General features: G+C 51.4%; 10 protein-coding genes across 38 annotated transcripts; 5 read left to right on the forward strand and 5 right to left on the reverse strand.

Annotated features, from left to right (window-relative positions):
• Positions 1-8,893: 8,893 nt before the first annotated feature.
• PPP1R32 (protein phosphatase 1 regulatory subunit 32) lies at positions 8,894-20,619 on the reverse strand. The gene is made up of 14 exons (XM_029059294.2): positions 20,479-20,619; positions 18,778-18,902; positions 16,288-16,405; positions 15,771-15,924; positions 15,253-15,381; positions 14,721-14,784; positions 12,628-12,740; positions 12,228-12,287; positions 11,868-11,954; positions 11,313-11,453; positions 11,088-11,182; positions 10,474-10,638; positions 9,558-9,640; positions 8,894-9,002 (listed from the first exon to the last, which is right to left on the reverse strand). Exons 2-13 carry the CDS (start codon positions 18,884-18,886, stop codon positions 9,562-9,564), a joined length of 1,314 nt encoding a protein of 437 aa, XP_028915127.1. The 5' UTR covers positions 18,887-18,902; positions 20,479-20,619; the 3' UTR covers positions 8,894-9,002; positions 9,558-9,561.
• Positions 20,620-40,975: 20,356 nt separating this feature from the next.
• On the reverse strand, positions 40,976-49,439 carry SDHAF2 (succinate dehydrogenase complex assembly factor 2). Of its 2 annotated transcripts, none has more exons than XM_029060826.1 (4): positions 49,149-49,439; positions 43,613-43,836; positions 43,374-43,483; positions 40,976-42,416 (listed from the first exon to the last, which is right to left on the reverse strand). In XM_029060826.1, exons 1-4 carry the CDS (start codon positions 49,422-49,424, stop codon positions 42,286-42,288), a joined length of 741 nt encoding a protein of 246 aa, XP_028916659.1. In that variant the 5' UTR covers positions 49,425-49,439; the 3' UTR covers positions 40,976-42,285. The 2 variants fall into 2 exon arrangements, with proteins under 2 accessions (XP_028916659.1, XP_028916660.1); XM_029060827.2 differs by having other exon boundaries at positions 49,259-49,371.
• A 2-nt stretch (positions 49,440-49,441) lies between these two features.
• On the forward strand, positions 49,442-69,810 carry CPSF7 (cleavage and polyadenylation specific factor 7). 6 transcript variants are annotated; one of them, XM_029060817.2, is made up of 12 exons: positions 49,442-49,529; positions 50,143-50,249; positions 51,185-51,274; positions 57,452-57,670; positions 58,306-58,409; positions 58,847-58,992; positions 59,400-59,444; positions 60,895-61,291; positions 61,635-61,753; positions 63,882-64,050; positions 64,507-64,674; positions 67,779-69,803. In XM_029060817.2, the coding sequence occupies exons 2-11, from the start codon at positions 50,196-50,198 to the stop codon at positions 64,667-64,669; spliced, it is 1,506 nt and encodes a 501-aa protein (XP_028916650.1). In that variant the 5' UTR covers positions 49,442-49,529; positions 50,143-50,195; the 3' UTR covers positions 64,670-64,674; positions 67,779-69,803. The 6 variants fall into 6 exon arrangements, with proteins under 6 accessions (XP_028916650.1, XP_028916653.1, XP_028916654.1 ...); XM_029060818.2 differs by lacking the exon at positions 49,442-49,529 and adding an exon at positions 49,633-49,657; XM_029060820.2 differs by lacking the exon at positions 51,185-51,274 and having other exon boundaries at positions 67,779-69,810.
• TMEM216 (transmembrane protein 216) lies at positions 64,522-87,527 on the reverse strand. Of its 5 annotated transcripts, XM_039911393.1 has the most exons (7): positions 87,438-87,527; positions 85,979-86,170; positions 79,964-80,065; positions 79,226-79,318; positions 78,044-78,245; positions 65,221-65,900; positions 64,522-64,949 (listed from the first exon to the last, which is right to left on the reverse strand). In XM_039911393.1, exons 2-6 carry the CDS (start codon positions 85,983-85,985, stop codon positions 65,684-65,686), a joined length of 621 nt encoding a protein of 206 aa, XP_039767327.1. In that variant the 5' UTR covers positions 85,986-86,170; positions 87,438-87,527; the 3' UTR covers positions 64,522-64,949; positions 65,221-65,683. The 5 variants fall into 5 exon arrangements, with proteins under 5 accessions (XP_039767327.1, XP_039767328.1, XP_039767329.1 ...); XM_039911394.1 differs by having other exon boundaries at positions 64,522-65,900; XM_039911395.1 differs by lacking the exons at positions 85,979-86,170; positions 87,438-87,527 and adding an exon at positions 80,493-80,616.
• TMEM138 (transmembrane protein 138) lies at positions 86,662-96,489 on the reverse strand. 2 transcript variants are annotated; one of them, XM_029060833.1, is made up of 5 exons: positions 96,430-96,489; positions 93,326-93,629; positions 90,972-91,143; positions 88,634-88,709; positions 86,662-87,634 (listed from the first exon to the last, which is right to left on the reverse strand). In XM_029060833.1, the coding sequence occupies exons 2-5, from the start codon at positions 93,451-93,453 to the stop codon at positions 87,525-87,527; spliced, it is 486 nt and encodes a 161-aa protein (XP_028916666.1). In that variant the 5' UTR covers positions 93,454-93,629; positions 96,430-96,489; the 3' UTR covers positions 86,662-87,524. The 2 variants fall into 2 exon arrangements, with proteins under 2 accessions (XP_028916666.1, XP_028916665.1); XM_029060832.1 differs by having other exon boundaries at positions 86,662-87,637.
• A 25-nt stretch (positions 96,490-96,514) lies between these two features.
• Positions 96,515-112,248, forward strand: LOC100076208 (cytochrome b ascorbate-dependent protein 3). 3 transcript variants are annotated; one of them, XM_029060829.2, is made up of 6 exons: positions 96,515-96,658; positions 104,410-104,600; positions 106,133-106,341; positions 107,694-107,848; positions 108,613-108,766; positions 110,230-112,248. In XM_029060829.2, the coding sequence occupies exons 2-6, from the start codon at positions 104,417-104,419 to the stop codon at positions 110,251-110,253; spliced, it is 726 nt and encodes a 241-aa protein (XP_028916662.1). In that variant the 5' UTR covers positions 96,515-96,658; positions 104,410-104,416; the 3' UTR covers positions 110,254-112,248. The 3 variants fall into 3 exon arrangements, with proteins under 3 accessions (XP_028916662.1, XP_028916664.1, XP_028916663.1); XM_029060831.1 differs by lacking the exon at positions 96,515-96,658 and adding an exon at positions 100,020-100,174; XM_029060830.2 differs by lacking the exon at positions 96,515-96,658 and adding an exon at positions 103,500-103,973.
• A 2,190-nt stretch (positions 112,249-114,438) lies between these two features.
• On the reverse strand, positions 114,439-130,790 carry TKFC (triokinase and FMN cyclase). Of its 2 annotated transcripts, XM_029060814.1 has the most exons (19): positions 130,135-130,790; positions 128,563-128,742; positions 126,194-126,354; positions 122,958-123,147; positions 122,549-122,659; positions 122,268-122,449; positions 121,662-121,740; positions 120,502-120,591; positions 120,245-120,279; positions 120,075-120,159; positions 119,885-119,974; positions 119,087-119,203; positions 118,152-118,271; positions 117,717-117,854; positions 117,365-117,471; positions 117,100-117,203; positions 116,904-116,937; positions 116,543-116,632; positions 114,439-115,459 (listed from the first exon to the last, which is right to left on the reverse strand). In XM_029060814.1, exons 3-19 carry the CDS (start codon positions 126,197-126,199, stop codon positions 115,298-115,300), a joined length of 1,740 nt encoding a protein of 579 aa, XP_028916647.1. In that variant the 5' UTR covers positions 126,200-126,354; positions 128,563-128,742; positions 130,135-130,790; the 3' UTR covers positions 114,439-115,297. The 2 variants fall into 2 exon arrangements, with proteins under 2 accessions (XP_028916647.1, XP_028916646.1); XM_029060813.1 differs by lacking the exon at positions 128,563-128,742.
• A 396-nt stretch (positions 130,791-131,186) lies between these two features.
• DDB1 (damage specific DNA binding protein 1) lies at positions 131,187-162,498 on the forward strand. Its single transcript, XM_029060812.2, has 27 exons — positions 131,187-131,404; positions 134,660-134,808; positions 136,685-136,801; positions 140,178-140,399; positions 141,961-142,075; positions 142,693-142,790; positions 145,201-145,359; positions 146,085-146,168; positions 146,628-146,744; positions 147,952-148,054; positions 148,700-148,775; positions 149,116-149,224; positions 150,452-150,630; positions 150,736-150,899; positions 150,981-151,088; positions 151,569-151,776; positions 152,023-152,118; positions 152,210-152,321; positions 153,056-153,179; positions 153,921-154,085; positions 155,204-155,298; positions 156,445-156,615; positions 157,767-157,876; positions 159,042-159,211; positions 159,470-159,572; positions 160,542-160,665; positions 161,748-162,498. Exons 1-27 carry the CDS (start codon positions 131,344-131,346, stop codon positions 161,829-161,831), a joined length of 3,423 nt encoding a protein of 1,140 aa, XP_028916645.1. The 5' UTR covers positions 131,187-131,343; the 3' UTR covers positions 161,832-162,498.
• Positions 162,499-171,973: 9,475 nt separating this feature from the next.
• VWCE (von Willebrand factor C and EGF domains) lies at positions 171,974-204,899 on the forward strand. Of its 13 annotated transcripts, none has more exons than XM_029061107.2 (20): positions 171,974-172,120; positions 176,359-176,453; positions 176,595-176,684; positions 176,853-176,981; positions 178,868-178,984; positions 179,989-180,105; positions 181,394-181,522; positions 182,645-183,111; positions 183,199-183,292; positions 184,913-184,995; positions 187,978-188,065; positions 192,937-193,022; positions 194,184-194,301; positions 195,930-196,015; positions 197,413-197,509; positions 199,765-199,847; positions 202,260-202,350; positions 202,444-202,526; positions 203,113-203,203; positions 203,705-204,899. In XM_029061107.2, exons 1-20 carry the CDS (start codon positions 172,011-172,013, stop codon positions 204,406-204,408), a joined length of 2,958 nt encoding a protein of 985 aa, XP_028916940.1. In that variant the 5' UTR covers positions 171,974-172,010; the 3' UTR covers positions 204,409-204,899. The 13 variants fall into 13 exon arrangements, with proteins under 13 accessions (XP_028916940.1, XP_028916941.1, XP_028916942.1 ...); XM_029061108.2 differs by having other exon boundaries at positions 195,930-195,995; positions 197,417-197,509; XM_029061109.2 differs by lacking the exon at positions 194,184-194,301 and having other exon boundaries at positions 197,397-197,509.
• A 30,780-nt stretch (positions 204,900-235,679) lies between these two features.
• On the forward strand, positions 235,680-262,342 carry VPS37C (VPS37C subunit of ESCRT-I). Of its 3 annotated transcripts, none has more exons than XM_029060930.2 (5): positions 235,680-235,978; positions 257,120-257,225; positions 259,367-259,538; positions 260,016-260,098; positions 260,827-262,342. In XM_029060930.2, the coding sequence occupies exons 2-5, from the start codon at positions 257,133-257,135 to the stop codon at positions 261,547-261,549; spliced, it is 1,071 nt and encodes a 356-aa protein (XP_028916763.1). In that variant the 5' UTR covers positions 235,680-235,978; positions 257,120-257,132; the 3' UTR covers positions 261,550-262,342. The 3 variants fall into 3 exon arrangements, with proteins under 3 accessions (XP_028916763.1, XP_028916764.1, XP_028916765.1); XM_029060931.2 differs by lacking the exon at positions 235,680-235,978 and adding an exon at positions 252,047-252,081; XM_029060932.2 differs by lacking the exon at positions 235,680-235,978 and adding an exon at positions 252,047-252,076.
• The last annotated feature ends 11,075 nt before the right edge of the window (positions 262,343-273,417 follow it).

A 273,417-nucleotide genomic window follows, 5' to 3' on the forward strand; every position in this document is an offset into this window, starting at 1 on the left:
TTTCGGGCTCAGAAAGATGTTAGGCACCTTAGATGCATGTAAAAGGAGCTTTATTCTCTACTGAACTAGAGTACAATACTCAATACGTTCTTTGATCTCCCTTCCCACAGGGAAATGTCAAAATAAACCACAAGACCCATATAGAAACCACACACTTGGGCCTGCTTTGATCTGATTCTAAACGTGGATGCCTCTCTTCACCTGGCCTCATTAGGGCTCTCTGAACATCATCCAGCTACCAGTGCCTTCCCTCCCTTCCCCTCGCTGGGGCACGGACTGCGACAAGACCTCAGGTTCTCCTTTAGCTTCATATTCTCTCTCGGCTTCCCTGCCTTTCTGTCTCTGTCTCTATCTTTGGCTCTGTTAGCCTCTCAGTGCGGATTTCACGCCTCCTTAATTGGCCCAGGCATGGTCGGGTAAGCAGGGTGGTGTAGTGGATAGAGATTGGCCTAGGAGTCAAAAGGTCGTGGGTTCTAATCCTGACTCCACCTCTTGTCTGCTGCGTGACCTTGAGCAAGTCACTTCACTTCTCTGTGCCTCAGTTATCTCATCCCTAAAATGGGGGTTAAGACTGTGAGCCCCAAAGGGGACAGGAGCTGCGTCCAACCTGATGACCTTGTATCTACCCCAGGGTTTAGAACAGTGCTTGGCTCATAATAGGTGCTTAGCAAATACCATCATTATTATTGTTATTACACGCACCACTTGGCCTTCCTCCTCCCCGCTGTCCCCACTCCCCACAGTCTCTATAAATGTTTCCCCTCCTTTTTGGCTCCTGGCTAAGGACTATTCCTAATTGTGAAAATGATAATATTTGTTAAGCACCTATTATGTGTCAAACACTGTTCTAAGCACTGGGGTAGATACAAGCTATCAGGTTGGACACAGTTCCGATCCCACATGGGGCTCACAGTCTCAATCCTCATTTTACAGATGAGGTAACTGAGGCACAGAGAAATTCAGCGACTTGCCCAAGCATACAGCAGACAAGTGGTGGAGCCGGGATTAGAACCCAGTCCCGGGCTCTATCCACTCGACCACCCTACTTCCCCTAGGGCACCCTCTCCCAGACAGAGAAACCCTAGTGGACAGGACCTCCTCGCTAGATGCCCCACTGTCCTTCCGACATCCCCCTTTCCGAACAACGAAGGTCCATCGGCTCTATCCTGTGGCCACTCGGCCACAGAGAGGCCCTCTGCCCTTCGCCCTTGTTTTAGCTTCACCCAAATAAACACTTCTACCCTTCCCCCTCTGCTCTGCACTCCCCGGTAGCCACTTAAGGCCAAACAAGGACATGCCTCTTTGCTTTCTGGGCCTATCCATCTGTCCTCTCCCAGCCCAAATCACACTGATTACGGGATGGGCCCTGTTGTTGAGCATGCTTGTGTCTTCTAGTCTTGGCCCATGTGAACAGTTGGATGTCAGGGAAATCTGGGCCATGGGAATTTGACACGGTTGGGGATATTTACGCAGCGTGGCCTAGTAGATAGAGCACCGGCTTAGGAGTCAGAAGGACCTGGGTTCTAATCCCCGTTCCTCACATTTGTCTGCTGTGTGACCTTGGGCCAGTCACTTAACTTTTCTGTGCTTCAGTTTCTTCATCTGTAAAATGGGGGTTGAGATTGGGTGCCCTATGTGGGAGAGGGACTGTGTCCAACCCAGTTACCTTATATCTACCCCAGAGCTTAGAACGGTGCTTGGCACATAGTAAGCGCTCAACAAATACCACAGTTATTAATATTGTTATTATTATCATTGCAAGCCAGTACTTTGGGGTCCCTCCCCACCACAGCCCCAGAGCCCTGAACTGACCCAAGCTCTAGGTGTGCAGAGCCTGGCAGGCTGCCTGACTAGAAGGGATGCAATTCCCTTTTCACATGGAATGTTCCCAACTGGAAGGAGTTCCCCTTCAACACCTGCTGGCTTTCGGCCCCATCCCCGTGCCCCTAGGAAGCACTGGGTGTGCTCGCTCACTCACTCCATCGAGCACTCGGCCGTCAGCCACAGAAATGTGAGTCACCAAATACCGCATCCCCTTGGGTGCAGACTGGAAAACAAAGCTGCAAGGATGCTGTCTCATCAAAGGACCAAAGGGGAGAGGCTTGGCTCCCTGCCCAGGGAAGGTAGAAGCAGCCGGGCCTAGTGGTGAGAGCACAGACCTGAGAGTCAGAGGACCTGGCTTCTCATCCTGGCTCTGCCACTTGTCTGCTGCGTGACCTTCGGCTAGTCACTTCACTTCTCTGTGCCTCAGTTCCCTCATCTGTAAAATGGAGGGTAAGACTGTGAGTCCCATGTGGGACATGGACTGTATCCAATCTATCTTGTATGATCCCCAGTGTTTAGTACAGTGCCTGGCACATAGGAAGCACTTAACAAATACCATTTTTTAAAAAAATGGGATCTTTGTTCACTTGGAGTCGTGCCCTAAGAGCAAGAGAGATGCTTTGCAGAAAGTCAGAGGCGAAGATTGAGAAGGGGGAGGCAGAAATAGAGCTCTGACTCAGAGTCTGACGTGGGGCCTTCAACTTCTCCCCAAGTCATAGGCTTGAGTCTTTTTGTTTTTAATGGTATTTGTTAAGTGTTTACTGCATGCCAGGCACTGTACTAGGAGCTGAGATAGATACAAGCTAATCAGGTTGGGCACAGTCTAAAGAGCATGGACCTCGGAGTCAGAGGTCGTCGGTTCTAATTCCAGCTCTGCCACATCTGCTTGATCTTGGGCATGTTTCTTAACTTCTCTGTGCTCAGTTACCTCATCTGTAAAATCGGGATCCAGACTGTGAGCCCCATGAGGGTCAAGGATTGTGTCCAACTTCTTTACCTTGTATCTACCCCAGAGCTTAGAACAGTGCTTGGCACATGGTAAGCACTTAATGTTCTTAAGTGCTTACTTAACAATTATTATTATTACTACATAGTCCACATAGGGTTCACAGTTTTAATCCCCATTTTACAAATAACTGAGGGCCAGAGAAGTGAATTGACTTGCCCAAGGTCACGCAGCAGACTAGTGGCAGAGCTGGGATTAACACCCAGGTCCTTCTGACTCCCAGACCTGGGCTCTATCCACTAGACCACACTGCTTCTCTAAATCTGCTTGCTCTGTGCACAGTAAGCACCCAGTAAAGATGATTGATTGATTGACTGGTATCCCAGTAGTTACTGAAATTCAAAATGGCCCCCAGATCCAAGTGGACTAATACCAACTCTGATCTGAATTGGTGTCGGACACCCCTGGCACTTCTGCCGAACTTGAACTGGGACCTTAACCTTTTTCTGTGGGTCCCAACTCCTCCTCACTCCTGTAAATATCTGGTTGTCTGGGGTAACATTCCTTGGGAATGACGCCCTCTCCAGATGGCTGGAGAAGAAATGAGAAATGTAGTCATCGGGGGTATGTGCAGCTCCATCTGTCTCCCGGTGCACAGAACCAGCAATCTCAAAGCTTTCTCCCTTTCAGGGCTCTATCCTTCCCACTTGTGCCTCCGGACCTGATGGGCAGGAAGCCCGCCACCCTGTCACACCCTCTGAGGGAGCTCAAAAATCACCACCCCGCCCTGCTCACGAAGGCACCCTGCCCTCAGATCGTGGCATGTTACCTGGGTCGCCCTGTGATGTATCCAACCGGAGCGTCAGGTCAACCTCCCTCCCCAGTACCAGCACGTCAGGCTCCTAACACAATCATGCAGGGGCTCTGCAGAGCCAGGCCTACAACCCATCACCCACTCCTGTCATGCCACCTGACTGGCAAGAAGTCACTCCCGGTGTCCCTGCCCCATCAATCCTCCAGGGCTATTATCTTCACCCTCACGTTGACAGTATCGGAGCAACGTGTGTCATCCTCCTCCAAACTCCCCCAAACATGATTTTGAGGCCCCCTTTAATGTTCTAGCTAAAAAGACTGAGGCCTCAAAAATAATCTCTCGCCCAGCACACTGTGGGGGCTGAATAAAGGTTAATAATAATAATCACTTTACCTACTAACGTTTTCATAAAATATCCACTGAAATGGGTGTCAAAGCTTATTGTTTGAGTGTACAATAGCTGCCTGTGTGTGACTCAAAGTCCCCGATGATATTGTTTCATTAGTTGTTTCCAATAAAAAGGGGAGGATAAAAAAAAATCTAGGGAGCCTTCAGTGAGAGGGTCAGCTAGACATAAACCCACAGAAAACCAGGCTACAGTCGGCAAGATATTAACCTCCCAAGAATCACCATCCTTTACCATCATACCCTGAGGGTCAGAGGAGGATAGAGGAGAGGAGGGAGGCAAAATTTCCCTCATGGCTTTGACAAAGAGGCTGCTCAGGAGAGATCTGAAAAGAGAAGATGACCTGACTGATAGAGATGAGTCCTGGGAGGAAAGAAGAAACCACGGCAATTGACGCCAGCAAAGAAGTAGGAGAAGGAGCCCCCGAGAGCCATGGCGTCCGCAGCAAAGGGTCCGGGGAGATGGAACGTGTCGAGGAGAGTGGAGAGGTGTGAAGGGCAACTGCTCGGCTGGGATGCAATAAGCTGAGAAAGTAGAAAAGGAGAGTTTTGTTTCAGGAGGCTGGGAGAGGAGAGGGGTGAGGAGCAGAAGCTAGTGCAGGGACTCTGAAGCTCAGACACACAAGGCTCTGAGCCCCAGACGGGGCTCCCGGAACATCTTTTCAATCCTGAGCTCTCCTTCCCACACTGTTCCCATTATTTCTGTTGAAAACTCCAACACCAGGACACCACCTTCAGCTTGTGCTTTCCTCTTGGTGATGGAGAAAACCGGAGTTTGGATGACGATGATGATGACGGTATCTGTTAAGCACTTACTATGCACCAGGCACTGTACTAAGCGTTAGGATGGTTACAGACAAATTGAGTTGGACACAATCCTTGTCCCATCTGGGGTTCACTGTCTCAACCCCATTTTACAGATGAGATATCTGAGGCACAGAAAAGTGAAGTGACTTACCCAAGGTCACACGACAGGCATGAGGCAGAGACAGGATTAGAACCCATGACCTTGTCTCAGGCCCGTGGTCTATCCACTACCCATACCACTTCTGCATAGCCTTCTAGGACACCAGAATACTTTGGGGCCCATACTAACCTGCTATCGAGCGTGTTGAAGATCAGTTGTGGCTGACTAAATTACAGTGAGTAAAAACAGACTGGTGGGGAGGGGGAGGTCTGGGTGATGTAAAATGACCAGTGCAGCCAGGACAGCCCTTATTTGGGGATGTTTGCATATTTTTCTAAAGTTTTCTGAGGCAGCCTAGACAAACCTGGTATGGTCCAGTTAAGTCAGTTTGGATGATCAGCCAACTTCTGACCCTGCCGATGGAGAATTCTCCCCATGTGTGCGGGGAAACCTAACAGCACCTGCCCCTCAGCCTGAGGGTGACCGGAATTCACCACCAGGCAGCTCAGCAGCCAATGGCATCATCAATCAATTAATGGTTTTCATTAAGCTCCTAGTGCATGGGAGTTTAGGAGAGTACGAGATGGTAGATGGGATCCCTGTCCAAAAGAAGCTTGTAGTTTTGAAGACAAGCTTACAGTCTAGAGGAAAGTTCCAGGAGAGCAAGGGAAGCTGGAGAAGGGTTGAGTTAAAGTGGAAAAGGGAGGAGGGACCCGGAGGGGACGGGCTTGGAACCCGCATCAGCTAGTGGGGGTTGTGGCTTCAGGAGGATGTGACTTCCAGCGGTTGAGACACCATTTTGTGGTAGTTATTTATTGTTTTATTAATCAATCATCGATCCTAATGATCCATGTTATTGTACAGATGACATCTTTTATCCAAAGCCCTTTCACAGCTATTATCCTGCTACCATCCGCCTGAGTGAAATTTAATATCCTCGGAGAAGTGGAGTAACTTTCCGATGATCACAGAGCCAAACAACCCCAGTCAGTTCTGATTTACAGATCGCACACAGGAGGGGTGTTGGGAAAAACAGGTCTTGTATCTCCAGAACTTTCCTAGCTCCTCTCTCCCATTCCCCAACACCTAGTCGAGTCCCATCTGGTTGGAAGTATCCTGGGCTACCGAAAGAGCTTCCATACTCCCCATTTATGGGGGTCTGTTCTACCTGGTAGCCTGCTTGGCCTCAAGCTCCCTTTGTTTCACTTGCCCTCAGCCTGAGGCCTCCACAAAACTCCCAGAAAGACTGGTGGCTGCTGTGGCTATGGGTGTGTCCTGAGCTCCAAGGGGCATAAAATTCTTCTCATAATAATAATAGTATCTGTTAAGCTCTCACTATGTGCCAAGCACTGTTCTAAGCACTGGGGCAGATACAAGGTCATCAGCTTGTCCCACATGGGGCTCACGGTCTTAATCCCCATTTTACAGATGAGGGAACTGAGGCACAGAGAAGGGAAGTATAACTTGCCCAAGGTCATACAGCAGACAAGTGGCAGAGCTGGGATTAAATTCACATCCTCTGACCTCCAAACCTGTGCTCTTGCCACTAGGCCATGCTTTGCTTTTTCTCTAGCCACAACATCCTGCTGATTGTTTTTATTTTGTCTGTGTTGTGCTTTATTGTCTCATCACTCCTGATGTCTGCCTCGAGTCCCTTCTCCCCCAGGGATTGTAGGTCCCCAGAGGGAGGGAGACCATGTCTAAATCCCACCTGTGTATTCTCTCTCAGGGCTTAGTAGTGTTTGGCACATACTTACTAAATATACTTACTTCTAACCTAATTCCACCCCACTGGGGCTTAGCCTCTATAGACTGGGAGAGCCTGGCTCTGCTGCACTCTCTTGCTCCACAGAGCAGTTTAGCTCTGTTGGACTTCATCATTAGCCTTGGGCCTAGAAGATTAAGCTGGGAAGAGAGAGAATAAGTCTTTTTGCTCTCTGTGCCTCCTGAGGGGGAAGAATTATAATGCAAGCATCCCTTGCAGGGGGGAGAAATAGATGCTGTCTCATCCCACTCTCTAATAGCAATTATGCATTGGCCTCAATTCCCTTGAAGGGCTCAGGTGTTTCTGAGAAGAAGTGGTTACCTGAGACTCAGATGTGCTAGAAAGTGGAGGCCAATTAGAAAGCTGATCACCAACTCTCTTGGGCACCCAGTGCTCTCTGGGTCAGAGGAGTCCAGCCCCGGTTCATGAAACATGAATGAGGAAAGAGGACACCTGGCAAGGGAGAGTCGGTAGGACAAAGGAAGGCAATAGATGAAATCGGAGGGCTGGAAGTCATGCTTATCTCCCAGAGTGTGGGGGGTGGGAAGGGAGAGCCCTGCAGGTCCCACATTAATAATAATAGTTCTTATTAAGTACTTACTTTATGCCAGGCACTCTACTAAGCACCGGGTTAGAGTCAAGCAATGTGACTCGAACACAATCTCTGTCTCATGTGGGGCTCACAGTCTCAATCCCCATTTTGCAGATGAGGTAACTGAGGCACAGTGAAGGTCCAAGGTCACACAGTAGACAAGTGGTGGTGTGGGAGTAGAACCCATGACCTTCTGACTCCCAGGCCTGTGCTCTATCCACTGCAATCCAGTCAGCCCTGCAACCCAGGGGGAACTTGATCGGCTGCTTTCCAAATCCAGGCAAGTCCCTTCCAACACTGCCAGGGCTGGGAAGGAACCAAGGCTTGGAAGCTGTGGAGGTTGGGGAGAAGATTGGAGAACAGGGGATGGGGGCACTGGGAAGGGGAGAACAGAAGCTAGAGAGAAAGCAAGGGCCCAGAAGTCAGGGACTTGGGTTCTAAACCTAGCTTTGCCACTCTTTGGAGTTTTTAATGGTATGTAAGCACTTGCTTTGTGCCAAGGACTGAACCAAGAGCTGGGGCAGATACAAGACAATTACGTTAGACCCAATCCATGTCCCACTTGGAGCTTGCAGTCTTAATCCCCGTTTTACAGGTGAAGTAACTGAGGCACAGAGAAGCAAAAGTGACTAGCCCAGGATCCCCCAGCAGACAAGTGGCAGAGCCAAAAATCAGACCCAGGTCCTCTGACTCCCAAACCTGTGCTCTTTCCACTAGTCCATGCCCCTTCTCTGCTTCTTACTTGCCTGCTGTTTGAGGCAAATACCTTAATGTCTCTGTGCCTCAGTTTTGTCATCTGTAAAATGGAGATTTAATACCTGTTCACCTTCCTACTTCGACTGTGAACTCCTTGTGGGACAGAGACTGAGTCTAGTAGGACTATTTTGTACCTATCCCAGTGCTTAGTACAGTACTTGGCACATAGTAATTGCTTAACAAATACCACAATTCTTATTATTAGGTTCCCTGGTAGGAGGAGGGCTTAGAAGGTGGGGGTGTAAAGTCCTGTGCCTTCCTGCCCAATATGGAGAAGCACCCTATTACCCTATTTATTTTGTTAATGAGATGTACATCCCTTTGATTCTATTTATTGCTATTGTTTTTGTCTGTCTCCCCTGATTAGACTGTAAGCCCGTCAGTGGGCAGGGACAGTCTCTATCTGTTGCCGAATTGTACATTCCAAGTGCTTAGTACAGTGCTCTGCACATAGTAAGCGCTCAGTAAATACTATTGAATGAATGAATGAGTGACAAGCCAAGAAGGATTACACATGGCAGACTGCTCAAGAAATGCTGATTGAGGGGGAAGAAGGGGAAGGAGATTGAGGAATCTTCAGAAGAGCAGGCAGAGGCTCCATGTGGCCCGGTGACACTTTTCTGAGCAGGGAAAATCCTTGAGAAGCAAGGATTTATATTTACCTCCGTCCTGAAAAATGTGGACCGAAAACCCTCCCTTCAGTGTTCTCTATGGCTCTCTCTCTGGGTTGAAGTCCACTCATCACTTTTCTGTCTGTGCCTTTTCCTCCCCCACTGCCCTTGATTCCTCCTGTGTGTGTGTGTCTTAATTTCCTTCTCTCGGAGAGGAGTTCAGGGGGTCTTCCTGGTGGCTGTAGACCAAGATCACTAAGAACTTGTTCCCAGTAGCTGGAGAATCTTAGGTCTTTATTTCCTTAGAAAAGTAGCTTGCAGTTGCTCGGATGGACGGCCAGAGTGCTGGCAGTCTTTCCTCTGCCCCAAGCTGGGCCCCATCCTGTGAGACACAAAGGAGAGGTGAGGCTAGGGAGGCCCTCTGTCCCAGCACCCACAATTTTTTGCTCTCTGGCTATGGACCCCGCCAATCAATTATTCAGTGGTATTTATTGGGCACTTAATGTGTGCAGAGCACTATACTAAGTACTTGGGAGAGTACAATATAACCGAGTTATATTCCGTGCATATTGGGAGAGTACAATATAACCTGTTCCCTGCCCACAGGAAGTAAGCCCGTGGTGGGCAGAGATTGTCTCTCTTCATTGCTGAATTGTACTTTCCAAATGCTTAGTACAGTGCTCTGCACACAGTAAGCGCTCAATAAATACAATTGAATGAATGAAGAAGCTTACAGCCTTTCTTCACACTCTCATGACTCTAGCTGCTCCAGAAGGACCAAGCCCCAGCGCCTCTAGTCCCAGTGGGGTGTGGGCTAGAGAATAGTTTCGGGGGCAGGGGGGAGGGACACATGCATGGGGAACTTTTGCATTGAGATCCTCATCTGGGAAGATGAGAATGGGTCAGTTGCCCCTGTGAGGGTACGTTGGCAGCTCACCTTCTCAGGATGGGTGGTGAAAGGTCAAGAAGCGGTCGTTGTGAGGTGTATCGCTGAAGAAGGGATCCTTAGTCGTCAAGGCTCTGAGGAGATGGAGAGCCACAGGGAGGAGTCAGAATCAATGTAATTAATATTCATTGAGAAGCCATGGGCCACTTTATCCACTGGCCATTGAAGCTCTCACTACTGGTGGCCCAGGGCCCTGCAAACTGCCCATTAGGCATTAGGCCAAGGGTGGGCCTTGAGGGGCCAGAGCAGAAGGGAGATGAGGTCACTGATTTCTAGCCCGGGGCCCACCCGCATCTTCAACTGATGTTGGAAGCGTGATATGTAGACTTGAGTCTTGATAGGGGGTGCATCCCTGATAATTAGGGAGTCAGAGTTAGTAGGGGTGAGGCTCACAGGGAAGTGGAATGAGTGACAGCCAGAAGGCTTGAGCGAACCAGAGACACTGTTACTAGAGAAGCAGCATGGCCTACTGGAAAGAGCACGGGTCTGGAAGTCAGAAGGTCATGGGTTCTATTCCCGGCTCTGCCACTTGTCTGCTGTGTGACCTTGGGCAAGTCACTTGACTTCTCTGGGCCTCAGTTACCTCATCTGTAAAATGGGGATTGAGACTGTGAGCCCTTCGTGGGACAGGGCCTGTGTGCAACCTGATTTGCTTATATCCACCCCAGTGCTTAGTACGGTGCCTGGAACATAGTAAGAGCTTAACAAATATCATAATTATTATTATCAGTGCAGGACAGATAGAGAAAGAGAGCTGAGCCAGGGGCAAGACCAGAAGAGTGGGGAGTTGAGTGTCTGCAGGGCAGGTAGGGTGCAAGGGGAGGGCGGAGGGGACTTCCAAGAGGGGAGAGGGCAAGGAAGACAGATGGAAGTCAAGAGCCAAGCCAGGGGTGCCTGGCAGCGCTACCTGCCGACTTGGGGGTGTACACTTCTCAGCGTCTCGGTGGGGTTGGGGGAGCTGCCCAGGCTGGTGGGGAGCTGGTTGGCCCCAAAGCCCCCAGGTTGCTGGGGCTGGATCCCACCTCGAGTCCAGCCCTCTCGGTCCAGGCCCTTAGGGATGTTCTCGAAGAACCTACGTGCATGTGGAGAGAGATAGCTTCGCTCAGCTCAAGGGCGAGCCTGGAAACCATCCCCCAGGATCCCTCAGGTGCCCGGTTCTTAGTCCCGCACAGGGGGAGATCACCGGCACCAAGGGGAGAGACCCCAAAGGCAGTGCCAGGGCCCAGAGGCAGGACTTGGGGACAAGGGGGTGGACTGGAAAGCTAGAACACATCATGAGCAGAGGTTGGCGGGGAAGAGGAGGAGGAAAAGGAGCTGGAAAGGGGCTTGGAAGAGGGGTAGCTCTGGAAGTGGAGGGGAGAAGGGGTGAGGGGAAAAGAGCATTCATGGTCCAGGGAAGGGGCAGAGAATGGCTTCTGGCAGAAGAGGAAAGGGCCAGGGTAACAGAGGGGGAACCCTCAGGTATGGAGCGGCTAGGGTGGTGGGTTTCTGGACAGAATAGAGGGGAGAGGAGAGCCTCACTTCTGGTTATAGCTGGTCAAGTAATGATTGGCCATGTCAGGATCACAGGAAGTTCGGACATAGGTGGGGTTGTTGATGGAGAACCCCGAGGGCTTCTAAAGGAAGAAACCATTGTAATTAGGGATGTGGGGAGATGGACAGTGGGGGGGATGGAGAGGGAGAGGGATGGGGGCAGATGCAGAGGGAGGGAGGGGGATGGGGAAGAGGAGCGCCTCAAACACTGACCTTACATCCCACAGAGACCCGGCCCAGCAGGCCAGTGGTGGTCTGGGGCGGGTGCTGGAGGCCCTGGAACTGTCTGTGACTCATGCTGCTGGAATCAACCGTGCTGGGATGCAGGAGCGGGGACATTCCCAGTGGCGGGGCCTGTGGGCACCAGGTATGTCAAGGCACTGGGCCACAGGGGAGGTGGGGCAGGAGGAGAAAGAAAATGAGGGGCGGGTGCAGGGAGGGAGGGAGGAATGTGGAGGGAAATGAAGTAGATGGGAAGGAGTGGAGGGAGGTGGGGAGAGCAGTGGAAGGGGAGGAGACAGGCCAACAGGCCAGGGGTGTTAGAATGAGGCTGAAGAAGAAAGGAGAAGCAGTAGTGATAGGCAGAGGCTGGTGGCAGGAAGGGGAGACTGACCAGGTGGAGGAATAAGCACTGGGTGAAAGAAAAGGTAAAACAGGGTTGGGACAGGGAATGGGGCCAAGGATGGGGGGAGGAGACCTCTCCACAAACTAAAAGGGACAGCAGTTTCCAAGAGAGGCAGAAAGAGGGCTAGGTGGAGGGCTTCATACCGCAGGGTTGAGAGACGTGTCCTTCTCACGGCTGAAGGCCGTCTCCCTCTCAGAATTTCTGGCAAGCACAGGCAAAGCCTCATCCCCCTGGAGGCCACAGAGAAGTCAGTCCCTGACCCCACCGGACCCATGGATTCCCTCACCCTTTGGTCCCCAACTACACCTACCCTCAGCAAACCCCTCACCCCATTTTGGAGCCCAAGCCCCACTCCTAGAACAACAGCTCCCATTGCCCCCTCACACTCTTCCTCACTCAGTCACCTTCCCGCAACCAGACATCATCAATTTCTATCCTTTGGAGGACAGTGTAGGCCACACCCCTGACCCCATCCCGATTCCAGCTTCCCCACTCCCCCTTACACGTGGGGGGACCGAAGGGACGTAATCTGTCTTGGTGATGCTCACGCCTGGGGCAAGAACCTGCAACAGAGACCCCGAGGGGGAGAAGTCATCCTCAAGGAACAGACTGGGCAGGGGGAGGGGCTGTGAGGAAAAAGGGCGGGTCATACTGAAGGGAGAGCTAGAGATCCCAGCTGAGGAAAGTGGGAGAAGCTGAGAGTCTGGGTCTGGGTGGGAGAGAAGAAGGAGAGAAGGAGGGAGGGGTCCAGATTCCCAAGTGGAGAGAAGCAGGACAGAGAACAACCCCTCCCCAGGGGTGGAGGTGGAGAGGAGAGATGAAAGCCCATCTAAGAGGGAAGCGGGGGCAAGACAACCAGTCAGAGGTGGGGCCTGGTGATCCAGGATCTGCGCCGGCGCTCACAGGATCTCCTGGGAGAGCCTGCGATGGCGGCTGGAAAACGATGGGGTTCTTGTGAGAGTCCTCGGTGAAGCCTGTCTCCTCCTTGGCGCCGATTGTCTTCCTCTGGAGGAAATCTGGAAGTGACAGCTCTGGCTTAGGCTGGGCCCAGCTCTATGGGCACCCAGAGCCTGTAGTCTTGTTCGCTAACCTCTCGCCCCCTTCTCACCGGCTGTGAGAACAAGGGAGGGCTGGACCCATTTGACAGAGAACTCAAGCCTGAGGGGAGATAACTGGAGAAAGGATGGCGTGGGGAGGTAGAGGGAAGATGGGCGAGAGAAACAGGAAAGAAGAGGGACGGGCTAGTCAATCAGTAACCATCCCACACAGCCTCCTGCTGCTTCCCAACAGGTCTTTCATTTAGCTAAGGGAGACTAGGATGATCATGCATTGCCCCTTTCCATTTGGTTTCAAAGCATGTTCCACCAGGCTACACTGGCAGGGAATGAGAGATGAGATGGAAAGGTGGTAGTGGAGGGAGGTGGATGAGAGAGAGAGGGGGAGTGAGGGGAGGAGGGGGATTTGGAGGGAGGTAGATTCGGGGGAGAGGGAGGGAGGGAAATGGGTCTGGGGATCAGGAAAGTTTGGCTTTAGGACTAGGGTGATGGGGAGAAAGAGAGCAGCCATCTCCTTTCCTTGGGGAGGGGAATTGTCCCTGAGGCTCGAGAGGGTCTTTTCCCCCTCCCCCCCTCCAATTCTTTGTTCCATCCCCTTCAAACCGCTAGGATGAAGGAGAGCTTATCTAATGTCGCTCTCTCTGAATCCTGGCTCGCTCCTTCCTCGCTGCCGGCGAAAGGCCAAGGCTGCTGAATAGTGAGACCACGGTCAGGGAGCCCTGCCCCATTCACTCCACGGATGAAGATTTCTGCTCTTGTCAGAGCCTGGGGGCCCCCTGGGCAGGGAAGGGGAGGGGACAGTCTCCTCCCTGCCCACTTCAGTCCATCCCTGCGTCTGATCTGCCCAGCCACAGCTCAGGGAATGCAGAATGTGTGTGAGGTTCCCGCCTCTTCAGGCATTCAGACTGAGCACCAAGTAGCCCTTCGGCAGAGAGGGATCGAGGAGGGGATTGGCGGGGTGGGAGCAGGAACTGAGAGCCAAGCCCAGGGCAAGCCAAGCTCAGGGCACCCACTACTTCCTGACAGGGAGGGTGCAGCTATGGACCAGACGAACCGGCAGAAGCCAAGTCCTCCCACCAGCTCCCCTGGGAGAGGATAATAATAGTAATAATAATGATGTTTAAGTGCTTACTATGCGCCAAGCAGTGTACTAAGTGCTGGGGTAGTTTTGAGATAATCTGATCCCACATGGAGCTCACAGTCTAAGTAGGAGGGAGAACAGGGATTGAGGTGACTTACTCAAGGTGATATGGCAGACGTATGGCGGATCTCAGATTAGAGCCCAGGTTCTCGGACACCCAGGCCCAGGCTCTTTCCACTAGGCCGTGCTGAGTCAGGGTGGGCAGAACAGGTAGCTGTCCCAAGAAGGAAGCACCAAAGCCCTCTTGGGCTTTGCTCCATCCCCTTGACCAGACTCAGAGCCTTTCTTGGAGAGCCTGGCCTCCTCCCTTGGTCCACAGTTGCCCCAGGACTGCTGGATGAGGGCCCTCCCATTCACTCCATTGTATTCGGTCATATTTATTGAGCGCTTACTGTGGGCAGAGCACTATACTAATCGCTTGGGAGAGTACGATATAACAATAAACAGACACATTCCCTGCCCACAGTGTTCTTCCAGGCTGTAAGGCTTCTCTGCAGCCCTCTCCTTGCCTCTGCAGTCCTTCTCCTGCCCCTGCAGTCCCTCTGTCACCTAGGCTAAGGTGGGGACAGGTGAGCCTCTGTGCTGGAACTCTGCCCTGGGAACTTTGAGAGAAAAGCATGGCTGGAGTAGGACTTGGACTGTGAGCCCCATGTGGAAGAGAGGCTGTGTCCAACCTGCTTCCTTGCCTGACACAAAGTAAGCACTTAATAAATACCCTAAATAACAAATGGAATGCCCATGAGGATCCCAGGGAAAGGCCAGGAGAGAGGAAATCCAACTGTGCCTCAGCAGCAGAGTACCTGGCTGGCCGGGGACGTCAAAGCGGAACTTGGAGCCGTACTCCGTGGACATGAACCGGGGGCCCTGGAACACAAAGGAAGGAAGCCACGCTGGAGGACGCACCACCTAGACCTGTAGTTCCGCCATCTTAGTGGAGCTTCCCGGCATCCAGCTGGGGGAAGGGTGAATCTCATCCAAAGGAAGCCACTGAAATGTTCAATCAATCCCTCAGTCAATCAATGGCATTTATTGAGCGCTTACTTTGCGCAGAGTAAGTGTTTTTGCTTTATTGAGGGAAGGTTAGTGTGGCCCATTCCCCTGCTTTTTTGTTTTAGATACTCCTGGGTCTCCATGGGGTGAATGGTTCCTTCCCTGTAAGGTTGTTTCAGTTCATACTGAGTCCATTAGCTCTTCCTCCCTGTGGTTGGGGCTTGGGGTGGACAGCCTTGGGAGAGCAAGGGGTGGGTTGGGGAGTGAGAGGCAATTCTCCTTCCATGACTGGGTCTCTCTGTGCTCCACTGAGTGCAAGAGGGCACTCGAGGTTGGACTCACATGTCTGGCATTCTCCTGGTCCGAGCTGCCCTTCTGCAGGGATTGGTGGAGGACGGGCACAGCCTTGGGCTCCAGGCCTGTAATGGCTTCAGGTCCATGTTCCTGGGTATTGAAATGGACCTTCTTGACCTATAGGATGGAACAATCTAAGTTGGTCCTGAGGCAACCAAGCCAGGCAGGGCCCTGGGGGTCTTCGGGCCAGGCTGAGGAAGCCCTTCTTCTCTGGCCAATCAGAGCAGTGCCGCTCATTCTCCTGATCACATAAGTCTACAGTGAACCCGAATTCTTTCATTTGATTTGTTTTTCCCCTCTCGGGGCATTCCCACAATGCCCTACTCTCTGCCAGACAGGTTTTCTCCTGGCGCAGGCCTCATCGAAGTCCTGAAGGAGGCCAGGAAGCCTCTACCAGAGACTTGCCAAGTGATCTGCATTTCTAGACTCCACAGGGAGAGAGCAAGATCAAACTCTGGCTTATTTCTGACCGTCAGAGACCTGGGCCCTCAGCTCATGGCACTCACCTCCTTGGTGGTGGGGCAGGTTAAGGGCTTCTCACGCATGTAACCACTGCCAGGCTGATGCACGCTCCAGGGCAGCGGGTACTTGCCATCAGGTAGTTCATGGGAGCGGAAGTGTTGGTTGGTGACCGTTTGGTAGTTGTCTTTGAGGAGCTCCCTGTGGTACAGAAGAGGTTGCTGGGAGATGAGTGGGTATCAAAGGTGAACCATTTCTAAGTCCTACTACCTCTGTGACCCAAGGGAAGGCAGAAAAGGGATAGAGTGAGGGGAGCTCATTCTCTGGGCGTGATGGGCCTATAGTGAGGGGTACGGCCCTTGGTCACTCTAGGCTTTGAATGGGATGACCCAAACCCAAGAGCCATCAGCTTGCAACCCCTTCCCCCCACCCTGGCCTCTGTTAAATGGGGTGGACGTCTGCAGGGCACAGGGATGAGGGGGCCTGAGTTGGGTGGAGGAGTGGGAGCAGGACTGGGGAGGTGGAGTTTGAAACAGGGTGAGAAGAAGGAGACCCGGGCTCTACCCCATGACTGGGTTGTCCACTCTGTCCAGGCTGGGCTTGTAGGAGACAATGGGTCGACAATTGGTTTGGTATCCAGTTCCAGAATGGTGGCCCTTCTGGGGCTTGAAGCCCTCTCGACCTGCCAGAGAGGAAGCGGGGTGACTCTGGTGAAGCCAAGGAAAAAGCAGGCACTGAGTCCAGCTGAAGTGTGGGAAAGAGAGAAGGGAAGAGTTCCTGGTGCTAACAATGATATTCTCGTTATTTCCTGAGCACGCAATCTTTTTTAAAATGGTATTTGTTAAGGGCTTACTATGTGTCAGGCACGGTTCTAAGAGCTGGGTAGAAATAAGTTCATCAGGTGGAACAGTCTCGGTCCCACGTAGGGCTCACAGGCACAGGAAGAACAGGTTCTGAATCCCCATTTTACAGTTGAGGAAAATGAAGCCCAGAGAAGTTATGTGAACTGCCCTAGCAGTTCCCTGCCCAGGGTAAGCTTACAGTCCAGAGGGAGACACGCTCAGTTAAAGGGGAGGGGAGGAAGTGGAGTCAGCAAAGGATACTGAGGAGAGAGGTAGGATGAGAAGCTGTGGGGGGTCAGTGTCTGACAAACCAAGGCCTGAGAAGGCCCAGGTCAAGGTGGGCTTGATGCGGCCTGTGAGCTGGCCATCCATAGGCACTCTCTTCCCATAGCCACTTTCAAAAAGGAATAAGTGGCCCGCAATGCATGGAATGGCCCCTGAGAAGCAGTGTGACCTAGTGGAAAGAGCATGGGCCTGGGACTCAGAGGACCTGGGTTCTAATCCTGAGATATGTGTGGGACAGAGACTGTATCCAACTTGATAAACTTGTATTTACCCGAGTGCTTAGAACGGTGCTTGACTCATAGTAAACCCTGAACAAAGTCACTTAACTTCTCTGTGCCTCAGTTTCCTCCACTGTAAAATGGGGATTCAGTCCTCCTTAGACTGTGAGACACATGTGGGACAGGGACTGTGTCCAGCTTGAAATATTTGAATTTACCCCAGTGCTTAGAACAATGCTTGACACATAGTAAGTGCTTAACAAATAACATAAAACAACCCAAAAGTCTGATCTAGGAGAAGTGAACAGATATATAGATTATATATCAGTGAAGTAGTTGGTGGTGTAGAATTTGAGAGGGTCTGTACAGCCCCCTGAATTGATCTTGATATAGGGTGAGACGGTGCTCAGTGGCAGTTTCCCCATCATGTCTCCAGGAGGGGTCTTGGGGAAGGAAAGACCGGGGAAATCAATCTATCAATCTTTGGCCTCCATCCTTCTTAGAGTTCTTCCTGGATTAAGCCTTCTTTTCCCCAGCTCCCTCTCCCTTCTGCATTATCTCTACACTTGTATCTGTGACATTTGGGCATTTGGTATTTGCTCCACCCTCAGCCCCACAGCACTTAAGTACAAATACCAACATTATTATCATTATTATAAACTATTATATAATATAAATCATTTATAATAATGTCTGTTTCCCCGCTAGACTGTAGTCGCCTTGTGGGCAGGGAACGTGTCTACCAACTCTGCTGCATTGTACTCTCTCAAGTTCTGCACACAATAAGGTCTCAGTGAATACTACTGATTGATTGCCCGGGTCATAGGGTAGGATGACGATGTCAGCCAGTGAGTAGGCATCAGCATAATAAAGTGTGGTGATAGGGTTGGTCATGACCACTTGTCTGCTGTGTGATCTTGGGCAAGTCACTTCACCTCTCTGTGCCTCATTTACCCCATCTGTAAAATGGGGGTGGAGACTGTGAGCCCCACATGGGACAGAGACTGCGTCCAACCCGATTTGCTTGTAATAATAATAATAGTAATAATAATAATGGTATTTGTTAAGTGCTTACTGTGTACCTAGCCCTGTTCTAAGCCCTGGGGTAGATACAAGGAAATCAGCTTGTCCTATGTGGGGCTCACGGTCTTAAGCCCTATTTTACAGATGAGGTAACTGAGGCACAGAGAAGTTTAAGTGATTTGCCCAAAGTCACACAGCGGACAAGTGGTGGAGCTTGTATCCACCCCAGCCTTCGGTATAGTGCTTGGCACATAGTAAGGGCTTTACGACTACCACAACTCCTAAGGGATCAGAGTGGCTGGGCAATGGAACAAATGATGAGGAGGAGGTGTGATGATGTCAGTTTGGAATTACTGTGGCCGAGTGGGTGGTGTCAGTGTGATAGAGGCAGAATGACAGTCTGCGTGACAGGGCCTGTGGATGGGATCGGTGTGCCGCTTTCTGTGAGAGGATCAGTGTGTCAGTATGACAAGTCACTCTGACAGGGATAGTGTGATGGGGTCAAGGGGAGCAGTCAGAGTGACAGAATCCTTAGGGCGCAGTGTCAGCATGAAGGAAACGGATTATTTTTGGAGAGAGAAGTGTCTTTCCCACTTAGCTCTGCCATCCAGCATCCTGTGCTCCCTGGCCCTAGGAGACCTAACGCAGAGGTTCTAGCCAACGAAACTCATCCCAGGCATCCTCACTGTAGGCAGTGCAGTAGCTGGTGGCGTAGAATTTGAGAGGGTCTGTACAGCCCCCCGAACTGATCTTGATGTAGGGTGAGACGGTGCCCAGCGGCAGTTTCCCCGTCATGTCTCCAGGAGGGGCCCTGGGGAAGGAAAGATGGGGGAAATCAATCAATCAATCTATAGCCTCTGTCCTTCTTAGAGGACTTCCTGGATTAAACACTCTTTTCCCCAGCTCCCTCTCCCTTCTCCATTATCTCTGCACTTGAATCTGTGAACTTTGCGCATTTGGTATTCGCTCCGCCCTCAGCCCCACAGCACTTAAGTACATACATTATAAACTATTACATAGTATAAATCGTTTATAATAATGTCTGATCTAGGAGAAGTGAACAGATATATAGATTATATAGCAGTGCAGTAGCTGGTGGTAGAATTTGAGAGGGTCTGTACAGCCCCCCCAACTGATCTTGCTGTAGGGTGAGACAGCACCCAGTGGCAGTTTCCCCGTCATGTCTCCAGGAGGGGTCCTGGGGAAGGAAAGATGGGGGAAATCAATCTAACGGTGGTATTTATTAAGCATTCACTACGTGCAGAGCACTGTACTAGGTGCTTTGGAGAATCCAACACATTAGAATTAGCAGACGCGTTCCCTGCTCATAACAATCTTACAAATAGCTTGTTCCCGTCACCCTTCTCCTCCCACTCCTCCCAGCAGCATGGCCTGGTGGGAAAAGTGTGGGCCTGGGTGTCAGAAGACCTGGGTTCTAAATCTGGCTCCACCACTTGCCTGCTCTGTGACTTTGGCCAAGTTACTTTATTCATTCAGTTCATTCAACTGTATTTATTGAGCGCTTATGGTGTGCAGAGCACTGTACTAAGCACTTGGAATGTACAATTCGGCAACAGATAGAGACAATCCCTGCCCAACAACAGGTTCACAGTCTTACTTTACTTCCCTGGGTCTTAATGATCTCATCTGTAAAATAGGGATTAAATCCTACTTCCTCCTACTTAGACTATGAGCTCCATCTGGGACAGGCACTGTGTCCAACCTGATTATCTTGGTTCTCTCTCAGTTATCTTGGCTCTCTCTCAGCACTTAGTACAGTGCTTGGCACTTGGAGCTTAACAAGTACCATTAAAAAAAACCCCAATAATAATTGTGCTATTTGTTAAGTGCAAACTCACCAATCTCCCCTCCAAGTTCCATGGTCTAATAATAATGATAATAAGCACATAGTGCTTACTATGTACTAGGCACTGTACTAAGTGCTGACGTGGATACAAGCAAATTGGGCTGAACATGGTCCCTGTCCCATATGGGGTTCACAGTCTCAATCCCCATTTTATTCATTCAATAGTATTTATTGAGCGCTTACTATGGGCAGAGCACTGTAGTAAGCGCTTGGAATGTACAATTCGGCAACAGATGAGATAACTGAGGCTCAGAGAAGGGAAGTGACTTTCTGAAGGTCACACAGCAAACAAGTGGAGGAGCTGGGATTAGAACCAGATGCTTCTGACTTCCAGGCCAGTGCTCTATCCTCTACACCATGCTTCTTCTCTAACCCTCCAATCCCACCACTCACTCCCAATCCACCCGCTTCCTCACTTTGCTCGACCTGCTGTCCCTGTTGCCTCCAGCTGCCCGTGACTGGTCCCAACCTGAGTTCTTTCCAGTTTGCTGGGAAACCACGTCCGGACCCACCTCCTTACCTGCCCCAAAGCTGCTCCGGCTAGCCAAGCGAGGGATCCGAGGGAGCCTGAGTTTCAAGGGAAGGCACCTATTTCGGTCAAGGCTGCACGGGGCCAATGTTCACCACAGGTCACTGGGCTGGCCGGAATCGTAACAGTATGTTACCTAGCAACCACAACCTAGCAACCAACCTCCAAACACCTCGGGAAGTCTTTTCCCCCTGGGCCCAGTGTGTGAGGAGAGAGGCCAAAGTGAGAGGGGAGGCAGGGCCTGCCAGTCTCCCGGTTCCTCTCTTCCAGAATTCCCTGCTTCCCAACCTGCTGTTGATGGGTCGGGGTCATCAGGGAAATTAAGACTTAGAACCACGGATCTCATGCACTCAGCCCTTAGGTAGAACCAAGTAGATTGGGCTCCCAACCCCTCTCCCATTTATACCCAACCTCTATCGCTCAATAGGAAGCAGCAGGGCCTAATGGAAAGAGCACAGGTCTAGGAGTCAGAGGACCCAGATTCTGATGCTGGCTCTGCCATTTGCCTATTGTGTGACCTTGTGCAGTCACAGTTTCCGTTGCCTCGGTTTCCTCTTCTATAACTGTGAGCCTCATCTTGGGCATGGACTGTGTCCGAACTGCTTATGTTGCATACGATATTGTATATTGTGCCGAATACAGTGCTTGGTATTCAAACAGTTGCATTTACTGAGCTCTTATTGTGTGCAGAGCACTGTACTGAGCACTTGGGCGAGTACAATATAAAGGAGTTGATAGACCTGTTCCCTTCCCAAGGGTTTCACAGATTAGCCCAGTTATTAGTATGGCCAGGAGAAAAATCTCTCTATTCTAGTTCCCCAAATTCAATGCCAAGAGTCTTTCCTGCTGACCTTGAGGCAAAGTCCTTTTGGTGTTTACCCCTGCTCTTTTCCACTCCCACTCCTCGTTACCAGGTCCCTGTGGTCGACTTTTCCTCTGCTCCCCCTCCCCTCCCCATCATCCCGACTCGCTCCCTTTGCTCTACCCCCCACACTTGTGTATTTATGTACATATTTATAATTCTATTTATTTATATTAATGATGTGTACATATCTATAATTCTTTTTATTGATACTGATGCTATTGATGCCTGCTTACTTGTTTTGATGTCTGTCTCCCCCCTTCTAGACTGTGAGCCCGTTGTGGGAAGGGGTTCCTTCATTCATTCAATCGTATTTATTGAGCACTTACTGTGTGCAGAGCACTATACTAAGCGCTTGGAAAGTACAATTCGGCAACAAATAGGAACAATCCCTACCCAACAACAGGCTCACAGTCTAGAAGGGGAGAGGCAGACATCAAAACAAAACAAGTGGTCAGGCATCAAAACCATCAAGATAAATAGAATCATAGATATATACACATCATTTAGATATATACACATCATTAATAATCTAAATAGAAAAATATGTACTTATACACAAGTGCTGTGGGGCGGGGGGGGGGGTAGAGAGAGGGAGGGAGTAGGAGTGACGGGGAGGGGAGGAGGAGCAGAGGAAAGGGGGGGCTCAGTCTGGGAAGGCCTCCAGGAGGAGGTGAGCCTGGCTGTTGCTGAATTGTACTTTCCAAGCGCTTAGTAGCGTGTTCTGCACACAGTAAGCACTCAATAAATAGGATTGAATGAATGACCAAGGGGGTGTCACACGTCAGGAAGCTGCAGGAGGCTTCGGGGCTGTTTCTGAATCAGGAGACGATGGAGACAGTAAGATGGTCAAGGGGAGACAGCCCCACTCCCCACCCTAGAAACTTTCCTGGCCTTCCTTACCCATTCCCCCCTTTTTTCCTCACGCTACGGCAGTCAGCATTCCTTGGGTGTGTTGCGACACCAGCTGGTCTATCGCGATATTGCAAAGAGAAAGGCGAATCAGGGGAAGTTGGTAAATCTGGTTTTTTGGAACGGTATTTGTTAAGCGCTTATTCAGTCATTCAGTCCTATCTATTGAGCACTTTCTGTTTGCAAAGCACTGTACGAAGAGTTCACTATAACAATAAACAGACGCATTCCCTACCCCCTACCAGAGAAGCAGCGTGGCTCAGTGGAAAGAGCCCGGGCTTGGGAGTCAGAAGTCATGCGTTCGAATCCCGCCTCCGCCGCTTGTCAGCTGTGTGACTTCGGGCAAGTCACTTCACTTCTCTGTGCCTCAGTTACCTCATCTGTAAAACAGGGGTTAAAACTGTGAGCCCCACGTTGGACAACCTAATCACCTTCGGAGAAGGAACGTGGCTCAGTGGAAAGAGCACGGGCTTTGGAGTCAGGGCTCATGAGTTCGAATCCCAGCTCTGCCACTTGTCGGCTGTGTGACTGTGGGCAAGTCACTTAACTTCTCTGTGCCTCAGTTCCCTCATCTGTAAAATGGGGATTAAGACTGTGAGCCCCACGTGGGACAACCTGATTCCCCTATGTCTACCCCAGCGCTTAGAACAGTGCTCGGCACATAGTAAGCGCTTAACAAATACCAACATTATTATTATTATTATTGCTTTGCACATAGTAAGCGCTTAACAAATACCACCATTATCATTATTATTACCCACAGCGAGCTTACAGTCTAGAGAAGGAGACAGATATCAATATAAATAAATTACAGATGTGTATGTAAGTGCTGTGGGGCACATGTTTTTATTTTTTTAATGGCATTTTTTCAGCACTTACTATGTTCCAGGCACTGTACTAAGTGCTGGGGTAGATATAAGTCAATTATATTGGACACAGTCCTTGTCCCACATAGGGCACACAGTCTTCATCCCCATTTTACTGACGAGGTAACTGAAGCACAGAGAAGTTAAATGACTTGCCCAGGCTCACACAGCAGACAAGTGGCGGAGCTGGGATTAGACCCGAGGTCTCCTGGCTCCCAGGCCTATGGTTCTATCCATTAGAACTGCTGCTTCTAAGATTGGTCCGAAAAGATTTCTGGAGGAAGAGGGAATTGACCTGTGATATAACAGGAAAAAGAGGCAATATGGTAGACAAGATTAGGGAGGCTACTCTATGTCTAGGGGACACCTAGGCAAAGAGTTGCTTTAGACCAATGAGATATGTTTGGAAGATCCAAAACACGCCTGCTAAAGCCGAGCAACTTCCTGATAAATATTCCATTTCTCTGTTCCCACCCCAGCCTTACTCTGGAAGTCTCTTTATTCTTGGAAAGACCCTTGGGAACGGTGGGCCGAAGGCCAGGAGAGAGGTGCGGGACCTCTTTTCTCTGGGATTGGCCGACTTTGGCCATACCAGGAGCCTTGCCTGTCTCCATGATCCCTGGGGCTCAGGATGAATGGGTTTCTACTGGGAACAGAGCTGGGGGAAGGAGAATACAAGAAGAATGTTGAACACCGAAGTCACGAATAACAACTGGGTTATGAAACCTTCCTCCATAATGAATCAGACTCCAACCCCTAGTCACACGGATTAGCCACACTGAATTTAAAAGACATTGACTGCTGGCCAGAAGGGGTTACATTTTTGGAACCCTATAATATTGGACTCTAGCCTGGCCCAGCACCAAGGGATCCAGAGTACAGAAAAAGAAGTGGACTGGAGGTAAAAACAGACAGAGACACACAGGCAGGCAGAGATCTCCACTGCTAAGCAAAAGGATAGATTGAGAAGCAGCATGGCCTAGTGGCTAAAGCACGGGCCTGAGAGTCAGAAGGATCTGGGTTCTAATCCCAGTTCCTCCACTTGTCCGCTGTGTGACCTTGGGCAAGTCACTTAACTTCTCCATGCCTCAGTTACCTCTTCTCTAAAATGGGGATTAAAACTGGGAGCCCCGTGTGGGACAGGGATTGTGTCCAACCAGATTAGCTTATATCTACCCCAGAGATTGAACGGTGTTTGACATATAGTAAGTGCTTAATGAGCACCATCATCTTTCCGTAGTAAGTCTGCCACGGACTTTTCGAAGGATCCCTTTCCCGTAGCCATTCTTGTTAGAAGCAAGAGGCAGCCCAGTGCAACTTCACCCCTCCACCCTTTCCACATGCCTTTAGGGTAGCTAGTGATGGTGGTCAAGAAGATTGGGCACTCTTTGGCTGCAAACATGCACACAAGCACACACCTAATGGGGTCAGAGGTCCTCTGAAACCCAGACTGTTCAGATTATAACCAGGTCAAAGGCTACCTAACTTCCTCTACCCACTCTCGTCCGCTAAATCTTTCTAAACCCACACAGGCTTGGAGGTCTGCCAAGCATCTTGTCTTCTGATTTGGGGGCACTGGTGTTGGGGTGGGGGGGAGCACGTGAAGGAAGATATGAAGTTTTTATTTAGATTTCTGCCTGGTTGAGTGAGGGTCTACCCTAGCCCCCTCTGTCAACTGTAGTTGCTGACTGTAGTTCTCAGTACTTGGACCAAAGAGACTGACCCTCCAAGCCCAATTCTGTGAGTTTGGAATTTGGGGTGGGGGGGCACCTAGGGCCAAGGTGAGAGAAAGGTATCCTCCCCTGAATCGCCGCCTGTGGGAGTAGCAGATGCTCTGGCGTCCAAGGTTCCACAACCTTTCAATCACAGGGAAATGAGGTGGGGAAATGAGAGAGCACTCAAGGGAGGCTTCCTGGAAACATTGCCATTTCATTAGGACTTTGAAAACGGGAAGAGCCGTGGTCTACCAGATGTGAAGAGTGAGGGAGCAAACAAGAGGTCGATGTCAAGAGGGATGAGCACTATGAGTAGGTTGGCTAGAGAGGAGCGAAATATGTGAGCTGGTTGGAGTGGGAGAGGAGCGAGGTAAGGAGTAAACTGATTGCCATGCAGAAGTCTCTCCCTCCCACTCTCGCCAAAGAGCTCTGCCAAATGGCTTTACTCAGAGTCACAAGGAAGCAAGGGGCCCTTGGTGGGCGGTAGAGTCACTGTTCCTGAGAGGATTTTGCCCGTCGGCTCTTTTCACACCTCAATCTCCCACTGTCAGCACACGGCAAGTCCATGTCCAGTCAGGCTGTGGAGGGGAAAACTGCTCAAGAGAATGGGCCCAACCAGCTTGAGGGAATTTCCCTACCCAGCAACATTTTGGAGATTGGCATAAGAGAAAGTAGCGTGGCTTAGCACAGGCTTGCGAGTCAGAGGTCATGGGTTCTAATCCCAGTTCTGCCGCTTGCCAACTGTGTGACTTTGGGCCAATCACTTCACTTCTCTGGGCCTCAGTTCCCTCATCTGTAAAATGGGGATTAAGACTGTGAGCCCCATGTGGGACCACCTGATCACCTGGTATCCCCCCCCAGCGCTTAGAACAGTGCTTTACACATAGTAAGCGCTTAACAAATACCAACATTATTATTATTTCTAATCCTGGCTCTGCCACTTGTCAGCTGTATGATTTTGAGCAAGTCACTTTTCTATGCCTCAATGACCTCATCTGTAAATTGAGGATGATGCCTGTGAGCCCCACAAGGGACAGCTTGATTACCTTGTATCTAACCCAGAGCTTAGAACAGTGCTTGCCCCATAGTAAAAGTTTAACAAATACCATTATAGAGAAGCAGCATGGCTTAGCAGAAAGAGACAGGGCTTGGAAGTCAGAGGTTGTGACTGCTAATCCTGGCTCTGCTGCTTGTCAGCTGTGTGACTTGGGGCAAGTCACTTCACTTCTCTGTGCCTCAGTGACCTCATCTGTAAAAGGGGGATTAAGACTGTGAGCTCCACTTGGGACAACCTGATTACCTTGAATCTACCCCAGCGCTTAGAACAGTGCTTGGCACCTAGTAAGTGCTGAACAAATACCATAATTATTATTATTTCCATTCTGGTTGCTCCCTGTTGTTTCTGGTTGCTCCCTGCTGTTGGCCAGGCCTCCCCTCAGTCAGGGCCCCTGGAGCCTCCCTCATGTTGAGGGATGGTGTGATATCATTTTTCAAAGGGAAAAAAGCCAGTGAATTGGGCTACCAACCAGTATATCTCATATTCATGCACATCGGGGTGGAAAATAAATAGAAAATATTGAGCAGCATTGGTGCTGATGTAGAGCCCATCGTTGGCTCACTTCCCTTTTCCAAATACCGCATTCGCCACGAGTTCTTGGTTATGCAGACAGTTTTTGTTCATTCCTCCACTGGAGGCCACTTTGAGAACATCAATCAACTGTATTTGGTTGGGGGTGGAGGTGATCTTGGTGTAAGCTTGTTAAGGGCAGGGAATGTCACTGTTTATTCTTGTTTTGTACTTTCCCAAGTGCTTAGTACAGTGCTCTACACACAGTAAGTGCTCAATAAATACGACTGACTGACTGACTGAATGAATGAATGAATGAATGAATGAATGGAGGTCAGGTATCTCCACCTTAGTCTCCCAAGACCTAGAACCATCTTGGTGCAAGGGGGCGGTTGTATATTTTATTTGTTGTGCTTTTCGAGTGTCGCTGAGGGCTTCAAGTGATGCCTAGGGAAAACAGCACTGGCCTTGGAGTCAAAGGACTTGGGCTCTAATCTTGACTCTGCCAGGTGCCTGCTGTGTGACCTTGGGCAAATCACATTTTTTAAATGGTATTTCTTAAGCACTTACTCTGAGCCAAGTGCTATTCTAAGTGTTGGGGTAGATACCAGATAATTATAACAACCGTAGTATTTGTTAAGCATTTACTGTGTTCCAAATACTGCATTAAGCACTGGGATAGATACATGATAATCAGGTGGAACACAGCCCCATTCCACATGGGGCTCACAGTATAAGTAGGAGGGAGAACATGTATTGAATCCCTATTTTAAAGATAAGGAAACTGAGTCACAGAGAAGTTAAGTGACTTGCCCAAGCTTACACAGCAGTCTAGTGGTGGAGCTAGGATTAGAATCTCGGTCCTCTGACTCCCAGGCTAGACGGCTTCTCACTTAACTTCTCTGCACCTCACTTTCCTCATCGATAAAATGGGGATTAACTATCTGTTCTCCCTCCCACTCATACTGAGAGCCCCATGTGGGACAGGGGCTGTGTTCCACCTGATAATCGTGTATCTACCCCAGTGCTTAATGCAGTATTTGGAACATAGTAAATGCTTAACCAATACTACTGTTGCTATGATTATCAATCTTAGCTCGACTAGAGACTTGTACAGATCACCTCCCACTTCCCCTTTCCCCCCAACTCCTCCCGTAGGTGGTTCTGTCACCATAAAGATGACAGTTTGGGGCTGTAATAAGTTCAAGTTAACATTATTCCTTCTTTCCTAAAATACCTAGGAAAAAATGTTTGCGGGATAAAAATGACCTCTCTCCGTCCAACGCCATCCTTTGACAACTAATTCCTTATGCTTAATTTTATCCCTTTCCCTTGGACTTTTCCAGGAAAACAGCATAAAACTTGTTTTGTAGTCTTTCTTGAGCAAGCTTCCAAATGTGCTCATTCTATACCTTGGCCAGTTCCTCTGGGTGGATTTGTAGAACTTACAGGGGCTTTAAAAATGCATAGCTCACTGGGGAAGTGGGGGGGGGGAAGCATATGTGGTGTAAGTCTTCAAAGAGAAAAATCAACGCATCTGACTACCAGCCAGGACATCTCAGATTCATATGCAATAGGGGTAGAAAATATCAAGCAGAAAATAATGAGCAGCATTGGTGCTGATGTAGAACCCGCCACTGGTCAACTTCCCTTTTCCAAATACTGCATTCTCCACAAGTTCTTGGTTATGCAGACAGTTTCTGTTCACTCCTCCACTAGAGCTGCTTTGAGAAGGTCGATCACTTGTATTTATTGAGGACTTACTGTGTGAAGAGCACTGTACTGAGTGCTTGAGAGAGTCCATTATAATAGAACTGGTAGACATGTCCCCTACCCACAACGAGTTTACAATCTAGAGGGAGAAGCAGACACTAATATCTTGAGACCTCCTCTGAGTTTCTAATGATTCATCCAATCACCCTTTAGACCTTTGCTACTTTTATCTGAGGGGACAGTAGGTGTCTGCATATCCAAGGGGCAGGAGTCTTTGACCAGAGGGGTGTGAAATGGAAATCCAGAAGTGAGAGTCAATCAGTCGATCAATCCTATTTGTTGAGCACTTCCTGTGTGCAGAGCAATGTATTAAGCGCTCCGGAGAGTACAGTTTAACAGAATTGTTAGATATGTTCTCTGCCCACAGTGAGCTTACAGTCTAGAGGGGCTTACAGTTTGGAGAGTCCCCTGGTAGCCCCAGGAATGTGTGCAGAGCACTGTATTAAGCGCTTCGGAGAGTACAGTTTAATAGAATTGTTAGATATGTTCTCTGCCCACAGTGAGCTTACAGTCTAGTGGGGCTTACAGTCTGGAGAGCCCCCTGGTTCCCCTAGGAATTGACACAAATTTTACTCAGATAGTGAATAAGATATTGAAGAGATGAACAGGGCAAGGATGGTGAATCCAAAAGCAGTTCCTGATTACCAGGATGGTTTTGCTGTTGAATATGTCAGTCTCCCCAACTCCCTTCTCCAAAAATACAAGCCATAAAAGATTCTCAAGCAAGTAGAGCCCTTTCCCCCAGAGTACTTCCTTCCAGGTCTCTCCCCAGGAGCTTTCTGGGTCATTCCTCCCAGAGGGGAATTGAAAATCACCCTTCCTCTCCCTCTGCCCTCCACCCTATTCTCTCCCAGAACTGAATGTGGAGGTTCTAGGGATTACTGTTTTCTGATTGATCTTGGGGTTGAGAGGCCAATTTGGACACTGAGACACTTTTGTCTTGTACCTGCTTACCTTGGGATAGGGGTAATCCAAGTCCCTTTGCAAAGGTTCGAGCATCTCAGCCTGCTTAATCTGTCTTGCTAAGCCTCCATTTTCTTTCCATAAAGGACTTTCCTATTTTGAGCAATACCATATGGTCAGCAATTCAGAGGGTTTCTGTCATGCACCCAACCCCAGCCCATCTTGCCCACCTCCAGACTCTTGGTCTCTCCTACAGGAGTCCACGAATCTCCCCCTCACTTTGCCTGAGAGACAGATTTATCACTAGAGGCACATCCCTGGATCCTGTCTTTCCACCGTAAACAATATCCATCATTAAACCATTGAGAGACTGAGGCTGAATGCCACTTTAATCAGTCAGGGATATATTTTTCCCCCAACCCCCATTATTCCAATCCCTTCCTCAGTGATCTGTATAAAAATGAAGTCTGCTAGATTGTAGCAAAGATTGAACTCTAATTAAAAGCCAGATGCCTCTATATATTGGTGGAAGAGGCATAATCATCACCAACTAATAATTACTGAGCCCTCTTGGTTGTAAAAGCTGTTTCTCACATCCCTATCTCTCCCAGCCACTTAGCCTGGGTAAGACTCACTAAACTCCTGGTGGCTGATATCTTCCTACATGTGCTTGTTGCCATAGACAAAGATCTTCCTTTCCAAGCACTTAGTACAGTGCTCTGCACATAGTAAGTGCTCAATAAGCATGATTGAATGAATGAACCTTTGACGTTAGAGTGTAAGTTCCTTTGGCGAAGTATCTTTGAGAACCTCCAGATGACCTAGAACAGAGCCAAGCACCCAGTTGAACCTCTAAGTGATGGAGAATGATGAGGATGATGGTGATTTAAGAAGCCAAAACTGAGAAACTTTGAGTCTGGAGACATTAGATGCGTGATTCTCAAGAATCTGTCAAGAAATTACTTTAAATCTTGGGAATTTGCACCCTTCGCTGTTAGATCCATAATAATAACAATAATTGTCATATCTGTAAGTACTTACTGAAGACCAAGATAATCAGTGAAGCAGCATGGTTTAGTGTATAGAGCATGGGCCTGGGAGTCAGACGGCCTGGGAGTCAGAAGGATCCCGGCTCCACCACACATCTACTGTGAGACCTTGGGCAAGTCACTTAACTTCTAGGGGCCTAGACTACCTCATCTGTAAAATGGAGATTAAAAGTGTCAGCCCCAAGTGGGACAAGGACTGTGTCCAACCTGATTAATTTGTACCTACCCCAGTGCTTAGAATAGTGCTTGGCACAAAGTAAATGCATAGCAAGTACCATAATAATTATGATTATTGTTAGGTGGGTTACTATCCTTGTCCCAGGTGGGGCTCACTGTCTAAATAGGAGGGAGAACTGGTATTGAATCCCCATCATACTGATGAGGGAACTGAGGCACAGAGAAGTGAAGTGACTTGCCCATGGTCACCCAGCGGGCAAGTTGAAGAGCTGGGAGGGAAAGCCAGGTACCAGAGGACTCCCAGGCCTGTGCTCCTTCCACTAGACCACACTGCTTCTCACTATTAAAAATTAGGGATAGAGTCAAACTCTTAATGAAATCTGCAAATAATCCTCAAAATCTAAAGTCCTCTGGGGCTTCTTCATTTCTGCTTAGACTTTGCAGTTTTGGAAGATGCTGACCAAACTCCTTCTCGTCCCCTTCAGAGACACCTATAATGGACGCAGGTTCAACCTCCCCCATCGATACCAATCGATAGTTACATTTATTCAGCACTTCTAAGGTACACTGTTCACGTACTAAGAGTTGGGAAGGATAAATGGAGAGCACATCAGACAATCCCTAGCCCACATGAGACTCACAAACTCTAATGGAGGCAAAGTGCAGGCCAACAGGAGAAAAAAATAACAGGCAAAAATGAACCGAAAATAGATAAAGGCAACGTTTCATTTCTCATCTTCCTGTTCAAATCCCAGCCGCCCTGGCTGACACTGGTATGACCTCAGCATACTCTAAGTGTCTGGAAGACTGGCTTTTGTCATGTCGGGGAGGCAGAGAATGGAGGCAACCACATACTTCAGGGATATTGGTGTTACATTGCGTGTGTTTTGGGGTTTTTTTATGGTATTTGTTAAGCATTTACTATGTGCCAGGCACAGTATCAAGCGCTGTGGTAGATTCAAGGTAATCAGTTTGGACACAGTCCTCATCCCACATGGGGCTCACAGTCTTAATCCCAATTTTCCAGATGAGGTAACTGTGGCACAGAGAAGTTAAGTGACTTGTCCAAGATCACACAGCAGACAAGTGGTAGATCCAGGACTAGTTTCTGTATAAGTTATTCCTCTTGCATTTTCTCCAATCCTTTTCTATAGTACCACCTTTAAATATTTGACCTTATGAACTTAAATGCATTTAGAGACAGAAGCTCTTTTCAATATTAGGAGGGGGGTTTTCCCAAGAAGCCGTGCTGGTGGGGCTGTTCAGGGTTTTTGGAAGGTCGCACTCAGGTGGTATTGCCGATTAGATCAAGAACAGAGAACCAAAACAACATTTAGAGCTTCAGAGCAAATTTTAATGGAAAATGAACTTTTCAGTAATTGTGGTATTTGTTGAGCACTTACTATGTGCCAAGCACTGTTCCAAACATTTAAGTAGATGCAGAATAATCAGCTTAGACACCCTCCTTGTCCCACAGCCCATGTGGGAGAATAGCTGAGGATACTGAAGCACAGAGAAATTAAGTTTCTTGCCCTAGGTCACCCAACAAGATGCATTGCCCTATTATTATTTTTTATTATTGCTATTATATTTGTTAGACATTTACTGTGTGTCAAACTGTTTTAAATGCTGGGGTAGATACAAATCAATCGGGTGAAGCAGTCCCTGTCCCATATGGGGCTCATAGTCTAAGTAGTAGGGAGAGCAGGCATTTGATCCCCATTTTACAGTTGAGGAAACTGAGGCACAGAGAAGTGAAGTGAATTTGTCCACGCAGCAAACAATTGGCCGAGCAGGTGTTAGAACCCAGGTCCTCTGACTCCCAGGCCTGTGCTCTTTCCACTAGGCCAAGCTGCTTCTCTTCTACATCAAAGAAGAACTTACATGGTAAACTTAATATGTACCCAAGGTGATTCTACTCATTTTCATCATCGTAACGTTCTAGTGTTAAGACTATCATGGACTTTCCAGCCTAGAACGGGATGATTTAGAGGGATTTAGAGGGAAATTTGGACTGAAAGCAATGGAAGAACGGAGGGCCGTAATGCTTCCGTGAATTCATTATAACAAGATGAAGCTCTGCTGGAATGTTTGCTTCAAAAGCTTATTTCAAGTAGAATCATAGGATTGCCTTGGCAACACGGTTTTGCTAATGCTCGTTAGCACTGCACAGGGAATCAACTGCAACACTGTTAGTATTTACTGGAAGCTGAACCTGAGTTATTCTTTGTTAATAATAATTGTTATCTTTGTTAAACACATATTGTATGTTAGGGTAGGTGATATAGTGTAATCGGATACAGATCCGTCACAGTCCTTGTTCATTTCACTCATGCAATCATATTTATTGAGCACTTACTATGTGCTAAGCACTGTACTAAGCGCTTGGAAGAGTATACAATATAACAATAAACAGACATATTCCCTGCCCATGACAAGTCCACATGGGGATAGACAGAGTTAAGGGGAGAACAGCTATTTAAGGCTCAGAGAAGTGAAGTGACTTCTCCAAGGTCACCCAGCAGGTAAAGGGCAGAGCCAGGAGTGGAACCCATGTCTTCTGACTCCCAGGTCCTCACACTTTTCAGCAGGCCATGCTACTTCTCTGTTTCACGGTTCCAAGAGCCGTGTCAATAAGCTAGAAACTATTGAGAGATGTGTCAAGACAATGTTGGAAATAAGCCTCTGGGTTTCCCACATCAATCTTGAATTTGATTCAATTTGACTGAAGCCGGGTGCTCTTTTGTCTTTGAACCATGTTCATCGCCGCTTATATATCAGAGAAACGATGACTGACACCATGCAATTTTGGGATAGCTGCAGGTACACAATTATTTGTTGAAGGAGGCCTGCCTGTTCTCAATTCTCTTCTCCCACTCCCTTCTACACTGCTCTTGCACTTGAATTTGCTTCCTTTAGTCACCCCTCCCTCAGCCCCACAGCTTTTATGTACACAGCCATAATTTATTTTTATTAATGTCTTCCCCTCTAGACCCTAAGTTTGTTGTGGGCAGGAAACGTGTCTACCAACTCTGTTATAATGTACTCTCCTAAGTGCTTATGTACATATCTGTAATTTAATTTATTTTAATTTATATTACCATCTCTCTTCCTCTCTAGATTCTAAGCTTGTGGTGAGCAGGGAATATAATTACCAGTCTCTCAAGCATTTAGTAGAGTGCTGTGCACACAGTAAGTACTTAATAAATATGATTGATTAACTCTGATGGCAAGATCATTTGCCAGTTTCTGTGCTGGCTGTACTGACCCCTGTTGAACTTTCTCTGCAGGCATCTTTCATGGCAAATGTCCATGGGGCAAACCTGCTGGCAGATTGAAAAAATGGTTCTTAGACTCTATCTGTATTTTAATGATCTTAATTTGTACCTCACTAATGAATCAACTAAAATAGAGAGTTGTTCTAGTGCCTTATAATAATTGTGGTATTTGCTACTTACTATGTGCCAAGCACCGTACTAAGCACTGGAGTAGGTATAAGATAATTGGATTGTTCACAGTCTCAAAGTATAAGGGGGACAGACATCGGGTATTTTGTTCCATTTTACAGATGAGGAAACTGAGGCACAGGATAAGTTGAGTAGGCCCAGGTCATACAGCAGGCAGATGGTGGATTAGAATCCAGGTCCTCTGACTCCCAGACCAGTGCTCTTTCCACTTGGCCATGCTGGTTGGCTGCAATTAAGTGGTTTGAGCACAGACCCAAGAGCCTGAAGAACCTGGGTTCTAATCCTGGCTTTGCCATTTCTCTGCGGTGTGACCTTGGGCAAGTCACTCAACTTCTCTGTGCGTCAGTTACTTCATCTGTAAAATGGGGATTAAGATTGTGAGCCCCATGTGGGACATAGAATGTGTCCAACCTGATTAGTTTGTATCTACCCCAGCGCTTAGTACAGTGTCTGGCACATACCTATTTTTTTTTTCCAAAAAAGAGATTAAGTATTAAGACTGAAAATGATAGGTTGAGGTCATAATAATAATTGTGGTATCGAGTGTCTATTATGTGCCAATCATTGTACAAGCTCTGGAGTACATATAATACATCAGATCCGACACAGTCCCTTACCCACAGTGTAAGGGGGAGATAAAATAGGTATTTAATCTCCGTGTTACAGTTGATAAAGTTAAGGCAGAGGGAAATTAAGTGACTTGACCAAAGTCACAGAGTAGGCAAGCGGAAGAGCCGTAATTAGTAGTCAGATCTCCTGGCTCCCACTTGTGTTCTGTTCACTAGGCCACGCTGCTGCTGCGTAGACAGAATGCCCTTTTGGGGGACTCTTTATTGGCCAAGGTGCTTGGCTGATTGACAGCTACTGCCTTTGGTCTCACCCTTTCACCTACTTGCCTAGACCCTGGGACTGTCCACTGGTCATCAGGGTAGCAGTAAAATGGAGGGATAGGGATTGGGGATAGGGAAGCCAGAAATGTGGCCCAGAGAAGAACGCTAAATATGAAATAATAATAATAATGTTGGTATTTGTTAAGCGCTTACTATGTGCCAAACACTGTTCTAAACATTGGAATAGACACAGGGTAATGAGGCTGTCCCACGTGGGGCTCACAGTCAATCCCCATTTTACAGATGAGGTAACTGAGGCCCAGAGAAGTTAAGTGACTTGCCCAAAGTCACACAGCTGACAAGTGGCAGAACCGGGATTAGAACCCATGACCTCTGACTCCCAAGCCCGTGCTCTTTCCACTGAGCCACGTGAGCCCCAAGTGGGACAGGCACTGTGGCCGACATTAACTTGTACCTTCCCCGGCTTTTAGAACAGCGTTTGACACGAAGGCACTTAACAAATGCCATTTAAAAAAGTGCCCTCTCTGTCAGACATTCATTCATTCAATCATATTTATTAAGTTATTATTAAGTATTATATTTATTGAGCGCTTACTGTGTGAGGAGCACTGTACTAAGGAGTTGGGAGAGTACAATTCAGTAATAAACAGACACATTCCCCGCCTCCATGCAAACTGATATCAGGGTTCTTGAAGTGGTGTCTACTCTGGCTGTTAGGTCTGAGTCTGAGAGCCAAGGTTGGTGTTGTGGAATGGCAACTCCCACTTCCCCTCCTACCCTCTGCTGGACTAGGCAGTCAGGGAAAGGTCAGGGAATGGGTGCGATAAATCCTCCCCCCTGGTTTGGCTTCACTGTCTGCCCCACAGGAGAGGAAGCCACATGAAAGGAGAGCATTCCACATGAGTCTACCTTGCTTGCAGTAAGTTCTGACACTGCTTACTGCCTGAGCTAGGGGAAATTAGGAAGCTGTGCCCTTGGCCTTACTGAACCTCAACTCTAGTAAAAATCGGGGTAAGCCACTCTCTGTTTGGTTATGCCTAATGGGTGTGAGCTCTATTAGCCCTAACTCTAACCCCTACAATCCTTTCCAGACCCCGGATCCTGGCCTGAGCAGAGCTCTTTCCTAGGCTGAACTCAGTAAGGACTAGTGTTCAATAGCTCCCAAAGGCACTGATCTTGATTGCAGGATACATTTTGCAATTATCATTAAGGGGGCCCCATCTGGATTTGCACCAAAATTGGATTTTTCCCTGAAAATTCCCTTTCACAAAAACACTTGCCCGTTTTCCCACTGAGGTTCCCGGTTTGATGTTTTATTTGTGGTAACATACTAGGCTTGAGGAGAACACCAAAGGAGCTACCCTCTCTGCTGTACAGAACCCATCACTAAATCCATCACCTTGGTGTTAGAGCCACCCATCATGTACGCGAGAGGAAACCTGATCCAGCCCAGAAGTTCCACTCACCCCAACAGTAAATACCAGGCCTGTCTATGCATGAAATATCAAAGCCAAGACAGCTCTTGCGATGTATCGTAGAGGTCAAAGAACATAGAATTAGGAGGGAAAGGAAGGACAGAGAGAGTTCTTAGAAGGACCTAGAAAGCAAAATGTATTAGGGGCCCTTTTACGTCCTGCCTCTGGCCTAGAACACCCTCCCTCCTCATATCCAATAGACAATTACTCTCCTCACCTTCAAAGCCTTATTGAAGGCACATCTTCCTCAAGAGACCTTCCCTAAGCCCTTCTTTCCCCATCTCCCACTCCCTTCTGTGCTACCTTAATTCATTACCCCTCGAAGCCCCTCAGCACTTATGTAAACATCTATAATTTTATTCATTGATATTAATGTCTGTCTCCTCTAGATGGTAAGCTCATTATGAGCAGGGAATGTCTCCCAAGTGCTTAGTAATAATAATGATAATTATGATATTTATTAAGTGCTTACTATGTGCCAGGCACTGTACTAAGCATTGGGGTGGATACAAATGGGGTTGAACACAGTCCCTGTTCCATGTGGGGCTCAAGATCTCAATCCCCATTTTACAGGGGAGGGAACTGAGCCACAGAGAAGTTAGGTGACTTGCCCAAGGTCACAAAGCAGACAAGTCACAGAGCTGGGGTTAGAATCCATGACCTTCTGACATTCAGACCTGTGCTCTATCCACTAAGTCAAACTAACTCTCTTCCCCTCTTCAAAGCCCCACTGAGAGCTCACCTCCTCCAGGAGACCTTCCCAGTCTGAGCCCTCCCTTTCCCTCTGCCCCTCTTCTCCTCCCCATTCCCCCTACTTCCTCCCTCTGCTCTACCCCTTTCCCCTCCCCACAGCACTTGTGTAGATTTGTATATATTATTTATTACTCTGTTTTATTAATGATGTGTGTATATCTAGGATTCTATTTGATCTTGATGGTATTGATGCCTACTTGTTTTGTTTTGCTGTCTCCCCCTTTTAGACTGTGAGCCTAAAACAGTAACAGGGACTGTCACTGTTACCTAATTGTACATTCCAAGGGCTTAGTACAGTGCTCAACACATAGTAAGCGCTCAATAAATGCAATTGAATGAATGAAAGTCAGGCTGCTTCCCCCCCAAAACCACAACCCCTTGGGGAATTCTCTGGACCAAAAATCAGCCCATTGCAAAACCACCAGGTCTCAAACCAGTCCCTAGACCAGCAGTGCCTAGCTAGTCCCCCAAATGCTGTTCTTTAAACTGTTAGGCCATTGATAATCATGGGATGGGGTGGGTCTTTCCTGGAGGATGCTGTTTAGACAGTTCCCTGGCCTGAAATGAAAACTAAAATGACTAAAGATCTGATAAGAGGAAGAGAACAGACTTCACCGACTTGGGCTGCATTTCAAGCAGGTGACCAACACTTTCACTTAAACTGTATTCATATAATTAACAGGCAAAAAAAATTGAAACTGCGTGGAGAGCATGAGAACAAGGCTAATGAACAATGATTACTCAAAGTGAAAGGGGCAAGCTTGTGTTTGGCTCTGCTCCTTAAGTATGTGGCTGCCACTTAATATGTGCTAATAAAAACATCACTAAGGTTGCCCTACTTTTATTTAATGCCTAATAAAAGGGAAGCGTTGTTTACAAAGCACCTCCCACCAAGATTGCGATGTCATCTTTCACTTCCAAAAGTAATTTTACCCTTTCGGAAAAGATCATGGAACTCACCTGTGAACATAATATATGAAGGAGTGATGAGCCAAAGATTTCAAGGGTAGGGTAACAGTACATACTTCCTCCCAACAAATTGATCGGGTATATAACCACAGAACAAGGATATGCAGTATAAAAGCTCTATGTATTAAATTATTTCAATGTATTTGAAAAATATTGTAAAAGAAAGGGTGCTCTCTTAGCATGAAGGGACTTCCACTGTACCTTCATCTCGCCTATCTCACCGCCAACCTCTTGCCCACATCCTACCCCTGGCCTGGAACATCCGTCCTCCTCAAATCCGACAATTACTCTCTCCCTGCCTTCAAAGCCTTACTCAAGGCACATCTCCTCCAAGAGGCCTTCCCTAAGCCCTCCTTTTCTCTTCTCCCTCTCCCTCCTGCGTCACTCTGACTTGCTGCCTTGATTCGTCCCCCCATCCCAGCCCCACAGCACATATGTACATATCTATGATTTATCGATTTATGTCTGTCTCCCTCTCTAGACTGTAAGCTCTTGTGGACGGGAATGTGTCTGTTTATTTTTATATTGTACTCTCCCAAGTGCTTAGTACAGTTCTCTGCATACAGTTAGTGTTCAGTAAATATGATTGAATGAATTTCATGAATGAACTCTACTGGTCTGCTTTGCATCTTTTTCACAGACCTCATCTCACTTCTCATCCCATATTATTACAGCTTTTACATCAGAGCTCCCAACTCCAGGGTCTGTTTCATCTCAGATCTGCAATGATTCTCTGAGCTGGTCTGACCTCCACTTCTATAGGCTCTGCTGGATGACCAGCCACAAAAGTCAATGTTTGGAGAGATAAAGTTAAGACAAAGACTGATCATGGCCAGCCCCAGTGACAGAATGGTTGTTAATTTTCAGAGGTGATGAAGTCACAGATTCCAAGAGGTGAATAGCTCTTTGGAAGTACTTGGGCCTCCTCCCAGGATATGAAGGGAAGGGGATGGGAAATGTTTTCTCATTGGTTCTGAGCTGTTGGTTGCCGGGAACCCATGTCAGCGTCTCTAAGTGTCAGTGTTTTTGAGAACCCAAGTGGCTCTAAGGGTTATCCCCAAATTAAGTTGCATTAAGTTTATTATTAGTGTTTTCAGTAGTAGTAATAATATAAATGATGATTATAATTCTTGTACTTAAGTGCTTACTATGTGTCAAGCATTGTACTAAGCACTGGAGTAGATACAGGATAATCAGGTCCCACATGGGGCTCTCAGTCTAAGTAGGAGGGAGAACAGGTATTGAATCCCCATTTTATAGATGAGGTAACTGAGGCACAGCAAAGTAACTTGCCCAAGATCACACAGCAGAAAAGCGGTCGAGCCGGGATTAGAAGTCAAGTCCTCTGACTCCCAGGCCATTGCTCTTTCAGTAGGCCACGCTGTTTCTGCTTTTAATGAAAGATAAACAGTTGAAGGGAAAATGGTTCAAAAACAGTTGAAATAGTAGACGATTTCTATCACACAAGGTGACATACAGGAATATTATGGAAGAACAACAAAAACCTTATAATGGCTAGAACTTGAAGTCAACTTCATTTGTTTTCCTTGAATTTTTTGACACCTGATGCCGAACAATTTGTACTTACCAGTTTCTAGTGAAAAATGAATTTTTAAAAGTTGCAATTGTCCCCTCCTCTTTTCCTATTTTCTCCATAGCTGCTATTGAATTTTAATGCCTGTATTACTGACAGCACTCTCTCACTTGAAGATTACAATGGAAAATTAAGCTTGTCTTAAGCACTTCCCTTTCTTTTGAAGTATTTTGATTGACTTCAATAAAGTGATTATAGCCCATATCAAGTTAGCAGATATAATGGCAGATTTATTTAACAACCGTAGTGTTAGCACAAAGTACTGTACTTATCCTTCCCACCCTCCTCCGTGTCTTTTGCTGACTCCTCTTTAGCCTTCCACCCCCTGTGGGGGGGTCCCTCAAAGCTCAAATCTGGGTGCCCTTCTATTTCCCATCTTCACCCACCCCCTTAGAGAATTATTTGTTCCCACCTCTACTACCAACGATGATTCCCAAATCTACCTCTCCTGCCCTAACCTCTCTCCTCTGCAGTCTCACATTTCCTCCTATCTTCTGTACATTTCTACTTGGATGTCCCGCTAACACCTCAAACTTATCATGTCCAAAACAGAACTCTTCCTCTTCCTACTCAAACCCAGCCCTCCCTCCAACTTTCCAATTGCCGTAGACAACACCTCCATCCTCTCTGTCTCACCCGCCTGCAATCTTGGCATTATCCTGGACTCATGTCTCTCATTCAACCTATTCAATCTACCCCACATCCTGTCAGTTCTTCCTTCGCCACATTGCTAAGATCCACCTCTTCTTTTCCATCCAAACTGCTACCGTGCTGATCCAAGTAGTTATCAGATCCCACTTGGACCACTGCATCAGCCTCCTCGCTGACCTCCCGGTCTCTTGTCTCTCCCCTAGCCGATACATAATTCACTTTGCTGCCCAGATCATTTTCCTCAAAAATTTGTTCAGTCCATCTCTCCCCACTCCCCAAAAACTTCCAATGGCTGCCCATTCACCACACCAAATAGAAACTCCTTACCACTGGCTTTAAGGCACTCAATTGCTTACTCTCCTGCCTAAATTTCCTCACCAATCTCCTACTACATCTCAACCTACACATCTCACGCCTCTAATGCCAACCTACTCATTGCCCTACTGGCTTGCAACTGACCTCTTGTCAGTGTCCTCTTTCTGGCCTAGAACTCCTTTCCCTCATATCCAACAGACCACTCTCAAAGCCCTTCTAAAATCATATCTCCAAGAGGCCATCCCCAATAAGGCCCTCATTTCTCCTATTTATTCTCTCCTCTGTGCCATTTATGCCCCTGGATCAGTAACCCTTAAGCATTTGATATTCACTCCATCCCCAGCCCTAAAGCACTTAATAATAATTAATTTTAATGTCTGATTCCCCCTCTATATGGTGAGCTCCTTAGGGGCAGGGAACACATCTATCACCTCTACTTTATTGTTCTCCCCCAGGTAACTACTAACTAGGTAACCAGGTAACTAGTACTAGCACAGTGCTTTGCACACAGTAAGTGCTCAAAATTGAAGTACTCATTACGTACCATGGATAGATTGACTGATACTAACATATGTACACACAAAAAAACTACTTCAAAATATTTTATTGGTACATGATTACATTGCTATTTGATCATGTAACTAAATTGGGCTTTTAAGCAGTTTTTAAAAACTTATACTGTTTAGGTAAATGTTTTGGTTCTGGGAAATGCGTTAATATACCTTACATTATTTCCTATGGGAAAGTCTGCTTTATTTAATGCTCTTTTGATGTATATTCATATTTTCCTAGAACCAGCTAACAGCAGCCTAGCAATACGCAGATTATTACTTCTCAAGATCAAGCTGAAATTTGGTATAATGTTCCCGCTTAACTTGATAAATTTGCTATACAACATCAGATACTGTTAGATTCCAGGAAATTCCATGTTATTTAGCCTAATTTAATAATAGGAACACTGGTTTATAATGACCCGAATTTCCTGGGCCCTTCAGTGCCATTCAGCTAAGATATAATTTGTCATACAAATTACACTGTTAATTGAAATTGCCATCATAACTTTCAGGCCAAACTGCTCAAAATATGGAAAAATTTTCAGCAACAGAGCCGAAACGTTTCTGATATCACATCCAAATGTTTAAGCGAAATGCAGCAGCCACAGGAAATGAATTCTGGGAGGCAGGACGCTAACATAGGCCGGGATTTGCACACTAACTTAAGTCCAGCATCTCAGCTCCTTTGCAAAAAAGCCATCTTGCTCATCGGTTAGGTAGCCAGAAACTCAGTTCAATACCCCCAACTGAGTATTTGGATTAGTGGATCCAGACTGACTTTCACCCTCAGCTTTGGCCTCTATTCTATGATCTCTTTATAAGGTTCTTCAGGCCTGGACACTTAGTTCTGCCTTTCTTCAAGACTAGAGATGGGAATTCCATTAAAACAGACCCTTGGATGGGATGGGAATTATTTTCCAGGAGCATATGCTTTTCAACTGATTTTCTCCCTAGTTCCACCTCTGATTTGCAGGACACTTACTTTGGGGCCTCTCTCCTATCAACTTGCTGAGTTTGTTTCACTCCTTCTTGTTGGGACTGCCCTCCAGTGACTCAGAGGCGCCGCTGGAGAAAGAAACCAAGTCCGGAAATGGACTCCATGACAAACCACCACCGAGACTTTGGGAGGTAAGACACAAGGAATCATTTTATAAGGAACCACACTTCACTTTTAGTGTCACGCTCTGGGAAATGGGACTTCCAACTGGGAGGACTGTCTGATGGTTGTCTGGGTGAATGGAACTGAGCCAGAGAGTAATGCCTACGAGGAGCAATGAACCACGACGAGGGTCCGCTGGGAAGCCCTCGAGGTCCAGTGGCTACGTTGACATGCCCCTAAGGGAGCTCAGTGTGACTTTTCAAAGAGGTACTCCAGATCTGGGGCCCGCAGTCTCTGCTCCTTGTTTTTGTTCTTGGCGAAGTCCCTTAGCAGGTCCATGACTTCGTTTTCAAATATCTCTGGGGCAGGCTTAGCTTCTAGAAGGAGAGGCAGAGAACAGAGAGAATGTGATGTAGTACTCGACTCATTTCTCCAAGGTGCCTTGGTGATCTGAACTGGGCAGCTGCAATTAAGACTTTGGCTTTACAGTTACCATTGGGCATACGGGGCTCTAAGAGCCTGGGAAATCTCTCTACTCTCTCCCTACAGCAGGCTCAACCCAACTCACCATCATTCCTTCCACCCCGCCCCATACTCGGAGTGGGGAGCAGACCCGTGGCCCGTCTTTTATCTCGACCAGTGCCAGAGATAAAAAGGAAGCACACAATCCTCTTGACACACTTTAATTCGTACAGCCAGAAATGCTTTAACCGTTGGGCCAACTGGGCCCAAACCCAGAATCCAATCTCATCAAAGGAGCCCAGGGCAGCTGACCAAACAGCACCCCTGTTGGCCCCCGGCCCATCCTAACTTTGCTACACTCCTGGTCGGATCCACAGATACCTCGAAATCCCAAGGGAAGGAGGAGCCTGAATGGAACTATAGGTCTGAGAGAATGCTGGGAAAGGGACCCCCAGGGCTTCCCCTGTTCAAACCCCACCCAAGCCTTGAATATTGGCCTGCGTGGGGCAGGGCAGACTGAAGGAGAGGGTCGCCGGACTTTAGCTTTACATGACAAGATTACGGATGACCCTCAAAGAGGCCCTTGTTCAAACCCTAACTCTTGTGTCTTTCGGCATTTACTCTCAAGAGCTTAGAACAGTGCTCTGCACACAGTAAGGGCTCACTACATAGACGTGATTAAAATTCAATTTTTAAAAAATCATATTGCAAAGCCAGAATCAATCCTACCCTCCGAGGGGAAGAATGGTTGAGTGTTTTATGGGCCCAACAATAATAGCAATGAGAAAAATTCTCTCTGGTCAAAAAAACCAGCAGACTAAAATCAGCTCCATGGGACTCCCGCCCCAGGGTTACCCACCACCCCACAATACCTGTTGCCCAGTAATAAATATCCCAGTCATTACTGGGCTCATTGATCAGGCGGTCATAGAGGTTCAGTTGTCTCTCTGTCATGTGCTGCAGATTTTCCTTGGCGAAGAGGCTAAATGAGGAAAGGACAGGAAAAATGGATGAATGATGGGGTCATGGGGAAAGGAGGAGTTCTCTGGCGAGAGAAGAGGAGGGTACCCACTCATTCTGAACTAAAGTGGATGAGGGGAACAAAGTCTACCTGAGCAGGATGCAGTTTTCCAACATGCCCCTCTTTCTGCTCTCATAGAGCAAGCGGGCTCGCTTGGTCTCCAGTGACTCGTCGGTTCGCTCCTGCCATGGGGGTAAAGGGATTTCAAGCATGTCCTTCTGGGAATCTGCTGGGCTGCTGCCCCGATAGGAACGTCTGGGTGGCGGACCTCGGAAGAAGGCAGGCACAAGAGCCTGTCTGGACAAGGCATAGAGCTGTAACAAATAAAGTCGCACTGAGTCAAACCCATTTTAAATCCGTGGATAACCAAGAAAAATCCCATGGTTTCAGGAACACACCCTGGTCATACATAGGTTGATTCTATTTATTGCTATAGTTCTTGTCTGTCCGTCTCCCCCGATTAGACTGTAAGCCGGGGTCAAAGGGCAGGGACTGTCTCTATCTGTTACCGATTTGTACATTCCAAGTGCTTAGTACAGTGCTCTGCACATAGTAAGCGCTCAATAAATACTATGGAATGAATAAGAGCATGGGTTGGCATAAGTGAAAATGTTTAAAACTGCTCCCCCTCCCCTAATATCCCTATTTGTGCAATCACTCTCCCACCTGCTTTGGCTACTTTTTAAAAAAAATGGTACTTAAGTGCTTACGATGTGCCGGGCGCCATCCTAAGCGCTGGGGTAGATAGAAGGTAATCTTAATCCCTATTTTACAGATGAGGTAACTGAGGCATAGAGAAGTTAAGCTACTTGCCTGAGGTCACAGAGCAGACAAGCGGCGGCACTGTGATTAAAACCCAGGTCATTCTGACTCCCGGGCCCATGTTCTATCCACTCGGCCACGCTGCTTTCCACCGGTGGTACTAAAAGGCCTGGGCAGGAGTGACAGCAAGAGGTTCTAGTGGCACCAGACCAGTGAGGCATGACTGGAACTTTAACTGGACACTAATGGTCTAGTACAAGGAATCCCTGAAACTTGCTAGGCCAGTCTGCGTCGGAAGCCAGCCCCGGGACGGTTGAAGGTTGCCACTTGGCTTGTGACAGCAGGACTCCTATGACTTCTAGCACCACTTGTGTGGGGCCACTACTAATCAATCATATCTATGAGCACTTGCTCTGTGCAGAGCACTGTTCTAAGTCCTTGGGAGAGTACGACCTAACAGATTTGGCAGACACCTTCCCTGCCCTCAAGTAGCTTACAGTCTAGAGGGTCTTCACCACCTGAGTTCTCTTATCCCAGCTTCAATTCTCTCCCCATTTCTTCCAACTCTTATCCTCACTTTCCCCTGGTCAGGAGAGACGTCCATTCCCTAAGAAAACTAGTCACCTTTACCTTCCCTTTGTTATTAACTCTTGTTAATGCCTTAGACATTTCCATCACTTACCAGTCTCTCTGACATAGAGCTGTTATCTCACCTCTATGTGTCCACTCTGTGCAATGTGCTCTAAAGTCACTCCTTTCTCTAGAAATGGACAATTAAAAAAAGCACAGAGCTGGAAGTCCGAGGCTGTAGGTTCCAATCCTGCCTCTGCCACTTGCCTGCTGTGTGACCTTTGGGCAAGTCTCTTCACTTCTCTGGGCCTCATCTGTCAAATGGAGATTAGCCAAGTGTTCTTCCTCCCCGTTATGCTGGGAGTCCCGTGTGGAACAGGGACTGTGTCTGACCAGATCATCGTGTAATAATAATAATAATTATGGTATTTAAGCGCTTACTACGTTTTACTGTCTCCCCCTTTTAGACTGTGAGCCCGTTGTTGGGCAGGGATTATTTCTACAGTTGCCGAACTGTACATTCCAAGCGCTTAATACAGTGCTCTGCACACAGTAAGTGCTCAGTAAATACGATTGAATGAACAAATACCTCTTTCTCTCACCGTGGGCAGGGAATGTCTGTTTACTGTTATTTTGTACTCTCCCCAGTGCTTAATACATTACTGTGCACACAGTAAGCGCTCAATAAATACGATGTGGACAGGGGTTTGTCTACCAACTCTACTGTAGTATACCCTCCTGGGCACTTAGTACAGTACTCTGATGATGGTATTCGTTAAGCACTTACTATGTGTCAAGCACTGTTCTAAGTGCTGGGGTAAACAAAAGATAATCATGTCGGTCACGGTCCCTGTCCTATTTGGGCCTCGCAGTTCAAATAGCCGGGAGGCCTGGCACTGAATCCCCATTTTACAGAAGACGAAACTGAGGTTGAATTTTTTTCTTTTTTTCCAAGTGGCATTTTGTTAAGTGCTCACTATGTGCCAGGCACTGTACTAAGGATAATCAGGTTGGACACAGTTCCTGTCCCACATGGGGCTCACAATCTAAGTAGGATTTAATCCCCAAAGCTGAGGCACAGAGAAGTTAAGTGACTTGCCCATGGTCACAGAGCAGATAAATGGCTGGGATGGGATTAGAACCCAAGTCCTCTGACTTGCAGGCCTGTGCTCTTTCCACAGAGTCACAGTGAAATTAAGGGACTCACCCAAGGTCAAAGAACATGATAGTGTAGATTTGAGACTCCCTGGCCCGTGACTTTCCTGTTAGGCCACGCTGCTTCCCACACAATGAGCGCTCAATAAATTCCATTGATTCATTCAAGAAGCAGCGTGGCTTAGTGGAAAGAGTCCAGGCCTGGGAGTCAGAAGGTCATGGGTTCTAATCCCGGCTCCCCAACATGAATGCTATGTGACCTTGGACAAATCACTTCACTTCTCTGGGCCTCAGTTACCTCATCTGTAAAAGGGGGATTAACAACTGTGAGCCCCGCACAGGGCAACCTGATAACCTTGTATCTACCCTATTGCTTAGAACAGTGCTTGACACATAGTAAGCGCTAAACAGATACCATCACTATTATTCAATCATATTTACTGAGCGCTTACTGTGTGCAAAGGACGAGAAGCAGCGTGGCTCAGTGGAAAGAGCCCAGGCTTAGGAGTCAGAGGTCGCGTGTTCTAATCCCAGCTCTGCCACTTGTCAGCTGTGTGACTTTGGGCAAGTCACTTAACTTCTCTGTGCCTCAGTGACCTCATCTGTAAAATGGGGATTAAGACTGTGAGCCCCATGTGGGACCACCTCATTACCCTGTGTCTACCCCAGCACTTAGAACGGTGTTTGGCACATAGTAAGCGCTTAACGAACACCAGCATTATTATTATTATTATTACTAAGCACTTGGGAGGTTCCCTCTTGAGTCCCTAAGGCGGAAAGAGGTGATCCCATACTTGCTGAAAGCACCTTTCCCAGTCCTTTACCTCGACACCCTCAAGACTGTGAGCCCCATGTGTGATCGGCCCTGTGCTCAACCCAAACTCCTTGTATCAACCTCAGCGCTTCTCTAACCGCCCAGCTGGGAGGGACAGGGCCAAGACCGGCCGCCACGAGAAGCAACAGGGTCAGTGGAAAGAGCCCAGGCTTGGGAGTCAGAAGTGGTGGGTTCTAATTCTGCCTCTGCCGCCTGTCAGCTGAGTGACCTTGGACAAGTCCCTTCACTGGGCCTCAGTTGCCTTGGGAGTCAGTCAGAGATCATGGGTTCTAATCCCGACTCCGCCACTTGTCAGCTGTGTGACTCTGGGCAAGTCACTTCACTTCTCTTGTGCTTCAGTGACCTTCTCTGTAAAATGGGGATGAAGACTGTGAGCCCCACGTGGGACAACCTGATGACCTTGTATCTCCCCCAGCGCTTAGCACATAGTATGTGCTTCAAAAATACCAACATCATTATTATTATTATTATTCCCTCATCTGTCAAACGGGGATGACAACAGTGAGCCCCATGTGGGCCAACCTGATGACCCTGCATCTCCCCCAGCGCTTAGAGCAATGCTGGACACATAGTAAACGCTTCACAAATGCCAACATTATAATCATTATTTCCTCATCTGTCAAACGGGGATGACAACCGTGAGCTCCATGTGAGCCAACCTGATGACCTTGTATCTCCCCTGGCACTTAGAGGAGTGCTGGGCACGTAGTAAGCGCTTCACAAATACCAACATTATTATTATTCCCTCATCTGTCAAACAGGGATGAAGCCTGTGAGCCCCATGTGGGCCAATCTGATGACCTTCTATCTCCCCCAGCGCTTAGAACAGTACTGGGTACATAGCAAGTGCTTCACAAAAGCCAATATTATTATTATTATTCCCTCATCTGTCAAATGGGGATGAAGACGGTGAGCCCCAGGTGGGCCAATCTGATGACTTTCTATCTCCCCCAGGGCTTAGAGCAGTGCTGGGCACAAAGTAAGCGCTTCACAAATACCAACATTATTATTATTCTTCCCTCATCTGTCAAAGAGGGATGATAACGGTGAATCCCACGTGGGCCAACCTGATGACCTTGTATCTCTCCCAGTGACTAGAGCAGTGCTTGGCACATAGTAAGCACTTCACAAATGCCAACATTATTATTATTCTTCCTTCATCTGTCAAAGGGGGGTGACAATGGTGAGCCCCAGGTGAGCCAACCTGATGACCCTGTATCTCCCCCAGCGCTTAGAGCAGTGCTGGGCACATAGTAAGCACTTCACAAATACCAACATTATTATTATTCTTCCCTCATCTGTCAAAGGGAGATAACAACGGTGGGCCAACCTGATGACCTTGTATCTCTCCCAGCGCCTATAACAGTGCTGTGCACATAGTAAGCGCTTCACAAATGCCAACATTATTATTATTATTCCCTCATCTGTCAAAGGGGGATGATGACGGTGAGCCCCAGGTGGGCCTACCTGATGACCTATCTCCCCCAGCGCTTAGCGCAGTGCTGGGTACATAGTAAGCGCTTCCCAAATGCCAACATTATTATTATTCTTCCCTCATCTGTCAAAGGGGGATGACGACGGTGAGCCCCAGGGGGTCCAAGTTGATGGCCTTCTATCTCCCCCAGCGCTTAGCGCAGTGCTGGGTACATAGTAAGCGCTTCCCAAATGCCAACATTATTATTATTCTTCCCTCATCTGTCAAAGGGGGATGACAACGGTGAGCCCCAGGTGGGCCAACCTGATGACCTCGTATCTCCCCCAGCGCTTACAACAGTGCTTGGCACCTAGTAAGCACTTCACAAATGCCAACATTATTATTATTATTGCCTCATCTGTCAAAGGGGGATGACAACGGTGAGCCCCAGGTGGGCCAACCTGATGACCTCGTATCTCCCCCAGCGCTTACAACAGTGCTTGGCACTTAGTAAGCGCTTCCCAAATGCCAACATTATTATTCTTCTTCCCTCCTCTGTCAAAGGGGGATGACGACGGTGAGTCCTAGGGGTTCCAACTTGATGGCCTTCTATCTCCCCCAGCGCTTAGCGCAGTGCTGGGCACATAGTAAGCGCTTCCCAAATGCCAACATTATTATTATTATTAATCTTCCCTCATCTGTCAAAGAGGGATGACGACGGTGAGCCCCAGGGGGGGGTCCAACCTGATGACCTTCAATCTCCCCCAGCGCTTAGCGCAGTGCTGGGTACATAGTAAGCGCTTCCCAAATGCCAACATTATTATTATTCTTCCCTCCTCTGTCAAAGGGGGATGACGACGGTGAGTCCCAGGGGGGGCCAACCTGATGACCTTGAATCTCCCCCAGCGCTTAGCGCAGTGCTGGGCCCAGAGTAAGCCCTTCGGGAATGGCATCATCGTCCTCATCGTCGCGGGCCCCGCGCCGTGGTCGCCCTCCTCACCCAGCCCAGCAGGAGAGGAGGAGAAGAAGAAGCCGCCGCCGCCGCCATGTCGTCGCGGCCGGTCCCTTCCCGCCGCGGGGCTGAGGCGAGGCGGAGGACGGGCGGGCGAGCGGGCGGAAGCGGCGTCCCGTGCGTCGGCCGGAAGCGGCGGGGCGTCTGACGTCATCGGCGCGAGGGGGGGGCGCAGGGGCGGGCCGCGCTGCCGAGAGCCGTTCGCGCGCTTGGGGCCTAGTGGGGACTGGCCGCCGCCGCCGTCGACGCCATATTCCCGGTAACGGGGAGCGGCGGGGGGCGGCGGGCCGGGCCGGGCGAAGGCGGCGGGCGGCCAGGAGGGCGGCCCGAGCGGGGGCGCGGGGGCCGCACGGGGGCCCGGGCCTCCGGGCCTCCGCCTTGGCGGCGGTGGGTGGTGGTTGTGAGAGGTGGGGGGGGGGAGAGGGCGGGCGGAAAGCTAGGCCCCGTCTCTGAGGAAAACCCGGGGCGGGACCGACCCCCTCCCCCCCCCGCCCCGGACGGGCCCCCGGACGGACCCCCGTGATGAGGGGCGCCCGAGGAAGCCTCCCCTCCCGGACTCCCATCCGCACCGACGACGGCCGGAGCCACGGAGGAGGCCGGGGCCTCGGGCGGCCGCCCTTTTTCCCTCAGGCCGATGGAGTCGGCGCCATCCCCTCAGGCCCCGCACTCCCTCCCTCCCACCTTTTGGGACTTCTTACCCTTTTTATTTCCTCTTTTTAAATCCCGGCGTCCGAACGGGGGGCAGCCCAGAAAGCGCTTGGGGGCCGGGCACCATCCGAGTGGGGGGAGGCCGGGGATTGGGGGGGGGTCCTCAAATCTCCCCCTTTATTGCGACCTTTTTTCTAACTTCTCCCCCCTTTTGTGCCCGGCAGGACCCCCTTGTGTCGCTCTCGTTCTCCGGGGCCGCCATCCCGCGCCCGCAGTCATGTCGGAGGGAGTGGATTTGATCGATATTTACGCCGACGAGGAGTTCAACCAGGTGAGCGATGAGCCACGCCGCCCACCCCGGTCCCGCCGATGAGCCGAACCGCCCCCCCCCCCCCCGGTTTTTTTATTTTATTTTTATTTTTCTCCCCCCCACCCTCCCCACCCTCCTCCCCCCCGCCCCGAGGTCTCGAAGCAGCGTCCCTTCTCCGCCGGGCGAGAATCTCGCACCCGGCAGGGGCCTCCACCACATCCAGCCGCACGTTAACGGGGCCACCGTTTGAAATTAAAAGGTTTAAGAGCAAATAAAACGGGGTTTTATTTATTCACCCAGCCAGTCGTATTTACAGAGCGCGTATTAGGTGCGGAGCACTGGACTAAGCGCTTCGGAATGGACGATTCGGCCACAGAGAGAGACCGGTCCTGACCGGTGACGGGCTCTCGGTCTAAGCGCGGGGGAGACGGACGGACAAAAACACGGCAAGCGCGCAATAAATAGAATGGAGGGGATGGACACCTCATTAACAAAATAAATAGGGTCATAAAAATATCTACAAATGAGCACAGTGCTGAGGGGAAGGGGGAGGAGCAGGGGGAAAGGGGGCTTGGCTGTAAGAGCTAATCAACCTGTGGAACTTGTTGCCGCGGGAGGCCGAGGCGGCTGAAATTTCCCCACCCCGCCCCCCCCCCCCCCCCCCCCAGGATTGACCGCTCTTATAAATCACAACTGCATCTGCAGCGACGGTCACGAGAGTATTAAATACCCTACGGTCACGAGAGTACAAAATATCCGACTTCGCAGGCCCCAGGGCTAACCCCGGCCGCCCCCCGCCACAGGAGATGACCGCTTTGCCCCCTTGACCAGAGGGATTAATTAGGGTCTCCCTTTGTAACCCCCGCCCCCCCTCCCCCTTACCCCCCCATGAGCAGTTAAGATGAACTGTTTTGTAATTTCATTTCAAGGAAATTTTGTTTTCCTTGATTTTTCAGCCCAGGGCTGAGAAGATGAAGGAAGATGCCCCAGAATGCCCCAGACCTTCTGAATCAAAGTTGGAAAAGGGATGGGGAACAAGTGTGCAAGTGGGTACTAGTCCTAAATTGTAGGCTTATTTCCTCCCTCTTTTTTTTTTTTTCCTCCTCGTTTTCCTTGATTTTTCAGCCCAGGGCTGAGAAGAATAAGAATAATATATAATAGTAATAATAATGATGGTATTTGTTAAGCGCTTACTATGTGCAAAGCATTGTTCTAAGCGCTGGGGTAGATACAGGGTAATTAGGTTGTCCCACGTGGGGCTCGCACTTTTAGTCCCCATTATACAGATGAGGTAACTGAGGCACAGAGAAGCTAAGTGACTCACTGGAGATGCCCCCAGAATGTCCAGACCTTCTGAAGCAAAGTTGGAAAAGGGATGGGGAACAAGTTTGCAGACGGGTACTAGTCCTAAATTGTAGGCTTGATTCGTCCCTCTTCTCCCCTCTTCTCTCTCCCACTTCCTCGCCTCCACAAACATTGAATGGAACTATAGGGTTTTGCCATTCTTTTAAGCAGCGCTTTTCTCCTGCAGTCATAAAATCTTGATCTCTGAGATCTTGGGATTCCCCAGATTTGAAGTTCATAACCTGATGCACTGTGGAATCCCAACCCCAGTCAGGGATTTGGACAATGGGAAGTTTTCTTCTCATTGCTATCTGCCAAACTCTAGCCTGGAGTCAGCCGTGCAAGGTGGGGAACCAAGGTGGAGGTGGTAGGCGGACCTACCCGACCTGGGTCTCTATTGGATGGTGAAATATCTTAAAGTGAGATAGTTCCACCGTGACACCTCAGTGGGGGGATATGGGGTAAATAGTCCAGCTGATCTTGGATCTGCGTTTGCATTTAAAAGTCATGGGTTCTTTTTTCCTCTGCTCATCATGGGTGCGCCCTGTGAGCCGAAGAGTAACTGGAGCTGGGTCCATATTACTGTATTTTATTCATTCATTCAATAGTATTTATTGAGCGCTTACTATGTGCAGAGCACTGCACTAAGCGCTTGGAATGTACAAATCGGTAACAGATAGACAGTCCCTGCCCTTTGACGGGCTTACAGTCTAATCGATATTAGGGTGTTTTTTTTCCAAAATAAATAAAAATTAACTATTTCTCTTTCTTGTTAATGCCTCAGGTAGTTAAGCAACCCAACATATTTATTTAAAAAAAAATACAAGGTTGGAGGGGGAAAAATGGGAAAAGCATGGAGATTCATTCATTCAGTAGTATTTATTAAGCGCTTACTATGTGCAGAGCACTGTACTAAGCATCTGGAATGAACATTTTGGCAACAGATAGAGACAGTCCCTGCCCAATAATGGGATTCTAAAATAAATTGCTTTTTAGAAGCAAAACATAGTTTGCCAAGACTCTGGGATAACTTTGATTTCTTCTTAGTTTCCCCCAGATACCTAATTGTGTTTCTTTTGACTCCATCCTCAAAAAATAGGATTTCTTAGGTTAGAAGAAAAGGACAAGGATTCCGTAAACCTCCACATTTGGGGAAATTTTATTCAATTTCCATTACTCAATACCACGATCCTTTTGATTAGAGGGACTGGCGGGAATGTTATAAGCACTGGAGGCAGGAGCCTCGACAAATCTGAGTCCATACATTGTTCAGTAACAAAAAGTTACAGTGACTTGCCCTCTAAGCAGTTTTGAATTTAGAATACACTCTTCTAATCTGAGTATTCATTCAATAGTATTTATTGAGCACTTACTATGTGCAGAGCACTGTACTAAGCGCTTGGAATGAACAAGTCGTTAACATGAACCAAATTTTTTCTGTTTTGAAAGGGTTTTTCCCTCACCTCATATTGGGGTTAAAATGTGTGATGAATTCTTGTGAATAAGGGAGCAAAAAAAACATATTTCACTCTACTGTGACTCCAGCATATTGCCTAAGAAGTGGGTGGGATACAACAGTAAATAGGTGAACATTGTGGAGTGACACGTTTTGCGGGAGGGATTTTTTTTTTTTTTCCAGAGCCGATTGAGATTTAGGGCTTTACCAGAGGCATCCAAAAGTGTCAGCCTTATCAGTTGAGGAAATTGGTTTGGTCACATTACAGCTTCTGTGAGCAGGAAAATCATCTAACTCCCCTAGCTCCCTCCCCAGGACCCTAGTTAAAAAGTGCGAGGCCTGTAAAGGAGGGGTCATATTTCAGGGCATCTACTGGGTTGCTTTAAGGAAGATTCTTTCCTCCATTTCCTTTGGAAACTGGGATTTGGCAGATGAGAGAGCTCTGATTGCTTACATTTAATTCTAGGTCCCAGGATTACTTGGAGATCACTTACTTTGCCAAGTTTTTTGATCCTGCTTCTGATAAAGAGCAAAATGTGTTAGTCTTAGGCCTCTGAAAAAGGCAGCCCTTTCACCAATAAGCTCGAGCCCGAAAAGACCATCCTGGTCTGAAACGATTTTTTCCTTTTTTTTAATCAACAGCAAATGCAGAACTCCAGAAGTTTCTTTGTATTTGATATTTGTATTTTCTGATAAGACCTGGACTCTGCAGCCTCCAGCTGGCTTTCACTGGTGCTTGGGAGTCCCCTAATTTATCAATGGCAGGATTTGCATGTTTTACCATGGCTTCAATTGCCATATAGCTGAATCCACTGTAACTTTCTTGGGGCCGAAATACATGGACTAAAGCTGTCGCCAACTCATCTCCCTCTGTCAGTCAGTCGGTCAGCACTTACTGTATGCAAAGCACTGTAAAGTCCACTTCCTTGGTTTTTCAAATCTTGGTGAACTACAGAGGGGTCACCGGTCTGGAAGTTAAAAGAACTGGGGTCAGTTCAGTCTTCTTCCAGTGATGACTCTGTAACCCAACAGCCTGTTAATTCCCAGGGCCAGGCTGGTTGGGGAGAAAACCAAGCTTAAACGGGAGTAGGTGGCCTGCAGTTCCGAGTCGGGCAAGGGGAGGAATGATGGCGAAAACAAGCGGGAAGTGCCCGGGAGCTCATCTGGGCTATTTCCTATTGGGCCCCAAGCGCTTAATTGTCCGTATTGCAGTAGTTGGGTCTCTAACTAGAAATGACAGGAACTGGGGCAGGAGGGACCTTGGGTTTTTCCCCCATTCCAGGCTCGATCCTAACTTTGGGGATCGATTAACACTTGCCTCTTAATTCTTAGGCGGGCTATGAGGGTTAGGGGCCTTAGGCAGCCGAAGTTCATGAGGGAGGACTTCTTAACTCCAGGATATAACCGTCAACTCTAGCCAACCTCACGAGCCTTTTTTCTCTTTTCAGTAACCGTGTTCTCTCCAGTGTCAGCTTCTCCCCAATTCCTTTATATGTCCTTGGTTCAAGATCCTTATCTGCAGAGCTGCTGCCTGGAATAGCCTCTTCCTGTTCTTGTCGGCCTTATTGTCGTCTTGTCGCAAACCTCTGCGGGAAATTCATCCCCTCTGCTTTTTTCTCTTCAGTTTTTCTCTCCCTCGTCTGCTAGCCCCATCTGAAGTCTTTCTGAGCAGTCTTAAAAGTATTTTGATGACACGGGGACCATAGCACTTACTAGTTGTAGGGTGTAGGAGAGACCGCATGGCCCGGTGGGAAGAACATGGCTCTGGAAAGTCCAAAGGACCTGGATTCTAATCCCGCCCCCGCCACTTGTCTGCTGAGTGACCTTAGGCAAGTCACTTAACTTCTGTCCCTCAGTTGCCTTACCTGTAAAATTCATTCAGTTATATTGAGTGCTTACTGTGTGCAGAGCACTGTACTCAGTGCTTGGGAAGTACAATTCAGCAACAAATAGAGACAATCCCTGCCCACAATGGGCTCACAATCTAAAAGGGGAGAGACAGATGTCGAAACAAGTAAACAGGCATCAGTAGCATCAATATAAGTAAACAATTATAGATGTATGCACATCATTAATAAATAGAATTATAAATACGTACATATATACACCTAAGTGCTCTGGGGCAGGGTGGGGGAGCAGATGAAAAGGGAAGAGGAAAAATGGGGGTTAAGACTGTGATCCCCATGTGGGACATGCACTATGTCCAACCTGATTAGCTTGTATCTACCCCAGCCGTTCAGTTGCCTGGCACATAGTAAATGTTTAACCGATAAAAGAAAAAAGGGGGTTGCTCTTACCCAGCCACGTGAAAGAATGTATGGATGTGTTCATACAGTGTACAGAACGCCAAGGAACCTGGGAGCTTCGTGCTCACTCAAACCTAAGGACAAGGGGCCCCACCTGGAACTTTTTTTTTTTTTAATCATCGTGGGTGCGGAGGTCCAGGTTTTATCATTTGGTCCCCCCATATTCTGCTTATTGTACATTTAGAGAAATCTAGTGGCTACAAGGGGTCTCCAGAGGCCACCCAGAGGGTCGGTGATGGAAGTGGGGAGGTGAAATTGTGGCCTGGGATCTCAGTAAAGCCTTGACCTCCACCCAGAGCCTCCGTGACCAATCCTGAAGTTGGAGGTAGGAGGTCCTAGGAGATGTCTACTCTCTTTATTCTTGACTCTCCCGCTTCCGACCCAGAGTTACCCCCTTTCCTCTTGCCTGGAACCCCCTCCCCCTTCCTATCTAAATCTCCCCGCCTTCAATGATGATAGTAGTAATAATTTCGGAATTTGTAAAGCACTCACTATGTGCCAAAGCATTTCTAAGAAATGGGGTAGTTACAAGGTAATCAGGTTGTCCCACGTGGGGCTCACAGTCTTCATCCTCACTTTCCAGGTGAGGTCACTGAGGCCCAGAGAAGGGAAGTGGTTTGACCAAGGTCACACAGACAGGTGGAGCTGGGATTAGAACCCAGGTCTTCTGACTCCCAAGCCCGGGCTCTTTCCACTAAGCCACGCTGCTCTTCATAAGAAGTTGAGGCGCCGCTGGGATTGGAACCCAGAATCTGGGTTACTAGACAGGCACTTTAACCAACTTAGCCCCGGCGCCAAACCCGCCAGAAATTTCACCTCCTCCAAGAAGCATATTCCTTGATGAATCCCCACAACCCCAGGCCCTGCTTCCCACGGGGCACCCTTAGCTCTTACTGATTGACGTTTCCATCTTCTTGCTATTCCCTGGTGTATTTTGGTTCTTCCTCCTGCTGTCGGTTTTTGTAAATAATCTACCTGACTCCCTACTAGATCCTAAGCTCCTGAGCCAGTAAGGTCTGGGTCTTTGACTTCCCTTGTCTTCTCCCAGATGCTTAGTAGAGTGCTTTACGTACAGTAGGTCCTCGATAAAATAATGTCGGTTGATTACTCAGACTGGGAGCCCTCAGGGACCTAAATAACCTGAACTTCGACTGTAAAATAGAAATATGATGAACAAGGGCATGCCTGAATCACTCTGAGCTTCTTAGGCTGGGTGAGCGAAGTACCGCCCGCAGCCTCGGCCAAATTGGCAACACTTTTCTTTCCATTGGGCGGTGTCCAATTATTTTTGTAGGATTTCGTGTCTCTCTGACCCTGAATAGAAACCAGAAATTGACCTCCAGCTAACTGCCTAAGAGAACAATGTTGCAAAACTGGGAATTTTTATTATGTCATTTTTGGTGGTTAACGTAACGGTCTCCTCAGAAATATCTGTAGAAATTAATGGAAGGAGCCATTTTGTTGACAGCTTGAAAGAGGAGCTGAATGGGAAACTTCCTGGGTAGAAATCTTCAGGACCCACCCCCCACCCCCCAATGCCCATTCTTCTTAAATTGCCTGGTCCATTTGACCTTGGCTCAGAACACGTACACTAGAAGTTAAAAACATTCTCATTATTAGAGGATCATTAGAGTAGCCCCCAACTCTCCCCCTCCCCGCCACCCCAAATTTAAATTCCTTTGTACATTTCCGAAAGATAGGTGAACACGGTGGTTTCACGAGCCTTCCCTGCAGTTCCTCCACCCCACTGACTTTTCCTGACTACAGTCAAAGCGACCCTATTGGTGGGGCCCTCTACGGGGTGGGGAGCTATGGAAAGTCACAGAGCAAGCCCAGGGCGATTGATGTAGCTTTAGAGGAGATCCCTCATTCTCGTCATGCCCAGGGCAGGGGGCGGATCTCTTGGGCCTGCATCAAAGCGAATGGAAATGTGTTTGTCTCTGTCTGTGTGTGTGCGCCCCAGCTTCCAAGCAGAGGTGGGAGCAGCCAACCGTTGCTTGGCCTCTGCTGGCCCAGGGCCTGGTCTCTGGTCACTCTCTCCTTGAGGGCTTAGGTTGCCCTGTGGGGGCGGGGAGGGGGGTGGGTCAAGCTTATGGCAGTCCCCTCCCATTTGCTAGGACTCGGAGTTCAGCAATGCAGATCAGATCGACCTGTATGACGATGTGCTGGCGGCCAGCGCCCAGCCTTCTGATGATCGGAGCGCCAGCGCTGAGCCACCGCCTCCCATTCGTCAGGAGCAGTCTCCCAAGCCCAACAGCAAGTCTCCTGCCATCCTGTACACCTACAGCGGACTGCGCAATAAGCGGGCAGCTGTCTACGTGGGCAGCTTCTCCTGGGTAAGTGTGTGGTCAAGTGAGGCCCGGGCAGGAGTGGGGCCCAGCTACCTGGAACGTGTCGGGGATGGTGGGGTTTCAGAACCTTCGATTGTGCAGTTTCTACTGTGAGGGGCTTAAATGTCCGCTCAGCGAGGTCAGACGAGGTCAGACCACATCTAGGCAACTTCCCAAGCCCAGGAGGCTGTGATTTAAGGGGTCGGGACTTTTCTTCTCGGTGCCTCTGGCCCAAAGTCAAGATGTTCATGACTTCCACGCAACCTTTGGGAGTCGCTAGATCTGCTGTCTGGGTTTATGAGGGGAACCGGAGGTCTTCGGTGCTCTAGTTTGGGTTGGGGTTCTCCCGATGACTGGAAATGCTGAGCTCGGACAGAAGTCATCTTTACAACGAATAGGCAGTCCACCTCCCTTTGGATGCTGAAGGTTCCAAGTGGGGAAAGGTGCCTTCACCTCTCTAAGAGTTAAGCGAGGAGAACAGAGGACAGCGCCAGGGTATCCCCATCCTCCTAGGTCTCCCAGAACTGGTCTTCAGGGCCACATAGCTGATTGGAGGTTTGGGATTGGGATGAAGGGCTGGTGGAAAATGCTTGGCCGAGGCTTCCCGTTTTTGATGTTTCTCTCACTTTCTTGGGCCTTAGTGGACCACCGACCAACAGCTGATCCAGATCATTCGCTCTGTGGGAGTCTACGATGTGGTGGAGCTGAAGTTCGCCGAGAACCGAGCCAACGGGCAGTCGAAAGGGTAAGAGCCGGATGGGGAGGGGACCCGTAAAGCTTAACCGGGAACCAGCCTTGTAGAGTCTCCCTCTATTCCGCGGTTCATCTTGGGCTGTTAGTTGCCTCGCAGCGTGGTCAGTGAGCTCTCCTCGTCCCGAGTCTCAGGGTTCCGAGCGTTTGCCCCGGACGTCGGTCCCACTGTTGGTTCGGAGGAGGCAGCTGCTCCGGAGCGGGGGGAGGAGACACGAGATCCGCCCTTGGGCAGGCAACTGGGGAGCCTGAGCCCACGGTCTGTTCTTTCAAGAGGCGCAGAAAGTTACCAGTGTATTCCGGACCAGGTGGGCCGCAGCTCTTTCCATAAGAAGGCCCTTCCCCAGCTCCCCAGTGTGGCTTTCCAGCTTCCCGGGTGGCAAGAATCTATGGGCGTGCAGCTCCCTGACTCTTCTCTCCCTCTCTCCCTAGGTACGCTGAGGTGGTGGTGGCCTCTGAGAATTCCGTCCACAAACTCCTGGAGCTCTTGCCTGGCAAGATCCTCAATGGGGAGAAAGTGGACGTGAGGCTGGCCACCCGGCAGAACCTGTCACAGTTTGAGGCGCAGGCTCGGAAACGTGAGTGCGTCCGAGTTCCAAGAGGGGGTAAATAGACATTTGTATGGAGGGGGGGAGGAAGGAGGGGTCTTTTTGCCGTGTAGGACTAGCCTACAGGGTCTGGGGATGTTGGGTGGGAGGGGGAGGGGATGCCCAAGTGCAGTGTCCGGTCTAGTGGAGCAGCATGGGGCTGGGTTCCCGTCCCAGTTCTGCCACTGGCCTGTTGTATAACCATGGGCAAGTTGTTTAACTTCTTTGTGCTTTAGTTTCATCGTCTGTATAATGGGGATAATAATACCTGCCTCTCCCTACCTCACAGGGATGTTGTGAGGATAAAATGAGATAATTGTTGTGAAAGCGCTTTGGACAAATAAAAGCGCTATACAAATACAAGGTATTATTAATATGTGTTTCCTATCACTGCTTAGGTCCTACTTGCAAAATCCCGCCCTGCTTTGGGCCTCAGCTGCCAGGTAAAATTCCTGGCCCCCTCACTTACACAGAAACATTTTCTCACTTCTCCGGTTAGTCTTAGGGCCCTAGGTGGGCTAAGCTGGAATTCCCGTTGGCCTGGGTCACAGTTGCACCCTCCTCTTCTCCAGTTCTGGCCCCCGAACCCCTTTGATTTCTGCGTCTTTTCTGTGGTTTCATCGTTCGGTTGTTATTTTCATTTTTACTGTTTAAAACGTCCCTCTTGTGACCCGCCTAAGATGGATTACATTGTGGCCCCGAGGGTGAAAAGCTTCTCCGGGGGCGGGGAGGCGGGGTGGGGTGGTAACGGCTTAGATGTTTGGGGTCACCGAGTGGTGTTTTCTGTTTTGCTGCTGCCTCTGTGGGGTTGGGCTCAAGTCTCTGTTTCTAAGCACGGTCGGTGGGCTCAACACGGAATAAGACTCGGTCGCTGCTTTTGGAACTTAGAGTTTGAACACCAGATGAGTTGAGAGTGTCGAGAGAATGCTAGCTGCGAGTGTGATTTTAACCCCAGAGGGGGTGGTTACCGAATTGGGGGCGTTGGGCGGGGAGGAGTGGAGGGAGGGGAGAGGGTGATGAGGATTCAGCCCCTCAACCTGGAAGAGGAAGTTTTTAGAGGGTTTGAGGTGAGCGAAAGTACCCGCCCCCGAGTCAGTGGCAGCGGGCCGGGAAGGAAGGGGAACGAAGGTGAGGCGTGTCAGCTGGGAAGCGGTGGGGGGGACAGTCGACGCCCTAGATGAGAGGAAAAAAGTCCGACCGTGATCCGGTTTATTCCCAAGGAGTACTTTTCCCTGTACCGCCATCCAGTCTTCCTTGCTAGGGGCCACTCTCCCACCGTTCTCCCGTTGATCGGGTGGTCCTGCCGAGTCCCAGTCCCCGGCTGGTGAGCCCTAAGGGAAGGGGAGCGGGGCCGAGGGGCGAGGCGGGGGTGGGGAGACGGGGGGGTGGGGAGACAGGGGCCGTTCCACGCTACCGCTTCAGAAACGGGAAGGAGGTCACGCAGAGACTTGGATTGTAGCCCCCAGCCCCGCCCCTAACCGAGCGTCGGCCGCCAGGTATCTTAAGTCTCTCTGCTCCTCGGTTTCCTCGTTGGTGAAATGGAGACGCTAATACCGGCCCCTGCGCGCCTGGCAGAGCCGCCGCCGCCGGGCCTTAGTGAGCTACGCGCGGCGCCCTTGGAACGGTTCGGGAGACGGGTCCCGGGTGAAGCCGAGGTCGCGGCGTTCCAGTCTCCTCGGGGGAGCGTCTGCCTCGCGCCGGCCCCGGGGCGACGCCGCGGGCCGGGCGTCCGGTCTGTCCCCGGAGGCGGAGACGCCTCGGCCTGCTTGGCTCCGGTGCCGGCCGGTCCTTGCCCGAGTGACGAGAGAGAAAGAGAGAGAGGAGATTTGAGGATGAGGTGTAGCCCCTAGGGTATGCCCTCTACTTTTACACTAGTTCCATTTTGTTTCACAGGAGTGCCGCCGCGGGCCCATTCCCGAGATTCCAGCGACTCCGCTGATGGACGGGCCACACCCACTGAGAACCTTGTGCCCCCACCTCCCCGCGTGCTGCCCTACTTCAACCGTCCCCCTTCGGCTCTCCCCCTAATGGGTCTGCCCCCACCACCCATCCCACCCCCACCGCCTCTCTCCTCGGGCTTTGGGGTCCCGCCTCCCCCTCCTGGAATCCACTACCAGCATCTCATGCCCCCTCCCCCTCGACTGCCTCCCCACCTGGCCGTGCCTCCCCCTGGGGCCATCCCCCCCGCTCTTCACCTCAACCCAGCCTTCTTCCCCCCACCGAATGCTGCAGTGGGTCCCCCACCAGATGCTTATATCAAGGCCTCTGCGCCCTATAACCACCACGGCAGGTAAGGACGTTCCCATTCCTCTCAGGGAGAACCGGGTTGGGTATCGGAGTAGACGTGAGAGAACTCGGATCCTTCCTGCCTGTAATCAGCGCCGGGCTCTCGACGCTCTGTTCCCGGGATAGGTCGCGGTCGAGTCTCGCCACCTACTCCGTCGACAGGCCTTCGGCGTGGGAGTGCCGAGCTCCAGGGACTAGTCGTCGACCCTCCCCTTAGCTAGGTGCCCCCTTTCCGTTGAGCCGACCTGGGCTCTGCCCCCGTCCCCCCTCCCCTCCCGCCCTCCCCCCCCAACCCCCGCCCCTCCACCCCGTGCCAGGCTCAGTGGGTTGTGGTTGTCTCCATGTAGCCGAGAGCTGGGCCCTCCGCCCTCTACTGTGAGTGAAGCTGAGTTTGAGGAGATCATGAACCGAAACAGAGCGATTTCCAGCAGTGCCATTTCCAAAGCGGTGTCTGGAGCCAGTGCAGGTAACTAGTCCTCCTTCCCTCATCTTTTTGTCTCTCTCTCTCTCTCTTTTTCTCTCTTCTCGTTCTCTCTCTCCATCCCTCCATCTCATTCTCTGTTCTGCCTATTAGCACTGCCTCTGCCAGGTAGATTGAGTACTCCTTGGGATCAGAAGCGATGAAGCTCTGAAACACACCTTCCTCAGCAACAGAAAGAATGTTCTCACTGAAGAGGCAGCCCCAACCACAGAAGAGGATTCTTCTGAATTCTCTGGTTGCTTTGGTCGCCAACAGCTCTTGTCTTCAGTCAGTCAGGGGGTAGCGTCCTTCCTTGGAAGCATTTCCTTGAGAATCCTTTGTTTAGAGAGAGTTTTCTTAACCCTACCAACCGGCGAAAATTGTTCCCAGTCTTTCCCACACTTACTTACCGGTGTCGTGGTAACGCGGATGACGATAGATACCTGCTTCGCCTTATCGCACTTGACCTGCAAGAGTCTTCTGAATTAACAGTTGTCAAAGCGCTTTGAGCTCTTAGGAAGAAAAGTGTTGTGTAGCTACAAGGTAGAACTAATTTCTAATGGCCGTGAGCATCAGGAACCAGAAAATGATCCTATCAGTGGTAGTCGTGTTTTCCATTTTTATTAAAATTCTTACTTGCCCACAGTCTGATTTCTTTTAGCCTGTGCACTTACCTGACCGGACTGGACTGTCGTGGTGCGTGTGTGCGTGTGTGCGAGTACGCGTGCGGGAGCCACACTCCCAGGCGAGGAGGAGGAAGCTCCGGCTGCCCACCCCACAGAGCACAACAACAGCGGGACTACCGTCTCGGTTGCTGGCCCTGATTAACAAGAAAACACAAAAAATGGTAGAATCTAGGTGCCTCAGCCAGCTCCCGCAATCAACTGCCTAAACTTGAGGGCGGCGGGTGGGTGGGAGCTGATGGGAGAGGCCTGGGGCAAGAACTCCGCCCCCAGGAGGGATGCTGAGCCCAAGCAGAGGGTACTCGGGGACGGGCCGAATCTGGCCTCCGGCCGGAGGCCGGGAGGCCCAACTTCTGTTCCTCCAGTCGTGCAGAGCCCTGTCGCGGCTACCCAGTCGGTGGTGGACCGGTCCCTGTGAGTTCAACCCTCCTTTCGGCTTGAAATAGAAAATGGGTCGTTGAAGAGTTGGAAGATCAGGGATGTTTTTACGCATTGTGGGGGAGTAGCTTTGGCGTAGATTGCGTCCCGGGTTTCTCAGGGCGGCACGGTTTCCCACCTGAAAAACAGGTGACCGCTTAGCTTCCAGGGACGTTTTCAGAATTCATAAGCTAACGGCAGTAAGGCGGTGTGAATGCTGTAGAAGAAAGTAATCGAATACACTGAAGCATCGCCCTCCTCCCGAGCCGTCCCTTCACCTCAGAGGGACTGGGGATTGCGTGACTGCCCAACAGTGGACATTTCTTCAGCGGTAACTAGCTGGCAGGGTGAGAGAGATGAAAGGGCAAATACTCCTTTCAGCGACTAGGCTGTTTCCACCAACCACCCCATTAGGCGTCTGGTTAGAAGGTTCGTCAGCCCCTCGCAGTCTCTTCCCCCGTCGGTTCCCTCGTCCTACTACCGTCGTTTCTTTGCCCCCCCTTACTAAATTCAGACGTCCACCCCCTTTTCCCTCCCAAGGTGCAGCAGACCTTGCCGCTTTCCCCACGGAACATCCTCCCTGGCCCTTAATCTCTCTGCACTCCCGTTCCCGGTGCTTCTGTGCCGGTGCGACCCCTCCGTGGTGGAGCGGACAAATAGCCTCCACCCGGTGAAGACCGGCAGACTGCTGAGTTTGGGTCCGTTCTCTGAACGGCCGAGGGGGAGTTGGGAGAAGTGGGCGGCGAGCCAGCGTAGGGACGGCGAGGGGTCACCCGCCCCTGACCCCAAGGCAAGTGAACCCCTAAACCCTCCAGATCCAGCAGTTGTCTTCACAGATAGGGCTGCGGTGAAGTTGCATCCTCCATTTCTCTCGTTCCCGGCCGATGCCAAGATACACGGGGCCTCCCGGTTGCTCGCGGTCTGGGCCTTCCCTATCCCTCCCTTCTAGCCCAGTTCGCCTCCCCAGCCCGAACATCCCTACTCATCCTCGGCCTTTCCTACCTCTCGCACCTCTCCCCCTCACCCCACCCCAGGGGATTACAGCGACGCCATTGAGACTCTGCTCACAGCCATCGCTGTCATCAAACAGTCCCGCGTCGCCAATGACGAGCGCTGTCGGGTCCTCATCTCCTCCCTCAAGGACTGTCTTCATGGCATTGAAGCCAAGTCCTACAGCATGGGCGCCGGCGGGAGCTCTTCCAGGTGAGTGGTCCTCATCCCGATCCACGGGGGTCGGGGCACTCGCCCCAGCCCTGCGGCCATTTTGCCGGGTGTGGTCCGCCTCGTCCTCGACGGTGGTATTTATTGAGCGCTTACCGTGTGCAGAGCACTCTACTGAGCTCCTGGGAGAGTCTTCCTGCCGGGCCCGGCCAGGCCGGCTTCTGCCTCCCTCTCAGGACCTCTCGGGTACGGGATCCGTGGCACCACTTACCCGTTCAACGGGAAGGGACGGCCCTCATTAGACTTGCTGTCATGTTAATGGACAGCCTGGTGTATCTGGCGTTGCCTGAGACGCTAGAAGGGACACCTGTTGCTTCCTTTGTGGAGCCCACGTTTTGGTCAAGTGCTGGAATTAACACGGTTACAAAAGAAGGGTCTTGGGTGGGAAAAGCGGTTAATCCCTTAGGGGAGAACTGAAGGCAGAACCTTTCCCAACAGGAAAAGACACCGGTCTCGGGAGCGGTCACCCAGTCGGTCCCGGGAGAGCAGCCGGAGGCACCGGGACCTGCTCCACAACGAGGATCGGCATGAGGATTATTTCCAAGAAAGGAACCGGGAGCACGAGAGACACCGGGACAGAGAAAGGGACCGGCACCACTGAGAAAGGTGAGGAGATGGGGGTGGGCCTGGCTCCCGGGCCGGCTGGCTTCAGGGAAGGCCCGGCAGAGACAAATGGCTGCTCGCCCGGGCCCCGAGATGTCACCTCGGAGCTGCCCCTCGTCAGCTGGCTCCAGTCTCTTTGTCTGATTTTCCGTCAGGACGTTTTCCCGGTCGAGATAAAGTCGAGTAAAACCCGTGTACGTGTTCTCGGGGTAGCCATCCCCTCGCTTAAATTGGAGCGGCGCGGAGAGCTTCGATGATTGGGGGATGGTAAATAGGGCCTGGAAGAGAAGGGGAGAGAAATTGGCGTTAGGAGAATGGAGAAGAGAAGGCTGGGGGCTGACCACTTAGTGATGGATGTCCCGTGGAGGGGAGATTTGAAGAAGGGAGGTGGTAACTCGTAGTTTTTCTGACGAAGAAGAAAACATGTCCCGAAATCTCAGTAGATGGCGAGTATGCTGAACTGGCCATCTAGGAGGGCAACCAGGACTTTTGGTTGTCCCCGTTGGAGACGGATTGCTGGGCTGTTAAGGACATTGCTGACGTTCTTACGATAGCTGAGGAAGGTGGATGGTGACCGAAGTAGCCTTCAGGTCTCCTCCCAGTTGTACGGAAGCGCTCCGCAGAGGGGCTGTGCTTTGGAGAGGGAGAGGACTCCCCCACCCCAGACGCCCCGCTGAGTGTTTACTGGGTCGGGACAGTCACCACCACCGGGTCGTACGGCGGCTCCGCTCCCGGGCCGCACTCTCTCCGGCGCTCTGATCGGCGAGACATTTGAGTGGATTCTCGGAGGGAAAGGTGAGGGAGGACTCTTCCTCCCTGGGGTGCTGGAGATAGGATTCTGGATCGGGTAGACCTTTGTTCTGGCCCTGTGAGGTACTCTGTGTTCTTAGGCATTTGCCAAAGGTTGTCTCTGGTGGTGGTTGCAGGCTCCTCTGGCATGCAAGGTGCTGTTACGTATGTGGGTGGCCTTGGGAGGAGTTCGTACTTTCTGGCTCAGGTCCCAGTTGCTGTCTTATTCTGTTCTGAAAGCTGCTTCCCTTGCCTTCTGATGGGGCTGAAGCCCCACTGGGATCGCCACCTTGTTGGGAACGGGCCGCTCTCCCACGTATTCGCTGCCACGTCCCGAGCTTGGGGAGACGAGATATTTTAAAGCTGTGGGGGTCGGTCCATGTCTAATCCGTATCTCTCGGCTGGATGAAACCGCAGATCTTTTCAGGCCCAGCTTCGTTCTGTAAAAGAAACGGGATCCGGATCACGTTAATAAACCTCCGTCCCCGATGGCAAACAGGCCACGAACAAATTTTGTATTTCGGCGGGTTCGGCGGCCAGAGGGCCGTCCCGGAAAGCCTTTTCACCCCTTCTCTACTCTGTGTTTCCCTTGAATAACCTTTACCTCTGCCCCTTCTTAACCCTTGCCGGTGGCTACAAAGCTTTTCACCGTCTGAAGCGTGGAGCCGGGTTCGCGTGCGGCTTCAGGGATCAGGGAATTGGAACTCTTTCTTTGGCTCCTTCTTTTCTGCCTCCTTGGCAAAGCTTCACCTGGCAGAACAGTCCTGGTCCAGGCCCAGGTGGGGAAGGGGAATCGGGGCTGAGGCTTCCACGGTTTGGGCCCGTTCCCCGCTTCTCTTTGAGTTCACCGGAAGGCAGGTCCCCTAACCAGTTGATGTCCGGCCTTCCCATCTGGAAAAGGGAGACTAGAGGTTTCACCGCCTCCTGAGCATTTGTCTTTGAGGAGTCCCCTTTTTGCTTTTTTTTCCCCTTCTTTGTTTTTTGAGGAAAATGCCCCCCGCTCCACCCCCGCCCCCGCCGTGGCCACCGTGAGAGCCCGTTCACAAAGAGCTTACGAAGACAGAGCGGTGCCTGCCGCCGATGAGGCCTGCTCGCCGTGTCTCACGGCAACCGAACCCGAGTGTGGATGGCTCCGCCCATCATTGCCATCCTGCGTTGCCAAAACAAACCACCTGGCAGGATGTTATCCCTTTTCCTTTCCCCTTCTCAACAAAAACCCACCCGTAAAGCCCCGGGTAGACTTCAGAGCAGATCGGCGTCGGCTTCTTATGTATTAAAGAGACCGCGGTGCCTTTCAGAGGCACCCAGTGTCCGAATAGTCCAGATGGGTAAGGCGGTGAAAGGGGTCCCTTGTTTTCACGAGCACGCTATGGAAGTAACTGCCTTCCCACGACACTCACACGGGGTGAGGATACAGCAAGCATCTCTGAGCCGACAAGGTAACTACATTGTCATCATGTGGCTTGAGCAGCTTGCCCCAGTCCACTCTTCCCTAGTCGGTGGTTTGGCGCTCTCCGGCATTTTCTGTCTGGGGCCTGGTTAGGGGCCATCCTTAGCCGTGGCCCAATTAGTCCGTGGTATTTTTTGAGCGCTTACTGCGTGCAGAGCACCGGGCTACATGCCGTCCAGGGCTGCCACTCGGAGGAGGGGTTTCGAATCATCCCTAATTATAACCATAAAATGTCTCAGCAGTGCCTATTAGGGGGGAAAAAGTCACAGTCTGATTCGTGCCACTGGTCTGCTTCGTGTGTTTTAAATTGCTTTTTTCGGGGGGAGAATTTCCCTGGAAAATCCCTGCGTGACGTTCAGGGAGTCTGTAGGTCCAGGTCCACGCTTGTCACCTAACTAATACCCCTCCCTCCCACCCCCACTTCTTTCTCTGTCTCCATTTCTCTATGGAAAGACAAGCCCGCTCAGGAAGCAGTGTTTAAGCTGTCCAGATCTGACTGGCTCTCTTCACCCCGAGAACTGACACGTAGCTGTTCCCGTTATTATTTTCAGACCACACGTTTTCCTCGGATAGGCCGTTAGAGTTTAGCCGAGGCAGTCTGATTGTCCCGTTCTCCCCCGCCCAGCTCCATAGCCATTTTTTTTCAATCTTCCCACTTTAAGGCTTGTTCCCCATTTTCTCCAAACTGTTTCTATTCCTCTCTGCTTTCCTTAATTCCTGACACGAGCTCCCGTCCGTCCTCCGCAGCAGCGTCTACCAGCTCCAAGGACGTATGGGGTTCCTCACCCTGGGAAACACCGAGAGAACTCTTCGGTGATCAGATGGAAACCCCTGACTTGTGTTTTTCCCTCTGCTGTTCTCATTGCAGGAGTCTGGATTGGAAGTCAATTTTTTTTTAACGGACTTGCATCTCCTCACCTCGATCGGGACTAAAGGACGGAGGCCGCTCCACCCTCTCCCCCTTCCCCAAGCCCCTGACTCCCTCCAGCCACCCGGGGAATGAATGCCCGCTGCCCTACGAGACCGAAGAGGGCCCGGCTGCCCTCCCTAGCCCCGTCTGGGGCCCCGGCCCCGCCCCTGCTTGCCTGAGGAAAGACCGATAGACAGGGTGGGGTGGGCGGGAATGGGGAAGCGGTAGGTAGGGAATGTCTGGGCCCGAAGAGAAACGGTGCTCTGTCCATGAGAGGCTGCGGGTCTCTGACTTCCCGGCTCCCCGGGAGCAGCTCGGAGGTGGCACCGACGGGGAGCCTTCCGGCGGGCGGCCAAGAGAAAGCCGATGCTCTTAGGGAAGGGTTCGGAGAGGGGCACCAGGCTCGCGGGGGCCAACAGACAGTGAGTGAGTGAGTGTGTGAGTGAGTGCACGTCCAACTCTCCCCCTACTGCACTGCTCTGACCAAGCCTTCGGCCTCCCAGCCCCTCCTGCCCCACTGTCCCGCGTTGACGGTTCATTGCCCCAAATCTTCCAGAGTGACTCGTGACCCCTGCCTGCCCCTGTTGCCCTGGTGCCGCCCAGCCACCTGCGTGCGGGTCTTCCCTTGGCCCCTCAAGAACCCGTCAGGCCTCAGCGAGCTTGCCCCCGCCCCCCAAGCAGCGGGACACCCCCCCGCCACGCCACAGATAAAAGGTTCTCTCCAGGAGGGCTCAGCAGAGTTCCCCTTCCTCCCCCTCCCCCAGTTGTTCCAACGCCTTGGCTGCTTGTCACGCAATGCCCCCGTGCAAATGGACATTCTCTTAACTCCCAAGCTTCTGCCTGGCTTCTCCAAAGTCCCTTCCCCAACAGGGACTGCTTCCTTGCCGTGCGGGGGAGGCGCATTTGAGAGGCCAAGGTTCCTCGGCCTCGGCACCGGTGGCGAACCGTGTGATGTCCCACCGGCGGGACGGGGGACAAGAGGGGGAGGAAGTCAGGATGGAGAGGCCCGCCCACTGGCCACCAGCCCCTACGGTGACGCCTCTCGGAGGTGTGAGGGAGCGCCCGCCTCCCTCTGTTGCCGCCCTTTCCTTTCCCTTAGTCACCCTTTTAAAAATCATCAGAGTTCCCACTCTGAGGCCCCCTTCGGAGTGTGAGCACTCTAAGGCAGGGTATCCGCTCAGATCGGGACGTTCTTACCCCGGCAAAAGGGCGAGGGAGAAACCGGGCCCCAACCTCTATCTCCACTGTGACTCGGAACCACGGAGAACGCCATTCGGAGAGCCCGCTCCATTACCACGGCGCCTGGATTGGCATTCAGGTGCTGCCAACCAGAGAGGCTTTGCCCAGCGCATTGGGTCTTGTTAGGAGACGGAGAAGGCGGAACTCTCGGTCTCAGCAGCCGGGGCCCAGAGAGCCTGAGGGAACGAGGGAGGCCGGATCAGACTGTGCTCTCTTCCACCACACGTAAATATATTTCTGATACCGACCTTGGTCTGGCACTGAATGAATTTTCCCCCAGGGTCAGGGGGACACATTCCCTTGGGGCAGAGGGGAAGGGGTGGCGGCTTTCTCCCCTCATCCTCCTCCCATTCCCACCCGACCTCCATTTTTTCTGAGCGCGGCAGCTGCCGGCCAAGTGTTAAGTGGCGTGCTTATCCGAGCGAGCGGCTCCGGGTGTCTTTTTAAAACGTAGAGAAAAACCAAGTGAGGTGACAGTTGTTCAAGGAAAAAAAAAAATGTAAAATAACCAGAAACCTGTTTGCCCGGAGAAAGTTTGTGTTTTCTTTATCCGTTTGTTTTGTTTTTTACTTAATGACACGATTTTTAGTTTTATTTCCAGATAGTGGAAGAAGAAAAAAAAAAAGCCCTAAAAAAGCAGAAGGCCAAGGCCCCGTCCCCCTGTTGTCGGTGATTTGATTTGTTTGTCTCTTTCTGATAGGTTGGAAATTGTGTAATAAACTTGATGACGCTGTCAATCTTTTATACCGCATTGTATGTTTTTTTTTCCCTTTTGTAACAAAATATTTTAAATAATAAACGGGGTGCGAGCTGTTTTATGCAATGCGCATCGATAGATTTGTATTGGAGTGGTGGGAGGGACCGACGAGGGGTCGACCTCGGGGCCGGGAGGCTCTTGAGAACGGAGCCTTTGAGATGACTGCAAGCAATCGTGCCAGGTGCTGCTGTCTTGGCCGGGTTTGGGGATTTGGGGGTCCTTGGCCTTTCGGTTGGCACCTTGAGCTCTGGTCACGGTAACTGTCGGACGCAGACCCCGCTGCCCTTGTTCAAGATGGTGTTCCTAGGATAAAACTGCAATTCCCTTCTGAAGTAACCAAGACCGGAGAGAGAGGGGGACCTCTCTAAGCGGAACCTGTCTACCGGGGGAGGCCTTCCCCTGCCAAGCACCAGAAGTCTGGGCTCCACAGTTGGAAAGTGAGGAGGAGGTGGAGGGCGATCACAAACCCCTTGGTTGAGATGAAGTTCTCCGGGGCCGGAGGTGCATTTATCCGGCCTCGAGAAGACCCGGGTGACATCGGGCCGAAGAAATTGCTACCTCTGCACTGTTCAGCTGGCCCAGCTGGAGGGGGAGAAACGGCCCCTTGGGCCGAGTGAGCAATGACGTCCGAGATCGGGTCCGCGTGCCCAAGCATCACATCCCTGCAACCTCGCACCTCCTCCCCAGATCGGGTGGTGTCAACAGGAGGAAAGAAGGGCTTGCGAACAGTGCTCCGCACGGTAAGTGCTCAACAAACACCACTGATGATGAAGGGAAGGTGGGTCGAGGCTACTGAAGGTACAGGGCTTCTATCCAGGTGCAGCTCTAGGCGCCAAAGGTGAAAAACCTTTAAGGGGCTTTTTTTATCCTCCGCCACCTCCTCGTCTCCAGCTTTCTGGGAGCTGAGATCTGGAACGTGGCCTTCCTGCTTCACGTGTTGGACGCTGTAAGGGGAACCCATTCGCCCCACCTGAACGGCAGTTTGGTGTCAACGGCTGATTTTAAATCTGCCGGTTCTAACCCTGGGTTAAGGAAAACGCATGCTGGATTGGAGTACTCACCCATCCCGAGGCTGGGCAGGTGCAGGCCTGTGCACAGACCATTCCTTCAGACCGGGAGGCGGGGGAGTGGGGGGGAGGCGGCTCATCCAAACAGGCTCGCGGTGTGAATCGATGGGCCCTAATTCTCTACCGGTGTTCCGGTCAAAAGGGGGAGTGAAAACACACATTAGGGCAAAACTGAGTGTGCTCAAAATGCTAAGGAAGGGACTGGTAGTAGGACCTCTGGGTCACCTTCACCGGAAACGGTATTCCCGGGTTGACCTCAGTCTTGTTCTCACCCATCCTCGGCCACGATACGGCAACCGCTGCCCTATTTTTCCTTCGCGCGCATGCGCTACCCGAATCGCGCAATGAAAACACACGTTCTGACAGGCGTGACTCCTGGACTTGCCCGAACAGAGGTAGGCCGAAGTCCGCCTCTCTGACCGGCCCGATCCATCTGGAAAGTGGTCGGCTCTGCTCGGAAGACCATCTTCCCACCGTCCTGCCCTCTCTCAGCCCTGAGGAGGATCGCTCCAGGGAAAGCAGCAAAAGAGAGGACCTTCGTGGTGGAGAGGGCTTCGCCGACGGCAAGCCCGAGGGCCTCGGCTGCCGTTCACGGGCCGAGAAGGCAGAAATGGCAAACGGTGGGTGGACTGGGGCCCGTGGTGCTTTAGCTAGATGGACCTTCCAGACTGTCCTGGTTTCTGGAACCACTAGAGCTTCCCGGCACATCCGAAATGGAAAATGGAAATCACGACAGCGGTCTGCTAGGAGAGGATGAAGGGTATCTTTCTGCCGGTTTAGCTATTCCTCAGGCCTCGAGTGTAAATGAGGCTATTTACTGTAACGTTTGTTTAGTTCCCCAAGAACTGATTTTCAATCTGTTCCAGGGTCTCTCAGCCATCCTCTCCCCAACCCCCAAACCACAATCCATGGCACACTTCCTCCTCCAAAATAAAAAAAAAAAAAATCCTGGTATTCCACACGGGGTTAGAGGGGACATGCCACGCAAGAGGTGGAGAAGCTGGTGAACCCTAGCCAAACGGCTCCCAGGCTCTTGCCAGGAGCAGGGCCCGGGAGTGACCGCGGAGCTCCGAGCAGTTCCCCGTTGGGTTAGACCCAGTTGGCTCCCCCCAGGCACCCCCTACCCCCATGCCCCCCTTGCCATTTCCCGCCGCCACCTCCTCCCCAAAGCCGCACGTGTGTGTGGTAGCGACCGTGGGTGAGGAACTAGATCAAATTCCAATCTGACCCAGCCCCGAGTTTGGTTTGGTTTTCCGGGAAGCCGGAGTCCATGGCCGGGGGAGAGATGGGGGCTGGAACTGGGACCGGTTTGACCCCTCTGGCCGCTTTTCCCTGCCGTCCAGAGTCCGGCAGCTAGGGCCTCTGGGCCTCCTGCTCCTCTCCCTTACCCCTGAGGATCCTGCTCCCCAGTGGCAAAAGCCTTTGGACCTTACTGTGGGAGGGAAGCTGGGCTTTCCAGAGCTCTGTCTCAGGCCCTGGGGGCGGCCCTGCTGCTTTCTGCGTCGCTGAAGGGGACCGAGGCCGTCTGCATTGGCCTCTGGCCTCCTCCTCCTCCGCCTCCTGACTGGGTTTCCCCTCTACGATTGAACTGGCTTACCTTTGTGAATAAACTGGCTAGTTCAGGAGGGTCACAACTGGCTCCATCCTCAGTTAATTCTGATTGAGCAGCCAGAGAGGGAAAGGCACTGCACTAGTCCTCAGCTCTGGTGGAAAGAAAAGAAGAGGAACATGTCCTGTTCCTGATCGGCCTGTTACTGGCACTTCTGCTGGGCTGCAGCAGCGGCAGCACGGCACTTGCTGAGCGCCTACCGCGGGCGGGAACGCTGTACTAGGCGCTTGGGAACACACGGCACAAGTAAGAGCGGTGGTCTCTGCCCTCAACCAACTCGTAATCTGAGTGCCCACAACCTTTGGCGGTGCTTATTGACGTATTTTTTTATCCTCTATTATTTCCTCTTGAGTGTCTGCATGCAATCCCCCACCAAATACACACACACACACACACCAGCCCCCCACCCCTTCCACCCCCCCGACTCTCACTAGATTGTAAAGTCCTTAGGGTAAAGACCATGTTTACTAATTCTATTATACACTCCCAAGCACTTAGTCCAGGGCCCTACACAGAAGGCGCTCAATAAATACTATAAATCGACAGTCAAATGGCCATAGATAAAAATGACAGAAACAAAAGCGACCAATAAAGTGAAATAAATACGTAGATCTTATATGAGCGCTAAGATAGCAGGTGGGGGTGATGTGATCAGAGAGGAATCAGGGAATGCCTCAAGTAAGAGATGCTGTTTTGGGAGGGAAATCCACCCAAGGGGCAAGAGCAGTGGGTTAGAGACAGGAGGGTTGCGACAAGGGACAGTCAGAAAAGGGAAGCAAAGCGTGGGGGCTCAGGTGTAGCCTGAGAAGAGAGTGGTTCGGTGAGAGGGAAACAGCTGGTAAACAGCCTCGATTTACATGATGAGAAATGCGTAGCACCTAGAGGTTTTAGGGGTGAGCGATGAGTTCCCAACAGCTGAAGTTAGGAGGGAGAGGGAGGGAGAGACAGACCGGAGGAAAGGAGGTCAATAAAAATATGGTGACGGTACTCTAGCTGGGAGGTGATGGCTATTACGGTGGAGAGGGAGAGGAAAGATGAAGGATTTCAAGGTCAAAGAGGAAAAAAGGAGTCAAAGATGATATCGAGGTTGGGCGCCTCTAGGACCGAGAGGATGGTGGGGTGGCTGCCAATGATGGGAAAAGTAAGAGGAGCACGTTTGAGGGAAAAGATAAGGGGATCTTTTTTTTCATAGAAGGAATTTAAGGTTTTGGGGGTTAACGGGGGGCGGGAGAAGGTCCTGGGGCAGGAAGAGATAATCAATCAATCAGTGGTATTGAATGCTATCGTGTGCAGAGCGCTGTACTAAGCACTTGGGAAAGCACAACAACAGCAGAGCTGGTAGATACAATAGATAAGGGATTGTAAAAAGCACAGAGGAGAGGGCAGGATTGATTCGTGAGAGAATCTGCAAAGAGGCGATAACTGAAATCATGTGAATGGATGAGCTTCCCCAGAGAATCAATCACTCATTCGTACCTCCAAATGGAGCTCCATCTGGGAGAGGGACTCCAACCAGCCAACCTGATAAATGTGTATCTACACCAATGCTTGACACATGGTAAGCACTTAGCACTGACTCTGTGCTCCTGCAAAGACACCAACACAAACTGAGAAGTAGTCAGAGAGGCATTAAGAGACCTAGGAGAGTAGGTGGTCAGTTAAGCTCAGGCCGGAAAGTTTCTAATCTCAAAAGTTGTGATATGTTAAACACTTTATACCAAACACTTTACTAAGCGCTGGGGTAGACAGAAGATTATCAGGTTGGAAAGAGTCCCTGACCCACATACGGCTCACAGTCTAACAGGTTCTGAACCACCATTTTCATATGAGGAAATTGAGGCACAGAGACGTTGTGATAGCAGGCAAGTGGCAGAGCCAGGACTAGAACTCAAGTCCCCCGATTCTCAGTCCCGTGCTCTCTCCACTAGGCCTCACTGCTTTTTAAGAGGAGGAAATGGTCAACTGCAGTGGGGTTTGGGGTTAAGAGAACATAGAGCCCGCTAGATTTAGCCAGTTGGGAGTATCGCTGGAGACTGTGTAAGTGTAGCCTATTAGATGAAGGGGAAGAAATGCAGATTGCACGGGGGTGAGAAGAGAGTTAGTTAGTGAAGAGGGCATGGGGGCAGGAAGTGTTTCTGGGTACGTGTGTATCTAGCTCTATGAGGTGAATACACCCATTCTCTGAGGCGGAGGTTGTGAATCAACATAGTAAGGAAAAGTTGTGCTGCAGAGCCCCCATCCCCTCCCATGGACTCCCCACAAAGGCACCGAGCAGTTCATTTGTGACTGCGGCCTGCTGAGACCGAACAGGCTCAAGCTGCTTCCAACGCATGCTGGAAAACACGCATGAGAATGTGCGTGTGCGTGTGCGTAGTTGTCGATCATACTTGGAAAAGCCACGACTGTTGGTGAGGTTCACCTGAGGGCAGAGAGGTCAACCTGTTATTGTGCGGGGGTGAGAAAGGTGCGGGGATTTCTGGGAGGGGGCCAGCTAAACGGGACCATTTTAGGTGTTTCGAGCCCCGCCTGGCTGCCCCGAGGTCTAGCGGGAAAGCCGGGGTGAGAGAGGCTGGGCGTCCATTGCCCTCAGGGAGCGGCGCCTGTGCCAGAGGCACTCGTGTGGCCGAAGGGGCTAACGGGAGGTCTCCGGTCTCTGTGCCACGGCACCCCGCCGAGGACCGTCCTTCGTCCCCCCGCCCCCTGTCGTGTTTGTGCTTCCCGGAGGCCGGTGCTTTTTTCGCTTTAGCCTCCCGGTCTCACGATCCGGCCCGTGTGGAAGGACTCCAGTTAGGAAGGAGTGGTGGCTGGAAGATGGGGCCACGGCTGGAGAGGGTGGGAGGGTGGAGGGATGGGGGAACGCTTGACTGGAGGCAGAGGGGAAAGGCCTGGAGGAGGAGACCGGGAGGTTAAAGGCAGTGGGCAGAGACGGGAGGAGGGCAGCAGCAAGTTGGGCAGATGAGAGGAGATGGTGTCCTTGACCTCCCCCGCCACCAGGCTGAAGAGTTCTCTCCTTACGTGTCCAAATACGAAAGGATGATCGAAAGGCTGAATCCAACTCAACACTCCTCTCCCTGTTTCCCAACCTGGACCGGGGCCAGGTTGGAGGAGAAAGCCCTGGGTTGGGAGTTCCCTGCTGGGGTAATGGAGGTTTGACTCTCTTCGGGTGCTTACAGTCCATCTCCAGAAACCTCTGCCAGGCACGAGGGAAGCCAGAAGAGGCGGAGGGGATGAGCCGGGGATGGGGCCAGGAGCCCGTGGAGTTCCCCTTAGGGAAAGAAGGAGCGAGTCCCAGTGCTTAGCACAATCCTGGGCCCAGAATAAGTGCTTCATTCACATAGGATAGTTATCAAGGGAGAGTCAAGCAGGCCCGGCGTGGGGGCCGCTGGGAAGCTGTTTCTTGGATAAAGTTCCTTGCTGACATTGGATCTTTTTGGTTGTGCAGTGCTGGGCTTTTGGGGGTTTTTCTGACTCTGATTCGGGGGGCTTGACGGTGAAAGGCACTGAAGAAATGTGGATGGAGGGACTGGAGCCTTGAGAACCGAAATCACCCCGAGGTGCATTTGTTACTTAGCCTTTGGGCCTCGCTCCCTCCCCCCCACCCCCGGATGACCCGAGGTCGACGCGACTGCCATCGCACCCGGGCAGAGGCCCGACAAAGACCCGTGGTGGGTTGTGAAGTTTCCGAACGCTCAGCAGAAGCAGAAAGGAGCGGATGGGCTCTACCAGAGGATTTTCCCCCATCCCATCCCCAGAACCCCCAATTTGGCAGCAGCAGCAGCAGCAGCAGCGAGGATTTGCTTGAAGGATCCCCAGCCAAAGAGCAGAGACCTCCCCGCGGCCCCCCCCTGCCCCCCCCCATGCATATATATGGGAGGTCACTGCAGCAGGCCTCAAAGCGGGAGTTCCGATGATCTGTCCCAGCGGATGCCTCCGCACGTGGCGGGAGAACCAGGGACCCCGACCCTCTCCCCACCACCTCGACAGTCTGCTGCCAAACTAATTCCCCATCTGGGGAGAAGGTAAAGACACAGGGAGGTGGTGCGGGGCAGGCTGGGGAGAAGACGGGGGAATCGTGAGCCCCGATGACTCACGGTGGGATCCGACGCGGGCCACGCAGTCGACTGTATTTACGGAGCGCTGTCTCTGTGAGGAACGCTGTCATGAGCGCTTGGGAGAGGACGCTAGAAGAGACACTGAGGGGGGTTCTCGGAAAAGGCGGACTGCGGGGGTGAGGTGGGGGTGCTGGAGGGACAGAAAGGGGATGGGGGAGGCTCTCTTCAGGGAAAGGAGCAGGGAGTGGAGCAACGGCTAAGGTAAAGAAGCACAGGATGTGGGACGGAAGAGGAGGGAAGCCCTCTGGGACGAACACTGAAATACGTGATCCTCGACGGGCGGGAACCGCCCCTCTCAGAGGACCCCAGGCCCCGCCGCCAAGTCCCTGCCAGAGCCGGGCTCATGTCCCGGGAGGCAGAAACCTTCACGAGGCTCTGATGCCCGGGCCCTGCAGCCCACCCTGGGCTCCATTCATTCATTCAATCAATCGTATTTATCGAGCGCTTACGGAGTGCAGAGCACCGTACTAAGCGCCGCGGTACCCACGGGCCGCAGGACCCTTTCTACGGTTTCGGTAGGGCCCCCTGCCTTCCGGGGAGGAGGGGGTGGGGGGAGGGGTGTTAGTGCCACAAGGAAAAAAGTTACAGCCCCAATAGCGGAAAATAAATATTTATTGTAAAATAGTGCTTGTTGCGAGACAGAGTAGAAAAATAACACCGTGAGCTAGTGATCAAGTGAAGGAGGAGTTTGGTCTCTTCTCACTCCCGCCCCTTGGGAGGCCATAGAGCTGGTGGGGGGGAGGGGGGAGCACCCAATTGTGGGGGGCGATGTGTGTGTGTGTGTGTGTGTGTGTGAGAGAGAACCTGCTCACGGTGAGCTCACGCGTGGCACTGCACCCCGAGAGCACCCGCTTCGCCCCCTCCTCATCGCTCACAGCTTCCGGGAGCTCTGGGGAGGAAAGGAGGCCGAGCGGTGCCGGAGCCGGGATCCAAAAGGAGGAGAGTTTAGGCTCCGCAGGCCCGATCGGGCAGCGCCCCCCCCGGTCCCGCCCGAGGCCCAGCTCCCCTAGGGTGAGGGGGTGAAGGGCGGTCTGATGCTCACACTAGCCTAGAAGCACGCTGCACGGTGGCCCCGTCCTCGGGCTGCAGCCCAAAGGCCGGGGCTGGGAGCGATCGCGGAGGCGGCCCTGGCCCGTCCCACCCCGGGAGGCTGGGCCTGATCTTTCAAGTCACTCAGTGAAGCCGGCTGCTCCTCCGTTACTTCAATATCTATTGACACTAAAGACGTGAAGAGACCCAAAGGCTTCGTTACGGAGCGGCCACCGGTCTCGGCCGCCCTCCTCTGAAACCCGCCTGACCCCGGAGAAGCCAAGCGCCGGTCCCCCCGGGCTTCCACCTTCCGGCCGCCCCTTCTTTCCCCCACCGCCCGCTAGGCCCGCTCCTGGCGGCCCTGCCCCGGCCCAGGGAGGCGAATCGGCCCCGGGGAGGAGCGGCAATACCTGTAGAAGGTGACCAGGGTGAGCACTTGGAGCAGCATCTCGGAGCCGTAGAAGAGCAGCAGGATGGCGTTCATGACGGCCTCGAGGCGCAGCACGTAGGTCTGCAGCAGCAGGTAATACGAGGCCATCATGGCCGCCGGGAAGGTCAGGGCCAAGCTGATGCCCAGCGGCACCATCCTCTGGCAGAGGTTCCCCTTCGACCCTGTCACACACAGGCCCCGCAATCACCTCCGAGTGAGGTCCCGAATCCCGGCCCCCCCCGGCGCTCACTGCCCGGCCGGGAACGGGCATAGCTGGAGGCACCCGCCAGCCCTGGGGCCTGCGACGGAGAAACGGAAACTCGGCGCCTCCAAATTTCTGCCCCGGTTCCGACTCGGGAAATGGAGTCGTTAGCCGCCGGTCAATAACCGTACTAAGCGCTGGGGTGGAGACAAGCAAATCGGATTGCACACGGTCCCTGTTCGGCTCACGGTCTCAATCCCCATTTTACAGATGAGGTCCCTGAGGCCCAGGGAAGTGAAGCGACTTGCCCAAGGTCACACGGCAGATAAGTGGTGGAGCCGGGATTAGAACCCCAGACCTTCTGACTCCCAGGCCCGGGCTCTACCCGCTACGCCATGCTGCTTCAAGCAATCAAAGGTATTTACTGAGCGCTTACTCTGTGTGGAGCACTGTACAAGGCTTACTCTGTGCAGAAAGTACACTACAAATAGGGTTGGTAGGCATGGTCCCTGCCCCCAAGGAGCTTACACTCTAGCCTCGGATTTTAAGAGAAAGTCATGCGGTAGGAGTAGATTTAGGGCCCACACTGCTTGTGGGAATTGGAGGAGAAAGCACGGGGTCCTGACGGGTGAAGGTCGACAGCAACTCCGTTTGCAGCACTGAGCCCGTATTTGGCATCTAAATACGAGAATCTGAAATGTTTCTTGCACCCTACGTGGGCTGGGAGGACAGTCCTGACGTCTCCCCTCTATCTAGTGGCTCCCGTTGGGCAGCAGAGAGAGGTTGCAGGTTGGAGGGAACTTTGAACCTGGGGGAGCGTGGAGAGGAGAAGGCAAGAGAAGCAGCTGGACGCACTGCCCGGTGCAGAATGAGGGGGACCGGATTTTACACCACGTCCTATCCCGCTGACTCCGGCATCGACCTGCCTCGTACGATACGTCCCGTTAACATCTCACTCACCAAAAAATATCCTGATGACTTCGATTCCAAGATACAGGAAGAGCATCATCACATCCAGGATTAGGTTGGCCACGGGGTACGGTAACAAGAGACCTGTTACGACCAAAGGGTTCAGGAAACTCAAGCCATTCAGAAAGTCCCCGGGCCCTCTCTTATTACTGCCCCGTTGAAAACGATTAATGATAACATCACACCTGCTGATGGACCGCTGAAGCACTTCGGAGAAATACCACCAGGTAATAATAATCGTGGTATTTGTCAGGCGCTTACTTTGTGCCAGGCAATGTACAATGTACTGGGGGGGACGGGGATCCAAGCCAATATGGTTGGACACATTCACTGCCCCATGTGGGCCCCCAGTCCCCATTTTATAGATGAGGTTACTGAGGCCCAGAGTCCCAAACCCCATTTTATAGATGAGGTAACTGAGGCCCAGGGAAGTGAAACACCTTGCCCAAGGTCACGCAGCAGACAAGTGGCGGAGCTGGGACAAGAACCTGTGACCCGGTGGTGGGATCTGCTGGGAAAAAGATTTGAGGACAGAAACGGGGAGGGAGAGCTCGCTCTCCAACTTCCCAAATGGAACGAGCCATGGCCGCGAGGCCGCTCTCCGTCCCAACGAAGAGGCGTCCGCGCCTGGGTGGAACGACGGCGGGCGAGAGGCTTCCCGTCCTTCCTTCCCCATCCCCTTGGGTTTCCCCCGGGCCTGCGGAGGTGGGCCCAGACCCCGGGACTCACCTTTATAGAGAAAGACGAAGAGCTCGAGCAGGAAATAGGTGGCAGAGTACCATCCGTTGAGAAAGAGCAAGATCTCCAGTGGGGTGGAGGACAGTCGTTGACCTGGGGCGGCGGGGAGGACAAAAGAGACCAACCGTAGGTAGGAGAGAAGGGATGGAGGGGGCAACCCCACCTGCGGGTGGAGGTGGCCTCTGCGTCCCATCGTGCACACGTACGCCCACAGGGAGCCATGAGGCGGCTCTCGTTGGTGCCTACCTATGTAAGAAAGAAGGCCCTGGCCAAAGGCCAGTGGGGGCCAGGGGCCTGCTACTGGGTCCAGCTCCTTCCCCCATCCACGGTTTCCCCGGGCTCCCCTCCCTTCCCCTCCCCCTGGGACCCCCTGAGGCTCGGGGGTGACACTTCCCAGGATGCATTTCTGCCAGCACCGTTGGCATGAGCCCTGGGCCTGGTTGGCATCAGTCCTCCCCCCTCGCTCCCTTGGGACCCTCTTGGCTCCAAGGGGAGGGGCAGTCGGAGATGGCAGGGATACCCATGGGCGCGGGCGGGCTCTGCGGCGGGGGGAGCCCCGCAGGCTGGCGGTCCTGGGGGGAGGGGAGGGCGCGCAGGCGGAAGGATCCGGCGGAAGCATCACCGGCCGGACCTTCTCCCCGCCAACCGCGGAGGGATCTGCGGCGGCTCACGCACCTCGGCCATCTCACCTCGCGGCGCCATCTTCCGTTTCCATAGCAACGGAAGGCGCCGGCGGGCCCCGGCGACGGGGAGGGGGAAGCCCGGAAGTGACGCCTCGAGCGGCGGCGGCGCCTCTCTACCCGCCGCAGGCCGCAACTCTATGACCCCCCGGGCGGCCATGACAGAAGCGAAGGGGCTTCCGGCCGCCATTAAGTGAAGGCCGAGAAGAAGGACGGACTTCCCACGTTCCCAATCAGGGCGACCCGTCTTTCACTCCTCAAAAGTGTCTTTTCTGAGACGGCAATGCTTGACATGCCTGGCACCGAGCCCCTTGACCCCACTCAGGCCCACCACAGGCCAAGGTCACCCCCTCATGACCACAGAATCCTAGCTGTGGCATTTCTTCAGCGCTTAATAGTAATATTAATAATGATGGTATTGGTTAAGCGCTTCCTATACGCCAAGCACTGTTCTAAGCGCTGGGGGGGGGATACAGGGTCATCAGGTTGTCCTACGTGGGGCTCCCAGGCTTCATCCCCATTTGACAGATGAGGTCACTGAGGCCTAGAGAAGTGAAGTGACCTGCCCAAAGTCACCCAGCTGACCGGAGGCGGGATTAGAACCCAGCACCTCTGACTCCCAAGCCCGGGCTCTTGCCACTGAGCCACCCTGCTTACTATGTGTTGGTATTTGTTAAGCGCTTACTATGTGCAGAGCACTGTTCTAAGCACGGGGGGAGATACAGGGTCATCAGGTTGCCCCACTTGAGGCTCACAGTTAATCCCCATTTGACAGATGAGGTCACTGAGGCCCAGAGAAGTGAAGTGACTTACCCACAGTCACCCTGCTGACGAGTGGCAGAGTCAGGATTCGAACCCATGACCTCTGGCTCCCTAGCCCGGGCTCTTTCCACTGAACCACGCTGCTTCCCTATAATAATAATGTTGGTATTTGTTAAGCACTTACTATGTGCAGAGCACTGTTATAAGCGCTGGGGTAGATACAGTGTGTTCAGGTTGTCCCACGGGGGGCTCACGGTTTTAATCCCCATTTTACAGATGAGGTAACTGAGGCACAGAGAAGTGAAGTGACTTGCCCACAGTCAAACAGCTGACAAGGGGCAGAGCTGGGATTCAAACCCATGACCTCTGACTCCCAAGCCCGGGCTCTTTCCACTGAGCCATGCTTGAAAGCTTAATAATGTTGGTATTTGTTAAGCGCTTACTAGGTGCCGAGCACTGTTCTAAGCGCTGGGGCATACAAGGTCATCAGGTTGTCCCATGTGGGGCTCACAGTCTTCATCCCCGTTTTCCAGATGAGGTCACTGAGGCACAGAGACGTGAAGTGACTTGCCCACAGTCACACAGCTGCCAGGCACTGTACTCAGTGCCGGGGTGGGTTCAAGCAGATGGGGTTGGAAAGAGTCCCTGTCCCACGTGGGGCTCAAAGTCCTAATCCCCATTTTAAAGATGAGGTAGCTGAGGCACAGAGAAGCCAGGTGACTGGCCCAGGGTCACACAACAGATAAGTGGCGGGGACAGGATTAGAACCCAGGTCCTTCTCATTGCCCAGGCCAGTGCTCTACCCACTATACAGGCTGCTCCTCTTAAACATGGCAGCAAGTGGAAATGGTCATCGGGCCCTGTGAAAAGTGTTCATGGGGGGAATGTGGCCTCCATTGGTCACTTCTCTCCCGGTGCAGCACCTGCCTTCTTAACGCGAATGCTTTTTACAACTTGGGCAGCTGTTTTTGTCATCCAAAAAATTCCATTTAGAACACATCCCGTTCCCTCATCAGAAACCTCCAGCGGCACTTTTTTCCTCACATGAATCGTATTTGAGTTCTTATTCTGTGCAGAGCACTGCACGAAGTACTTGGGAAAGTGCAATAGAGTTAATAGAGCTGATTCCTGCTCTCGAGGAGCTTATTATGATCTGATGGACAAAAGCTCCCCGTCCATTACTTTCAAAGACCTCCACTCGCTGTCACCCTCTTTACCTGTCGAGTCTCTTCTCCCACGACACGCCAGCTCACTCTCTTCTCTCAAATGGACCTTCTAAATGTATCTTGCTCGCAATCTTCCCTTCCCCAACTCAATGCTCCCACCTCTCCCCCTGCTGCTCTTCTCAAATCTGCTCTTCTCAAATCATCACTGTCCACTCTCACAGCCCTTCTAATCAGATATTTCCGTGAGGCATTCTCTGACTGAAACTATACCTCCTTGATCATGTCTCTCCCCCAGCCACTAGAGCACTCACTCGTGTTTATAGCTATTCATTAATAGTTCATTTTGTCCCTCCTCTTACTCTTTGACATAGTGCATGTTTAGTCGTTTACCCTCCTAAAATCACATCTTCTCCAAGAGACCTTCCCAGACTAAGCCCTCTATTTCCCCTAGCCACCCTCCTTTCTACATTATGAACTTGGCTGCGTACCCCTGAAACACTTTGATACTCACCCCAGCCCTACAAAACTAATGAAAATATTTTTATACTCTACTATTTCCCCTCTCTGAAATTTATTTTAATGTCTGTCTCCTCCTGTAGACTGTGGGCAGGGATCATGTCCACCAACTCTGGTGTATTGTTCTGTCCCAAGCACTCAGTGGTCTGCATACCGTAAGTGAGCTGCTCAATAAATACCACTGATTGATCCATTATTTATGTTCATTTGTGGTGTGAACAGATCCCTTTGTGAGGACTCAGAGCACAGACCTGGTAGTCAGATGACCTGGGTTATAATCTCAGCTCTGCCATTTGCCTGCTTTGAGACTTGGATAATAATGATAATAATAATGATGGTATTTGTTAATAATAATAATGTTGGTATTTGTTAAGCGCTTACTATGTGCCGAGCACTGTTCTAAGCGCTGGGGTAGACACAGGGGAATCAGGATGTCCCACGTGGGGCTCACAGTCTTCATCCCCATTTTACAGATGAGGTAACTGAGGCACCGAGAAGTTAAGTGACTTGCCCACAGTCACACAGCTGACAAGTGGCAGAGCCGGGATTCGAACTCATGACCTCTGACTCCAAAGCCTGTGCTCTTTCCACTGAGCCACGCTGCTTCTCTGTTTGTTAAGTACTTACTATGTGCCAGGCACTATTCTAAGCGCTGGGGTAGATACAAGGGAATTAGCTTGTCCCACATGGGGCTCACAGTCTTCATCCCCATTTTTTAGATGAGGTAACTGAGGCCCAGAGAAGTAAAGTGACTTGCCCAAGGTGACACAGCTGACAAGTGGCGAGGCAGGATTAGAACCCACAACCTCTGACTCCCAAGGCTGGGCTCTTTCCACTAAGCCACGCTGCTCTCACAAGTCTTTCAACTTCTCTGTGCCGGTTTCCTTATTTGTAAAATGGGGAATTCGGTTCCCGTTTTCCCTCCCTTTTAGACTGTAAGCTCCCTATGGGGCAAATACTGTATCCGAGCTGGTGATACTGTATCCACCCTGGCGCTTAGTATGGTGTTTGTGGCATATACTAAGCACATAACAAATACAAAAATTATTATTACCCGTTTCCCCAATTAGTCTGCCTCCCTCAGTCCTCGAGAGTAGCCCTTTACCTTCTGTTGTATATTCTAAGTCTCTGGTAAAGAGGCAGCGTGGCTCAGTGGAAAGTGCCTGGGCTTGGGAGTCAGAGGTCGTGGGTTCTAATCCCGGCTCCGCTGCTTGCCAGCTGTGTGACTTTGGGCAAGTCAGTTAACTTCTCTGTGCTTCAGTTACCTCATCTGGGAAATGGGGATTAAAACCGTCAGCCCCACGTGGGACAACCTGATCACCTTGTATCCTCCAGCGCTTAGAACAATGCTTTGCATATAGTAAGCGCTTAACAAATACCACTTTTTTTTTTTGGTACAGTGCTCTGCCACAGAAATCATGATAATAATAACAATAACCATTGTGGTATTCCATGCTTACTATGTTGCTAAGCACTGCACTAGAAGCTAGGGTAGATTTGAGATGATCAGGTCACACCCTATATAGGAAGGAGAACAGGTACTGACTCTCCATTTTACAGATGAGGAAACTGAGGAACAGAGAAGTTAAGCAACTTGCCCCAAGTCACACAGCAGTCAAGTGGCAAACAGTAGGTAATAGCGCCCCTGATAATTATGAAAATCCCCGGATAGATTCGATTACTGCCTTGGCTTCCCCTCCTCAATTGACCCATCTCTAAAGAGGAGATCATTTTTGCAATAAAAGCCACAGACCTGTGAGCCAGATCGACTTCCTGCTGCCTCTTCCAAGTGTTTCCTTCCCAAACACAGCTAAAGTTCCAGGGTCGGATTAAAAAGCCCCAAAGTGTGCAATGACAAGGGACCCTGAAAAGCCACCTCGCCCGGCCTTCCACCGCATGCCCTGTAAACAAGTTAGATCAACACCACAGAGATGCAGGCTGCTTAGCGGAAATCCCAGCCCGCCGATAACCTGTTTCTGACACCCAAATCTGGCCCCGTGTGGCTGCCCCAAAGGAGCAGGCCAAGGGGTGAGGGGGGCTGGCCATGGCTGGCCGTCTGGGGTGGAATTAGCCCCTCCGGTGAGGGGCGGCTTCAGGGAGAGAGCCGGTCCACGGGAGCCTTGGGGTGGAGAAGCAGAGAACCAGAGAGAAAACTGGTCAGGGAACCTGGCTCTGCCACTTGCCTCCCCTGTGAGCTTGGGCAAATATTACTAACTGTGGTATTTGTTAAGCGCTTTCTCTGTGCCTGGCCCTGGACTAAACTCTGGAGTGGGTACAGGCGAATCACTCCATTTCTCTGGGCCTCAGTTTCCTCATCTGTTAAATGGGGATTCAATCCCCGTTCTCCCTCCGTCTTAGACGGTAAGTGCCGCGTGGAACGGAGAGGCAGAAGGACCAGTGAGAGAGCTGATTGGGGAACTCACTGGTGCCGGTTCACCCCCCGGGGCTTGGCTCTCCTCCCCGTCTGCATCCCCCGCCACACCTCGCACCCCAGGTCACCGGGAAAACCCAGTTATCCATCTAGATTCCTTAAGCTCATTACAGCCGGGGAACATGTCAGTTAATTCTGTTGAGCAGACCCCCGGAGCTGGCCTCCGCTTCTCCCTACTCCAGCGCCTCACAGCTAGGGGAGCGTTTTCTGCCAGGCGATGTGGGTTGGAGAATCGAGAACAAGACAGCACCCCAAGGGACCCGGGACTGATAGATTAGGTACCTTCAGGGAACCCGAATGGCTTGGCTGACCTGCCCTGGTTCTTTAAAACTTTCCGCTCCGCGAGCGGCTACGTGGTTCCGACTGTTTTCCTCCCGGAGTTGATGAGGCTCCCCACTGAGCCAACACTCCAGGCGGACACCAGGGGAGAGTCCCGAGTTCCTCTGATTACCTTTCATAAGCAGGTTAAGCTGTCAGAAGTCAGATCGGGCTACCGTCCCCTCACTTGCCAGGGATCCTACTCACTGGGGCCGGCCCTCTTCCGGGAGCGGCTGGAGGGGTTCCGAGCCACAGTTCGGTGCTGTGCTTTGCCCACCTAATTCTGGGAGACTCTTTCGGGCGGACCCAGATCGTTCGTCTCGGTCTAGAAGGAAAGGGGGAGACGGCTGAGAGATTCAGAAGGGAGAACTGAACAAAGCGTTTGAGGACTTGGCCAGCTTTAGTGGCAAAAAGCCTCTTTAAAGCAAGGAGACCCGAAAGTTCCCTAAAGCGAACAGATTATCCTCATCCCTCCTTCTGAAGCCAACGGTTTGGCGGAGGGGCGTTTAGCGAGACTTGAGCCGAGTGTCACCTATACGTGCCGTGACACACTGCAGGTGGAAAAGCGCTGGAACAGTGAAGGCAAGTGTTTAGAGGAAGAGCTCGGGGTTTGGATTACTTCCACTGGGTCTTTCCAGGATTCTAAAGGAAGCAAACGACCCCCAAGACCCCCAACAGAGAGCTCGTTGTGGGCGGGGAATGTGTGTATTGTTATAGTGTACTCTCTCAAGCGCTTAGTACAGTGCTTTGCACACTGCGAGCGCTCAATAAATCAGATTGAATGAATGAATGAATGAGACAGACCCCCAGAGCAAATTTCTGCAAAAAAGGAATCCAATTTATTGTCTATTATAAAAAATATATATAAAAGGTATGAAACACAAGAGTCACCTAAGTCCCCAGATACTGGGGGTGGGGGGGAGCTTGGGGGTCACTGTTTGCTCCCACATAACCCAAATATGGGAGGCAGGAGCTGTTTGGGAAAAGCTGGAATCGCTCCTCAGGCCCTCGCCTCTGAAGGAAGGACATCGGTAAAGGGAGGAGCAGAATGGAAGTAACGGCGGGGAGTGGGGAGAGCAAAGAGGATGGTGGGGGGGAGAAATGTTTGTGAGTGTGTGTTAGAAAGGAAGCAAAAGAAGATGGCGGAGTAGAGGGGTCATCTTACTTTTCCCAGGGTCTCCTCTCTTGAACTCTAATTCCACAACTGGCCAGAGTCCTGGGTACAGACTCCCTAGTCTGACTTTAGAGTCAGCCTCTAATGATAACCACTGCGGTGTTTCTTAAGCGCTTACTATATGCCAAGCACTCTATTAAGTGCCGGGGAATGTGCGGCACGATCCGATCGGACACAGTCCCGGCTCCCCGAGGGGCTGGCGGTCTAAGGGGAGGGAGGACAAGGACTGATTCCCCACTTTACGGATGAGGAAACCGAGGCCCAGAGAAGTTAAGCGACGTGCCCCAAGTCACCCAGCAGGGAAGTGGCAGAGCCGGGATTAGAACCCAGGTCTCCCGTGCTCTTTTGGATAGGCTGTGCTTCTCCCCTAGTGTGGGGCGAGGGGCCCGAGGGAGAAGGAAAGAGGGCAGGCTCCTACGTTAAGGTCCGGGCCGGCCGACCGCTGGGCCCAGCTCTTGGGAGGCGCTGGCTGGGCAGGATGTCCACCTGTCCGGAGGGAGAGGGCTCAGCCGCGGACCTGCGTGAACTCCTTGCGTAGCCACAGGGAGTCCTGGTAGAAGCGGGGGTCGCCCAGGCGCACTGCTGTCCTTTTGTAGAAGTAGTAATACAGCACGGCTGCTGGGGAAGACAAGGGACAGAAGAGGCGCAGAGTTTCAGTCGGCTTCGGGGAGGACCTCTCTGTCTCTTCCTCTCATATGGGTCTATGGGGAATCCTTCTTTCTGGGGAAGGCCGTGCGGCCCCCAAGCAGGAGGAAGGACGACTGAACTCCCGTGGCTCGGGTCCGTCTCCCGGGGACGCAGGGGACTCTTCTCATCTGGCTGAGTGGAAGGCAAGTGAGACCCTACCGTCTAGCTCGCCGCTGACCCCTTGCCCAGGTCGTACCTCTGGCCTGCAGCTCACATCTGACAGACCACCACGCTGCCCGCCTTCAAAGCCCTCCCCAAATCCCATCTCCAAGAGGCCTTTCCTGACTAAAACCTCATTTCCCCCACTCCCTCTCCCTTCTGCGTCGCCTTTGCGCCTGGGTCGGTGACCCTTTCAAAAGCCCTTGGTATTCACCCCACCCTCATCCCCGCGGCACTGACGGGCAGAGCCGCCATTTATTTTAATGTCTGTCTCCCCCTCGAGACTATAAGCTACTTGTGGGCAGGGAATGTGTCCACCAACCCTGCCGTATTGTACTTTCCCAAACTCTTAAGCCAGTCTTCTGTGCATAGTAAGTGCTCAATAAATATCACTGATTGACTGAGAGATGGAGAAGTCGACCCCAGGCTTCACTGCCTCATGTTACAGAGCAGGGAGTTCAGGAGCTTTCTGGCTAGCTGGCTGGTCCCAAGGATCAGTCCCTTTCTATTTTATTTTACTTTTTTATAGCATTGACTAGGCTGCTCTGTCCTAAGCACTGTGGTAGATACAAGGTAATCAGGTTGGACACAGTCCCTGTCCCTCGTGGGGCACTCAGTCCGTTTTACAGATGAGGTAACCGAGGCCCAGAGAAGTGAAGTGATTTGCCCGAGGTCACTGAGCAGACAAGTGGCAGAGCCAGGACTAGAACCCAGGTCCTTCTGACTGCCAGGCCCGTGTTCGATCCAGTAGGCCACGCTGCTTCTTACCCAGTCTCTGGAACACAAACAGTGCTTGGAGTCCATCGGTCCAAATGAAACGATTGGAGTTTTTCCAGCGCAAATTCTGAAGGAGACACAGACAATCGGAGAGAGGCCAAACAACCCCGTTCCCAGTCCTGCCCCGGCCCTCCTGTGACCCCGTGCCCCCAGCCCTACCGCCGCCTCTGGGGATGGTGCCCGTGTCCCCCTGCCTAAGTGGAGAATTTTGGCAGCCGTCTGAATCTCTCTCACTTCTCAGCTCTCACCAAGCTTCTCGCCTGGGACTTCCTTTTCTAATAATAACGTTGGTATTTGTTAAGCGCTTACTATGTGCAGAGCACTGTTCTAAGCGCTGGGGTAGATATAGGGTGATCAGGTTGTCCCACGTGAGGCTCACAGTTAACCCCCATTTTACAGATGAGGTAACTGAGGTACAGAGAAGTGACTTGCCCAGAGTCACACAGCTGCCAAGTGGCAGAGCCGGGATTCGAACCCATGAACTCTGACTCCCTGCGAAGTCAGACTCCCTGCGAAGGGCTTTGCACCGCCCATGTCGTGTCCCGCCCCCCTTCTTTCTTAAACCCTTTGTTTCTGTCCCTGGCAGGGAAAGGGTCTCAAGTGCACGCAGAGGTTAATGGGCTAATGTGCTCAACGGCTTAACCCAGAAAGCCGGGGCCTATTCTGGCTTCAGGACTCAGATCCCGGAAAAATCTTCTTACATGTCCAGCGGGCAGGAGCCCGGGGCCTCGGTCAGCACGGCTCAGGCCCTTGCTTCTCATAAAGCACCCTGTCCTAACCAGGCCTCCTCCTCCTGTGTGCTCGATTCCCGCCTGCTAAAAGAGAGGGGACTAATCCCTTTCCACGCCCAGAGAAGCTTAGGGCTTGGAAGGCTCCAAATCAGACCAGGCAGAGCCGGTGAGGGGAGAGGAGGGACGGAGAAGAGTAAGCGGAAGAAAGATCTGCATCTAGGACTCCTCATTTGTCTTCAGTTTGGATTGGGGGTCCAAGGAGACAGCTTGGAAGTGGTCCTTTACAAATGTGGGTGATAGGGACTAGAATCCAGATCGGGAGGAGGGCAGCGGGCACTGAGCCAAAGTCTGGCCTGTTCTCTCCATCACGTCAAGTTTCGGTTGTCTGGATATTTGCTATTAAGCATTCATCTCTAGGAATGTCCCATGTCACTTTCATTATTATATTATTGCATTGGTTAATATAGTAATAACAAGGAGCAGTGTGGCCTAGTGGATGGCGCATGGGCCTGGGAGTCAGAAGGACCTGGGTTCTAATCGCGGCTCGGCCGCCTGCCTGCTGTGTGACCCTGAGCAAGTCACATCTCTGTGCCTCACTGACCTCATCTGTAAAATGGGGATTAAGGGTGTGAGCCTCACGTGGGGCCGAGATGGTGTCCAACCTGATTCGCTTGTACCTACCCCAACGTTTAGAACAGTGCCTGACATAGTAAGCGCTTCTGAAATGCTACAGAAAATAAATATCAAATTAGTAGCCTTCAAACCCCCAAATATTCCATTCGGGGGGAAGCTGAGTCCGGGGAGAAGCTGAGTCCTGGAAGAAACCGGACCAGGGCCCTGAGTGCTTCCAAAGCAGGTAGGACCCAAGTAGCTGTTGGGTGACCAAATTTGCCTTTTAGGTCGGTCCTGAAGTACAGGCTAGGAGACACCAGAAAAAACCCTTGACTTGAGATGTGACTCAAATCGTGGTTGGGAAGTTTACATAAGGAGGTGAGATCAGTTCAGGGCAGAGCGCTTACTACGTGTCAGGCACTGTACTAAGGGCTGGGGTAGATACAAGATAATCGGGTTGGACTCAGTCCACGTCCCAAATAGGGCTCCCAGTCTTAACCCCCATTTTACCAGATGAGGGAACAGAGAAGTGAAGACACTTGCCCGAGGACCGACACGTGGCAGAGCAGGTCCTTTAGACGTCCAGGCCCGGGCTCTTTCCACTAGGCTACGTTGCTTCGCTAATCTAATCTCTAATTCGCCCTCAAGTCTCCGGCCCCTTGCCCTTTCGACTTCAGAGCAGCCCTCCACAACTGTCTGAGTGATTTACTCCCAGCTGTGGTCATGGTCTCTGCTATCATTTCGGCTTTGCTCAACAGCTGTCCTCTCAGGAAAAAGGAAAGGAAGACATTCTGGGGTTCAGCTGAAACCCTGAAAACCCTGAAACACGCTCTAGACCGTAAGCGTGTTGTGAACAGGGAATGTGTCAACCCTCTCTGTTACGCTGTCACCTCCCAAGCACTCAGTACGGTGCTCTGCACCCGGTAAGAGTTCAGTAAACAGCACTGGTTGATTGCTTCAGGCCCCCTCCCGGGTTCTGCCCTTACCATGACCCAGACGTGGAAGGAGATGCTCAGGGCGAGGTATGTGGCCGCCAAGATGATGGTCCCCTTGAATTTATGAAAGAGGAGACTGACCAGGCCGGCCTGGAAGACGAAGGTATTGAAGAACATGAGGAAAAGGATGATGACGTTGAAGAGGGTGGCGATATCCTGGATGCTGCGGGAACACAAATCAGATATGGGTGAGCGGGTGCCTCGATGCAAATCTCACGGCCGCCCTGAGAAGCCCCGCTTTGCCTCTAAACCCCAGACCATTCTCAGAGCCCGGTGGGTGACCCGAATCCTACTCCGGGGTGAAAATAATAATGATAATTATTACGGTGACAATGGTTTTTGCTACTCACTCTGTGTCCAGCACTGTTCTAAGCGCTGGGGTAGATACGAGTTAATCGGTTTGGACCCAGTCCCTGTCCCACGTGGGGCTCACTGTCTAAGCGGGAGGGAGAGCAGGTCTTTTTTTTTTTTTAATGGTAGTCGTTAAGCGCTTTTTATATGACAGGCACTGTAGAAGCAGCGTGGCTCAGTGGAAGGAGCCCGGGCTTAGGAGTCAGAGGTCGTGGGTTCTAATCCCGGCTCTGCCACCTGTCAGCTGGGTGACTTTGGGCAAGTCACTTAACTTCTCGGTGCCTCAGTTCCCTCATCTGTAAAATGGGGATCAAGACTGTGAGCCTCACATGGGACAACCTGATTACCCTATATCTACCCCAGCGTTCAGAACAGTGCTCGGCACATAGTAAGCCCTTAACAAATACCAACATTACTATTAGTATTATTAAGCGCTGTGGTAGATACAAACTGATCAGGCTGGACACAGTCCATGTCCCACATGGGACTCTCAGTCTTAAACCCCACCGTGCAGATGAGAGAACTAAGACTCAGAAAATTTAAGTGACTTGCCAAGGTCACACAGCAGACGAGTGGCAGAGCCAGGATCAGAATCCAGGTCCCCCGACTTCCAGGCCCGTGTCCTATCATAATAATAACGATGACGGTATTTGTTAAGTGCTTACGTGAGCCAAGCACTGTTCTAAGCGCTGGGGTAGATACAGGGTCTTCGGGTTGTCCCACGTGGGGCTCACGGTCTTAGTCCCCATTTTACAGATGAGGGAACTGAGGCACAGAGAAGTGAAGACACTTGCCCGGGGTCATAATGCCGACAGGTGGCAGAGCAGGTCCTTGTGACGCCCAAGCCCAGGGTCTTTCTGCTAAGCCACGCTGCTCCTGTCCACTAGCCTGGCCGCCTCAACCACTCTGGCAACCGAGTCCTCGGTTCTTTCCCTACGGCTGCCACAAAGCTGACGGGTACAAATCGGCGCTGCCTTCAAAAACGCAGCAGCTCTCGGGCTGTTGGCAGCCCGCACCCGGCAGGACCAGCCAGGTGCCCAACCCTGGGGCACCGAGGCAGGTGACTCCCTCACCCAACAGGTGAAGCAGCGTGGCCCGGTGAACGGACCACGGGCCTGGGATTCAGAAGGACCGGGGTTCTAATTCCAGCTCCGCCATGTCTGCTGTGGGACCTTGGTCAAGTCACTTCTCTATGCCTCAGTTACCCCACTGCAAAATTAGGATTAAGACTGAGAGCCCCATGGGGGGCGGGGAAGCAGCCTGGCTCAATGGAAGGAGCCCAGGCTTGGGAGCCAGAGGTCGTGGGTTCCAATTCCCACTCCGCCACTTGTCAGCTGGGTGACTTTGAACAAGTCACTTCACTTCTCTGGGTCTCAGTTTCCTCGCCTGTCAAATGGGGATGAAGCCTGTGAGCCTCACAGGGGACAACCTGATGACCCTGTATCTCCCCCAGCACTTAGAACAGTGCTTGGCACATAGTAAGCGCTTAACAGATACCAACATTATTATTATTATTAGAGTAAAGGGAATTGAGTCGGGGTGATGGGGAGGGGCAGCAGAGAAATTGGATTAATACTGTGAGCCCCATGGGGGACATGAACTGGATCCAACCTGTCTTGCACCTGCCCCAGCACTCAGTACAGTGCCTGACACCTAATAAGCCCTTAACAAATCCCACCCACACATTTTGCTCTACACTCAGTAAGTGCTTACCGATTAATAATAATAATGACGATGGCATTTGTTAAGCGCTTACTATGCGCAAAGCACTGTTCTAAGCGCTGGGGTGGACACAAGGTAATCAGGGTGTCCCACGTAGGGCTCACGGACTTCATCCCCATTTTACAGATGAGGGAACGGAGGCCCAGAGAAGTTAAGCGACTGATCGCGATCATTAGTAGAGTGATGACAAATAGGAATCTATTTATGAGGAGTAGGAATCGGGAGTCTGGGTCTCGGTTTCAAATTTTAAGGATCCGCCTTGCCGAACTCACATGAAGAGGACCAACTGGATGACGGGAGCCACGCGCAGCAGCTCGGAGAAGGAGTTGACAAACAGGTCATAGAAGAGGAGCAGAAACTGCAGGGACAGCACCAGGCTGTAATTACTTGTCTGGAGCATCTTCCCTCTCCAACGCTGGGCGTCAGTGGGAGCATCCCCCGCAGAAACGGGTCCGAGGCCCCTCCCCAACACCGAGGGAGAGGCCCTGATTTCCTTCGGCTGTCAGGCCCGCCGGCCTCCTCCTCCAGCCGCGCTCCTGCAGCTTGTCGGGAGGGAAGACGGCAGAAGTGAGGCTTCTGTAAATGCATAATAATTAAGGTATTTCTTAAGCACTTACTATGTGCCAGGCACTCTTCTAAGAGCTGGGAGAGATACAAGGTCATCAGGTTGTCCCACGTGGGGCTCACAGTCTTCATCCCTATTTTACAGACGAGGGAACTGAGGCCCAGAGAAGTGACTTGCCCAGAGTCACACAGCTGACAGGGGGAAGAACCGGGATTAGAACCCAAGACCTCTGACTCCCAAGTTCTTTCCATTAGGCCATGCTGCTTCTCCATCACACTGGAGAAATGATCATACAAGCCCACCTTCTGTGGAGCAGAGGGAGAGGGAGGAGGCACCTCTACAATTCTGCCTTCACCCCCTCCAGGGTGCCCCCACCTCCCCAGTCATTCATTCCTTCAATCGTATTTCTTGAGCGCTCACTGTGCGCAGAGCACTGTACTAAGCGCTTGGGAAATACAATTCAGCAACAAATAGAGACAATTCCAGCCCACAACAGGCTCACAGTCTAGAAGGGGGGAGACAGAAATCAAAACAAGTAAATAGGTATCAGTAGCGTCATCATAAGTAAACAGAATTATAGATATATACACATCATTCATAAAAATAAATAGGATTATAATTATAAAAATGTGCATATACAAACAAGTGCTTTGGGGTGGGGAAGCAGCGTGGCTCAATGGAAGGAGCCCGGGCTTGGGAGTCAGACTTCTAATCCTCGCTCTGCCACTTGTTAGCTGGGTGACTTTGGGCAAGTCACTTCACTTCTCTGGGCCTCAGTTTCCTCACCTGTCAAATGGGGGTGAAGGCTGTCAGCCCCGCGGAGGACAACCCGATGACCTTGGATCTCCCCCAGCGCTTAGAACAGTGCTTGGCACAGAGTAAGCGCTTAACAAATACCAACATTATTATTATTATTAGAGCAAAAGGAGCGAGTCGGGGTGATGGGGAGGGGCAGCAGAGGAACTGTCACACTTTTTTTTAATGCTATTTGTTAAGCGCCTACTATATGCCCGTTGGTGGGCAGGGATTGTCTCTGTTGCAGAATTGTGCTTTCCAAGCGCTTAGTCCAGTGCTCTGCACACAGTAAGCGCTCAATCAATACGAATGTTTAGACTGTGAGCCCGTCGTTGGGCAGGGATGGTCTCTGTGGCCGAATTGTGCATTTCCAAGCACTTAATACAGTGCTCTGCACATAGTAAGAGCTCAATCAATATGAATGTTTAGACCGTGAGCCTGTTGGGTAGGGATTGTCTCTATCTGTTACCGAATTGTACCCTCCAAGCACTTAGTACAGTGCTCTGCACATAGTAAACACTCAATTAATATGAATGTTTAGACTGTGACCTTGTTATTGGGCAGGGATTGTCTCGATCTGTTTCCAAATTGCACAATCCAAGCGCTGAGTACAGTGCTCTGCACCTAGAGAAGCAGCGCGGCTCAGTGGAAAGAGCCCGGGCTTGGGAGTCAGCGGTCATGGGTTCGAATCCCGGCTCTGCCACTTGTCAGCTGGGTGACCGTGGGCAAGTGACTTCACTGGGCCTCAGCTACCTCATCTGTAAAATGGGGATGGAGGCTGTGAGCCTCACGTGGGCCAACCTGATGACCCTGTATCTTCCCCAGCGCTTAGAACAATGCTTGGCACAGAGTAAGCGCTTAACAAATACCAACATTATTAGTAGTAGTAGTAAGTGCCCAATCAATACAATTGAATGACTGGGAATGAATGATTAGACTGTCTCCCCCGATCAGACCTGTGACCCTGTCGTTGGGTGGGAATTGTCTCTATCTGTTGCCAAATGGTCCATTCCAAGCGCTTAGTCCAGTGCTCTGCACCTAATAATAATCATGTTGGCATTTGTTAAGCATTTACTATGTGCAAAGCACTGCTCTAAGCGCTGGGGGAGATACAGGTTGTCCCACGTGGGGCTCACACTTTTCATCCCCATTCTACAGATAATAATGTTGGTATTTGTTAAGCGCTTACTATGTGCAAAGCACTCTTCGAAGCGTTGGAGTAGACACAGGGGAATCGGGTTGTCCCACATGGGCCTCACACTTTTCATCCCCATACTACAGATGAGGGAACTGAGGCCCAGAGAAGTGAAGTGACTCGCCCACAGTCACAAAGCTCACAAGTAATAATAATAATGTTGGTATTTGCTAAGCGCTTACTATGTGCAGAGCACCGTTCTAAGCGCCGGGGGAGATACAGGGTCATCGGGTTGTCCCACTTGAGGCTCACAGTTAATCCCCATTTGACAGATGAGGCAAGTGAGGCCCAGAGAAGTGAAGTGACTTGCCCAGAGTCACCCAGCTGACAAGCGGCGTGAACATGAAGCAGCGTGGCTCAGTGGAAAGAGCCCGGGCTTGGGAGTCGGAGGCCATGGGTTCGAATCCTGACTCTGCCACGCGTCAGCTGGGTGACTGTGGGCGAGTCACTTCACTTCTCTGGGCCTCATCTGTAAAATGGGGATGAAGCCTGTGAGCCCCACGTGGGACCACCCGATGCCCCTGGATCTCCCCTTGGCACTTAGAACAGTGCTCTGCCCCTAGTAGGCGCTTAACAAATACCAACATTATTATTATTAAGTAGCAGAGCGGGGATTCGAACCCATGACGCCTGACTGCCAAGCCCGGGCTCTTTCCACCCTATAAGCGCCCAATCAAGACGAGGGAATGAACGACTGTGAAGGACTGAACGTCCCCGACTCTGTGCTAAGCGGTTTTCCCCCGGCTCCCCAGGACGGAGCCCCTTCCCTCCTCCCCTGTGGCGGGGCTGGTCCCGGGGCGGCCCAGGCCTCCCGCACTCACCTCACGCCGCCATGGCCCGTTGTCAGGGCGACGCCCCCTGCGGGCCCGACGGCGGAACCGGAAGTGCCGCTCTAGCCGCTCCCGCCCTCTCCTCGGTGGGCGGCCCCGCCGGTGGCGCTCGGCTCCCCGCGGCGCGGAGGGAAAGGCCGCGGGCCCGCAAGACTTCGACTCCCAGGGTGCCTCGCCCGCGGGCGGACGTGGGGGGCGGCAGGCGGCGAGGCCGCTCCAGGTGCGTCCGCGGGGCGGTGGGGGCGGCCGGGACTACATCTCCCAGAAGCCCCTGAGCCGGGCGGACTACATCTCCCAGAAGCCCCTGAGCCGGGCGGACTACATTCATTCATTCATTCATTCATTCATTCAATAGTATTTATTGAGCGCTTACTAGGTGCAGAGCACTGGACTAAGCGCTTGGAATGAACAAGTCGGCAACAGATAGAGACGGTCCCCGCCGTTTGACGGGCTTACGGTCTACTCGGGGGAGACGGACTGACGAGAACAATGGCAATAAATAGAGTCGAGGGGAAGAACATCTCGTAAAAACAATGGCAACTAAATAGAATCAAGGCGATGTACATTCTCCCAGAAGCCCCTGAGCCGGGCGGACTACATCTCCCAGAAGCCCCTGAGCCGGGCGGACTACATCTCCCAGAAGCCCCTGAGTCGGGCGGACTACATCTCCCAGAAGCCCCTGAGCTGGGCGGACTACATCTCCCAGAAGCCTTTGAGGTGGGAGCGGCCTCTCCTCTCCCCTAAGTTAGGCCAAGGGAAGCAGCCTGGCCCAGGAGCAAGGGCTTGGCACCCTGAGGTGGTCGGTTCTCATCCCCTCGTGACCTTGGGCGACCCACTTGGCTTCCCCGTGCCTCAGTTGCTCTCATCCCTAAAATGGGGGTTAAAGCACGTGGGACAATCTCATTATGTTGTAGCCACCCTACAGAGAAGGGTACCTAACTAATAATGTTGGTATTTGTTAAGTGCTTACTATGTGCCGAGCACTGTTCTAAGCGCTGGGGTAGACACAGGGGAATCAGGTTGTCCCATGTGGGGCTCACAGTCTTCATCCCCATTTTACAGATGAGGGAACTGAGGCACCGAGAAGTTAAGTGACTTGCCCAAAGTCACCCAGCTGACAAGTGGCCGAGCTGGGATTCGAACCCATGACCTCTGACTCCGAAGCCCGGGCTCTTTCCACTGAGCCTCTAAGCGCTGGGGTTGGAAAAGGGGAACCAGTTTGCCCAAGGTCACCCAGAAGGCAGATGGAGAGGCTGGGACTGGAACCTGGTCTCCTGACTCCAAGGCCTGTGCTCTGTTCCCTGGGCTTGGACTTGGACTGACTTGTGACTTGGACTGACTTGTGACTTGGACTGACTGGAGGTCTCTTGGTATTTGTTGAGTGCTTTAACAATAATAATGGTGGTTTACTATGTGCAGAGCACTGTTCTAAGCGCTGGGGTAGACACAGGGGAATCAGGTCGTCCCACGTGGGGCTCACACTCTTCATCCCCATTCTACAGAGGAGGTAACTAAGGCCCAGAGAAGTTAAGTGACTTGCCCAGAGTCACACAGCTGACAAGTGGCAGAGGCGGGAGTCGAACCCATGACCTCTGACTCCAAAGCCCGTGCTCTTTCCACTGAGCCACGCTTTGTTAAGCAAGTTCTCTAGCTTGGACTTGGACTGACTTGTGCTTGGACTGACTGGAGGTCTCTTGGTATTTGTTAAGCGCTTACTCCGTCAAACGCTGTTCTTTGAGCTGGGTTAGATCCAAGTCAAACAGGTCAGACACAGACCCTATTCCACTTGGAGCTCGTAATCTAAGTAGGAGGGAAAACAAGAATTGAACCCCCATTTTACAGATGAGGAAAGTGAAGCACAGAGAAGCGACTTACCCAAAGTCACACAGCGGGCAAGAGGCGGAGCTGGAATTAGAACTCAGGTCCTTGGGGGCAGGGGACGGTTTACTGCCAAGTGCTTAGTAGAGTGCTTTGCACCCAGTAAACTCTCAATTTTACTACGCTTGACAAACTGATTGCATTCTCTTCGCTTGTCTCCCCCCACCCCACAATGCGGGCATTAGAAAGTGTTTTAACGATGATAAAATGAAAGGAAATGACCCCAGTTTTTTTGATACACGCTTAAATCAACACCGACTTCTCTCTCAGTCCTTCTGTACTTACACAATTTCCTATATAAGAGGGACGTGGACCGTTTATCGTGGTCAGAACATTTGAGATGTTTTTTGTTCAGTTTACATGCCCTGCCTGAGGGCCAGAATAACTGAATTATCCATTTTTCCTGGGCTTCGTTCTGGAAATTTTCAGGGCAAGTATTTCCTTTTTTCCATTTTTGCAAGTATTATTTTAAAGAATAATACGTAAGTGCTTACTTGTGTGCCGAGAAGTGTACTAAGCTCTGGGGTTGATATAAGATAATGAGGTCCCACCTGGCCTTGAATCCCTCACCAAGACTGTGAGCCCCACATGGGACAACGTGATTACCTTGTGTCTACCTCAGTACTTGCAACAGTGCTTGGCACACAGTAAGCACTCAACAAATACCATCCTTATTATTATTATGAGCTGATGGGAAGGGAGGTGGAGTGTGTGATGATGCCCGCACGAGCCTCTGTGAAGGGTGGGGGTGAGACAGGGGAGGAGGGTCATGGCTGCCGGGCCCCTGGATCCCCCGCAAGCCGAGCACCAAAACTGAAAGATTCGTTAAATGGGGATTCAATCCTCCAACTCCCTCCTCGCTAGATTGTGAGCCTTTGCCTTTGGGGTGGTCAGGGTGGCAAGCGCCCTGGAGGCTGTGTCAGCGGCTCACACACCATCGTCCCCTGTACCAGCGCTTCCTCCGTGCACAGCGCCGTACTAAACTCTTGGGAAAGCAGAGTCAAGATCGTCGTGAAAGGCCATATTAGCCTGGCCGTGACTCGTTGGACCATCTTTGACCCGCTCCCGACACTTCTCATTATTTTGTAACCCCCTCCCTTCTCATCCCAACCCCTCTCTTGTTTTTGTGTCTGACTTTGTTATTGTAACTTGCCCCTCGATTCCCATTAAACACCTTTAAAATAAAAAGCCCTACTGACAGCTCACCTCCTCCAAGAGGTCTTCCCAGACTGAGGTTCCCCTTTTCCCTCTGCTCCCTCTCTGCGCCCCCTTCCCCCCCCCCCGCTTCACCTCCCCTCAGCTAAGCCCCCTTTCCCTCTGCTCCTCCCCCTCTCCCTTCCCCTCCCCTCAGCCTGTGCTCATTTGTATGGATTTTTATTACCCTTTTTATTTTGTTAATGAGGTCCCCCTGAATCTATCCGATTAAGTTGTCTTGTTTTTGTCCCTCTGTCTCCCCCAGTTAGACTGGAAGCTCGTCATTGGGCAGCGATGGTCTCCATCTGTTGCCTAATTGTATATTCCAAGCGCTTAGTACAGTGCTCTGCACATAGTAAGCGCTCAATAAATACTATTGAATGAAAAGAGTCGGCAGACACAGTCCTTGCCCACAAGGAGATTAAAGGGAAGTGACGGTGGCGTCAGGCTCCCGGACCCGGTTGTGGTCAGTCAGTCGATGGCATTTACTGAGCAGCCACGCTGTGCGGAGCACTGTACTCGGCGCTTGAGAGAGAACAGTGGGAGTTAGCAGACACGCTCCCTGCCTTCGAAGAGCTTACGAGGCTAGCGGAGCGAGAACCACCGTCCGAGCGAGAACCACCGTCCGTCCCTGTTGCCTGGTGGGAAACGGCAACAGCCGCAGGTCGGCTGGCCGACCTGAGATGCGTCAGCGGCCCGGCCTGACGTCCCCGGCGAAAACAGGGCTCGGGACGGGCCGGTGCCCCCGTGGCCGGGGCTTCTGTCGCAACCCGGGAAAAATGAGTGACCCCGGCACTGGGGCAGCTCGGGGGAAGCAGGAGGAGGAGGTGACTGCGTTAGATAAGGAGGGAGCAGAGGCCCAGGTGGCAGAAGAAGAGACACAGAGAAGGCCCACCCCCACCTCCTCTCCATTATGCCCTATTCCCCCCAGCCACTCTCTCCTTCTTTTATCCTCTTTCCCTTCTCTCCCCTCTCAGCCCCTCTTCGCCCACCCCTCCACTCCAAACATCTTCCGGTCCTTCATTCATTCAGTCGTATTTATTGAGCGCTTCTTGTGTGCAGAGCCCTGTCGCTTGGGAGAGTACGATACAATAATAGATTTCCCACCCACAACGAGCTTACAGTCTAGAGGGGGAGAGGCAGACATCATTACAGATAAAATAAATGATAGATATAATAATAACGTTGGTATCTGTTAAGCGCTTACTAGGTGCCGAGCACTGTTCTAAGCGCTGGGGGAGATACAGGGTAATCAGGTTGTCCCACGTGGGGCTCACACACTTTTAATCCCCATTTTACAGATGGGGGAACTGAGGCACAGAGAAGTTAAGTGACTCGCCCACAGTCACACAGCTGACAAGTGGCAGAGCCGGGAGTCGAACTCATGACCTCTGACTCCGAAGCCCAGACTCTTTCCACTGAGCCACGCTGCTTCCCCAACAGGCTGTGGGGCTGGGGGGGGGGGGGGGAAGAACAAAGGGAGCAAGTCAGGGTGATGCAAAAGGGAGTGGGAGAAGAGGTAAGGGGGGGGGGGGACTTAGTCTGGGAAGGCCTCTTGGAGGAGATGTGCCTTCAATAAGGCTTTGAAATGGGGGAGAGTAATCGGAGGATTTGAGGAGGGAGGGCGTTCCGGGCCAGAGGTGGGACGTAGGCTAGAAGTCAGCGGCGAGAGAGGTGAGATGGAGGCACGGTGAGAAGGTTAGCACTAGAGGAGCAAAGTGTGCCGATTGGGTTGTAGACGAATAGCACCGAGGTGAGGTACGAGGGCACAAGGGGGTGGAGTTCTTTAAAGCCAATGGTGAGGAGTTTTTATTAGATGCGGAGGTGGATGGGCAACCACTGGAGTTTTTTGAGGAGCCGGGTGACGCGTCCTGAACGTATTTATAGAAACGTGGTCTGGGCAGCAGAGCGAAGTACGGACTGGAGTGGGGAGAGACAGGAGGCTGGGAGGTCAACATGGAGGCTGATGCAATAATCCAGGCGGGATAGGACGAGCGATTGTATTAACGTGTTAGCTGTTTGGATGGAGTGGAAAGGGCGGATTTTGGTGATGTTGTGAAGGCGGGACCGACAGCATTCATTCAATAGTATTCAATAGTATTTATTGAGCGCTTACTATGTGCAGAGCACTGTACTAAGCGCTTGGGATGAACAAGTCGGCAACAGATAGAGACAGTCCCTGCCGTTTGACGGGCTTACGGTCTAATCGGGGGAGACGGACAGACAAGAACGATGGCACTAAACAGCGTCAAGGGGAAGAACATCTCGTAAAAACCGATGGCAACTAAATAGAATCGAGGCGATGTACAATTCATTAACAAAATAAATAGGGTAACGAAAATATATACAGTTGAGCGGACGAGTACGGTGCTGTGGGGATGGGAAGGGAGAGGTGGAGGAGCAGAGGGAAAAGGGGAAAATGAGGCTTTAGCTGCGGAGAGGTAAAGGGGGGATGGCAGAGGGAGTAGAGGGGGAAGAGGAGCTCAGTCTGGGAAGGCCTCTTGGAGGAGGTGATTTTTAAGTAAGGTTTTGAAGAGGGAAAGAGAATCAGTTTGGCGGAGGTGAGGAGGGAGGGCGTTCCGGGACCGCGGGAGGACGTGACCCGGGGGTCGACGGCGGGATGGGCGAGACCGAGGGACGGCGAGGAGGTGGGCGGCGGAGGAGCGGAGCGTGCGGGGTGGGCGGTAGAAAGAGAGAAGGGAGGAGAGGTAGGAAGGGGCAAGGTGATGGAGAGCCTCGAAGCCTAGAGTGAGGAGTTTTTGTTTGGAGTGGAGGTCGATAGGCAACCACTGGAGTTGTTTAAGAAGGGGAGTGACATGCCCAGATCGTTTCTGCAGGAAGATGAGCCGGGCAGCGGAGTGAAGAATAGACCGGAGCGGGGCGAGAGAGGAGGAAGGGAGGTCAGAGAGAAGGCTGACACAGTAGTCTAGCCGGGATATAACGAGCATTTAGTGATGGATTGAATATGTGGGTTGAATGAGAAGGAAGAGTCAAGGATAACAGCGGGGTTACAGGCTTGTGAGACGGGAAGGACGGTGGTGCCTTCTAGCGTTGGGAAAGTCAGGGGGAGGACAGGGTTTGGGTGGGAAGATAAGGAGTTCTGTTTTGGACGTGTTAAGTTTGAAATGACGGGAGGACATCCAAGAAGAGATGCATCTTGAAGGCAGGAGGGAGAGCGATCGGGGTTGGAGATGTAGATTTGGGTATCATCCGCGTAGAGATGGTAGTTGAAGTCATGGAAGCGAATGAGTTCTCCAAGGGAGCTGGTGTAGATGGAGAATAGAAGGGGACCCAGAAATGAACCTTGAGGGACTCCCACAAGTTAGGGAGTAAGAGGCAGAGGAGGAGCCCACCAAGGAGACGAGATTGAGAGGCCAGAGAGATAAGAGCAGAAGCAGGAGAGGACAGACTCAGTGAAGCCAAGGTCGGATAACGTTTCCAGGAGAAGGGGCTGGACCACGGTGTCGGCAGCCGAGAGGTCGGGGAGGATTAGGATGGAGTTGAGGCCGTTAGATTTGGCGTGAAGGAGATCATTGGTGACCTTCGAGAGGGCATTTTCTGTGGAACCAAGGGGACAGAAGCCGAATTGGAGGAGAAGGATTTGAGACAGTGGTTGTTGGTTTCGTGCCCATCCGACCTAAGATAAACAGATTTTTGGTCCCCTTAGGTGAAGAGCAGAGCCGTCGTTTGAATAATAATAATAATAGTGATATTTGTTAAGCATTTACTACGTGCCAGCCAAATATCGTACTAAGCACATGGGGTTCCCAGGAAGTATTACTCTTATTATTGGTGGTACTGGTAGGAGTAATTAGGAGTAGTTCATTCACACCTAGATACCTAAGGGTTTCCTCCTTCCCCCTCGGTGCGGGCAAGGACCCAAACCTAAACTGTAGGGGAGAAAGGGGAGGAGGTGACCCTGGGTCCTTGGGGGTGTGAAGGGAGGAGGAGGAGGAGGAGAAGAAGAAAAGGAGCCTGGAACCCTCGGGGCATTGGAGCCCGATGTAAATTAAATTCATCTGGGGGGCTTTGGAGGCTGCTCGGCCCTGTTCCGGCCTGTAGGCTGGGCCCAGTTCACGCCGGCCCCCGTGTGTATACCCTGGGGGCATCAGAAACAGTTTTTCTCTCTCTGGACCCTGATTCTTCACTTCCCCTTTCCACCTCTTGTGGTAAGAATGGGTTTGAGAAAGGAGAAGTTGGAAATCTTCTTGGGGCCAGAGCCGTATCATCAGGTGTGGGTTGAGGGTGTGAAAGTCAAGGGAGAGGATATCAGAGTGAAGAGGAAGGCACAGCGAGGGCCAATTTGCCTAGCGCTTTCTCCGGGGAGGGGACCGGCCACTCGGACTGTCGAGAGAAGGGATTTCTAGCAGACGAGAGAAGGGATTTCTAGCAGCCAGCCGGGTAGCAGCCTCCTGGGCCTCCCCGTCTGTATTCAGCGGAGGCCGGGGGCGGTGGAGCTAAAGGTAAGGGGATGGAGCTTGGAATTCAGATAGTGCCTGCCCTCCTCTGACCCGGGACCCGCCCCAGCCTAGCGGGGAGCAGTGCCGGATCGGGGGCCGCCTCCGCTCCTCCCGGACCCACAAAGTAACCCACGGCCCATACGCCGGGACCCGTTGAGCTGGGCCGAGTGGCCAACGGCGAGGGAGGTGGGGGGCGGGGAGGCCCTGCCCTTTCTATTTTAATAAAAGGAAACCTGAGCCCCCCGGCCGACGGCCGGCGGAGGTGGAGGTACGGTTCCCCGTCTGATCCCGGCGGGCCGGGGCAGGGGCGGTGGACAGGGCAGAGGCTAGAAGGTGGCATGGGGCGAGGGTAGCAGAGAGATCCTGGTCCGCCCGGGGAACGGGACCCCAGGTGGCCCGGAGGGAAGTGTTTGACTTGTCACCTTTCCCTCCTCTGCAGGAGCGAGATGGCCACAGGCCGCTTTTTCGTCTTCTCCCTGGCCCTGGGCGCCTTGGGCACCCTCTGCGTGCTCTTGACCATCTACTGGTTGCAGCACTGGCGCGGAGGCTTCAGCTTGGGCCGGTCGGACGCCATATTCAACTGGCATCCCGTCCTGATGGTAGCGGGGATGGTGGTGCTCTATGGGGCAGGTGAGTAAGGAGCCACCGGAGAGGCGCTGGCTCCGTCACCTGTCTGCTGTGTGACCTTGAGCAAGTCACTTCACTTCTCCGTGACTCAGTTCCATAATAATAACTGTGGCATCTGTTGAGCGCTCGCTATGTGCCAGGCACCCTTCTGAGGTCTGGAGTTCATATCAGCAGATCAAGCTGGACACAGTCCCTGTCCCGCGGAGGGCTGCCGGTATTAACCCCCATTTTGCCGACGAGGTAATGGAGGCCCAGAGAAGTAAAACGACTAGCCCAAGGTCACACAGCAGATGAGTGACTCCAGGCCCGTGTGTATCCACTGGGCCACGCTGCTTCTCATCTGTAAAATGGGGCTGTGAACCCCACGTGGGACATGGACCGTGTCCAAACTGATCAGTCCTACCTACCCCGGCGTTTAGAACAGTGCCTGGCACATAGTGAGTGCTTGACAAATACCATGAAAAAAAAAATAAGGCGTGGAGGCTTGGGGTTGGGTGACTGGGATAACAATTATGGTACTTGTTAAGCACTCACTGTGTGTGAAGCACTGTTCTAAGCGTGGTGGAGTAGATGCAAGTTAATCAGGGTGGTTCTGGGCCCTCCCTCCCCCCCCCCCCCAGCTTGGGGCAAGTCCATTTCTCTCTAGTAGAGGCTTTCAACCCTGCCGGGGCCGAGAGAGGAGGAAGGGGACTGTCCTAAGTGCCCAGGCTACCTATGTGCAGTAGGGTCAGTTTCGGGGAGAGGGAGGTGAGAAAGGGGGTGTTCTGCCAGTGACCGTTCCAGGGGGGAGATGGTTGTTGAATGACCCGGGATCCCTCGCAGGGCGAGGTTTGGGACCGGTGCCCACCTCCCCTGCCCCGCCAGACTACCCACCCCGTGCTCTCTGTCTTCACCAGCGGAGTAGGCAAAGCAGAACAACCAGCGTATTTTCACCAACCCGTCAGGGGAGGGGAAGGGAACCCTGCTCTTCTTCCCTTACGGACTCTACCTCTTCCCCCAACCCAAGCAGCCCCCCTCACCCCACCCCTGAAGGCTGCTGGATGAGCCGAAGGCTTGGTATAGTCGACGTCCCCGTCCCCCCGCGGCTTAGCGGATAGAGCAGGGGCCTGGGAATCAGAAGGACCTGGGTTCTAATCCCAGCTCCGCCGCTTGTTTTCTGGGTGAGTCACTTCACTTCCGGGCCTCAGTTACCTCACCTATAAAATGGGGACTAAGGGTGTGAGCCCCTTGTGGGACAGGGACTGTGTCCAACCTGATTAACTCGTATCTACCCCAGCGCGAAGAACGGTGCTTGACATTGAGTGAGCGCTTAACGAATACTATTATTATTCTTATTGTTATTATCATTTCCAACCCCTCGCCTCCCCCAGGCGGCCGAAAGAACCGTATCTGGGGGATGCTTTAAGCCCCTTGACTGAGGGGACAAAGAGCAGTACGATGCTGTACTGAGCGCTCAGTCCAGGGCTCCGCACCCAGTAAGCGCTCAATAAAGACCGTCGACTGATTGGTTGACAGCATGACCGATCTCCCCGCAGCATCGCTAGTGTACCGGCTGCCCCAGTCCTGGGTGGGATCCAAGCTGCCCTGGAAGCTGCTCCACGCCGCCCTGCACCTGACCGCTTTTGTCCTGGTGGTCCTGGCCCTGTTAGTCGTCTTCACTTATCACAGGTGGAAGAAAATCACCAACCTCTACTCACTGCACAGCTGGCTGGGGATCACCACCGTTTTCCTCTACGCCTGTCAGGTGGGTGCCCTGTGAGAAGCAGCGTGGCTCAGTGGAAAGAGCACGGGCTTTGGAGTCAAGGCTCATGAGTTCGAATCCCAGCTCTGCCACTTGGCGGCTGTGTGACTGTGGGTGAGTCACTTAACTTCTCTGTGCCTCAGTTCCCTCATCTGTAAAATGGGGATTAAGACCGTGAGCCCCACGTGGGACAACCTGATTCCCCTATGTCTACCCCAGCGCTTAGAACAGTGCTCGGCACATAGTAAGTGCTTAACAAATACCAACATTATTATTTCCTTCCTTCATTCACTCGGTCGTATTTATTGAGCGCTTACTGTGTGCAGAGCACTGTTCCAGAGCGCCTGGTAATTCAGCAATAAAGAGAGACGATCCCTGCCCACACCGGCTCTCTTTCCTCATCAGGCAGGTAGATGATCGCGGTCGCGATCACGCAATCATGAGGTTTTGGAGGGCCTGTCTGAGAGAAGCACCATCTTGGGGTGTAGACTTTAAAATCTTCACGGCCAGAGAATGGATCGTATCCGTCTGCTCTTTTCTTGGCTGCTGCTTGTTATTTTTGATCATTTGTATCCTTTACCTATTGTATATTTGGCACTTTATGTCCCCTTAAGTAATAGTAACGACAGTCTTCTTTGCATGCTCATTATGTGGCAGGCACTGAACTCCTTGCTGAGATAGATACAAGACAGTGAGATTGGATACATTCCCTGTCCCACATGGGCCTCACGGCCTACGAGGAGAGAGAACAGGTGTTAGGTCCCTATTTTACAGATGAGGAAACTGAGGCCTGGAGCAGTACCTTTGCCAAAGTCACACAGCAGGTAGATGGCAGATCTCCTGCCTCCCGATCCTGTGCTGTTTCCACAGTTTTGTCTTTCGATAGATAGTAAACCGTATGTTCTCCAAGCGACTAGAACCGTGCTCTGTACACTTTAGGCACTCAAAAAATGTTGCTGCCGCTCCTGATGATAATAAGCATCTCTCTCTCACATACCTAGACACACCCCGCCCCCCGCATTTAGGTTATATATACCCACATCTGAACAGTCAAGTCTGTATCCCGAGTTGGCGCTCACCTACGTGATGATTCCCATATAGGAGTGAGGACACCCTTGTCTTTTGTCAGTCAAGGAGGGCTTCGAGGCAGAGGGAGCATTTAGCGGCATGGAAGACGTGGGATGTTGAAAGGAGGCGGGGGACAGGGTCCATTTCGGAAAAGGCGGGGATGTCGACGAGGAGGGGGCTGGAACGGGAGAAGCGTGGGAGATGCAGGGGGGCATCCAGGAGGCAGTGGGGAGGGACACCAAAGCCGTGTCCCCGGTCCTTACCCGAATCTCTCTCTTTCCCACTAGTGGTTGTTCGGTTTTGCCATCTTCCTGCTGCCTTGGGCGCCCGTGTGGGTACGCAGCCTACTCAAACCCATCCACGTGTTCTTCGGGGCCTCCATTCTCTCCTTGGCCATAGCCTCCGTGCTCTCTGGCATCAACGAGAAGCTCTTCTTCTGTCTGTGAGTCCTGGGCAGAAGGCCCAAGCCTGGGGCGGCGGGGAGGCTCTCCTCCTGGGCATGAAGGGAGACCATCTAAAGGAGGAAGAGGAGGACGAGGAGGAAAAGGAGGAGGAGGAGGAGGAGGACAGTGTTAGCGTGAGAAGAGAGGACCTATCTGAAAGACCGGGTCAGGGCCAGGACCGCTGTCCTGGAGGGGAGAAGAGTGGAACTGACAAGCAGTGTGGCCTATTGGTTAGAACACGGGCTGGGGAGTCAGAAGGACCCGGGTTCTAATCCTGGTTCTGCCGCTTGTCTGCTGTGTGACCTTGGACAAGTCATTTCACTTCTCTGGGACTCAGTTACCTCATCTGTAAAATGGTGATTAAGACTGTGCGCCATATGTGGGACAGGGATTGTGTCCGACCCAACCACCTTGTATCAGTCCCAGCGCTTAATACAGTACTTGGCATAAAGTAAGTGCTTAACAACTGCCAGAATAATAATAATGATAATAATAATAATTGGTCCTGCCTCTGAAGGAGAGGCCCAGAAGGTCCCACTCATCGACTTCGGTGGTAGGACTGTCCTCCAATCAGTCAGTCATATTTACTGAGCGCTTACTGTGTGCAGAGCACTGTACTAAGCGCTCGAGAGAGTACAGTATACCAATCAACGGACACACTCCCTGCCCGCGTGGAGCTTACGGCCTAGAGGTCCCCTCCAGGGAGGGGTGGGGGAAGGGAAAGGAGCCCGGGGAGAGCCGAGCCGCTCATCCGACCCCGCAGGAACAACCAGACGCATTACTCCGGCCTCCCCGTGGAGGCCCGCTTCGCCAACGTGACCGGGATGTTAGTGGTGGTCTTCGGGCTGCTGGTTCTCTATGTCCTCCTGGCGTCACCCTGGAAACCACCCGAGCCCGGGGTGCTGTCGGACAGACAGGTACGGGCCCGCGGGCCAGACCCCAGGTGGGCCGGAGAGGGGGGCCGAGGGAGGGCGTCGGGGGGCTCCGCGGCATCCTGGGACGCTAGAAGGTCGCAGTGTTGGGTCGGAGAGGGAAATTCTAAGCAGACAAGAGGGTGTGCTGGCTGGTTTGGATTCCAAGAGAGACCACCATATTGGGCCTAAAGCTGCTAAGCACTGGAAAAACTCAGCTGGGGAGAGTCGGTCAGTCATTTGTACTTACTGAGCACTTACTCTGTGAAGAGCACTGTACTAAGCGCTTGGGAGAGTACAGTAGATCAGTATAACAGACACATTCCCTGCCCACCACAAGCTCACGTCTAAAGGGCGAGGTAGATGGCGGAAGGAGCGCCATCACAACTAGGGGTGGGTCCTCTAGACTGTGAGGTCGTTGCAGGCAGGGAATGTGCCTGTTTATCGTTGTATTGTACTCTTCCAAGCGTTCAGCATAGTACTCGACACACAGTAAGCGCTCAATAAATACGATTGAATGAATCACAGGCCCGGAAGTCAAAAGGACCTGGTTCTAATCCCGGTCTCTCCACTCGTCTGCTGGGTGACCTTGAGCAAGTCCCTTCACTTAATAATGATAGTGTCGGTATTTGTTAAGCGCTTACTATGTGCAGAGCACTGTTCTAAGCGCTGGGGTAGATACAGGCTACTCAGGTTGTCCCACGTGAGGCTCACAGTCTTCATTCCCATTTTACGGATGAGGTAACCGAGGCACAGAGCAGTGAAGGGACTTGCCCACAGTCACACAGCTGACAAACGGCAGAGCTGGAATTTGAACCCATGACCTCTATGCCTCAGTTGCTTCAGCTGTAAAATGGGGATCAAGACTGTGAACTCCATGCGGGACAGGGACTATGTCCAACCTGATTATCTTGCATCTACCCCGGCGCTTAGCACTGTGCCCGGGACGTAGTAAGCACTTAACAAATGCCATAAAGTAAAATAAAAAAAATGGGGACCTCCCCATTCCCTTCTCTGGGAAAGAACCCTATCTAGTGGGCGGTCCGAGCTCAAGAAGGACACGGTGGAAACTCCGCTTCTCACCGATCCCTTCAGTGGGGGGCCTGTCCTCTCCCACCGTGAAGTAGCAGGTATCTGGAGTGGGCGCGTGTTACTCGTGGTCGGAAAACCTAACTGGCGGAGTGCTGCATTTGAAGGAATCTTCTTCCTTGGCAAAGTCGGAGGCCCAGCGAGGCGCTGCCAGTCGATCCATCGGTCGGTCACGTTTACTGAGCACTTACTGTATGCAGAGCACGATACTCAGAGTTTGGAAAAGTACAACAGCCACGATCCCTGCCCACACGAAGCTTCCAGTCTGTAAAATCGGGCTGCTGAGGGTGGTGGGTACCAGGCGACCTCTTTCTAGGAGATTGGCGGGGGGGTTGCCCGTGTCGCGTCGTTAACTCACGCACCCCCGACTCTCTTTCCAGCCCCTGTTGCTCGAAAGGGAGTGAAGCCAGATGGGCCCCGAGGAGGTGTAACGCGGACCTGTGATCCCCCCCCAACACAGACGGCGTTCTTTCCTCCGCCAGAGAATCTCTTCTCCCGCTGCCGGCAACAGCCTGACCGGGGCCTGGACGACCAGGGGGAAAACGGGGAGCGGCAGCATCCAGCTTCCTCCCGCCCCCCGGGCTTATCCTGCTCTCTCAGTCTTTCCATTTGCCACCTGACTGCTTCCCCGGGTCTTTCTACCCCCTTCTCTCCCGATCGTGCCTTTTCTCAACTCCGTCTTTCTCAGCTGTCTTCTTTACAACTCAGGTGCGGCTTCCTTCTTTGGCTGTCTCCCTCCGGCCTCCTCCCCGCCGCTGTCCCGGACACGCACGCTCCTGTCTCTCGCGCCTCTGCCTCACTCTCCGTCCTCTCCTCCTGCCTTTCAGGCTGGCTTCACCTCTCCACCCCCAGGTGAAGAAGGCTGAAAGACTCAGGGAGACGAGAGGGCGGAACTCAAGCGCGATTCATGGTCTCGAAGTGGGGAGGTTGTGGGAAGAATCCCTTCTCCACTTTCCGTCTCTGCTCCCCTCTCACGGGAGATGACGTTAGCTCCTTTAACCTCTTGGCCTTACACGTCACGGGGCAATCCATTCGTACGTAGAGCGTCCGCGTGTGTCTGTGTACGCGTGTGTGGGCAGGAAATGTGTCCGTTTATTGCGGTATTGTACTCTCCCGAGGGCTTAGTACAGGGCTCTGCACAAAGTAAGTGCTCGATAAATATGATTGAATCGAACGAGTGCGTGCGTGCGTGTGTGTAGGTGGATGGTGTCGATCTGGGGTGTGAGTGGGATGAAAGTGACGCTAGATCTGTCTTGGAACAGGCCAATAGGGGAAGGGATAGAAACAAAGAAGCCGCTCATCCCTCCACTCCAGGCTCTGAGTGCAATGTTCGCGGTCTGATCCCCTGCCCTAACTTTTAGCTCCTGCTGCAGCCGGGGCCCGCATCCGGATCCTGCCCCGACATTTCCAGGCCGGTCACTGCCCGGTCAAGCCCAGGGACCCGCTTTGCCTGCTCTGGCAAGGAGGAATTGACCGACTGGCAGGCCGCCGCCACCCACGGTGACAGAGGAGTAGAATACTGATTCTTGCTGAACCTTTTGGGCCTGGGGGACGGAGGGCAGGAGACGATCCACAGGCAATATCTGGCCTGCCGGTCCTTTTCATCCAGCCAGGCTGCTCACCCGCCACCTCCCCGCCCTGGGGCAGAGGGCTGGTGGAGGGAATGAGGTCAGGAGTCCCAGCCTGCAGACCTGGGGGTGACCCTCAGGCCAGAGGTTTGGCCAGCCTGCCTGGCCGTGTTCCATTCGTGTTACCCCTGGCTGTCCAGTTTTCACAGCTCTGAGCCAGCTGGACAACCATTGCCAAGTACCAGTTCCCTGCCCTGGGCACCAGTGCCAAGTGGAATTGGGGATGGGAGGGATCAGCACTGGCTTCTGAAAAAGCTTCTTCCTGAGTCTCTGGCTCAGCCCCAGGCCTTCTGGGAAGTTCATTGACCACCCCCTTTTTTTTATCAAATCAGTCTTTTCCCTTCACTTTGAGCACTTTCTTCCTCCACCGCTGCACTTTTCCCATCTCCCCCTCCCCTGGCTGCTGCTCTCAGGTTCTTCTCTCCTACTTGTCCTGTTCAACCCAGCGGGTATCGTGGGCACAGTATCTAATTGGAAGAAAAATGACCTCTGGAAAATCTTTTCAGTCGGGTCCCTGGCTCTGGGATGGACTTTTCCCTGTGCGGGGCCTAGAAACTGTGGATGAGGCCAACCCCCCCTAACTGTTTTGGGGTGAGTTCGGTTCAGCGTTCAGGGCCTTGCTGGACTGGAGTGCTCAGTCGAGATCGATGGGTCCGGCCAGCCTGGAGCGCGTCAGACGTACTGCTGGATTCAGACTCCTTTGTGTTCTCACATTACCTATTCCGGGGAATGCTTGGTTGCAAATGTTATTAAATGACTTAACTGACACAATTCGATCCATCAGTGGGATTTATTGAGTAGTTATTGCGTGCAGAGCACTGTACGAAGCACTTAGCCCTTAACTTTCTGGTTGGACAGGTCGGTGGAGAAATGACTGTGAAACCAGGACTGGAGACTTGCCTTTCTCCCCGGCTCCGATAGAGACTGTTACGTGGCAGCAAGTGTATTGTTATTATTATTATGGTATTTGTTAAGCACTTACTATGGGCCAAGCGCCGTTCTAAGCACTGGGGTAGATACAAGTAATCAGGTCGTCCCACGTGGGACTCACAGTCTTCATCCCCATTTTCCAGATGAGGTAACTGAGGCCCAGAGGAGTGAAGCGACTTGCTCGACTTGCTCAAGGTCACACAACCGACAAGTGGCGGAGGCAGGATAAGAACCCACGTCCTCTGCCTCCCAAGCCCGGGCTCTTTCCACTAGGCCACGCTGCTTCTCTAATCATGTGAACATGTTTACGGTGTAAACATCAGGGCCCGGTGTGAAGGCGATCACTTTGAAGCACGCTCGACCAGTTATAGCTGATAGCGAGGCACAGCCCAGTGATGGAGTTTCTTGGGGCTCCGCACTTCTGCACCCCGAGAGTGACCTCAGTGATTTGCCGGCAGCATCCCGTGACGCTTAGATCCGGAACCCCAGGAAGGCGTGGGAAGCATCCGGGATGCCAATGAAGCCGTTGGGCTCCCCGAGGGCTGGCAGCAGCGGACTGGATGAATGTCAAGACGGCCGCTCCCCGCTGTGACGGCCAGTGCCCGAATCATTAGGCTATCCGGTATTTACTTGGTTAAAGGTTGCGAGAGCAGAATCTTCAACTAGATCCAGCAGTAACCACCAGTGGTGGAGCTGATTTAAACCCAGGGGTTGCCGGTCCTCATAACCCGCCGGCATTACTGCCCTGAGCGGCTCCTCTGCGGGCATGCCGTACGCAGACCCTTCCCTGGAATTTCATCCCGTTGACCCTCAGTCTTCCTGATAAACAACAGCTTCCCACGCCTGGCAGGAACTCACGTCTCCCGAGCCCAAGCCGGACTCCTCCTCCTCGAGGTCCTGGCATTTCCCCCTGCTCTCCGAGCTCCCGCCTGCCTCGTGCAAATCATTCCTCGCCTCTGGTTCTGCTCCTGCTGATGGCGGGGGGGGCGGGGGGGGGGGGGCGTCTGATGAACATCCTAGGCGTAAGAGGGGTTCCCCTCCCTATCCTGCCCACAGGCCTCTTGACGAGTGAGGCGTTGCTCTGATCTAGAAACCCCGGTACCTCTCTCCGACCCGCTTCTGTCAGTAGCGACCGAATAACAGGACAGCTGGTCGGTTTCAGTTCTCCTGGGACATCTTTCCTCACTATCAAGAGGAGCGGAGTGGTCTAGTGGAAAGGGCACGGGTCTGGGAGTCGGAGGACCTGGGTTCTATTCCTGGCTCTCCCACCTCCCGGGGAACCGTGGACGCAAGCCACTTCACGTCTCCGGACCTCCGTTTCCTCATCTGTGAAATGGGGAGTCAATACTTGTTCTCCCTCCCACTTAGACTGTGAGCCCCATGAGGGACAGGGACCGTGTCCGACCTGATTATCTTCTACCTAATCGCAGAGCTTCTTTGCCGCTGGGTAAATTCAGGCAGGGTTGCTATCCCCGGGACGAGAATAATAAGTGGTATTTGCTAAGTGCTTACTATGTGCCGGGCACTGTACTAAACGCTGGGATGGATACAAGCAAATCAGTTTGGACACCGTCCCTGTTCCATGTGGAGCTCACAGTCACAATCCCCATTTTACAGAGGAGGTCACTGAGGCCCAGGGAAGTGATGTGCCTTGCCCAGATCACACGGCAGACAGGTGGCAGAGTCGGGATTGGAACCCGTGACCTTCTGACTCCCAGGCCCGTGCTCTATCCGCCATCCCGTTGCACGCACTAGATTGGGAAGAGGGGTGGTTTGGCGTGGGGAGAAGAGAAGGGGTGCAGGACTGGACCGTCCTGGGCTCCAGATTTCATTCCGACAGTTCCCAAACTGGGGAATGGGGTGCTCTGGGCTGGTCTGCAGCCTGGCTCTAAGCCAGGGGGGTGAATTTAGCTTCAGGCTTTGGGTGGGCGGGTCCCACTCTCGCACAAACATCTGGGCTTGGCAACAGGCCCCAGCTTGTGCAGGCTCTTTGAAAAGCGAAAATTTGGGGAAGGAAGCAGACAGGTCATATGCTGTTTGTGCTTCTCTGACATGATTTATTGGCTGCTGCTTTACGGGAAAAGAACAGTAACAGGCCAAAAAAACCATGACCCCCCCCCCCCCCCCAATATCTGATCAGGCATTCTAAAAAACAAATTAGCCTTGTTGGCTAAAGAACGAGTAGTTACCAGGAGAGAAAATACCCCATTAATGAAGCTCAGGGCCGGTGAGGGGGCGGGGGATAAAAGGTGAAGGAAGCCAGGATCGGAGCTGGGCCTACGGTCAAAGGTTTATCAAGAAGGAGAGGCTCTTCGGGAGCCAAAGTTTTGCAAAGAACGAAGGAGACAAGGAGCAGACAGCACCAGGTGCCGCAAACATTAAACATTACACGAGGGACAGACTATTTTGGTGCCCGGAGTGGCCAGGGCTGTGAGTCCAGCATTGTCTTTTCCAACCACACACCTCCCGCCGGGTGAATTTCACCTTCAGACGTGTCATCTTGGACCGCGAAGGACAATCACGAGGGAGAAGGCTGGACTAGGGGAGGATCTTAGTGGGTGGGTAGACTGGTGTTGGCGGCGGAGCCTCCAGAGGCCGGGCTGCTGCTTGGGACCACCTCTGGGGAAATGGGATGCAATCCTTGCTTCTCAGTCATCGGAGTCTCTGATGTGGGCTGGAGAGTTCCGGCTAACTTCCGGGGGGGTGAGAAGATAGGGGTTGCACTCATAAAACGAGATGGCGATGGAAGGTAGAAATGGTGCTCAGAAGAGGAGGAGCGCAGGGACTACGAGCCGGAAGGGTGAGAAGCCCCGGGTTCTGGAGGGAGGGGAGGGTGGGTGGAGAGGGTGATGGGCAGAGGGGCACGAGAGGAGGAGGAGGAGGAAGAGGGTCACGCACTGTGGCCCCGGAGGGCCTCCAGAATGGCTCGAAGGATGGCTGCTGCTGCTACAGCCCCGGGGTCAGGCTGATCCAGGCGGGAGGAGCCGATGTAACTGGCCCGGCCCGCTCCAGCTTCCATCTGCTTGGTGGCGTCGGCGGCGGCCTCGGCCCTCTGAGAAGAGAGCCGAAGGAGTGAGGCTCGGGGCCCCGCCTTGGGCCTCACCCTTTCTTTCTCCCTCGCTCTGCCCAAGGATCCCCCCGAGCCTCCCGTCGGCCCCGCTGAAGCCGGCCTGGGGAGGGTGTGCGGAGCAGCCGTCGAGCCGGTTGGCCCGCAGATCCCTTGGCGGGAGCGCGGACGCTTCGGAATACAGGCGGAAACCCCGAACAACACTGCCCTTAGAGCACGCGGTTCTGGGACCGCAAACCGTGTATCACGGCTGGCTCGAAGGCGGGATGGACCTGCCGTAGGTAAGGGCAGTCGCCTTGCCGTGCCCCGTGGCCCAGACCGAAGGGCCCCCCAGCCAGGATCCGGGCTTTCTCTCCTCGGCTGCCCTTGCCAGACATCCCATCGGGGTTATCCTAGACAGAAGCTGGGAAACCGGCCCGCTCACGGACCCCGCGGGACGACGAGGTCCCGTTGGAGGTGAGCGTCGTTTTAAATTTCACTGAGCAGGCTCTTGTACGAGGCAGAGAGATCGAAGATCTCTGCACCCCCAAATTCTCGGGGATCGCCAGAGGTTCCCGGCGACACTGGAGCGTCACGGCCCCTCGGGATGAAAACTCCTGTCCTACCTCGGTCTTAAAGGAACGGTGGGGGGGGCTCCGAAAACCCTTCCTTCAGCGGGATTAAGAGGGAGCGGCGGTCCGCCAAGATTCCGGACGGGGTCCAAATCCAGTCCGGACGGAAATGGCGATGGGGCCTTGAGGGGGTGCGTTCGGCCCAAAATCTGCTGGGAGCTATCGTTCCAGCAGTCTAGGGGCAGTCATCTAGGGGACTCCGTCGCAAGTGCGCTCAAATCGCCGCTCTGCCTCTTCCTCAGCCCGCATCCCCAAATCAAGGGACGGGGGAGGGCACACGGACACAGTGGGGTGAGGTCGTACGTACGGCGGCAACCCTACGGTAACTCGGTCCCAACACGGCCCTTCTCACGGTAGCCCGGGACTGGCGGGGGGAGCTGACCCCGCTGCCCGGTCCCGACTGGCGTTTCCGTTCGCCCGAGAAGGCGTTTCCTCTCGAGGGGCCGGGACTGCTTACCTCGACTGCCTTGGCCAGCACTTGCAGCAAGTCGGCCCCAGGGGTCTGCAAGGCGTGGAGTTCCTGGCCTGCGGCCCAGAGGGAGTCCAGCTGGTCGAGACAAGGGCGCGAGGCTGAGCCCGCGGCGGCCCCCCATCCCACCCCATTTCACTCATCCGATCGTATTTACTGAGCAGTTACTGTGCGCAGAGCACCCTACTAAGTGATAGGGAGAGAAAAATATAACTATCAACAGACACGTTCCCTGCCCGCAGTGAGCTTACAGTCTTCTGCTCCCTCCCCCACAACTGGGGAGAGACGAGGGCCTGACTGAGCATTGGGGTTGGGGCTCCAGGGGTCGGAAGGGAGGGGAGACACGCACCATGGTCCTGTCCCCGGGAGCAGCTTTCCCGTACCTGTCGGGGAAATCAGAGGACGATCAGAGCAGGGGCAGGTCCCACCGGGAGCTTCCGAACCCTGGTCCTCGTTAGGAGGGAAGAGAGCTCCCCGCTCTCCCTCCACCCGCCGCCCTCACGGAGGGCGAGGTAACCCGATCCCTTTCCCTCGGAAGCACTCACCGCCGCACGGCCTCCAGCCCGGCGTCCATGGCGGCGGCCCAGGCCGGGAGGTCAGCGCGGGCCTTCAGGGGCCGCGCAGCCGCCGTCAGGAACAGGCCGTAGAGCTGGGAACCGGAACGGACCTCCGCTCAGGCGGAGTCTGAGCCGGGCCACCTCACCCCAGGCTCCATCCCCCGCGGGGTCCGCCGGAGCAGCTCCACTGCTGGCTCGGTCCGGTGAGGCTCCCTGCCCCCCGGGGCCCCCTCGGCCCCGGCTTCATACTCACTGCTCCCGACGAACCCCCCATCTTCTCCAGCAGCAGCCGGGCCAAGCCAGAGAGCAGTCGGGCCGGCTGGGCGGGGACCGGCCCTTCCTTCAGCCACTCTCGGATCGCTGGAGAGAGAGGAGAGGACGCAGGACCCCCGTGAGGAGGGGAAGACCCTCCTCCCGCGACCGAGGGGTGGGGGAGAGAGCCCAGGGGACCCTCCACCCGCCTAGATTCTCTCGCCCTTTGCCCATTCCCAAGCTGGGGCCGAGGAGGAAGCGTCAGGAAGGAACCCGAGAAAATGCCCCATCTGCCGGGTGTGATGAGAAGCGACTGGGGGGAATCAGAGGGAGGCGGGACGCGGGCTCCGGACCTCTGGCGGCTCTGCTGTGGGTGGTGCCGCAGTCCCCGTCGCCGGCGGCCCGGTCCAGGGCGTTCAGCTGTTCCTCCAGCTCCAGAAGGGTGGCGCACACCCGCTCCAGGATCCTGGCTGACTGCTGGCAGGCTGGGCCTCGGCGCGGGACGACGGGGGAAGAGTCAGCGGGAGAAGGCCAGCCAGGCCGGTCTGGCTCTTCTCCCATCCCCCTGGGCTAAGGGTGATGGGACCCCCTCCTCCTAGTAAACACGCTGGTATTCTCAAGCGCTTACTACGTGCCCAGCACCGTACCGGGGTGCCAAGGTGAGAGGCCGGGTGCCCTTCCCTCGCCCCAGTGTCCGTTCACTCCACGGCCTCCGGCCCTCGGGTGATCACCGAGCCCCTCCTCGGAGCCAGGCCCCCCGACCCCGGGGGTTCAGGGATCCGTAGTACCTTCCGAGGCAGCCGGCTCCTCGGCCCTGGGCCTCTCGGCGGGGGCCGCCCTGCTCCGCTGGCGTCCCGACACGGGGACCTTGGCCACGTTGGGCCAGGCGGCCGCGGTCGTCTCGGCATCTAGGAGGTGGCACCGTCAGCCCCTCGGACGGGGAGGCCTGTGGCTCCCTGGCACCCGTGAGGGGTTGGAGCCACGATCTTCGGCCTCGCCCGGCTACTTTCCTACAACCCGGCCCGCAAGCTTCGCTCCTCTGGTGATAACTTTCTCACTTTCTCGCCCACATCCCGCCTCTGGCCTGGAACGCCCTCCCTCCCTCCTCAAATCCGACAGTGACTCTTCCCTCCTTCAGAGCCTTATTGAAAGCCCATCTCCTCCAAGATGCCTTCCCAGCCTAGGCCCTCCTCTCCTCTTCTCCCACTCCCTTCTGCGTCGCCGTGACCTGCTCCCTTTACTCGCCCCCCTCCCAGCCCCACAGTACTTATGCAGATCTGTCATTTATTTATTTGTATCAATGTCTGTCTCCCCCTCTAAAGTGAAAGCTTATTGTGGGCAGGGAATGTGTCCGTTTATTATTGAACTGTACTCTCCCAAACGCTTTAGTACGGTGTTCCGCCCACGGTAAGCGCTCAATAAATACGATTCAATGCATGAATGACCACCTAGCCCCTTGGATCAACCTCCCCAGAGCCGAACGTAAAACTCTGGCTTGGAGAGGCAAAGACGGGGTGGGGAGACCCGAACAGGCGATTAGATCTTGATCTCCGGTCATCTGGTCCCCTTCCCTCAGCCCCGAACCATATTAAGAGGTGGCACCTTCTCCCAGTCTCTAGACGAAGGTCTTTCTGGCTCAACTGGGGCCCAGGGGAGAAATCTGGGGACGGAGAGCAGGCTGGGGAGTGGGGAGCTGCCGGTCATTCCCACGGCGGGCGCTCACCGATCAACTTCAGGAGGGGGTCGTCCACCAGCAGGAGGGTGAGGGAGATCCCCGCCATCTCCAGGGCTGACATGAAGGTGCCCACCAAGGCGCGGGCGATCTTCACCCCTCGGGCCTCTGCATCACGAGAGCGGGAGGGATGTTTCCTGAGTTACTTGTCTGCTGTGTGACCTTGGGCGAGTCACTTAACTTCTCTTTGCCTCAGTTCCCTCATCTGTAAAAAGGGAGACTAAGACTGTGAGCCCTGTGTGGGATAGGGACCGTGCTCAACCCAATTAGCTTGTACCTACCCCAGCGCTTAGAACGGTGCCTGGCAAATAATAAGCGCTTAACAAATACCTTAATTATTATTATTATTACTTTTATGGGGCTAGCCCCCGGGGCAAGAGCAGGAGAAGCAGCAGCGTGGCTTAGTGGATAAAGCACGGGGCTGGGAGTCAGGAGGACCTGGGTTCTAATCCCGGATCTGCCACACATCTGCCGTGGGACCTGGGGCGAGTCGCTTAAGTTCTCCGGGCCTCAGTTACCTCACCTGTAAAATGGGGATTAAGACTGTGAGCCCCATGTGGGACAGGGACTGTGTCTAAGCTGATTAACTTGTATCTACCCCAGTGTTTAGAACAGTGCTTGGCCCTTAGTAGGCACTTCAGTACCATAACTGTTATTAGGTTTCTGAGAAGGGACGACGCCACCAGCAGCTCCTAGCAACGGGTGATACTCCTCTCACCTGCCAAGTTCTCCAAACCCCTTCCAGGATGGGGATAGAGGGGAAGGTCGCCCCCTCAATTTCAGACTCACCCAGGCAGCGGACGGCAGAATCGGCCACGACGCCCAGCTCCAGAAAGGACAGGCCACCCAGGTTGTTCACCACCAGCACCACGGAGGAGCCTGCGGGGACGGGGGGGGCGACATCGCCATGTTAGCCACCCCAAGAAGACTCTCCTTCAGAGGGCGGAAGGCCGGGAGGGCCGCAGCTCAGGGGACTCACCGGCCTCGACCGGGACCCGGGAAGCATTGGCGGGGCTCGTCATGTGGTCGATCATGGTTTTCACGACCTCGTCTGATGTCGCCATCTGTGTGAGGGAGGTGGGACTAAAGCGGGGTCTTGGAGGAAACCTACCTGCCCAGGTCCTTGGGAGGAGAGAGAGTCCCGCCTACCTTTATCCTCTGCACCCCGGCCTCCCCGTGGATCCCTACGGAGAGAAGGGGCACCGGCGTCAACGCTGGCCACGACAACGGACCCAGGCCTGCCATTTTCCCACCCCAGGACCGCTGGGCCGTGGACGTGAGGCACATCTAATCCGTCGGCAGTCCCCAGAAGGGCGCCGCTCCGACAGATCCACGCGGACAAGCATCCCGGGAGCTAGACCCGCCCGCCTGGGGACGGATTCCGGTATCCGGGCAGCCGGGCTTACCCAGGCCCAACTCCATCTCCTCTGGGCCAAGCTGGAAGGTGGGCCTGGAGCCGGGCACGCTGCAGGAAGACAGGCTCACGCCCAAGGTTCCTGTGAGGATTAACCAATCGATCAATCAAATGTATTTACGGAGCGCTTACTATGCGCGGAGCTATGGACTGAGCACGTGGGAGAGTATGATACGACAGAATCGGCAGACACGTTCCCTGCCCGCAACGAGTTTACGGTCTAACAAAGGAGACAGACATTAATATGAGAGGAGAGGAGGCAAGAGAGCATCAGCACCTCTCTGGTCCATGGCACTGAAGCCACCCGGAGAAGCGTGTCTGCTATGTGTGACCTTGGGCAAGTCACTTCACTTCTCTGTGCCTGTTTCCTCCTCTGTAAAATGGTGATTAAGACTGTGGGCTCCACGTGGGACGGGGACGGTGTCCAATCCGATTACCTTGCATCTAGCCCAGTGCTTAGAACAGTGCTGGACACATAGTAAGCACTTGAACAAATTATTATTATTATTATCATTAGATGTTTAGGTGCCTCAGTGGAAATACAGGTGAGGTTGGGTCCCAGACGACTGGAAGCGGAAGCTGCTTTCTGGGATCCTGGCCTTTTTAAGGCCGTCAGATGATGAGGATGGCATTTGTTAAGCGCTTACTATGCGCCAAGGACTGTTCTAAGCACTGGGCTAGATGCAAGGTAATCAGGTTGTCCCAAGTGGGACTCACAATCTTAACCCCCATTTTACAGATGAGAGAACTGAGGCACAGAGAAGTTAAGTGCCCAAAGGCACACAGCTGACAAGTGGCGGAGCTGGGATTAGAACTCATGGCCTGATTCCCAAGCCCGGGCTTCTTGCACTAAGCCACTCAACTTCTCTAATGATCTCAGCTGATCAAAGCTTCCTTCCTTCAGGCAACGGGGCAACCAAGGCAGACCTGGACAGCCGGGCCGGACTTTCTGGGGCCACCACGGATGAGAGCTTCCAAAAAGGAGCCAGACTCTCTCCGGACTGAAACGCGCTTCCCACCCCCAATTCTGGCATCAGTCTGGGAGTCGCAGAAGATACCCGGGAATATTCCGACCTAGCTAGAGCCCAGCTGGGGGAGCGTGCCCTCCCACCATGGGGCGGGTCCCCCATTCCCGAGCCGCTGGACACTCACCCATGGCACCCGCGGCTGCCCTCACTTGGCGCGCAATCTCCTCCAGTCCCACGCCGGCCTCGGCTAGAGCCCCAGCCACCTGCATCATCATCATCATCATCATAATTGCGGTGCTTGTTAAGCGCTTACTACGTGCCGGGCACTGTACTAAAGGCTGGGGTAGATATACGGTAACTGGGTGGGACACGGTCCCTGCCCCTCATAGGGCTCACGGTCTTAATCCCCATTTTCCAGGTGAGGTAACGGAGGCCCAGAGAAGTGAAGTGATTTGCCCAAAGTCACCCGGCGGACACGTTGGCGGAGCCGGGATTCAACTCGGGTCCTTCTCCACCCAAGGCACGCCATCGCACCGTCACCCCACGCCCTGCTCCGCCCCGCACGGAGGGGACGGACCACCCCGCGCCTCCCTCCGTCCTTGCCGTTCGTCCGTCGGGGTGGGACAAGGGAAACCGGTCCGGTGACTCGCAACACGAGGACGACGGAAATGCCGGACCCGAGCGTTGGGGGGAGGCCAGTGGGAGGGCTAGGAGGCTCGGAGTCCCGGGTGAGAGCTCCTGCTGGGACCCCCCCACCGTCCGGCCAGGCGGAGGGAGGGTGGGGGCTCACCTTGTGGATGAGAACCGTCCCGCACAGACCCCTCCGGCCTGCCTTCTTCTGGACAGCGAAGGCGCTGTCGTCCCCGACGACGACCATCTCCACGGCAATGCCTTCACTCCGGGCCTGCTCCAGGGCCAGCCCGAAGTTCAGCCGGTCTCCAGTGTAGTTCTTCACGATGAGGAGAGTCCCCACTGTGGACGCCGAAGCGAGTCGAGGGGCGTCCGCCGGACTCTTCTCTTTCCGCCCCCCCCCGCCCCCCCCCTCGCCGCCCCGGCTGCCCTCTCCCCTACCCGTGCCGGCCTGGGACACCGCCTGGATCGCTGCCAAGATGCTGCCCACCGCCGGGGAGGTGAACACGGCTCCGGCGATGACTCCGGTCAGCATCCCCTTCCCTACGAAACCTGAGAAGGGGAGGAAGGGGTGTTCCGGGGTGGGATGGGGAGGCGGCTTGGCTCCGCTCCCACTCCTTGTCCATCGGGGCCCGGAGTCCCTTCTCTTGTTCCCGGCTGAAATCTGTCCCGACGGCGGGTCGCGGAGAAGCCGGTGGCCCCCTTGGCGGCCCGGTGAGACCGCTCCTGCTCCCGGGGTCCCTGAGTCCCCTCGCCCAGGTCTCTGGGTATTCCCCCTTCCTACCAGAAATCCTTCATCCCCCTTCCTCCCGCCCTCTCTGAGGCCGCCCCCGGGCCCCAAGCCATTCACCTGCATGGGCGGGCTCGTGCCCCGACCCTCCTCCGGAGAGCAGCGCCACGCGGCCCTTCAGACTCTCCAGGTCGGAGCGCAAGGCTACCCTGTGCCCCCGGAGGATCTGCAGGTCGGGGTTACAGGCCACCAGGCCGGCCAGGGCGTCGTCAGCACAGCCGATCACCGAATTCACCAGCTTCTTGGAAGCCTGAAGGGAAGACGAGAAAAGGCGAGTGGTTCAAAGTGTTATTAGAAGCCCATCTCCCCCAACAGGCCTTCCCCGACTAAGCCCTCAATTCCTCTTCTCCCACTCCCTTCTGCCCCACCCCTTTATTTACCCCACAGAAAAGCAGCGTGGCTCGGTGGAAAGAGCAAGGGATTGGGAGTCAGAGGTCACGGGTTCGAATCCCGGCTCTGCCACTTGTCAGCTGTGTGACTGTGGGCGAGTCACTTCACTTCTCTGTGCCTCAGTGACCTCATCTGTAAAATGGGGATGAAGACTGTGAGCCTCATGTGGGACGACCTAATTACCCTGTCTACCCTGGCGCTTAGAACAGTGCTCTGCACGTAGTAAGCGCTTAATAACTACCAACATTATTATGTACACATCCATAATTTATTTATATATATTAACGTCCGTTTCCCCCACCAGACTGTAAGTTCCTTGCGGATAGGGAACGCGTCTCTCAATTCTGTTAGGGCGTACTCTCCCAAGCCCTCAGTACGGTGCTCCGCACCCAGTAAGCACTCAATAAATACGTTCGATCGACTGATTGGTCAAGGGGCCCCAAAGCTGCCAGCTGAAGCCTCTTCCTCGGGGGCATCAGTGTGACCCGGCCCCCGCTGGCCTAGTGGCTAGAGCCCGGGCCTGGGAGTCGGAAGGACCTGGGTTCTAATTCCCGCTCCAGCGCTTGTCTGCTGGGTGACCTTGGGCAAGTCACTTAATTTTTCTGTGCCTCAGTTACCTCAACTGTAAAATGGGGAGTAAGACTGTGAGCCCCATGGGGGACAGGGACCGAGTCCGACTTGATTAGCTTGTATCTACCCCAGCGCTTAGAAGGTACTTGATCCGTAGTAAGTGCTTAACAAATACCATCATCAGCATTATTATCATTATTTCAAACCCGTCACAATTTTGCTCTGGCGGCTACTGGCTGGGAATGGCCCTGATGAGGGTCTGTCTCGCCGACGACCTCTCGCCCACATCCTACCTCTGGCCTGGAACGCCCTCCCCTCCTCATATCAGACCGATAATTGCTCTCCCCCACTTCAAAGCCTTAGTGAGGGCCCATCTCCTCCGAGAAGCCGTCCCTGACTAAGCCCTCCTCTCCTCTTTTCCCACTCCCTTCTGCCTCACCCTGACTTGCTCCCTTCATTCCCCCTCCCTTCCATCCTCCCAGCACATATGCGTATATCGGTAGTTTATTTATGTCTATTAATGTCCGTCTCCCCCTCTAGACTGGGAACCCACTGTGAGCAGAGAATGTATCGGTTTGTTGTTGAACTCTCCCAAGCGCTTAGTACAGTGCTTTGCCCAGAGTAAGTGCTCAATAACTACGACTGAATGAACGAATGGTCTCATTCAAAGGAAGTCAAGGGTCTCATTAGTTACGGAAAACAGGGAGCGACGGGCATCTCCCCCCTCCCCTTGAGTTGGCTGCGGGGCGGAAGCCCCCTAGACGGGCAGAGGGGAAGGTCATTTGAGGAAGCTGCCGGGCAGTCACTCTCCCTAGGTTCCTGTGGGCGGTAGATGGGGAGTGGGAGGTGGGTCTGGGCAGGGGAATGAGGAAGGTCAGGGGCAGCTCGAGGGCTCATTCTACAGAATCCTCTGTGTTGAGGGGAACAGCCAGTTGCTACGGCCCTACGGGGGCCGTCTCCGTTGAGGGGGAGAGACAGTTGGCACGGTCTTGCCAAGGATCTCACCGGGCCAAGGAATGGCGGGCCAGGCTCCGGAATGAAGCCGACCCCAGTACTCCCCTCTGGGTTGGATCTGATGTTGAGAGTCTTGGAAGTTGGGCTATGGATGTCCCTGTACATCTGCCAGGATGGGGACACGCACACACGAACGCCCATCTCAAGTAATCAGAACCCACTTCTCCAAATTGAAGACAGACTGGGGCTGGCAGTAGGACTATCTGGGGTCCAGGCAAACAACAGAGAAGCAGTGTGACGTAACGGATAGAGCACGGGGAGTCAGAAAGTCATGGGTTCTAAACCCAGCTCGGCCACTTGTCTGCTGGGTGACCTCGGGAAAGTCACTTCACTTCTCCGGGCCTCAGTTACCTCATCTGCAAAATGGGGACTGAAACTGCGAGCCCCACATGAGACAGGGTCTGTGTCCCACCCTGTCTGCACCCTAGCCACTCCAGCGTTTAGTACACTGCCTGGTACAGAGTAAGCGCTTAACAAACACAATTATTATTATTATTATTAAGAGGTCTCACTAATCATGGATTTCCTGAGAGACCAACTAGGGCTTAGCCTAGAGGCAACAGATTTTACCTTCCCAGGTCTCACCGCTGTTTCAAGAGCACCTCAAGCCTGCCTGCCTACTTGTTTGGTTTTGCTGTCTGTCTCCCCCTTGTAGACTGTGAGTCCGTTGTTGGGCAGGGATTGTCTCCATCTGTTGCCGAACTGTACATTCCCAGCGTTTAGTACGGTGCTCAGCACACAGTAAGCGCTCCATAAATACGACTGAATGAATTTCCTCTGTCCCTTCCTCCCTCCCATCCCCGTAGCATGAGGGAGCCGGGGGTGGAAGTGCTGGGGCTGTTGAAAGAAGAGTTTTTAATTCAGGGATTCTGCTCCAAGCCCTCAGTTACAGGAGCCAGGCCCAAGGGGCTGGGGACTCTTAGCGGTCGGCGGATGGCAACGGACCTTCTAGGGGCCACTACCATTTTCTCTGGTCGCATTTTCTAATTCAATAGTATTTATCGAGCGCTTACTACGTGCAGAGCACTGTTAAATCTTCAGAGACGACACAGGACACCAGGGAATACACGTTAATTGCCTGAACTGGTAGCCAGTAGAATCCCAAAGACTGCAGCTTTCTACGCCCCGTTCCCACCTCCGATGCCGAAAGGGCAAACGGGGACCCGTTCTTCCGGCCCGCTGCATCTCTTGGCCGCCGCGGGGAGAGCGTCATGGGGTTCGGCTGGGATTTCAACAGATTTCCAACGGCTGAACTCTCCCCGGGTCAACCATTATTGAGCCGATCCAACCCAGGGTGCCGAGGAGGGCCGGGCAGGACTCACCTCCATGGGGACGACGGCGGGAAGGCAGGATTCACAACGATTCCCCTCGGAGGAGTCGGGTCGCGTGGCCGATCCGAGGCCGAAGACCCAGAGGCAGAGTCAAGGGTACGGGGCTTCCCGCAAGGGTCCCGGAATGGGAGAGTCCTCCAGAGAAGTAGCGCCTGCGAGGTTGAGGGACGGAAGTGAGTAGAAAAGGCAGCAGAGCAGGTCTGTTTGAGGAGGCCTGAAGATAGGAACTAAATAATAATAATGATCCAAGCCTACAACTAAGGGACAAAAGCATAATTCTGCAGCCCGAATGTCTTTGCTTCTACAGGAGACTTTTCCCCAAGTCCGAACTCCCCATCCCCAGCCAGGGGGATGAGGAGGGCGGTAAAGAGAGTTTGACCAAGGTTCACGCAGGCTGTAGCTAGTCTTCCCCCTGCAGGAAACTCAATCACGAGAGACACATTTAGCAGACCAACAGTCTATATTTGTGCCTCGGAGCGGAGCGACACGCTGGCCGAGTCCGTGGGACCGGACAAACGTCCCCCGGCCGCATTCGTCTTAACAGTGGTCGCTCACGGACTATTTCCAACTGTGTATTACTGGTCAGGTGTTTGGGTTCTTGTGCACATCTCTTTGTCCAGAGTGCGTGCAGAAGACTTTTCCTGCTGAGCAAGATGACCAAAAGGGGTCAATCAGGCATTGTATTGGGAGGGGGGAGTGAGGACAGGCATCAAAGAACTAATAGGCCCCAAATTCATCATTTGAGGTCTTTTCAACCCCAACTGGAAACTCTCAGATCTTTTCAGAGAACCAGGGAGTCTAGTTTCAAAAACTGGGTGGGTAAAGCGCTGTTAAATTTAAATAGGTTTAATCACCTACTTAAAACGGGCCAAAAAACGGACCCTCTGACTCTAGAAGCAGCGTGTCGTACTGGCTAGAGCACAGGCCTGGGAGTCGGAAGGGGGTGGGTTCTAGTCCCGGCTTTGCCACTCGTCCGCTGTGTGACCTTAAGCGAGTCATTTCACTCTCAAATGAGGATTGAGATTAAGGGACTGTGCCCAACCGGATTTGCTTACACCCACCCAAGTGCTCAATACGGTGCCTGGCACATAGTAATTAATGTTGGTATTTGTCAAGCGCTTACTATGTGCAGAGCACTGTTCTAAGCGCTGGGGTAGATACAGGGTGATCAGATTGTCCCACGTGGGGCTCACAGTTTTAATCCCCATTTTACAGATGAGGTAACCGAGGCACAGAGAAGTTAAGTGACTTGCCCACGGTCACACAACTGACAAGTGGCGGAGTCGGGATTCGAACCCATGACCTCCGACTCCCAAGCCCGGGCTCTTTCCACTGAGCCATAGTAAGCATTTAAATACCTTAATTATTATTATTATTAATCTCCCCCATCGCCCCCATGGAGTAAGCATCTATGAGGATGTCAGATCTGCAGACGCTGCCAAGTTAGCGTGGTCTCCCTTATCTAATCACCAGCCTGCCTACACTTGGGGATCATCTTCAGGTCGCTCCATGGAAGCCCATGGTTGTGGCAGAAAAAATTCCCCTCTAAGGTGGGCCCACTGGCTACGGGGCATGTACTCCTTAAATGGCACACTATCAGTCAATCGATCGATTGTATTTCTTGAGCACTTACTGTGAGCAGAGGACTGTACTAAATGCTTGGGAGGGTACAATATAACCGAGTTGCTAGATTCGTTCCCTGCCCACACTGAGCTTACCGTCTAGAGGGATGTCTACTGTGTTTAGAGATGTCTGGAGCTGGGTCTATTCTGTCCCATGTAGATTCATATCAAAAATGAACTATATCACCCCAAACAGCCTGGTCGCTGTAGAGAAGCAGCGTGGCTCAGTGGAAAGAGCACGGGCTTTGGAGTCAGGGCTCATGAGTTCGAATCCCAGCTCTGCCACTTGTCGGCTGTGTGACTGTGGGCAAGCCACTTCACTTCTCTGTGCCTCAGTTCCCTCATCTGCAAAATGGGGATTAAGACTGTGAGCCCCATGTGGGACAACCTGATTCCCCTATGTCTACCCCAGCGCTTAGAACAGTGCTCGGCACTAAGTAAGCGCTTAGCAAATACCAACATTTATTTATTTATTTATTTTAAAGAGCCCGGGCTTGGGAGTCAGAAGTCATGGGTTCGAATCCCGGCTCCACCACTTGTCAGCTGTGTGACCGTGGGCAAGTCACTTCACTTCTCTGGGCCTCAGTTCCCTCATCTGTAAAATGGGGATTAAAAGTGTGAGCCCCACGTGGGACAACCTGATCACCCTGTATCTACCCCAGCGCTTAGAACAGTGCTCGGCACATAGTAAGCGCTTAACAAATACCAACATTATTATTATTATCAGGAGAGACTCACTGATTAGCACTGGTTTGGGCCTCCAACACACTCTGAGGATCAAACCAGGTTTCAGGGTTTCACGGATTTGGGGACTGAGATCCTTGAAGCCCAGCAAGATACAAATATTTCTGGTGATGGTCTCCTAGGAAAAGTGGTTTTTCACTTGGGTTCTGGGTATTGGTAAGTTCACAGAGATATCTGGGAATAAAAAAAACCAAATCCATCAGCAGAAGAAATGTCATTTTCAGGCCTTAAAGGTTGTTTTCCTTCCCGACCTAACAGTACGGTTCCCCTCCCCTGGGACGGAAACAACTTTAATCATCAGTATGTGCCGGACCTTTGTACCCCGGGTAGCTCAATATGTGTTTGCCACCAAATGTCTTGCCACTTGTCAGCTGTGTGACTGTGGGCAAGTCACTTCACTTCTCTGTGCCTCAGTTACCTCATCTGTAAAATGGGGATTAATTGTGAGCCTCAGGTGGGACAACCTGATCACCCTGTATCTACCCCACCGCTTAGAACAGTGCTCTGCACATAGTAAGCGCTTAACAAATACCAACATTATCACTATTACAAAAAGCGGCCCACTCTTATCGCCAAAACTCACACTTCTGGACTAGGTTTCTGAGAAAAGAAAAACACTCTCCCCGAAGTGAAGAGTACAGATGGACAGAGCTAGGAGCAAAAGGTTGAAAACCATGCAAGGAAAGCATCGTCCGTTGTCGGGCGGGGATTGTCTCTAGCCGAATTGTCCATTCCAAGCGCTTAGTACAGTGCTCTGCACAAAGTAAGCGCTCCATAAATAAGATCGAATGAATAACCTAGTGGAAAGGGCACAGGCCTGGGAGTCAGAAGACCCAGAATTTGTACAGATGTTCTGCCACTAGTTTGCCGTGTGCTCTGCACTCAGAAAGCGCTCAGTAAATAATATTACCACTCCCCTGGGCAAGTAACTTAACTTCTCTGGGCCTCAGTTTCCTCATCTATAATCAATAATTAAATACCCTTTCTCTCTCTTAGGTATGAGTCCTTTGGAGGTCAGAGATGGTGGAGCCCCTGAAGTCAGAGGATGCGTGTCCTAATCCTGATCTGCCACGTCTTCTAGACTGTGAGCCCGTCGTTGGATAGGGATTGTCTCTGTTGCCAAATTGTGCTTTCCAAGCGCTTAGTACAGTGCTCTGCACACAGTAAGCGCTCAATAAATACAACTGAATGAATGTGGGACAAGGGTCCGTGCCTTGATTACTTTATACCTACCCTCAGCGTTTCAAACAGCGCTTGGCACATAGTGAGTGCTTAACCAAATACCACAATTATTAGAAGCATCGTGGCTTAGTGGAAAGAGCCCGGGCTTGGGAGTCAGAGATCATGGGTTCTAATCCTGGCTCTGCCACTTGTCAGCTGGGTGACCCTGGGCAAGTCACTTCACTTCTCTGTGACTCAGTTGCCTCATCTGTAAAATAGGGTTGAAGACTGTGAGCCCCATGAGGGGCAACCTGATGACCTTGTATCTCCCCCAGGGCTTCGAACAGTGTGCTTGGCGCACATTAAGCGTTTAACAAATAGCATCATTATTGTTATCGTACATACCCCAGCGCTCAGCACAATGGTCGGCACACTGTAGGTGATTAATAAAGATCAAAATAGGTATCGTTATTACTGGCGGGTGGGGAAGGAAGGAAAGGAAGAGTTTGGGGTGCAGATCGGGGAAAGGTTTGGGGTGCAGATTGGGGAAAGGTTTGGGGTGCGGATTAGGGAAAGTTTTGGGGTGCGGATTAGGGAAGGGTTTGGGGTGCGGATTAGGGAAGGGTTTGGGTGCAGATTAAGGAAGGGCTTGGGGTGCAGATTAAGGAAGGGCTTGGGGTGCAGATTAGGGAAGAGTTTGGGGTGCAGTTCAGAAAAGGGTTTGGGATGCAGATTAAGGAAGAGTTTGGGGTGCAGAGTAGGGAAGAGTTTGGGGTGCAGAGTAGGGAAGGGTTTGGGGTGCAGATTAGGGAAGGGTTTGGGGTGCAGTCAGGGAAGGGTTTGGGGTGCAGTTGAGAGAAGGGTTTGGGATGCAGATTAGGGAAGGGTTTAGGGTGCAGTTCAGAGAAGAGTTTTGGGGTGCAGATTAGGGAAGGAGGCCGTGAAGGAGAACAAGACCCGAGGGGGCGAGGGACGGGGCAGGCAGAGCAGGCCCAGCTGAGGGCAGAGCAGCGAGGCCTCCAGGCACAGGCCGCGGGAGGGGCGAGGGGGCAGGGAGGGTGGCGAGGGGGCAGGGAGGGTGGCGAGGGCAAGGGGCGGAGCCAATCAGGTGTCGCTCCTCCCGGCCTCCGCCAATGGGCGCGCCGAGCCTCTGACCATCCGGGTCCCTCGGGCGGGGCGGAGTCAACCGCCCGACGCCCCTCCCGGCGTCGGCCAATGAGCGGGCTGAGTGTGGGAGCGGGGCGGGGCGGAGCCAATGGCCTGGCGCGCCTCCCGGCGCCCTCCAATGGGCGCGCTCAGCCAGCCGGGGCCCCGGGCGGGCCGGAGCCAATCACCTGCCGCTCCTCCCGACGGCCGCCAATGGGCGGCCCGAGGCTCCGTCCATCCGGGTCCCCGGGGCCCAGGCGCCTGGGCGAGGCCTCCGAGGCGGAGCGGGGGGAGGGGAGGAAGGCGGTCCCGTGATGCTCCGCGGCGCGGCCGGGTGGTGAGGCCGCAGCGCGGGGGCCGCCGCCGTTCGCCGCCTCCTCCTCCTCCTCCTCCTCCTCGTCGTCGTCCCCTCGCCGCCGCCGCCTCCGCCTCCTCCGCCTCCTCCGCTTCCTCACCGCCGGCTCCGCCATGTCGTACAACTACGTGGTGACGGCGCAGAAGCCCACCGCCGTCAACAGCTGCGTGACCGGTGAGGGGAGGAGGGGGAGGGGAGGGGAGGCCTGTCAGGGCGGGAACTGCCCCCGCCATTCATTCATCCCCTCAGACCCTCATTCATTCATTCACCCCCTCAGACCCTCATTCATTCATTCACCCCCTCAGTGCCTCATTCATTCACTCATCCCCTCAGTCCCTCATTCATTCATTCATCCGCTCAGTCCCTCATTCATTCATCCCCTCAGTCCTTCATTCATTCATCCCCTCAGTCCTTCATTCATTCATCCATCCCCTCAGTCCCTCATTCATTCATTCATCCCCCTCAGATCCTCACTCATTCATTCATCCATCCATCCATCCATCCCCTCAGTCCCTCATTCATTCATCTCCTCAGTGCCTCATTCATTCATCCCCTCAGTCCCTCATTCATTCATTCATTCATTCACCCCCTTAGCCCCTCATTCATTCATCCCCTCAGTCCCTCCTTCATTTATCCCCTGAGAAGGCGGTTGGCTGAGGGCGTACTAGGCCTCGTGGGGGGCAGGGCCTGGCCTGGCCGCCCAAGCGCGGCTCAGTGGAAAGAGCCCGGGCTTGGCAGTCACCGGTCGTGGGTTCGAATCCCGCCTCTGCCACTTGTCAGCTGGGTGACTGTGGGCAAGTCACTTCTCTGGGCCTCAGTGACCTCATCTGTAAAATGGGGATTAACTGTGAGCCTCACGTGGGACAACCTGATCACCCCGTATGCTCCAGCGCTTAGAACAGTGCTTGGCACATAGTAAGCGCTTGACAAATACCATCATTACTATTATTAATCCCCGCTCCACCCCTGGTCAGCTGGGTGACTTTGGACAGGTCACTTCACTTCTCCGGGGCTCGGTTTCCTCATCTGTAAAATGGGGATGAAGACTGAGAGCCTCATGTGGGACAGCCTGAACACCTTGTATCCCCCCCCAGCGCTTAGAACAGTGCTTGGCACATTGTAAGTGCTTAACAAATGCCACCATTGCTATTATTAATCCCGGCTCCGCCACTGGTCAGCTGTGTGACTTTGGGTAGATCACTTCTCTGGGCCTCAGTGACGTCAGCTGGAAAATGGGGATGAAGCCCGTGAGCCCCTCATGGGACCACCTCATTATCTTATATCTTCCCCAGCGCTTAGAACAGTGCTTGGCACATAGAAAGTGCCTAACAAATACCATCATCACTATTATTATTAGTCCCAACCCCACCACCGGTCTGCTGTGCGACTTTGGGCAAGTCACTTCACGTCTCTGAGCCTCAGTGACCTCAACTGGAAAATGGGGATGAAGCCTGTGAGTCCCACTCCCCATTTTACATAGGAGGTAGCTGAGGCCCAGGGACGCAAAACGACTTGCCCAAGGTCACACAGCAGACTGTGAGCCCGTTGTCGTCATCTCTATCTGTTGCCGAATTGTACATTCCAAGCGCTCAGTACAGTGCTCTGCACATAGTAAGCGCGCAGTAAATACGACTGAAGGGGTGAACAAAAGCGGAGGCAGGATTAGAACCCATGACTTCCTGACTCCCAGGCCCGGGCTCCGTCCACTGTGAGTGCTGCTGCTGCCGATATACATAAAAATAGAGCAAGCAGTCAGGGGTATTTATTGAGTGCCTACTTCGTGCAGACCAATTGAGCACTTGAGAGAGTACCACGGGATTGGCAGTCACGATTCCTGCACCTGAGGGTTTTTCTGCCTAACGGGAGAAGCACACAGGAGAATAAATTACGGGCAGCGGGAGCAGCGGAGTGTAAGAGTATGTTCGTGAATGCTGCGGGGGGGGGGGTGGGGTGAGTGCTTAAATCGGGGGACCCGTCGAGGGACGGGGACTCTGTCCAATTTTTACTCGTGTGTTCTCTCCTAGCACTTACCATAATTTGTGCTCACACACCGTAAGCGCTTAATACTATTACTATTTTTTCTGTCCAAGGACGTAGAGGATTCGGATTCAAGTGCATAGGCGACACAGGAGGGAGGAGAGATGAGAGGTAACCTAGGGAAGGCTTCCTGGAGGACGTATGATTATAGTAATAATGGTATTTGTTAAGCGCTTACTATGTGCCAAGCATCGTTCTAAGTGCTGGGGAGATACAAGGTCATCAGGTTGTGCCACGCGGGGCCCACCGTCTTAATCCACGTTTTACAGTTGAGGTAACGGAGGCACAGGGAAGTGAAGTGACTCGCCCAGAGTCACCCAGCTGACAAGCGGTGGAGCCGGGATTAGAACCCACAACCTCCCAAGCCCAGGCTCTTTCCAGTCAGCCACGCTGCTTGATTCAAGTCTGTCCTTGATGGGGTTTACGGTCGTGATTAATGAGACTCTGATTTTGGGTCGTGAGCCTAAATGGGATGGGACTGGGTATCCGACCTGATTATCTTGTGTCCACCTCAGTGCTTAGGGCAGCGCTTGGCAATCCGTCATATTTATTGAGCGTTTACTGTATGCACAGCGCTGCATTAAACGCTTGGGAGAGTGCTCTGTAACAGATTTGGGAGACCCGTTCCCTGCCCACAATGAGCTTACAGTCTAGTAAGTGCTTAATAAATGCTATAATTATTAATTACCATTATCCCAAACATCCCTGGACAAGGGTGCTGCTCTAGCAAGGATAAGCCTAAAACAGGAGGAAGACGAACTGTTGTTAATCTGGTATTTATCGAGTGCCTACTGTGCAGCACGCTGTACTAAGCGCTTGGGAGAGTACATACACAGAGGTTATTAGGTTGCTATCTTCTGGAGGACAGCGACTTGTCCTTCCTTGGTAACCCCTCACCCCCCACCTATCCCCAAGACCCACTAAAGTAGTCTATATTTAGGGGGTGCTCAGTAGATTCCTTTGTTTTGAATGCCAGAAAGTGTGAAAGAGAAGCGTTGAATTAGTGGTCTTGGGTTCAAGAAGTGTCAGCAGAAGCATCTGTAGTGGAAAAAAAAATCAGAAGAGAGGAGAGATTTTCTAGGGCTTTCACAGTCGATATTAAAGTGACCTTTTCTCCACCCGTGTCCACTTTTCACAGTCCTATTTCAGTGTCTCAATCGGTGAAAGAGCCATGCAGATATCACGGGGGCCGAGGCTGGGGGATGTTCTGGGTGTTAGCAGTGGCTAGGCTGGAAGCGGGGGAAGAGAGGGAAAGGGAGAACTGGAGAAACTGGAGACTTCGGCTAGAGATCGGGGTACTTGGGGCATAGTGGGCATACACCAGGGCACTGCCAGGTCGAAAGTTACATCGCACGGCGTCGTCGGTTACGGGAACTCTGGTGCTTCTTTCAGGGCATTTCACTTCTGCCGAAGACCTGAACTTGCTAATTGCCAAAAACACTCGACTAGAGATCTATGTAGTGACGCCAGAGGGGCTGCGGCCCGTCAAGGAGGTGGGCATGTATGGCAAGATCGCCGTCATGGAACTCTTCCGTCCCAAGGTACGTGCCGCCAACCAGGCTCGCTACGTGGTGTGGTCTTCGGTTGTGCTGAGGAGAACCCTTCGGACCTGAGCTCTGAATGGGCCCGATTTTGGGCGTCCGGCCCCGTACAAACCTGTTGGGCATCTCACTTTCAGGGTCCAACCCGACCCAAATCCTGACGTTTAAAAAGTTTTGCTTGCTGCTACTGTAAATGTGATTTTTTGGGGGGAGGGAGATGAACTCAGAACACAGAAGAAATCTGTCTTCTTACTGCTTAGCCAGGCAACGGAAGGTGGGAGAAGAAAGGGGAGAGGGTCTAAGTACAGTCCAATATGGCTCCACCGGCTTGGGCCTCGTGAACTCTCTGAATCAGGTCCTGCAATGGCAAGGCTAATCCGAGACAACTTTTTATCGCAGGCGAAATGGTAGTAATATCCTGAGCTATGAAAATTATTCTCCTGGGTCTTTCTTCCCTCTCTTCCCAATTCACTTGCCCGTCAACAACCCCTCTTCTTTGAAAAAAGCTCTCTCTACCCTCCTACTTCATCTTATGAGAAGCAGCGTGGCTCAGTGGAAAGAGCCCGGGCTGGGGAGTCGGGTCATGGCTTCGATTCCCGGCTCGGCCACTTGTCAGCTGTGTGACTGTGGGCAAGTCATTTAACTTCTCTGTGCCTCAGTGACCTCATCTGTAAAATGGAGATTAACTGTGAGCCTCACATGGGACAACCTGATGACCCTGTATCTACCTCAGCGCTTGGAACAGTGCTCTGTGCACAGTAAGCGCTTAACAAATACCAACGTTATTATTATCTTGGTAAGAGGGCATAGGAGAGAAGGGCATCACTCTCACTTCCTTTGGTGATTTGATCAAACTCAGCTCTCTCTCTGCAGCTAGAGGTCAGGGAGAGGGAAATGTTCGGGGCCTGGAGTCCCGGTAGCCAACAGGAAGGTATCCAGCAGAGCCCTTTGGCCAGTGGGAGAGGGTCGTGAATCCCCTCGGGGAGGTGGAGTTCAGGTCAGACCCCCCCCCCCCCACCCCGTGCATGTGCTGAACACGAGTTGACCAGCTGAAAAATGAACTCCCAGCTCGCTCGGGCCCCTGGGTGGGAAAAACTCAAACCTTCCAACCTTCCTTACCAGACCCCAGGATGAACTAGATGGGAAGTGCCTGCACTTTATCATGCCTGAAGCACATCCAGACGTCTTCCATTTAAAGTTTTCAGTAGAAAAGGTGAAACTTGAAATGGGACCTTTCCAACTGGTCACTTCTAGGGAGCGACTTGTAAGTCGCACGACTACTATCCCCTAATTGAGCACCAACGAGGCAGTAATTGCAGAGCGGAACACAGGAGATAGGCCCAATACTTGGCTACAGGGTTTTCAATGGGAATACCATTAAAAAAAAATTTTTATCTTATTTTTATTTACCACTGATGGCGCAGGGATAGGAAGGATGAGAACAGTGAGAAGTAAAATGAGTTAAGCGCCTCTTGGAAGTATCGTCGCAGTGAATATTGGGATTGGAAGGATTAGAAGGCGCTCAGTTGCCGCATAGATAGGGAAGAGGGGAAGTTAAAGTGGAGTTTTGGGGAGGAAGTAGGAATCAAGAGGAAGAAAGTCTACCGAGTTGAACTGGAGAAAAAGTCACGGAGCCACGGGGGAAGTGTTTTATGTGGAGCAGACTGCTGGAAAGCCTTAAAAATGAGGCAAGAGCTTTCTTTCTTTCTATATCCTTGCAAACACTCCCGCTGGATGGTTTTGCCTCATGCTCATACGTGGGTATTTGAAATTCAGAGACATCATTTCCAGAGGTAGTTAGAGGGAGGAGCTGAAAGTCAGCTCCTGGCAGGGAAGAATGTCTCCTAACAGCGTTGGGTCGGTTGTCCATCCACAGGGGGAGAACAAAGACCTCCTGTTCATCTTGACGGCGAAGTACAACGCCTGTATTCTAGAGTACAAACAGAGCGGCGAGAGCATTGACATCATCACCCGAGCCCACGGAAACGTCCAGGTGAGCGGTCTACCCGGCCCAAAGGAGGGGTCTTCGGGCCTCGGACACCCGTGGAGGAGGATTCTAGCTTCCCACACGATATCTCTGACCAGAGGAGCAGAGCGGAGAATAAACCACTCTACAACCGCATTTTAGATGAGTCGTGGTGGTAGTGAAATTTCAAATGATGAGGAGAACTTGACAGATGAAATCCATGTATTTCACCCCTTGGATGCCGGCGTTTTAGGAAGCAGGCACCTACTGGTTTTATGGAGCCCGGGACTCATCCCAGGTTTCACCCTACCTCTCTGATTGTTCTTTCGTAACTATCAAACTTTCTTTTTGGGTCTGTCTTCCTCTCCTCGCCTGTTCATTCATTCATTCGTATTTATTGAGCGTTTATTGTGTGCAGAGCACTGTACTAAGCACTTGGAAAGTACAATTCAGCAACAAAAAGAGACAATCTCTGCCCACAGTGGGCTCACAGTCTAGAAGGGTAGGGGGGAAGCAGACATCAAAAACAAGTAAACAGGCATCAGTAGCATCAATACAAATAAATAAAGATATATATATGCCCATCAAAACAAGTAAGCAGGCATTAATAAATAAAATTATAGATATGTACATATATATACAAGTGTTGTGGGGCGGGAAGAGGGGGTAGAGCAAATGGAGCAATGCGGAGCTCTCATTTTGGTTGTCTTTTTTGTTAATGGCATTTAAGGGCTCACTATGTGTCAGGCACTGTTGTAAGTCCTGGGATAAGTACAGATCAGGCTGGACACCTCCCTGTCCCACATGGGGTTCATCATCATAGTTGGAGGGAGAACAAATATTGAATCCCTATTTTTTTTTTTTTTTTACAGTTGAAACTGAGGCACAGAGAAGTTAAGCGACTTGCCTAAGATCTCACTAAGCAAGCAAGTGGCAGAGCTGCCATTGGGGCTCATTTCTTCTGACTTCTAGGCCTGTATTCTTTTCACCAGGCCACCCTGCTTCTCTTTTGCTCACTTCCCCGTGCCTCAGAAGCAGCGTGGTGTGGTTGATAGAGCCCGGGCCTGGGAGACAGAAGGTCATGGCTTCTAACCCTGGCTCCGCCACTTGCCTGCTGTGTGACCTTGGGAAGTCACTTCACTTCTCTGGGCCTCAGTTACCTCATCTGTCAAGTGGGGATGTAGACTGTGAGCCCCACAAGGGACAGGGACTTGGTCCAACTTGATAAGCTTGTGTCTATCCCAGTGCTTTGATGCATAGTAGATGCTTAACAAATACCATGATTATTATTATTATGACGACTGAGGGCCGTATGTGGAACAGAGACTGAAGCATCTGTTTATCTTTGCCCCAGTTCCTGGTACAGTGCCAGTGGTTAACGATTACCTCAAATATGATGATGGTCATTATTATCATTACACTCACTTGGGAAGTCCAACAACTCGCAAGGTTTCACATACCAACCTCTTTGCAGCATACGCCCGAATGTATACTTTGCATTTCTTTCTATGCAGAATACCTCAGTTGGAATGACCCACCAGTTCCTTTAACTTCTCATGTCCTAAACCGGATTCATCCTCCCTCCCTAAAACATCCTTCCCGTCTCAAAAGCTTTCAACCGTGGGGTCATCTCTGATGCCTTTCTCTCATTCGCTACCTGCAGTCACCCTGTCTCTAAATCCCGCGGGCGAGGTGGTTTCTGGGTTTGTCTTCCTCTCCTCTCTTACGTGGATGGTAACATTTCACCCGTCCTTCCCTTCCACTCTACTGTGACTGACCCCCCCGCCCGGTTCAAGCCCGCATTTCCTTCACGCTGGATTACTGCAGCAGTCTCTCACTGGCTTCCCCGCGTGAATCCTTTCTAAAGCGCCATTTGGAGCACATCGTTCTCAGCCATCTTCAGCGGCTTCCCATTGCTTCTGTAAAGTAAAAATTCATGACCTTTGATATCAGTCGATCGATCAGTAAGATGTATTGGTAGACGCTGCAGTATCAGTAGAGGCATACAGTCTCTAGACTGTAAGCTCATTGCGGGCAGGGAATGTGACTGTGTCTGTTTATTGTTGTAGCCTCCCAAGCGCCTAGTACAGAGCTCTGCACACGGTAAGTGCTCAATAAATACAATGGAATGAATGAATGTATTGAGAGTTCACTGTGTGCAGAGCAGTGTACTAAGCAGTCATATTTATAGAGGGCTTACTGTGTTAGAGCCCTGTACTAAATACTTGGGAGAGTAAAATATAACAATAAACAGACACATTCCCGTGCCCACAGTGAGCACTTTGGAGAGTGTGATGCAGCAGAGTTGGTAATAATAATAAAAATAATAATAATGATGATGGTACTTGATGGTAGATAGTTCTTTGCCCCCAAGGAGCTCATGCTGTCTGGTCTGTCTTCCCATTGCACCCCAGCTTGCACTCTTTACTCCTCCTAATAGGCCCCAAATGGTCCCTGACTCTTGACTCAGTGCTCTGAACCCTTTGCCCCCCCCCCCCCCCAGTGTGGAGCATCATCCTCCCTCAGGTTTGCCAAACCACATCCACCCCTCCCCGTAGCCCCCTTAAAAAGTCACCTCCTCCAGGATATCTTCCCTGATGAATCTCCATACCTTCTTGTCAGTCGCTTCATTCATTTATTCAGTAGTATTTATCGAGCACTTACTATGTGCAGAGCACTGTATTAAGCGCTTGGAATGTACAATTTGAAAACAGATAGATAATCCCTGCCCAGTGATGGGCTCACAGTCTAAACAGCATTCTCTTGCACTTAGCTGCAATTGATTTATTTGTCTACATATGTTAATTATTTCTCTCAACTTTTTAACTCTCAATTATTTGCCAATACATGTGGTGGGCTGATGGATACCCCCCGGGGAGGGCCGAGTACAGCTAATAATAGACCTCTAGGATCACAGTTCTATTCTGATCGCTAGATGAGAACAGTGGTACCTTAAATTTGTGTAGCCCTCTTATTTTCCAAAGCGCTTTTGTGTCATGTCTGTGAATTTTATTGTACCGTGCTTTCCCAAGCCCTCAGTATCGTGCTCTGTGCACTGTAAGCGCTCAGTAAGTACCACTGATTATTTGATTGATTTGTGCGCACAACATTTCTGTGGGCAGAATGCAGGCATGATTATCCCCATTCATTCTACAGGTGAGGAAACTGAGGCCCCCACTTGGAAAGTAGCTTGCTTAGGGTCTTACAACAGAGAAGTGGTAGAGCTTGGACCAGAACCAGGTCTCCCTACTGTTCTGCTGGATCACACTACCTGATGGTTTCCCTGTCACTCCTAACCTGGGATAGGGTCTTCACTCTCCAGGAGACATGAGCGAGTGACACATCCACCGGTGTCCCGTCGGGGTGCTCGGACACTTTTCCGATTCCCCCGTTTCCCTCCCAGGACCGGATCGGCCGTCCCTCCGAGACGGGCATCATCGGCATCATCGACCCCGAGTGCCGAATGATCGGGCTGCGCCTCTACGACGGCCTCTTCAAGGTCATCCCCCTCGACCGAGACAACAAAGAGCTTAAAGCCTTCAACATCCGTCTGGAAGAGCTGCAGGTCATCGACGTGAAGTTCCTGTACGGCTGCCAGGCCCCCACCATCTGCTTCGTCTATCAGGTACTGCTGGGAAGGAGGAGGAGGGACGGGGGGGAGCGCCGCTCCGTCTGCTCCCGAGGGAGGAAGGTGTCACCACCTGCTTGAGGAACTGGAATGGTAGCAGCCTGGATTGGCTGTCGCGTAGTGAGTTAGGGTGGGATTTCTTGGGGGCCCCCAGGACTCCTCTGATGCATGCCTTGTCTGCCCATTACGCAGGCGGGTGACTTTTAGGTGAAGGAAAGCCTATGGGGATGATATGGGTCAGTAGACCTTGACTGTTTTGTGCGAGGTATTGGAGGGGGGCGACTTTTAGGTGAAGGGAGGCCTAGGGGGATGATTTAGGTCAGTAGACCTTGACCGGTTGTTTTGTGCGAGGCATTGGAGGGGAGATCCTGGGAATGGCTTTCTTTTTGGTGTGACGCTTATTTCCCTTAGATTTGAACTCTGAAGAACTGGCTTGGAAACTGCCTTGGAAAACAAAGCCTACCCCGCTTGTGAGCTGGGGAGGAGCGTTCCTTGGTTCTAGGAGTTCACTTTTGGCTCCGAGTCTACCCTGACTAGCTTGGCTACGGCCTACGCCTAAAGCTTCAGGAGCAGGACACCTCCCAGAACCACGGGAGAAGAGCCTCAAGCTTGAGAAGCGGCGTGGCCTAGTGGAAAGATCTTGAGCTAGGGAATCAGAGGGCCAAGGTTTTAATCCCGGATCGGACGCTTGTCTTCTCTGTGACCTTGGGCAAGTCACTTCAATCCTTTGTGCCTCGGTGACCTCATCTGGAAAATGGGGATTAAGACCGTGAGCCCCTCGGGACGAGGGCTGTATCCAACCTGACAAACTTGGGTCTACCCCAGGGCTTAGCAGGGTGCCTGGCACAAAGGAAGCACTGAACAGATACCATTAAAAAAAAAAAGGCAGGCCCTGACCTGCTCATTGGAAGTAAGAAATCAGCGTAGATGGACTAATTCCTTACTCTCCTAGGGAGGGCTCCATTTCTTTCAAGCAGAAGTTAAGGATTTCAGTATCAAGACAAGATGGTATGAACCCTCTTCAGAAGCATCTTGGTGAATCTGCAGCTCAGTCCAGTGGTAGTCCGATCTGGCATACCAACCAGACTCATGCCATGTTTCTGGGGGCACTTAATAACACATGCTTTTTGATGCTTAATGAGATTAGAACCGCTAGTTAACGGTATCTATCGATGTCAGTGATATTTATGGAGCATTCCTGTACTAAGTGCTTGGGAGAGTATGATATCCTCGTTCCAAAAGAGCTTCTTTCCCACTGGCAGCCTGCAAAGCTGAAGTCTAACAACTCTATTGTAGTATACTTTCCCACTCACTTAGTTCAGTGCTCTGTACCCAATAAGTGCTCAGTAAATACCATTGATTTAACACACCCACAGATCTTTTAAGGTTTCCAGAGCTGAATGGAATAGAGTTGGAGGTGGTTGGGGAGGTTGTACTTGAGCGGCTTGGGAATGTTAAAGAGCGTTAACTGTCAGAAGTTATGGTTACTATTAAGTAATCGGGTCGGTTTGCTCTGCCTCCTTCCCCTGAGTTAACTGCACCCATCTCCCGTGCCCAGGACCCTCAAGGACGCCACGTGAAGACCTACGAGGTGTCCCTGAGAGAAAAGGAATTCAACAAGGGCCCCTGGAAGCAGGAGAACGTGGAGGCCGAAGCATCCATGGTGATCGCAGGTTGGTTGGGTTTTCCGGAAAGCCTGCCTTGGCCAGCTCTAACAGTCCAGCTGTCTGTCGTGATTTTCCCCCTCATCCTCAGCGTCTCTTGATTCATTTCAGCCTGCAACTCAGCTCCGACAATGCTCGTATGATTTTCCCTGCTCTCCCAATTCCTGTGACCGCCTTTCTTTTCGTCTACCTATTAGTTCACCTTGGAGTGCGTTCCCCCACTTCCTCGCTTGTAACCACAGCCGTTTTTCCAGGGGATCCTTAAGTCCTTTAAGAATTCACTGAGGCATTAGTCTCCCTAATCCTGATTTTGAGGTGGGCTAAGGAGGCATTGGGATTTAGAAACAAGGAAAGGACAACAGCAGAGGAGATCATTCAAGCCTCAGAAATGGAAAGTACCGAACGCGTTCAGGGAGGTGTGGGTCTCCGGACTGCGTTGCCGGCCTCCACGGGGCCCGGGTTGGCAAATCATGGGATCTCCCCATGCCTCTCTAAATGATAATATTGAATGAGGCCTCGAGGTAGAGTATTTGCATCTTCAGGAGACGGGTGGTGAGGGAAGACATTGAGTATGGTAACGCTGCTCTCCGTGCTCCGTAATGATGTAGTCTCTTGCTCTCCCACAGTCCCAGAGCCCTTTGGAGGCGCCATCATCATCGGGCAGGAGTCCATCACCTACCACAATGGGGATAAGTACCTGGCTATCGCCCCTCCCATTATCAAGGTGAGATGCCAAGTCTTTCTTTCCCCCGACTTTCCCTTTGGCGCTGCAGCAGCTGATCCGTCTCAGGCTCCGGGAGATTCATTCAGTCCTATTTATTGAGCGCTTACTGTGTGCAGAGCCCTGTATTAAGCGCTTGGGAGAGTACAGGATAATAATCGGATCCATTCCCCGCCCAGTGGGAGGAGATAGTGGGTGGATGAGAACTGGAGCCTGGGTAACCAAGATTCCTTTCTCTTGCACCTTGTAGGGATGGTAGTAGAGAATATCCAGCACCCACTTGGTGTGGGGCACTGTACTAGGCCCTTGGGAAGATATTTTCCCTGCCCGCTAGGAGCTTGCACTTGTATTATTATTATTATCAAATGCCGTCAAGTCGTTTCCGATCCGTGGCGACCCTATGGATGTATTTTCTCCACAACATCCTGTCCTCTGCCATAATCCGTTCCCCTGCTTAATGAGTCTCCGTTGTCGCTCTTATGATTTCTATCCATCTAGCTGCCGGCCTGCCTCTTCCACGTTTTCCCAGGAGTTTTTCTAGCATTAGTGTTTTCTACAGAGAATTAGTCCTCCTGATGATGTGTCCAGAATATGCTAATCTAAGTTGTCATTTGGCCTTCCAAAGGCTACCATGACTTAATTTGCTCCAAAACCCATTTATTTGCTTTTCAGGCAGACCATGGTATTTGCAAAAGCCTTCTCCGGCACCACATTTCAAAAGAATCGATGCTCCTTCTGTCCTGTTTTTTCACTTGTCCAGCTTTCAGATCCATAAATTGTCACTGAAAACACCATAGAGGTGACAATTTGTATTTTTGTGGCAGTTGTTACATCAGCACATTTCACGATTTTTCCAGACTCTTAATAATAATGATAATTATAATAGTAGTAATTGTGGTATTTGTTAAGCACTTACTATGTGCCAGCCACTGTACTGAGTGCTGGGGTGAATACAAGTAAATCGGGTTGGACACAGTCCCTGTCCCACGAGGGGTTCACAGTCTCCTCATTTTCAGTGAGGGAACTGAGGCCCAGAGAAGTGAAATGACTTGCTCAAGGCCACGCAGTAGACAAGTGGCCTAGCCGGAATTGGAGCCTATAACCTTCTGACTCCCAGGCTCATGCTCTACCCACTACGCCGTGCTGCTTCCAGTAATAATGCCTCAGTTTGCTCTAGTGCTTTTGTTACCAAAGCAGTCTCACATTAATTAGTTCATTTCAACCGTCCCAACGACCCCGTGAGGTAGGGAGATAAGGCAGATCTTCCTAACATTAAGCTTTGCCCTATTTCCTGACTACTCTTTCCTTTATTATGGATTATCCATTCCGGGAGAGAAAAACTGTCAACACTCTTAGCCCGTCGTATTTATTAATAATAATGTTGGTATTTGTTAAGCGCTTACTACATGCAGTGCACTGTACTAAGCGCTGGGGTAGATACAGGGGAATGAAGTTGTCCCCCGTGAGGCTCACAGTCTTCATCCCCATTTTACAGATGAGGGAACTGAGACAAAGAGAAGTGAAGTGACTTGCCCACAGTCACCCAGCTGCCAAGGGGCAGAGTCGGCATTTGAACCCATGACCTCTGACTCCCAAACCCGGGCTCTTTCCCCTGAGCCACGCTGCTTCTCATCATTTATTGAGAGCTTACTGTGTACAGAGCACTGTATAAAGCACTTGGGAGAGTACAGTATAATCATATAACAGACACAGTCCCTGCCTGCAGTGTGCGTAGCGTCTAGAGGGGCAGCCCAGTAGAAAAGTATTTACAACTAGAATGAACAGAATAAATTGAACAGATGTGAATGCCAAAGAGGGTTTAGTATTTCCTATCTCCTTTCTGCCCTGTTAGAGCCTTTAAAGTGTCTCCCCCTTCTAGACTTAAAACTCCCTGTGGGCAGGGAATGTGTCTGCCAATATATTGAACTCCCCCAAGCACTTCGTACAGTGCTCTGCACATTGTGAGTGCTCGATAAATATCACTGATCGAATGGGAGGGAGTCTTTTGTTCTTGTCTGTCCGTCTCCCCCGATTAGACTGTAAGCCCATCAGAGGGCAGGGACTGTGTCTGTTACCGATTTGTCCATTCCAAGCGCTTAGTACAGTGCTCTGCACATAGTAAGCGCTCAATAAATACTATGGAATGAATGAATGAGTCTTTAAAGAGTGTTGTGCTCCACAGGGGAATGTCAAAGTACATGTGTTTTTACTGTGAAAGTCACCTGAACCTGGGTGAATTTCAGGCGTTTGTGTGTTCCTTGCCAGCCAAGGGCATCTTGGAGCTGCTTTTTTTTTTGTTTTGCTCCCCCTCCCGTGTTTCACTTCCTCTTGGCACATTGCTTTGTGCTTGGTAAAGGGGCCAGAATGTTAGACTGGGGCTTCATCTCCCATTCTTCCTCTTCCCTGGTGGCAGCAAAGCACCATCGTATGCCACAACCGGGTGGACCCCAACGGTTCCCGCTATCTGCTCGGAGACATGGAAGGTCGCCTTTTCATGCTGCTCTTGGAGAAGGAGGAGCAGATGGATGGCGCCGTCACCCTCAAAGATTTGCGGGTGGAACTCCTCGGAGAGGTAGGGTTTGTCCCTTCGCCGGGGTCGCGGCCCAGAAGCCCTACCGCTCCGCCACCAGATGTCTTCACTGCCCTCGTCGGCCTTCACCGCCGCGTCCTCTTCGGGGTTCCGCTGGGGGAAAGGTGCTCTTAGGAGGACCCGGCCTTTGACTCAGTCCGGGATGGGGGGCGGGGAGCCAGATTTTTGGGCCTGAGGGTCACCCTGGGACCACGCTTCCCCTTTCGCCTTCGCTCTGCTCCTGCGGAGGTGGGACCTGGGTCGCCGTGAGGGAGAATCAACCCCTTGGAGCCTTGGAGTGTCGAGGTGGACTCCCTCTTCCCCCACCCTCGACTCCTGTGGTGAGCCAGGCTTAGATGGTGGAGGATGGGGGGAAGAGAGAGGAGAGAGAGGAAAAAGAGAGTAAGAAAGAGCAAAGGAAGGAGGCAGGCCTAGTCCTTGACCAAAGAAAGAAAATGGGGGAAGGAAACAAAGTGAAAAAAGTAACCTGGGATCGAGAGGCAAAAAAAGAGACTTCAGTGGTCATACGTTGTTACTGGGAGGCTAGAAAAAAAATAGAGATGCAAAGCGTGGAAGCAACCAACTTGCTGGGTGATCTCCTGAATTATAGTCTCTGTCTCGGTTCTGGTTTGCTCACGCTCCAGTAGGCTGCCGTCTCTACCGCCCGGCTCCCTCGCGGAGCTCCCGGACCACCTCCTACCTTCCCTGTCTTCTCGTCTCTTTCACAGACCTCCATCGCTGAGTGCCTGACGTACCTCGACAACGGCGTAGTGTTTGTCGGCTCTCGCCTTGGGGACTCCCAGCTTGTGAAGGTGAGGCACCACCACCCCCTCCCGACGCCCCGTCTTCTGGCTCCCTCCGCTCCTCGTGAATCTCCTTTCGAGGGTTAAGTTTCTCCTCCTCTGTTTTGGCAGTTTCTCAGAACCGGGAACAGCCAGATTTCCACTGTGCCCAGCTTCTGGTCCAGCTGCTCTGGTCAAGGGCCTTGGCTCAGCCTCGCCCCTCGTCATTCACAGTACCGCTGATATCTCCTCCTCCCATCTCTCCTGCTCCCCTTCCCGCACAGATCACCGAGTCGAGGGGTCCTCTGTCAAACGGTTCTTTCTGGTTGCAGATCTGTTCTAGGGGAAGGGGAGGTTCCTGTAAACGTAAGCTTCCAGGTGGGTTGGAGAAAGCCCACTCCACTCGGGTTCCTTCTAGGTGACGAAAGCCACGTTTCTGCGTCCCTCTGGGTAGGGCCCTCAGAGGGTAACGTCTCGGTTTGTTCCTAGCTCAATGTGGACAGCAACGAGCAAGGGTCCTATGTGGTGGCCATGGAAACCTTTACCAACCTGGGACCCATCGTGGACATGTGTGTGGTGGACCTGGAGAGGCAGGGACAGGGGCAGGTAAGGTCGCCGCTCCTTGGATGACTCGGAAAACCCATCTCTCAGGAAAGAGGGAGGGGCTCTTCCTTCCAGCGTACTAGAATAGCGTTCCAGCTCTCCTAGTGAACGTGGTGAGAGGTGTGGCTGTTGAGGGGCGAGAGAGACCCTTTCCCTTGATTTGCCCTGGTGGGTTGGCTTAGTCAGTCAGTCGTATTTATTGAGTGCTTACTGTGTGTTGAACACTAAAAAAATAAAAAATAAATTGTGGTATTTGTTAAGCGCTTAACTGTTCTAAGCCCTGGGGGATACAAGGTGATCAGGTTGTCCCACGGGAGGCTCACAGTTTTAATCCCCATTTGACAGATGAGGTAACTGAGGCACAGAGAAGTTAAGTGACTTGCCCAAGGTCACACAGCTGACTAGCGGCGGAGCCGGGATTAGAACCCATGACCTCTGACTCCCAAGCCCGCACTCTTTCCACTGAGCCGCGCTGCTTGCGCTTGGGAAAGTACGATATAACGGTATAACAGACACAGTCACTGTCCACAATGAGTTTACAGTCTACAGGCTTAGGACCCCTAGATGATTAGGTTTTTGTTGTTTAATAATAATAATAATAGTATTAAGAGCTTGCTATGTGCCGAGCACTATTCTGAGCACTGGGGATACAAGGTAATCAGGTTGTCCCACATGGGGCTCACGGTCTTCATCCCCATTTTACAGATGAGGTCACTGAAGCACAGAGAAGTTAAGTGACTTGCCCAGAGTCACACAGATGACAAGTGGCAGAGCCGGGATTAGACCCCGCAACCTCTGACTCCCAAGCCTGTGCTCTTTCCACTGAGCCACGCTGTTTCTCTAAGTGTTCACTATGTGCCAGGCACTGAATGAAGCACTGGGATAGATAGAGAATAAACAGGTTGGACCCAGTCCATGTCCCACACGGAGCTCACAGTCTTGATCCCCATTTTACACTCGAGGGAACGGGGGCCCGGAGAAGTTAAACTTCTTGCCCAGAGTCACACAACAGACAGGTGGCACAGCCGAGATTAGAACCCAGGTCCTTCTGACTCCCAGGCCCGTGTTCTGCCCCCTGGGCTATGCCGCTTCTCAAGTTCAGCAACCTTTGCCTCTGCCCCAGGCCCGCCGGTCTGGCACGTGGGTGGGGTGGATGTCAGAGAAAGACGTCCGTCTCCTGGGTCTCATTAGGCCTCTGCTCTGTCCGCAGCTGGTCACGTGTTCTGGTGCCTTCAAAGAGGGGTCCTTGCGGATCATCCGCAACGGAATCGGAATCCACGAGCATGCCAGCATCGACTTGCCAGGCATCAAAGGTGCGTAAGTCGGGCCCGGGTGTGGGGGTCCCCTGGAAAGGGAGGGGAGCAGCGGGGTAGTGTTGGCAGATTTGGAGTCAAGGGGGTGTCGGGAGGACCTAAGGGGTCAGTCTGGCCCTCGGGTTTGGAGAGGAAAGGCAGACCCACCTCCGTCTCATCCGGAGAACGGGTCTCCAGGTAAAAGAGGACCAGCGCCTCTGCGGCCACCACGCTGTTTCACTTAGTTGGAGATAAATAATGACTGGTATTTGTTGAGCGCTTACTATGTTCCTTGCACTGTTCTGAGTGCTGGTGTAGACAGAAGATGCTCTGGTTGGCCACAGTCCCTGTCCCACATGGGGCTCCCAATCTCAATCCCCATTTTACAGGTGAGGGAACTGAGGCACAGAGAAGTTAAGTGACTTGCCCAAGATCACACAGCCGGCGAGTGGCGACTCCTAGGCCCGTGCTCTATCCACTAGGCCACGCTGCTTCTGCTTTCACAGAGAAATTGGTTGTGGAGGAGAAGCGCTGGAGGTCACCCGGGAGAGGGAGGGCGAGGTAGCCTTGAATTGCCCGAGGGGTTTCTTCGGGGGAGCCGGTTGCTGGGCCGGGTCCCCGGGATTGAGATTTATGGCTTTCCCTTGCTTTCCTTCTCTTATCCAGGTCTGTGGCCTCTGAGGTCCAACTCCAACCGGGAAACCGATGACACCTTGGTGCTGTCATTTGTGGGCCAGACTCGGTGAGCTAGCGACAACCCAGCGGAATTGGTGGTTGAAGAGGAGAGCGCTCCCTCTCCCTTCTGCATCGCCTGTGTGCTTGGATCTGTCCTCTAAGCACTTGATGTCCACCCCGCCCAGCCCCACAGCACTTCCGTACAGATCGGAAATTTATTTTAACGTCCGTCTCCCCCCTAAAGAATCAGGCGGGGATCCTGATTACCAACTCTATTGTACATTGTCCTCACCCGAGTGCTTAGTACAATGCTCGGCACACAGTAAGGGCTCAAGCGGTACCGCACAATGGATTGCGGAGAAAGAGGCTGCTCTCGGCCTGATCCCGATTCTCCCGTCCACTCACAGGGTTCTGATGCTGAACGGGGAGGAGGTGGAGGAAACGGAATTGACGGGATTTGTGGATAATCAGCAAACTTTCTTCTGTGGAAACGTGGCCCATCAGCAGCTGATCCAGGTAACTGCCTGAAGCTAACCACATCTTTCTGTTTTCTCGGTCTACTTGTCTGCACCCTAAAGCTCTGGGTGGAGAGAGCTCCTTAGCCTTCGCAGGACGGGGTTCTACTTGCTGTCTTCTTACTTTTAAAAACTCTTAATAATAACAGTAATAATCACGGTGTTTGTTAAGCGCTTACTATGCCCCAGGCAGCGTTCAAGCGCTGGGGTAGATACAAGATAATAGAGTTGGACACAGTCCCTGTCCCACCCGGGGCTTACTTACAGTCGCAATCCCCATTTTACGGGTGAGGAAACTCCTAAGGCGCCGAGAAGTTAAGCGACTTGTCCAAGGTCACAAGGCAGACAAGTGGCAGAGCCGGGATTAGAACCGACGACCTTCTGATTCCCAGGCCCGTGCTCTATCCACGGTGCTGCTTCTCACTAGGGAAAGCGGAAACCTGTGACAGCTTGGAAGGGGGTTGAGAAGAAGGACGGGGAGACGGGAGGCTAAGTGGTTCCTCAGCTCACAGTCGCGGAGGCCTTCAGAGAGAGGAGGGCTCTTTCCAGCCCCTGCCCTCAGTGACATGAGCAGCAACTCCCAGCGTGCCAGCTCCCCCGTTCTGTCCGGCGGTTAGACTGCTCCATCCTGGCAGTGTCGGGAGCTCCTCAAGGGTGTTTCGAGCCCTCCCCGCTGGGTCTGTTAGCCCACTTAATCCACCTCCCTCTCTCTGACCTTCAGGCTCTTTCATTCATTCAGCCGTATTTATTGAGCTCTTACCGTGTGCAGAACACTGTACTTAGCGCTTGGGAGGGTACACTATACACAATAAACAGACTCATTCCCTGCCCGCGACGAGCTTACAGTCTAGAGTCTTGGAGTCTCTGCTTTTCTAAGCCCAAACCCAAATCTCCTGGCTACCTTCAAAATCTTTATAAGTCCCTTTGAAGAACCCACCGTACAACTCTCAGATTACTATAAGCTTCTTGTGGGCAGAGAACGTGTCTTCCAACTCTCCCGGCCTTCAGTACAGTGCTCTGCACACAGTGAGGGCTCGATAAATACCATTGATGGTTACGGACTCTCTGTACATTCTAGGGTAGAAATAGATGCGGGCAACGAAAGATGGCCAGGTCCCCCCTCGGGCTCCCGCCGGGCAGAGTTCTCGGGGTCCTCGCGGGCCTGCGGCTGGCCGGCCCCGTGCCACCGTCGCCACCCACGGTCCTCTGCGGCTTCCCTCCCGTGTAGATCACGTCAGCCTCGGTGCGGCTGGTCACTCAAGAGCCTAAAGCTTTGGTGAGCGAGTGGAAGGAGCCTCAGGGAAAGAACATCAGCGTGGCCTCGTGTAACAGCAGCCAGGTGGTGGTGGCTGTGGGGCGGGCCCTCTACTACCTGCAGATCCATCCCCGGGAACTCCGGCAGATAAGGTGAGTGTGGGGCCTCCCGATCCACTAGAAGCCAACTCCTCCTTCCGACGAATCTGCCCCTTCCCCGTCCTCTCCCCGCTAACCGCCGCTCCCCCCTTCCTTTAGCCACACAGAGATGGAGCATGAAGTGGCCTGCCTGGACATCACGCCGCTGGGGGACAGCCACGGGATGTCGCCGCTCTGTGCCATCGGCCTCTGGACGGACATCTCGGCCCGCATTCTGAAGCTCCCCTCCTTCGAGCTGCTCCACAAGGAGATGCTTGGGGGAGGTGAGAGCGGCCCCGCCACGGGAGCCGGGTGGGAGGGACGGGGCCGGGAGGGAACCTAACTCGACTTGGTGTCTCTGGCAGAGATCATCCCTCGCTCCATCCTGATGACAACTTTCGAGAGCAGCCATTACCTCCTCTGCGCCCTGGGAGATGGAGCCCTTTTCTACTTCGGGCTCAGCATCGAGACAGGTGAGGGCAGGGGCTGGAAAGAGCCCTCCTCTCCCTGAAGGCCTCCGAGACTGTGGGCCGAGGAACCGCGTAGCCTCCCGTCTCCCCGTCCTACTTCTCAGTCCCCTTCCAAATTGTCACAGATTCCCGCTCTCCCTACTGATAAGCAGCATGGTATAGTAGATAGAGCACGGGCCTGGGAATCAGAAGGCCGTGGGTTCTAATCCCGGCTCTGCCACTTATCAGCTGTATAACTTTGGGCAAGTCAGTTAACTTCTCTGTGCCTCAGTTGCCTCATCTGGAAAATGGGGATTAAGACTGTGAATCCCAGATGGGACAACCTGTTTACCTTGTATCTACCCAGCACTTAGAACGGTGCTTGGCACATAGTAAGCGCTTAACAGATACAAAAATTATTATTATTTGTTGCTTCCTCTCTCCCGATGGCCGCCGCAGGGATATTGGGCGCCCACGACGGCCATTTTGCTTTCTGTCCCGCAGGCTTGCTGAGCGACCGGAAGAAGGTGACCCTGGGCACCCAGCCCACGGTGTTGAGGACCTTCCGCTCCCTCTCCACCACCAATGTCTTCGCCTGCTCTGACCGCCCCACCGTCATCTACAGCAGCAACCATAAGTTGGTCTTCTCCAACGTCAACCTCAAGGAAGTCAATTACATGTGTCCTCTCAACTCAGATGGCTACCCTGACAGGTGAGCCTCAACTCCCTCTCCTTGGAGGAGGGGGACCCGTGGGCAAAAAGTGGTGGCCCGGGCCCGGATCATCACTCCTTTCTCTCAGGCCGCGCGCCCAGGGAGGTGGGCTGCCAGACAGGGATCGGTGAGAGGTGGTAGAGTCGCGGCCGAGGAAGAGGGGTGGGGGGCGGGGATGGCATCTCCGTGGCCTCCAGCGTCCCGGTGGTGCGGCTCCTCCTCCTAAACCCAGCTTTTCCCGCCCAGCTTGGCGCTGGCCAACAACAGCACCCTCACCATCGGCACCATTGACGAGATCCAGAAGCTGCATATCCGCACCGTGCCACTTTACGAGTCTCCCAGGTGAGCCCGGTCGGGGGAGTCGAGGGGCGGCGGCACCGCCGAGGGGTGACGCGAGGCCGCCCTGCCATTACTCCCTGCTTGCCTCTCACAGGAAGATCTGTTACCAGGAGGGGTCGCAGTGTTTTGGGGTCCTCTCCAGCCGCATCGAGGTGCAGGACGCCAGTGGAGGGACCACTGCCCTCAGGCCCAGCGGTAGCACGCAGGTGAGTGCGATCAGTCCGGGAGAACGGGTCGTTAACGGGGCAGAGGCGGAATGGATTTGGAGGTCGCCTTTTGGAGGGAGCCCCCACTGGCTAGTTGAAAAAGGACTTGTCGGGTTCCTTCGGCCTCGGCTGGGTAGCTTCCCAGAGTGCCCTCTTTTCTCTTCCTCCTTGCCCCTCTCCCAAATCTCAGGAACCACGGTTTCAAATGTGGGTGGCATCTAGGGCTCTCTCCTGCTCCAAGGGCTTTATATTCATCCTTCTGTTCTCCCAGCAAATGTTAACTCCCCCCCGGAACCTTGGTGCTTTCGTTCCCTTGCCCTGCCGGCGGGCTGGGTCCGAGCATCACCCTCAAAATGCCGCGGAGGCTGCGGGCTCCATTGATCCTCCTCCCGCCTAGCGGGAGCCACAGCAGTAACTGTTCTCTTCCATCGATCTTGATTCCCGCTGAGTCCCCGAATTGCTTGAGTCCGTGTGTCAGTTCTCCAAGGCTCCGGGACTCAGGGGGCTTTAAATTCGGTCTCTCTAGAGGACCATCCGTTGGGTGACTCCGTTTCATTCACCTACCAAGCTGTCGCTGTTTTTCAGCCGGGTTCTTTCTGGGTCTCTCTTCCTTATTTCTGGTGAGAATCGTTCACCAGTGATTCTCCCTTCCTCCTCATCCTCCCAGGATGTTCCCTCCTTGCTCCCGGGGGTGGGGAGGCTGCGAGAGTGACCCAAGTCCTCTCTGTTCCCAGGCTTTATCTAGCAGCGTCAGCTCCAGCAAGTTATTCTCCAGCAGTACAGCCCCACACGAGACCTCCTTTGGAGAGGAGGTGGAGGTGCACAACCTTCTCATCATCGATCAGCACACCTTTGAAGGTACCGCGTTCTCTTGTCTCCTAATCCGGGTCAACCCCCTAAAATCAGGAGGGATCCGCCGTGGAAGATAGCCCAGGGAAGGGGTGATGGAGGCAGAGGAGGGAGCCTTGAGTACCGGTAGCGTGGAGTGGAGAAAGCCGCAAGGACAGTGGCAGACAGGACAACATCTCTGCTTCCAGGCTACACTCCCTTTAATCCAGTCTCACCACCGATATTCCTGGGCCCCCCTCCCCGCGCATCCCTCCAAACTCCTCTTCCATTTTCACGGTAGACTTGGGCTGCCGTATCGGCTCTGGTAACCCGTGAATGAATAAGTGGGCAGGTGGGGGAATATATTCCCCAGTGTGCTGCGTAGACGGGAGACAGGTTGTCCTCGTGAGAAGAGCATCATCGGGGATATTGTCTTGTCGACGCAGTAGATATGCCGGGAAAGTGAAGTTGGGAGGTCAGCACAGTTGAGTGGGGAAGCTATGTGGCCTAGTGGAAAGAGCACAGACTTGGAAGTTAGAGGACCTGGGTTTTAATCCTGGCTCTGCCACTTGTCTGCTGTGTGACCTTGAGCAAGTCACTCATTTACACCTTATCTGTAAAATGGCGATTAAGACTGTGAGCACTGTGTCCAACCCAATTATCTGGTATCTACCCCAGTATTTACTAGAGTGCCCGCCGCATAGTAAGCACTTAATAAATACCATTCAAAAAAAAGCCATCATATGACATTTTCTTTCTCCTCCTCTCCAGTACTCCATGCCCACCAGTTCCTGCAGAACGAATATGCCCTCAGCCTGGTCTCCTGCAAGCTGGGCAAAGATGCCAACACCTACTTCATCGTGGGCACTGCGATGGTGTACCCCGAGGAAGCCGAACCCAAGCAGGGCCGCATCGTCGTCTTCCAGTACTCAGATGGTAAGTGCCGGTGGGCCCGGCTTTCCCGGGGGAAGTAGAAGCCTTAAATCCCTTCCCCGCCTGAGGTCTGCGGCCCCTGAGCACCATCCATTTCCCCTTCTCCTCAGTCTCTGGCGGAGTTCTAGGAAGTCTCCCTCAGTCCTGTCCAGCCTCTGAAAAATGGTAAAATCTGGTGCCCAGTCACACTGACACCTGACATCTCTTCCCTTCAGACCCAGCTCTCGGGCTCTTTCCTAAGCTTCAGATTGGGATCGTAAGACAGCCGCTTCCCTAATTTTCCCCATGAATTTGCTGTTTCCTTAGTGATATGGAAGGAATCACGCCATCTTGTCTGTGAAGGATTTTGAATTGTAGCCTTGTTATTTGGGTAGCTGGTGTTATTATTCTAGTTTTCAGCTCCGATCCTGCTACGGGTCCTTGCCAGCTGAATAATTCCTTTTTGTTGGGTGATTTAGGTTTACAAAGTAGATGCCATTTGCCCATGCTAACTATGGTCTGTCCCATAATTCTGAGTCAGCACACTCCATTTTCGGTTTGCCATTTTGCCTACCCAGCTGTTACCAGCATTACACAAGGAAGTGAAATGTGATTGATTAAATATTCTGTAACCATCACGGAAAAATAAATTGGAAGCACTCACAATTAAGTTCCCCTTGAATTGCAAACGGACTACTGATTAAAGGGCACGTTTCATGGGGGGTATCCCCTGTTTAAAATGCTTTTTCTGTTTGTCACCAAAATCTGGGAATTTCAGTTGGTGTGACAGCCCGTTATTCCATAGCCTTTGGTTTTTACCTGTGCAGTTCTGCTAACCCTGCATACTCTCAGGAAGGAACGGAGGTTGGCAAGGGAAAACTGCAGTATTAAAAAGAGCTGTTTTCCCAAGGCCCATTAGCCAAACTGCCAAGCCCCAGTGGAGAGATTCTGGTGCCCTGTAATCTCGGAAATGGATTTGGGCTATCTGTTGCCCTTGGAGAATTTTATTAGCTGCTTGCCAGGGGAGAGGAAGAATGGGCCAGTAACAACTCGGTACCAAGGAGACGAGTGGAGTAATCGTGAACGGAAGAAGAGCACACGAGGTCATTGTGGTGGCTCACGGAGGATCTTTTTTTCCTTAGGGAAACTGCAGACTGTGGCCGAGAAGGAAGTGAAAGGGGCAGTATACTCCATGGTGGAATTCAATGGGAAGTTATTAGCCAGCATCAACAGCACGGTGAGATTTCCCCTCTCCTCCTCCTCTGTCGCCTTTGCACCGTGCCCCAGCTGATCATTATCAGTATTAGTGAATATTAGTGAACCTCTTCACGGTAAAGTCCCCGGCCAGTGATGGATAATCCAAATCAGACAAGGCCTGAGAGGGAGGGAAAGCACTCAGGGGTGAGACCACCTCAACTGCAGCGTATTCCTTGGGTGTGCAGCCTTAGTCTTCTATCTCGTCCTCTGTTTCCCCAGTAGGTAGGTCAGAAGGGATTATGGGGAATGCTGTGAGAAAGGGTAAGTATAAAATCGCCTTGGAGCCAAGGAATATCAACGGAGGGGTTTGCAATTCAAGGTAGGAGGCAGGGAGGGGCACTGACTGAGCTTCTTGGCCTGGGGAAGGAGCAGTGAAAATTGACTTTTTTCCCCCCCTTCATTAGGGGCACAGCGAACATTTCTCTTAGCACCCTCAGATCCCACTTAGTCCAAACCAAGTTTTTTTCGTCCATATGAAGAAAGAAAGAGACCCCAGGAGGTTTCAAGGAGTGTGTCCACCAACTCTGTTGTAGTGCACTTTCCCAAGTGCTTAGTTCAGTGCTGTGCACGCAGTAAGCGCTCATTCATTCAATAGTATTTATTGAGCGCTTACTATATGCAGAGCACTGTAGTAAGCGCTTGGAATATACAATTCGGCAATAGGTAGAGACCCTCCCTGCCCAGTGACGGGCTGACAGTCTAATCGGGGGAGACAGGCGGACAAAAACGAGACAACATAATCACGCTAAATAGAATCAAGGGGATGTATACCTCAAAATAAATAGGGTAATAAAAATCTATATAAATGAGCACAGTGCTGAGGGGAGGGAAAAGGGAGGGGGGAGGAGCAGAGGGAAAGGGGGAGGGGGTGGAAGGGGAGCAGAGGGAAAAGGGGAAGCTCAGTCTGGGAAGACCTCTTGGAGGAGGTTAGCTCTCAGTGCTCAATAACTACAGTCGTTTGAATTGGAGAAGAGGGACAGATCCTGCCGATTTCTGGGGAGATCGGAGCGGGTCCGTTTGCCCTGCTCGGGACTCTGTGGGTGCTCCTAAAAGAGAGCCAGGCAGTCAAGCTTGCTCACCGGGTCGCCGTCTCTCAGTTTCCGGCCATTTCCTCTCCCTTCCCAAGGTGCGACTGTATGAATGGACAGCAGAGAAAGAGTTGCGGACGGAGTGCAATCACTATAACAACATAATGGCCCTCTACCTGAAGACCAAGGGCGACTTCATCCTGGTTGGCGATTTGATGCGCTCAGTGCTGCTGCTTGCTTACAAGCCCATGGAAGGCAACTTCGAGGAGGTAATGGGGAGGCTTCTTCTCTATCACATTACTGAGGTCTTGAAAGGAGTTGGAGGTCGGGGTAGAGGGTGGGGGTTGACTGGATCTTCCACAGTCACCGCAAGCTTCCGGGCCTGGTTATTGCTCCCCTTAAAGCTTCCCATCCGGATTTAGCCCCTCAAGAAGCACCTTTTGTCTCTGACTGCCCCTTGGAGACCCTCCTTTTCATAGTTCCACGAACCACGTCTGGTCCAGTCCACCGCCAGTCCTGTGGGGGAGCCACCTTTAAGTGATTCCCTGCCCTTTCTCCAAAGGGAACTCATTTCTTTTCCTTATAGTATTTGTTAAGTACTTACTATGTGCCAGGCACCGTACTAAGCGTCAGGGTAGATTCAAGATAATCACGTTGGACACAACCCCTAGTCCCACATGGGGCTCACAGTCTTAATCCCCATTTTACAGGTGGGGTAACTGAGGCAATGTGGGCAGGGAATGTTTCTCTCACCTCTGTTGTACTATCCCGAGTGCTTAGTGCAATGCTGTGCACACAGTAAGCGCTCGGTAAATGCCATCGATGATGATGAAGGAAGCACGATTTTCCAGGCTGAAGATAATCACACATCATTCTTGGGGTGGACATGTAAGAAAGCCAGGGAAGAAGTGAAAGTGAGGCTGTGACCTTTCATGAAGTGGGAACTAGGGTGTAGGGTCAAGGCGGAGGATCCAACCTGTTGACTCAAAATTTTCTGGATATGAGATCCAGGTTGGGTCTCTGAGCCTCATAATAAGGAGAGTGCCAAGACAGCATGGCCTAGTGGATAGAGCATGGACCGGGTAGTCAGAGGACCTGAGTTCTAATCCTGGCTCCGCCCCTTGCCTGCTGTGTGACCTTGGGCAAGACACCTCCCTTCCTCTGTGCTTCAGTTACCTCATCTATAAAATGGGAATTAAGACTGTGATTAAGCGCTTAGCGCAGTGCTCTGCGCACAGTAAGCCCTCAATAATTGAATGAATGAATGTGGGACATGGACTGTGTCCAACCTGATTAGCTCGTATGTACCCCAGTGCTTAGTACAGTGTCTGGCATGCAGTAAGCGCTTAACAGATGCCATTTAAAAAAAGGCTGGGGTCCTCTTAACTGTTTTCTTCTTTATCTCGTTGTCCCGATAAAGATTGCCCGGGATTTCAACCCCAACTGGATGAGCGCTGTAGAGATCTTGGACGATGACAATTTCTTGGGGGCTGAGAATGCCTTTAACTTGTTCGTGTGTCAGAAGGACAGGTGAGTGACCTCCGGTGAGGAGGGACAGAGGGGTGGATGAAAGCTGCCCTTACGTGGTGGGTGAGGTGAGTGGAACGGGCCTGTCCAAATCTGCTGCAAAAGGTTCTGAGTAACCAAACCTCCCCTTTCGAGATCCGTGGAGAGATGTAGTCTGACCAAGACAACTTTCTCCCTTGGAGCCGTTGACGAGTCTCTGAAAAGTCTCAACAGAAGTAGGAATTTAATTTAAGACGAGGCAGGCGACGTCGTTCTGTGAAATTTGGGAGTCGGGTATGTCTGCCTAGGGGCTCTCACACCGCCCTGTTGGGGAAAGGAAGCAGGTCTGAACGGGGACTTAAATCCAGGTTGGATTGAAGAGTGTTCCTTGATGGTTCCCCTAAATTGACCTGGAGAACTAGGATTTGTTCTGGGGTTCTTAATAGGTCGGCCAGTCAGTCACGAGAATTTCCAGACATCCACGAGATGCCCGGCAGGTCAACGAGATGCCCGGCAGGTCAGGAAAGCAAATGGGGGTTGGTCCAAGCCCCGTTCACCTCAAGGCATTGTTTGGACCACTTACTCCCAGCGTGGGGCTGGGTGTAGGGTTCATCCCCGTAGTCGTATTTAGCAGTTCAAGGGAGAATTTTCACAAGCTCTCCCCCGACTCCCTCCGTTTGTCTTCAGAGATGTGGAGACGTCTGGCAAGGTACCCACTTAATAATAATAATAATAATAATGTTGGTATTTGCTAAGCGCTTACTATGTGCTGAGCACCGTTCTAAGCGCTGGGGTAGACACAGGGGAATCAGGTTGTCCCACGTGGGGCTCACAGTCTTCATCCCCATTTTCCAGATGAGGTCACTGAGGCACAGAGAAGTTGAGTGACTTGCCCACAGTCACACAGCTGACAAGTGGCGGAGCCGGGATTCGAACTCATGACCTCTGACTCCAAAGCCCATGCTCTTGCCACTGAGCCACGCTGCTTCACAGCTTTTGACCAAGCTGTGGTAGGAAACCCCCAGGTGCCGGTGGGCTTTACGTTTGAATGTGAAACAGTGAAGGGGGGTGACTGCAGGGTGTCAGTGGGACCCCCAAGCCCCTCTTGTCTTGGTCGGTGCTAGGGCCCGGGGGCGGCAGGGGGCTTCCCAGCGGCGGCGGTAGTTAGCTTCCCCACTCTGCCTTTCAGCGCGGCCACCACAGACGAAGAGCGGCAGCACCTGCAAGAGGTGGGACTGTTCCACTTGGGCGAATTTGTCAACGTCTTCTGCCACGGCTCCCTGGTCATGCAGAACCTGGGCGAGACCTCCACGCCCACCCAAGGCTCGGTGCTCTTCGGCACGGTCAACGGCATGATCGGTAAGGTCAGAACCTTCAGAGGCACCGTCTTTTCCCTCCATCCTTGAGGATCCTCTGCGAATCGGGGCTCACGGATCTGGGGACACCCCCCGCCCCTCTCCTTTCAGGGCACGTAAGAGAAACTCTGACGGTCCTGGAGAGAACCGTAAGCGATATTGGGCCTCCGCGTCGTTTGGTACCTGTCCGGGCCGCCCCCGGGGCCCTCTCGTAGACTCCCCCCGACGCTCCGGGATCTTACTTCTCCCTTCCCCTTACCAGGCCTGGTGACCTCACTGTCTGAGAGCTGGTACAACCTGCTGTTGGATATGCAGAACCGACTCAACAAAGTCATCAAGAGCGTCGGCAAGATCGAGCACTCCTTATATCCTTCCTACCCTCTCCCGGCCACGTAGCTTTCACGGAGCCGCTGACCTCGGTCCAACCTGCGGGCGGCTTCCCTCCCCGACCCGAGGCCTGCGGGAAGTGCAGAGGGGGTGGAAGCTACATCAGGCAAGGATCCCCAAGGGAAAGGCCGTGGTTTCAACAGAAAATGCGGCTCCCTCGGGCTCTCTTCGGGTGACTCGTCAACGTAGAGTCGTAGCGGGGTGGGACTGGTACAGTCGAGTGGTAGGTTTGGGGTGTTTCTGAGGATCTCAGCGAGGCCTGAGAGAATCAGGAAGCTTGAAAACTCAAACGCACCCGGGTCAGGAGGTCGGTTTACCCCGGCAGGTTGGCACCTGGCCAGGTCGGGAGAAGGGAAGCTGAAGTTCAGATAACTTTCCCAGCTGGGGTGAGCAAAACCTGAGGAGCGGGCAATGATTTGGAAACCTGAGCCTGAAGAACCCCCCCCAAAAAATGCCCCATTCATTCTAAATTGCGATGGAGCCTCCTGAGAAGTGCTTGAAGGGAGCTCCTCAGCTCTCTGATTCTGGGAGAGAACCATCGGAGTGGGAATGATTGATAAACCGAAGCTCCACCCTTGTACTCAGATGCTCACAGGGATTGTCCAGGTCAGCACAGAGATGGGGAGGAATTAATTCATTCAGTCGTATTTATTGAGCGCTTACTGTGTGCAGAGCACTGTACTAAGCCCTTAGAAAGTACAGTTCAGCAACAAGGGGAGACAATCCCTGCCCACAGTGGGCTCAAGGTCTAGAAGGGGGGAAGACAGGCATCAAAACAAGTAAACGGGAGGTGCCTGGTCCAGTCAGTCAAGCAGTGGTATTTATTGAGCTCTTACTGTGTGCAGAGCACTGTACTAGGCGCTTGGGAATGTTCAGGACAATAGAGTCGGTAGACTGGATCCGGCCCCCAAGGAAATAACGCCTTGTTCCTTAACCGGCCCTCGCACCTGGAGGTCCTTCCACACCGAACGCAAAACAGAACCTGCCACGGGCTTTATTGACGGAGATCTGATAGAAAGTTTCCTGGATATCAGCCGACCTAAGATGCAGGAGGTGGTGGCAAACTTACAGGCGAGTTGTTGCAATCGGAGGCTGGGGTACCACTGGGAGGAGCAAGGCGGGGGAACGAGCCCAAAAGCGAGGGTCGGGGAGAAAGGGAACCGTGCCCGAGACTTGGCCTGAGAACAAAACGATCGGCGGGCGCTCGTACCCGCCCCCCTCCTTCACCTACCCGCTTGCCTTGGGCTTCTGGTGCGGGCAAGATGGAGGGTGGCGGAGGCAACTTGGGTGAGACCTCAACCAAATAAATCCAGGAAGCACAGACAGGAGGAGCCAGGGATCCGGGGTGGGCTAGTAACTTCCTTAAATCTGCGCTCTAACAGTGTTACTCACGCTCCGCCCTACGCCCCCGCATGGTGCATGGAGTTTGGCATTCTGTCCTCAGTTTACTAATCTCAAAAAAAATTAGGCGGCGGTTTAAAGGGCGATGTTCTGATTAGGCTGTGCTGCTTGGGGTTTTTTTCCCCATGGTATTCGCTAAGCACTTACTGTGTATCGAGCCCCGCTGCTCTAAGCGCCGATGGAGATACGAGTTAATCGGGTTGGACACAGTCCCCGGCCCACATGGGGCTCACAGTCCGAGTAGAAAGGCGAACAGGAACTGAATCCTCTATTTTACAGTTGAGGAAACTGAGGCACAGAGAAGTTGGGATTTGCTCAAGGCCGCACAGCGGGCAAGTGACGGAGCCAGGGTTAGGCTCAAGTCCTCTGACTCCCAGGACCGAGCTCTTTCTACTGGCTCACACGGCTCCCCTCGCTTCGAAAATATTGCTTCTGGGGTGACAATTCCCTAATGGGATTTCCCCACCTCTGGCATAGGTGGGAAGCTTTGTTTTCCCGGCGATTCAAGAGCGTGGTTCTCTTCCTCCCAGTCCCACAGTGTGCCAGTCAGTCGGTCGTATTTACTGAGCGCCTGCTGTATCCAGAGCACTGTACTAAGCGCTCGGGAGAGTACTCTATAACAATAGACACGTTTCCTGCCCGCAACGAGCTTACAGTCTAGAGAACAGCCAAAATGTGCCGTCCTGTCCACCCGAAGGGGAGCCGGGGTCCTCGCGCTGTCTCGTGGGCCACTAACGACCTCCTCGCTACAGATCGACGACGGCAGCGGCATGAAACGGGAGGCCACGGTGGACGACCTGATCAAGATCGTGGAGGAGCTCACCCGGATCCATTAGTCGGGGGAGGTGGCCGAGATCCTTGTTCCTAGCACCTTCCTCCGGGTTTCGTACCCGGAGTCTTCCCTCTCCCCCTCCGGCCGAAGGGGGCCCGAAGCCCAGCCAACTGCCCCAGATCCCCCCGAAGCCACAGTTGTCCACCCTGCGTGGAAGCGGGGAGGGTCTTGAAACTCAAGCCTGCTCACGAAGGACGTTGAAATGAACTGGAGTAATCACACTCCCACCCTCGGATTTTCGCCCACCGCGTCCGGCCCCCGCCCGGGGAACACCGGGCCCGACTAGTCTCGGCCGTCTGGGGCTCCTCTCCCTTCCCCTTCCCCGCCCAAGAAAGGAATCGGTAGCTTGTCCCGAGCCCCTCGCCCAATGCTAGCGCTCTGATACCTCGTATTGAGGTTTGCCGGGGGAGGTAGGCGGGTTCCCTGTCGGGTGAGGGACGGCCCCCTTTCTACCTTCCCGCCGCTGTCTCGGAGAGCTTCAGAAGCTACAACTCTGCCCGCCGGGCACTGGGGGTGACCGAGCCAAGAGGCTGGGCATCCCTGGTTGTGTCCGGCCACAGACCTGCCCTCTGGGGGATTGCCACCCTCGGTGAGGGACGGGGGGGCAAAGTGAATTCATTCTATTGTTGGTTTCTGAATTTTACCAAATAAAATAGAGTCCAAGAGGAAGATACAGTTGCCCTCTGATTACTTCTTCTCCCCAGCCGCTGCTCGCCGTTCCCATGTCGGGAGGAGGAACGGTTTGCCCCGAGGCGGTGACGGTGGAGTCGTCCGACTTCTACGGCTGCCGTTTTGAACGCTGTAGAAATGCTTACCCACCCTGATTTTTTCCAGCACTTCATTTTTGCAGTGAGGTTTCCAGGGAGATGTTTTACGTCCGGTATTACGTCTGCCTCTTTGGGTCCCGTCGCCTTCATCCCCGTTGCCCTCCCGGAGCCTTGCTGGCCCGCCAGGTTCCCGAAAGCACACCTGGCTGCGGGTTGTCGGCCGGCCGCGTTCTCAACGTGTCCGTTCAGCCGGCTCCCTCTGTCCGATCCCCCTCTGGTCCACTACAGTCTCACTGTTAAATGGTTCGTCTTGACTTCCTCCGAGGGGGTCAAACTGCTGGAGACCTTCCCCCGGTAGCCAGCAAGTACCCTGGGCCATCCCTGGGCGTCTCCCCCATCCTCTCCCTGTGCCAGTTACTACCTGTGGTTGAAGGAAGGCCACGAAGAGACTTCATTCAGTTGCACTTATTGAGCGCTTACTGGGTGCAGAGCGCTGTACTAAGCGCTTGGAAAGTACAATCCCTACCCCACAATGGGCTCACAGATGCAATGAGACTTGGAATTCAGTCACTGGTATTTATTGAATGCTTACTGTCCAGATCACTGAGCTAAGTGCTTGGGAGAGTACAATAGAGTTGTAGACACAATAGACACAATCCCCGCCCACAAATTTACCATCGAATAATTGTATTAAGTGCTTATTATTGTACTGCGCGCTGCAGGAGACACAAGCAAATCGGGTTGGACGGGCTCTGCCCCACATGGGGCTCAAGGTCTTAATCCCCATTTACAGATGAGCTAACAGGCACAGAGAAGTGAAGTAACTTGGCCGAGGTCCCACGGCAGACAAGCAACAGAGCTGGGATTAGAAGCCATGACTTTTTGACTCCCAGGCCCGTCCTCTATCCACCAGGCCGTGCTGCTCCTCTACGGTTTTAGGATCACCTCCTCAACTCCCAGGTCCATTCATTCATTCATTCAATAGTATTTATTGAGCGCTTACTATGTGCAGAGCACTGTACTAAGCGCTTGGGATGAACGAGTCGGCAACAGATAGAGACAGTCCCTGCCGTTTGACGGGCTTACGGTCTAATCGGGGGAGACGGACAGACGAGAACGATGGCACTAAACAGCGTCAAGGGGAAGAACATCTCGTAAAAACCGATGGCAACTAAATAGAATCGAGGCGATGTACAATTCATTAACAAAATAAATAGGGTAACGAAAATATATACAGTCGAGCGGACGAGTACGGTGCTGTGGGGATGGGAAGGGAGAGGTGGAGGAGCAGAGGGAAAAGGGGAAAATGAGGCTTTAGCTGCGGAGAGGTAAAGGGGGGATGGCAGAGGGAGTAGAGGGGGAAGAGGAGCTCAGTCTGGGAAGGCCTCTTGGAGGAGGTGATTTTTAAGTAAGGTTTTGAAGAGGGAAAGAGAATCAGTTTGGCGGAGGTGAGGAGGGAGGGCGTTCCGGGACCGCGGGAGGACGTGACCCGGGGGTCGACGGCGGGATGGGCGAGACCGAGGGACGGCGAGGAGGTGGGCGGCGGAGGAGCGGAGCGTGCGGGGTGGGCGGTGGAAAGAGAGAAGGGAGGAGAGGTAGGAGGGGGCAAGGTGATGGAGAGCCTTGAAGCCTAGAGTGAGGAGTTTTTGTTTGGAGCGGAGGTCGATAGGCAACCACTGGAGTTGTTTAAGAAGGGGAGTGACACGCCCAGATCGTTTCTGCAGGAAGATGAGCCGGGCAGCGGAGTGAAGAATAGACCGGAGCGGGGCGAGAGAGGAGGAAGGGAGGTCAGAGAGAAGGCTGACACGGTAGTCTAGCCGGGATATGACGAGAGCCCGTAATAGTAAGGTAGCCGTCTGGGTGGAGAGGAAAGGGCGGATCTTGGCGATATTGTAGAGGTGAAACCGGCAGGTCTCGGTAACGGATAGGATGTGTGGGGTGAACGAGAGGGACGAGTCAAGGATGACACCGAGATCGCGGGCCTGCGGGACGGGAAGGATGGTCGTGCCATCCACGGTGATGGAGAAGTCTGGGAGCGGACCGGGCTTGGGAGGGAAGATGAGGAGCTCAGTCTCGCTCATGTTGAGTTTTAGGTGGCGGGCCGACATCCAGGTGGAGACGTCTCGGAGGCGGGAGGAGATGCGAGCCTGAAGGGAGGGGGAGAGGACAGGGGCGGGTTTCTCTTTTCATCCTGGGCAAAATTAAGGTGGCAGACCGAGGTCTCTGAATTGGCGGGGCTTGTCAGACAAAACCTGATTTCATCTCTCTGCTCGGAAGGCTGAGCCAATGAAGGATGATAGGTAAACTTGTGGACAGGGAACATGTCTACCGACTTGTCGTATTATCCTAAGCTTTTAGTACAGTGCTCTGCACACAGTAAGCATCCTATGGTCCAGGAGGAGAGTAAAATTCGGCCCTCGGGTCCATCCCCAGAAAATTGACCCTGCCCCTTGAAGACCACAGTCTGACCCGAGCCCAGGCCGATTGGGGTTTCTGAGTAAAAACCGTGATTTTAAGCACGGGTGGGCGACTGCAGGAGAAGGTGCTCTAGGCGTTGTTAAGATAAGAGCTGTATTTCCTGCTATTTCCCCCACCCCGTGCTCTTTTTACCCCTCCAGGTCCTCCCTTTGAGATTTTGAGTCTTTTACGAGCAAGGATCTCTTAAAATCATGGTTCGAACTTGAACCTGAGGTTTACTCGTCCCTCAGCTCTAAAGGTGCAGCCTCAGAGACCTAACTTTTAAAGCGGTGTCGTGCCGTGCCGGATTCTGGACCGGAGGATGGGGTGTGGGCAAGTGTGGACAGACGTGGCGGGGCCGTGCCTATCGTCTCTTACTCTAGGTGGATCTGGAGGAGGCTTCCGCAAGGAAAATCGAGGAGGGCCCGAAGGGATCACCTGCTAGTTGCGTCGGGAAAGATGAAATTCGAAGATTCCTGCCGTTCCATCTCCCGGATCTCAAGTTCATGGGTAAAGCCTTCGGGGTGGAAGCTCATCAAATGGTGGAAAGCAAACGGTGGAGCCAAATTCACCCCCCCCCGCCAATGAAAATAGAAAAGGAGAAAGGCATTAATCGCCTCCCAAGGTAAAGGGTTGTCTTTGCGAACTTGGCTGCAGCCGGCTGTGCGGCTGGCTCCCTTCCAGGCAGGCTCCAATGAGCTAACCTTCCTCCGGGCCTCCGAACGACTGACCTTTGGGAAAATAATAGAAACGCACTGACTCATCGCGATTGCCGGAGCGGGTCAAGAGCCAGGCTCTCTCTCGCTGTCCAACGAGAACGCAGCTCTCCCTTGCCCGCGGTGGAGGGTCTCGAAGGCCTCGTGTTCCAGTTCAGCTGCGAGTCACGGATCGGGGGGAGGAAATGAAAGAGAAGGCACGCGGGGCTTAGGGGGGCGGGGGATGGGCCGGCCCCGGCTCACGCAGGGAGGCCACGGGCCACCCAGGGGGATCACTCGGGAGCACCCATCCCCTCGAGAATTAGCAGGGAGGGACTTGGAGGACGCAAATATCGGAAAGGAAGAGACTGAATTCATGGAAAGTGTCACGCACCAATAGCACGTAACCGAGGGCCCTGCGGAATCGGGGGATGGGCTTTAGCTGACTTGTTTTTCCCCCAGAGCTCAGGACTTTGGACTTTAGAAATGCTTAGCACATTTTCGTAATCCTGCGTTGTCTGATCTGAGGACGACCCGAGCGCCGTGGGATTATGGAAACTTCTTGCGATGGAAAATGAGAGGAGTCCTGTTCTCTGGGGACTCTCCAGAAATGTCATAATAATGATGGCATTTGTGCAGCGCTTACTATGTGCCAAGCACTATTCTAAAGCACTGGGGTAGATAGAAGGTAAGTGCTTAACAAATACCATCATTATTATTATTAATGAGGTTATCCCACGTGGGGCCCACTGGCTTCATCCCCATTTTACAGATGAGGGAACTGAGGCACAGAGAAGTGAAGTGAATCGCCCAAAATCACACAGCTGACAAGTGGCAGAGGTGGGATTAGAACCCACAACCTTTGACTCCCAAACCCGGGCTCTTTCCACTGAGCCAGGCAGAAAGAGTCGAAAATGTCTCTAGAAGCCGATTTGGGAAGAACCGGTTGGGTCAGGCGGCACTTCACTTGTCTAGACTTCGATCGTCTAGACTACTGAGAGCTCACCTCCTCCAAGAGGCCTTCCCATACTGAGCTACCCCCTTTTCCCTCTGCTCCCCCTCCGCCCTCTGCTCCTCCCCCTTCCCCCTTCCCCTCCGCTGAGTCCCCTTTCCCTCTGCTCCTCCCCCTTCCCCTCCCCTCAGCACTGTGCTCATTTGTATATATTTTTATTACCCTATTTATTTTGTTAATGAGGTGTACACCCCCTTGATTCTATTTATCGTGATAATCTTGTCTTGTTTTTGTTTTGTTCTGCTTTGCTCTGCCATCTGTCTCCCCCCATTAGACTGTGAGCTCGTCATTGGGCAGGGATTGTCCCTATCTGTTGCCAAATTGTACATTCCAAGCGCTTAGTACAGTGCTCTGCACTGTAAGCCCGTCAAAGGGCAGGGACTGTCTCTGTTACCGAATTGTACATTCCAAGCGCTTAGTACAGTCCTTTGCACATAGTAAGCGCGCTTAACAAATACCAACATTATTATTATTAGTTGAATAGTAAGCGCTCAATAAATACTATTGAATGGATGAATGAACGAGAGACAGTGAGCCAGGGGCCATGCTGGGGGAGAGGATTGATCCTACGAGAAGCAGCGTGGCTCAGTGGACAGAGCCCGGGCTTTGGAGTCAGGGGTCATGAGTTCGAATCCAAGCTCTGCCACTTGTCAGCTGTGTGACTGTGGGCAAGTCACTTAACTTCTCTGTGCCTCAGTTACCTCATCTGTAAAATGGGGATTAAGACTGTGAGCCCCACGTGGGACAACCTGATTCCCCTGTGTCTACCCCGGCACTTAGAATAGGGCTCTGCACATAGTAAGCGCTTAACAAATACCAACGTTATTATTATTATCCTAGAGCCATCCTGAGCTCTACGTTTCCCGTTTGGGTGGAATCAACAAGAGAGAAGCCGGAGGGTCAGGGTTCAGGGGTGGGATCCGGTTGCTTTGACTTCTGTCTTTCCATTTGGCCACGCTGCGTGGACCAAGGAGTAGACACCGGCAGGTGATGGTCCCTGGATGGGGTGGAGACAGTCAGCCCCTAAGAATAAACTTTATAAATTTAGAAACAAAAGATCGAAAGCCAGCTCCTGCCTCCGGGATCTGCTGCTGACAGGAGCAGGTTGCTGTTCCTCACGCAACAATGTGTCTGGAATCTTCCTGAGACTATGGGGCAGTTGGAGACGGGTGGGATATGTTTGGTATTTGTTAAGCGCCTGCTATATTCCCGTCACTGTACTAAGCACTGGAGTAGATTCAAGCTAGTCGGTTTGGACATAGTCCCCGTCCCACGTGGGGCTCAGTCTTTAATCCTCATTCTACAGATGAGGTTACTGAGGTTCAGGGAAGTAAAGTGAATTCCCCGAGGTCTCACAGCAGACACGTGTCGGGATTAGAACCCAGATCCTTCTGACTCCCAGGCCCGTACTCTAGCCCCTAGACCGATCTGCTTCTAGTTGAAACTTTGAGGGTTGTGGCAGGAGGAACATAGGTGCAGAGAGAGCAGGATTTGGAGGTTGAGTCGTTCTCATTCCCTTCACACGGGAGGAAGAGGGCTAGGTTCACCGTTTCTCATTTCTGTATTGTACTCTCCCGAGTGATTAGTACAGTCCTTGGCACGTAGTAAGCGCTTGAATACGATTGAACGAATGAATGAATTTCCGTCCGTTGATTTCTCACCGCTCATTGGGCCTGTTTGCTCTTGATTTCTGCCTGTTTCACTTCCAATCCCCCTGTCCTGCACCTCTTGTCTGGATTTGTTTGACAGTATGATTGCCAGGGAGCAATCGATCAATCAGTCAAAGAATTGTGTCTATTGGGCACTTACCGTGCGCAGAACACTGTACTAAGAGCTCGGGAGAGTACAATAATAACATATTTGGTAGACACACGTCCCGCCCACACGGAGTTTACGGTCTAGAGGGGGAGACGGACAATAAAGTAAATTACGGATATAGGTACATAAGTGCTGTGGGGCTGAGAGTGGGACAAAATAAAGGGTACACATCTAAATGCAAGGGCCGCCCGGAAGGGAGAGGGCATAGAGGAAATGAGGGCTTAGGTGGAGAAGGCCTCTTGGAGATGTGATTTTTAAAAAGGCCTTGAAGGTGGGGAGAGTGGAGATCTGTCACAGATGAAAGGGGAGGGAGTTCCAGTCCAGAGGCAGAACGGGGGCAAGGGATCGGTGGCAAGATAGCTGAGATCAAGGCATAATAAGTAGGCTGGCATGAGAGCCAGACAGCCCCATGTAGGACAGTGGTCTAGGTTGTAGTAGGAAATCAGCAAGGTAATAATAATTATGGTATTAAGTGCTTACTATGTAATAATAATAATAATGATGGTATTTGTTAAGCGCTTACTATGTGCAGAGCACTGTTACAAGCGCTGGGGGGGATACAAGGTGATCAGGGTTGTCCCATGTGAGGCTCACAGTCTTAATCCCTGTTTTACAGATGAGGTAACTGAGGCACAGAGAAGTGAAGCGACTTGCCCAAAGTCACACAGCTGACAAGTAGTAGAGCCGGGATCAGAACCCACGGCCTCTGACTCCCAAGCCCGGGCTCCTTCCATTGAGTCACGCGGTTTCTCACTCTTCTCACTCGGAATAGCCAGGCACCGTTCTAAGCACTGGGGTAGCTACAAGATGTTTGGACCCAGTCCCTGTCCTACATAGGGTTCACAGTCTTAATCCCCATTTAACGGATGAGGAAACTGAGGCACAGAGAAGTGACCAGGTTCACAGAGCAGGCAAGAGACGGAGCCGGGATGAGAACCCATGACCTTCTGACTCCCAGGCCCGGGCTCTGTCCGCTATGCCATGCTGCTTATCAGTAGGGAGAGCGGGAATCCGTGACAATTTGGAAGGGGATTGAGAAGTAGGACGGGGAGACGGGAGGCTACGTGGTTCCTCGGCCGAAAGTCTCGGAGGCCGTCAGAGAGAGGAGGGCTCTTTCCAGCCCCTGCCCTCACCTGTCTCGATGCTGAGCCCGAAGTAGAAAAGGGCTCCATCTTCCGGGCGCACGCGCAGGAGGTAATGGCTGCTTTCCAAAGTTGTCATCAGGATGGAGCAAGGGATTCATTCGTTCATTCATTCAATAGTATTTATTGAGCGCTTACTATGTGCAGAGCACTGTACTAAGCGCTTGGATTGGACTACTTGGTAACAGACAGAGACAATTCCCGCCCAACAACGGGCTCACAGTCTAAATTCAAGGGGCAAGGTCATAGAGGGCTTCAAAGCCAATGGTGAGGAGTTCCTGTTTGATGTGGAGATCGCCGATGAACGGGGCAGGGAAAGGGGTTTCAAGCTTCCGTTGTACTTCCCGAAGGCTTAGCGTAGTGCAGTTGATTCATTCATTCAGTAGTATTCATTGAGCGCTTACTCTGTGCAGAGCACTGTACTAAGCGCTTGGAATGGACAATTCGGCAACAGATAGAGACGATGACGCTGCCATGCCTTTCTGTCATCAGAGCCTGGGCAGCCGACACAGCACGGCCTAGTCGATAGAACGGGGGCCTGGGAGTCGGGAGGTCACGGGTGCTGATCCCGGCTCCGCCACTGGTCTGCCGTGTGACCTTGGGAAAGTCACTGCGCTTCTCTGGGCCTCAGTTATCTCATCTGTAAAATGGGGATTGAGATCGGGAGCCCCGCGTGGGACAGGGACCGTGTCCGACCGGATCTGCTTTTATCCACCCCAGCGCTTAGTACAGTGCCTAGTTAAGCACTTAACAAACCCCATCATTATAATTATTATTATTATTACCTCTCGCTTCCCATTTCTCCCCCACGGGGGAGGGGTAGGCATTTAGTTCCTACCAGAGCCCAGGGCCCAGGGGTTGCTCCAGAAATTAGCTCTTAAGTCATCCACATTTCTGGCACGGGCCAGACTTGGCCCAGGGAGGCTGGGTTCTCCTACTAATAATGTTGGCAATAATGATAATATTTAAGTGCTCACTATGTAATAATAATGATAATTGCGGGCAGGGAATGTGTCTTGGTACGTTGTACTCTCTCAAGAGCCTGGTGCCCTGCACAAAGTGCTCATTAAATCCGATTGACCGATTGATATTTGCTAAGCACTTCCTACGCGGGAAGCACCGTGTTTAGCGTTGGGGTCGACACAATATAAACTGTTTGACACGGGGCTCACTGTCCGAAGGGGAGGGAAGAAGAGTCACCTCGTCTCCCTTTATAAAGATGAGGAATCCGAGGCCCAGAGAAGTGAAGCGACTTGCGCCAGGCGGCCCAGCGGTGGCAGGGTCGGGATGAGAACCCGGGTCTCCAGTTTCCCCTTTCCGGGTCTGCGGACTCGGCGTTTTCGAATGGCCCTTAGGATGGGTCGGCGAGAGAGGGGGAGGTTTCTAGGGTGGAAATCCCTGGTGGAGGGATGGCTCCGAGATGGCTTCTCTCTCCAGCGCTTAGAACAGCGCTTTGCACGTCGTAAGCGCTTATCGAATGCCATCGTTACTATCGTTATGATTCTTGCCCCCCGCAGGAGTCCCCCAGTCTTTCCTCCGGCCTCTCAGGCTCAAGCTTCGCCCCTCTGGGGTTGGGGGCCGGCACGTCCCACCACAAGAGAAGGAAGATCGGTAAAGGGGCCGGGTGGTCTCCCAGCCGGACCCTCCTTGGGCGGGAGGCCGTCGTCCCCAGGAAGCTGTGGAATCCCCCCACGCCCTTTCCTTGGCCTCCCCGGGGCAGACAGGCCTACCGAAGCGGCGTGGCCTAAGCGGGGAGAGTCAGGGGTGGTGGGTTCTAATCCCGCCTCTGCCCCACGTCTGCTGCGTGACCGCGGGCCAGTCCCTTCACTTCTCTGGGCCTCATCTGGGAAATGCGGATGGGGAGCCCCAAGATCAGCGAGGATGAGTGAGCCCCAAGAGGGACGGGGCGGTGTCCGGCCTGATTACTCTGCATCTACCCCAGCGCTCGGGTCAGAGCTTGGCACCCAGTAAGGGCTGCACCGGTACCTCCACCGTGATGGTGATGATTAGAGGGGCGAAGGTCCGGCGGTGGGGAGGGATGGGGGGGGGGGGGGGTCTCTGTGGGCCCGGGCAGAGGAGACCCGCCCCCCGGATCCACCCCCTTCCCCTCTCCCTCCTCCTGCTCGTCCTCCGGTCGGTGCGTCGCCCAGTGCGGGTGGAGGGGCGGGCCGGAGGAGGGTCAGCCCCCCGGCCCAGCTCCGCCGGGGGCAGGGGCAGGGGCAGGGGCAGGGGCAGGGGCGGGAGCGGGGGCGGGGGCGGGGAGCGGCCCGTCCTGCCGCCGAGGGTCCGGGGATGTTGGCCGGGCTGCTGCTCCGAGCCGCCTGCGCCTGGCTCCTCGTCCCGGGGGCCTGGGCCCGGGCCGCCATGGCCAGGAAGAAGGCGGACAGCTTCGCCCCCGACAGGTACCCACCCACCCGGACACGGGCACCGGCGCCGCCGGCCCGGGGGGAGGGGGCGGAGGGGAAGGGGCGCAGGGGGGTAGAAGGGAAGGAATATTGGGGAGGGGGCAGCGAGGAAGGGGGGTAGAAGGGAGGGGTATTGGGGGGAGGGGGCGGGGGGGAAGATGATTGAGGGAGGGGGCAGAGGGGAAGGGGCACAGGGGGTAGAAAGGAGGAGATGTGGGGGGAGGGGGCGGAGGAGAAGGGGCACAGGGGGTAGAAGGAAGGGGGTATGGGGGGAGGGGGCAGAGGAGAAGGGGCGGCACAGGGGGTAGAAGGGAGGGGATATGGTGGGAGGGGGCGGAGGGGAAGGGGCACGGGGGTAGAAAGGAGGGGATATGGGGGCAGAGGGCAGAGGAGAAGGGGCGCAGGGGGTAGAAGGGAGGGGATATTGGGGGGGAGGAGACAGGGGAGAGGGTAGAAGGGAAGGAATATTGGGGGAGGGGGCAGAGGGGGATGGATAGTGGGGGCAGGGGGCAGAGGAGAAGCGGCACAGGGGAGGGGGTAGAAGGGAAGGGATATTGGGGGGAGGGGGCAGAGGAGAAGGGGCACGGGGGAAGGGTAGAAGGGAAGGGATACTGGGGAGAGGGGGCGGAGGAGAAGGGGCACAGGGGAGGGGGTAGAAGGGAGATGATGCGGGGGACAGGGATGCAGGGGGAGGGGATGCCGGGGGGAGAGTGCGGCCCCTCCGAAGGACCAGCTGTGATCCCTTGAAGCCCTGTCCAAACCTGGCTCGGGGAGGGCGGAGGGGGCGGGGAGGGGGAGAGAGGAGGGGGTCCCCCAGAGGGTGGGGTGCCCCCATCGCCCCATCTCACCAGCCGATAGCCCGGGCCCTCTGACCCTTGGATCGTGGGCATCTGACCCCCGACCCCTGACCCAGCCATCCCCGGCCCCCTCCTTCTCCTTCTCCTCCTCCTCCTCCTCCCCCTCCCCGAGCCGGGCCAGGGGGCCGGGCCCCGGGCCAGGGGGCGTCTGCTGAGCGCTGAGTACGGTCCTTTGTACACAGTTAAGTGCTCCATAAACGATCCGAGCCCACTGTGGGCAGGGATCGTCTCTCTTTATTGCAGCATTGTACTTTCCGAGCGATTAGTACGGTGCTCTGCACCTAGTAGGTGCTCAATAAATAGGATGGAATGATTCATAATGATAATCTGGGAGTCTGGAGGAAGGCTCGCCCCACCCCGGCCAACTTGGCCCTTCTGGGCGACCGGGACCACCCCCCCATCCCTAGCAGTGTAGCTGTCCATCCGTCCCTCCTTACCGGGTCACCCAAACCTGGGATTTTCTCAGTGGGTTTCACCCTGTGTGGGCTCACGTGATGTGGATGGAGCCCAGGCCTAAGAGTCAGAAGGTCATGGGTTCTAATCCCGACTCCGCCACTTGTCTGCTGTGCGACCTGGGACAAGTCGCTTCACTTCTCTGGACCTCAGTCACCTCGTCGGTAAAAGGGGGATTGAGACTGTGAGCCCCACGTGGGACAGGGACTGTGTCCGATCCGAGGAGGTTGCATCCACCCCAGCGCTTAGTACAGTGCCTGGCATATAGTAAGCGCTTAACAAATATCCCTACTGAAAGGTCACCTCCTCCGGGAGGCCTTCCCAGACTAACCCCCCCCCCCCCCTTTTCCTCTGCTCCTCCTCCTTTCCCCATCGCCCCGACTCCCTACCTCTGCTCTACCCCCTTCCCCGCCCCACAGCACTGGTGTATATTTGTACATATTAATTTTTCTATTGATTTTATTAATGATGTGTATCTATCTATAATTCTCTGTATCCCTTTTGATGCTATTGGTGCCTGTCTACTTGTTTTGTTTTGTTGTCCGTCTCCCCCTTCTAGACTGTGAACCCGTTGTTGGGCAGGGATCGTCTCTATCCGTTGCCGACTTGTACTTTCCAAGCGCTTAGTTCAGTGCTCCGCACACGGCAAGCGCTCAGTCGGTACGATTGAATGAATCATGATTCTGAATATTACCGACTCATCCCTCGTGTATGTCTCTTTCCTAATGTCTGGCCTTCTCGAGCGTATTCTTCACCCCCGTGCTTTCTGTCTTTTGACTTTCCCTCCGTTGGCTGTCTTTCGGTGTCTTTTCGTCTGCCTCTGGATCTGTTTCTAGTTCCTCTCTAAGGGGAGACGGCTGCTTTCTCTTTGTGTCTCCTGCTTCCTCGGCGCGTGTGATTCGGCGAACCGCGTGCGAGGGCGTGTGTACGAGAGAGAACACAGTGTGTCAGGCTGTGACTTTCTGGCCCGAGTCTCCCTCCGTGGGAAGGTCTCTTAGACTTTCCCCTCTCCGGGTCGGGCACCTTGCACCTTTGCGGTGTATCGTTGTCACTGCTTGGCAGGATGGATACCCTCCTTTCTTTTTGCAAGCTTCAGGGGGATTCCTGTTCAACAGAATTCCCATCGTTTTTCCTGGCAGACCCCTTCCCCTGACGTCTTGCATGCAATTCTTCTCCCCCTCGCGTCAGCTTTCTTTTGTCTCTGTTTCCTTGGTGTGTCTGTTCGCCTCCCCTTGCCCGACTGCCTCTGTCAGATAAGAGCGAAGGCTCCTTTCGGGCCTGAAGGGAGGAAATTTATGCTGGCTGTTTGAAGGGTTAAACCAGTCTTGCTGACGACCAGCGCTTAGAACAGTGCCTGGCACATAGTAAGCGCTTAATGAATACCCTCATCGTTATTCTTATTATTAAATCAGGAATACCAGTCTTTATAGACCTCAAGCAGTTCCCCCAAAGCTATGCGTGCCTCCCAGGCACCCAGCTTCCTTTGGGAAACTCCAGGATCTCGCTGTTTTTTGTCATCATTATGTAGAGAGAAGCAGCGCGGTCAAGCGGAAAGGGTGAGGGACCGGGAGTCAGGAGTTGTGGGTTCTAATCCCGGCTCCGCCGCTTGCCCGCTGTGTCACTTTGGACAAGTCACTTCTCTATGCCTCAGTTTCCTCATCTGTAAAATAGGGATCAAATATCCGTTCTCCCTTCCCCTTGGACCGTGAGCCCCAGGTGGTACGGGGGTTGGTGTCCGAACTGGTTATCCCGTATCTACCCCAGCGCTTGCCCCGTAGTAAGCGTTTAGCAAATGCCACAGTTTTTATTATGGAGAGCAGGATAGCCACCTGACCCCACGGGTCCTAAGTCAGTCGTATTTATCGAGCCCTTACTGTGTTCAGAGCACCGTACTAAGCGCTTGGGTGATTACGATATAACAATAAAGAGATACATTCCCTGTCCACAATGAGCTTACAGTCTCAATAACTCTTCCAAAAGGTCTTGACTTTGGAGATATTCCCAATTGCACTGACAAGGGTGAAATGCTGGTTGGGAACAGTAAGAATCACCCGCGCCGCCGCCCAGCCCCACAGCATTTATTTGTATTGATTGAGAAGCAGCATGACGTAGTGGCTAGGGCACGGGCTTGGGAGTCAGAAGGTCATGGGTTTTAATCCCGGCTCCGCCACCTGTCTGCTGTGTGACCTTGGGCGAGTCGCTTCACTTCTCTGGGCCTCAGTTACCTCATCTGTAAAATGGAGAATGAGACTGTGAGCCCCAAATGGGTCAGAAACTGTGTCCAACCTAATTTGCTTATATTCACTCCAGCGCTTAGTACTGTGCTTGGCACAGAGTAAGCGCTTAACAAATGCCATAATAATAATAGACTGAAAGCTCTCTTTGGGCAGGGAAAGTGTCTATTTATTGTTATATTACACTTTCCCAAGTTACAGTAAGTGTTCGATAAATACAATGGAATGAAGAAATGAATCTCATTATCTTTCTATCCTCCCGTTAGTTTTTACCCTAGAATGAAGCTGGGGGCATCTTCTCTTCAAACAGTCAATAAATCAATGGTATTTACTTACCGCCTACCTTGTGCAGAGCAAAGTACTAATTACTTGGGAAAATCCTTTACGATAGAGTTGATTGACAGGATTCCTGCCCACATGGAGTTTCTTTCTATTAATGTCTGTCTTGCCCTCTAGACTGTAAACTCATTGTGGGTAGGGAATGTGTCTGTTACATTGTCATATTGTATTCTTCCAAGTGCTTAGTACAGTGCTCTGCACACAGTAACTGTTCAATAGAAACGATTGGCTGAGTGATTGACTAACTGACCAGGAGTGTTGAGTCTAGAGGACTCCTCTTGCACCTAATTGGCCGCCATCAGGGTGGAGATTATAATCCTTTCTCTCTCTCTTTCCCCCTTCTCTTTCTGAGGCGTCGCCTGGGACCTCATGTTTGCTTCTCAGGGTTTGGAAGAGGTTGCTGCCCTGGATGGATGCCCTCCCTGGGCAGTGGGCAGTGTACTCTTCGTAAGTATCCCACTTCCTTCCTCCAGTTGTCTTTGTAATCACCCTCTCGGCTGCCATTCTGTCCACCTCAGTGAGGCAGGTCGGCTGCAGGGCGGCTGCCCTCACGCTCTGACTTGTGGGTCTTTCGATCCTCTCTTCCAGCCCTCTGTTCTTACGGCTGCGGCAGCGGCCTCTGTGTTGCTCCCAATGTCTGCTCCTGCCGGGATGGAGAGCAAGGCCTCACTTGTCCAGGTGACTGGAGACACCAGGCGGAACAACTCCCTAATGGGATATCAAAGAAAACGTGGGCTGCGGGTGGAGGGATTGGGGGCAAGAGGAGAGGGTGGCGGGCAGGGAGGCGGGGGTCGGCTGAGGTACCGGTACTCCGGATTGAACTTTGCCCGGGAATATTGCTTTCAGAACCCCCGGGACCTTGTGGGGAATATGGCTGTGACCTCACCTGTAACCACGGCGGCTGCCAGGAAGTGGCCCGAGTCTGCCCAGTGGGGTTCTCCATGACGGAGACAGCCATCGGCATCAGATGTACAGGTGAGTGACCTGCTGGGTCCACGCTCTCTCAGAAGCCCTGACTTGGGAGTCCTGTCTCTAAAGAATACCCTCAGAAAACTTTGGCTTTGTCTTCTCCTTCCCTATCGTGAACTGGCCGGCAGCGGTGTAATAGGAAAGTCTTAGCCTTCTCTGCCTTCTAGCTCCTCGGCGAAGGGAAGCGTTCCAGTGGAGTAAAATTAGTAGGCCAACTGGGTGCCGTTTGGAAGTGCTTAGCAGAAAGAGCGTGGGCCTGGGAGTCGGAGGACCTGCCTTCTAATCCCAGCTCTGCAGTGTGATCTTGGGCAAGTCATTTCACTTCTCCATGCCTCAGTTTCCTCAGCTGTAAAATGGAGATTTGATTGTGAGCCCCAAGTGGGACAGGAACTGTGTCCAACCTGGTTATCTAGTACTTACCCCAGCAATTAGTACAGTGTTTGACACGTAATAAGCACTTAATAAATATAACACCAACAATAATAGTAATCCTAATGCATTCCACCTCTCCCCTGAATGTTAGGTTTTCATTTAATTTCCTTTCTGGGCTGGCTCTGTGAATGTATGGAGCTCATCAAGTGGTAGGGGAGGATTTAAGTTGGCCTGGCCTTGTAGTTTTGGATTGGTCTGAGGGAAGGAGACGGTAATCTGCGGCCTGGCAGCCTGTGTGGGTGCTATCTTAGTTTGCAGCGTCACACGCTGGAAACCTGTGCCCTTTAGTGATTCTCCTCATGGGTGGGTCCATGTTGTATGACCTTACTGGGGCTTCTTTCCTCTGGGTGGGATGATCGGGGATTCGTGTGCATGGGTGTCTGTTTTCAGCATGTCCGAGCAGAAGGAACCCGGGCTTTGGAGTCAGCGGATTTGAATTCTAACCCTGGCTCTGCTGCTTACCCTTTGGGTGACCTTGGGCCATTCATTCTCTCTTCTCCCCCTTTCCCTCTGCTCCTCCCCCTCTCCCGTCCCACCCCCTCCGCACTGTACTCATCCGCTCAACTGTATATATCTTCATTACCCTATTTATCTTGTTAATGTGATGTACATCACCTTGATTCTATTTATTTGCTGTTGTTTTAATGAGATGTTCTTCCCCTTGATTCTCTTTATTGCCAGAGTTCTTGTCTGTCCGTCTCCTCCGATTAGACCGTAAGCCCGTCAAAGGGCAGGGACTGTCTCTATCTGTTACCGATTTGTTACCGACAGTGCTCTGCACATAGTAAGCGCTCAATAAATACTATTGAATGAATGAATGAATGAATGAATGAATTCATTTAAGTTCTCTGTGCCTCACTGTCAGTATCTATAAAATAAGGAATTTGTGCTTGTTTTTCTCCTCGTGAACAGGGACTGTGTCTGACTTGATTATCTTGTGTCTGTCCCAGTGCTTACTATAGTGTTTGTAAGCACTTAACAAATACCATTATTATTAGTATTATTATTACTATTCCACCTTCACCACTTTTTTTTTTAATTGAGCGCTTATTGTGTGCAGAGCACTGTACTAAACTCTTGGAAAGTTCAATTCAGCAAGAGAGAGAGACAATCCCTGCCCACAATGGGCTCAGAGTCAAGAAGGGGGGAGACAGACATCAAAGCAAGTAAACAAGCATCAGTAGCATCAAAATAAATAAATAGAATTATATATATTTATGTACACATCAAAACAAATAAACAGGCATTTAATATAAATGAATAGAATTACAGATATGTACATATATACACAAGTGCTGTGGGGCGAGGGTGGGGTGGGGGATAGAACAAAGGGAGCGAGTCGGGTCCGATGTGGGCAGCTCCACTTCCAATTGGAGCATCTTCCTTCCTGTAGTTAGTTCATCCTCGGGGGTTGTGAGTATGCCAGCACGAACCCTGGGGACGTCTTTGTTCTCTTCCAGACATTGATGAGTGTTTAACTTCCTCCTGCGAGGGCCTCTGTGTGAACACGGAAGGCGGATTTGTCTGTGAATGTGGGCCGGGCATGCAGCTCTCTGCCAACCGACACAGCTGCCAAGGTGAGTGCCCACCGGGGAAGGGTGGCAAGGAGGAGAAATCTATCTGAGAACTTCTGCTATAAGAGATGAAACACAAGCAGATGGTGAGAGCAGGTTGAAAGGAAGGCAGGAAAGAGGCCCAAAACAACAACAGCGTGGTTTAGTGGGTAGAGCCCGGGCCTGGGAGTCAGAAGGCTCTGGGTTCTAATCCTGGCTCCACCACTTGTCTGCTGCATGACCTTGGGCAAGTCACTTAACTTCTCTGGGCCTCAGTTACCTCATCTATAAAATGGGGATTAAAGCTATGAGCCCCATGTGGGACAGGGACTGTGTCCAACCTGATTAGCTTTTATCTGTCCCAGATCTTAGAACAGTGCTTGGCACCTAGTAAGCGCTAAACAAGTATCTATCTCACCGCTGACCCCTCGCCCACATCCTACCTCTGGAATGAATGCTCTTCCTCCTCAAATCCGATAGACAATTACTCTCCCCCCTTCAAAGCCTTATTGAAGGCAAACCTCCTCCAAGAGGCCTTCCCTGTCTAAACCCCCCTTTCCTCTTCTCCCACTCACTTCTGCGTCGCCCTGACTTGCTCCCTTTGTTCTTCCCCCCTCCCAGCCCCACAGAACTTATGTACATATCTGTCACTTATTTCTGTAATTTATTTATTTATATTAACACCTGTCTCCCCCCCCCCGATCTAGACTTTGAGCTCTTTGTGGGTAGGGAATGTGTCTGTTTATCATCGTATGGTGTTCTCCCAAGCACTTAGTGCAGTGGTCTGCACATAGTAAGTGCTCAATAAATACGATGGAATGAATGAATGAAGTACCATAATAATAGTAATAATATTATTATTAATAATAAAAAACCCAAACAACCAAGATATGTTGCAGGAAGGAAGGAAGGTGGGTAACTGGAAGTAGCTGGTCACGTTTTTCGGCACGGAGGAAGGGGAGTCCATAAATTTGAACCTCTGCCCTAGCGACGGCGGGGAAAGGGCTGCCAGAAACCTTTCATTTCAGACACAGATGAATGCTTGGGAACGCCTTGCCAGCAGAGATGCAAGAACAGCATTGGCAGCTATAGATGTTCGTGTAGAACTGGCTTTCACCTCCATGGAAACCGGCACTCCTGTGTAGGTAAGGCCCACCTGAATAGGTAAGGCCCACGAAGGTCAACGAGAGAAACACCAGCGACAGGAAAATGCCAATAGCCTGGCAGCCCGAGTCAACCAAAATGCCCCTTCTTCCTTCCCGGGCCTCACAGAAACCTCCAGGTTTTCAGTAGTCGTCTTTCACCATGTCGCGTTTCTCCTCAGGTAATTAATTCCATCTGTCGTTTTCCCAGGAATACCCCAGTTCACCCACATTCTGTACTTTGGTGGTAATGTATCTTAGGGCCAAGGCTACCGGGAGTTAAAGGCTGTGCCCTGAGATTTCAACCCGTCGACAGCGTAAAGAAACACTCGGAGGAGATAGTTTAGGAATCTGGGTAGTTGGGCTTGAAGTCAAAGAGGTAGTAATAGCATTTATCAAGTGTCCATTTGGTGCCATACACTGTACTAGGTGCTTGGGAAGTGCAGAATAACCAAGTGACACATTCCCTGGCCAGAAGGAGCCTCAACTCAGACGGGGGAGATAAACAGAGAATTATTTACAGTACTGTCAGCATGAGTAAACTGAACAGACACGAGTGCTATGCAGGGTGTAGATAAGGCTAGGCTGAAGGGATGACATGGTTTAGGGTCTGGGAAATGAATACGGGAAAGTGTTTTGGAGGAGGTGGGGTTTTAGAAGGGATTTGAAAGGAGCATTTGGTTCCTCAAGGAGCTGGGGCAGTCACAGAGGAAACACTGAACATTATTGTTGAACATTACATTGAAAATACAGTCCCCCTGTAGATTCCTCTCTGAGAGCGGGAATCCTGTCTACCAACTCTATCATATTCTGTTTTCCCAAGTGTTTAGTATAGTGCTGTGCCCACAGCTAGTGCTCAATAAATACCATCGATCCACTGACTGAATAGAGCCGCTTTTTCTTATGGGAAGCACCATGGCCTAGTGGAAAGAGAATGGGCCTTGGAGTCAGAAGACCTGGATTCTAATCCCGGCTCTGCCGCTTGTCTGCTGTGTGACCTCGGCCAAGCCACTTAATTTCTCTGTGCTTCAGTTTCTTCGCCTGCAAAATGGGGATTCAATACCTGTTCTCCCTCCTACTTAGACTACGAGCCCCACTTAGGACTGGGACTCTTTCCAACCCAATTACCGGGCATCAATCCCAGTACAGTGCTTGATGCATAATAGTAAGTGCTTAACAACCACCACAATTATTATTATTATTATTGCTGTTATTCTTGGATGGGGGTGAAGCTGTGATAGCAGCTTTGGGGAAGTAGCTGGCGCTGCTCACTTGCTGATCCCTCCTGCAGATGTTAATGAATGTCGGCGGCCCAGCGAGAAGCGCGTCTGTCAACACTCTTGTTACAACACCTTGGGGAGTTTCCGGTGCACCTGCCGTCCTGGGTTTCGACTCAGCGCAGACAGGGTGTCTTGTGAAGGTGAGTGGTCTTTCTCTCTTTCTCCCTCCTCTCCCTCCCTCCCTCTATCCCTCCCTCCCCCTTCCTCTCTCGCTCTCCTTTCCTCTCTCCCCCCTCTCTTTCCCTCACATACTTTTTCTTTTCATCTCAATCACCCACCTTTTTTCTCCATTGTTCTTTCTTTCCTTCTCTCTCATCCATTCATTCCACTCGAGAAAGCTGATTATCCAGTTAGCTTGGATAATTAAAAAAAAATCTCTGCTGTGTGCCTGTTAGAGATAGTCAAGCCCCATATTTTCAGTTTTCTTAAGAGTACCTGAATTAACCTCAAGTGCTCTAGCTTGAATAAAAACCATCCTTCTAAACCTCTCTTCTTTTTTTCCCTCTCTCCCATCCTCCTTGACTTTCTCCCTCTTTATTCGCTCCTCCTGTATTTCCATTCACTGATAGCATCTGGGAGCCTATCTGACAACGCTGAGCACATCTGGGAGTCGAGAGACTTGCCACTGGCCTGCTGTGTGACTTTGGACAGGTCGCTTAAACTCACCGAGCCTGTTTCCCCATCTGTAAAATGGGGATTGTAGTGCCCGCCTCTCCCTGTTTCTCACGGCTGCTGTGAGGATGGACTAAAGTAATAATATCTGAAGATTTTTTTCAGTGACATTTGTTAAACGATAGATATAAGCCAGCGAGCTTGAACACAGACCGTACCCACATGGGGCTTGCAGTCTTAATCCCCGTTTTACAGATGAGGAAACAGAGGCACAAAGAAGTTAGTGACTTTTCCAAGGTCACACAGCAGACAAGTGGCGGAGCTCAGATTAGAAACCAGGTCCTCTGACTCCCAGGCCCATGCTCTATCCACTAGGCCATGCTGCTTCCCCATGAAGGTACATGGGGAAAAAATCGAGGAACCATTCAATTTCAAGGCACTCATTTTCTAATTTCTTCCCTCACCATCTGTCGCCTCTGTTTCTCCTCTCCACTTTGTGCTGATTCCTTCACCCCAACCTCTACCAGCATTTCCCTTTCTCGTTTCTGCATCTCCGTCATTATTCTATTGTGAAAGCGAGAGGCTCGTTTCTAGTTCGGGAAAGCCAAAGTGGGTTTTGCCAATGTGGGACTACTGTGCTTCCTTTACAGGGTTTCCTAAAGTTGCGCCGGCTCCATCTGCTCTCCTCCAATCCCTGCAACAACCTCCGAAGCTGCTGTTACTCATTCCAGATTCAGGGCTGCCCGCCTTGCCCTCTGGGCACTCTCCTCCTCCCCGGGCCCCCGGGCCCCCACCGATAACTGGATCCAGGGTCCGTCCCTTACCGACCTCAGCGTTGCCTGCGTTTTCTACCTCGTCCTTCCCTCGCGGGCCCTCTGCCCCTTCAGCCACGGCCTCTCCGAGTGTTTCCCCGCAGACGGTAACAGGGTCAACGTCACCGCCGGCAGGTCTGCTACCCCCTTCTCTCCTCCAAGCCGAGGCGACGGTGACCCCCGCCCCGCCCCCTCCCTCGGTCACTCGACTTTCACCGACGCCTTCTCGGTGCTGGCACCAGGGAGCGTCCCGCGAACACGGCAGTCACTGGCTAGAGCCTGGGTGTTCGCAGTGTGGATGCCAGGTGAGCGAGTATGGGTGTTCTGTCTTTCTCCCAAACCGGTGCCTCTCGTTATTGGTTTAGTGATAGACCTGGTCTTTCCTGTTTCAGGATGGGGAGGTGGTGTGTGAAGTGATGAAATGTGAAATTGCTTGTTCCCACCCGCTTCCCATCAAAGATGGGGGGTGCTGCCCAACCTGTTCAGGTGAGAACTGACTCAAGAGGGGGTTACCTTTTGATGATAGAGACATTCTCTTTTCTCCCCATTTCTCTTCCCTCCAAACCCACACTCCCCAGTAGAGTAGTACAGTAGACCCCTGTCAGTACTTGGGGATGGCCCATTCCAAAAGGTTGAGGGTGTGAGATGTGCTATCTGAGCGCTTAGTACAGTGCTCTGCAAAGAGTAAGCGTTCAGTACCCTAAATGTCCAAAGCCTCCACCTTCTGAGTCCTTTGCGTGGCCTTCATTGTGGTCATTCCGGGTCCTTTGTGAACTCACAGTGAGTCTCATTAATCCTTAAGGATCCTGTTCCAAATCCTAGTTTTTCCCCTAGAGATCCCTGCCTCATATGGCCACAGTCCCAGAAATCCCCAGGCTGCAGAGATGATCTCTTCCAGGGCTTGAAACGTTTCCCCTGAGGTGTCAGATTTCCACAAGCATCGGTGCCGATCCACCCTCCTGGACCGCAGGAGAAGGGAGGGGTGTGTGCCACTTCCTTCACTTGGAAGGAGGGAAGCAGCATGGCCTAGTGGATAGAGCACAGGCCTGGGGTCAGAAGGACCTGGGTTCTAATCCCAGCTCCGCCACTTGTCTGATGTGTGACCTGGGGCAAGTCACTTAACTTCTCTGTGCCTCAGTTACCTCATCTGTTAAATGGAGTTTAAGAGGGTGAGCCCCATGTGGGACAGGGAGCACGTCCAATCGGTTTAACTTGTATTTACCCCAGCTCCTAGAACAGTGCTTGACACAAAGTAAGTGTTTAATGAATACCATGATTGTTATTATTGGCTGTTTCTCCCAAAGCTCAGACCGTACTGGCCACCACCCATGCCACCCTGCCACAAATATACCATTGCTCCCGGGTCGTAGGTCCTTGCCTCTTGAGCAGAGGAATGGACACACCAGAGAGAGTGGGGGTGGGCATGAGAAGGAGGCAGACTCCTGGAAGCTGCAGGGCTAGGGCCGATCAGTCCCCCGGCTTGGAGAGAAAAGCAGCCATCTTGCGCGTGTCCCGGGAGTTGGCCATGCCTGGGGTATGAGGTAATTGGAATGTAGAGGGCTGAAGGTTCTGCGACAGTTGGTCTGACCCTCAGCAAGCTAGGGGAGGGGAGGGGCCCAGGGCCTTACCTCCTTTTCTAGAGGCAGCTGAAGGGGAAGAATTGGCCCTCCAATCTGGGGAAAACGGATCCCCTGATGCGGGAAGGTAATCTTAGCAAATGGAGGAATTCAGGGCTCTGGTTAGGGAACCTGGAGGAGGAGACCCTCCCAGGCAGAGGGCTTTGCTTTCTTTTGCCTTCCCACACCCTTTCGTCAGAGATTTACCTTTACCTTCTAATCTGCTGGAGATAAAGGATATGTGGGACAACCTACCCTCTGTGGAGTGGTGAACCGGCTTCTGTCTTTGCTCATCAAGGCTAATCACTAGAGGATATTACAGTCACTTCCCAGGGTCTTTGAACCTATCTAATCCATGTCCCCAGAAACTCTCTCGTCCTGCCTCTGGACTGGGCCGCCCATTTGCTTAGCAGGCCTTAGTGGGTTTAATAGGCCTCGAGTTTCCTGTTCCCCCCTAAGGAGAGCCGAATTTCTTTTTTGTTTCTCATAGGCTGTTTTCACGAGGGCGTGACCAGAGCTGAAGGAGACGTCTTTTCACCTCCCAGCGAGAACTGCACGATCTGTGTCTGTCTTGTAAGTTTTTGGGCTTCCCAGATAGCCGGTAGGGTTTTCGGTTCATTCTCCGGGAGTTTTAGGAAAGGGACGAGGAAACATTGAAAGGCCAAGAGCAGAAGGTGAACCAAGAAGTAACAAAGATGCCTGTCTTAAGGAGAGCTAGTGAGTTCTGGGTCTAGACTGAACCCTGGAGCACTTAGAAAAACCTCAGCAGAGGAAACATCAGAGTTGCTAGAAGAATCATTTGAAGGTCCTGGGGTCAGAGGATCCTGGTGAATGCAAAAGAACAAACTAGACAACAGGCTCCATCTGTTTATAAAAGGAGAAGTGGAGGAACAAGGTCAGGGAAGCCTCAGGAAATTGCTAATTAACTAGGCTGAAGGTCTCTCCCGGAAAAGTATCTGCTGATCTAATAAGGAATTCAGTGTGTAAACATCTGGGACTCTCGTGGTACATAATTCAAAAGTCAGCTTATTTTATTTATTCTTTATGGTATTTGTTAAGTGCTTACTATAAGCCTGGCAATGTTCTGAACTCTAGGGGAAGATACAGAGTAATCAGGTTGGACACAGTCCATGTCCCACGTGGGGATCACAGTCTTAATCCACATTTTACAGATGAGGTAACTGAGACACAGAGAAGTTAAGTGACTTGCCCAATGTCACACAACAGAAAAGTGGAAGAGCTGGGATTAGTACCCAGGTCCTTCTGACTCCCAGGTCCGTGCTCTGTCCACTAGGCCACACTGCTTCTCTGAAAGATTACATATTAAAGAACCGATCCGTTGTATTGTACTCTTCCAAGAGCTTAGCACAGGGTTCTGCACCCAGTAAGCGCTCAATAAATGTCATTGATTGGTCACTTCGTAAATGTTGTTTTTGGTCCAGGAGATACGACTGGAGATCTACAGGGATAGGATTGGGTTTGAGGCATGCAGTGGGGCATGCCGTATAATATCATTGGCATTAACTCCATTTATTGAACAATTTCAGTGTGTAAGGTTCGGTATTAGGTTCCTGGGAATATACAATAGAAATAAAAAGCAGACTCTGCCCTCGAGGAGCTTAAATCTAAAGGAAGAGCTTATATTTCCTTATTTAGTAATAGTGGTGATAGTAACGGTAGTGATAATGCTATTTACTGAGCATCTCCTGAGTACAAAACACTATTGAGCACTGGGAAAAGTACAACAGAAACCTGTGATGTATGTCATTCATTCATTCGATTGTATTTATTGAGTGCTTATTTTGTGCAGAGCACTGTACTAAGCACTTGGAAAGTACAATTCAGCAATGAACAGAGACAATCCCTGCCCACAATGGGTTTACAGTCTAGAAGTGGGGAGACAGACATCAAAACAAGTAAACAGGCATTAATATAAATGAATAGAATTATAGATATGTACATATGTACACAAGGTCTGTGGGGCAGGGAGGGGGTGTATGGGAAAGGGAGCGAGTCAGGGTGATGGAGAGGGGAGGGGAGGCTGAGGAAAAGGGGGCCTTTTCCTCTTTTGTGTATTGTATTGTGTATTGTGTCCTACTCCCAATAAAATTCGTATTCTAACAAGGGAGGGAGACATTAAAAACTACTTACAAATAGAAGGTTCAGGTGATAACAATAATAATAATGATAGTATTCATTGAGCACTTACTATCTGTCGAGCACTGATCTTAACTGTGGGCTAGATACAAGATAATCAGGTTGATAATCAGTCCCTGTCCCACAAGGGGCTCACAGTCTACATAGGTGGATGGGTTTCCATTTAACAGAAGAGATAACTGAGGCCCCCAGAAGGAAAGCGACTTGTCCAAAGTTACACAGCAGGCAAGTGGCAGAGCCGGGATTCAAACTCAGGTCCTCGGACTCCCGGGCTCATGTTCTTTCCACCAGTTCATGCTGCTTCTCGATATGCTTGTCAATATGCATATACACAAAGGAACAGAGGATGGGTACAAATAAATACATCAGAAGGACCAGAGGTGGCCTTTGGGTTGCTCCAATTTGGGTTATTTGGAACTAATCAGGGAAGGCTTGCTGGAGGAGGACACGCTAGAGACATTGTCAGGAATTAACTTTGAATGAGATTCTGGGGGGGAACTACAAAAAAAATAACACACAATCCCATTGCAGAGGTGCTGCATGTCATAGTGGAAAGAGGACAGGACTGGAAGTCAGGAGGCCTGGCTTCTAATTCAGGCAAGTCACTTGACCTCGGTTTCCTCATTCATAAAGTGGATATTAAATGCCTGTTCTCCCTCTCTTCAAGGGTTAGGGCTGGTGTCCGATCTGATTGCATTGCACTTACCCCAGCGCTCAGCAAGATGCTTAGGACATAGTAAGTGCTTGACAAGTAGTGGGAAGCATCCAGTTTAATGGAAGAGAAAGGACAAGAGAAGAAAGGCAACCACGCCCTTATATTAAAGGTTCCAATGCCAGGACATAAAAACTAAGCACCGTAAATCATGTAAACGTAGACCCCCCCAGGCCGGGATTGTGTCTGCCACCTCTCCTGTATTGTACTCTCCCAAGTGCATAGGACAGTGCTCTGCTCACAGTAAGCGCTCAACAAAAACTACTGATTGATTGACTGATGATTGATTATGAAGACATAGATAAGTGCTGGAGTGGGGGGAGTGGATTGTTTGAACACGGTTTACTGGGGCCGATAGATGGGAAGACGAAGCAGAAGGTAAGGTTTTGGAGTTTGAAAGGAGAGGAAAAGAGAGTGTTTAGAAAAGCAGAGGAGATGAGGTAATAAATGTCAAGAAACTTGACACACACTAGCCGCCACTCAAGAGGCTGAGTTTGAAAGACTCCAGGCACCCTTCTCTGGTAAAGAAATGCATGTGGTAAAAGCTGAGGCCGGCAGAAGAAATGAAGTCGCAGGAGGGAACACGAATTAAGACCCCTGCTCGGAGCCTCAGAAGATTCTCTGGTACGTGAGTGGGCTTCCTTCTTCATTTGTAATCCATTTCCTTCTCTTCCTCCTCTCTCCAGTCAGGAAATGTGTCGTGTATCACTCCCGAATGTCCCCCTGGTCCTTGCCTGACTCCTCCGCAGTCGGATTGCTGCTCCTGTGTTCCGGGTGAGTCTTTGGTTTGTTTCAAGCTTGCTGGGTGTGGGGTAAAGGAGGTGGCCAAGGAAAGGGTGATGAAGGAGGGCAGGGGGACTAATGATTTCTGGCTTAGCGTAACTAGGTCTGTAGGGCCCAGAACCCAGAATGGGGGTGCCTGTGTCTCTGAATGCTGCTGCTGTAATTTTTTTCCCCAGAGGCTGACTCCGGCAGCTTTCTCAGTGGTGCAAAACCCAGAGCTGTGGGGTTTTTTGTTTTGCTGTGTTTTTTTTAAAAAATGATATTTAATGATGGTATTTGTTAAGCGCTATGTGCCGAGCACTGTTCTAAGCACTGGGATAGATACAAGGTGATCAGGTTGTCCCACGTGGGACTCACAATCTTAATCCCTGTTTTCCATATGAGGTAACTGAGGCCCGCAGAAGTTAAGTGACTTACCCAAAGTCACACAGCTGACAAGTGCTTACGATGGGCTGGAAATTGGACTATGCACTGGGGTAGATACAAGCTAAGCAGCTTGGACACAGTCCATGTCACACATGGGGCTCACAGTCCTAAACCCCATTTTACAGATAAGGGAGATGAGGCACAGAAAAGTTAAGTGACTTGCCCTAAGTCACACAACAGACAAGCAGGAAGCAACATGGCCTAGCGAAAAGAACACAGGCCTGGGAGTCAGAGGACCCGGATTCTAATCGCAGCTCTGCCACTTTGCTGCTGTGTGACCTTCGGCAAGGTTCTAGATCTGAAGCTTATTGAAGGCAGGGAATGTCACTGTTTATTGCTCTATTGTACTTTCCCAAGTGCTTAGTACAGTGGTCTGCACATAGTAAGCGCTCAATAAATAGGATCAAATGAATCCCTTAACTTCTCTGTGTCTCAGTTCTCCTGTTTTCCTTCTTATCTGGACTGTGAGCCCCATGTGGGACAGGGACTGTGTCCAACCTAATTCACTTGCATCTAGCCCAGTGCTTAGAAGAGTGTTTGACACATGGTAAGTGCTTAACAAATACGGGGCCCCATTCCAATGAAGTCGTTGCATTCCCAGCACGGGCCAGGGAGTCAGAGGACCCGGGTTCTAATCCCAGCTCTGCCACTTGTCTGCTGTGTGACCTTGGGCAACCCACTTGAATTCTCTTTGCCTCATTTACCTCATTTGAAAAATGAGGATAAAGACTGTGAGCCCTCTGTGGGACAGGGACAGTGTCCAACCCGATTCGCTTGTATCTAACCCGGGGCCTGACGCAGAGTCAGTGCTTAGCAACTACCACTAAAAGACCTCCAAAAAAACTGGTTGAACAGCGCTTGATTCAGCCTTGTCTTGATTTGGTCTCTGCCAGAATTTCAGCAGGACTGGGGCAATAGCATCTTGGGTTAGGGAGGCCTGCGATGTTTATATTTTAGGCAAGATAGGACTTGCGTGCATAGCACCATTTGGCGACATTTTCCAGGGCAGGGGGGAGTAATCGCTCCTGTTGGGCTGTTTGTGTCCAGACTTCTTTCTTGAGATCCTTTCCAGCTCTGTCATTCCATAATGTTTTAATTAGTGGCCGGTTCAGCTGTTGGGCCAGAGGAGAGGGCTCTGCTCTGGGAACCACGAGACCTGGGTTCACAGCAGGCTGCACCCCTGCCTGCCTACTCATTTGTCTCACCCCGTGACCCCGCGGGAACACGATGGGCAGGGATGGGGGAGCACAAGTGATGCTACCCCCCCTTTCCTCCCCCACAGCACTTGGGTATATTTGTACATATTTATCATTCTATTTATCTATATTAATGATGTGTATATCTCTAATTCTATTTATATTGATGCTATTGATGCCCGTTTACTTGTTTTGATATCTGTCTCCCCCCTTCTAGACTTTGAGCCCGTATAGGCAGGGATTGTCTTTATTTGGACTGAAGTGTACTTTCCAATCTCTTAGTTGAGTGCTCTGCACACAGTAAGCGCTCAATAAATACGATTGAATGCATGAACAAATGTAAGCACCAAAACTCCGATGGTTTCCTCTGAGCAGGTCCTCAGGCTCTGAGTCTTAGAACCATTTCTGATGGAAGACTCTAGAATCTGGACTGTAAGCTCATAGTGGGTAGTGAATGTGTCTGTTATTTTCTTATAGTGTACTCTCCCCAGTGCTTAGCCCAGCGCTCCGCACACAGTAAGTGACTTCCCTCTAGATTGTCAGCTCATTGTGGGCAGGGAATGTGTCTACCAACTCTGTTGGACTGTGCTCTTTCAACCACTTAGTACAGTGCTCAGCATGCAGTAAATGCTCAATAGATACTATTGATTGACTGGCTGACCCATCAGCAATCAGAGCCACTGGAAATGATACAGGATCACACTGGTGTTGGATGGACAGAAATAAATTCTGTGACTGAGTCTGGATTGTAGGATTCTCCTTGGATTCATCCAGTAATCCCACCAAAATTTTTAATGCCCAAAACACCCTTAAACATCTAAATAGTGCCCTGTTGACCTTTTGGCCTCAGTTTCCTCTCTTCTTACACCATAATAATTTTATTTACTAGTATTTGTTAAATGCTTACTATTCATTCAATCGTATTTACTGAATGCTTATTATGTGCCAGGCACTGTACTAAGCGCTGGTGTAGATACAAGATAATCAGGTTGGACACAGTCCCTGTCCCACAGAGGGCTTACTGTCTTAATCCCCATTTTACAGGCGAGGAAACTGAAGCACGGAGAAGTTAAGTGACTTGACCAGGGTCATATAGCAGGCAAGTTGGGGAGCCGGGACTAGAACCTAGGTCCTCTGACTCCCAGGTTTGTGTTCTTTACACAAGGCCACATTGACGGTAATAAGTGGTAGGTGAAATTTGTAGGAAAGCAAATCAAATGAGAAAGTAATGAAAAGAAGAAAGGGAGAAAAATCTCACAGCTGAATGAAATATTTGATATTTGATTTTCCCTGATCTAGGTGGTGCCCTTTGTCCTGGGAGAGAGAGTTGAATCTAGGGAGGAGTATTGCTTAGGGCTTCATGAAACGGCATTATTTGAGTGAGGTCTGAAGGAAATAAGGGAGTGGGCCAGGAAGACTTTTCTTGGAATGACAGGGCTGACCTGGTATTTACTGAGCGTTTACTTTGTGCAGAGCACTGTACTAAGTGTTTGGGAGAGTACAGCACAACAGAATTAGCAGACAAGTTCCCTGCCCATAACAGACTGACAGTTTAGACGGGGAGACAGACATCAATATAAATATATAAATTACTGTTCTGTACATAAGTGCTGTGGGGCTGGGTACAGGGGTGGTGAATAAAGGAAGCAAGTCAGGGAGATGCAGAAGGGAATGAGAAACGAGGAAATGAGGGTTTAGTCAGGGAAGGCCTTTTGGAGGATATGGGCCTTCGATAAGGCTTTGAAGGTGGGGAGACTAATTGCCTGTCAAATATGAAGGGGGAAGGGGCTGGTGTCCCAGGCCAGAGACAGGATGTGAGTTAGAGGTCAGTTGCGAGATAGATGAGATCAAGATAGAGTGAGTAGGCTGGTATTAGAGGAGCAAAGTGTGCAGGCTGGGTTGTAGTAGGGAGTAAAGAAGTGAGATAGGAGGAGGCAAGGGGATTGACTGCTTTAAAGCCGATGGTGAGGAGTGTCTTTTGATGCAGAGGTGGATGGGAAACCACTGGAAGTTCTTGAGGAGTGGGGAAACAGGGACTGAACAATTCTGTAGAAAAGTGATCCGGGCAGCAGAGTGTAGTGTGGACTGGAGTGAGGAGAAACAGAAGGCAGGGAGGTCAGCAAGGTGGCTGATACAGAAATCAAGGGATAGGATAAGTATTTGGATTAACATTGTAACTGTTTGGATGGAAAGGAAAGGGCACATTTTAGTGATGATGTGAAGGTTGAACTGTTAGGATTTATTGACAGATCGAATAAGTCAGTTGAATGAGAGAGATAAGTTGAAGATATTGCCAAAAGTACAGGGTTGTGATACAGGAAGGATGGTGGTGCTGTCTACAGTGACGGGACAACCACGGAGAGGAGAGGGTTTGGATGGGAAGACAAGGAGTTCTGTTCTTGTTTTTCTACTTGTTCAGCTGCTTGTTCTAATTCTTTTTTCTTTCTCCTTTTTCTTCTCCTTTATTCTCTTTTTCTTCTTTCTTTCTGCTTTCTTCTCCTTCTTCTCCTCCTCGTTGTCCTCCTCCACCTCCTCCTCCTCCTTCTTCTCCTTCTTCTTCCTCTTCGTCTTCTTCACAATGGGGCATCTACAGGTTAATTCGGTTGGACACATTCCCTGCCTAACATGAGGTTCATGGCTCACAGTTTAAATAGGAGGGAGAACAGGTTCTCCTGGTTCTACCAATTGCTTGCTGTGTGTCCTTGGGCAAGTCACTTAACTTCGCTGTGCCTCCTTTCTCCCTCCTACTCAGACTGTGAGCCCTATGCGGGACAGAGACTGTGTCCAACCTAATAAACTTGTATCTACTCCAGCTCTTAGAGGAGTGCTTGACATATAGTAAGTGCTTAACATATACCATAAAAAAGAGAAAACAAAACTAAAAACATGTATTGACATGGAGGAGTGTTTGGTTTAGTGGCTGCCTGGTCTACCCCACATATGTCTGTCTTCATTTTGGTGCTGCACATTTTCAAACTGCATCTAATTTATCCTTTGCCATACTCTTCCCCCAGGCTAAGGACAGGGCTTTGCACACAGACGCCGCTCACAGAACACCACTGGATGAATGAATGAGTGAATGGATAGCTTTGTAAGGTCTTTGGGACCCTTCTGAATGAAAGGTTATAGAAACGGAGATAATTCCTAGGCCCTGCCACTGGCTAGTTGATATTAGCTCACCTCTGCTTTCTCTTGTTCCAGCTGAGTGCTGAACCTGGACTCTCTCTTCATGTTTTGCAGCGAAATGCTACTTCCACGGACAGACCTACGCCGATGGAGCTAAATTCACCGGGGATGGGGATGGATGTACCATCTGCACGTGTCGGGTAGCGGATTAACGGATTCATTTACTCCACACTCCCTTTTCCAGAGAACTGGGTTTTCCCAAAAGATGGGGTCGGGGGCTCAGTCACCGCACTAACACTGAAAGGACCCTGACCAGCAAAGGAGTAGTGTTAGGTGGGCGACCAGAGAGACCAAGATGATTTAGGCACAGGGGCGAGCTCCCCATTCACTTAAGATCTTCGTGCCCTCCATTTTATAGTTATTGAATTGGGGTAACAGAATCTCTACCTGAAACTTGACTGATAATATTCATTATTATTATATTATAATAACCGGGCTATTTGTAAAGCACTTACCTGTGGGACAAACATCACAATAAGTGATAAAGTAGGTACAATCAAAACAGATTCAGTGCCTGTTCCTCTTGGGGCTCAAGGTCTAAGGGGGAGGCAGAACAGGAATTTAAGCCCCCTTTTTACCAGTGAGGAAATTGAGGCAACAGGCAAGTGGCAGAACTGGGATTTGAACCCAGGTCTCCTGACTCCCAGCCCTGTGCTCTTTCCACTAGGCCACTTGTTAGTGGTCTTTTCTGAGAGTTTCCAGGAGTAATGATTATGGTACTTTTAAGTGCTTACTATGTGCCAAGTAATAATAATGATGATGGTATTTGTTAAGTGCTTACTATGTGCCAAGCACTGTTCTAAGTACTGTTTGAAGTTCTGGGATAAATGCAAGTTAATCACAGTGGACACAGTCCCTGTCCCACATGGGGCTCGCACTCTTATCCTCATTTTACAGATGAGGTAACTGGGGCCCAGACAAGTTAAGTGACTTGTCCAAGGTCACCCAGCAGACATGTGGCAGAGCCGGGATTAGACCCCAGGTCCTTCTGACTCCCAGGCCCGGGCTCCAACCAGTAAGCCATGTCGCTTCTTATGGCTTCTATGGCTTTTCGTGGAGTGGCTAAAGGTCCTTTTCTGAGCACTGGCACCTGAACTTGGCTCCCAGACCGACTGATCTAAGAGCAGTTGAAGTATCTCTCGTCCCTTTCCTCACCTCCTAGTTATGGCCTCTGTTGAAGATGAGGAATCAGAGGGAGATAGGGTTCTTAGATAACTTCTCAGTCTTTCCCCGCATAGCTGCCTGTGTGGCTGACGGGATGGATCCATATAACCTTGCTGTCATTTTTTGGCCCCTTCCAGAATGGCGAGGTGGAATGTTCCTTCACCCCCTGCCCAGAGCTGGAATGTCCCAGGGAGCAGTGGGTGTTGGGGCCTGGCCAGTGCTGCTTCACCTGTCGAGAACCCCCGTCTGTGACAGGTGAGAGCAATGGCGGAGGAGACTCCAGAAGGGGAAAGGGACTGGCTAGTTCAGAATAACAGCAGCCAAAATTCTTCACAGGACTCGAAAGTTCACCCTCAAGAAAGGTCATCTGCAAGGCCAGATGGAGGAAATTCTGATGACGGAAAAAACCAGGGGACCCCACCTCTCCCCCACTGGTCAAAGTTCCTCCCTCCCACTCTCCCCAGAGAGTGTCACAACCTCCATCTCCCCGTGCTTCCGGGCCTATTTTTCAGCCTCACGGCAAGACATGACTGAACCAAGATTGGGGACAGGTTGGGTCCCTCCCACTCTCCCCAGAGATAGTCACAGACTCCATCTCCCCAGGCTTCCGGGCCTATTTTTCGGCCTAACGGCAAGACATGACTGAACTAAGATTGGGGACAGGTTGGGTGTGTGCTATCGACATGAGTCTGTGGAAAATCTCTTGATAACTAATAGCTCCCTCTCTAAGAGTGACAAGTTCAAAAAAAAGCTGTCCCCTTTCCCCACTGGTTTAAGTGACCTGCTATCAACTAATGGTATTCATTGAGTGCTTACTGTGTGCAGAACACTGTCCCAAGACCTGTGTGTTGATAGACATTTTTCCTGCCCACAAGGAGCTTACAGTCTAGAGGGAGGACAGACATTAAAATGAATTACAGAGATGTATAAAAGTGCTGTGGGGCTGTGTAGCTTGTGTAGTCCATGGAAGCCAGCGGGTTCAAACGATCAATGTATTTATTGAGCACTTCCTACGTGCAGAGTGCTGTACTAAATGCTTGGGAGAGTACAATACAACAGAATTAGCAGGCACGTCCCTGCCCTAACGAGTTTACAGTCTGGAGGGGGAGACATATAAATGTGAATAAATGAGTAATATATAATATATAATTTAAAGGTATGTACATAAGTGCCTTGGGGTTGAGGGTGGGGTGAATATCAAATGCCCAAAAGTCACAAATCCAAGAGCATGGGCGACTCAGAAGGGAGCGCGAGCCGGGGAAAAGAGGACTTAATTGGGGAAATCCTCTTGGAGGAGATGTCTGCTATGTCTGCCACTTGTCTGCTGTGTGACCTCGGGCAAGTCACTTCTTTGTGTCTCAGTTCCCTCTTCTGAAAAATGGGGATTCAATCTCTGTTCTCCCTCCCACTTAGGTAGTGAGCCCCGTGTGGGACCTGATTATCTTGTTATCTACCCCAGTGCCTAGTACAGTGCTTGACGTAGAGTAAGCTCTTAACAAATAATACAATAATAATGATAATATTGCAAGCCCCATGTGAGACAGGGTCTGGGTCCAATCTGATTATCTTGTATCTACCCCCAGCATTTAGTTCAGTGGCTGGGACGTAGTAAGGGCTTAACAGATCCCACTGAAAAAACAAAAACAGAAGAGTTTTGAATTCCCATTTTACAGGGGAGGAAATGGAGGCCCAAAGAAGGCCCAAGGTCACCCAGCAGGCGAGTGGCAGAGCCAGGATTAGAACCCTGGTCCTCTTGACTCCCAGGCCCGGCCTCTAACCACGGAGTCTTGTTGCTTTTTCTCTTATGTTTGCTTCGGCCTCCTCTCGGGCTCTAAAGTACCTTGCCCCTTGGGGCCTTTCTTTTTTTTTTCCTCCCGGTTTAGGTTGCTCCCTTGACGACAATGGGATTGAGTTTCCAATCGGACAGATCTGGTCCCCCGGTGATCCCTGTGAGTTATGCATCTGCCAGGTGAATGACAACCTGCTCTACTTCACTGCCTTTACCTGCTCTTCTTCCAGCGATGTTCAGTTGGAAAGGATGCCCTACAGCGTGGCACCTTTGCCTTAGTGACGGACAAATGCATGATGCTCTTTCCCACCCTGTCTCCCCCATCCCCTCTCTCCATCATCCTGCTCTCCCCACAGACCTTGGAAATCTCCCTCCCGGGGATTCCCCTTCCCCGCCACTCTGGCCCCGTAGTCCCCCTCTGCTTTCTTACCACCCTGGGCCAGCCTTGGGTCGGTCACTGGCCCTACTCTGGGTGAAACTTTTGTTTTTTTCCTTGGCCTATTCCCGGTGCAGCTCCCCACATTTGCCTCATTCCTGCCAGGTGGTTCCTTTTCAGCCTTGGCTGCTTGGGACCTCCTTTCATTCATTCATTCAATCGTATTTATTGAGCACTTACTGTGTACAGAGCACTGGACTAAGCGCTTGAGAGAGTGCAATAGACAATAAACAGACACATTTCTCGCCTTCAACGAAGTCAGAGTCTCGATGCAGAGCCAGGGAGGGCTGGGACCTGGTGAAGGAGGAGGCCTGAGAAGCAGCATGGCTTAGCTGCAAGAGCGTGGGAGCGGGAGTCAGAAGGCGCGGGTTCTAATCCCGGCTCTGCCACTTGTCTGCCGTGTGACCTTGGGGAAGCCACTGAACTTCTCTGTGCCTCAGTTACTTTATCTGGCAAATGGGGATTAAGACTATGAACCCCAAACTGATTACCTTGTATCTACCTCAGTGATAATAATAATAATGTTGGTATTTGTTAAGCGCTTACTATGTGCAGAGCACTGTTCTAAGCGCTGGGGGAGACACGGGGGAATCAGATTGTCCCACGTGGGGCTCACAGTCTTAATCCCCATTTGACAGATGAGGTCACTGAGGCACAGAGAAGTGAAGTGACCTGCCCACAGTCACCCAGCTGACAAGTGGCAGAGCTGGGATTCGAACCCATGACCTCTGACTCCAAAGCCCGTGCTCTTTCCACTGAGCCACGCTGCAGTGCTCAGAACAGTGCTTGGCACATAGTAAGCGCTCAACAGAGACCATTATTATTACTATTTTCATTATCTCCGCTGCGCTGTGGCAGTTAGGGCCGAAGGGGAACCATGTGGCAGAGAAGGATCAGGGCAACCGGGGCGGAAGGCTAAATGAGAAAAAAGCATGGGAGGGAGGTGGGGGGATAGGGCGGAGCCAAGGGGAGTCTCCAGCCAGGAGGGGGTGCGGACGACCGGATGGGGGGACATGAGTGAGACGCCGTGGGGACACCGGGGCCGAGGGAAGGGTGTCACCCGGCCGCGCAAGTGCACAGAGAAGGCTGGACAGACTCCCTGGGCCTCCCATGGTTTTTGGGAAGTGCCTCTCTCTTTCAGGCAGATGCCTCAGTGAGCTGCAAGAGGACCGACTGTGTGGAGACGTGTCCTCATCCGATTCGGATTCCCGGACAGTGCTGCCCGGACTGCTCTGCAGGTAGTCGTCCGGGGGTTCAGTGTGGACCATTCTAGGACCCCTCCCTCTCCCCCTAACGCCCCGACCCCTCCCAATCAGTGTAATAATAATGTTAATAACGTTGGTATTTGTTAAGCGCTTACGATGCGCAGAGCACTGTTCTAAGCGCTGGGGTAGATAAAGGGTAATCAGGTCGTCCCACGTGAGGCTCACAGTTAATCCCCATTTTACAGATGAGGTAACTGAGGCACAGAGAAGTTAAGTGACTCGCCCACACTCACACAGCTGACGAGTGACAGAGCCAGCAGTCGAACCCATGACCTCTGACTCCGAAGCCCAGGTTCTTTCCACTGAGCCACGCTGCTTCCCACGGGAGGTAGTGCTTGATTGTGTCTTCACCATGCCAGATGAGGGACACCTTGGCTCATGTATCATTTGAGCAATGAGATGGCCTCTCAATGCGGTGCTCAATGAATGCTCTCAGTAATATTGAGGGAGAAGATAAACCTCGGGGGCCATTCAGGCATTGGCCTGGTGGTTTTGGGAAGGCACTGAGGCAGCCAGCTCCTGAGCTTCAGGGCTGCCCTCATCCTAATCAATCAATCATAGTTACTGAGTACTTACTGTGTGCAGAGCACTTTACTAAGTGCTAGGGAGAGTACAGTATTCAGTCAATCAGGCAATGGGATGAATTGAGCACGCACGGTGTGCAGCCACTATATTAAGTGATTGGAAAAGTGTAATACAGTTAGTAGACATGGATCAAACAATCAATCAATACTATTTACTGAAAACTCACTAAGGGCAGAGCCCTGTACTGAATGTCTGGGGAGAACACAGTACAATAGAGTTGGTAGACAGGCCTCAAGGAGTTTCTAATCTGAGATATGCATGGGAATTTCACAGGTTGCCGGGCAGAAGTAATCAGAAACTGCTTCTCTAGAGCTAGCTTCCTCTCCGGCATCAGCTGCTTTAGGAGGGAAGAAGATAGCTTTTCTCAAACGATGGGGAGGTGGAGGGGTGGAGCGGGAAACGATTTCACTGGATTTTTCTTTTCTTTTTATGATGTTTCTCAAGGGTTTCCGATGTGCCAGGCACTGTACTAAGCACTGGGGGCGATACAGGCCAATCAGGTCGGACGCAGTCCGTGTCCCGCAGAAGACTCATGGTCTTAATACCCGTTTTGCAGATGGGGTAACTGAGGCACAGAGAAGTTAAGCGACTTGCCCAAGGTTGTACAGCAATCTTCCCCCTTTAGACTGTAAGCTCATTGTGGGCAGGGAATCTTTTTTGTTGTTGTACCGTACTCTCCCAAGGGCTTGGTACAGTGTTCCGCACACAGTAAGCACTCAGTTAATATCTGTGAATAGATGAATGAATGAATCAGTGACAAGAAGCAGAGTCAGAATTAGAATTTAGGTCCTTCTGATTCCCAGGCCTGGACTCTATCCACTAGGCCACTGGGCCATGCCGCTTTTCTTTTCTACACTTGATTGATCACTCACGTCCTCCCATCCGGTGGTCCACACCCCCTCGTAACAAGACATTTGAGCAGCATGGTTTAATGGATTGAGCATGGGCTTGAGAGTCAGAGGACCTCCTTTCTAATCCCAGTTATTTCAGTTGCTTGCTTGCTGTATGACTTGCGGCAGGTCACTTAACTTCTCTGTTCTTCAGTTTCCTAAGCAGCGTGGCTCAGTGGAAAGAGCACAGGCTTGGGAGTCAGAGGTCATGAGTTCAAATCCCAGCTCTGCCTCTTGTCAGCTGTGTGACTGTGGGGTAGTCACTTAACTTCTCTGTGCCTCAGTTGCCTCATCTGTAAAATGAGGATGAAGACTGTGAGCCCCACGTGGGACAACCTGATTCCCCTGTGTCTACCCCAGCGCTTAGAACAGAGCTCTGCACAGAGTAAGCGCTTAACAAATACCAACACTATTATTATTATTATAATTATTATTACAATGGGGATTCAGACTGTGAGTCCTATGCGGGACACGGACCGTGTCCGACCTGATTCGCTTGTATCAATCACGGTGCTTAGCACGGTCCTTGACACATAGTAAGTGCTCAACAAAATACCATAATTCGAATGGGAAATCAGAATCCCCATCCAATTATCAATAACACTTTTACTGTCGCTCTCTAAGACTGGAGGACATATAAATTTGGAAGCAAATGCGGTCCTGACCTCAAAGGATTTTATTTGGTAACCCAGAGGGTTATGCAAGAGTCAGAACTGACGTGAAGCCTTTCCTTGTCTCTCTCTCTCCTGGTAGGATGCACGTACACAGGGAGAATCTTCTACAACAATGAAACCTTCCCATCAGTGCTGGACCCCTGTCTAAGCTGTATCTGCCTGGTATGGACTTGGCTGTTTTCAGATTCTCGTCTGCAGAAATAGGGGGCCGTGGGGTCAGGGGATCAAGGAGCTGTGACACAGGAGAGGCGGTGTGGAAAGAACACCTGCCTGGGAGTCGGAAGGACCTGGGTTCTAATCCCAGCTCTGCCATTTGTCTGCTCTGTGACCTTGGACATATCACTTCACTTCTCTATGCCCCAGATCCTTCATCTCCAAAATGGGGATTCAATACCCGTCTCCTTCCGTCTTACATTGTGAGACTCCTGTGGGGCCTGATTATCTTGTATCTACCCCAGTGCTTAATACAGTGCTTTGTATTTACTAATGATAATAATAATAATAATGGCATTTGTTAATTGCTTACTATGTGCCAGACACTGTACTAAGCGCTGGGGTGGATACAAGTAAATTGGATTGGATCCAGTTCCTGTCTCCCGTGGGGCTCATGGTCTCAGTCCCCATTTAGTAAGTGCTTAACAAATACTATTATTATTATTGCTATCATCTTGAGAGTGAATATAGATGGCTGCAGTGATTGGGGAGGGCGTACTCCTTAGTACTCCTTTCCCCACTAGGCAGCAGGGATCAATCAATTAGTCAATCAGTGGTATTTACTGAGCACTTATTCTGTGCAGAACACCATACTAAGTGTTTGGGAGAGTAAATACAACAGAATTAGCAGGAGAAATGGTGGAAAGGAGATGCCTCTGTGCCGCCCTGCCCCATAACCCCGTGCCCCTTCCATGACATCTATTCATCATCAGTCAGTCAGTGGTATTTACTCAGTACTTATTCTGTGCAGAACACTGTACTGAACGTTTGGGAGAGTACAGTACAACGGAGTGGGTAGACACATTCTCTGCCCACAAGGAGCTTACAGTCTAGAGGGGGAGAATTAAGCAAGGGCTTAACGGAATGGTGGTGAGGGGAGGGAGGACCCACTGCAGGAAAGGAGAAAGGAGAAGGTGTCTGAAAAACCCTGCCTCAAGTAGCCTCCCTTTCCCTTCCACCAAGCTGGGGTCAGGGGGAATAATAATAATAATAATAATGTTGGTATTTGTTAAGCGCTTACTATGTGCTGAGCACTATTCTAAGCTTTGGGGTAGATACAAGGCAATCAGGTCATCCCAAGTGAGGCTCACAGTCTTAATCCCCATTTTACAGATGAGGTAACTGAGACACTGAGAAGTTAAGTGACTTGCCCAAAGTCACACAGCTGACAGGTGGCGGAGCTGAGATTAGAACCCATGACCTCTGACTCCTAAACCCGTGCTCTTTCCACTGAGCCATGCTGCTTCTCTAAACCTGACAGGAGGAGAATGAGACCACATCAAGGAAAGCAGCCCTGCAAAACTCTGGCAGAAAGCTCTCCTCTTCTGCCCCAGGTCCCTCTTCACCCTGTCAGCCGACCCCAACTCTGACACCATGAACTATAAATTCTGAGACCCTGAGTGTGGGATCAGTCCTGGGCCTCTGTGGAAGTTCTTCGGCTCTTACATTGAAATCCAGCTGCCTTAAATTATAATAATAACAATAATAATAATAGTGATATTTTCATTAAGTGCTTACTGTGTGCCAGGCACTGTACTAATTTCTGGGGTAGATACAAAATAATTGGGTCAGACACAGTGCCTGACCAAATAGGGCTCCCAGTCTCAATCCCCGTTTTCCAGATGAGTTTAACTAATAATGATAATAATTATGGTATTTGTTAAGCGCTTACTATGTGTCAAGCACTGTTCTACGTTCTGGGGTAAATACAAAGTATTCAGGTTGTCCCATTTGGTGCTCCCAAGCAGTGTGGCTTAGTGGAAGGAGCCCGGGCTGGGGAGTCAGAGAACATGGGTTCTAATCCCCACTCCACCAGTTGTCTGCTGTGTGACCTTGGGCAAGTCATTTAACTTCTCTAGTCTCAGTTACCTCATCTGTAAAATGGGAATTAAAAGTGTGAGCACCACCTGGGGCAACCTAATTACCCTATATCTACCCCAGTGCTTAGAACAGTGCTTGGCACATAGTAAGCGCTTAACAAATACCATAATTATTATTAATCCCCATTTTATAAATGAAGTAACTAAGGCCCAGAGAATAAAGTGACTTGACCAGGGTTCCACAGCAGACAAATGGTGGAACTAGGATTAGAACCCGGGTCCTTCTGACTCCCAGGCCCGTACTCTATCCACTAGGCCACGCTGCTTCTCTAGCAGATGAGCTATGGGACAGAAGCACTGGTTTCTGAACGTTCCCAGTGGCTGGAGGTGCTGGGTTTTTCCCCGGTGTGGAATTTCCTCTCGAATCATGTGCCCCGACCTGCCTTGACCTGGGTCTGTGAGCCGAGGAGACGGGATGCTGCCCGGCCCCCTTATCCGCCAGCGTCTTGTCAGGTCCCCGTGTGTTTCCTGTGATCCGCAGTTGGGCTCGGTAGCCTGCTCGCCGGTGGACTGCCCTATCGCTTGTACCTACCCGTTCCATCCTGAGGGAGAATGCTGTCCAGTATGCAGAGGTGAGTCTTGTCATCAGGCAGAACTGGGCTGGGGGGCTCTTTTGAAGTGATATCGGGCTTTTATGCTCCCCTGGTTTATCTGCCCTTTTGCAGACTGCAACTATGAAGGAAGGAAGGTGATGAATGGGCAGATGTTCGTTCTGGAGGATGACCCTTGTACTCACTGCACCTGTCAGGTGGGCTGGACCAGGGGGAGAAGAGTGAGCTACTTCTTGCCCTCTAATGTAGCTAGGAGGGTAACCCATTTCTCCCTCTGAGAGGGACAGGTCCTTATTCCCTAACTAGCTTTCTCTGCCTCCATCATCTTACTGACTATCGCCTTCATTCATTCAATTGTATTTATTGTGCGCTTACTCTGTGCAGAACACCATACTAAGCGCTTGGAAAATACAATTCAGCAATAGAGACAGTCCCTACCCTACAACGGGCTCCCAGTCTTCCCAATTCCACCTATACACACCTGTTTCCTCCTTCTTCTGTCCCTCTTTGTGTAATTGCCACGCACACCGTCCCCGATCCTCATTTATTTATCAATTGTTATTATTATTGTATTTATAAATGATAGTAATAAATATTTATTTATTCATTTAGTCCTTAAAGTGGCACTTCACCCTTCTGCTTTTTTCCCGTAAGAGAGACGGTGGGAAAATATCTGACTTCAAATCCAACTCGGGCTGGGCTAATCTCTGGAGGTGGGAGGGGGTTCTCTGGGCAAAGGCATCATTTTCAGGGTCTTGCAAAGTCCTTTCTGCCCTTCCCCAGCTCGGGGAAGTCAGCTGTATAAAGATCACCTGCCAACAAGCCTGCACTGACCCCTCGCTGCCCACTGGAGACTGCTGCTTCACCTGCCAAGGTACGAATCCCTCGGTCTTCCACCTCTCTTTCTTTTCCGACCTCCCCTTCTTTCCTAATACTAACAATGATGCTGATGAAAGTTATGATGATGACGATGGCGTTGGTATCTATTGAGGTCTCCAGCTCTTAGTACAGTGCTCTGCACGTGATAAGCGCTTGATAAATACCACTGATTGATTGACTGGTTGATTTATGCCAAGCACCGTGCTCGGCCCTCGGGTAGATACGAGATAATTATAGGGGAACCTATCCCTGTTTGACACGGAGCTCACAGTTTAAGTGGGAGGGAGGACAGGTATTGAATCCCGATTTTACAGATGAGGGTACAGGCTCAGAGAAGTAAAGCCACTTGCCTGAGCTCACACAGCAGGCACACGGCTAAGCCGGCACCAGAACCCAAGAGACCTCGGGTTCTAGTAGCAGAGTTTCTCTCTGGGGCCTAGCTGAGCTGAAGTTGTTAGTGACGATGCCGTCATTGTTCTTTCTTCCCGAACTGAAGATTTCCTGGTCGCCGTGGAAAGAGTCCCCGAACCCTCCCCGGTGAGAGGCAAGGAGTTAGGAAGATCTGCACAGCGCGCACGAGAGGCGCCTGGGTTCCCGTTAGGCTTCGGCAATTGTAGCCTTGGAGCACACCCAACCTCCATGCCTGGCCCAGAGCTTCTGCTGCTCCAGCTCCTGTTGAGAAAGAACCTGTCCAACCTGGCGACTTTGGTCCCTACCATGTCGGCCGATTCTCTCCCACCTCCACCTGGGCCAGGAGGTCCTCAGACACCTCCCTTGGTGTCAGAGACCGTTCATTTACCTACTCGGGTTTGCGGAGGCTCCCAGCTCCCCCGGGCCTCTCCAGAGGTTTCTTCGACTCCCTCGGGACCAGGGACTTCGTATCTACCTCCCGCTTCTCCAGAGGCTCCTCAGGCACTGCCCGGGGTATCAGGGACTTCTCTTCCGCCGTCCACAACGCCGAGACCCTTGGAAGCCCATCCAGCTCCCAAGGGTCATTCTTCACCCAACACCATGACGACAGAATCCTCCGCGCTCTCCAAAGTCATCCGTAGCCCTTCGAAGCCTCCTGCCACCAGCCCCAGGCCTATTGGACTCTCTCAGACTCTCTCCAGACTCTTCGGGCCTCCGGCTGCCAGGCCGAGTTCAGCCCCCCGGAAGCCTACTAGGAGTCCTTCAAGCCCAGGGGAGTCCAGAGTGTAACCTGGCCATCGTAGGAAGGTTTCGCTAGGCAGAAGCACGGAGCTTGCCCTGCCGATAGCCCAGTTAGTCTGCAGGGTGACTCTGCAAGAGGCACGCGGATGAAGGGAAGAGGTTCCCTTTCTTCTTGCCTTCCATCTGGTCCCCATGGAGCAAGGGGGAAGACGATAGCAGGAGTGGGAAACATGGTGAGCTAGACCAGACCTTCCCGACCAAACAATCACGGAGCATCTGGGCCGAGGCCTTCGAAGCCAGAAACAAGCAATGGCGTCCTTCCTGGTCTTCTCCTCAGGCCGCCCTCCCTTTCTCTTCCCCGTCTGTTCATGAAGAGCAAGAAATCTTAAAGGACTAGAGGTGGCTAGGCCCTCATGAAGTGGAGGGAAAGAGATGGACTATGCTTGGGGCAGCTTCAGGGACTCCAACTGGATCTGCAATTTACTGTGAGCCCGTCTTTCACAAAGAACTGACCGATTAAAGATTCTTCTATTACTTAAGGCCCTGCCTGGCTTATTTGCCTCCCTCACATGTAAGCAGAAAAGAGGATGATTGATGAGGAAAATAGATTGAGTGGTTAATAGCCCCAAAGGAAGATGCTGAGAAAGTGAGCTTGCCTCTTCCCTTAACCTGGCCCAACAAATCCTTTGACAGTGTCACCCTCTCATAAGGTGTTGTGTGAAATATCTCTTAAATTCTTCCAGGAGGTTCCGAAGGCGAAGTAGCAGTAACGGTATTTTCCCTTGGGTGAGTGAAATAGTGGCCCTCTGTCGCTCACCAGAGTGGCTGGGAAGGTGGATGGTTTTGGGGGTGGAAAAATATGGAGATGTAGAGTCAATGATGGCGGATGAATTATTTTCTTCTCTCTTATCTAGTAAGCCGAAAGCCTTGTTGGAATCTATTTTGGGAGAAGGGGATTACATTTTGCTGGAGGAGAATTCTGGCCCTTGAGGAGACACACACACACATGAGTTTCAGTTTCCCTTTAGCAAATCATTCTTTTTGAAAGTGATTCCGTCAGGCCCGTGATTCCTCTAGGAATCTCATTTTAGGCTACCCAGAATTTTCCCCTCCATCTTCAGGTTAGGAATGATGTCAACGTGTCCTCCCATATCATCAGAGGAGAACTTATCCCTAGTCTCTAAGCCCCTATTGTGTCTGGTCTCTCGCAGCCATTTCCAGTCACTTCCTTACAGCAGGAAGGAAAATATGAAGGTCTCTGTTTGGCTACTTGAACTGGTGAGGATGAGCATGCAGAATGGAAAATGAGATTTGGTGCCTGTAATAATGAATTTCATCCACAGGACCTGACTCCTCAACTTTTTAGTGATCTAGTTATCCAGCTCCCAAACTAGCATGTATTAAATTGGATTGGATGTCCTATTTTGGTTCTTTGATATCTTGATAGAGAAATCTATATCCAGGTTTATGGGAAGGAGCAAGAGGCAAGGAAAGCCCTGGAGGTCTGTGTTGGAAAAGAATTCCACTGGGTTTGGGAAAGTACAAAAGAACAGAAAATCAGGGCTGCTTTAAGCATTTTTGATTTTTTTTTTGTTTTTTCAGTGGTGTTTGTTAAGCACTTACTATGTGCCAGGCTCTGTACTAAGTCCTGGGGCAGGCGAAAAGATGATCAGGTTGGACACAGTCCTACGTGGGGCTCGCAGTCTTAATTCCCATTTACAGATGAGGTAACTGAGGCACCGAGAAGTCAGTGACTTGCCCAAGGTCACAGCAGACGTGTGTCAGAACAGGGATTAGAACTCATGTCCTCCGACTCCCAGGCCCGTGCCTGTGCTCTTCCATTAGGTCACACTGCTTCTCACGTTGCTCGTGTAGCCTAGGATGCCAAAGAAATGGCTGCTTTTTTGTAGTTAACTTTGGGGCTGCCTCTTGGTAGTTAAGTCTGGGGCGAGATTTCTCAGCTGTACTTTCAAAGAGGAGAATCAGTAGTGAGGACTTTTGGTATCTTTAGGTGATTATTATTAATGATAATTGTGGTATTCGTTAAGCACTTCCTGTGTGCCAGTCACTGGGATAGATGCAATAAAAGCAGATCAGACAGAGTCCCTGCCCCTCAGAGCCCTCACAAACTATGCGGGAGGGAGAACAGGGACTGAATCCCCATTTTCAAATGAGAGGACTGAGGCACAGAAAAGAGAAGTGACTTGCCCAAGGTCACTCGGCCTTGGGCAGTGGCAGAGCCGGGATTAGAACCCAGGTCCTTCTGACACCCAGGCCTGTGTTCTTTCCACAAGGCCCCTCTGCTTCTCTTGCTTCTCTTATTGGTATTTCTAGAGAACAGTAACAGTTTATGTTAATGTCGATGTTAATGTTTAGTTATTCCGCACGATCTTGCCCAAAGGAAGAGGCAGCTAAGTGTCTTGGCCCACAGTGAGACAATAATAACAACGATGATATTTGTGAAGCGCTTACTATGTGCCAAGCATTGCTCTAAGCGTGGGGCTGGCACTGGGATCCAGGCCTAATTTAGGAGAGAAGCACATTGGCATTATTGCATTTGAGATCTTGGGCTCCAATCAGAAAGGCTTCTAGTATGTTTCAGGGATTGTGTCTATCTGTTGCCGAATTGTACATTCCAAGCGCTTAGTACAGTGCTCTGCACATAATAAGCGCTCAATAAATACTATTGAATGAATGAATGAATGAACTCCCAGAGGTGGGTCTCGTTCTGACCCAGTTCATACTTCATACTCTGGTGGAAAAAGCATGGACCTAGGGGTCAGAGGACCTGGATTCTAATCCAACTCTTCCACTTGTTTGTGGTGTGACCTCGGGCAAGTCATTTCACTTCTCTGTGGTTCAGCTCCCTGGTCTGTAAATTGGGTATAATACATGTTCTCCTTTCTACTTAGACTAGGAATCTCATGCGGGACAGAGATTGTGTCTGAGATGATTAACTTGTTATCTAGCCCAGTGCTTAGTCCGTGTGCTTGGTACATTGTAAGCGCTTAACAATTATCACAATTATTATTATTTTCTAGTTTCTAGTGATGGGCTGAATTGGGTATGAGGGATCCCCAGTGGCCTTGAGTAGCACCAAGAGGTTTGACCTGTCTCATGGTTATTCCTTTCTGGAGGCTCCTGAAACAACAGGATGCTTCCAAAACTATCTTGAGGATTCAGGTCCATCCTAAAAAAGGTGCTAATTTGACCAATCAATCAATGGTATTTATTGAGCGCTTACTGTGTTCAGAGTCCTATACTAAGTACGAAGCGCTCCCCCCGTAAGCTCGCTGGGGGCAGGAAACATGCTTACCAACTTTGTTTATATTATATTCTCCCAAGCGCTTAGTACAGTGCTCTGCACCCAGAAAGCATCAATAAATACAATTGGCTGATTGGTTGATTGATCGACTTGGGAGAGTGTAATACAATAGAGCTGGTGGACATGTTCCCTGTCCACAAGGAGCTGACATTATAGAAGGGGAGATAGACATAAAAATAAATAAATTATGGATATGTACATATGTGCTGTAGGGATGAGGGTGGGGTGAAATATCAAGGGCTCAAAGGAAACAGAACCAAGTGCACAGGCGATGCAGAAGGGAGAAGGAGTCGGGGAAGAGAGGGCTTAATCGGAGAAGGCCTCTTGGAGGAGATGTGATTTTAATAGGGCTTTGAAGGTGGGGAGAGAGGTGGTCTCGTGTATAAAAAGGGGGATGGAGTTCCAGTTTTAAAGCTGATGGTCAGGAGTTTCTGCTTGATACAGAGGTGGATGGGCAACCAGTGGAGATTCTTGAGGAATGGGAAAATATGGACTGCATCTTTTTTAGCAAAACAAACTGGACAGTGAAGTATGGACCGGAGTGAGGAGAGACAGGACGCAGGGAGTTCAGCGAGGAGGCAGATGAAGTAGTCAAGGAGAGATAGGATAAGTGCTCGGGTCAATGTAGTAGCAGTTTGGGTAGAGGAAAGGGCAGATTTTAGTGACGTTGCGAAGGTCGAACAGACAGGATTCGGTGACAGATTGAATATGTGGGTTGAATGGGAGATGAGTCGAGGATGTAGATCTAGAATGACCTTTGGTAATTTCTCTGGCATTGCGTTGTTCGGGGCCAGGGACCACGAGGCAGAAGGTGACCATTCTGATGCTGCCGACCCCACGCCCACATCCTGCCTCTGGCCTGGAACCCCATCCCTCTTCATATCTCAAAGACCATCACTCTCCCCACTTTCAAAGCCTTATTAAAAACACATCTCCTCCAAGAGGCCTTCCTGTCCTAAGCCCTCATTTCCTCTCCTCCTGCATCTCCTTCTGCATCACCTTTTCACTTGGATTTTCACCCTTTATCCACCCCTCCCTCAGCCCTGTAGCATTTATGTCCATATCCATAACTTATTTATTTATTTATATTAATGTCTGTCTCCTCCTCCAGACTGCAAGGTCACTGTGGGCAGGGAATGTGTCTACTGACTCGGTCAATGTGTTCTTTCCCAAGCACTTAGTCCAGCGCTCTGCACCCAGTAAGCGCTCAATAAATATAATAATGTTGGTATTTGTTAAGCACTTATTCTGTGCCAAGCACTGTTCTAAGCACTGAGGTAGATACAAGGTAATCGGGTTGTCCCCTGTGGGGCTCACAGTCTTAATCCCCATTTTACAGATGAGGTAACTGAGGCACAGAAAAGTTAAGTGACTCGCTCAAGGTCATACAGCTGACACGGGGCAGAGGCGGAATTAGAACCCACAAACTCTGACTCCCAAGTCCGTGGTCTTTGGTTGATTGCTGTGGTTGAAGCTCACCCCTCCATATCTGTATCCTGAGGTTGGCGAGGAACCAAATTGGCCTCCAGAAGGAGAGAGAACCAGGTGAATGTCTCCTTGTCTCCGGGAACGCTGCTCCGTGTCAATTCACACCCCAGACGACGTCGGAGATTCAACCTGGGACTCCGGCCCAGGTTGGGTCCCTTAAAATCCTCGGGAAAGGATTGGAATGGAAAAATTAATGAATTCTACTAGGCAAAGAGTTACACTTAACAAGAGGGCTGTTTGTGAATTTGTCAGAGGAAAGTGGGACGGGCTAGAGGGAGAGCAGAGTGCTCATAAAGTCTCTTAAGCGTCAAGAAATTGAGAAGTCCAAAGTGGCAGAGATCTTTGAAAGCAGGTTTGGTGAGAAAAACAGTCTGTAGAAATTGGGATCATTAGAATCTAATGAAGAGATTGGGAAAAAAAGCCATCAGGAAAAAAGTAGATGAGAAAGTCTTTGGAAAATGTGAACCGATGTGGGTCTGAATTTGGGAATTACCTAGTGGAATTACTGACACTTTTAATTTGGCAGCATCCCAGAGAACTGGAGAGATATCGAGCTGTTCGCACGAAATCACTGAAAGAGGAGAGGTGATTATAGAATCAATAAACCAATCAATGGTATTTATTGAGTGCTTATTATGCGCAGAGCATTATGCACCATAGACAGATTGGACCAGACTTCATCATCTGGCCCTTCTTCCTGAGCTAGAGCTACTTAAAACCATTAGTCAACCCCATTAAAGCAGTTACGTGGGGAAGTCTAGGCTGCAGGGCTTCTCATTCTGGTTCTGATGGCCCCCTTGAGGGTTCGGTGAGGCTTGAAGGGATCAAAGAGATGGAAGTTCTGGAGGTTCAGATAGCTGTTGGATGGAGAAGGACGAGTGTTTACTCCTCCCCTGGGAGTCCTTCCCTTTGGCCTGGAATCTGGCGGTTGCACTGAGACTCGCTTTGTGCCTTTCTCCATTAACGTGCCAGTCACCTCGTCCTCCCCCTCCCCGCCTTCAGACTCAGCTGGATTAAATAAAGTGGAGCAGCATGGCCTAGTGGAAAGAGCAGGGGCCTGGCAGTCGGAAGGACCTGCGTCCTAATCCCAGCTCTGCCGCTCGACTGCTGTGTGACCTCGGACGAATCGCTTCACTTCTCTGTGCCTCAGTTACCTCATCTGTAGAATGGGGACTCAGACTGTGAGCCCCATGTGGGACATGGACCGTGTCCAACCTGATTAGCTTGTAGCTACCCCAGGGCTTAATACAGCGCCTGACACATAGTAAGTGCTTAACAAATACCCATGTTATGGTTATGATCTTTATTATTGATTACATCAATAATAATAACAACAGTAATAATAATGATAATGATAAAAGGTGTTAGTAACATCTTCCCCAGGGCAGCAACATTCTGGTTCTGGAGAACTGAGGAACTCCACGACTCTAGCATGAATCCTCGTTCGGTTGTTATCCATGGCAATTGATCTACGGCTAGGTTCATACCATAGTCCTCTTGGATGTTTCCTCCGTCTCTTTTTCTCTTCCTTCTTTAGTTCCGTCTAACTCTGTTATATTGGAGTCTCCCAACCACTTAGTACAGTGCTCTGCACACGGTAAGCGCTCAGTAAATACCTTTGATTGATTGATTACCAGCCAGAGTTACCTGGGAAAGTTAGCAGGTGGTACTAGTGGAAGTATTAATTGAACACCCGCTTAATAACAATAATAATAATAAAGATAGTGCTCGGTGTGGCCACCGCACTTGGCTTGGGAAGTACGGAATAAAGAAGCGACAAATTCCTGCCCACAAAGAGCTTACGCTCTAATGGAGAAGACAGGAATAATCAGTGGTATTTATTGAGCACTTACTGGGCACAGAGCACTGTACTGAGCACTTGGGAGAGCTCATTATAACAGAGTTGGTAGACACGCTCTCTGCCCACGATGAACCTACAGTCTAGATGGGGAGACAGACTGCAAGCTCACTGTGGTCAAGGAATGTGTCTGTTTTTTGTTGTACTCTCCCAAGTGCTTAGTACAGTGCTCCTCCCACAGTAAGTGTTCAATAAATACGATTAAATGAATGAATGAATAATACAAATCAATAATTTAAGGCTCGAAATGAACATAAGTGCTGCAGAGCTGAGGGTGGAGTGAATACCAACTGCTCGCATGTCACAGATCCCGTCACGGTCACGGGAAGCAGCATGGCTCAGTGGAAAGAGCCCGGGCTTGGGAGTCAGAGGTCATGGGTTCGAATCCTGGCTCCGCCATTTGTCAGCTATGTGACTGTGGGCAAGTCATTTATCTTCTCTGTGCCTCAGTGACTTCATCTGTAAAATGGGGATGAAGACTGGGAGCCTCACGTGGGACAACCCGATTACCTTGTATCTACCCCAGCGCTTAGAACAGTGCTTTGCACATAGTAAACGCTTAACAAATACCAACGTTATCATTATTATCCAAGTCATAGGTGATGTAGATGAGAGAGGGAGAAGGGGAAAGAAGGCTTTATAGGTGAAGACCTTTTGGAGGAGATGTGACCTTAATAAGGCTCTGCACATAGTAAGCGCTCAATAAATACTATTGAATGAAGGCCTTGAACGAGGGAAGAGTGGTGGTCTGGCATATGTGGAGGGGGAGTCTCAGGCCAGAGGGGAGAGGTGAGGAAAGAGGTTGTCGGTGAGATAGACGGGATCGGGGCCTAGCCAGTAAGTTTTCACTAGAGGAGTGGAGTGTGCCGGGGGGGCTGTAGTAGGAGATCAGTGAGGTGAGGTGGAGTGGGCAAGCTGACTGAGTGCTTTAAAGCCGCTGGTAAGGAATTAATAAAAGTATTTGCAACGACAAATCGGTAGGGTTAGTGATAGTTGATGTTGGGACAATTTTTTTGTAGCCCACTTGCCCTATGTGGCGAACCCGGCAATGAGTGGTATTTGTTGAGTGCTTTCTGTTTAAGCGGAGAACACTGTAGTATAGGACTTGGGAGAGTATAATATAGGAGGTTGGCAAACAGTATGCTGACCTTCAAGAATCATGTTTAAGAAGGTTCATTCGGCCACCCCGCCGGGTACTGAGCGACTGACCCCTGGGACTGCCAAGTTGTAAAGGACCTTTGGATGATATCGCCAGCGGGGGACGTCGCCCTTGAAATGTTTAGAATCAGCGCGGCTTAGTGGAAAGAGCACGGACCTGGGAGTCAGAGGTCCTGAGTCCTAATACTGGCGCCACCACATGTCTGCTGTGTGACCGTGGGTAAGTCACTTAACTTTTCTGGGCCTCAGTTCCCTCATCTGTAAAATGGGGATTAAGACTGTGAACCCCATTTGGGACTTGGACTGTGTCCCACCTGATTAGCTTCTATCTACCCCAGGGCTTAGTACAGTGCCCAGCACATAGTAAGTGCCTAATAGATACCATTAAAAATACCTTTTTCTTCTGTGGTGATGGGTAACACTGAGGTGGCCAGACTTTCTTGTTCCCTCTCTTTTGCCAGTAGGAAACCCTAGAGTCAGTCAGCTGCAGTTAATAATACAACTGATTCCCCTCCCAAGCAGAGATTTTCGGGGTTCACTCTTCAGCAGCGAATAGTAGCAGTGGCTTTACGTGTTGGGGTCTTGATGGTGAGTGAGACTTGTTTGTTCTCGGTCCATTTTGTTGACCAGAATAATAAGGCTCTGGAAATGGGACTTCTTTCCTATACCCAGGATTTCACCCCATCTGTGATGTTGGCTCTTGCCACAAGATGTCAACCCATGATCAGGAGTTTGAAAGAACCATCCTTTCTCATTAATACAAGCTGGTTTCATAGATGAGGTTAAAGAAATAGAATTGAATGAATGATCAGGAGTTTGAAAGAACCAATCTTTCTCACCAAAGCAAGGGGGTTTCATAGATGAGGTTAAAGAGATAAAATTGAATGAATGATCAGGAGTTTGAAAGAACCATCCTTTCCTACTAATACAAGTTGGTTTCACAGATGAGGTTAAAGAGATAGAATTGAATGAATGATCAGGAGTTTGAAAGAACCATCCTTTCTCACTGATACAAGCTGGTTTCATAGTTGAGGTAAAAGAGATAGAATTGAATGAATGATCAGGAGTTTGAAAGGACCATCCTTCCCTGCTGATACAAGCTGGTTTCACAGATGAGGTTAAAGAGACAGAATTGAATGAGAATGATCAGGAGTTTGAAAGAACCATCCTTCCCTACTGATACAAGCTGGTTTCATAGTTGAGGTAAAAGAGATAGAATTGAATGAATGATCAGGACTTTGAAAGAACCATCCTTTCCTACTGACACAAGCTGGTTTCATAGTTGAGGTAAAAGAGATAGAATTGAATGAATGATCAGAGTTTTAAAAAACCATCCTTTCCTACTGATACAAGCTGGTTTCATAGATGGTGTTAATGCTGAATGAACGATCAGGAGTTTAAAAGAACCATCCTTTCTCACCGCAGCAAGATCGAGTTAATGAGATTGAGTTGAATGAATTCTTAATCTAGGCCCTTTGCCCTCACAAAAGTCTTATGTCAAAGACCCAGTTAATTCTCTTTATCTTAATCAACTCTCTCTTTTTGGAGCTAACTCTGCTTCCCTTCTCCTTTTCTGCCTTCCGTACAAATCTCTAACAGGTGCTCAATTTTACTATGAGCTAGAGTTCTAATTTCCAAAACTTAATGCGAGATGATTAACTAAAGCTTCTAGTACCTAAGGTACTCGACCCTCTAGATCGTAAGCTGGTTACGAGCAAGGAACTTGCATGCTAATTCTGTTGTGTTATAATCCCCCAAGTGCCTAGTACAGTGTTCTGCACATGGTAAGCACTCAATAAATACCACTGATTGATATGGTACAGATCTTTAGTGATAAGCCTTATGAGTTACGCTTGAGGTGATCAGAGAAAGGCTTTATGTTGTTAAAAAATACTGGACAGCAAAATCAGGCTGCTTTTTTTATGGTATTTGTTAAGCACTTACTATGTGCCAAACACCGCATTAAGTGCTGGGTAGATGCAAGCTAATTAAGTTGGGACAGTTCCTGTCAAACCTGGTGCTCATAGTCTTAATCCCCATTTTGCAGATGAGGTAACTGAGGCACAGAGAAGTGAAGTGATTTGCCTGTGGCCACACAGCAGACAAGCGGTGGAGCTGGGATTAGAACCCAGGCCTGTCCTCTATCCACTAGGCTATGCTGCTTCACCAGCTATTCATTCCCAGCCCACACACTTTGCTCCTCTAATGCTAACCTTTATTCATTTGATCATATTTATTCAGTCATATTTGTTGAGCGCTTACTGTGTGCACAGCACTCTACTAAGCCCTTGGGAGAGTACACTACAACAATAAACAGACACATTCGCCATCCACCGTTTCCTCAGTGTGAGGCTGCAGACTCTCCCCTCAGGAGCCAGGGGCCTGCAAGAGCCTGAACCCAGGAGTCCAGGGCCACTGGGATGCGGTGAGTACGGAGCCCTCAGAGATGTTAGAGTTTTGGGGAGATAGCAGCTGATGGAGCCAAGGACTGTGGTGACCTGGAGCAGGGAGGACCATCTGGCCGACCCTCCCCTCATCCCCCTGGACTGGCTCCAGACAGTGAGAGAGCGCGAGATAGCCAATCCATCAATCAATCAATGGTATTTATTGAGCACTTACTACGTGCAGAGGAGGCATCTCAGGTTCCACTTTCAAGAGAGGTGGTGGTTGAAAATTTGAAAGCCCCCAGCCTCTCTCTGCCATGTTGCCTTTGTCAGTCACTCAGGGATGTTTATTGAGCACTTACTGTGTACAGAGCACTGTATTAAGCACTTGAGAGTAATAATAATAATGTTGGTATTTGTTAAGCGCTTACTATGTGCAGAGCACTGTTCTAAATGCTGGGGAAGATATAGGGTAATCAGGTTGTCCCATGTGAGGCTCACAGTCTTAATCCCCATTTTACAGATGAGGTAAGTGAGGCACAGAGAAGTTAAATGACCTGCCCACAGTCACACAGCTGACAGGTGGCACAATATAACAGTTGGTAGACATGTTCCCTGCCAAATATAAATAATAGTAATAGTGTTTGTTAAACTGTGTGCCAAACACTTTACGAAGTGCTGGGGTATATGCAAGTTAATAATTAATTATGGTATTAAGCACTTATTATGGGCCACGCACTGTACCAAAGGCTGGGGTGTATACAAGCAAATCCGGTTAGTCCCATGTGGAGTTCATAGTCTCAACCCCCATTTTACAGATGAGATAACTGAGGCCCAGAGAAGTGAAGTGACTTGCCCCAGGTCACACAGCAGACAAGTGGAAGAGTTGGGATTAGAACCCATGACCTTCTGACTCCCAGGACCGGGCTCTATCTACTACACCATGCTGCGCCACATGTCTCCCTCACCACGGACCCCTTTCCTATGTACTCCCACTAGTCTGGAATTTCCTTCCCCTCCAAATACACCAGACCACCACTCTCCCCTCCTTTAAAACCTTACTAAGCTCACATCTCCTCCAAAAGGCCTTCCCTGATTAAGTCCTCTTTTCCCCGGCTCGCTCTCCCTCCTGCGTCGTCTAAGCACTTGGATTCGTGACCTCTGGGTGTTGGATATTCACCCCACCCTCAACCCCACAGCACTTATGCACATATCTTTAAATACTATATTATAAATTAATACTATATTATAAATTACTTATATTAATGTCTGTCTCCCCCTCTGGACTGTAAGCTCATCCCCGGCAGGGAACGCGTCTGCTAATTCTGTTGTATTCTTCCAAGTCTTAGTACAGTGCTCTGCACATAGGAAGCATTCAATAAATACCACGGATTGATTGATTCAGGGGTTTTCTTTTCCTTCCTGCCCAAGGCTGACTGGCACTACTTCTGGGAAGTGGGCTACCAAGTGACTATCTGGTCTAAATAGCTCTCAGGGTCTCCCTCTGGGGAGAAAGTAGGAGGCAGGAGTGGAGAGTAAGAAGATTCACTGTAACCAAACACTTTAATTTAACATTGGAACAGAGCTTTCACTGGGGCAAATACTCTTCACTAAAAATCTTCTCTGGAATGTTTTCCCCACAACTTTTAGATTTCACTCTAGACAGTAAACTCATCGTGGGCAGAGAATGTGCCTATCTATTGTTCTACTGTACTCTCCTAAGCCCTTAGTAGTGCATGGAGTAGTCGATAGAGCACGGGCCTGGGAGTCAGAAAGTCATGGGTTCTCTGATCTCCCTGCCTCCTGTCTCTCCCCGCTCCAGTCTATTCTTCATTCCGCTGCCTGGATCATCTTCCTGCGGAAACGCTCTGAGCATGTCACTCCCCTCCTTAAAAACCTCCAGTGGTTGCCTATCAACCTCTACATGAAACAAAAACTCACTTTGGGCTTCAAGGCTCTCCATCACCTTGCCCCCTCCTACCTCACCTCCCTTCTCTCTTTCTATTGCCCACCCCGCACGCTCCGCTCCTCCGCCGCTCACCTCCTCACCATCCCCCGTTCACGCCTATCCTGCCGTCGACCCCTGGCCCAAGTCCTCCTGTTGTCCGGAATGCTCTCCCTCCTCACATCTGTCAAACTAACTCTCTTCCCCTCTTCAAAGCCCTGCTGAGAGCTCACCTCCTCCAAGAGGCCTTCCCACACTGAGCTTCTCCTTTTCCCTCTGCTCCCTCTCTGCCCCCCCCTTCACCTCCCCTCAGCAAAGCCCCCTTTCCCCTCTTTCCCTCTGCTCCTCCCCCTCTCCCTTCTCCTCCCCTCAGCACTGTGCTCATTTGTGTAGATTTTTATTGCCCTATTTATTTTGTTAGTGAGGTGTACATCCCCTTGATTCTATTTATCGTGATTATGTTGTCTTGTTTTTGTCTGTCTGTCTCCCCCGATTAGACTGTGAGCCCATCATTGGGCAGGGATTGTCTCTATCTGTTGCCGAATTGTACATTCCAAGCGCTTAGTACAGTGCTCTGCAAATAGTATGCACTCAATAAATACTATTGAATGAATGAATGAATGAATAAATTGGCTCCGCCACTGGTCTGCTGTGTGACCTTGGACAAGTCACTTTACTTCTCTGGGCCCCAGTTACCTCATCTGTTAAATGGGGATTAAGACTATGAGCCCCATGTGGGACAGGGATTGTGTCCAACCTGATTTGCTTGTATCCATCCCAGCAGTTAGTACAGTGCCTGATACATAGTAAGCGCTTAACAAATACCATCATCATTACTATTATTATTATTATAGTGCTCTGCACACAGTAAGCACTCAATACGTATTATTGACTGACATCTGTGGATTTGGAGGGGATTTTAACCAGTCAGATATTTGGGTTGGTATAGTCTGGCCAACCAGAGTATTGGGCTAATTCACTCAGACCAAGCTGAATATACAAATAGGAGATGGTAACTGGCCCTTACAGTGAAGTACCGCTAAAGAGGAGCGGAGAAAGAAAGAGAGAAAAAAAAGTGGGGAAAATGAAAATGAGAAAAGGAAATGGCAAGAATAAAAAGGAGAGAGGAACTGAGAGGGAGTGAGGTCAAAGAGGCTGAGGGGAAATGAGGGGGATGAGAGATCCAGAGATATCACGGTTTCAGAATATTTTGGGTTTACCACTTGGCAAAGAAAGTTCAGATAATTTTAGAATGAGAAAGTCAGGGTTCCCATTCCCACGCTTGTGTAGGACTGAGAACTGGAGAGTGAAAGAAGTGAAAAACTCGGTTCTTGTCCCACATGGGACTCACAGTCTAGGTAGAAAGGACACCAGATATTGAATCCCTAATTTTGCAGATGAAAGAACTGAGGCACAGAAAAATTAAAAGTGATTTGCATAAGGTCATACAGCAGACAAGTGTCAGAGTGGATTAGAACCCAGATTTTCTGACTCCCAGACCCGGGCTCTGAAAATACCTTGAACAAACATCACTCCAGGATTGCAAGGGTAGAGTGTCAATTGCTTAGGACACTAGGGAGAGGTATCTTTTTTTAAGCTCCAGAGCAGCTCTAGAACTATTCAGCCCAGGGTTGAGTTCTACAAAGCAGCGTGGTCAAAGCATGAGCCTGGGAACTAGAGGACCTGGGTTCTAATTCCGGCTCCTCCACTTGCTTGTTGTGTGATCTTGGCCAGGGACTTAATTAACTTCTCTAGGCCTCAGTTTCTTCAACTGTAAAATGAGGGTTCAATATCTGTTTTCCTTCCTACTTGACTTTGTGTCCCATGTGGGACAGAGACTATGTCCAACTTGATTGTTTTGTATCTACACCAATATTTAGACATTCCAAGCGCTTAGTACAGTGCTCTGCACATAGTTAGAGCTCAGTAAATACTATTGAATGAATGAATGAACAGTGCTTAACACATAATAAGCAGCATGGTCTAGTGCATAGATCACGGTCTGGGAGTCAGAAGGGCCTGGGTTCTAATTCCAGCTCTGCTACTTGTCTGCTGTGTGACTTTGAGCAAGTCAGTTAACTTCTCTGTGTCTCAGTTACCTCATCTGTAAAATGGGGACTAAGATTGTGAGCTCCATGTTGAGACATAGACCTTAACTAACTTCCCCTTTCCCTCTGCTCCTCCCCCTCTCCCTTCCCCTCCCCTCAGCACTGTGCTCATTTGTATATATTTTTATTATCCTATTTATTTTTTTAATGAGGTGTACATCCCCTTGATTCTATTTATCGTGATTATGTTGTCTTGTTTTGTCCGTCTCCCCCCATTAGACTGTAAGCCCGTCACTGGGCAGGGATTGTCTCTATCTGTTGCTGAATTGTATATTTCAAGCGCTTAGTACAGTGCTCTGAACATAGTAAGCGCTCAAAAAATACTATTGAATGAAATACTAATAATAATGTTGGTATTTGTTAAGCGCTTACTATGTGCCGAGCACTGTTCTAAGCGCTGGGGTAGACATAGGGGAATCAGGTTGTCCCACGTGGGGCTCACAGTCTTAATTCCCATTTTACAGATGAGGGAACTGAGGCACAGAGAAGTTAAGTGACTTGCCCACAGTCACACAGCCGACAAGTGGCAGAGCTGGGATTCGAACTCATGAGCCCTGACTCCAAAGCCCGTGCTCTTTCCACTGAGCCACGCTGCTTCTCTAGCCACGCTGCTTCTCTAGCCACGCTGCTTCTCTACTATTGAATTAACCAACTTGATTAGCTAGTATCTACCCCAGCGCTTAGAATAGTGCCTGGCACATAACTCCACCCTCTCTACTCATCTCAATTCTCTCGCCCCCCTTTCCCTCCGCCGCTCTCGCTCCACTAACTCACAGCCCTGGATCATCTCCTCTGTCCACCTCCTACACTCCTATGCTCGAGCTGCCGAGCGCTGCTGGCGAATGTCCAAGCACCAAGCCGACCTCATACATTTCAAATTTATCCTTTCCTGCCTTAACTCTGCCCTCTCCTCCACCAGGCAAAATTTCTTCTCCTCCCTCATCGACACCCACGCCCGTCACCCCCACCAATTGTTCTGGACCTTTAACTCTCTCCTTAGACCCCCTGTTCCTCCCCCTCTCCCATCTCTCACCCCCAATGATCTGGCCACATACTTCATCACAAAAATCAACACAATCAGGTCTGAGCTCCCCAAAGCCACCCCTCCCCCTCTCCCCTCCCCCCCACCAACCCTCTCCCCTACTTTCCCATCCTTCCCTGCAGTATCCTCAGAGGAGATCTCCTCCCTCCTCGCAAGTCCCACCCCCTCCACCTGCGCCTCGGACTCCATTCCCACTCACCTTATAAAAACCATCGCCTCTGCCCTCCTCCCTTCCTTAACTTCTATCTTTAACCACTCAGTCTTCAATGGCTCCTTCCCCTCTGCCTTCAAACATGCCCATGTCTCCCCCATCCTAAAAAAACCCTCTCTCGACCCCACTTCCCCTTCCAGTTATCACCCTATCTCTCTACTACCCTTCCTTTCCAAAATCCTAGAACGAGTCGTCTACACTCGCTGCTTAGAATTCCTTAGCTCCCATTCTCTTCTGGACCCCCTCCAATCTGGCTTCCGTCCCCTCCGCTCTACCGAGACCGCTCTCTCTAAGGTCACCCGTGACCTCCTTCTTGCCAAATCCAATGGCTCCTACTCCATTCTAATCCTCCTTGACCTCTCAGCTGCCTTTGACACTGCCGACCATCCTCTCCTCCTCCACACCTTATCTCACCTCGGCTTCACGGACTCCGTCCTCTCCCGGTTCTCCTCTCACCTCTCTGGCCGGTCATTCTCGGTCTCCTTGGCGGGCGCCTCCTCCCCCTCCCATCCTTTAACTTTGGAGTTCCTCAGGGGTGAGTTATTGGCCCCCTTCTATTCTCCATTTACACTCACTCCCTTGGTGAACTCATTCGCTCTCACGACTTTGACTACCATCTCTATGCAGATGACATGCAGATTTACATCTCTGCCCCGTCCTCTCCCTCTCCCTTCAGGCTCGCACCTCCTCCCGCCTCCGGGACGTCTCCACCTGGATGTCTGCCCGCCACCTAAAACTCAACATGAGCAAGACTGAGCTCCTCATCTTCCCTCCCAAGACTGAGCTCCTTCCTTCCCTATCACCGTGGATGGCACGACCATCCGTCCCGTCTCTCGGGCCGGCAACCTCGGTGTCGTCTTTGACTCGTCTCTCTCATTCACCCCACGCATCCGATCCGTTACCGAGACCTGCCGGTCTCACCTCTACAATATCGCCAAGATCCGCCCTTTCCTCTCCACCCGAACGGCTACCTTACTGCTACGGGCTCTCGTTATATCCTGGCTAGACTACCGTGTCGGTCTTCTCTCCGATCTCCCTTCCTCCTCTCTCGCCCCGCTCCGGTCTATTCTTCACTCCGCTGCCCGGCTCATCTTCCTGCAGAAATGTTCTGGGCATGTCACTCCCCTTCTTAAACACCTCCAGTGGTTGCCTATCGACCTCTGCTCCAAACAAAAACTCCTCACTCTAGGCTTCGAGGCTCTCCATCACCTTGCCCCTTCCTACCTCTCCTCCCTTCTCTCTTTCTACCGCCCACCCCGCACGCTCCGCTCCTCTGCCGCCCATCTGCTAGCCGTCCCTCGGTCTTGCCTATCCTGCCGTCGACCCCCGGGCCACGTCCTCCCGCGGCCCTGGAATGCCCTCCCTCCTCACTTCAGTCAATCTAATTCTCTTCCCCTCTTCAAATCCCTACTTAAAGCTCACCTCCTCCAAGAGGCCTTCCCAGACTGAGCTCCCCCTTTTCCCCTCTGCTCCCTCTACCCCCCCTTCACCTCTCTGCAGCTAAACCCTCTTCTCCCCCCTTTCCCTCTCCTCCTCCTCCTCTCCCGTCCCACCCCCTCAGCACTGTACTCGTCCGCTCAACTGTATGTATCTTCATCACCCTATATTTATTTTGTTTAATGAGATGTACATCACCCTGATTCTATTTATTTGCCATTGTTTTTATGAGATGTTCTTCCCCTTGACTCTATTTATTGCCATTGTTCTTGTCTGCCTGTCTCCCCCGATTAGACTGTAAGCCTGTCAAAGGGCAGGGACTGTCTCTATCAGTTGCCAATTTGTACATTCCAAGCGCTTAGTACAGTGTTCTGCACATAGTAAGCGCTCAATAAATACTATTGAATGAATAAGCACTTACCAAATACCATTAAAAAAAAATCTAACAGAAACTGAGACTCTGACAAAGCAGATTGTGATTAGAATCGCTCCAAGTTCTCTAAGTAGAAAAGGATTTACAGTAGCCCCTGAAAGCCAGACTGCGGCCAGGCACGTTACTTAGCTTAGCTTAGCAGACAGCTGGCAAAGATTCTGGCCACAAAAACAATGTATTTGAGTTCCTGGTTCCTTATCACAGCCAGCATTAGGCTTTTCTCACCACTTGGGGATATAGATTCCTAAGAGATTCCCAAATCCAGAAATGCTGGGATCAAAGCTCTCATCTCTCACAGTGATGACTGGAAAATTGCGGTTCATAGATAAATTTGGGAGGTCCCTAGTTTTAAAGGCATTGTTCTCCATCTGTCCTGGCTGAGAGTCAGTAATTTTTCATAAATGACAAAATATCTCGGCACCATGTTTAATTGATGAAGTGGAACCAAATACAAAATCTGTGAACTTTGGCAGCTGTGTAGCCTGCTGACTATCAAGCCCTCCAAGACCGTATAGCTTGTTGCTCAGGGTCACAAATAAGGAATGTTCTTCCTGATCCAGACTAGGGCTAGAAAATGGTGATTTGGCTACCTGTAGCCTCCTAGGCTGGCCAAGCAGGACCCTGAAGGGAATCTACATCATCCAAATCTAGTTTATCTCACCGCCAACTCTTTTTAAAATTTTATTTTATGGTATTTGTTAAGCTTTTACTATAACGCCAGGCACTGAACACTGAACTAAGCGCTGGGGTAGATACAAGCTAGTCCGGTTGGACACAGTCCATGTCCCACGTGGGGCTCACGTATTAATCCCCCTTTGACCGATGAGGTAAATGAGGCACAGAGAATTGAAGTTACTTGCCCAAGGTCACACAGCAGACAAGTGGCGGAGGCGGGATTAGAACCTAGATCCTTCTGATTTCCAGGTCCATGTCCTTTCCACAAGACCATGGTATTTCAATATTGTGATTCCACTCTCACATCCTCCCTCTGGCCTGAAACTCCCTGCCCCTTAATATATGACAGGTCACCGCTCTTCCCATCTTCCAAGACTTACTCAAAACACATCTCCTAAAGGCCTTCCCCAGTTAGGTCCTCATTTTTCTTACTCCCTCTCCCTTCTGCGTCATTCATTCATTCAATCTTATTTATCAAGCACTTACTGTTGTGCAGAGCACTGTACTAAACGCTTGGGAAAGTACAATACAACAATAAAGTGACACATTCCCTGCCCACAATGAGCTTACATCCTAGATGGAGGGAGACAGACATCAATACAGTAAATAAATTATGGCTATGTACATAAGTGCTGTTGGGCTGGGAAGGGGGGAATAGAGCAAGGGGGGAATAGAGCAAGTCAGGGGGTGCAAAAGAGAGTGGGAGAAGAGGAAAGGAGGGGCTTTTTCTGGGAAGGCCTCTGCACTTGTAATAGGTCCCCTCTAAGCACTTGATTTTCATCCCACCCTCAGCCCCACACTTATGCGTATTTGTAGAATTAATTTTAATGTCTGCCTCTCCCCTCTAGACTGTAAGCTCCTTGTGGGCAGGAATCTTGTCTACTAACTCAGTCGTATTGTACTCTCCAAATCGCTTAGTACACTACTCCACAGTGCTCTATAAATAAGCGCTAAATAAATACCACTGAATGATTGATTCACATCTCACCTTTTATGAGGTAATAGGAGCAGTACTCCTATTACCTACTTAAATCACTATACTAGGCGCTTGGGAGAGCACAACAGAATTAGCAGACACGTTCCCTGCCCATGAAGAGTTCACAGAAGCCGCTGAGATGGCAGGTAGGGGGAGGAAAGACGGTTGTCTTGTCTTAAGCTGTCCAGTTGTCTCCGACCCATAACGCCGCCATGGACGCGTCTCTCCCAAAACGCCCCCACCTCCATCTGCAATTGTTCTGGTAGTGTTTCCGTAGAGTTTTCTTGGTAAAAATAAGACGACTGGCTGGCAAACAATCCTTCAGACTCACCGGAGCAGGAGGATAATTTCTGCTTAATGTCGAGGGCTTATGAGCTTCGTTATATTTATTTTCAACAATTTAATGAAAATTTGACTAATGATCAATATCCTGACTCTAGATCTTCCATTCCAGGTGTTGGTCAGGTAATCATTTTATTCTGATTTAGCCCGAATGCAAGACCCAATTGTATTAGAATTTCTCATTTTTTTATTGTGAGTCTGGTTCATTCAATAGTATTTATTGAGCGCTTACTATGTGCAGAGCACTGTACTAAGCACTTGGGATGAACAAGTCGGCAACAGATAGAGACAGTCCCTGCCGTTTGACGGCCTTACGGTCTAATCGGGGGAGACGGACAGACGAGAACAATGGCACTAAACAGCGTCAAGGGGAAGAACATCTCGTAAAAACAATGGCAACTAAATAGAATCAAGGCGATGTACAATTCATTAACAAAATAAATAGGGTAACGAAAATATATACAGTTGAGCGGACGAGTACGGTGCTGTGGGGATGGGAAGGGAGAGGTGGAGGAGCAGAGGGAAAAGGGGAAAATGAGGCTTTAGCTGTGGAGAGGTAAAGGGGGGATGGCAGAGGGAGTAGAGGGGGAAGAGGAGCTCAGTCTGGGAAGGCCTCTTGGAGGAGGTGATTTTTAAGTAAGGTTTTGAAGAGAGAAAGAGAATCAGTTTGGCGGAGGTGAGGAGGGAGGGCGTTCCAGGACCGCGGGAGGACGTGACCCAGGGGTCGACGGCGGGATAGGCGAGACCGAGGGACGGCGAGGAGGTGGGCGGCAGAGGAGCGGAGCGTGCGGGGTGGGCTGTAGAAAGAGAGAAGGGAGGAGAGGTAGGAAGGGGCAAGGTGATGGAGAGCCTTGAAGCCTAGAGTGAGGAGTTTTTGTTTGGAGCGGAGGTCGATGGGCAACCACTGGAGTTGTTTAAGAAGGGGAGTGACATGCCCAGATCGTTTCTGCGGGAAGATGAGCCGGGCAGCGGAGTGAAGAATAGACCGGAGCGGGGCGAGAGAGGAGGAAGGGAGGTCAGAGAGAAGGCTGACACAGTAGTCTAGCCGGGATATAACGAGAGCCCGTAATAGTAAGGTAGCCGTTTGGGTGGAGAGGAAAGGGCGAATCGTGCTCACAGTGCATCTCTGTTAAAATATTTCTCCATCGTTATGTTGAGTGAAGCACTGCGCTGTTTAAGGGAAGGGAGTTAAGTTGCCTGTCCGAATAATAATAATAATGATAATAATAATGTTGGTATTTGTTAAGCGCTTACTATGTGCCGAGCACTGTTCTAAGCGCTGGGGTAGACATAGGGGAATCAGGTTGTCCCACGTGGGGCTCACAGTCTTAATCCCCATTTTACAGATGAGGGAACTGAGGCACAGAGAAGTTAAGTGACTTGCCCACAGTCACACAGCTGACAAGTGGCAGAGCTGGGATTCAAACTCATGAGCCCTGACTCCAAAGCCCATGCTCTTTCCACTTCTGAGGAGAAGGGGAAGAAGCCACTTGGCCTGGTGAAAAGAGCATAGGATTGAGAGTTAGAGACTGAGAAAAGTTATTAGTACAGTGCTCTGCACACAGTAAGCGCTCAAAAAATACGATTGAATGAATTAGAAGAGTCAAAGGAAATGTACCAACAAGGCTCTCTAAGTGCATCCTTTGCTATGAGGTAGACCCAAGATTACATGTACAGGGCTCACATGTACCTCATCCCAATTTTACAGATGAGGAAACTGAGGCAAAGAGAGGTTAAATGACTTGCTCTAGGACATGTAGTAGGCCTGTGGTGGAGCTGGTACTTGAACCCGGTCTCCTGACTCTCAGTCCTGTGCCCTACTAGTTGTTGGAAAACAGTTTGCCATGTGATAATATTTAGCATGGCCCTCGTTGTTAATTCCAGCTGTGACCCTAAATAGGAAATGAGTGTTTATGTTTAGATCTTTTCTTTAACTCCCACACACTCTTATCCTTGTTATTCTCTGGCTTATGTGGAATTGATCTGCTCTCAAATACACTTGATAAATTGAAAACAGGGTGTTTTTAAGGAAACAAAGAGCCTTTGTTGAAAACCAAAAAAACAGCGAGGACAAATTGGAAAGCTAAAGCACACACATAAATGAAGACTAATTTGCCAAGGATTTGGGTTTTAGATTCAATGGGGCTGACACCATAAAGGATAAACCCCACTCTCGACTGTTGGATGCCGGCAAATAATGAAACAAGGGGTTGGATTGGCCTATAGAATGAGGAGACGTTTGCCGATAGATCTCGTCTGGTAGCTTTTTCTTAATCAATCGGTGGTATTTATTGAGCACTTACTGTGTGCAGAGCACTGTACTAGGCGCTTGGGAGAGTCCAATAGTGTTGGTAGATACGTTCCTTGTCTGTGATGAGCTTATAATCTAGAAGGGGAGACAGACGTTATTATAAAAAAAAAAATTACGGATATGTAAATAATGTTGTGTGGTTAAGGGTGAGGCGAATACCAAATGTAAGGTCCAGTGATCCCCTTTGCAGGAGATAAACAGCCAGGGTCAGATTTTAGCTGGTAACTTTGGCAGAGGGCTCACTTCTGAATTCTGTTGGACATTAATTCTAATAGAGAAGTAGCTTGGCCTAATGGAAAGGCCTGGGAGTTAGAGAATGTGACTCTGCCACTTGTCTGCTGGGTGACTTTGGGCAAGTCATTTAACTCCTCTGTGCCTCACTTACCTCATCTGTAAAATGGGGATTAAGACTGTGGGACAGGGACTGTGCCCAACCCGATTCTCTTCTATTTATCCCAGTACTTAGTACGGGTCTGGCCCATAGTAAGTGTCTACCAAATACCATTTTTCTTTTTTAAACATTGGGGGACCACTGGCAGCATTTAGGAATCCCAGACTAAGAATTGCACGTGTCATCACACACTTTGTAACATATGTTACCCCAGGCCCGCAGTTTAACTTCCTGCCATAACGCACACCATTTTGCAGAAGACAGCCAATTTAGTACTAGGCTAGAATATTTCTTTTGGGGCTTCCGAGTCTCAACTTGCTCCAGAGACTGTTCTATCCTTTCTCAAGACCATGTAAATTCTGGGGCTGCTTCTGAGCTATGGGGGAGGCTCCACCCTGAAGTTGTGAAAAATGGACATAAGACCCCTCGTTAGGGGCCAGACCCGCTGAAGATTATACTTTCCATGGTATAACTGGGCAACTGGAAACCCTAGTTGGAAATGGAGTTTGATAGCCATGAGAGGATGGTAATAGTATTTATTAAGTGCTTACCATGTGCAGAACACTGTACTTAGGGCTTGGGAGAGTACGATACAATAGAGTTGGTAGACACGATTCCTGTCCTCAAGAAGCTCACAGTTTAGTGGGGGATTTTGTGTCTCTTCCCCTGAAGACTCATATGTTCATTCAATTCAATAGTATTTATTGAGCGCTTACTATGTGCAGAGCACTGTACTAAGCGCTTGGAATGAACAAGTCGGCAACAGATACAGTCCCTGCCGTTCGACGGGCTTACGGTCTAATCGGGGGAGACGGACAGACGAGAACAATGGCAATAAATAGAGTCGAGGGGAAGAACATCTCGTAAAAACAATGGCAACTAAATAGAATCGAGGCGATGTACATCTCATTAACAAAATAAATAGGGTGATGAAAATATATACCGTTGAGCAGACGAGTACGGTGCTGAGGGGATGGGAAGGGAGAGGGGGAGGAGCAGAGGAAGATGGGGGGAAAAGAGGGATAAGCTACGGAGAGGTGAAGGGGGGCGGTAGAGGGAGTAGAGGGAGAAGAGGAGCTCAGTCTGGGAAGGTCTCTCGGAGGAGGTGAGTTTTAAGTAGGGTTTTGAAGAGGGGAAGAGAATCAGTTTGGCGGAGGTGAGGAGGGAGGGCGTTCCGGGACCGCGGGAGGACGTGGCCCGGGGGTCGACGGCGGGATAGGCGAGACCGAGGGACGGCGAGGAGGTGGGCGGCGGAGGAGCGGAGCGTGCGGGGTGGGCGGTAGAAAGAGAGAAGGGAGGAGAGGTAGGAAGGGGCAAGGTGATGGAGAGCCTCGAAGCCTAGAGTGAGGAGTTTTTGTTTGGAGCGGAGGTTGATAGGCAACCACTGGAGGTGTTTAAGAAGGGGAGTGACAGGCCCAGAGCGTTTCTGTGGAAAGATGATCCGGGCAGCGGAGTGAAGAATAGACCGGAGCGGGGCGAGAGAGGAGGAAGGGAGATCGGAGAGAAGGCTGACACAGTAGTCTAGCTGGGATATAACGACAGCCCGTAGCAGTAAGGTAGCCGTTCGGGTGGAGAGGAAAGGGCGGATCTTGACGATATTGTGAAGATGAGACCGGCAGGTCTCGGTAACGGATAGGATGCGTGGGGTGAACGAGAGAGACGAGTCGAGGATGACACCGAGATCGCAGGCCCGAGAGAGGGGAAGGATGGTCGTGCCATCCACGGTGATAGAGAAGTCTGGGAGAGGACCGGGTTTGGGAGGGAAGATGAGGAGCTCGGTCTCGCTCACGTTGAGTTTTAGGTGGCGGGCCGACATCCAGGTGGAGACGTCCCGGAGGCGGGAGGAGATGCGAGCCCGAAGGGAGGGGGAGAGGACAGGGGCGGAGATGTAGATCTGCGTGTCATCTGCGTAGAGATGGTAGTCGAAGCCGTGAGAGCGGATGAGTTCACCGAGGGAGTGAGTGTAAATGGAGAACAGAAGAGGGCCGAGAACTGACCCTTGAGGAACTCCAACGGTTAAAGGATGGGAGGGGGAGGAGGCGCCCGCCAAGGAGACCGAGAATGACCGGCCAGAGAGGTGAGAGGAGAGCCGGGAGAGGACGGAGTCCGTGAAGCCGAGGTGAGATAAGGTATGGAGGAGGAGGGGATGGTCGACGGTGTCAAAGGCAGCAGAGAGGTCAAGGAGGATTAGAATGGAAGTAGGAGCCATTGGATTTGGCAAGAAGGATGTCACGGGTGACCTTAGAGAGAGCGGTCTCGGTAGAGCGGAGGGGACGGAAGCCAGGTCGGAGGGGGTCCGGGAGAGAATGGGAGTTAAGGAATTCTAAGCAGGCTGTGGACTGCAAGGCTTGAAGTGAGGAAGTGGAGGGAGCCAGTTTGGGGAGTTTCTTTGAAGAGAGGAATCCCACTGGCCTAGACTTGGCATTCGTCCCCACTCCTCTTGTCTTATGCCGTCGAGTCGTTTCCGACCCATAGCGACACCATGGACACATCTCTCCCCAAACGCCCCGCTCTCCATCTGCGATCGTACCGGTAGTGGATCCTTAGAGTTTTCTTGGTAAAAATGTGGAAGTGGTTTACCATTGCCGCCTTCCACGCAGTAAACCCGAGCCTCCTCCCTCAACTCTCTCCCATGCCGCTGATGCCCAGCATGGGTGACTTCTTAGCTGGGGATAAACTGAATTTTACTCGAGAGAAATTCCTTTGGATGATTTCCAGAGAGAAAATTTGGTATGGGTTGACTTTCTTTTTGTTGAATTCACAGTTTGGAGCTTTATAGATTCTGCTCACCTGCCCCACCAGGACAAATAACGTTGACTTTAACATTGGTGTGCAACTAATAAATTGGTCTTTTGGAGGTGGCATTTTTGTGTTTCTGGCCCTAGTGACTGCTTTGGAAAGGATGGCTGAAGAATTGATGTTTGTAAGCCTTGTCCTAGACCTGAGGGCAAATGACTGGCCGATCACGAGCAAAGCGTTTTCGTTTAATTACTGGGATTGTAGCTTTTTCCACTTTCAAGTATTCCCACGGCCACGTGTGAATGAATACACAATCTTACCCCCTTTCCAAAGCAAGCAACAGAGTCCGCATCAATGTGTGGAGTCGTAGCAAACTTTAATAACCAAAAGGGATGTGACATAATAACAGTGGACAAGAAGAATAAAAGAATAACAGAAATCAGATGACATAGTTATAGAAAGAATAAAACGTAATCTAAGGAACGGTTTTCACACGCAATAAGACAAGAGACAATCCTCTAGCTAAAATATATCAGACGATAAACCCAACAGCAAACCAAAAGATCACAGAAATTCTAGACATCTCACTAAACTACCAACATCAACCGATCAGTCGATCAGTGGTATTTATTGAGAGCTTACTGTGTGCAGGGCAAACACTCTCTAAGAATGGTCAGCTTTGGTTCAGGTTAAGAAAATGAGACATACTCTCCTAGAAATAATGATTTTTTAATTCAAATATGTTTATGTGTAACTATAAAGGGCCGGGAAGACCTCTCGGAGATGTGTCTTCAATAAGGCTTTGAGGGAGGAGAAATTGTCATATATGAGATATTTTGGGGGTTCTAATTCCAGCTCCACCACTTGTCAACTGGGTGACCTTGGGCAAGTCACTTCACTTCTCTGTGCCTCAGTCACCTCACCTGTAAAATGGGGATGAAGACCGTGAGCCCCACGTGGGACAACCTGATGACCCTGTATCTACCCCGGTGCTTAGAACAGTGCTTGGCACATAGTAAGTGCTTAACAAATACCATCATCATTATTACTGTATGAAGAGGGAGAGACTTGTTCTGCGCCCCCTTCATGACTAAATCAGCCTGGTCCGTGGAGTTGGAGGGTTTGGTGCTTGAGCAGAGGGGATCCGATCCCCTTTCTCCCCCCACACCTTTTCTGTATTAGGATTGAAATCAATCCAAAGTGTCCTTGGAATAAAGGAATAATAATCACCTTATAAAGCCTCCTGTAAGTCAGTCTACACGTGTTAATCAGCCCTACATGACAATCACTTTCAGGAAAGTCAGCTTGACTTACGTGGTAGGCTTCTAGTAATAATAATAATGATAATGGCATTTCTTAAGTGCTTACTATGTGCCAAGCACTGTTCTAAGTGCTGGGGAGGATACAAGATGATCAGGTTGTCCCACGAGGGGCTCACGGTCTTCATCCCCATTGTACAGCTGAGGTAACTGAGGCACAGAGAAGTGAAGTGACTTGCCCAAAGTCACACAGCTAACAAGCGGCGGAGCTGGGATTTGAACCCATGACCTGACTCCCGAGCCCCTGCTCTTTCCACTGAGCGATGCTGACCTTCTACTAGTAGTATTGTAGAAGCAGCATGGCCTAGTGGATCGAGCAGGGGCCTGGGAGTCCATCTTCTAAACCGGGCTCCGCCACTTGTCTGCTGCATGACCTTGGGCAAGTCACTTTGCTTCCCTGAGCCTCAGTTACCTCATCTTTAAACTGGGGATTAAGACTGTGAGCCCCATGTGGGACAGAGACTGTGTCCAGCCTGATTACCTTGTATCTACCCCAGGGCTTAGAACAGTGCCTGGCACAGAGTAAGCGCTTAACGAATACCACAATTAATATTATTATTACAGCTTAAGGCAGCTAGATTTCCAGGAAATAGCCGAAGAACTTCCACAGAGGCCCAGAACTGACCGCGTGCGTGGGTTCTCTGAATTTACAGGTAACGGTGTCAGAGTTGGGGTTGGCCGACAGGGTGACATTTCCCGTACTTAACAGTATACTCTTATACCCATCCTCAGCATGTGTGTTATATTTACTCAACTGTTTACTTCGTAACTCAATTACTCCAGTCGCAAATACTTTTAGGTACGCGTCTCCCATTTGGAAAGTAAGTGTCCTGCGTAAGCTCCTCTCTTCGTATTGTATTTTCACAGACGTTTAGTGCAGAGCATTGCACCCAGTGGGTGCTGAATAAATATTTAGTACCTCTGGGCAGTGGGAGGCCAGGTGGCGGACGCTACTGTTGGGAAACCCTCAACCTTAGCTAGAAAGGGCTGTTATCTGACCTTTATGTGGTCTGGTATTTTTTTTTGTCGGGCGGAGGGTTGTTTATTGCTTTTTCTTCTAAGTTTGTAGAATGAGGTGTGTGTGTATTCTTATGTTTTTCAACTGACTCTCTTGAAAATGAAAGGCTGTGGGGGGTCACCAGGCACCCAGCCCTAGGAAGTACACACACACACACACACACATGTGGTCATAGTTCTATATTTATACAGCATGTGCCCGCAAACCGCAAGAATCTTTGCAGGGTCAAGTTACTTCCTTGTGAAATGACTCACCCATTTCAGTTTACTGATTGTGTCGGTTTTAAAGAGTTTCCAATATCTGCAAGTCATCCCCTGGGGCTGAGTGCAGAACGGGCAGCAGGGATCTGGAAAGCAAGTCTAATTTGCCCACTTCATCGCTGCAGAGATGGTGGGGTTTTCCTGACCCTATCTGGTGCTAATGTGCATGAGGTGTAAATTTGCGGGGGGTCGGGTCAGGTGGATTGCAGTTGGCAGAGGAGGGTAAACTTCCCGCCTGCCCGGGATGCCAGGAGTCTGCACACGGGGACTCCAAATCAATCAATCCTATTTATTGAGCACGGTATTAGCCTGCCCTCAGCCTAGACCTAGGCCTCCTGATTGTCCGAACTTCTCAGATTTTCTGCTCTGAGAAGCAGCATGGCTTAGCGGATAGAGCACAGGCCTGGGAGTCAGAAGACGATGGGTTCTAATCCCGGCTCGGTCATTCATTCATTCAATAGTATTTATTGAGCGCTTACTATGTGCAGAGCACTGTACTAAGCGCTTGGAATGGACAGATCGGTAACAGATAGAGACAGTCCCTGCCCTCTGACGGGCTTACGGTCTAATCGGGGGAGACGGACAGACAAAACAGCAATAAATAGAATCGAAACAATAGCAAATAAATAAAATCAAGGTGATGCACATCTCATTAACAAAATAATAGAATCAGGGTGATGTACATCTCATGAACAAAATAAACAGGGTAATGAAAAATATACAGTCACTTGTCTGCTCCGTGACCTTGAGCAAGTGACTACTTCTCTGGGCCTCAGGTACCTCATCTGCAAAATGGGGATTGAGACGGTGAGCCCCGGGTAGGGCAGACACTCTGTCCATCCCATTTGCTTGTATCTACTCCAGTGCTTAGTACAGTGCCTGGCACATAGTAAGTGCTTAATAAATACCACCATTATTATTATTAGAAGCAGCTCGATCCAGTGAAAAGAGCACAGGATTGGGAGCCAGGAGACCTGATCCTTAACCTGGCTCTGCCACTTGAAATGGTATTTGTTAAGTAAAAAATAAAATAAATTGTGGTATTTGTTAAGCGCTTACTATGTGCAAAGCACTGTTCTAAGCGCTGGGGGATACAAGGTGATCAGGTTGTCCCACATGGGGCTCACAGTTTTAATCCCCATTTGACAGATGAGGTAACTGAGGCACAGAGAAGTCAAGTGACTTGACCAAGGTCACACAGCTGACCAGCGGCAGGGCCGGGATTAGAACCCGTGACCTCTGACTCCCAAGCCCGCGCTCTTTCCACTGAGCCACGCTGCTTCTCTGACTACTTCCTATGTGCCGAGCACTGTTCTAAGCACAGGGTAGAAGCAAGCTAATCATGTTGGACACTATCCCTGTCCTCTCATGGGGCTCACAGTCTAAGTAATCCCCGCCCCGTTGTGGGCAGGGATGGTTGCCTGCCCGCTGTGTGACTTCGGACAAGTCATTTCATTTCTCGGTGCCTCCGTTTCCTCATCTGTAAAATGGGGATTAAGTACCTGTTCTCCCTCAATCGAGCGCTTACTATGGGAAGAGCACTGTACTAAATGCTTGGGAGAATACAACAGAATCTGTGGCCCCTTTCCCTCCCATAATGAGTTTACAAACTAGAGGGGGAGACAAGCATGAATATAAATACAGAAAATATAATCTAAAGATACGTATATAAACCCCCCTCCCTTTGACTATGAGCACACGGGGATTATTTGATCTGATGGCATTGTTTCTTCCCCCGGTGTTTGGCTCATAAGCTCATTTTGGGCAGGGAATGTGCCCGTTTATTGTGGTATTGTTCTCTCCAAGTGCTTAGTACAGTGCTCTGCACACAGTAATCGCTCAGTAAGAACACCTGTTAGAACAGAGCTCAGTGCTTAGAACAGTGCTTGGCACGTAGTAAGCGCTATGAGCACACAGGGATTATCTGATAATAATAATAATGTTGGTATTTGTTAAGCGCTTACTATGCACAGAGCACGGTTCTAAGCGCTGGGGTAGACACAGGGGAATCAGGTTGTCCCACGCGGGGCTCACAGTCTTCATCCCCATTTGACAGATGAGGTCACTGAGGCACAGAGAAGTGAAGCGACTTGCCCACAGTCACCCAGCTGACAAGTGGCAGAGCCGGGCTTTGAACCCATGACCTCTGACTCCAAAGCCCGGGCTCTTTCCACTGAGCCACGCTGCTTCTCTGATCTGATTGTATGGTTTCTATCCCAGCCTTAGCTCGGTGTTTGGCACCTCAGCTCAGTGTGGGCAGGGCATGTGTCTGTTTATTGTATTGTACTCTCCCGGGCGCTTAGTACAGTGGTTTGCACACAGAATTTGCTCAATGAATACAGCACTTAGAACAGTGCTTGGCACCTAGTAAGCGCTTAACAAATACCATAAGTACCGTGGCTTAGTGGAAAGAGCCCGGGCTTGGGAGTCAGAGGTCGTGGGTTCTAATCCCAGCTCTGCTGCTTGGCAGCTCTGTGACTTTAGGCAAGCCACTTCATTTCTCTGTGCCTCAGTTCCCTCATCCGTAAAATGGGGAGGAAGACTGTGGGACAACCTGATGACCTCATATCTCCCCCAGCACTCAGAACGGCACTTAGAGAAGCAGCGTGGCTTAGTGGAAAGAGCCTGGACTTGAGAGCCAGAGGATGTGGGTTCTAATCCCAGCTCCGCCACTTGTCTGCTGTGCGACCTTAGGTGCTGTGTCACCTAATTTCTCTGTGCCTCAGTTCCCTCATCTGTAAAAAGGGGATTAAAACCGTGAGCCCCATGTGGGACAACCTGATTGCCTTGTATCTACCCCAGGACTTAGAAGAGTGCTTGGCACAAAGTGCTTAACAAATACCATTATAATTATTAACAGTGCTTGGCACATAGTAAGGATTTAACAAAAACCATTATTATTATTATTAACAGTGCTTGGCACATAGTAAGGGCTTAACAAATACCATCATCATTATTATTATTAACAGTGCTTGGCACATAGTAAGCACCTAAATACCATCAATATTATTATTATTAACAGTGCTTGGCACATAGTAAGGGTTTAACAAACACCATCATCATTATTATTATTATTATTCATTATTAACAGTGCTTGACACAAAGTAAGCGCTTAACAAGTATCATCAATGTTATTATTAAATAAAATACCATCATCATTATTATTATTAACAGTGCTTGGCACATAGTAAGCACCTAAATACCATCAATATTATTACTATTAACAGTGCTTGGCACATAGTAAGGGTTTAACAAACACCATCATTATTATTTTTAACAGTGCTTGACACAAAGTAAGCGCTTAACAAGTATCATCACTGTTAATATTAAAAGTGGCACATAGTAAGGACTTAACAAATACCAATATTATCATTAACAGTGCTTGGCACATAATGAGGGTTTAACAAATATCATCCTCATTATTAACAGTGCTGGTACATAGTAAGCGTTTAACAAATATCATTATCATCATTATTATTATTAACAGTGCTTGATACATAGTAAGCGCTTAACAAATACCGTCATCATCATTATTATTATTAACATTGCTTGGTACATAGTAAGGGCTTAACAAATATCATCATTATTATTATGAACAGTGCTTGGCACATAGGGTTTAACGAATACCAACATTAGTATTAAATACGATTGACAGAATGAAGGAATAAGAAGCAATAATCGATGGCTGATTCCATTGGCAGGCCGCCCCCCCACCCCCCCCCCCCCATGAGGCTGGCAAGGCTGCGCATGCGCACTGACAGGGCGGGGCGGACCCTACCACAGTGCGCGCGCGCGGGGGGGGACGGGGGAGAAGGATCCGGCCATACCAAAGCACACGCGCGCCGGGGGGGGAGGGGCGGGGAAGAACGGCCTGAGCCCTTCCAGCTCGGGCCGTACCATTGGAGAGGGGGAGAGGTGAGGGGAAGCGGCGGAGCCGGGCCCTTCCACAATGACCGTGCGATTAGGAGGGGGCGAGTGAAAGGGGCGCGAGCCTCCCGAGAGGTCGAGGTCTCGTTTGACCATCCCGAGAGGGGCCGCCAGCCTCCGGCGGCTGGCAAACCTTCCTCCCCTCCCACCCCCCGGATCGTCACGTCCGGGTGGGGGGGGGGAGGGAGGGCCCGGCCGGCAGAACCCGGAAGTGGGGCGGCCGGGCCTCGGCTTTAACCCGCGGCTGCGGTGTCGGCGGCGGCTCTGCCAGGTGAGCGGCGACGAGGAGGGGAAGAGCCGGGGTCCGGCGGAGCCGGGGGGTGGGGTTCCCGGCGGCCCTTCCCTCCGCCGGTCGGCTGGGGCGCCTCGTCCTGGCGGAGGCGTGTGATTGGTCGGCAAGGGCCGCTGTCACACTGCGGGCGGCGGCCATCGCCTCCTCGCCCCTTTCCGCGGGAGGCACGTGACCCCCTTCCTCGGCGCGCGTCACGTGACCCTCCAGGGCGCGCGCGCGAGCTCCCTCTACGGCCGCACGTCACCTGACCTCCCCCCCAGGCGCGTGCGCTCTCTTCGGCCTCACGTCGCGTGACCCGCCCCTCCCCCCCCCGGCGCGCGCTCCCCCGCCTCGGCCTCACGTCACGTGCCTTCCCCCTCCCCCCCGCGTGGGCCGCAGGTCACGTGCCCCTTCCCTCCCGCCTGGGCCGCACGTGACGTTGGCGCCCCATTTGAGGCCCCAGCAGCGGCCCCTCCCCCCTCTCAGGGACTGGACTAGAGACTTTTATTAATAATAATAATAATGTTGGTATGCATTAAGCACTTACTATGTGCCAAGCATTGTTCTAAGCCCTGGGAAGGGATCCAAGGGCACCAGGTTGTCCCCTTTGAGGCTCACAGTCTTCATCCCCATTTTACAGATTATAATGATGGTATTTGTTAAGCGCTTCCTCTGTGCAGAGCACTGTTCTAAGCGCTGGGGGAGATGCAGGGTCATCAGGTTGTCCCACGTGAGGCTCACAGGTTTCATCCCCATTTTCCAGATAATAATAATAATGTTGGTATTTGTGAAGGGCTTCCTATGTGCAGAGCACTGTTCTTAGCACTGGGGGAGATACAGGGTCATCAGGTTGTCCCACGTGAGGCTCACAGTCTTAATCCCCCTTTTACAGATGAGGGAACCGAGGCACAGAGCAGTTAAGTGACTCGCCCACAGTCACACAGCTGACAAGTGGTAGAGCTGGGATTCGAACCCGTGACCTCTGACTCCCAAGCCCAGGCTCCTTCCACTAAGCCAGGGCACTGAGGCCCAGAGAAGTGAAATGACTTGCCCAAAGTCACACAGCTAAGTGGCGGAGCTGGGATTAGAACCCACGACCTCTGACTCCCAAACCCATGCTTTTTCCACTGAGCCACGGTCTATATTGGGTGTTTATATCCATAATTTTATTTATTATAATAATAATGTTGGTATTTGTTAAGCACTTACTATGTGCTAAGCACTGTTGTAAGCACTGGGATAGATTCAAGGTAATCCGGTTGTCCCACGTGGGGCTCACAGTCTTCATCCCCCATTTTACAGATGAGGTCACAGAGGCACAGAGAAGTGAAGCGACTTGCCCAAGATCACACAGCAGACAAGTGGCGGAGCCGGGATTAAATCCCATGATCTCTGACTCCCAAGCTCTTTCCCCTAAGCCACGCTGCTTCCTATTTCTGTTGATGCCTCTTTCCTTGCGTTGTTGTCCATCTTGCCCCTTCTAGACTTTGAGCCCGTTGTTGGGCAGGGATGGTCCCTCTTTGTTGCCCAATTGTACTTATTCATTCATTCATTCATTCATTCAGTCGTGTTTATTGAGCGCTTACTATGTGCAGAGCACTGGATTGAGCGCTTGGAATGGACAGTTTGGCAACAGATAGACACCATCCCTGCCCATTGACGGGCTCACCAAGGGCTCGGTACAGAGCCCTCAGTAAGCCCTCAGTAAATATGATTGAATGAATGAATGAATGGAAAACTCAGTTGCCATGGAAACCTTTCCCCCAGTTTCCTTGGTGCATCACCCAGTAGCCGGGCTGGGCGGGCATTTTGGAGGACCCGTCTCTGTCAGGGTACTTGTCAAGCACTCACTGTGAGCCGAGCACCGGGGTAGATAAACAAGTTAATCAGGTTGGACACAGTCCCTATCCCACGTGGGGCTCACACGCGCCATCCCCAATTTACACATGAGGTAACTGAGGCCCAGGAGAAGTGAAGAGACTTGCCCAAGGTGACACATAAGACAAGTGGCGGAGCCCAGTTTAGAATCCACGTCTTCTGACTTCGAGGCCCGTGCCGTGTAATAATAGTAATAATTACGGTATTTTACCATGTGCCAAGCACTGTTCTAAGCGCAGGGGTAGAAACAGGGTAATCAGGTTGTCCCACGTAGGGCTCACGGTCTTAATCCCCATTTTACAGATGAGGGAACTGAGGCCCAGGAGAAGTGAAGTGACTTGCCCAAGGTCACACAGCAGACAGGTGGCAGAGACGGGATTACAGTTCACGTCTTCTGACTTCCAGGCCCATACCCTATCCGCTAAACCATGCTGCTTCCTCCACCCAACTCTTGGAAACCTTAGTCTTTGTTCCTTACCCGTTGTGATCATCAGATTATCCACCCCAGCGCTTAGTACAGTGCCTAGCACATAGTGAGCACTTAAAACATTCTATTATTAATATTATTTCAGAATATTCATGAGATTCATAGGATTCTCCTAGGCACCGACTCACTAATTCTTGCCTCTTCCTGCGCTAATCTCCTTCATCATGCCATTTCCACCCACTTCCCCTTTTCAGAGTTCCTTGCGGACGTACTCCAAATAAGAGAAGTAGCATGGCCTAGTTAGTGGAAAGAGCACGGGCCTGGGAGCCAGAAGACGTGGGTTCTAATCCCGACTCTGCCACTTGTCTGCTGTTGTGACCTTGGGCAAATCACTTCACTGCTCTGTGCCTCAGTTTCCTCATCTCTAAAATGGTGATTAAGACTGTGAGCCATATTCAATTCATTCCATCGTATTTATTGATTGCGGGGTAGGGGGTAGAGTAGAGGGAGGGAGTCGGGGAGATGGGGAGGGGAGGAGGAGCAGAGGAAAAGGAGGGCTCAGTGTGGGAAGGCCTCCTGGAGGAGGTGAGCTCTCAGTCGGGCTTTGAAGAGGGGAAGAGTGTTTGGCGGATGTGAGGAGGGAGGGCATTCCAGGCCAGAGGTAGGACGTGGGCCAGGGGTCGACGGCGGGACAGGCGAGAACGGGGGACCGTGAGAGGTTAGCGGCGGCAGAGGAGCGGAGCGTGCGGGCTGGGCTGGAGAGAGAAGGGAGGCGAAGTAGGAGGGGGCAAGGGGATGGACAGCTTTGAAGCCAAGAGTGAGGAGTTTTTGTTTCATGCAAAGGTTGATAGGCAACCACTGGTGACTTTTGAGTGCGGCAGTGAACATGCCCAGAGAGTTTCTGTAGAAAGATGATCGAGGCAGCAGAGTGAAGTATAGACTGAAGCGGGGAGAGACAGGAGGATGGGAGATCAGAAAGGAGGCTGATGCATAATCCAGTCGGGATATGATGAGAGATTGTACCAGCAAGATAGCGGTTTGGATGGAGAGGAAAGGATAGATCTTGGCAAATGCTGCGAAGGTGAGATTGGATGGTTTTGGTGAGGGATTGGATGTGTGAGGTGAATGAGAGAGCGGAGTCAAGGATGACACCCAAGTTGTGGGCCTGTGAGACGGGAAGGATGGTAGTGCCGTCCACAGCGACGGGAAAGTCAGGGAGAGGAAGGGTTTGGGAGGGAAGATGAAGAGCTCGGTCTTGGACTGAGTTTTGGGGGGCGGACATCCAGGTGGAGACGTCCTGGAGGCAGGAGGAGATACGAGCCTGGACGGGGCGGGGAGAGAACAGGGGAGGAGATGGAGATTTGGGTGTCATCTGCGTAGAGATGACAGGTGAAGCCGTGGGAGCGAATGAGTTCACCAAGGGAGTGAGTGTATATGGAGAACAGAAGGGCGCCAAGAACTGATCCTTGAGGAACCCTGACAGTTAGGGGATGGGAGATGGGGGGAGGAGCCCGCGAAGGAGACTGAGAATGAACAGCCAGAGAGATAAGAGGAGAACAGGGAGAGGACAGAGTCCGTGAAGCCTGACCCAGGGACTCTATAATAATGCCGGTATTTGTTAAGCACTTATTTGGTGCCAAGCCCTGTTGTAAGCGCTGGGGTGGATAGAAGGTAATCCGGTTGTCCCATGTGGGGCTCACAGTCTTAATCCCCATATCCAACCTGATTATTTTGTATCTACCTCAGTGCTTAGTTTGGTTACTGGCTCCTAGTAAGTGCTTAACAAATACCATTATCATTATTGTTATTATTAGTGAAAAAAACCCATGCCTGGGAGTCAGAGGACCTGGTTTCTAATTCCAACTCTTCCAGTGGTTTGCTATGTAACCTTGGGCAAGTTACTTCAACCTCTCTGTGCCTCAGTTTTCTTAAAATGGGGATTGAATACCTGTTCTCCCTCCTACTTAGACTGTGAGTCCCATGCGGGACGGGGACTGTATCTGACCTAATTAACTAGTACCTAACCCAGCTCTTAGAACAGTGTTTGACACATAGTAAGCGCCTTATACATACTAAAAAAAACCCTCTGGAAAATCTATGTCCAATAAACTGGCTACTAAATAACTGTATAAATAAATAAATAAATACGTCTGACTATGAAAGGCAGTGCAGAAAAAGGTGTTCTTTTTGACTTTTTCAAGTGCCACTGCCCTGAACAGGTGTGACTTCAAGGCTGCTGAAGGGAGTTCCCTGTTGGCAAAGTGAAATTCCAAGGACTTGACTGTCACTAAAGCGCCATGCCCATTCAGGATTCCGGCTCTGCTAAATCCCACTTGAAAACTTGTAAACTAAATGCCCACCCTTCAGTGATTCCATTCTTTCCCTGCTTTTAATGGCATTCAGTAAGCGCTCACTATGTGCCAGGCACTATTCTAAGCGCTGGGGTAGATGCGAGCTAATCAGGTTGGACACAGTCCCTGTCCCATGTGGAGTTCCCAGTATTAATCCCCATTTTCAGATGATGATGATGGAATTTGTTAAGCGCTTACTATGTGCCAAGCACTGTTCTAAGCGCTGGGGTAGATACAGGGTTATCAAGTTGTCCCCTATGGGGCTCACCGTCTCAATCCCCATTTTACAAGTGAGATAACTGAGGCGCAGAGAAGTTAAGTGACTTGCCTAAAGTCACACGGCTGACAAGTGGCGGCACCGGGATTCGAACCTATGACTCCTTTCTCCCAGGTCAGGTTCTTTCCCCAAACCGCCCTGCTTCAGATGTGGTAACAGGCCCAGAGAAGTGAAATGATTTGCCTAAGGTCACATAACAGACATCCCTTTGTTTCCTAGGAATTCTCTTTCACTTTTGGAGCAGTGTTTGTTATTTTTGATCCTTCTGGGAACGGAGGCGGCGTTGGGTGTGATCTCTTTTGTGCTACCTGAGTGTTTTAACACGTTTCTGTGATTTATCTGATATTATAAAATCTCACTCAGCTCTGTTGAAATGGGATAGGAAGCATCTTCATAGTATCGCCACTGATGTTCCATGGGGTATTTCCAGACTTTCACAATCAAAACATCAAGGAATTTCTTGGACCTAATTGGATCTCAGGAACACACAATAGGAAACTTGGAAGAGAGATTTGTGGTGTTCAGTGACATTGTCTCCCTTTTCCTGCCTCGCGGCAAGATAATTTGGGTCATGAGTCCAATTGGCAGAAGGAGTCGAGTTGGAAGCTTTAAAAGAATGAAAAACACATTTTTCTCTAAACAGCTGGTTTTGACTTCATTCGATAACGGTACACCCGAAGAAGTTTTTCACTTTAAGCAATGTTTCCAACAAGCAGAGCAGTGAGAGGTTTAATTTAGTTGAATCAGGGGCGGGAGCAGCATGGTGAAGTGGATAGAGCACGGGTTCTAATCCTGCTTCGCCGCTTGTCTGCCCTGTGACCTTGGGCAAGTCACTTCACTTCTCTGGGCCTCGGATAGCTCATCTGTAAAATGGGGATTAAGAGTGTGAGCCCCAGTGTGGATCAGGGACTGTGCCCAACCTGGTATCTCCCCCGGTGCTTAGGACAATGCTTGGCTCATAGCACTTAGCAAATAACATAGTTATTGTTATTATTAATTATTGTTAGGAATGCAACAGCCTAGGGGAGGGAACAAGAGATAGTGACCTTTACTTGAAGCAGCTAAGGTGGCCAGAGTTGTCAAACTAAAGTCGTCAGGCTCATTGCGATTTGGCAAATCAAGTCCGAAACGTTGCCAGGCCCACAGAGGGGTTTTTACCTGCTTCTTTCCACATTAAAGAAATGGGTAATAAAATCACTGAAACCACCATCTGGGTTACCAAAGTCCAGGCTTCCGCCGGATAAGTGGCCAGCTGGAAGTCTGACATCTAAAACTGATTTACGCCTTGTCGCCCGGGGACGGGTTCGTTCGGGAATCGCCGTGGAGAGAGAGAGAGACCGGCCGGGGACGGAAAGGCTGAGTTTTATACAAAATTTATTCCGCGAGGCGAATTGAATTATTTGATTATTTTGGACGTGACGAATTGAATTGTTTCGGATGTGGTGAATTGAACCTCCCTGTCGGGAGGCCTGTGATTTATTTAATGATATTAGAGCTTCCCTATCGGGAGGAATCTACTTATGTGTTACTCGCGCGTGGGCGAAACCCCCAGATCCCACCCGGGAGGAATTCACTTAAGGCTTGTTGGCATGTGGTGAGGTGGAACGCTTCCCATGCGGGAGGAATCCATTTCTGCGTTCTACTCCCGGGGCTCAGCGGCCTAGCTTCCAGCTCCACGAACATCGATCGGGACGGGTCGCTCGCCCATCCCACGGCTCCTCACTCGGTGCGGGCAGAGCGGGCGTCCCCGGCTCTGGGCGGAGGTGACCGGGAGCCTCCGTCCGCCGCCCGGCGGGTCAGAGGCCGCAGGGATTTATCACCTGGGCTCCTAGGCCGGTCCAGCTTCCTGCCTCAGTTTACCCAATCTCCGCCCTCTCCACCCTCCACACCTAATGTGATTGGCACGGGGGCGAGGGACACCTTCCGTACGCCCGGCGGGGACCGTCGTCGATCTAGCGGGGGCGGTATCCCACCGGCCCTCGACCTCGAGATGGCGGGCGCCCCGGGTTCGCCGTGGGACACGTGCCGGGTGCGGTTTCAGCCTCTGACCTCTCCGAAAAGCAGCCCGGTCGAGTGCCCACCCGGGAGGGAGGGGCAGATGGAGAAGGCCGGTCACCTCTGCAGGGCCCCTCCTGCCCGAAACGTTGAGACCCCGGGGTTGGAGAGAGCAGGCCATCAAAACGTTGTGGTCTGGTGGAAGCGGCGATGCCCCGTGGAAAGAGCAGAGGGTCTGGGAGTCCCAGGAAAGTTCTGCCTCTTGCCTGCCGGGCAAAGCACTTCACTTCTCTGCGCCTCAGTTTCCTCGTCGGTAAAATGGGGATCCGATACACGTTCTCTGGCCTACTAAGAACGGGAGCCCCTTGTGGGACAGGGACCGTGTGAGATCTACTTGTCTTGTATCTCTTCCAGATCCTGGTCTAGTGTTTGGCACATAGAAGGACTTAGCAAAAGCTACAATTATTATTACTATTGCTATCGTTATTATTTTGATGATGATGATTGTGTCACCCACTGATGTTAGAAGCAGCAGGGTGTAGCGGATAGAGCACCGGCCTGGGAGTCAGAAAATCACGGGTTCTGATCCCGGCTCTGCCACTTGTCTGCTGTGCCACCTTGGGCAAGTCGCTTCACTTCTCCGTGCCTCAGTTCTCTCATCTGTAAAATGGCGATTAGGACCGTGAGCCCCATGTGGGACAACCTGATTACCTCGTATCCTCCCCCCCCAGTGCTTAGAACAGTGCTTGGCACATAGTAAGCGCTTATCAAATGTAATTCTTCTTCTTCTCTGTGCCTCAGTAACCTCAATTGTAAAATAGGGATTGAGACTGTGAGCCCCACATAGGACAAAGACTGTGTCCAACCCGATTTGCTTAGTGCTTAGTACAATGCCTGGCACAGAGTAAGAGCTTAAGACCAAATCAGCCTGGCTCGTGGAGGTGGAGTTGGAGGGGTTTGGTGCTTGAGCAGAGCCTTCCCTGTGTGCAGATCACTGTACTAAACGTTTGGGAGAGTCAGCTGTGTGACTGTGGGCAAATCACTTAACTTCTCTGTGCCTCAGTTCCCTCATCTGTAAAATGGGGATGAAGACTGTGAGCCCCACGTGGGACAACCTGATTCCCCTGTGTTTACCCCAGCGCTTAGAACAGTGCTCTGCACATAGTAAGCGCTTAACAAATACCAACATTATTACAATACAACAATAAACAGTGACATTCCCTGCCCACGTCGAGCTTACGGTCTAAAGGCAGTTTTGAGGAGTGAGTCCTGCCTTCTCACCGCCCCGCTTAGAGCTGTCCCAGACCCCTGGCTCCTCCCTCGAATTTTTTTTTTTATGGTATTTGTTAAGTGCTCACTGTGTGCCCAACACTGTGCCAAATGCTGGGGTAGACAGACACAAGATATTCAGGCTGGACACAGTCCCGACCCATTTTACAGATCTAAGATCTGTCGGGGGCAGAGTTCCCAGGTCTGACCCAGTGGGCCGGGAGTGCGCCTGTTCTGTTGTTGTATTGTACTCTCCCAAGCGCTTAGTTCAGTGCTCTGCACACAGCAAGCCCTCAGTAAACACGATCGATGGATGGGTCGATTGCATTTGTAGGTTCCAAGATTATCAGTCATCAGAAAGCATAGCGTGCCCACAGGACACGGACACTGATTAGAGAAGCCTCAGTCACTCGATCCATCCGTGGTTTTCGTTGGGCGCTTACTGTGTGCAGAGCTCTGAGTTCAGCACCCCGGGGGACTGCAGTAGGGGAAGCAGACAAGAGCTCCTGCCCTCAAGGAGTTTGCCATCCATCTGGGGAGGCGGGTAATAATAATAATAATGTTGGTATTTGTTAAGCGCTTACTATGTGCAGAGCACTGTTGGGGTGCTGGGGTAGATACAGGGTCATCAGGTTGTCCCACGTGAGGCTCACAGTTAATCCCCATTTGACAGATGAGGTAACTGAGGCCCAGAGAAGTGAAGTGACTTGCCCACAGTCACGCAGCTGACGAGCGGCAGAGCCGGGATTGGAACCCATGACCTCTGTCTCCCAAGCCCGGGCTCTTTCCACTGAGCCACGCTGCTTCTCACGCGGATGTTAAAATAAATTACGGGGAGGGGAGTGTCAAGACTAAACCCCCCTTTTCCTCAGCTCCCCCTCCCCTCCGCGTCACCCCGACTCGCTCCCTTTGCTCTTCCCCCCCTCCCTGCCCCACAGCACTTGTGTAGAGATGTGCATATCCATAATGCTATTTATTTATATTGATACCCGTTTACTTGTTTTGATGTATCTGTATCTATAATTCTCTCTATTTGTATTGATGCCTGTTACTTGTTTTGATGTGTCTACCTCTAATTCTACTTATTTTTATCGATGCCTGTTAACTTGTATTGTCGTCTGTCTCCCCCCTTCCAGACCGTAAGCCCGCTGTGGGCAGGGATTGTCCCCCTTTATTGCTGAACTGTACTTTCCAAGCACTTAGTACAGCGCTCTGCACATAGTAAGAGCTCAATAAATACGATTGAATGGGTGAAGAGTGTAAACTTACGTATGTAAGTGTTTTCAGGGCGAGGGGGTGGGGTGGGGTCAGATTCAATCTTAAGGAGCCTGCAGGTTAATTAGGTGAGTGGATTTATCCAAGAGCTCCTTGTGTCGGGAGGAATCTTGCCTGATTAAGAAGGTGAGGGGAGACTTCCCATCTGAGCCTCCAGGACGATATGGCCAGTGTGGTGAGAAAGGCTTTCCATGGCGTAGTGGATGGAGCACAGGCCTGGGAGTTAGGTCATGGGTTCTAATCTCCGCTCCGCCCTGTGTCTGCCGTGTGACCTTGGACAAGTCACTTCATTCAATAGTATTTATTGAGCGCTTACTATGTGCAGAGCACTGTACTAAGCGCTTGGAATGGACAAATCGGCAGCAGATAGAGACAGTCCCTGCCCTTTGACGGGCTCACGGTCTAATCGGGGGAGACGGACAGACGAGAACAATAGCAGTAAATAGAATCGAGGGGATGAACATCTCATTAAAACAACGGCAAATAAAGAGAATCAAGGCGATGTACATCTCATTAAACAAAATAAATAGGGTGATGACGATATATATATAGTTGAGCGGACGAGTACAGTGCCGAGGGGGTGGGACGGGGGAGGAGGAGAGGGAAAGAGGGGAGAAGAGGGTTTAGCTGCGGAGAGGTGAAGGGGGGGTAGAGGGAGCAGAGGGAAAAAGGGGGGAGCTCAGTCCGGGAAGGCCTCCTGGAAGAGTTGAGCTTTAACTTCACTTCTCTGAGCCTCAGTTACCTCATTTGTCATATGGCGATTGAGACTGTGATTCTCACGTGGGACAACCTGATTACCCTGCATCTACCCCAGCGCTTAGAAGAGTGCTCCGCACATATTAAGCGCTTAACAAATACCCACATTATTATTATATGGGACAGGAACCGTCTCCAACCCGATTTACTTGTTTCCATCCCAGCGCCTAGTACAGTGTCTGGCACATAGTAAGCACTTAACAAAAACCACAGTAATTATTATTATCCACCTCCCCACAGCGGTCCTTAGCCAGTTTGTTTGACTTGGGATCTGGGCTCGGCCGCAGGAGCGGAAATTCCAGAGTCACGGGCCGTGATTTCCAGTGATCCGAGTGGACTTGGGCGTTTGGGCAAATAAGTGTCGACACTGGATTTGCAAGGCTGCCGGGAATGATTTCCAAAGGGAAATCCAAAGCTCTCCTCCTCCCCTAATTCCTGCCCTCACTGGGGAGTGTTTAAACATTCTTTAAACAACCTGTTTACAAATTCACACCCTTCCCCGCCCCCGAGCCTGGCTTCAGTTAGTTTTTGGTGAGTACTCCAACTATTTTGTACTAAATCCTGGAGTAAATTTAAAATAATCCAATGAACTAGCCCCTGACTCACACAGGGCTCACAGTGGAAGAGGTCAGGAGAGTAGGTAGGTATCTTAATTCAGTTTTCCAGATGAGGAAACTGAGGGACAGAGGGGCTAAGGGACTTGCCCAAGGTCACACAGAAGGCCGGGGGCAGAGCTGGAGCTAGAATCCGAATCTCCCGCCATCAATCCGTTTATTGAGCACCTAGCAGGGCATTTTCATCCGTTCAGTCGTATTTACCGAGCGCTTACTGTGTGCAGAGCACTGTACTAAGTGCTTGGAATGTACAATTCGGATATTTAGCCCAGTTCTGGAAGTTGTGCTGCTGCACAAAATTCCAAGGAGCACAGAATTCCTTGGAGCACTGTAGAAACCACTGCGCCAATCAGTCGAACGGGATTTTTACATTCCGTTGTATTTACTGAGCACATACTGTGTGCGGAGCTCCGTACTAACCACCTGGGACAACCCGATGACCTTGTATCTACCCCAGCGTTTAGAACAGTGCTTGATGCAAAGTAAGTGCTTAACGAATACCGACATTATTCTATAGTAAGCGCTTAACAAATACTATGATTATTATTATTGGCTACTGGTTCACGTACTGGGAGCCCGTCATTGGGCAGGGATTGTCTCTGTCTGTTGCCGCATTGTCCGTTCCAAGCACTTTGTACAGTGCTCTGCGCATGGTAAGCGCTCAATATTGAATGGATGAATGAATCATGAGTTGGAGACCTGGTGGCCTTGGCGCAGTGGAAAGAGCACGGGCTTTGGAGTCAGGGCTCATGAGTTCGAATCCCGGCTCTGCCACTTGTCAGCTGTGTGACTGTGGGCAAGTCACCTAACTTCTCTGTGCCTCAGTTCCCTCATCTGTAAAATGGGGATGAAGACCGTGAGCCCCACGTGGGACAACCTGATTCCCCTGTGTCTACCCCAGCGCTTAGAACAGTGCTCGGCACATAGTAAGCGCTTAACAAATACCAACGTTATTATTATTATTATAAACTTGGGCACAGCCCTCGACCGTTCTCTCCCTAGGTTTCCCCTTTATAAAAGGAAGAAAATACCCTATATCTCTAATTTCTATATTTGGGATTGCATGCACCATTTCTCTCTAAGGGACCCCGAGCTCCTTAAGAGTCAGGCACTCTGTAAACACAGGGGATTTGTCAAGTCACATAGTGCTGAGATCAGCAGAGAAGCAGCGTGGCTCAGTGAAAAGAGCTTGGGCTTTGGAGTCAGAGGTCATGAGTTCGAATCCCGCCTCTGCCACTTGTCAGCTCTGTGACTGTGGGCAAGTCACTTAACTTCTCCGGGCCTCAGTTCCCTCATCTGTAAAATGGGGATGAAGACTGTGAGCCCCACGTGGGACAATCTGATTCCCCTCTGTCTACCCCAGCGCTTAGAACGGTGCTCGGCACATAGTAAGCGCTTTACAAATACCAACATTATTATTATTATTATTCTACAAGCGGAGACTTGTCAAGGCCAGTCCTGAAATGGCATCAGAAGGTGGTGAAATTACCACCTTCAGTCCAGAGATGAAGAACAGAGGGAGAGTGATTTTTAATAATTGCCCTTGGGTACATTTTATAATCTGAGAATCTCCTGGTGCTGCATTCATGCAGACTCTTCATCTTGACCGCGCCTCCATGAGGAAAGGGGCAAAGTGGCCTAGTGGGAAGACCGAAGACTTTAGGACTGGGTTCTGATCCCGGCTCTTCCACTTGGGTGCTGTGTGACCTTGGCCAAGTCACTTAACGTCTCTGTGTCTCAGTTCCTCATCTGTAAAATGGGGGTTTTACATTAGACTCCTCCTCCTCCTCCTCCTTAGACTCTGGGCTCCGGGTGGGACAGGGACTGTGTGTCCAACCTGATTATCTTGCATCCACCGCAGGTTCAGTGCAGTGCTTGGCCCATAGTAAATGCTTAACAAGTACCGGAAAATATGAATAAAAATCAAAATAAAGCATCGGTTGCGGGCAGATGGTTTGAGCCTTGGATGGGAAGCAGTATCTACCCCAGCGCTTAGAACAGTGGTCTGCACATAGTAAGCACTTAACAAATGCCATAATAATTATTAATTATTATTGTCAGGATTCTTGAGAAGCGGCAAGGCATAATGAGTAGAGCACGGGCCTGGAGTCAGCAGGTCAAGGGTTCTAATCCCGGCTTCACCACTTGTCTGCTGTGTGACCTTGGGCAAGTTACTTCACTTCCCTGGGCCTCAGTGACCTCGTCTGTAAAATGGGGATTGAGACCGAACCCCACGTGGGACAAGTGACCGTGTCCAACCCGATTTGTTTATATCCATCCCAGCGCTTAGAACCGTGCCCGACACATAGTAAGTGCTTAATAAATACCATAATTATTATTATTATTGAGTTCTCTTCTCAGCTCCGCTCCAGCTTGTCGCGTATAATAATAATAATAATGTTGGTATTAAGCACTTACTATGTGCCAAGCACTGTTCTAAGGGCTGGGGCAGATACGAGGTAATCAGATTGTCCCCCGTGGGGCTCACAGTCTTCATCCCCATTTTACAGATGAGGGAACTGAGGCCCAGAGAAGTGAAGTGACTTGCCCTAGGTCACAGAGCGGTGGAGCCGGGATTCAAACCCCTGACTCCCCAGCCCGGGCTCTTTCCACTGAGCCACGCTGCTTCTAATCTCTCTGCCCTTCGGTCTCTTTATGAAATTAACAATGAAATCAACAATCCCCAGTACCCTCCCTTGCAGGGACGTTTTGGGATTCGTGAAATAGGAATAAATATTATTATTACTGTTTCTAGGCCGCAAAGGACTTGGATCTCCTCAGAATAAAGAATCAGGGTATCCGCAAAGAGTTTATTTTGGAGCGTTGACAGAGGGGACTCTCAAAGAAGGGAGGTACTAGGAGAGGAAGAAGTAGGGGCCACCTGGCTTCTAGCTTTTACTGGTCCATGATCACTTAGGTACAGGTCTATAATTTAATAATAATAATGTTGGTATTTGTTAAGCGCTTACTATGTGCAGAGCACCGTTCTAAGCGCTGGGGTAGACACGGGGGAATCAGGTTGTCCCACGTGGGGCTCACAGTCTTCATCCCCATTTTACAGATGAGGGAACTGCGGCACAGAGAAGTGAAGTGACTTGTCCACAGTCACACAGCTGACAAGTGGCAGAGCCGGGATTCGAACTCATGAGCCCTGACTCCAAAGCCCGTGCTCTTTCCACTGCGCCATGCTGCTTCTCTAATAATTTAGAGATAATTTCTTTATTTCTATTAATGTCTGTCTTCTTCTCTAGACTGTAAGCTCGTTGTGGGCAGGGAATGTGTCTGCTTATTGTTGAATTGTACTATTCCAACCGCTTAGCCAGTGCTCCGCACATGGTAAGTAATAATAATAATAATAATAATAATGTTGGTATTTGTTAAGCGCTTACTATGTGCAGAGCACTGTTCTAAGCGCTGGGGTGGATACAGGGTCATCAGGTTTGTCCCACGTGAGGCTCGCAGTTAATCCCCATTTTACAGATGAGGGAACTGAGGCCCAGAGAAGTGAAGTGACTTGCCCACGGTCACACAGCTGACAAGTGGCACAACAGTGCTTAGAACAGTGCTTGGCACATAGTAAGCGCTTACCAAATGCCATTTAAAAAAATACAATTGAATGAATGAGTGACTGAACTCTTGAGGAGTCAGTGGTTGGTTGATACCCTGTGCTTAGAACAGTGTTTGGCACATAGTAAGTGCGTAACAAATGCCACCGTCATCATACTCTTCAATTTGGCGCGAGAGGGCAAGGATCACCGCTATGCATTCTATCGTACTTTCTCAAAGGCTAGTTTAGTGCTCTGCAAACTCAGCTGTGTGACTGCGGGCAAGTCACTTAACTTCTCTGTGCCTCGGTTCCCTCATCTGTAAAATGGGGATGAAGACTGTGAGCCCCACGTGGGACAACCTGATTCCGCTGTGTCTTCCCCAGGGCTTAGAGCAGTGCTCTGCACAGAGTAAGCGCTTAACAAATACCAACATTATTAAATACCATTGACTGAGCGGTGGGAAAGGCTTTCGAAGTAGCCGTGGGTGCGACAGAGAGACTGCAAGCAGAGAAAGCCGTCGGGAGGTGACAGAATAATAATAATGATTATGGTATTTGTTAAGCCCTTATTATGTGCCAAGGACCGTGGTCGATACAAGTTAGTCAGGTTGGACATTGTCCCTGTCCCACGTAGGGTTCACACTCTTAATCCCCATTTTCCAGATGAGGGAACTGAGGCCCAGAGAAGTGAAGTGACCTGCCCTGAGTCACACGGCAGACGTGTGGCGGAGCGGGATCCGAACTCATGACCTTCTGACTCCCAGGCCTGTGCCCTGCCGCTTGTCAGCTGTGTGACTGTGGGCAAATCACTTCACTTCTCTGTGCCTCAGTGACCTCATCTGTATAATGGGGATGAACTGTGAGCCTCACATGGGACAACCCGATGACCCTGTATCTCCCCCAGCGCTTAGAACAGGGCTCTGCACATAGTAAGCGCTTAACAAATACCAACATCATCATTATTATTATTATCCACTCTCCTTCCACGGAGCCCTGGAATCGGGAGATCCGAGGGTGAGGTGGGCAAGACACTCAATCAGTGGTGTCGATCGAGTGCTTACTGGGTGCAGAGCACTGTACTAAGCTCTGGGGAGAGCACGGTACAAGAGGCTGGTCGGACCCCGTTCCCTGCCCACGAGGACCTCACAGGTTAGAGGGGGAGGCAGATATTCAAATAAATAAATGAATGATAATAGTAATGTTGGTATTTGTTAAGCCCCTTACTATGCAGCGTGGCCCAGTGGAAAGAGCCCGGGCTTGGGAGTCGGAGGTCGTGGGTTCGAATCCCCGCTCTGCCACTTGTCAGCTGTGTGACTGTGGGCAAGTCACTTCACTTCTCTGGGCCTCAGTGACCTCATCTGTAAGATGGAGATTAACACCGTGAGCCTCGCGTGGGACAATCCGATGACCCTGTATCTCCCCCAGCGCTTAGAACAGTGCTCTGCACATAGTAAGCGCTTAACAAATACCAACATTATTACTGTTCTAAGCGCCGGGGCAGACACAGGGTGATCCGGTTGTCCCACGTGAGGCTCACAGTCTTCATCCTCATTTTCCAGATGAGGGAACTGAGGCCCAGAGAAGTGAAGTGACTCGCCCCCAGTCACACGGCTGACAAGTGGCAGAGCCGACATTCGAACCCACGACCCCTGACGCCCAAGCCCGGGCCCTTTCCACCGGGCCGCGCTGCTTCTCCGGAAGTGCTGTGGGTAAGGTAAATAAACGTCAAGTGCCGAAAGGGATCGAAGTGCCCGGGCCGATGCGGAGAGGAGAAGGAGTAGGGGGAAAGAAGGCGTAGTTGAGGAAGGCTTCCTGGAGGAGGTGGGATTTGAGCAGGGCTTTGAGGGGTGGGGAGAGTGGTGGTCTGGCGGATATGAAGGTGGAAGGGAGTTGCGGGACGCACCTTCTGGCCCTCATTTCTCCACCTGCCAGACAAAAAGATGAGACTTCTCCATATCAGCTAAGACAGGGACTGAGGGTAAAATCAATAGTCGATGTGGAAGCCTCCGTGGCTCAGTGGAGAGAGCCCGGGCTTGGGAGTCAGAGGTCATGGGTTCAAATCAGCTGTGTGACTTTGGGCAAGTCACTTAACTTCTCTGTGCCTCAGTTACCCCATCTGTAAAATGGGGATTAACACTGGGAGCCCCATGTGGGACAACCTGATCACCTTGTATCCTCTCCAGCGCGTACAACAGTGCTTTGCACATAGTAAGCGCTTAACAAATGCCATCATTGTTAAACCTCTGAGTTTGATCCTCTAATAATAATAATAGTAATGTTGGTATTTGTTAAGCGCTTCCTATGTGCAGAGCACTGTTCTAAGCGCTGGGGGAGATACAGGGTCATCGGGTTGTACCACGTGAGGCTCTCGGTGTTCATCCTCATTTTACAGATGAGAGAACTGAGGCCCAGAGAAGTGAAGTGACTTGCCCACAGTCACACAGCTGAGAAGTGGCAGAGCCGGGATTCGAACCCGTGACCTCGGACTCCCAAGCCCGAGCTCTTTCCACTGAGCCACGCTCTAGACTGTAGGCTCGGTGTGGGCGGGGAGTGTGATTGTTTATTATTATATTGTACCCTCCCAAGTGTTTGGTACAGTGCTGTGCACACGGTAAGCGCTCAATAAATAGGAATGAGTGAATCAGTGGTATTTGTTAAGCACTTACTGTTTGCAGATCACTGTAGTCAGCATCTGGGAAAAAATCCAGCACAACAGAGTTGGCAGACACAATCCCTCCCCACAAGGAGCTTACGGTCTCCAGGGAAGAGCTTAGAAGCAAAATGCTATAAAAACAAGACGACGTTCTTTCGATCGGCGACTTTGAAATTCCAGGGGACGTTTTGGTCCTGCAATAAAGATGGCCATTATGGAGAGATCAGAGAATGTAGGGGACGGGGAGTTTGGAAGTTTCATTTCTCCAGCCGGTCGGCCATATTTACTGAGCACATATTTTCTTTTTTATGGTTTTTGTTAAGCGCTTACTATGTGCCAAGCACCGTTCTAAGCACTGGGGTAGATACAGGGTAGTCTGTTCTTCATCTCTGGACTGAAGGTGGTAATTTCACCACCTTCTGATGCCATTTCAGGACTGGCCTTGACAAGTCTCCGCTTGTAGAATAATAATAATAATGATAATGTTGGTATTTGTTAAGCGCTTACTATGTGCCGAGCACTGTTCTAAGCTCTGGGGTAGACAGAGGGGAATCAGATTGTCCCACGTGGGGCTCACAGTCTTCATCCCCATTTTACAGGTGAGGTGACTGAGGCCCAAGGTCACGCAGCAAACAAGCGGCGGAGCCGGGATCAGAATCCATGTCCTCCTGACTCCCAGGCCCGGGCTCTATCCACTGCAGGGAAGCAGCGTGGCCCAGTGGAAAGAGCCCGGGCTTGGGAGTCAGAAGTCATGGGTTCGAATCCCGGCTCTGCCACTTGTCAGCTGTGTGACTTTGGGCAAATCACTGAACTTCCCTGTGCCTCAGTCACCTCATCTGTAAAAGGGGGATTAAAGCTGTGAGCCCCACGTGGGACGACCTGATCACCTTGTATCCCCCAGCGCTTAGAACAGTGCTTTGCACATAGTAAGCGCTTGACAAATACCACCATTATTACGCCATGCTGCCTCCCTATCATGTACGTAGCTCTGTACTAGGCCCTCGGGAGAGGACAGTGCAACAATAAACAGACGTATTCCCTGCCCACAACAACAGCAGAGTATCGTTACCCCAGTAATTGAAATGCTTTCCTCTTTCCCTCAGAATCTGGAAAAGGAAAGACCTCCGAGAAGCCTTCCCTGATTAAGCCCTCCTCTCCTCTTCTCCCACTCCCTTTTGTGCCCCTCTTACTTGCTCCTTCATTCATCCTCCCTCCCGTCCCCACAGCCCATTTAATAATAATAATACTGTTGGCATTTGTTAAGCGCTTACTATGTGCAGAGCACTGGGGAGATACGGAGCCATCAGGTTGTCCCACGTGAGGCTCACCGTTAATCCCCGTTTCACAGATGAGGTAACTGAGACACAGAGAAGTTAAGCGACTTGCCCAAGCTCACCCAGCTGACAAGTGGCAGAGCCGGGATTGGAACCCATGACCTCTGACTCCCAAGCCCGGGCTCTTTCCGCTGAGCCACGCTGATACCTCTAGTTTATATATTTATTTATATTCATGTTTATCTCCCCTTCTAGACTGTGAACCCACTGTGGGCAGGGGATGTGTCTGTTGTTGTCCTCTCCCAAGCGCTCAGTAAGTGCTCAGTTAGTGCAGTTGAATGAGCAAATGAAGGAATGAGTGAAAGACGTTTCAAAAAGAGGAATTAGGTAAATTCTACCCTATTTCTGTCCTCTCCCTGCTCGCAACACCCTCCTATGCCGACCTGAGGTATTTCCCCAATGCCAGTTATTCATTCAATAGCATTTATTGAGCGCTTACTCTGTGCAGAGCACTGTACTAAGCGTTTAGGGAAGCCTCCCGCCGACGCTAAGGTGCTGACAGGCAGGAAGAATTTAACAGTAATGAGAGCTGGCCAAACACAGACGTGGGGAGGAGAGCGTGGTCTACCTACAGGGTGAGCACAGAAACTCTTTTCCTTTTACGTGGAGTTCATTCATTCGATCGTATTTATTGAGCACTTACTGTGTGCAGAGCATTAAGGGCTCGAGAGAGTATTAAGGGCTCGAGAGAGTACAATATAAAATAAATAAATTGTGGTATTTGTTAAGCAGTTACTATGTGCCAAGCACTGTTCTAAGCGCTGGGGGGGATACAGAGTGATCAGGTTGTCCCACGTGGGGCTCACAGTTTTAATCCCCATTTTACAGATGAGGTGACTGAGGCTCAGAGAGGTTAAGTGACTTGCCCGAAGTCACACAGCTGGCAAGTGGCGGACACACTAATAATAATAACAGTAAGCAGACACATTCCCTGCCCACAGTGAGCTTACAGTCCAGGGGGGCTTACAGGAGGAGTGTCAGTGTGTGTCTCCTTTATTGTAACTTGAGCAAGACGAAACGCTTGGGAATGCGCAATAATATCGGTAGATACAATCCCTACCCTTCAGGGGTTTACAGTCTAACGGGGGAGCCAGCCATCCAAAAAAAAAAAAAATTCATCATCAGTGATGCTCATCGATTGCTTCCCGCGTGCAGAGCACTGGACCAAGCACTCGGGACAGCAGAATGCAACAGAGTCGGTAGACTCGGTCCCTGCCCACGAGGAGGGCTCAGCAAATACCGTCGTTGCCATAGCGGGTAACGCGTTCTTTGGATTGCTCATTTCCCTCCAGTCCCGTCCCGATCGTTTTCAGGATCAGCGAGCCTGATCCCGCCTGGCCTTCGGATGACTGAGTTTGTGTCCTCCCGGCAACGGAGGAGCCGCCGCCTCCCGCTTGCCGTTGCCGTCCTTTCAAAGGGCGGCCCGTATTTATCTGTCGTGGTCAATGCTCCCTCCGCCGGTGGCGCCGATCGGGAGACGAGGGTGACGGCAAGCCGTGGCTCGCAGCTTGTGCAGAAAGTGGTGTAGTTTGTGGCAGAGTGAAGTGCCCGGGGAAAGCCCGAGGTTTGTTCTGAGCTATATATAAGAGTGGGTGGCAGATTTGAGCCCGTCGTATTGATTCCAGGAAGTGTGTGTGTGTGTGTGAATGTTTGAAGTATTTCTGGCTACAGCAGCATCAGACATCTGTTGCAGGGAGCACTGGGAGTGCGATTCAGAAATCTGCGGAGTTCCCGCAGCAGAATTCAGTCCTCTCCTCCAGGATACGGAGAGGTGGGATCGGGCCTCCCTCTCCTCTGGCTTTTTCCTTTGGACTTCCGGGGTTCCCTTTCTCCCGAATCCGTTTTAGCCCCCTTCCACGTGTCACCTGGGGCAAAAGCACTGGGAAATGGGGCAGCCTACTAGACTTCGTACGCTCCTCGAAGGCGGGGACCGTGGCTGCCAACTCTATCGTGCCCTTCTAAGTGCTCAGGACAGTGCCCTGCACACAGAAAGCGCTCAATAAATACCTCCGATGGCTTGATCAGAACACATGGGACTCACCACGCCTCCGGTCACTTATTTTTTATTCCAGACTGTTGACTTTTCAGGGGAATTGCCGTCAAAACCCTTTGGGTTTGGGGGCGGCGAGTCGCACCTTGAGAGTAAGATGGTATCGATTAAGTACTTACCAATACTAGTAAGCTAGTACTAGCAGCTAAAAGCTGAAGTGGATCCAAGAGAAGTCGGCCGGGCACGCGCCCTGTCCCAGGCGATCCCCAAAATCCAAGAGGGAGGAAGAGCAGATATAATAATAATAATATAATCATGGTATTTGTTAAACGCTTACCACGTGCAGAGCACTGTTCTAAGTGGTAGGTTGGCTACGTGGTAATCGGGTTGTCCCACGTGGGGCTCACGGTCTTAATCCCCATTTTGCAGGTGAGGTAACTGAGGCACAGAGAAGTTAAGTGATTTGCCCAAAGTCACCCAGTTGACGAGCGGCGGAGCCAGGATTAGAACCCACGTCCTCTGACTCCCCAGCCCGTGCTCTTTCCACTAAGCCACGCTTCTCTATCTCATCTCCCCATTTCCCAGTTGAGGAGACAGAGGCCCAGAGAGGTTCAGTGATTTGCCGGTGGCGGAGCCGAGATCAGAAAGAAGCCAGCTGCCCTGATTCCCAAACTCATGCTCTTTCCACTAGGCAACACCACCTCCCCTCATCTTGAATATTCTCAATCTTAAGTGGTATCAATCTATCTCTATGTTATCTCTTATACGTTCTCAGCCTTTTGGGAAAGATGGAGTCACTGAAAGACCGAACGGTAGAGGAGCTCCAGAAGATCCAGGACGATCCAGAGGAGATCGAACGGCTGGCTTTGGAGTCCCCTGAGGTAAAGACCGTTGGGCTTAGTGCCGCAGGATCCGCCGACCAAAAGAGAGAGCTTCGTTACAATTTATATTTTCTTAAATAGCATTTGTTAAGCGCTTACTATGTACCAGGCACTGTACTAAGTGCTGGGGTAGAGACCAGCTAATGAGGTTGGACACAGTCTGTGTCCCACGTGGAGCTTCACAGTCTCAATCCCCGTTTTACAGAGGAGGTAAACTGAGGCAGAGAAGCGCATGACCTGCCCATGGTCACACTGCAGACCAATGACGGAGCCGGGATCAGAACCGGGCCCGTGCTCTTTCCATGAGGCCGCGCTGCTTCTGCTTCTCCGCCTCTTTAGATTGCTGTCTTTGTTGTTGGGGAAGGATGGGATCCTCTCCCAGACTTCCCTATCACCGTGGATGGCACGACCATCCTTCCCGTCTCTCGGGCCCGCGGTCTCGGTGTCGTCTTCGACTCGTCTCTCTCGTTCACCCCACGCATCCTATCCGTTACCGAGACCTGCCGGTTTCACCTTTACAATTTCGCCAAGATCCGCCCTTTCCTCTCCACCCGAACGGCTACCTTACCGCTACGGGCTCTCGTTATATCCCGGCTAGACTACTGTGTCGGCCTTCTCTCCGATCTCCCTTCCTCCTCTCTCGCCCCGCTCCGGTCTGTTCTTCACTCCGCTGCCCGGATCATCTTCCCGCAGAAACTATCTGGGCGTGTCACTCCCCTTCTTAAACACCTCCAGTGGTTGCCTATCGACTTCCGCTTCAAACAAAAACTTCTCACTCTAGGCTTCGAGGCTTTCCATCACCTTGCCCCTTCCTACCTCTCCTCCCTTCTCTCTTTCTACCGCTCACCCCGCACGCTCCGCTCCTCCGCGCCCACCTCCTCACCGTCTCTCCGTCTCGCCCATCCCGCCGTCGACCCCCGGGCCACGTCCTCCCGCGGTCCCGGAACGCCCTCCCTCCTCGCCTCAGACAATCTAATTCTCTTCCCCTCTTCAAATCCCTACTTAAAACTCACCTCCTCCAAGAGGCCTTCCCAGACTGAGCCCCCCCCTTTTCACTCTGCTCCCTCTACCCCCCCTTCACCTCTCTGCAGCTAAACCCTCTTCTCCCCCCTTCCCTCTCCTCCTCCCCCTCTCCCGTCCCACCCCCTCAGCACTGTACTCGTCCGCTCGACTGTATAGATCTTTACCACCCTATTTATTTTGTTTATTTTGTTTAATGAGATGTACATCACCCTGATTCTATTTAGTTGCCATTGTTTTTACGAGATGTTCTTCCCCTCGACTCTATTTATTGCCATCGTTCTCGTCTGCCCGTCTCCCCCGATTAGACCGTAAGCCCGTCAGAGGGCAGGGACTGTCTCTATCTGTTGCCGCCTTGTTCATTCCAAGCGCTTAGTACAGTGCCCTGCACATAGTAAGCGCTCAATAGATACTATTGAATGAATGAATGAACATTGGAATTCTGAGTTAGGAAGTAGGAAACCATGGCTTTCTCAAGTCTTGGACACCTAGACTCCCTAGAGTCCAAGAGACTTGTCAGGCAAGTCATTCCACTTCGGATTCACCAGGTGTAACAGATGCATAATAATCCCAGCTCCCCTCCTGGGATCCTGAGCTATCACGAGGTCGGTAATCATATTAAGTCTCTTAGCGGCACGGCTTAGTGGAAAGAGCGCGGCCGGGGAGTCGGAGGGCCAGGGCTCTAATCCCGATTCCGCCACGTTCCTCTCGGTGACCTTGGCCAAGTCACTTAACTTCACTGTGCCTCGGTTCCTTGATCAGCAGAATGGGGCCTTAATACCTGCTCTCCCTCCTAGTTAGGCTGTGAACCCCGTATGAGTGCTGATTATCTTGATTCTATCTCAGCACTTAGTACAGTGCCTGACAAATAGTAAGCGCTTAACAAATACCACTATTATTATTATCATCATCATCGTTATTAAGTTCTCGGTAACTCCTGGAAGGCAGAGATCACACCCGCCAAGTCTGTCGAATCCTACTCTCTCAAGTGACGGTCCCTTCTGGCGGTTAAAACAAGTCTGGTTGTCCATCAGTCCATCGGTGCCATTTATCGAGCGCGGGATACCTTATGGATAGTCACCGTCCGTCGGGTTTGGTCGGGGGGGTTCCCCTTTCCCCAGGTCCAGGACTTGCAGCTGGAGCGAGAGATGGCATTGGCCACCAACCGGAGCCTGGCCGAGCAGAACCTGAAGTTCCAGTCGCCCCTGGAGCTCGGCCGGTCGGATCTCTCAGACAAGTACCGAGAGCTTCAGAAGCTGGTGGAGCGGTGCCAGGAGCAGAAGGCAAAGCTGGGTAAGGTTCTACGGGCGACGCCTGCCCGTCCCGGCTCGTTGCCGGGGCCTGGAAGGGAGGGATCCCTGGGCACGCGAAGGAGTCGGAGGAAATCCCGGAGGGGGCGGAGCTTCTGTTCCCCTGCCTCGAGCGTCGGGGTCATCGTCCTAAAGCCCCTCAGCCAGTCCCAGAGGACCCTGCACCGGGACCGCCCCCCTCACACATACACCGGGTCCGAGGATGCGGTGTCCGAAGCCGTGATGTAATTAACTGGAGGGATGGAGAGCGAGGCTCACGGCTCCCCTCGGAGCCTGGCACGTGACAAGCGGCAGCCGGGGACTCGTTTCCCTGTTTCTGCGGAGGCGACGGCTTGAGCTTCGGTGAAGAGGTGCGGCTCTGTCGGAGTCCGGTTTTACCTCGCCGCAAATAGTCCCCCTTCTGAGGACCGTATGCTCCCGTTAACCGCTTACCGTTCCTTTCATCCCTCCTCCTCCTCAGAAAGATTCTCGGCCTCACTCCAGCCGGGGACCCTGTTGGACCTTCTGCAGGTGGAGGGCTTGAAAATAGAAGAGGAGTCCGAGGTGAGCCGGGCATCCTTGCCTGTGGCAAGATGAAACTGACCCCAAAGTCGGGCGTTGGGGTGACCCTCTCCTTCACGTCGGCTTTGCCAGGATTCCACTGAAGGTGACCGTCGTGGCTTAATGGATAGAGCCCGGGCCCCGGGGGTCAGAAGGACCTGGGCTCTAACCCCGGCTCCGCCACGTCTGGTGTGTGACTTTGGGCAGTTCGCTTCACTTCTCTGGGCTTCAGTTACCTCATTTGTAAAATGGGAGTTAAGGCTTTGAGCCTTGTGTGGGACAGGGACTGTGTCCTACCTGATTAACTTGTATCTACCCCAGTGCTTAGAACAGCGCTTGGCACATAGTAAGCTCTTAACAAGTACCATAATAATAATAATGCTAGTGATTATTATTATTATCAATAAGCCGCCCCCTAATCCCCTTTACATTTTTGCTGCTTTCTCTGAGAGTGAACTGGGTCCCGAGGAGTGGCTCTTGCCCACCACCAAAGCCCAGGTTGGAGTTGAATGAGACAGGTGAATGAAGGCAAGTCACTCACCTTCTCTGTACCTCGGTTCCCTCATCTGTAAAATGGGGATTAAGACTGTGAGCCCCACGTGGGACAACCTGATAACCTTGTATCTACCCCGGTGCTTAGAACAGTGCTTGGCACATAGTAAGCACTTAACCAATACCCTTATTACTGTTAATATTCTTATTATTAAAGCACTGACCCTCTTGCCTTCCAGGCTATGGCGGAGAAGTTCCTGGAGGGTGAGGTGCCCTTGGACACTTTCCTGGAGAGCTTTTCCACCATGAGGAAGCTGTCCCACCTCCGTCGGGTCCGAGTCGAGAAGCTCCAGGAGGTGATGAGGAAGCCCAAGGCTTTGCCGGAAGTGGGCGGAGACGGCTCTCCCCAGCAACCTCCGTATCCCGTGGGTCAGACGGCGCCAACCTGTTCCGCGGAAGATCCTCCACCGCCTTCGGCGGCCCCTCCTTTCCCTCTGCCCTATAGCCCTTCCCCCAACGCCCCCATGGGGCCCTTGGCCCAAGGAGCTCTCCAGCCAGGATCTTTCCCCGGCGGCTCCCAGCCCTCCTATCCTTATAGCGGGCCTTCCGGCCCAGGGTATCCGCCAGCCCAGCGGGGAGGGGCTGATATGAGCTACTCCTGGTCCCCCCATAAAGCCTCACCCTCCAGCCCGGGGTATCCCCAACAGCCCCCTGCGGGCCCCCCGTCCGGCCCGGGCTACCCTTTGCCCGGTGGGGGTCCCCCCAGGCCTGGCTATCCCCCGCCCTCCCCTTATTTCCCGGCTGGAAGCAGACCTCCCTGTCCTTATCCGGTCCAGTCCCAGTTTCCCAGTTTTCCAGGACAGCCCCAGCCTTCCGGGCCTCCCCGGCCCCCGTATCCTCAGGGCCCCCCTCCTCCCTTTGGGTATCCCCCGCCTCAGGGTCCCGTCTGGCCCGGGTATTAGACCCAGCCCCCGGCACGCTGCTTCCGGTCGGCCTCCTTCCCCCTCCCCGAGACCGTGACCCAGTTCCTCGCCGACTCCCGAGACGTAAAGACCGTCGGTGCGGTCGACGGGTCCAGGGCGACGCGGGAGCCGGGGCAGGTGGTCCAACATTCGGGACTCGGCCGGGACGGCCGTCGGGGGGGGTCACCGGTTGGCGGGGCGGGGCAGCCGGCCGCTGAGCACTTACGGTCCAGGTAGCAGAACGCCGGCGCTGGTGCATCTCGACCTTCAGATCTGGGCCAGGTTGGGAGCGAATAGCCAGGCGTCGTTATCCAAGTGTATGTACAGTGGGGGTACGCGTCGATAAGTATGAACACCCGGAGGCCCCAGGCGTCTGAGCCCCATCTTCCCCACGCCGAGGATGGAGTATTACACTGCAAGGTAGAGGCACGAACGGCCAGAATCGTGTTCCCACAGGCCGAGGAGAAGCACCTTCGGCATGGGTTCGGTTTCTCGGGAGCCGGCGCTCGGAATCGGTAAACACTCGGGCGAAGGGGAGGCCGCCCGACTGCTCGAAGAAACTCCGTCTCTGCCCCGCGAGCAGAGGAGAGTGAGGCTGGGGACAACCCGGGGCAGAGCCTAAGACCCCGGCGGCTACCAGCTCCGTTGTGGAGCGTGCTCGGAGGCTGCCGCGTGCCCTCCTGCCCACACCTAGCCTAGAGCTGGGCAACGGGTCGAAGAATTTTCACACCTCTCTCCAACCGCCATCTTCCTCGAGGGTTATCTTGGACCCTTCACCTCCCCCTCCCCGCCCCTCAGGTGGCAGACCTGGGAATGAGGAAATAACATGTATTCATTTCATCATTTTCCAAACTCGGGATTCGTGTTTCGGGAGAGGAAGACATTGGAAAAAGTTACTCCGTCGGCTAGGTTGAGGTACAGCGTCTGGGCAGGGTCATCGGAGAGACTGAGGTTGCCGGAGGTTCCTCGGTCAGGAGCCCCGAAAGCGAGGCCGACCGGGTGGTCCCAAAAGACCGGAGCCCCCCATTTGCCCCTAGCTAGAGGAGTGAAGGACAGCTCTGCAGAGGAGCTGCTGGCTCCAAGGACCGGTGTCTTCATAAGCAAGGAAAACTCCCTTTCTGGTTAATCCTCTCAGTGTCTTTGCCTCTGTTCCACTCCTCCTCCTCCTTCACCTTTTCCTCCTTCACCTCTTCCTCTTTCTTCTCTTCCTCCTCTTCTCTTCCTCTTCTTTTTCCTCCTCCTCTTCCTTCTCTTCCTCTTCCTTCTCTTCCTCTTTCTCTTCCTCTTCACCTCTTCATCCTCCTCCTCTCCCCCCTCCCCATTCTTCTCCTACTCTTCCCCTTCCTCCTTCTCCCTCCCTCCTTCTTTTCCTACTCCTCTTCATCCATCCTCTTCCTCCTCCTCTTCTACCTTTCCCCTTCAGAAACAACCCTGAAAGAGGCCCCAGGAATCACAGACCTAAAATACAAAAATTGTGTAAGCCAAATGCCATTACGAATGATTGTTCCTCTGCCCCAGCCTTGCTTCTGGACATGTTTGCCCTCTGAGGGCGGGACTGTGCCCTCGTTCTAGGTCATATGCAGCACCCGTCGCATCGGGCGACCCTAATAATACGGGGAGCAGTAATGGTAAAAACTGATCGGAAGGGGGTTTAGGGTATGGGCATTAACTCTGATCTCCAGAGCTGCTATTGAATGGAAAATTGTTTGTGCCTTGAATGAGCCGATCCTAGGTCACTAAAGAGCTGGTGTGTCTGGGATTATTGGGGGAAATGTCTAAATTTCTGCTTCTGGTGCCTCCCCCAACTTCCTGGGCTTCCACCAGTGGGAAGGCAGATTCTCTGGTGCCAGCCAGTTATGCTTCGCACAGCACTTTACCAAATTTCGCATGCTTTCCCATCAATTATTTATAAAGAGAAACTGCTAATGGGCTCTTGAGAGTCGAACAGTTTGGAACTAGATGGAAGATATCCCCTAGCTGTGATTAATTGCCGTAATAAAAATGTGATGCGTTATACACAATAAAGTCTGATGAGTTACACAAGATGTCATGAATCTGAAGGAGGTGAAAATGTGATTGGTCGGAGTTGGTATTGATCTTCGTAGGGCTTTAAATCCGGTTTTCCATTGATAATCCTCCCTTAATTCATATCAGTGAAGTCTCAGTTCCATCCATCTCTCTCCTGGGATACACTCTTTGAAAGCATGGGGATTCAGGGCCCAAGAGGAAGTTATTTTGAAGGGTCTCAGATCTGGATTATTCATGAAGGTGTGGAAGGGATAGGACAAGCTATCTTTGGCTAATCACAGATTGCCGGGTGGTTGACCCTGTGCCACCCACCTCGGGAAGCGTCGGGAAGCAACGCGTCCTAATGGAAAGAGCACAGGCCTGGGAGTCAGGAGGCCTGGGTTCTCACCCTCCTCTGCCACTTGCCTGCTGTGTGTGATCTGAGGCGAGTCGCTTCTCAGTACTTCTCAGCTCTAAAATAGGGATCAAATTCTCCCTTTCCCTTAGACTATGAGCCCTGTGTGGGACCGGGACTGTCTCTGTTTTGATTGTATCATCTCTACCCCAGTGTGGAGCACAGCGCTTGGTACATAGTAAGAGCACTTTACAAATGCCACTGTTTTTATTCAGAGGATGATTATGCCCGGGGCAGGTTGGGGTCTGTACCTCAACAGGCAAAATTTGTGTTTAACAATGCTCAGGGAAGGCCAGAGGGTGATCTGCCAGGGCCTTGTCATCTGGCTAGCGTCAGAGGTGAGGAAACCTGAACGATGGTGAGCAGTGAGGGTTCTGGGTATATTTGGTTTTCGGGTCGATCCAGCTGTCATATGTATTCACTCATTCAGTTGTATTTATTGGGTGCTTACCATGTGCAGAACACTATACTAAGAGCTTGGGAGAGTACAATACAGCAATAAACAGTCACGTTCCCTGCCCGCAACGGGCTGAACGTTACCACGGAGAGCACTTGGGAGAGTACAGTACAGTCGATAGACATGATCCCTGCTCATGAGAAGCTTACATTCTAGTGGAAGAACCAAGTTTTATTGAGAGAGAAAAGATTTTTGAATCAGGGACTCATTTCGCATACCTGACTTAGAGGCGCCTGTAAAAATGTGTAGACTCTGTAATAAGTAAACTCTAAACTCAACCTCTAGACTGTAAGCTTGTTGAGGGCAGGGAATATATCAACCAAGTCTGTTGTATTCTCCGGAACGCATGGTACCGTGCTCTGCATATAGGAAGCGCTCACTAAATACCATGAATTGATAATAAGTAGGAAGTTCAGAGTAGCTGGGATTAGGCTTTCTGGGGCCTGGCCAGTTCTTGTCACCATCCCGGGCCTCTGTCACAATCTGGTTTATGGTAAATAAATCGATCGTCGGTATTTAATGAGCGCGTACTGTGTGCTGAGCACTGTACTTTGGGAAAATAAATATAATAGAGTAGGTAGATCCCTGATGTCCTTCCTTACTATGGCTCGCTGGATGCCGACAAGGCAGCATTTGTCCATTTGCTGTTTTCCCCCATTGGATGCCGATCAGTGGGTCTCTCTCACTTTCGTATTTCCCCCAACGACCTATTTGTGCTTGTTGGCCCTTGGACCCCCCTCTCCCTCCAACCAGACCCTATACTACCTTCTTAATTTCATCTCTTTAAATTATATACTATAAATTACTTATTTATTCATATTAATAATGTCTGTCTGCCCCGCCAGACTAAGCTCGCTGTGGGCAGGGAGCGTGTCTGTTAATTCTGTTTTATTGTGCTGTCCCAAGCAAGTAGTACAATGCTCCGCACGTAGTAAGCACTCAATAAATACAATCGATCGATTGATTTCCCCACCCATCTCCCTGCTGTACCCGCTCCTGCCAAAGAGTCTGCATAACACCACGGCCTAGTGGGAAGAGCACAAGATAGGAGTATTGCACCGTACCCTTCCAATTGCTTAGTTCAGTGCTCTTCGCACAGAAAGCGCTCAATAAGACCATCGATTGAGCGGGTTCTAATCCTGCTCGGTCATTTACCTGTTGTGAGAACTTGGGCAAGTCACTTAATTTCTCTGGCGCTCCGTTTCCTTATCTGTAAAATGGGGATTCAGTACCTGTTGTCCCTTCTATCTAGGCCATGAGCCCCATATGGGACATTCACCCTGATTATCTTGTATCTGCCCCAGCGCTTAATGCAATGCTTGGCACGTGGTAAGTGCTTAAATACCATTACTATTATATTACTAATTTGTAATCATAATGATGATATTAATGATAATACATCCTCTCCATCTAAACTGTTGCCAGGTTAATCCAAGCCTCCTTGTGGACCTCCCTGCCTCTTGCCTCTCCCCACTCCAGTCCATACTTCACTCAGCTGTCCGGCTCATTTTTCTAAAAAAAATTCAGTCCGTGTTTCCCCGCTCCTCAGGAATCTCAAGAGGTTGCCCATCCACTTGAATCTCCTCGCCGTCAGCTCTGCCCCCTCCTACCTCACCTCACTACTCTCCTACTACCACCCAGCCCGCACACTTCACTCCTCTAATGCCAATCTACTCACTGTACCTCAGCCTCATCTTTCTCACCGCTGACCTCGCGCCCACGTCCCGCCTCTGACCTGAAACGGCCTCCCTCTTCCTGTCCGACAGACAATTATTCTCCCCCTCTTCAAAGCCTCAACTGTAGGCACATCTCCTCCTTTCCTAAGCCCTCATTTCCTCTTCTCCCACTCTAGCACTTGAATTTGCTCCCTTTATCCGCCCCCCCCCCCCCCGCCCCGCAGCACTTACGTACACATCTGTAATTTATTTATTTATATTAATGTCTGTCTCCCCCTCTAGACTGTAACTCGTTGTGGGCAGGGAATATGCTTACCAACTCTGTTACATTGTGCTCTTCTAAGTACTTAGTACAGTGCTCCGCACACAGTAAGCTCTCAATAAATGCGAATGACTGATTGATTACAGCAGCGTGGCTCAGTGGAAAGAGCCTGGGCTTGGGAGTCGGAGGTCATGGGTTCGAATCCCGACTCTGCCACTTGTCAGCTGGGTGACTTTGGGCGAGTCACTTAACTTCTCTGTGCCTCAGTTATCTCATCTGTAAAATGGGGATTAAAACTGTGAGCCCCAAGTGGGACAACCTGATCACGCTGTATCTCCCCCAGCGCTTAGAACAGCTCTGCACATAGTAAGCGCTTAACGAATACCAACATTATTATTATTATTATTACAGTCCAAAGCGATCATCTCTTCTGCCCCATTCTTGCTAGTTTGGCAGCCGTCTCCTAACTCACTATCCTGTATCCTGCACGCAACCTAATAATGTGGAGCCAACCGGGGCCATACTTTCAAATCCACACTTTCAATTTCAAGTCTAGGCTGGCGATTTTTGTTTCACAGGTCTTCATCCTATAGTGGCTCGGCCTGCCACCGAGGCATAGTGGATAGGGCACAGGCCTGGAAGTCAGAAAGTCGTGGGTTCTGATCCCAACTCTGTCCCTTGGCTCCTGTGTGATCTTTGGCAAGTCACTTTACTTCCTTTGGGCCTCAGTTACCTCATCTGTAAAATGAAGAGTGAGACTGGGAGCACCACGTGGGACAGGGACTGTGTCCAACCTGATTTGCTCGTATCCACCCCAGCACCTGGCTCATAGAGCTTAGGTCGGTGCTTGGCACATAGTAATCGCTTAACAAATACCATAAAAATAATAGAGCTTAAATACCATTAGCATATGGGAAGGAGCATGACATAGTGGATAGAGCACGGGCCTGGGAGTCAGAAAAAGGGGTGGTATTTGTTAAGCGCTTACTATGTACAAAGCACTGTTCTAAGTGCTGGGAGATTCAAGGTGATTAGGTTGTACCACGTGGGGCTCACAGTTTTAATCCCCATTTTACAGATGAGATAACTGAGGCACAGAGAAGTTAAGTGACTTGCCCGAAGTCACATAGCTGGCAAGCGGCAGGGCTGTGATTAGAACCCACACCCTCTGACTCCCAAGCCCGGGCTCTTGCCACTGAACCACGCTGCTTCTCTCAGAAGGTCATGGGTTCTAATCCTAGCTCCGCCCTTGTCTGCTGTGTGGCCTTGGATGAGTCACTTCACCTGGGCCTCAGGTACCTCGTCTGGAAAATGGGGATTGAGACTGGGAGCCCCACGTTGGACAGGGACTGTGTCCAATCCGATTTGCTGCTATCCACCCCGGCGTTTAGTACAGTGCCTGGAACATAGTAAGTGCTTAACAAATATTGTTATTATTGATGATGATGTTAACAATAAATAATAATAATAATAATATCCTCATCCTCTAGGGGGAGCCCGGAACTTCTTGAGTGGAGCAGGTGAGTTAGAAAAATCTTTTCGAGCCCCCTGCTGGGCGGAGAGAAGAATGCAGGATTGTGGGCAGAGTCAGACATATTCAATAGTATTTATTGAGCGCTTACTATGTGCAGAGCACTGTACTAAGCGCTTGGGATGAACAAGTCGGCAACAGATAGAGACGGTCCCTGCCGTTTGACGGGCTTACGGTCTAATCGGGGGAGACGGACAGACGAGAACGATGGCGATAGATAGAGTCGAGGGGAAGAACGTCTCGTAAAAACGATGGCGACTAAATAGAATCGAGGCGAATTACAATTCATTAACAAAATAAATAGGGTAACGGAAATATATACAGTCGAGCGGACGAGTACAGTGCCGTGGGGATGGGAAGGGAGAGGTGGAGGAGCAGAGGGAAAAGGGGAAAAAGAGGGTTTAGCTGCGGAGAGGTGAAGAGGGGGTGGCAGAGGGAGTAGAGGGAGAAGGGGAGCTCAGTCTGGGAAGGCCTCTTGGAAAAGGTGAGTTTTAAGTAGGGTTTTGAAGAGGGGAAGAGAATCAGTTTGGCGGAGGTGAGGAGGGAGGGCGTTGCAGGACCGCGGGAGGACGCGGCCCAGGGGTCGACGGCGGGACGGGCGAGACCGAGGGACGGCGAGGAGGTGGGTGGCGGAGGAGCGGAGCGTGCGGGGTGGGTGGAGAAAGAGAGAAGGGAGGAGAGGTAGGAAGGGGCAAGGTGACGTAGAGCCTCGAAGCCTAGAGTGAGGAGTTTTTGTTTGGAGTGGAGGTCGATAGGCAACCACTGGAGTTGTTTAAGAAGGGGAGTGACACGCCCAGATCGTCTCTGCGGGAAGATGAGCCGGGCAGCGGAGTGAAGAATAGACCGGAGCGGGGCGAGAGAGGAGGAAGGGAGGTCAGAGAGAAGGCCGACACGGTAGTCTAGCCGGGATATAACGAGAGCCCGTAGCGGTACGGTAGCCGTTTGGGTGGAGAGGAAAGGGCGGATCTTGGCGATGTTGTAGAGGTGAAACCGGCAGGTCTCGGTAACGGATAGGATGCGTGGGGTGAACGAGAGAGACGAGTCAAGGACGACACCGAGATCGCGGGCCCGAGAGACGGGAAGGACGGTCGTGCCGTCCACGGTGATAGAGAAGTCTGGGAGAGGACCGGGTTCGGGAGGGAAGATGAGGAGCTCGGTCTCGCTCACGTTGAGTTTTAGGTGGCGGGCCGACATCCAGGTGGAGGCGTCCCGGAGGCGGGAGGAGATGCGAGCCCGAAGGGAGGGGGAGAGGACAGGGGCGGAGATGTAGATCTGCGTGTCATCTGCGTAGAGATGGTAGTCGAAGCCGTGAGAGCGGATGAGTTCACCGAGGGAGTGAGTGTAAATGGAGAACAGAAGAGGGCCGAGAACTGACCCTTGAGGAACTCCAACGGTTAAAGGATGGGAGGGGGAGGAGGCGCCCGCCAAGGAGACCGAGAATGACCGGCCAGAGAGGTGAGAGGAGAACCGGGAGAGGACGGAGTCCGTGAAGCCGAGGTGAGATAAGGTATGGAGGAGGAGGGGACGGTCGACGGCGTCAAAGGCAGCAGAGAGGTCGAGGAGGATCAGAATGGAGTAGGAGCCGTTGGATTTGGCAAGAAGGAGGTCACGGGTGACCTTAGAGCAGTCTCGGTAGAGTGGAGGGGACGGAAGCCAGATCGGAGGGGGTCTAGGAGAGAATGGAAGTTAAGGAATTCTAAGCGTCGATTTTAGACGACTCGTTCTAGGATTTTGGAAAGGAAGGGTAGTAGGGAGATAGGGCGATAACCGGAGGGGGAAGTGGGGTCAAGAGCGGGTTTTTTTAGGATGGGGGAGACGTGGGCGTGTTTGAAGGCAGCGGGGAAGGAGCCATTGGAGATTGAGTGGTTAAAAATAGAACATAGCTATGGGTGGGAGGGATTGTCTCCATCTGTTGCCAAATTGTCCACTCCAAGCGCTTAGTACAGTGCTCTGCACATAGTAAGGGCTCAATAATTGCTATTGAGTGCATAAAAGAGCCCCTTGTAAAAATCAGCCTTTTAAAAATCAAGCTATTAATGATAGGTGACTGTCAGCTCAAAGCCACCGACCATCTTATCTGTTATTCTTCAATCATCATCGTTAATGGTATTTATTAAGCGCTTACTAGAATAATAAGTGGGATATTTGCTAAGCACTTACTATGTGCCAGGCACTGTTCTAAACGCTGGGGTGGGTGCAAGCACAGAGGGAGGGACACAGTCCCCGGCCCACAAGGGGCTCACAGTCTCAATCCCCATTTTACAGATGAAGTAACTGAGGCCCAGAGAAATAAAGTGACCTTTGCCAAAGATCAGAGACTAGCCAAGTGGCAGAGTCGGGAATGATACAGTGGAACATGGGCTGGATACCCAGCCATCTGCAGTGAGATACGCTTGGCTAAAACGGAACCATCGAGAGGATTCCTAAATTGCCAAGAGGGAAACGCCGCCATCTAGGAATTGGAGGACATCGTAGCCGATTGCAACATAATCCTCATCACACTTTATGCCGTCAGCGCTCCGGGCCTAGTTTTGAATGTCCCCATGGGGGATTCCCATGCCTCTAAATAAAGGTTAAATTATAACGCCTGAATCTTGGGCTCCAGCTATTCCCCTGAAGTCACTGCTTCACTCTAAACTGGCCTTCTTTCTGCTTTCATCCCTTTCTACTCTAGTGAGTGATTATTATTCATGAGGTCATTCTGCAAGGCCAGCTCCCAGATGACCAGAGCCCACCATCTGGGAAGGTTTGAAGGTGGGCGGCCTTGCTTTGGTATTGCTGGGGGAAAATAGGAATTGGAAGCATCCCGAGAGACATCACACTTCATTCTGCTGGGGATGGGAGAGTGGTAAGTCTTTGAGAATTTTCTGGATGCACAGAAAATGAATGCTATTTTTATAAGCTTGTTTTGAGCCTTCAATTGATGGCGATGAGCTGGAGAGACCAGTAGATAGTAAGGGGTTTGGGGAATTGGAAACCAAGTTAGGATTGACCAAGGAGTCTTCTTTCAGGAGGGGTCTGGTCTAAGATTGAATCGAGGAACATGTGAGAGGTAGGTATTTTGGTTTCGTGCCACCCAAATAAGCCGTAGGTATTTTGGTTTCGTGCCACCCAAATAAGCCCTAGGGAAATAAGACTGAACGGTTGCGAATGTCTTGTTCCAATGCAATTTATTGGGCTTTGCCAAAGGAAGATGGAAGACAGAGGACCGGGTCCAGGTGTAGAACAGCGTGGGGTCCAATTCCTCATCCATCCAGTGAATCACGCTGGCCCCCGGAAGCGGAGAGCCCCCAATCTGGCAACTAGCAAGTTTCATCTCCCAAACCAGAGTAAGCTCTTTCAGAATAACTTTCGCTGGTAGCTTAATTGGCCTGGACTTTGGACTGGCCTTTGAGCAGACCAGTCAGCCAGTAGGTCAGTCAGTCAATCGTACTTACCGAGCATTTACTGTGTGCAGAGCGCTGTACTAAACGCTTGGGAGAATACAATAAAGCAGACACATTTCCTGCTCATAACGAGCTTACAGTCTAGAGGGGACCATCTAGCTTAATTAATGGCCAGCTAGAAGGCCCAGATCATCGAAGATGGCCACACCATTGGCTAGTTGGGGCCATATGTATATAGTTATATTTCTATTTATTTATATTGATGCTTGTTTACTTGTTTTATTGTCTGTCTCCCCCTGTCTAGCCTGTAAGCCCGTTGTGGGTGGGGATTGTCTCTCTCTACTGCTGTATTGCACTTTCCAAGCACTTAGTACAGTGCTCTGCACACAGTAATTGCTCAATAAATTCGATTGAATGAACGAATGAATGACTCGCTAAGAGATATCAAGTCTGGGGGTTACCACACCTCGTTTACGGTCAGTTTTGTCGCACACATTCCAACATGCACACGTGCACAATCAAACCGGAGGTTTGCCTACGAGGCCAGTCTGTTGGCCATCCGGTGAAGGAGATTTGCGTGTAGTGGAACCTCACTCAGATACCCGACGTCGACACTGCCTGGGTGCTTAGCGTGAGAGAGGCCCTGGGCAGACCTGCTCTCACTGACCCTTTCCAATGTCTTCCCACCATGATATCTCATCCCCGGGCGTTTCAAGAAAACTAAATTCAGGTCAAAGACTCAGCTGAATGTCACTGCATGGAATTCTCAGGATGTGTAGAAAGGATATTTACATTGAGCATTTTTTTAAAAAAGGACAAGTGTTCATTCTTCCCTCTTCCTCTCCTGAAAAAGAGTCTGGTGGGAGAGCTGGACTGTATTTTGGTTTGTTCCCAAGCTGGCAGAAGGCCTTGCCAGGGGTGATGGGTTAGGCAGCCTGGGGCCTTCCACTGGGCCCCGATGGAAGTTCTTTTTGAGGTGGCGAGCAGGGAAACAGATGCCTGGAACTCGAGAGGACGCCTCGATTTTGGACAATCTTCTTACGCTGCGGCCTCCCCCTTTCTCGCTCTTTGTCCTGAATTGCAGGACAGTCCCGTCGAGCTTAGGAAGTCTGGGTGCCTGGCGTTGAGGAGCTCCTAGCCGGTGAAGAAGGGCATGAGGATGAGGGGAGGCCGAGGGAAGGTTGAGGGCCAGGAAAAGCAAACGCCCCTTCAGGGCGGCCCATTGGCCCAGGGAGCCGGCCACAGACACGGTGACTGATAGAGGCATCCATAGTATCTTCTGTGGTCGGAGGGGCAGAAGGAGGGTTAGACTTTTGGAAAATCATCTTTGGCCTACTGGAAAGAACCCAGGACAGGGAGTCAGGAGATTTGGGTTTTCATCCTGGCTCTGCCCCTTGCCTGCTGTGTGATCCTGGCAAGTTTCTTGATTTCTGGGTGCCGCTCATCTGAAAGATGGAGATGAAATCCTTCCCCCTTAGACTGAGGGAAGGCTGATCTGATTGTATCTACGCCAGCTTTTGGTGCACAATGAGCACTTAACAAATCCCACAATCCTTTCAATTATTATCTCCTTGGCTACGCTGTCCTCCTCGAGCTCAAGACATTCAAAGAGCTCCAGCCCCTTCTCCTTTTCCCCAGTCCTTCTTCACCACGGCCCCCTACCAATCCATGACCGAGGACTCTGCTCCAAGTTCTGCAGAGTTTAGCCGGGGGAAGTGAGGGGAGGGATTGGAGTGAGGGGGGACAACCATGGAGGATGGTGACCTTTACCCCTCACAGGCCCTCTTCCGGGTAGGCTCACTCTCGACTGTAAGCTCTTTATGGGCAGCAAATGCGTCTGTTGTAGCGTACTCCCCCAAGCTCTATGTACAGTGCTCTGCACGTAGTAAGCGCTCGATAACCGATTGGTTGATTGGTGTTGGGAGGGGGGTGTGGTGGTTGTAGGGGGACATAGGGAGGGAGATGTGGTGGTCAGAGCGAGAAAGGAGAAGCTGAAGTCTGTGTCTTTCTCCTTCGGTCTCAGCTTCCCTGTCTCTCTCCCTGGCTCTGCCAGTCCCTCTACTGTGTCCCTGGCTCCCTGTGTCTTCTTTCTCCCTTCCGCTCTCACCTTCCTGTGTTTGGATAATTCTTCCCA

The sequence above is a fragment of the Ornithorhynchus anatinus genome, chromosome 3 (assembly GCF_004115215.2).
Source record: "Ornithorhynchus anatinus isolate Pmale09 chromosome 3, mOrnAna1.pri.v4, whole genome shotgun sequence".
In the NCBI taxonomy this organism is placed as follows: domain Eukaryota; kingdom Metazoa; phylum Chordata; class Mammalia; order Monotremata; family Ornithorhynchidae; genus Ornithorhynchus; species Ornithorhynchus anatinus.

Bases quoted from the DNA above. Each gene is read 5' to 3' on its own strand.
- PPP1R32 (XM_029059294.2), bottom strand. From the start codon at position 18,886: ATGACGGGGAAACTGCCGCTGGGCACCGTCTCACCCTACATCAAGATC. The intron at 14,785-15,252 runs GTGAGTCCAACC...TTTGTGTTCCAG, and splicing joins ACCAGGAGAATGCCAGACAT to GGCCCCCGGTTCATGTCCAC. The intron at 11,955-12,227 runs GTAAGGGGGAGT...TGTGGCCTCCAG, and splicing joins TCCCTTCGGTCCCCCCACGT to GGGGATGAGGCTTTGCCTGT.
- SDHAF2 (XM_029060826.1), bottom strand. From the start codon at position 49,424: ATGACGTCAGACGCCCCGCCGCTTCCGGCCGACGCACGGGACGCCGCT. The intron at 43,837-49,148 runs GTCATCAGGTTG...TATTTGTTACAG, and splicing joins AGCGCTGGGGGAGATTCAAG to CTCTATGCCTTGTCCAGACA. The intron at 43,484-43,612 runs GTAGACTTTGTT...TTCCTCATTTAG, and splicing joins GAAAACTGCATCCTGCTCAG to CCTCTTCGCCAAGGAAAATC.
- CPSF7 (XM_029060817.2), top strand. From the start codon at position 50,196: ATGTCGGAGGGAGTGGATTTGATCGATATTTACGCCGACGAGGAGTTC. The intron at 57,671-58,305 runs GTAAGTGTGTGG...CTTGGGCCTTAG, and splicing joins ACGTGGGCAGCTTCTCCTGG to TGGACCACCGACCAACAGCT. The intron at 58,410-58,846 runs GTAAGAGCCGGA...CTCTCTCCCTAG, and splicing joins GCCAACGGGCAGTCGAAAGG to GTACGCTGAGGTGGTGGTGG.
- TMEM216 (XM_039911393.1), bottom strand. The intron at 78,246-79,225 runs GTGAGTGAGATG...TGTGTGTGACAG, and splicing joins AGTCATCAGGATATTTTTTG to GGTCGAAGGGGAACCTCTGC. The intron at 65,901-78,043 runs GTATTGCCGCTC...TTTCTTTTACAG, and splicing joins ACCCTGGTCACCTTCTACAG to AACGAAGCTGGGCCTGAAAA.
- TMEM138 (XM_029060832.1), bottom strand. From the start codon at position 93,453: ATGCTCCAGACAAGTAATTACAGCCTGGTGCTGTCCCTGCAGTTTCTG. The intron at 91,144-93,325 runs GTGAGTTCGGCA...GTGTTCCCGCAG, and splicing joins ATCCAGTTGGTCCTCTTCAT to CATCCAGGATATCGCCACCC. The intron at 88,710-90,971 runs GTAAGGGCAGAA...TGTCTCCTTCAG, and splicing joins CCTTCCACGTCTGGGTCATG to AATTTGCGCTGGAAAAACTC.
- LOC100076208 (XM_029060829.2), top strand. From the start codon at position 104,417: ATGGCCACAGGCCGCTTTTTCGTCTTCTCCCTGGCCCTGGGCGCCTTG. The intron at 107,849-108,612 runs GTGAGTCCTGGG...CCGACCCCGCAG, and splicing joins GAGAAGCTCTTCTTCTGTCT to GAACAACCAGACGCATTACT. The intron at 108,767-110,229 runs GTACGGGCCCGC...CTCTCTTTCCAG, and splicing joins GGGTGCTGTCGGACAGACAG to CCCCTGTTGCTCGAAAGGGA.
- TKFC (XM_029060813.1), bottom strand. The intron at 117,855-118,151 runs GTACTACGGATC...TCCCGCGCCGAG, and splicing joins GGAGCCGGCTGCCTCGGAAG to GCCCAGCCTGCCAGCAGTCA. The intron at 117,204-117,364 runs GTGAGTATGAAG...TCCGGTTCCCAG, and splicing joins TGGGGGGTTCGTCGGGAGCA to CTCTACGGCCTGTTCCTGAC.
- DDB1 (XM_029060812.2), top strand. From the start codon at position 131,344: ATGTCGTACAACTACGTGGTGACGGCGCAGAAGCCCACCGCCGTCAAC. The intron at 145,360-146,084 runs GTAGGGTTTGTC...TCTCTTTCACAG, and splicing joins GGGTGGAACTCCTCGGAGAG to ACCTCCATCGCTGAGTGCCT. The intron at 146,745-147,951 runs GTAAGGTCGCCG...CTCTGTCCGCAG, and splicing joins AGAGGCAGGGACAGGGGCAG to CTGGTCACGTGTTCTGGTGC.
- VWCE (XM_029061107.2), top strand. From the start codon at position 172,011: ATGTTGGCCGGGCTGCTGCTCCGAGCCGCCTGCGCCTGGCTCCTCGTC. The intron at 180,106-181,393 runs GTAAGGCCCACC...TCCCTCCTGCAG, and splicing joins AAACCGGCACTCCTGTGTAG to ATGTTAATGAATGTCGGCGG. The intron at 202,527-203,112 runs GTGGGCTGGACC...GCCCTTCCCCAG, and splicing joins GTACTCACTGCACCTGTCAG to CTCGGGGAAGTCAGCTGTAT.
- VPS37C (XM_029060930.2), top strand. From the start codon at position 257,133: ATGGAGTCACTGAAAGACCGAACGGTAGAGGAGCTCCAGAAGATCCAG. The intron at 257,226-259,366 runs GTAAAGACCGTT...CCCTTTCCCCAG, and splicing joins TGGCTTTGGAGTCCCCTGAG to GTCCAGGACTTGCAGCTGGA. The intron at 260,099-260,826 runs GTGAGCCGGGCA...CTTGCCTTCCAG, and splicing joins AAATAGAAGAGGAGTCCGAG to GCTATGGCGGAGAAGTTCCT.